Source organism: Delphinapterus leucas, chromosome 5, assembly GCF_059928025.1.
Source record: "Delphinapterus leucas isolate spDelLeu-1000000601 "Yukka" chromosome 5, BTC_Dleu_Yukka2, whole genome shotgun sequence".
NCBI classification, from domain to species: Eukaryota; Metazoa; Chordata; class Mammalia; order Artiodactyla; family Monodontidae; genus Delphinapterus; species Delphinapterus leucas.
The window spans coordinates 61,016,229-61,278,653 of record NC_143133.1 but is presented as its reverse complement, the minus strand read 5'-3'; the positions used below and the strand labels follow the sequence as shown (position 1 = coordinate 61,278,653).

At 36.9% G+C, this 262,425-nt stretch overlaps 1 protein-coding gene across 16 annotated transcripts; it reads left to right on the top strand.

Moving 5' to 3' along the window:
* The first annotated feature begins 32,776 nt into the window (after positions 1–32,776).
* Positions 32,777–229,376, top strand: ARAP2 (ArfGAP with RhoGAP domain, ankyrin repeat and PH domain 2). Of its 16 annotated transcripts, none has more exons than XM_089911748.1 (35): positions 32,792–33,227; positions 37,813–37,981; positions 39,173–47,809; positions 66,178–66,236; positions 67,328–67,404; positions 68,131–68,216; positions 69,677–70,030; positions 84,873–84,942; positions 91,002–91,122; positions 104,186–104,364; positions 114,999–115,114; positions 117,926–118,125; positions 121,546–121,631; positions 122,855–123,037; positions 125,593–125,767; positions 126,243–126,377; positions 133,302–133,446; positions 135,480–135,582; positions 136,219–136,417; positions 136,723–136,786; positions 142,819–142,860; positions 150,355–150,518; positions 154,787–154,999; positions 158,245–158,350; positions 161,682–161,829; positions 163,321–163,389; positions 165,791–165,865; positions 168,623–168,740; positions 183,694–183,822; positions 193,808–193,947; positions 200,610–200,692; positions 201,801–201,836; positions 211,886–211,949; positions 217,991–218,125; positions 226,499–229,376. In XM_089911748.1, exons 3-35 carry the CDS (start codon positions 46,902–46,904, stop codon positions 226,856–226,858), a joined length of 5,142 nt encoding a protein of 1,713 aa, XP_089767874.1. In that variant the 5' UTR covers positions 32,792–33,227; positions 37,813–37,981; positions 39,173–46,901; the 3' UTR covers positions 226,859–229,376. The 16 variants fall into 16 exon arrangements, with proteins under 16 accessions (XP_089767884.1, XP_089767874.1, XP_089767871.1 ...); XM_089911745.1 differs by having other exon boundaries at positions 37,304–37,981; XM_089911750.1 differs by lacking the exon at positions 32,792–33,227 and adding an exon at positions 35,616–35,633.
* The last annotated feature ends 33,049 nt before the right edge of the window (positions 229,377–262,425 follow it).

Genomic DNA, 262,425 nt, shown 5'->3' with positions numbered 1-262,425 from the left:
TATTTTATTGGGTACTTTGTTTGCTATTATGATTGGATTAGGTTTATACTACTTCTCCTTCTGGACTTGTGATGACTGGAAATTTTCAAATGAGTCTTTCAAAAATAGCTCTAATTATATCAATCCTCTGATTAGAACCTGGCTACTCAAGGACTAATAAACCAAGTGAAGCCTCTTTGCTCTGGTGTAAACCGTCACCATGATCTGATCTGATATAATCTCTCACTCCATCCCCATTTCTTATTATTTTCCTGTTTGTTCATTCCTCCGCTCCTCACAGCTGGGGTCACCTGATGGCTTCTTACAGGCTTAACAACTCTGCAATCTTTAGAATTCAATTCTGAACTCAAGAATATGTAATTTAAGGCCCTATAGCTCAGTGTTTTCAAAATCATCAGTAAATCATCCTTTAACTAGTCTAGCCTTATCATTGGGCTCCAGTTCTGACAACTTGTTTTTTTGTCTTGTATCTGAGACTCTGTCTTTATTTTGAACTCCTATTCCGGTAGCTGAGTCATCATCATTTTCCATAAATGATCATTTGTGTTGCCTAGGACCACATTCAGTTCTCTCCAGAGATTCCATTCCTGGCTATGAGATCCAGCTGATGGTCTCTAGGACATGCTGCCTTTGGACAGATTTCCCTCATGTCCACAGTCTGCCCTCTAGACTGAATTTCTTAACGTTATCTGGATTCCTGATTGATGAGACCTGCCTGCTTGCCTTGACACTACATTATTTAGAGTTAGATTTGATGATGCCACGTATCTTCTTATCTAGAGTAACTTGTTGTTGTCTGAGATCATAGACATCAGATACCATGTTCTTCCTGCCATGCTGTATTTCGCATCCATAAATGGCCCTATTCCCAAGAACCTGCACCCCACTTCGTGTGTGTGTGGGGTCTAATTTCATATCCCATCCCATCCCATTCTTCCCAGTGTTTTTTCAATTAACAGGTTCAAGTTCAAATAAGTCTAAAAATAGAGTATCATACTCCAATATGAAAAAACTGCTTGTCCTGCCTCACACTAATCCTATATTTTCCTACTTCTAAGTGTTGGGTCCTACTAATAACATCTCTGCTGGAATGCTCTTTAAGGCCCCCAGTTTCTGGCTGCATAAATCCAATTCATTCCTTAAGCTTCAGGTTAGTTACTGCATTTGTGCTAGTGAAATTCCCCACTCTAAAAATGGAATCTCACCTATTTCTGAAGACTTAACGCATTTCATTTTTATGTCTCTAATGGAATTAGCCTCAATGTCCCTTGCATTATTGTGCAATTGCCTTAACTGATTTCCCATGTTAAATTGTTAGTCCCTTGTGGACAGAGACTCTATCCTGGTTTTTGTATGCTCCTTAGCACTCTCACAGTGGCTACTCAATCAATATTTCTTAGAGAAAGAATAAAGGAAATACTTGCCTTGTCTCCAGGTACAATAATTCTCTTTGTCAAGCAGTACATACAGCTGCTGTTAGGTGGAGCACAGAGCCCCTGCAGTATGTTCCAAGAGTTGGTGAAGGGCCTCACTGAGTTCTTGACCCAGAAAGACCACTGTGGCTATCCAAGTGGCCCCGCCAGCCCCTTCACAATGGTCTTCACCCAGGAGCTCCTGCTTTAGCATCAGGTTTTGTCTCCAAATCTGCTTCAATATTTGGCCTAGTTTACCTGAGCCTATGTCTTCTGTATCCATTTTATGCTCCACAGGTGGGATGTTTCCTAACAGCAAAGCCTAAAGGTTTAGCAAATTCAAGCTTGGCTGTGGTTTTTTTCTTCTAAAATCTAGGAGATGATCCAAGTCAGCTAGCCAAGCACTTTCCTGCAACATAATAGTTTATTCAGCTTCTTGTTGACCAGTGAAAAGTTACTAGGTGACCAAAGGAGGGGCGTTCCTGCACCATGGGTGCCACTGTGGACAGAATAGATTAACCACAGGGATGGAGTTACCTCACACAATCCCACTTTCCATGTAAGTTTTACGCTTTCGATGTACTATGGAAGCCTCCTATACTTTTCAAGTTTTGAGGCAACAAAATATGGATTCTGAGGTAGGATGAGGAGTATATTAATCAAAGGTGAACTCTTTTAATAATACCGCTAATAACTATATGAAACTCAGAAATACTTATGAATGAACTAATATGTTGTCTGAATTGCTTCAAAATAAGCTGGGAGTGTGGGAGCAGTGTATAGATGAAATAAGGTTGGCTGTAAGTTAATAATTGTTTAAGCTGGATATGGTTACATGTGGGGGTCTTTACAATTCTCTCTAGTTAGCATAGAACATTTTTATAATAAAGAATTTTAAAAATATTACTCTGCTGGAGCAGAGTCTATTACCACTCTGCTCTGTTAGGTTAATCAGTACCTTCTTCTATGGCAGGTCTGCAGTGAGATCGAGATAGGTACTTGGCCTCTTTCCTCTCTGATCATTTCTCTCTAATTGGATAAAATGCTCCTCCACGAACAGAAAGCAAATCTGAAGAGTGGCTTTCTCTGAACTAGCAAGGAATCTTCACCATGTGTAATTAAAATAAAGTCACAGCGCGTTCTCACTGCTGCTGGCTCCTTCGTCGGCACATTTTATATGACACCATGGCGTCACAGGACCTGATACCGGGCGGAGCCCCGGAGTCCGCGGAGGAACCCAGAGCAGCCTGCTTCTTCCTCTGCAATCCCCTCCTCTCATAAGTGAGAACACGGCACCGGAGGGAGAGGGCCGTGCATTCCGGACGGGCTCATGTTCTCTCGGGGGCACTGGAATGAAATGAAAGCTCCCAAAGCACAGCCCGAATCCCTCCTGCCCACAGCCTTATCTCATCTTAAGCACTGGGCCTGTTAGAGCCACACTCAAGACACCTGAAAGAGGAGACGGGGAAACACAAACCCAGTGAATAAGGAATAGAAAATGAATGCCACCACAGGCGTAAAATACTGCCCAAGCTGCTTTTGGTCTGCAGAGGCTGAAGGAAAAGGAAAGGAGCGGCGGTACGAAGAGGGGTGGTGAGGGTGAGGTTCGGGGTGCGGCCTCATTCTCTAGTGGAAATCTTATTTTTCAGTGACCTCTGTTCCTTTAATGCCTGAAATATATGTGTAATTCGCATTATAATGCATACGTGGCTTTAATTTGATGCCGATTCTGAAAACTTTCTGTAGCATGTGCTGTGGGCCAGGCACTCTCTACATGCTGGGAACTTCAGAGAGACTTCGGAGAGAAGCAGGCACCTGAAAAGATGACTAAAATCAGCTCAGACTGTGTTGAGAGCTAGAACAGAAGCATGAATTAAGAGTATCACCAAAGCTTTGAGGAGTAAAAATTTCATTCGGATTGGAGGCCTGGGAGATGTTTAAATTAGGAGCTAAATGATGAGCAGGATTTGAGCAGGCTTGACAACAGAGGGAAGGAACATTCCAGATAGGAAATAATATCATCAAAGGCAGGGAGGCAGGAAATGGCACCGAGTGAACAAAAAGGGAAAAGGATGGCTGTAGAAGAGGGTTTATAAGTCTGGGAAGTGGCAAGAGAAATAATTATGGAGAGTCAGGAGGAGAAGCTGGAATTTTGTTTTGCAGACAAAAGAGAGAAATTACATATTTTTGAACCAAGTAAATATATAGCCAAATCTATGCTGTAGCAATGCAGATGGTTTAAATGGTAGAGACACAAGAATTAAGTGACTTGAGGGCCCATATTAGAGCAACAACAGTGCAGGCAGGGGAAGGGGATGCTTTGAGAGGGGATTCGAAGTAGAGTACCCAGAACTTGCTAAATCATCAGTTAGAGGAAAAGGAATAGAAAGCACTGAAAATCCATTCATTTATTTATTTGAGAAATATTTATTGGCTGCTGGTATAGAACTGTGCTTGTTCTATATGGAGTATAACTAAAAATTTTGGTTTAGGTGACGGAACAGATGGTAAACCAACTGAGTTGAGGAATTTAGAAAAAAAAAACATTCAGCTTGATTGATAGGTAATTTGACTAATTTTGGATTTGTTGTGTTTGAGATACACAGGACAATTCTTTGGAATATGTTAGAAATTTAGAAGTCAGAATAATATTGGCACATTTGAATGTCACCAGTCAATAGATAGTGAATGTATCCCTATCTGGAAATAGAAGAGATTGATGGGGAATTTACACCATGTACATTTTAAGTATTGAATGAAACTGATGATGACATGCTAAATCACTGGACCAATATACATTTATTCCCTTCTATTCTACAGATGTGGGAAAATTCTTTCTCAGGTCAGGGGGAAAAAAAACCCAAACATTTTTCCTCAGCCTCACTGACATTTGCTATCCTCAAGTCTAAACTTGTTCTCTGTCTGGCTTCCCCAAAATATGTAGTATTTGCAAAGTGAGACCTACCACAGGCCACGCTGTGTTTACTCATTAAAACAAGCATCTGCATGTTCCTGCATCTTGTTTTCAATTAATTAATTTCCATGGTCACTAACCATGGAAAGAACTGATATTTGCAATCAAGATTTGTGACACCCACAAATGTGTAACCCACAGAAGTTAACTACAAAAAAATTCATCTCGATGGGTTTAACATTGGATTAGCATCTTCATTGTGGCTACTCGTTATTATGACTACTAATACTTTCTTTACTGAGAATTCTCTGCTTCCACTGACATTAAAGGAATTAGTATGCAGTCTTGAATTCACACAAAACATTATGTGGTTGAAAAGACAGCAGTTCTTCATAGTAAAGCACCAAAGTGAGTAGAAAGAAAATTCCAGTAAGTAGGATAATCACTCATTTACCAGCTGAAGAGATAAAACTTTGCAATAGAATGAACAGCCTATTGATGCGAGTCAGGAGGGAAGGACAATAAAGTTTTTAAGTGTAAGGAACTGGGCTACTTTCCATGGAGTTTATGGTGGGGAGCAGTGGATAAGTCAGATGTTAGCAACATTATTAGTTCTGTTACCTGATCTTGTTATTTTCTTCGAGTTCCTGTGTAGTGTCCGACACCAGACTTTGGTGCAGTTAGCCCAGATTAATTTTTCTCCGTTTGGTAACTCTATTATTGAATGTCTTTTATCTGTTTAGAGCAAGCTCACACAACTGGATGATGAGTAGACAGAGAATACAAAATAGTTTTTTTTGTTTTTGTTTTTCCCCAATAACTTATCACACTGGGAAAATACAAATTAAATATCAGAATTCTCAATATGCATATCAATTTAAAAATGTTTTTACATTTAACTAGACAGTATAAATAAAAGTTTGTAACAGATGAATAAAAAATTAAAATGTTTTTAAAAAGCAGGTGGTCAAAATCAAAGTTAAGACTTTTGGTTAAACAATGTAGATTAAATACATATTCTATTTCTGCTTCCTCCTAAAACACCACTGAAGAAGATAAAACAATATATAAACCACAAAGGACAAAGAAAATGGGTGATAATATGATGGAGAAAAGATGTCAACAAACTTTTAGTAGATCAAAAGCAGATGGACAAGTTGTAAATGACCTAACTGAGTAAAGAGGGTCCCTCTATGGTGGAAAATAGGCTGGTTCTTGCCATGGAATTTCAGGAGGGCCTAGGAATTAGAGACAACCAGTAGCTCTGGAAGTGAGAATGAAGTTGGCGCTGTAAACAAGTTTTGTTCCAATTCAGTTTTGGGAGCAGATAGATACCGAAATCGCTCTCCTCTGCCCCAAATAGCCAGGCAACAGTCTCTTTCCCACCCATTGGAAGCTAGAGATGTTCTCTATGAAAAATCTGCAGCAGAGGCAGGAGGTCTGGGCTGAGCAGAAAACCAGAAGGAAGTGCCACTGTACACATAAGGGTTAAGTGAAATTCTACAATTTTAAAAAGTGAGGTCCCACTCTATTCTTCTGCTCAGCCCCAAGAACAGGGGTAAGCAAGTGTAACCTCTCAGGCAGAAGATTAGAAGTTTGTTCTCTAGAGTAACTGAATACCACAAGAAAAAAAAAAATTCATAGTGAAACTTTTAGGGTCCCTCCCCCTTCTCCCCACCCTCAATAGATTACCCTGCTCTTGTCAGATCATCAATAATGAAGCACCCAATCAGAAGCCCTATCTATGTATGTGAAGCTTCCAAAAAATGCCCCTAATGCTTCATTTTTCAGTATCAAATAATAGTCAAGGGGGTTAGGCATTTGAAATAAGCCTCATGTAATGCTGAAGACTAAAGCAAACACAAATAAAGAACTTGAAAAAAATAGAGCCAATACAGGAAAGAGAAGAAAATATCAAATAAGTCTATAATTAACACTCTTAAAGTCTAGGATATGAGAAGATAATGATCCCACACAATAAGAAAAGATTTTCCTAAAAAAAGGAGCATTCAGAAAATGAGAAAGACCTCATAGAAAATAAAATATAACAGGAAATTTTTAAGCTTGTATATGGGTAGAATGAAGCAGTTGAGGAAGTATCCCAGAGTTAAACAAAAACCAAAGAGACAACAGGGGGAAGAAAAAAGGAGGTTAAGAAATTTAATAGTTCAATCTAGGTGGTTCAATTAATATGAGTTCTAGAAAAAGAAAACAGAAAGAGATTATCAAAGAAATAATATAAGAATATTTCCTAAATGAAGGACTTCATATTCCAGACTGAAAAAGATCAAAACTATAGATTAAAAAAAGAGGAAATCATAACTGGTCATATTATCATGAACAGTCAAAACATCAAGGGCAAAAATCCTAATAGCCTCCAAAGAAGGAAAAAGGTTCACATTTAAATCAGAAGGCATTGGAATATTTTTTTTAAACATCTTTATTGGAGTATAATTGCTTTACATTGTTGTGTTAGTTGCTGCTATATAACAAAGTGAATCAACTATACTTATACATATATCCCCATATCCCCTCCCTCTTGTGTCTCCTTCCCACCCTCCCTATCCCATCCCTCTAGGTGGTCACAAAGCACCAAGCTGATCTCCCTGTGCTATGCGGCTGCTTCCCACTAGCTATCTACTTTACATTTGGTACTGTATATATGTCAGTGCCACTCTGTCACTTCATCTCAGCTTACCCTTCTCCCTCCCCGTGTCCTCAACTCCATTCTCTATGTCTGCATCTTTATTCCTGTCCTGCCCCTAGGTTCATCAGAAACTTTTTCTTTTTTTTTAGATTCCATATATATGTGTTACCATACGGTATTTGTTTTTCTCTTTCTGACTTACGTCACTCTGTATGACAGACTCTAGGTCTATCCAGCTCACTACAAATAATGCATTTTTTTCTTTTTATGGCTGAGTAATATTCCATTGTATATATGTGCCACATCTTCTTTATCCATTCATCTGTCAGTGGAAACTTAGGTTGCTTCCAAGTCCTGACTATTGAAAGTAGTGCTGCAATGAACATTGTGGTACATGACTCTTTTTGAATTATGGTTTTCTCACAGTTTACGCCCAGTAATGGGATTGCTGGGTCATATGGTAGCTGTATTTTTAGCTTTTTAAGGAACCTCCATACTGTTCTCCATAGTGGCTGTATCAATGTACATTCCCACCAACAGTGCAAGAGGGTTCCCTTTTCTCCACACCCTCTCCAGCATTTATTGTTTGTAGATTTTATTATTATTATTTTGCAGTATGCGGGCCTCTCACTGTTGTGGCCTCTCCCGTTGCGGAGCACAGGCTCCGGATGCGCAGGCTCAGCGGCCATGGCTCATGGGCCCAGCCGCTCCGCGGCATGCGGGATCCTCCTGGACCAGGGCACGAACCCACGTCCCCTGCATCGGCAGGCGGACTCTCAACCACTGCGCCACCAGGGAAGCCCTGCAACCCTTCTCTATTGAGTCACTGTTGTGTTTATGAAAACTATGACTCTTTATACAGTCATGGGCCTATGACATGAAACCAGTGAAGTAAATTTTCGTGTGAAATGAAAACTAGACAGTTGTCTTCTCTGCCAAAATTTTCAGAGACAGATTTTCAAATGAGGGTGTGCCAGATGCATTGCTACTGTGTACTGCATGGTATCCCAGCATTGAGATTGTGTTTCTCTACCTTCCTCATGGCTTGACCTCTACCAGGGTGTGATTAGAAATTTGAAGCATAGTTCTGGCAAAGAGAAAGAAGAAATATAGGTGAAAGAAGAAAAATATCTTTTAAAAAAAAAAAAGGAGAAAGAAAAAAGTAAAAGGGTCTGATAATGTTTTGACACTACATGTACCTTTAAGTTCACCTCCAGTTTCCCTCCTTTCCTCTGGACAGTCACAAGGAAATCCACCAAAGGAATAGGACTGTGCTATTCTAGACCTCACCTCCACAGAATGTCCTTCTACCCACACTCTGATATCTCTTAGAGACCTTATTCCTGGACATATCATACCAAGACTCATCTCTTTGAAAGTTGAATTATGATCAGAAGTCTTATTCCTCACGCTGCAAAAATAAATCTGCAAGAAAAAAATTCTTCAGCATGAACTGTACCCTGAGCATGATGGACGCTCTTTTATAAGGTGGGGAAAGGATGCTGAGTGGTGCCCAATTTGCTGCTTTTCAGAAGTAACTGAACTCTTCTAACTAAATATGGATGAGCTGAGACCACCTCAGGATCTCCCCCAACCAGTGTCCATAATTACTCAGAGAAAGATACTGTGCACATTGAATCCTCATGTGTCTTTGTTGCTCAGAAGTAAAATTCATTACAAATGGAAAGTATCGAGTTCCTTAGAACCACAACTTTCTCTCCTCTTAGACCATCGTTATCTTGACACATTTGATCTTACGCTATCAGCTGCTGTGTTAAATTATTTGTATCCACTACAGATATTAACCAGGTCTGATATCTGAAAACTGTTATCAACCTTTCTTTTTTGCTTCACTTCCCCTCCTCATTGCTCTCATCAGCAGGTTCAGGGCACCCTAGCATCTCAGTGAGTGGCAGATGGTGGGAGGAACAACCATTGCTGGCCCTAGGCAAGCATTTCTCTTATGAAATAATCACTGGCATCTCCTTTCTGGCCCTGCTTCCCACCCACCCCTCCCTTTAAGCATATCTTCCATGTTGTTTTTCGTTTGCTGCCTTGAATCGTCTGCCAAAAATCACTTGGATAAACCCATTTATGCTAGAGTCTTGGCAGGTGTATATTTCCTCACCAGGATTACTTGAATTTTTAAAGAATGAATCTGTGATGGTAAAGTTGAAGCTTCTATGGAATGCCTTTCCAGGTACCTCTCAGCCTATGCATTAGGTCTACACAGTGAAGTGCTATCATCGGGAACAGTTTTATCTGTTTTTCTGAGCACTGTCAGAAATGCATCATTTTGCTTTTTATTGGTTCATTTCTTAATTTGTAACTAGCTTTAAAATGTTAAGGAAACTTCATTTGATTTAAAAAAAAATTGAGAACAAAAATGAATTCATTTCTATTCCCAAGAAGGGCTCAGTCTTTGTTAGGGCACAGACGATCCAGGATTATGTCACCTTTTAAAGATGCTGTTACAGTTGCTGGTAGACCCAGATAACGGCCCCAATGTAATTAATCCCAGGCTCCCATATTGAATTAAATCTGCTTTGGGTTATTTAGGTCACATACTGCATAAATGCCCTCTCTGTGTCATTTCTCTGTAAAGAGTGAGTGTGTTTCAGTTTTCTCTATAATATACATTTATTTTTGGAGCTCATTAAACAGGTTAGGAAATTTAAATAGGTCTAACCAGTAGACAGAAGCTAAAGCTGAAGTTAGAAATACTCTCTGTGGTATTATCTAACACAAGATGAGGGTCGTTTTTTAACTCTTGGCTGCTACATATGAAGACACTAAAAGTGCTGTTTGAAAAGCAGGTCTTAAAATCAGGTCTATACTTTTTAATATATTTAGATGTTGCTTCAGAATATTAGTTTTGGTTTAAAAGCAAAACTCGTAATAGGTAGTGAATGCTATATACCATTTTGTCCAGGTGGAGATGGGGGTAAGAAAACTCTAATTTATATAATATAGTCCAATTTGTCCTCCCTACCACCTCGCTCAAACTCCCTTTTGCTGCAAATACATGGTTGTGATCTCTCCTTAGTCTTAAATTGGTTTGCACTTTTCGAAAGTCTAAGTTTGCTCCTAGAAAATAAACCAGGTGCTTGGGGGTTAATGATTTAAGTGCGTTTCAGTAAAGATGCTATATGAATTCATTTGATTATACAGAATGGTACAGTAAATCAGTGCCTCTGTATGGGAAGTGGCTTCCTTGTGTTTTGAAGAAGTTAATCCCTCAGTGCCTTATTCATGTCCTAAGAGGGACTGGTGGTACTAGGAGAAATATGCCAGAATGATCAAGACCAGAGGACTTCTTTTATTTCATTGTACAAGAGAAGTAATGTATTCATCCATTTAAGAACTGAGTCCTCTGTATGGGTGCTTTTAAAAACCACAGTTTCATCTGTTAAAACTTCAAAATGTTAATGATAGCTTAAAATAGTAAAAATGGAGCAATTTCTAAAGAATTGAAAATTACTAATCCAGTAACTGGAAGTACAGGGGCCTTCAGAGTTTAGCTTGTTGAGATAAGCTGGAAGATTTTAAATATGCATTTTCTACATATTCAAAATATTCTCATTAAGAAATTCTAGTTTGTTTGTTTTTTAAAGTACTAGACTCCTAAATATTTTATTGTACTTCACTTACTCTCATTTCAGCAACAAGTTGTAATCTTAAAACCTGGAAAACAACCTTATTCTTAAGAACCCAGAAAGTGGAGCGCTTCAAGGAGAGATAGCAGGGGACATGCTAGGAATTAAAAAAAAAAAGTTAGAAACTATCTTTAATATGCTTTTTTGAGAGGAAGAGGTGATCCATGGTAGGGCTATTTTTGAGTATACAGGGGATTTTTGCAGAAGTTGAAAACTTTATCCTTGTCCAAAGGAAGAAACAGTAGTGTATTTGCATGACCTTGAAGACTGATGTTTTGAGTCATTACTTATTCCAGCAGCTGTGGCAATGCCCTTTTGTATGATACAAAATAAAGAAGCAGAATATACTAGGGAAAGTGAATTCTTGAGCAAGTTTGCTATGTGGATACAGCTTCAGCTTCCCTATAATGTTAACTATTTCAATGTGGTAGTGGTGATACCCTCCCTACAATTTGGCTGTGAAATTTGGGCCAATAATAGATATTGTGACCCATTTGGGGACAACCTTAATCAACATCACTTGTGAGCCATGACTAGCACAGGCAGCAAGACAAGATCAGTGATAATCTACTGGATAGAAACCAGGTATTTATGACCAAATCTCTGTTGAATAAATATAAGGAAAATTGACCTGTACATCTACATATTACAGAGAAAGGAACACTGATGTGAGACATTTGCCCACCCATCAATTAATATTATGGGTTTATGATATGCTAAGCATTGTCCTAATCCTCTGGGTGGCTTAAAAGACAGCTCTTGTTCCTGTGGATCTTAAAAATTTAGTAGGAGTGACTAAACATTGCATTTGATAAGGATCAAAGGAAACCACAAATTTAAAGAGCAAACTAGCCATGTATTAAACAGGATTTTAAAAGAGTGTGTGCTACGGATTAGACAAGGAAAGCAAAGGGAAGACACAGCAAATAGCACAGGCAGGCAAGTGGAATGGTGGATGTTAAATATAAATAACTTGAGACATCCTCAGATGCAACGTCAAAACTGTTGCAAAGTCCCCAACTTGTAGAAAGAACAGTGGAACCACAGGTGAACCAAGAGTGCAGAAGTCAGGAGAACTTCCTGGTGAAACCATCCCCAGGGATGCAGCTGCAGCAACAGGGAGGTCGTTGTTTCACTCACCATCTAGTGAGACCAAGCACATACTGTTTCCGTGGGGATAAGAAATGTGAAGCAGCTGTCTTGAACTTAAAAAAAAAAATCCTCTAGGTTATACATCAACTTATTTTTAGCAATGACGTTTTTCTGCTCAATTCTTGAAACTTTTAGGCTGGTGGATAATTGAATTTGGTTGGCCCAGAGAAAACTTTGTGGATGTGAGTTTGAATGAAAACTTAAGCATTCTGACCTACAACATGCAAGGCACTGAAAGAAATAGTTTTTCTCACATGGGCTTCTTCTCTTAGGGATCCTGGGATTTCTACTACTCTATGTTAATGGCCAACATGACAGTTTTCCCCTGTTTACTCTCAAATGATTTTCTTGGACACAAAAATGGTATACAATATCAGGTAATTACCTCTAGCCCCTTTCAGCTGAATTTTCAGATGCAAAGCCTTTGGAGCTCTCATAAATCTTCAGAGAAATGCTGCTTTTGTGCTGTGACTGATTGTGTCTGCTATGTAAAATATTGTTTCCTTTTGAGGTTTTGAGAGGTATGTTCTTTGGAGAACCTCAATATCAAGATTAAGTAGAGCTTATAGCACTTCGTAAGCTCACACCCAAGGGATTTCTGAGAGTTCATTTTTAGTATTTTAGAAGAAAACAACAGCAACCACCCTGACTGTGTACTAGACCGGAAATATCACTGACATCTAAATATACATATATAATAACACACACGTTCTAAAATGTGTTCCATGCATTGTGGATAAATAAAATCCATCCATTTTTGTGAGTGCTAATTACTTCAATTCTAAACCTTAAATTGAGCAAGATAACTTACAAACATATTCATTCATTTAACAAAAGTTTACTAAGCATCTATTGTGTGTCGGGTCTTCTTTTTAGGCACTGGGAGACACAAGTCCCACCCCTCATGTAGCTGATGTTAAAGTGTGTGACTTGTATCCTGTTCATGTAGCTTAGATTACTAGGAGAGGCTAGCTGGCAAACTTTTTAAGATAAACTTAAATAAATAATTTCTAATACTATATAATCTGCCTTTATTAATGCATTTTTGTTTGGAGTTTATCTTCATGCTACAGGTAAAAGACCAGTTCCCCACCTGTTGCAGCATGTAAAGACTATCTGATATTTCACAATAAAGTTAATACCAAATTCTTTCAGATCTGATAGCTTTGTTTATCTTGACTGCTAGAATAAAATAATTGCTAACAGTTATGCTTGAAACAAAACAGATTCCTCTAGTTCCAAATAATAACTAAGAGTATTCTCCATTGTTGATAGTATCTGTTTTATATAATGTATTTAAAAAGTGTTTTTTAAACTGGTTATAGTTTCACAAAACTACTATAATGACTAAGACATTTGTAGGTCTTTTTAGCATCACTTTTTTTTTCCCATAATGAATTAGCTCTTTTTGACTGGTGAAGGATTCATTTTCATGATGTCAGGCCACAGGATGGAATTTTGAGTTCTGGAAACTTTAAAAGGCTCATTTTGTGATATATAACATTCAAATCTAATTTGAGAGAAAATGCTTGACTAGGGTCCATTTCCTGAGCGTGTTTTTGTAAATAGATGCACATATGGAATATATACGGTATTTAAAATTTTATAGCCTATGTATTTCCCTCCCCACCAAAATCCAAATATTTTAGGGTACTTAAAATAAACTCATGAATATATGATCATTACAAATAAAACCAGAAAAATTAGAAATCATTCAAGGAAAAAAAGAAAATAAATTACTATCAAAGAGATAAGATCATTCCTAAACATTGAACTTAACATTGAGCTTCCTGGCCACCAAGGCCATGGCAGGATGAAGTCTACTGTTCTCATTTTTAGATGAAAGAAGGTAAAAAACACTTCTAATACTGAATCCTAGATGATTTTAGCATATAGATATTTATGTAAAGAGGAATAAAATAATGAACAAGTTCTCCAAAAGAGGCTTCGAAAAAGTATCAAAATTTCTTCATGGTTCTTGTATCAAATTTAGTGGAAGTATTGGAACATTATATTATGGGAAAAGAATTGACTTTAGGACAATTAAGTACTTACTTAGATATGCATATTACTGATAACCTCTGTTGAAGCAGGAATACAGGTTAAAGCAGTTGAAGAAATGAGGATTAGCTTATCTCTGTTAAATTAAAGAAGGAGGCCAATAGATTGAGGGAGCTCTAATGCCATGGCGGCTACATAAGCCAACCCAAATCTAAGCCTGTAAATGCGTCAAGTTTATGAAATCAAAAATCTAAGGGCAACCAATCACAAATAGCCAACTAAGTTTTAAACTATAGCCAATCGAATAATTTCCTTTCTTTGCTTCTGCACTTTCTTTACATACGTCTTTCCCTGGCTCTTGTTTATGCAGTGCTCCTAACCACTTGTGATTTGACACCCCCTGACTTGAGTCAACTTTTGCCCACATAAACTCTTAAAATTTTTAATATGCCTCAGTTTATCTTTTAACATCCCCTACAGTTTTATTCAAATATTATATCAGCTGTGCTTTGGACTAGAATAGATGCTGTCCATTCAACGCTACATTGTAAACAGCAGGAGCAAATGTCTCACTACCTACTTGGATTCCTGGGACCTGGGAAAGGCTGATACCCTTCACAGGATACTCTCCAAGCGATAGCTTCATTCCAGCCAAAAGCCCAGTGAATGTGAACAAGAAGGTAGGGAGATATGAAGAGGGAGTGCCTTCTCTGGGTCTTCATCAGTGTGGTCTCAGGAAAAGAGAATTTTCCCCTTCTAATTAGAGGAATCCCCATCACAGCCTGGTTTCTGTGAGGAAGGACATGGTATATGAACTACATAAACTCTGTGTAAAAAAAAAACAAAACAACTTTTATCTTGAAACTCTGTAAACAAGGAAGTCTAGAATTAATACACAGGCAGCTTTTTTTTTTTTTGGTGGTGTAATAAAATTATGAAGGTCAGCTTTTCTAAATTAACCATCTGTTTATTAATTTTTCCTTTTTTTCACTTTTTGGTGCTAGATCTTATTTTCTTAGGGTACTGACCTTTTTCTTTTGCACTCATGTTACTCCATGTCCTCCAAGAAGCAAATACCAGTACCAGATTAAACATGCTAGAAATGTATTCAGGGGAACTTCCAATGAGACAAAAGGGGAGGGAGCTGGGAGAGGCTTGGTCTGACCTTGGGTGAAGAAGAAAGGAAGGAAGGAAGGAAGGATGGGAGCAAGGGAGGGAGGGAGAGAAGAGAGGAGTATTGATTCTAGATGGGCCTTGCAGTTCTAAAGAAAGTTCATCATCGTCATCTGGTAGGTCTTGAGCCAAAGTCTCTACTGCGAGAGGAATTTCTGGTCTCCCAGGAGAAGACCTGCCTTAGTATTGCTGCCACACCCAGTCACTGGCTAGAGGCCAGTGGGAAGGCATGGCCCTAAGAGAATTCAGCAAAGCTTAGCAGCTGGGTCCATTAGTTAGTTATACTCTAAGTAGTCAGAGATCCAAGGGACTTTGGAGATCTCATGGCCACCAAAACGATGTACATATAATGGCCTTAATTTACCTTGAGCAGAGTTAATCATCCTACTTTCTATATTTGTTTATCTATTTAATATATAATAATAACAGTCACTTTTTGAATGTTCATCATGTGGCAGATACTATTAGAATCTTTACATGCATTATGTTATTTCACCGTCACGAACACCCTGTTATTATTCCCATTTTACAAAAGATTGCCTAATGAGTTTCTTGCATGGACCGGCTGTGATGGATTATTACATCATCTTCATTAAACTGAGAACGATGTTTCCCAGAATCCCCTCACCTATCTGATCCCCCTACCTATAGAGTTAGCCAAAAGAATAACCTGCAAGAGGTTTGAAACTTGGAAGTGATGCCGCAGACATTACTTTGAAAGTTATTCTGCAGCCAGATGAGATGATGGACAGATGAAGCTGTGATCAGTGGGTTCCAACGTGTCTTAGTTCTCTGCTCTGCCAGCTGTTCTCCTTGCAGCTTACTGGCCCTGAAGATCGACAGTGACCTTATGTATACCCCAAAACACTTGGCTGTGGACCCACAGAGTTGGTTGTCCTCCACAGAAAGAACAACTCTCCATAAAGCTCCCCATGGAATCCCCTTTTATGGTTCTAATTTAGGAATGGGATGTACTTGGCTTCTCAGACTGACTGCTTGCTAACTCCTCTGATCTTCTAAACTCTCCCTTCCAGACTTTTACTTCCCCAGCCCCTCCCACAATTGTAAAGTCTATTTCTCATAATAAATTCCTTTTCCCAGAACACATAGCGACTCTCCTCCCCTGCCTAAACAATGACTGATAGAGTAACGGTGCAATAAACATCTATTGAAAGAATGGGCAAGTTAGGCCTAGCCTAGGGATTGAGGTCTACACAGACAGCCTTCAGAGTCCAATGTCCTGTGTTTTGGATTAAAGCAAGCATGCTCCATCTGTTTCAAATATGCAAGAAGAAAATTTGACCAGAAGTTATTGAGATTAAAGTAACTCACTTATAGTTTTCCAAGTGTTTTAACAGTATCTGCCACATGGTGAATATTCAAAAAGTTATTATTATTATTATTATATTTTAAGTAGATAAACATCCTACAGTGTGTGATATGTGGGGCAAAAATTTTGTCCAAAAAATTAAATAGATATGGACACCTACAAATGTACCTCGTTGGGATCGCAGATTTTTGTGTCCTAAAAAGCAGAGGATAACACTTTAGTCAAGAAAATTTAAGAGCAGGCATTATCTACCAGTTAATCCCCTAATATTAAATAATTTCTAATGTGTCTAAAATTCCCTGCAAAATACATCTTCAAGATACTGAATGGTGCTAATTTAATATTACTCTCTCAATATATAAAATTGAATGTTGAAAAATATCTTCCAAAACTTATGGCTTTGTCATAATTAAACTTTTTTCTGAGAGTAATTTTATGAGACACTTTATCTCTTTTCTGCTTTTCAGCTTTAATTTTGAACAACAGAGAATCAAATATGGAAAAAATATGTCACCAATGGTGCTGTCACACCAACCTGGGGAAAAAAATATAGGTCCATAATTACAGTCGTACACAGTTCTTTTCTGTGCTTGCTCTGTTTGTCCATTTTGGTTTTGCCACAAATGTATCATTCCATACGCTTCTGTATGGTAGTTGTGCCAGCTGATGTTCTATTTGGTTCAGGGGATGGGGGGATGGGGCAGGAAGAGCAGAGAGGACCTCCCTCCTCTTTCTTGCTTTTTCTCTCAGCACTGTCTGTCCGCAGTAATCTACCCGCAAAGTGACTCTTTATTCCCACTCCTTTTGGCACTTCCAAAATAAGTTTCATCACATGCCTTAGAGAAACCAGCACCAGACAAGGGGGACTCCTGATCAGAGGTCTGAGCCTCCACTCTGTGAGGCCCCACCTCTAAGCTGCTACTCTGGTAACTTCTATCTTTTCCCTTCTGTTCCCAGAGCCCTTGGGGTAGTAGTTGCTTATCCTTATTAACTCTAGGTTCACCCCAGTGTTCCCTCTTTCCTCTGAAGGCCCCCAAAGCCTACGTCATCATTCCCTGCATTAAATCTTCCTTGTTGAAACTCTTGATGTGAATTCTGTTTTACTCATTGGACTCTGTTACCATCACTATTACATGACTTCTAGCAAGTAAACGGGGGCTTATATTTTCTTCATTGCCTTTTTCTTCCCCTCAAGTATTTATGAGTGTTTCTAAAGTATGTCGTAAATGTCCTCAAGAAACATCCTATCAGCCACTCTGGGGCATCTGCAGTGTTTTTCTTCTTCCCAGTTCCGTATGATGTCTACTGCTAAGGACTTGAAAGCTATGAAACTTAGGTCCTGCTGATAGGCATTGAAGGTGAGGTTCTCCCTGCAGATCCAAATATGGCAAGCCATTCTACTCATCCTGCCCCTCAATCTACTGTGCCCACCCCTTGCTCCAAAAATATCCATCGTAATATAACCTCCACTCTCTAGGGCTGCTTTCTTTGATGTACATTACAAGTTACTTTTGTTTTGGGCTCTCAGTATCTTTTAGACATTTAGGGAATAGCTTCCACTTTTACAGTCCATTTCATGGGGCTGAGCTGCAAGGTAATCTGTGTCACTGATAGAGGGAATTGCTTAGAATTACCCACATCCCCACAGAGGCAAAGAGGCCCCACCCCCATGCCTGCCCAACTTCAATCAGAGTATCATCTGTTTTACCTGTTTTATTTTCCTTTCCTCTGAAGATTTCATTTGTACAAAGGAGTCTTCTGCTACAAAAAACTTTTCAAAACTGCTAGCATAGAACCTCCTGGTATGTCGAGACTTACCTAAATCCAATGGTGAAAATACCTAAGTTTTAATCTAGGACCACCGCTACAAACGTAAAAAATATTTGCGTGGCCTGTGATTCTTAGGATTCAACATAAAAATTTCTCCCAAATTTTAGAACATTTAAAAAGAATGAATTTCTCCCTTATTTGTTGAAAAATATTGCTGTGTGTACATGATCTTCAAGAAAACTCAAGGGCTACATTCCTTGAAATTGTATTCGTGGATGCAAAGAACTTACTAGAAAAACTGTAGTAGTTACACTTACTGCTTTGTAGGCACTAAGTACAAGAACTTCCATCAATGAAAAAGATCATAAATCAGAACCCCTGGATTTCACTAAACAAGAGAAAATTAAGAAATGTGTTGAGCTTCAGAGATTTCTAAGAAAACATTATACTTTGCATTAATATGCATTAGTTCCAAGGAGTGAATGAAAATTGCATATGAAAGGGATTTGAAAGTTAAAAAGTACTAACAAAAGTAAGGTGTAGATATTTGCAATGCTCTTCTCAATAAAAGTGAATACCTGGGAAAATATTTGAAAAGGTAAAAAACAAAAGAAAGGTTAATGAAAATACAAAATTTAAAAGAAATCAGAACTCTATATAGGAGGAAGCCATATGAAAAGAGGATTTTTTAAGACTGGTTTATTTCTGTCAAAGTGATAAATTCACTATATGCTAGTGTTTATTAGTTAAAACAAGCAAAATGTGGGAAAATATTTGAAAAGGTAAAAAACAAAAGAAAGGTTAATGAAAATACAAAATTTAAAAGAAATCAGAACTCTATATAGGAGGAAGCCATATGAAAAGAGGATTTTTTAAGACTGGTTTATTTCTGTCAAAGTGATAAATTCACTATATGCTAGTGTTTATTAGTTAAAACAAGCAAAATGTGGGAAAATATTAGTCTTTAAAAACTGAGCCATTTACTTGCGATAGTTGCAGTAATTTCTCTCTGGTTCCGTAGATTTCTCAGATTTTTTTCCAAAGGAAAATGGTTCTTAATAAGCATTTCTGTAGAATTTTTGGATGTGTTGTATGCTGATGTAGTTTGGAATGGATTGCCCTAATGTAGATTTTTCTCTCACATGGTGTCCAAGTTAATCTCAAAGGTAGCTTGATGGTTTTCACATATATATTCAGTTAGGCTAACTATTCTTTATTTCTTACGATGTGACTTTTAACTGGTAAATGACACTTTACTCATACTCATATTTAGTTTTCTTATTTACGATCCATTTAATCCAGTAGGAATAAATGAGACTATTATTAGCCTTAGTGACTATTCCTTGACCCTTGTAGAAAGACATGTATTATTTGGGGATTTTCTGCATGAGTTCAATGTTGACCCTTTATGCTTTATCACAATCTATATCTTAACAGCACCATAGAGACATGGTGAGTACTTTTGATCTCTTGATTGATAGGACAATAATTTTCAATGACTTTATAATACTTTTGAAGAAGTTGGACATATCTTCCATCATGATAACAGAAAGATCAACTCTCTCCCATCCTTGTGAACAAAGAAGTTTTATTTGACTCAGGCTCCACACCATTCCAGTCAACTGGCCCTGTTATTCAATTTCTAGCAGAAAAGATTGCCTAATATTAACTATCCTAAAGCCAAAACAAAATTTTTGAAGGATCTCTAATTAACCAGCTGTAGCTAATGACTCTGTGGCAAAAAGTGCTAGTTTTCCCCAAAATAGGCATTCTCCCCTATTCTTTTAATAATAGCAACTGGAATTTTAGGTGATCACATGGATGCCCAGAATAAAGATTTCATTTCTCATCCTCCCTTGGAGCTAAGTATAAATATTTAATTAAGCTCTAGTCCAGAGGATATGAGTAAAGTAATGGGCAACTTCTAGGTCTGGCCTATAAAACAGTACATTGTACATTTTCTTCTTCTTCCCTTCCCACTAGCTGGGATGTGGATCTGATGGTGAGTGCTAGAGCAGCCATGTTCAGCTGTGAGATATATGTCACATGTTAATAAAGATGGAAAGTGCTTTATCCAGTTCTGAACTACTTTTATGTGAACTAAGAGAGGAATAAGCTTCAATCTCATTTAGGTAACTGTTATTTTGGCCTTTGTTACCATATTCAAACAAGTATCCTAACTCACAAAACCCCAAGTACATAAAAATCTTATACTAGGCTATTGAATAGAGTGTCTAATTCTAGCTCAACTACCTATTACCAATATGAATTTGAGCAAATGACTGAAAGTCTCTTATCCTCAGGTTCCCTTCCCTTCTATAAAATGTAGGTTGCTATGAGGATTAATATAGTTTATCCATGTAAGCCTTCAAAAATATTAGCTAGTATATTAGAGCAGTACGTCAACCCATTAAGTTATATATATGTATTTTTGGCAAATAACTATTTCAAGAGTTTCTTTGGAAGTTACATCACTAGTTAAACTAAATTAGTTATATGTCATAAGGGCACGTCAGTGAGATCTTTCGAAGCTCATATGGGTATTTGTTACCATCCACAAGTTTCCTAGGTTAAATTTTTCTATGGTATAGTACTTAGTGATCTTTATTACTTTTTGGTTGTCAGTTGGATGGGATTCTAGAATTGATTTTTAAGTAAAAACCCTAACTTTATCCATAGGGACATCTTATTTCATTTCCATTAAAAGGTAGGTAGACCTTATATTGAAGCCTGTGTCCTGGAGGCTCTATAATTTTCATTCAAGTTTGTCAACCCTCTTTCCAGCTTGAATTCTATGGACCTGGAACAGATGTCTAGAATGTATGCATGCTAGTGACATTTTAAAGATTATTTCTTTAAACCATGCCCACCAAAAAATTCTCAGTAGTTTTGCTACAAGAAGTAATAGTCAGTAATCTTTGAGCATACCTATCAGATACAGGGCTCTCGGTGTTCCCTAATTACACTGGATTAGCTTTTCTAAAAGTTCTGAAAGTGGGTCCAAAAACTAAAGGTGTTACACAAAAGGATGTTTTCCTGATCAAATAAATTTAGGAAATGCTAAGTTAAACACGGTGAAGCAGGTTTCTTTTCTGCAGGAGTCCCGTGAAGACTTTAATATGATAACGTGTGTCATAAGTCTCTAGAAGAGAGCATTGATTGAAGCATTTTCCAGACTTACTTGGTAAAGTAGCTCTTGTTTTCATAAAGCATTATATAGACCTTGTATGAAACCCTAGTCTGGAAATGTTAATTCTGTGATTGACTTAAGCAGGGCCTTGGAGAGCTGAATGGGTTCTCTGTTGGCATAACCATCCCATCAGATTAAATCATTAGTCAAATGCTTTCTTGCCCCTATACCTTCCTCCTTTAACCGCTTTAGACACTATGCATTAAAATAATGACTATTTCTAGGGCCTGTCCTCAGGCCCGACTTAAGCTTTCTCTTTCTCTGCTGAATCTTGCCACTGAGGTCCCTCTAGGCCTAATAGCCAAGAACCTTAATTTTTTTTCAGGGCTTATCCAATTGCTCTGAATTCATGATGTTACTAATGTGGCTTGTGGATGACCTGCCTGGTAATTTTATTGACTGAACCCATTTTTTTCCTCACAAGTTGTCATGAGTATTCAGATTCTCTTCAATGTTCAAAGTTGCCACAAGGAAGCTGAAAACTAGGATTTGAAATGCATGCATCCTAGATATTATAACTAAATAAACTACAAATTTCATTAACAGAAGAAATTTGAATCAGGACATTGATGGCTGTATTATTGATACAATATGCAAGAAGATGTGTGAGGGAGTGGGTGGACTACTTTGAAGACTTGGGTTGTTATTGTTTTGTATTGTTTCATGGGATGATTACAGTCTTGTACAGGCCTGTACCCAAGACACACCTCGCTCAGTGAAAGATTTCCATCAATAACAAAGAGATGAAAGCTGCTCTTAAAGTCTGTTATCTGGGCAAACCTTTGGCTAAAGATGCATGAATCCATTTTAATAGTCTAGTTCCAGTCACTACTTAATAATAATCTAGGCCCAAGGGGAGGTGGCCCGATGTAGTAATTACAGTGAGCTAGGCCTATACATCTGACAGTGATACTAAGCTTGCTCTTCAGCTGTAACTTTTTCAAAGTGTGTGACTTTGAGTAAGTTACTTAAACTCTTAAACCCCTAAGTACCTCATCTATAAAATGAGGCTAATAGTGGAATCTGATTCATAGAGTTGGTGTGAGGATCGAGAGGGTTTTTATACTGAGCTTGCCTGTGGGTTGATAAATATGACCCCAGTATTAATACATATAGGTAATATTTAATAAATATGACCACCCACACATGCTCACATGCATGCACTCCTGCAAAAATGCAAGACCCCAGCCTTGTTGATGTAGTAGCATGTTCCTTTTGTCATTGTTCTACCCAATGATATAATTGGCCATAGGCTCTTATCCACTATTCTCGTCATGTTAATTGTAGTACATAAGGTAGTTTGAGTTTCAGCTTTGAAGAAGGTAGAACAACAGTCCACACATCTGCAGTAAATGTCAGCTATCTATGAACCTTGCTGAAGGCTGTGGAGTGTCTGAGAGAAGTTTGAGGTGGATACTCAGTCTTTTGAAAGAGAAATTTAATTACCCAAAAGGGACTGAGGAGAGGGTGTCAAAAGCCGTTGGCTAAGAGGAAGAATTTCCAACATCTCAGGAGCAGCAGTTGGAGTCCAGACTCCAGCAGTGGTTGAGGGGCAAGGAGTGAAGTGGGGACAGAGTTGGCAAGAGCTAGGAGAGAGAGAGAGAGCCAGAAAATTACAGCTGGACCTATCATTTAAGAGATAACCTTTCCTCTCCATCTCCTTTTCCCATTGATGTGAACCTTGAGGGGTCTGACACAGCAGCTAGTGAAGTAAGGGAAAAAAGTCTACCCTTCCGATCCTATCCGCCACCCCAAGCAAGGCTTCCAAACCCGAAGCAAACTTGTGAGAAACGGAGTGTTGACCGAGGACAGTACTTTTTTTTTTTTTTTTCCCTGCAGTACGCGGGCCTCTCACTGTTGTGGCCTCTCCCGTTGCGGAGCACAGGCTCCGGACGCGCAGGCTCAGCGGCCGTGGCTCACGGGCCCAGCCGCTCCGCGGCACGTGGGATTTTCCCGGACCGGGGCACGAGCCCGTGTCCCCTGCATCGGCAGGCGGACTCTCAACCACTGCGCCACCAGGGAAGCCCGACAGTACGTTTTATATTGAATGAATAATACTGGAATTAGTCTGTTATGTTAGATGAGACTGGACTTTTTTATTACATACACTAGACTTGTCATAGACACAGTTAATAAAATCTAAGGATTTTCATATTTCATACAGGGGAAGTAGAAGAGTAAGTCCAAAAGCACAGTTTGAAAGGGACAATGGAAGAAAGACTAAAGTTCTTTGTATTTAGTGTTCCCTGTTGAATTCAGCTGGTTCGATAAAATATTTACCTATCTGAGGATTGTATAAATGTTTTGTTTTTTTTATTTAAAAGTGCACTCTGCACTTATGAAGCTAATCTAATGAATTAACTTGGTGTCTTTTTTTTTTATATTACTTTAGTAAAAAATTGTCCCTACCCAGGGCAAAAAATTGTCCCTACCCAAGGCAAGTGACTGCATCCAGTGCTGTTTTATTTTCTTGTTTTTCTGAAGATGAATAAAAAACCAAGAAACCTTCCTTTTATAGTGTCCTAGTAACTGTAATGAAAAAGCCAAGCATTCATGGCTGAATGAATGCATGAGCAGTAGTTCCTTTACAAGTGAAAGAAAGCAAAGTTTATTCAAGCATGACTGCCACAGTCTCCTTTATATGCTTGCAAAATGTACTGGGTAGACACAATGTATTCTGATTGCTAAACCAGGCTGAAGTTGCAGGAGTGTGTGTATGAGTGTTTCCACAGGAAAAAATATAAAACCATTACACAGGATGCTACAGAAACCATGTGGAGTGAAGGAAATGCAAACTTGAGAGTTGTGTCTTTGAAGGTCTGTGCACCTGCTGTGGAGCATAAGTGAGATGGTATGTCATATTTCACACATAGAAAATGATCAAATGGCAGATAGATATCTTTTCTAAAAATGTGTTATAAAGAAACTGAGAACACTACCTTTTCAGACAGATAAACAGGATATATGGATCTTTGTTTTCTAAAGTAAGAACAACAGACGTGGATGGCACGGAAGTTTTAGTAAGCAGTGTACAAACTGCACATGAGGTCAAATGGTGAAAGAACTTTTAACTCATGAGTCCATGTCTGGCATTGTTAGAGACAGAGAGAGTAAAGTGGTTAGCAGCTTCATTCTCAAATCTACCAACACTTTTTTATGAAGGGCTGGGACATTTTTAACCTCTGTTCCCCTTCAGCCAATCTATTTTTAATTACCTGGTTTGGGGAAAATTATTAAATTTGTTTATATAACACAAAAGAGGCACCTCATAGTTAAAAACTTAATTTTTCCCTAACATCGGGATTCTACTGTAGAAACAAGAAGGATGGATCGACTTGATTGTCCATTTTATTGTCCCTAAACACAGAGATATCAAATAACAAGTATCAAATAATTTTTGTAAATCCCTCAGAAAGCTGTGACTCAGTCATATCTATTATTTGTAAGTTGCAGTCTACAAATAGACATATACCCTTGAAATATCTACAGATTAGACTGTGTACTTCTTTTGGATAGGTGGAATAGAAGAGTGATTAAAAGGATGGTCCCTGTTAGAAGTCTGTTTTACTGAAAAGACTCTTTTTTCACTTTGGCTTTTCTTACGAAGCATTGTTTTCACCTCTTCAGGAGACTTGGCTCTTCACGTCATCCCTCTACCATGGTTCTGAACAAGGCAGTTCTCTAAACATGGGGAGGCTGCATTAGGAAAAAAAAAAAAAAAAAGCATGGTCCCTGGAATCATGCGAATGTGCTAGCTATCATATAATACATTTGCAACTTAAGCTCTCTGCATCTCAGTTTATACAGCTGACGTTAGAGCATAATAATAATACATTCCATCAAGGGGTTATTTTGAAGATTATGTAAGATAAGGAAATGATTACATTCTCTCCTGCTTCAATCCCTTTGATGACTTCCAATCAACCTTCTGATAAAATCCCCAAATCTAGACGTGGCCTATACAGTTGTACATAATGTACCTGCCTGTTCCTTCAACTTCATCTTGTCCTTTCTTCACTGTCTAGTTGAAAGACCCTCTTTCAGTTCCTCAAAAATTCCTGATTTTTGCTAACTCTGAGGTTTTACAAATGTTCTTCTTTGCCTAGAACACACCTCTGTCCTCCCACTCACACGCACAGCACACAAGCTCACTCCCACTCAGCCTGTACTTCTCAGTTTAAACATCACTTGTAAAGAAGAATCTTCTGATTTACCATACAAAACCATTCCTTCCCCTTATTATTCTCTTGCATAGAATCTCATTCGTTCCTAAAACAACAAATGTTGGGGTACTTTGTTTGAAATGAATGGAAAGATAGACAGAAATCAGGCAGAGAAGGAAGCAAACATTACTCTTCTTAGCTTTTGACAACATGCCAGGCTCTGGAAGCTATGGATACATTCAAACCTCCCACAGGTTTTACAGCTTGGAAGAGCAACACAGAATTCTGGTTCCCTGTGAGAAAGCGGGAATGAAAGAGCAGGGCTCATGTGGCCATTTCCCCCTTCTAAAAACACCAAATAAATAAGTCACTACATGATCGCAGGGCAGGGTGTGTATGTGGGTGGAGGTAGGGAACTAAGAGGGTTAGAAACTCACTACACAAGAAGGAAAGCCTGGGAATAGGGGAAAAGCAGTGCCTGCCTTCTCAGTTAAAATGTATTAATTTGAACCATAGGCAATGACCATTTCTGAAGTTAAATACAGACAAATATCAGCAAATTCATATGGTTTAAAGAAAATCATACACATATAGATTGTATACACATGTAAATATATAAATACAGTATATAAATTCATAGATATACTAGTAAGATACGTAATATATATACCTATGTATATGTATACTACACATGTAGTGTACTGTACTATAAGTTATATATATATGTATACATACATTATACTATATATATTTGTATGATCTTTGGGTAATATCTGCCTCTGTTATCATACTGTAACCTCCAAAAAGATAGTGAAGTAGGTCTACTTTATCTCTGCATCTCTGTGACTCATCATATCTTATAATAAATACAAAAATTTGTTGAATGAATAATAGTTGCAAAGTGTTTAACATGTTATTTGACTTATTTTAAGAACTCAGTAGATGCTAGCTATTCTGATGATCACACCGGTTACTGCTTTTGCTGATAAAACATTATTGATGTGTGGGTTATTGACTTTTGATCTGGGCTCTGTATTTCTAAGACTTCCACTTCAGAAATCCATACGTTTGCCTCCGAGGGTCGCTCATATAGCTGGTCTTTCACTGGTCAGGATTTCAGGCAATATCCCATAGTCGCATCTTCTACAGCGCCTAAGTTTTAAGCAAGCAGAACTAGGGTGAGGAGAGACTATAATAAATTAGAGAGTGTATTCCTGTCCAAAAACGGCAGTCAGTTTTCCAATCTGTTCACACTTGCTTTGTGGGAATGTGAATTCAGTGTTATCAGACATTCTGATTTTTCAAAAGAAGCTGAAAATCCATATTTTAATGTAAAATCTTCTAAATTTGAGAAACTAATTAAAAATTGCTAAACTCTATGTAGTCAGAAAGATACTCAGACTTCATGCTGCCCGTGGGCAGCTAGTTTGTGACCACTGCTTTTATGGTAGTTGTCCTTGTGGTGAGGTTTTATCAATCCTTTTCTTGTTTTTCATTTACCTTTTACATGAATATTAGTCCGTGCTTTTCAAATTGGTCTTGTAACAGTTTAATTTCATTATTTTATAAGGGATCTATTTCTAGCTGTTGCTTGTGTACTTCTACCTCTCTACTTTTCTTCTCTGAATCCCTCCCCACTTCTTTTTTCCTTGATGTCAGAAGAACTCTCAAGAACTCTCAAGGTTTATTATCTTATTTATATTATTTATTTATTTTAAGGGCAGCATTTTTAGCCAAAGGAAACGATATAGTATTTTCAAGCTATAGCAGAAAGAAATGGAATTTTGTGATGTATTTAGTAACTCAATTTTAGAAATACTTGAGAAAGATTGACACAACAAAGTGAAAGCAATGATGTTACACTCAGCTGATGTAGTTCATGTGCAAATCCACTGAGTGATAGTTAGGATTTCTGGACATCTCTTTTTTTTTTTTTTTGCAGTATGCGGGCCTCTCACTGTTGCGGCCTCTCCCGTTGCAGAGCACAGGCTCCGGACACGCAGGCTCAGCGACCATGGCTCACGGGCCCAGCCGCTCCGCGGCATGTGGGATCTTCCCGGACCGGGGCACGAACCCGTGTCCCCTGCATCGGCAGGCTGACTCTCAACCACCGCGCCACCAGGGAAGCCCTGAACTTCTCTTAACACTGATTTTTCCTTAAGAAGCTTTTTTCCGTATAAAAATAAAATTAGATTTTTATGTTAACAGAGGTAGAAACTACTGGGTGTTCACAACTCTGAAATGCAATCTACTTTTGGATACATGATTATTTTCTATACTATGAGAAAAAAATTCACTATTAAACTATGATATAACACTATTCGTTTAGAATTTTTATTATGTATACATATGAAAATGCTCTTTGAGAATTATTTAGACATAGATTTTTATCAAATCTTACACAGCCCTGTTTCTTTGCCTTTCTGCAAAGAAATCTAGTATAATCTTTCTGAAGACATTTTAAATGACAGACTCAACATGTGTAGCAATGTCAGTGCGAGTAACTTCAATGAAATGTCGACAACATAAACATTTATGATCAAGTTCATGAACACGTAGGCAATGACAGCTATGCTCTGACTGCTGCCTGGTCAACAGCAATTCATTTTAAGATGAATTTCCATTTCAGAAGTAGTAAAGTGTTAAAATATGTGTATCTGTATCAATGAAATACTCTAATCCCTAGAGCCTAAATGAGTTCCTGAAATATTAGTTTCATAGGAAAATTTGTGTTCACTTTTTTCTTGATATTATTAGTGGTTTCTGAAAAACTTATATTTTAAAATAAATTATTTCCACAATACCATCAACTTTTAGTCAATAATTGAATTGATTGAATATTTTACACTGCTCTTTTGTCTACCTTACAATAAGCTATTCCCTTGTGGTGAGAAAGAGTTAAGAAAAAACTTTCAAAGCAACTCTTAAAACTTGTAACAAAGTACTGGAAAGAGTCAACCTAATGAATATATAGCATTTCAGTTTAATAAAGCAAACATTTATCTAAGGCCTTATGGTAAGTACTTCAGAGAATTCAAATATAAGATTCCAGGTATCCATAATGCAAGGCAAACTGACAAGAATACTATATTAGAGGTAATAGTACTTCAGTTATACAAATATTTAGTAATAAGAAAAATGTCTCAATATCCATAATGCAAAGCCCACTGACAAAGTGCTCCAATAGCAGTAAAAAGAAAGGGTAATGGGAAAATCCAAGAGAGAGTGTTGTATGTGCCTGAATATACTGTACCTCATTTTCCCCCCAAAATTAGGCATCAGAAAAAAGGTCCTTATGGTCAAAACTTTAAAAGTCTTCTCTGAGGCAACATAGCAGAATGCTTAAGGCATAGGCTTTGAATCTACATTAGCTGAGTTCAAATCCTTTCTTCCTTATTTACTACTTGTGAGTTCTTAGATGGAATAATCTTTCTGTGTCTTGGTTTCCTCACTGGCTAAAAAAAGAGATAATGGTAGTATCTACCTGTCAGCCCTGTTGAGAGAATTGAGTTCATAAAGTGTAACAATGCCCGGAACATAGAACCTGTGTATCATAGGATCTCTACCTGCCTGTAATTATTGTACATCAATCTGAACTGCAAACTACAGAACCGTGGGAGTGGGGAGTGTAGCCTAAAACATCCTCAATCAATCCTAGTTTAGGATACATACAGAAGCCATCTGATGAAATTGGTTAAAAGGAGGTGAAGATATTTAAAACTGATTAAGCAATTATTTATGGGGTATGACCTCACAATTTTAAGTGTACCATGTTACTGCAAGCATCCTTTTAAAAACCAGTAAAAAATTTGGTGAATCGTTAGTGTACATATTTGGGATGAATGAGAAAAAAACAACTTCTTAATATAAAGCAAGCAGGAACTTGTGGTTTGTAATAAAATTCCCAATGACAGAATCATAAAAGCTTTCAGCAAATTAGGTACCTTCAAAAATTTAGACAAGTGAAAATAATATACTCTGAAAACAAAACACCTGTGATTCAAAGTGAGGCTCCAATGATGAAGTCATTGATGTTAAAGTTGCAAGTTAAAATTTGAATAAAATTATTTTATAAAATATGCATGGAAAAGGCAGTATTTCCACATTGATATATAATTTTACTTTTATGAATAGTTTATCTAAAATGATGAATTAAATATTATAAGTAGACATATGCCTATTTTATCTACATTCCTAAAATTTTATGTTTGGCAAAAGTAATATTGTATTTTCCTTTATAGAAAAATAGAGGGATTACTTTAAATTCTCTTCTGTAATAATTCTGGGTGTCAGAGATTTGGAAAGCCTTGAGAGGGAGGTGGGATTTGAACCTAGTTTTGAAGAATAATTGGACAAAAGAGAATAGAATTAGATGTATTGAGAGACTACTATTTTCTAGGTGCCTTAGATATGTAATCACATTAAATTCTCACAGGTATTATTATTCCCAGTTTACAGATGGGGAACTTGAGGCTCAGATAAGTTGAATTTGCTCAAAATGTCACAACCTACTGATCAGGCTTCGTTTTGAGCACAGACCTTTGCAATTCCAGCACTGTGTGCTTTCCCTAATAGGTAATCCAGTGCAGAGGATGGTTCCTGGAGAAGACTGGGTTGGAATTCTCTCTGTTTTATGGAATATTTGGTGTAAATCATGCAACATCTTTTTCCTAAGTTTCTCCTGGTGGGGATAATAACTCTATCTTTTCAAGGAGCTGCTGAGATTATTAAATGAGCTTTTACAAGTAAATTGCTGGGAATAGCAACTGGCACATAAATGCTCTATGGGTGTTCACCTTGATGATGTAAGGAGAAAGGGAAGGAGAAGAAGGATGGAGAGGGGGAGGAGAGGAGGATGGTTTTCACTCTCTCAAATTGCCTCTTTCAGAAGCAGAGTGCATTCTAAGTAGGAGAGATGGGCAGAGCAAAGACATAATTTGACAAGGACAGAGGTATCCGTGCTCTCTCACTAAAAATGGAGGAAATAAGTGTTGGAGTGGGTCATTTTGGAATAAATCCAGAAATAAAAATATATGTTCCAAATACATATTTGGAATAAATAAATAGGTGGAAATTAACTGGGACTATATACTCCAGTGGCCTTGGCAGTAAACAGATTTCCACACATCAATTCTTATAAAGATATTTTTCCTGCCTCCTTTTCTCCCTGAATGCCTCACTCTGAGGGCTGCTAAATAAATAATGTATAGCCTATGAATACCTAGATGTGTTCAATTTATCCACTATTTACTACTTAATCTCTTTAAGTCTCAATTAAGCCTATGTTTATAAAACTGGAAAAAGAATTCCAACTCACGGAGTTGTTGTACAACATATACAACATATATCTTAGGTGTTTGGCTAGAACCTGGTATGATTAGTGCCTCAGACGTCTTTTATTTTCCTTCATATATTAAGGTTCTTAAGATCAGCATATTTCTTATAACCAATGTATACTTTCAATGAGGGAGCATTGTTTTTCTTTCACTTCCCAGAGCTATTATTAAATCATTGGTGTGCCTTACAGTGCTTAACTTTATTTCCCCTCAGAGAAGACTGTAAATCTAGGGGTCGTATTGTCTTTGCTAACCACTGTATTTTCAAACTATTAAAAAGTAAATGTTCAATAGAATTTTCAAACAATAAATGACAGAATAATAATCAAGGAACTAAGATATTGCTGCAAAGAGGCACAAATTCTCAGTTATTTTATAAAATCTACCAAGAGAAGTAACTTGAGGACTCAGTATTCAAGTAACGATGCTTGACGTTCTGAGACATACCATAACTGATGTAAGAATTTTCGTTTATTTATAACCCACCTTGTTCAGAAAAGGATTTAAGATGGCTTACAAAGATAAAAATAAATGACAAGTATGTGAGAACTCTGAGGGAGAGGAAAAAAATTAAAAAAACACAACGAGTATGGACTTAACATAAAGTCAAGAAAGAGCCACAAAAATAAAATTCTACAGGAATTAAAAAAAAAGACAATCCTCAAGGTTTGGAAAATGTCAAGAAAACTTTCCCGGTGGAACTAGGGCTTGCTATAAAGTATTTAGTTTAAAAGAAACTGGAGATTTGGTGTCTCTGGAGCATGCTTGCCACAGCTGTCTCAGAGTCTCCCCAGGGGCAGGAGGGTGCTTTTTGATGGGCAGGTGTTTTGGTGAAGATGAGGCCTCCCTAGGGCCTGGGCTCCTGGGAAGCCTCCCACACTTCAGACTTCACCAGTTATTTCATTTTTATAATAAGCTCAGCGCTTTCCCTAATTGCTTTACTTCCATCAACAGGTCTAGGGGAAAGATAAGGACATTTCATCTTTTAAGGGAGACAATTTCAGGCACAGCCTGTAAAAAGATGTTAACTAAAAAATAAGGAGCTGGCCCTTGAACTCACCAGCAGACAAGTGGATTTTATGGACACTTAGGTATTCTGTGGCGCACAAGGGTTTTTCTTTTTGGATTCCTGTATTTTCTTGCTGTCTTATTTTTACTTCCAAGGGCAGAGTGTCAAGGTCCAAGTCCAAGGGGAAATGTCTTTCCCGGATCTAACAATCTCAGGTGCCAGAAGGACTAGGGCAGGGTTATCCCTTCCCTCGGAGGGGGGGCGGGGGGGGGAGCGTGGAGACAAGAAAGGGGAATTTAAAAAATCAATGAGGAGGCTGTGTTAGTTCAGATCTAAATGGAAAATCACCTCCACCGCTTAAAGCTGTGTCTGCTTGGGCAAGTTGTTCTGCCCCGCAGACTCCTCAATTAGAAAATGGGAATATTAATGCCCTCCTCACAGAGACGTGAAGGAGGATCCGATATAATGCATTCAGCCTAATCAGTACGGGCCTTGGTAAATAGATTCCCGGGCCCATCGAATGTAACTTTACGCAGAAGCAGCCTGGGAAAATTAGCGCCCTAGATGAGTCTTAAATTTGTGAAACGCTGAGGCAACCTGGAAAGTACTTAGTAGGGTAATACGAATAACCAGTGGTGGTGAGGTTCCGCCCACTTGACAACCCACCCATCAGTGCGTACCGACCAACCAACTGGCCGGCTGGCCGGAGCCAGGGTAGGGTCACGGGCATCTACGTCCCAGGAGGGTCATGACCTCGCCGCTTTGGGCTTCGGGACGCGTCCTCGCAGCTTGTCTAACCCCGCCGGGAGCCTCGGGGCCGAGGTGCGTCAGGTGGCGAGGGTGCCAGGCGCGGCCAAGTCGCGGCGGACTGAGTCAGCCACCCAACTATGCTGTGGAACCCGGGAGGCCGGCTCGGCTGCCCGGATCGCTGAGCCCCGCTGCCCCCACGCCAGGCGCCTCTCCCCGCCCCCGCTGGCCGGGAGGAAGCTGCCGAGGCGCGGCGCCGAAGCACCTGGGCAGGGCGCGGGCGGCGGGCGCGGCGCTTCCGGAGCTGCGCGCAGGTCCGCGCTCCCCGCCTCCAGGTGCGGCGGCCGCGGCGTGCCGGCCGGAGTGACAGCGCCGCCCGCGCGGCCGCCTCCTGGAAGCAGACGGCGTGCGGGCAGCTGGCGGGGACAGGGAAGGAGGAGGCCCCGCGCCTGGGGCAGACGGGTGAGGACCTATCGAACCGGCTGGGAGAGACGCCGGCGCTTCGTCGCGCCTCCCAGGTCCGCTGCCCGCGCGCAGGGCGAGTCCCGAGGGCCGCAGGGAACTGGTCGGCGGGGCCGCGACCGGCGCGGGAGGACCGTCTCGGGCTGAGCCGGGGCTTTCCGGCACCTTTCCGGGTAAATTTCCAGAGCGCCAAGTGTTCGGCTCCGGTTTCTGCCCCTTGGATTTCGCTCCCGCATGTGGGCGTCTAAAAGGAAACCAGAAGTGGGTAAGTGACACAAAAACTCCGCTTACTAATGGGAGTTGACTCGGGAGGGTGACAATCCGGTTAGACAACTAGACCCCTTCCTCGGAAAGGAGCTGCCCTTTCTTGAGTTTCAGGTACCAGGTTATTTTCTCGGTAGAGATAATGAGTTTGCTCGGATCTCCGTGCTCCCCCGCACCCTGCTTGTTCTACATTTTGAGACGGCAGGCCTGTTAATTAACTTTAATTACAATAATTTGTCCTCCACTTGCCTGAACTCAACCTTATACTCGAGAGCTGTAGACAGTGAGTTTACCGGATTGATCTCGTTTACTTTTGGAGACAGAGTATCCTGGGAGAATGGTTGCCCATCTCATTAAGTAAAGTAAATTCATCCTCGCTTGTTTTCTTAAACGTTTCCCTCACCTCCTTGCGGCGATCTGGAGCAATTTTGATTTGGGGGAAGCCTTCGTGAAATTATATTGTGAACTATAATCTTTGATAATTACAGGCAAGTTAGGAGCTAGTTTGTGTGGAATAGTGACATTTTAGGCTGTCGCAAGTTTGTATGGTGACAGCAACTTTTTTTTTTTTTTTTTTTTGCAAGCTTGTCCTTGAAGTAGGCTGCTCAGTGGAATATACCCTTTTGGTTAAAAAAAAAAAAAGCGTACTGAAAAGTAAGCTATTTTTAAAAGTACATTTAATCGGATGTCACTGTGATTACCAATAACAATATTGTACTTATAAGCTCAGTATTGATTTCCCCCCTCACTTAAGCACTCTACACCCAGATGAGTTTATGGAACTTTGCCCATAAATAATTGGAAGATGAAGTTATGGCTGTTTTAAAAAGGAAGCTAACTTTTTTAAGGGGGGGAAAAAAAAGAAAAATATTTTTGAACTCTTAGTTGTGACTTTTATGCCCATACAAGAGAAATATTGAGGGGAAAATCCTAATGACATTCCACTGTTCAACTATGTTTAAAAAAGAAAGAAAAAAGTAAAATGGGTCATGGAACTAGGCTAGAGCCTAAAGTGGAAATATCTCCCTGATTCCTTTTCAAACAGATATTTAACACATACGCACTTAAGGTGGGTCTTAACACCAAGAGTGTTTTATATAGACTTGATTTGTCAGTACTAAAAGATTTATTTAAATTAAAATGTACCTAGAGGGGAAGTCAAATGACTTGTTAAAACTTATTTATCTGGTCATGTGTGTGTTTGTAGTTTTTCCTTCCTCTGTAAGCCTGTCAGATTTTATATGGATTGTCCCTGAAAGGAGAAACGGATGGTACATTTAAACACACACACACACACACACACACACACATATATGAATTTTTCCTATGTCTCTTGTGTATTAAATTTTTTTTGAATGAAAGATTCTTTGAATTCTATAGTGCTTCACAGTTTTCAGAAGATTCGCACACATGATTTCATATAATCCCATAACAGCCCTTTTTTTCCCCCACCTACTCCTGTATTACCCCTTCCCCTGTTCCTCTCCCCACTGGCAACCACTAGTTTGTTCTCTATATTATCTGTGAATCTGCTTCTAAAAACAAATTCTTAATCATCTAGCATCACTACAACTTTCTAGCAGTGTTTGGCTCATAGATATTCAGTGAGTACTTTTCAATTCAACTACTTACTGTGATCAAGTATAGGAGTAAGATTATAATGAATTACAGTTTTCTTGGAAACTCTTACATTAGCACCATAAGACTATGAAGTTTTAAAAACTCGCTTAGGACTCTGGGTTGTAAATGTCATGATATTTGAGAAGTTATTTCTTTTTGCTTTGTTTCTTTCTATCCCACCTCCTTGCAACTTTGAGAAAGTTTGGTGAAAGATGCTATAAAAATGCTACTTATAAATGACAACCATTGCTTTTAGCAAGTGGTTCTTTTAATGTTTTCTTTTAACAAGTGTTTTGGTTTTTTTCCCCTTGTTTGTTGACTCATTCATTGAACCCAATTTTTGGACTTTCTAAACTGAGGGATTTTGGGAATTTTCTGTAAAATATTAGTTAGGTAAAGAACATCTTATTAATGTTGGAAATAGTTCTTATCTTTGACCAAATGTGATTGATGAGAGACTAGAGGCTATGAGATGTCTTCTCAATCTTTTCTGTGAAGTCCTGGACCACTGTAGTTTATCATTTTAGGTTTTTTAAAGTATTGGCCAGATTAAATACATATTATAGCTAAACCTTTTGCTCACTATTTCCTTAATTGAAATAGTGGTCAATGGTATTCTCTTTGCATGATCCTTTCTAATTAGAAATGTGACCTGTGAAATTTTTACAGTTTTGACTCAGAACAAACTTACTTCCTTACCCATGTTATAGAGGGAGCAAAGGAGTTCGGACATGGATTGGAGTAATCATTTTGAGCAGCTTCAGGGGTGAAAACTACTAGTGAAGAGGTGGGGAGAATTATTTTTCTGTGTTATACTGTTTGTGTACCTGGTGGATGAGTAGGTGAAGGAATACTCAGGAAGGAACAAAGAAGATAAAAGTAGGACGCAAAAAAAGTAGGATGCAGAGAAAAGGACTTCTGGTTACATTACATAGCTTTAGGAAGAGGAGAGAATGGTTTAATCAGTTTGGAATTGGAAAGATGATCAGGGAAAGGTAGAAGAGAAGTGTGGTCTCCATGCTGATTATCAGGTGATGGGCTCCTGGGGGTGGTCGTGGTGAAAGTAGTGGCCAAGACACTTGCACAGTATCTTGATGAAGTTCACAATATTTAAGCCCATTCATGGCCACTTCCAGCTTCCTTTTCTGTCATCACCTTTCATTACCTGTTGAACCCTAGGTCCTTCCCAGCTATTCTCGTCTCCTTGATTGCCTGAAGACAGCTCCCTCACAGCCCCCTTTGTGTCATTCCTTCTACTTGAGATACTGCTGTCTTCACCTGCTACATTTCTTCCCATACATCTTGAAATTCCCCTCCATAGCTCCTTCACTGATCACTCCATCCTCAGAGTTCTGAATTGCTGCATATTTCACTTATATTCATGGAGTTGATTTGAGATTTTTGGAGTTCCTTGGCATTCTTGAAAGATGGTGGTGCTACTTCTGTATGTAATTAAACATAACACAATACTTAAAATATAAACCATGTGTAAGTCAAGGTCACAAAACTTGAGTTTGCTCATCATTATTCTTTAAGTGCTTTTATTCAGTACATTCGAGTCTTTCAATTTTGGTGTTCCTCCTTTACTGGCACTTACTGACTAGTAAAGAACTGATCCTATGCATGCCATTTTCCCTTGCTTACAGCCATGTCTAATCTATCCCTTTAGATTTTAAACTCTTGGAGAGAATACATTGCATTTTCACTTTCTTTATAGGACTTAGCACTGTTCTTAAATGAGATAATAGGTATTATCTTGAACTGCAAATATTTCCCCCTGTTATCTTTGAGAGAGTAGTTAGCGTTCCTTAAATATTTATTGAATGAATAAATGTAAATAAATGAGTCAATAAGGTGAGAGACATTTGCTGAGATACCCTCTACCTAAGAAAAAGAGACTTTGATAATTACAGAACCAATAGGAATAAGCCCTCAAATTTAGTTGGAAAAGAGGTCAGGGTACTATTTATAAATGCTAAGAGAGGAAACCATGCACAGTAGGCTATTTTGAAACATCTGGTTGTTAGTCAAAAGAATGTGACTCAAATTCAGAGAAATAGTGGAGTGTACATTTGTACTAAAATTATAAAATTGATATATATAAAAGTGCATATATCATAAGTATACATTTTATAATCTTTTTATTGAAGTATAATATCATGCTAGTTTTTATCTCAGCCAATTAAATGTTAAAGCTGTGCTCAGTGTAGCATGAAATAGAACAGAATCCTGAAGAATATGTATGTACCGTGCTCATATCAAGAATTCTAAAGGGTCCGATTTTCCTTTCAGCTGTCAGGAAACAGATGTGGCTAAACTGTAGAGGGGGTAGGAGGGGGCTGGCACCAGGCAGAGGCAGCTGCCCAGGTTTTAGGGGCACTCAGGTAGGAGTCCTCTACAGTGGTGCCGGCTTTGGCTTACTATGACTTTTCATTATCCCCACTCCTGCTCTTGTAGAAACTCAGGAAGATTCTTGACCAAGAATTAATGGGCCCACATTAAAGGTCTCTGAATTAGAATTGAAAGTAAGTCTCAAGCATTAGGCAATTAAAATCTGGAAGGACAGTTTGAAAGAGAAAAGACTTACTGAAGCTGAGAAGATTTTCAAGCCACGTAACTAGCAGGATGTTACTGAAAACACCTAAACCCAGGTACTACTTTATGCTAGTAATAACTTCTCAGAATAAGGAAAGGAATGATCACTACTGGCCTTCACTGGATGTGGAAATGGATATTAAGTTCTAGATTTTGAAAGAGTTGTCTTTCAGATTGCCCAGAAAAAGGTAATCTGAAAGTGACTTACTCTTTTCTCCCTGATCCAAACTGCAGAATGCTTCTGCCTGGAGCCTAGCTATTTTCAGCTCAAACCTCAGTTATTCTTCATCTAGCAGCCAATAATTACATGCTTATTGCTTGCCAGGCACTAAGACCTTTATGCATATTTACTCATTTCATCCTCAAAACAGTCCTGTGGGGTAGGCATTATTGCTTACAGATCACTGCTTCCAGATGACAACAGTGACAACAGTGCAACTCAGAAAAATAAAGGAACTTTCCGAAGTTTATGCAGGCGTCACATGGCAGAGCTGGGATCACTGGTCATCACTGTGCTTGTCCCAAGTCAAAAGTCTTCAGGTAAAATCATCATTCTCGCTACTATAACCACATCTATATTTTACTAAATTAATAAAACTATGTTTACTTCTGTGTGAAGTGCTTTGTAGGTTTATTAGGAGAATAATTTACAGTGCTAATTGAAAGGAATGCAGTTTTATTAGGCCGGCAGAAGAATGCCAGTCACACCATGTATGACCAAGTGCAATACTGTATACAGTGGATGAATTAATAATCAGCCAACATTTTTTGCACACTTACAATTCATGTCAGCTACTGTTCTATATACGTTATATATTTTACTTTAATTCTAACAGAAATCCTATCAGACCTGTCGTCTTCATTTTACAGCCAAGGAAACTGAGCTTCAGGGAAGTTAAATAACTCCAGGGACACAGTAAACAACTGGGAAAGACAGGGTTGGAATTGCAGGCAGCCTGACTCTCACTCTTTGTGCTTTGTGTACTATGGCCTGAATATTGCAAAGAATTAACTGTAAGTGACTTGTAGGCTTCCATATTTACCCACTTACATGGACACATATACTCACAGCTGCAAAGGTATATACAACTTGAGTTTGCAAGGCATGGTATATTTCAGCAGCATTTCCCTAGTGACTATAAGTCCTTATGCATAACTAGACAGTCCAATGAGAGGGAAAATATGACCTCCTTGATACCCCTCTACTGTTAAATCAATTGCATAGCTTTTAGGAGGCATCAGTGTTAACAGCACAGATTGTGGAGTCCGACTCTTAGAATTCTGGAATCTATCTGCTGTTTATCTTCTGTGTGGCTTTGGGCATGGGTCTTTCAAGGCAGCTGTGAGGATTGAATGAGATCCTATACAGATGGTTTGTAAACACTCCACAGATATTGGCTATTACTATTAACAATGTAAGTCTGAGGGAGAATGAAAGCGATGGGTGTGTTTTGATGAATGGGAAAGAGAATGCTTAAGGTAGAGAACATGGGGCAGTGAAGGTCAGAGCCTGTGGGTGACCACAGTTCAGAGAGAAGGCCAGGTTGAGGGAACTGGGTTTCCTGTAAGGGGTTAAGTGGGGGTAGTGTTGCCACAGGCTAAGGCAGGTGACTTATGGTAAGGGAGAGGCATACTAAATGACCAAGTTTACAGCTTCTGAGGTGAAAGTACTCAGACTAGAACAATAGGATTCTTGACCTCTGACCTTTTGTAATCTGCTCTGTACTGTAGGATGGAGTAATACAACAACAAGCCTGCTTTCTCAAAACCACTTCCTCTTCTGCATGGTTGTAGGGAACAAGGTGGAACGATTTGTCTTTATGCATATGTGGAGTTAACATCTTGGTGTTAAACAGTGAGTTTGCTTGATATGCAAATACAGCAATCCCTATTTCTCCTGACTATATTCTGTACAGAAACAAAGGTGGAATTCTGTAAAACCTGTAGCCAGAACTAACTAGCTCAGTGTATTATTTATATGCAGCGCCCTAAGTTTTTAAGAGATTAGCTATTTCTCCACGTTAGTAACTTGAAGTCAGGGACACTTCTTTTAACCATCTATAGTGTTAGGTATCCTTTAGGGATAGCTGATTAGCTGTAAAGATTTGGACAAGTAAAAATTGTACCTGAGGTTTCTACCTTGGGTATCATTGTAGGATGTCCTAAGTCATCTTTCTTATCTACTGGTGCCACTCAGTCATTATGACCAGCAAAAGAAATTTCTTACACATTTCTTGATTTCTCCCTAGGAGATAGTTCCACTCAATTGGGGACCACCGTTCTGGAATACAATAAACTTCCCTTGTTTTTAGACTGTGTAAGACTTGTATTGATGACACTGAAAAGTTTTGCTACTCATGTGGCAGCCTAATTTCTTTCATTTGGTACACATCTTCTAAGGTTCCTTTCAGTCCTGGGATTCTATGATTGTTAAGCCATTATTTTGACATATTTGCAGGCTTCTAAATACTGTAAGGTTATGTTTATGATTTTAAAATGGTGTGCCATTTAAAAACATGGATTAAACTTATGAGTGAATTCAGTTGTACTATGCTACCTTTTACCTCCCATAAGATATTAAAATCAGGCAAAGGTGGTTCCAAAAGTCTTCAGCACTGAGTACTTAATGACTTTATGGTTTACTGGAGTGACCCAAGGTTTTCAGTTATTTTCTTTCCTAGTTCAACTAGGGAATATGACAAAGTTATACTGGTAATGGGTGGGGGGATGGGTGGTGGGGAGTGGTTTACTGTGGTGGTTTTTCATACTTGAGGCATTTGGAGGGGGAGGGCTATCCCAACCCATAAATTTTTTTTTATTGAAGTATAATGGATTTACAATATTAGTTTCAGTTGTACAATATAGTGATTCAATATTTTATAGCTTATACTCCATTTAAAGTTATTACAATCTACTGGCTATGCTGTTCAATATATCCTTGTTGCTTATTTTATACATATATATTTGTTTGTATTTCTTAATCTCTAACCCCTATCTTGCCCCTCCTCACTTCTCTCTCCTCACCTCTAGTTTGTTCTCTATATCTGTGAATCTGTTTCTGTTTTGTTACATTCATTTTTTAGATTCCAAATATAAGTGATAACAGAGTATTTATTTGTCTTTCTCTGTCTTATTTCACTAAGCATAATATCTCTAGGTCCATCCACATTGTGGCAAATAACAGAATTTCATTCTTTTTTATGGTCAAACAACATTCCATTGTATTCTGTGTGTATATGTATCACATCTTCTTTGTTCATCATCTGTTGATGGACACTTAGGTTGCTTCCTTATCTTGGCTATTATAAATAATGCTGCTGTGAACATTGGGGTGCATGTATCTTTTCAAATTAGTGTTTTAGTTTTTTTCTGATATATACCCAGGAGTGGAATTGCTGGATCATATGCTAGTTCTAGTTTTAGTTTTTTGAGAAACCTTCATTCTATTTTCCACAGTGACTGCACCAATTTACATTCCCACCAAAAGTGTATGAGAGTTCCCTTTTCTCCACATCCTCGCCGACATTTATTATTTGGGTTCTTTTTGATGATAGTCATTCTGATAGGTGTGAAGTGATATCTCATTGTGGTTTTGATTTTCATTTCTCTGATGATTAGCAACGTTGAGCATCTTTTCATGTTCCTGTTGGCCATCTGCATGTCTTCTTTGGTAAAATGTCTATTCAGGTCTTCTTCCCACTTTTTAACTGAGTTGTTTGTTTTTTTAATGTTAAGTTTGATACTGAATATGTGAGCTGTGACCTTATTGGTCATATCATTTGCAAATATTTTCTCCCATTCAGTAGGTTGTGTTTTTTTGTGGATGGTTTCCTTTGATGTGCAAAAGCTTAAGTTGGATGTAGTCCCTTTTGTTTGTTTTTGCTTTTGCTTCATTTGCCTTGAAACAGATCCAAAAAAAATATTGCTACGATTTATGTCAAAGAGTATTCTGCCTGTGTTCTTTTCAAGAGTTACATGTTTCTGGTCTTACATTTAGTTCTTTAATCTATTTTGAGTTTATTTTTGTATATGGTGTGAAAAAATGTTGTAATTTCATTGATTTACATGAGACTGTCCAGTTTTCCCGGCACCACTTATTGAAGAAGAGACTGTCTTTCCTCCATTGTAAATTTTTGCCTCCTTTGTCATAGATTAATTGGCCATAAGTGTGTTGGTTTATTTCTGGGCTCTCTATTCTATTCCATTGGCCTGTGTCCATTTTTGTGTCAGTCTCATGCTGTTTTGGTTACTGTAACTTTGTAGTATAGTCTGAAGTCAAAAAGTGTGATACCTCCAGCTTTGTTCATTTTTCTGAAGATTGCTTTGGGAATTTGAGTTTGCTTTTGTGGTTCCATGTGAACTTTAGGATTATTTGTTCTAGTGCTGTGAAAGATGACATGGGTATTTTGATAGGGGTTGCATTAAATCTGTATATTGCTTTGGGTAGTATGGCCGCTTTAACAATATTAATTCTTCCAATCCATGTGCACAGGATTTTTTGATATCATCTTCGTTTTCCTGCATCAGTGTTCTATAGTTCTCAGAGTATAGGTCTTTCACCTTCTTGGTTAAGTTTATTCTTAGGTATTTTTGATGAATTTTTAAAAGTCCCATAGGTGGTTTGGAATGCTTCCAGTTGTCCTACTGCCAACCTTCTCCTCTCCCCAATTTTTGATTTGAAGATCTCTTATAGTGGTTAGATGGATTGGAGAAATCTGTATTTGAGTCCTGTTTCTGCTCCTTAGAAGCCTGGTGACCTAAATAGACAAAACTTTAAAACTTTGTGTACTTTCCACTTGTTATCTTAAATCATCTCAAAGGTGGGAAGGGGTCATTCAGAAAACATTTATTGAGCACCTTTTATGTGCCTGACAGGGTTCAAACTTAAGGCCTAGAGCAGTGAACAGTAGACAAATCCCTACCCTCTTGTAAAAGTCCACAGATGTCAGGTAGTGACAAATGCCATGAAGACAGAGAAAGCAAGGGTAAGGAATACTGAGGCACAAGGCATGCCTGTATGCATAGGGGCATTAGGGAGGGCCTCTCTGAAGAGGACACATTTCAGCAGAGACCTACTCAAGTGATGGAGTGAGCCATGAACCATGGGTATATGTTGGGAAAGTAGATTTGAAAGAGATGGAAGGGTGAGAGGTAGGGTCATGAGGTGGGAATAGGACTGAACCCAGCTTAGTGGTGATTGAGTGATGGGGGTCAGGGGGCAGTCAGGGGAAGCCAGGGAAGATGAAGTTGGGAAGTTGCCGAGAGTGACTTTCGTTATAAAGTGAATCATTCTGGCTGCTGTACTGAGAACATGCTGCTTGTGGGGGCAGGGGGCCAGGACAGAATCTGGGATATCAGTCAGGAGGCTGTTGCAGTGGTCTAAGATAGACAGGATAGTGGCTTGGGCTAGGATGTGAGTAGGAGAGGTGGTGAGAAGCAGTTGTACCTTTAAGGTAGAGCTCAAGAAGATAATAAGGTTATGGTTATTAAGTGATACTGAAAGCCAGGCATATAGCAGGTGCTCCTAAACATTACTTCCCTTTTACTTATACTTTCTCTTGGAAATGGGTCAGGATAGCGAGGCAAATGTATATTCACATCTGCATTGCTAACTGTATGTTCTCTAAACATGTACAGCATATACATCATATACTATGTATAAACAAATAATTTGACTGGAATTTATTGGGCAGCCTATATGGGCTGGTCATCATCTTGGCAGATTTATTAGTTTATTATGGGATAATAAAAATAATTATAATGACAAATGCTTGTTTAACATTTGTTGTGTGCCATTGGTGTTCTTGATGCTTTACAAAAGCTTTATGAAATAGGAACTATTATCACTCCTACTTTCCTGATGAGGAAACTGAGGCACAGAGAGGTTAAATACTGGGATTTGACCAAGATTGTCCAGCTCCAAAATCCTGGCTTTTGCACTGCACTACCCCACTTCTATAGGTTACTATGGAATGAATAGAATGTGATTAAATGCTAAGAAGTAAATGTGGTAGGAACACAGAGAAGAGAGTATTTCTTGTTCACTAGAGACCTTGTGAAGGAAATACCATTTGAGTTAGACTTCAAAGAATGGGAAAGGCTTCAACTGTGGGAAGATAATGGCTTAGTGATGAAAATAATTATAATGAGGGAAGTGAATATGTACAAAACACTCACCGGGGACTAAGCACCATTTTAACACTTAAGGTGGATTATCTCATTTAATCTTCACCAGCACTGAGGTACCTTTGAGCATTTCCATTTTATGGGTAAGGAAACAGACACATACACACGTGCCTATGAAAGTGGAGGAGGGTGGGAATTGAGTATGACTCAGACTCCTGGGCTGTTTGGAAGGGCATCCATCCTAAGGCGGGAGAGTGATGGGCTTAGGCTCAGGTATGAGGAATTGAAAACCGAACCAAATTTTTGTTGTGCATCCCAGTCATCTTTGGAATGTGTTATAAATGTAGATTCTTGGGCATGTTATCATCAGTTGTTGCTGTACAGCAGATCCACTGGCCGGTACCTGGAGAGCCACAAACTTAAGAGCATGGCATGTGTGCCCGGTGCCCAAGTGGAGGTCAAAACGTGGAGGGCTTTGATTTCATGTTAAGGAGTTTGCACCTGGTAGACTTTTATGGTTAGGCGTGCCCATCTATTTGCATCTGGTGAAGTGCCTGGGGGTTTGAAGCCTCTGAAGTGGATCTGTGAACACCCTTGGGTGGTCAGACTGTTAAAGAGTCAGATGACTGGAGGATGCAGCCGACACAAAACTGCACAGAGGATTTTAAGGCCTGTGGCAGGGAGCTTCTCTGGGTCACGAAAAGGAATCCGGTTCATTAGCCCTATTCAGCATGTCCACTGATAGCAGAGAGAGGTGGTTTTGCTTAGAACATTTGGTATATCCATCCCTGAGTCAGCCACTCAGGAAGTTTATGTGTAAGAGACAAAAAGGACTTGTGTGTGAAAACACGAAGGCTCCCCACATGTGCACACACCCCCCAAAAAATTCACAAACTGGGCTTCCGAACCACTGCTACCATCCTTCCCGGCCAGTCTCCCATCTCTTAAACATGTCCCAAGCACTTTGCAAATTTCTAGAAACCTAGTTAGAGATGTATATGGAGAAGGGAGTGATTCATTCTATTTCAAGGGGTTGATAGGAAGCCTTCAGAGAGGAAGTAATACCTGCCTACTCAGAATTTTAAATAGTGCCGAGGATTTTGCAAAATGTGTAGATTTGCAAGCCGTTGCAGCATACGCAAAAGGTATGGGGCCATCTAACAGTTTGCTGCCTGGGGTAAATGATAATTAACAATAATGTGCTAAAGTCAGTGATGTGGCACAGGTTAAACTTGAGCCTGAAGTTAGTACATGGGAACACCCACCTTGCAGGAAATGTATGTGAGGTACGGTATCTGGAGCATCATTGCCGTTTACATCAATAGTAGCTGCTGCTGTTTTTATTGTTAGACTGAGACCAGACTGTCATATGGCACCCCAAGGAGCTTAGACTGTCTTGTTCAGATGTGGAGTGACAGGCCAAGTGTGGATTTTCAGTAGTTCAGTGGTACGTGGAGACCAGGCTGAGGGGTTTGTTGGGATGGTTGCAGTGATTCAGGCAGGAGATGTAATGAGGGTCTGAACTGTGTTGAGGAGGGTTGGAGGAGTGTATCAGTTCACGTTTTTTTTTTCACAGTTCTGGAGGCTGGGGAGTCCGAGATCAAAGTTTCAGCCGATTTGGCTATAACTATTTCCATTTTGTGATGGGCAAACAAAATTAGCTAATGCGTTTTTTTTAAACAAAATAATTTTGTGAAAAAGAATAATATATCTGAGAATTAGGCTCGTACGTGGTGTTGAGGTTTAACGTTCTACTTTTTTCCTGACATTTTGTCATTTTGAGTGTGACAGAGGGATACCTGTTTGACAAAGGCGTTTCCTGCCTTTCATCTCGTTTGTACTTTTATTTCTCTCTTTCTGCAGTGCTGCCTGAATACGATATGTGTTTTCCCTTTTTTCATATACTTACTTGTCAATGTTGGCTGATGTTTTTGAACAGTTAAAGCAAGAGCTTATGGGCATGTAACACATACAGGCTCTGAGTTATGTCTTTTGAAGAGCTACTTTGAGATGTGATTTCCAGAAATATTGCATCCGTGCTTGCTCAGATAAATATACCTTGTTTGGCTGTGTCTCATTTTATTACTTCAGTGTATGGTTGTTATGCATATTCTGTATTTTTTTCTTTTTCCTGATGCATAATATACAGAAATTTTTGCATACCATACATTTTTACAAACTGAATGCAGCCATGTAAACAGCACCTGATAAATCAACTTTTTAAAAAATCAATGCTGTTTATGAGAAAAATGGACCTATGTGTATATGCTGTATATAAAGGATAATGTGACCTTCAAACTTTTTCCTTTTACTTTCATACTAACTTCCTGTTATCTACTGTACAGTTGCTCAGCTAGTCTTATCCTATATAACAATATTTACATACAATGCTGCTGCAGTTTTGAAGTGAAAATTATTAACCTGAGAAGTATGTTCTAACTGTGCTTTTGGAGAGAGTCTTTGAAGAAGGTGTACTAAAGGGGGAGTTGTTCATATCTAGTTAGGTACTATTAAGAAAAATTATCTAAAATTTGGAAATCAAAAGAATGTACAGCATGTTCCTTCAATGCCTTGTTGGGGGTATTGTTTAACAGGCTCACCTCAGGGATATTTAATTCTAATTCTTGTGCTCCACTTTCCATTTACTATTTGTTTAGAGCTCCGGACTGAGAAGTTACCTGTTAGCTTATAGATTTTTGTCTAGTAGAAAGATATCTCCAAAGGTTATGGTTTTATTGTCCTGCAGGGCACTAACCAGTTTTTTATCTAACCTACCCATTTTATTCTAGCACTGAGGAAAAAAAAAAAAAAAAAGCCTTTTCTGATGGACTGTGTAAATCTGTTCCACAAATGCTCTTGGAACTAGCCCTACCACCTTACTGGTTCCCTCATTAATTAATGAATGAATTTTTTTGGATACATGTTCATTTTATATTTGAGAATCATTTTTTTTTTACCTTTTTGAAAATCGTCATTTGATACTACCACAGCATTTCTGTCCTGTCCCTTCACACTCTACCTAGGAGTTGACTTTCTAGGGCATACAAAGTAATGCACAAAGATTCCAAACTCTCAGCTATCTCAAGTAATGATCCTCATTTCTATTGTTTTTCTTCAGAGAACGTTTATAATGTGAAACTAGTTTTAATACCCAAAATGCCCTAATATATTGCTTTCCTTTTTTTCTAGGCTTAAGTACATAAAGCATTCACTGTGCAGAAAATAACATTTTGAGATAAGTGATAGAGGAAAATCCAATACAGAAGTGCACCCTCTTGTGTGTGTATTGCATTGTACTGCTTCTATCATATTGCCTAGTAATGAAGCCACCATTATGTCCTCAGTCAGTGAAGTGAATGTTGATATCAAAGATTTCCTAATGAGCATTAATTTGGAGCAGTACCTCTTACGCTTCCGTGAATTTGGTTTTAATAATGTAAGGGACTGTGCAGAAATAAATGACAGCGTGCTCCTCAAAGTTGGAATATCACCTACAGGACACCGGAGGAGGATACTTAAACAGTTACAGATAATCCTGTCAAAAATGCAAGATACCTCAATATATGCAAATGTTCATAAAACAAAGAAGAATCATGAGACTTCAGAGGATCACCACGCTCCATCTTCTGCTCAGAATACCTGCCTAGAACTTTCAGATTCACGCAGTGTTCAGACACCCAGCCCAACGCAGTTGGAGACTGTTACAAAAAGTCTTGATCAAAATGAAGTTAGTGTGGAAAATAGCCAGTCTTTTAAATCAGATGATAAGCTGACTCTTCCTACATACAACTTTCCCATTCCGGAAGAAGAACCACACCTGAATTCAGATTCTTTTCAAGATTCTTTATTGGGTAGTGAAATTACTGACGTAGAATCTTTGACTGCACAAAAGACTATCGACTGTACAACCGAAGAGGAACAAACAAAAAAGGTTGATTTGATCTCAGAAAATGTGAGCAAGCTTCCTAGTGCAGACCCTGAATTCCTTTCTTCACCTGACTGTTCAGTATCAGAAGCAAATTCTGGAAATGGAACTAATGGTTTATTAGAAAGCTCACCACCATCCCCATTCTTTCAATTTCAAGGAGAAATGGTTGTAAATGATTTGTATGTTCCGTCATCGCCAGTCCTAACACCTATGAGAAGTCATAGCAAGTTGGTTTCAAGACCATCTCGATCTTTTCTGCTAAGACATCGGCCTGTACCAGAGATTCCAGGGTCAGCAAAAGGAATTTCAGGGAGGTAAGAATTTTTATGATAAGTTGTGTGTATTCAATTTGGGGGAATTTAGTTTTTTTTTTAACAATTTTATTTTCAGTGTTCATTTCTAAATTTGACCCATTCAACCAACCTTTTCTTTCTTCTGAAATTTTTTGTCATACCATCTCTCTTGTACACCACTGCCCAGAGTCGGTTTCCAACTTATAACTTCCTGGGACTCTTCAGCTTTCTCCTACTTAATTGGGGGACTTCATTTCCCCTAATTCTGCCTGGACATTCTTTCCTGTACCTTCCTCCATGCCTGGTATTATATTCTTCCATGAGTGCCCTTTATATTTGAATTGCTGACTCTATCTCCCCACTAGGTTATGTGTTTTTTGGCAGGGGCCATGTTCCTAATGACTGTATCTCTACTACCTGACATGATTGGCATGAATTAATCATTCACCACGCATCTAGCGAGCACTTGCTTGGTACTGGTCACGGCACTAGATGCGGAGGAGGTAGAGAGAAAAAAAGGGGCTTGAGTGTAGTGTAGAAGACATGTAAAAAGTAGTAGCAGTACAATATGAGACCACTTCGGCTGGAGACCAAGAACGCTAAAGAGGGGGCCTACCGGCCTGTTGGGTCATTGGTACCCTGAGGTAACTGTGGAGTCTGAGAGGAGCTGACTTATAGCAGGGAGAGCTTTCAACCATTTCTCAAAGTTACACCTAAGATGTGGTTTTCTTCAGGGTTGTGGTGGGATTTTTTTTTTTTTTTTTTTTTTAATTCACTAAAAGCTAACACTTGTCTCTGTTGGGAGTCATGAGGTTGTTTAAGTTCAATCCTTACCGCTGTGGCACTAAATGCAATTACAAATTCCTGTAAACAGGCTCTAGGTTGGCATTTCTGCAAGATTCTCATTCCCCCTTTGTCTCCCTGTGTATCCACTCTGTCCCTGGTGCTGGATCTTGGTTGTATTTACAAGAGAAAAATATGGAAATTTAGTACATGAAAGAGAAAACATGGCAATTTACAAGACCATGTTAAGTACCTCCCATTAGAGTGTAAACTCCTTGAGGGCAGAGGCCCTAATTAATTTGTCTTTATCATGGCATCCCTGGTGCCAATGGCAATATTGAGTATTTACTGGGAAATCAATTGGCAGTATCATTTATTAAACACCTAGAAGCTGGTTTGGCTTATAATTTTCCATGGGTTATCTAATTCTCACATTGGCCCTCTGAAATAGGTATTATTCCTCCATTTTCTTATGAGGTAACTGAGCCTTAGGTTAATTTTTCTAGGATCACATGGGTAGTGAACTGGGATTTCATTCCAGTACATCTGACTCTATAACACACTTTCTTAACCACTCATTTAGTAAATATTCTTAAAAGTGTTGATTGCATATATAAGAAATGGAGTATTTCTTAGGAAAGTAGAAGATCACCAATTTTTGTATGACACCATAGCTTTAGCATATTTTGCTAATTTTAAACAATTAAAAGAAAGTAAATGAGAAGTGTCTGCTATGTCTTTGCGGGAACAGAATCCTTTTGCGAGCCATAAGGATAACTTCAGATAAGAAACATTTGGCTCAAGTTTTAAATAAGTTGTGCTATTTTTCATAAATTTTTGAGAATCTTTTGATGTTCATTTACTTCTAAGTGTAAGCTTTGCACCATGTGAAAGACTTGTTATTCACATTGTGACTGAGTCTTTGAAAATGAGAATTAAAATAATGTTGAAATTAGTAGTAAAGAGCTTAGCGGGAGCCTCATCATAGCACTGCCAGAGAACCCATTGTCACCTCTCTTTTCTTCTTTGATTATGGCAGTAAATGGTAACTAGGTATTTCTGGTGATCAAATTATAAAATGAGAAAGTAAATTAAATTATTTTCAGACTTCACTGTCTGTTTTTCTTTGTGGTCCTTGCCTGAACTGCAAACAGTAATTGCAAACTAATTACAGTGTTATGACTTTTATAAAATGAAACCGTGGCTTATATAATCTGAGATCCTCTCTAATCAAATAACATCTAAACGATATTTAGTACATTTCTTGCTGTACCATATAAATATATTTCTTTGTGGTCAGTGATTTGGACATAATTTCTTTACTCCTTAAAGATTTCATATAAGTGTTGACAGGAACATGATGCTGGATGTGTATTCCTGATGTGTGAGGTGCTTTGTTTCTATCTCCTTGGACATGTACCCTCACCCCACCACCCCCTGCCAATTTATCTGATGCAATTAACTTGCCAGTCAAATGGGTTATGTTTGTCCTTGCCTTGGGCTTCTTCCCTGAACTCCTGTCTGCTCCTTTTGGGAAGGCTGGGCTGGGTGGGGCTATGCTGGACACTGGACCTCAGGATCTCTTTTTTTAAGTCCTATCTTTTGAGGGCCAGGTCAGATCTAGGCTTGAAAAGCCAGCTTCTTCCTTATCAGCTCATCTGGAGGTCTCCCACAGAGGTCTCCAAGCAGAAAGCAAGTCTCACCAGCTGCCCTTCCCTGGGAGTCATAGGTGTGTCTTGTGATCCTTCCAGGAGGACCCTCCTTAGTGCTCAAAGCAGGAAGGAACAAGTATCTTTAGCAACTGAAGAGATACCTGTCTTATCTTCCTCCCCAGTTTAATGATTTTCATCCATCTTTCATGTAACTGTTTTATCCTTGGCACAGTCAAAGCCCTGTCTTTTAGGTGTCACGCCTTTGAATGTTTGGGGGGAAGGAAAAATAAGGAAACAGCGGTAAAGGGGAGGAGTGTGGTATGCAAGGCTGCACTGTGACTGGAGTATCTGTTATAACTTGTTATAAGACTGAGGTGCTATAGTGACTGTTTGAGGGCTTTTCAAAAATTTGAATTCTAAACCTGAAGTCTCCAGCCTCCTGTGAACTTTTTATTAAAAGTAAAAATCTTAGGTATTTTTCTCTAGATGTATTAATACATAGATATTAAAAATGGATGCAACTATTTTAGACTTTAATGTTGAAATACATATGAACCAAAAACGTACAGAAAAATGGTAAGCAATTGTTTGCTACATTGAATTAGAAAAATACAGAAACTCATCCTATCCTTTCCATGTTCAAGGAAAACTTTACATTTCATGTTATAGCAGAAAAATGCTTAGCATTCTAAAATTCAGACTTTTTCCTTTAAAATGACTTTTTATAAAATGGGTTGATTATTTCAATATTTGCAAATTTTGACTTGAATATCTAAATAATGAATCAAAATTAATAGTTAACCGTTTGATTTATTGTTAGAGGATAAAGGTATCTGTGTGATCCTTTTTACAAGTGAAAAGACATTAACATTTGTACCCTTTATTCATAATTTGAAAAGCCCTTCTTTGTTTGAAAAAATATATTTTGAACTGAAGCTTCTGCTAGGTGATGAAAAAAGTTTCACAATAATGATGTAGACTTTTGTGCTGTAATCCTTCTGTAATTATTTATTCTTATCCTAAGGACATTTTTTGTAACTTTGTAGATTGAGACTTAATTATCTGTGCATTATACATTTCATATTCGTAGTCTATGCTGTAATTAATGCACTCTTGTGTTTTCCGAATTCAGATTTGTGTGTTTTAGTTAGACATTATGTAACCTCAAGGCAGTTTCAACTGCCGCCTAATGATTGTGGTGTTTTTCTTTTGAATTCAATCCTACAATGACCTGTAGTTTGTCTGTTATGAATTGTAAGAATTGCATTTTTTTAAAACAAACATTCTGTGTAATGATAAGCACGGCTGCCTTGCTTAAGTAATAGGTAAGTGTAGATCATAAAGAGAGATCTTTAACGTTAATTAAACTTTGTGCCTCTGCTTTTCTTGGCAATTTTAGTGATTAAAAAATATGTGAACACATAACATCTGTAGGCATGTTGAAGATTCACTTTGATAATCAGAGTTAATTTTTTGCAACTTGGTGTTTCCTTTAATATTATTTTTGAGATTTGTTCACATCCATGCACGTATTTTAGCAATAATTGCTGTATAGTATTTTATTAAATGATGGAAAACACAGTTTATTCCCCTACTAGGTCATTGACTATTTTTTTTCACTGTTACAAATGAAGAGTTCTCATACTTTTAAGGACTTTAAGAAACATTTGTGCATATTCAGTGTACCAGGAAGACCAAACGTTCTTTTCACTAATAAAAAATATAACAGTTGGCTCATTCTACCTGAGTGTTTACATTGTGTAGGGCACACACCTTACGCTCTTTAAAAACATCATCTCATTAATCCTCATAATATTCATAGGCAGCAGACCCTTTTTTCATTCCCCTTCAATAAATGAGGAAAAATAGGCTCAGGGCTGTTGGGTAACTTGACCAAGATCACCAAAGCATAATAACAAAAAATGATAATAGCTACTGCTTTTCTAAATGGGTTTTAAATTTTTGCTAATCAACCATGCTTTATATTTCAAATTTAAAAGCAATCGCAGTTTTTAGGATAACTGATGGGGAAATAATAGGGCAGAAAGAGGGAGAAAGGAAAGAACGTGGGCTTTGCACTCAAGACGGAATTGACCTCGAATGTTGGTTTTGTCTCCTATTAGCTGTGCGCCTTGGGCTGGGAGAACGTCCTCTCCTTATTGGTAGGATTAGGACACTAGGTCCTACCTCAGTGGGCTATTAGGAGGATGAAATATGAGATGTAGATATATAAACCCCTAACAAAATGCTTTGGGCATAATAGATATTAGAATATAAAATAGCTTGTGATAATTTATTCATAGATAAATGAGAATATAAATTTCTAATCACCAGTTTTCAAAACAGCTTGTTTCCTGTATTGACCTACTTTTCATCTACAGTAGATCAAATGAGCTTGGTTGATAGATTTGGTAATTGCTTGCAGGTGGATATTGAATAGAGCTATCAATAAAAATCATCGCAAACTTTTTTCTTTACATTTATCAGACTAAAAGTAAAACCAACAAAATATGCTTTAAAAATACCACTAATGGATGTACTTAAAATAATTCAAAAATCTTTTTTTTTTAATTTACTTTTTTTTTTTTAGTAAGTTAATGTTGAGTTTTTTATTAAGCATGGTGACTTAGAAAAGGGCTTATGGAGCTAGACTGCCTGAGTTTGAATCCCAGGTTAGTTACTTACGAGCTGTGTGACTGTGGAAAAGTAAGTTAACTGCTTTGTGTGACAATCTTCTTCTTAAAAAATGCAGATAAATGACAGTTCTTACTTCTTCGGTTGTTTGTGACTACACACACACACACATTATGAGTGTGTGTGTATTTATAAAATTTTGAGACCTGTGTCTGACATATAGTAAATGCTTAATAAGAATTAGCAATATATATTATTAGCACAAGTTACCAAAGATGTAGAAAATTTGAGTGCTGCTCAGCGGTTCAGATTATTAATATGTATTTGTGTCAGTGACATACAAATTTGAGGAAATGATTATAGCCATATGACAGTGTCAAGAATCTGGAGATAATGCACAAATAAAGGGTGACTTATTTTGCAACCCTTTGGTAAACTTGTGTGCCCTCCCCAGCCAAAGACAACTTCTATCCTGACTTTAAATAATGATGATTACTCTCATTTTAAAAAAGTTTTACATCTTAAGTATGTCCCAAACAATATACTGTCATTATTTTTTTTAGCATCTTTATTGGAGTATAATTGCTTTACAATGGTGAGTTAATTTCTGCTTTATAACAAAGTGAATCAGCTATACATATACATATGTTCCCATATCTCTTCCCTCTTGCATCTCCTTCCCTCCCAACCTCCCTATCACACCCCTCTAGGTGCTCGCAAAGCACCGAGCTGATCTCGGTATTTGTTTTTCTCCTTCTGACTTACCTCACTCTGTATGACAGACTCTAGATCCATCCACCTCACTACAAATAACTCAATTTCGTTTCTTTTTATGGCTGAGTAATATTCCATTGTATATATGTGCCACATCTTCTTTATCCATTCATCTGTCAATGGACACTTAGGTTGCTTCCATGTCTTGGCTATTGTAAGTAGAGCTGCAATGAAGATTGTGGTACATGACTCTTTTAAATTATGGTTTTCTCAGGGTATATGCCCAGTAGTGGGATTGCTGGGTCATATGGCAGTTCTATTTTTAGTTTTTTAAGGAACCTCCATACTGTTCTCCACATTGGCCGTATCAATTTACATTCCCACCGACAGTGCAAGAGGTTTCCCTTTTCTCCACACGCTCTTCAGCATTTATTGTTTGTAGATTTTTTGATGATGGCCATTCTGACCGATGTGAGATGATATCTCATTGTAGTTTTGATTTGCATTTCTCTAATGATTAATGATGTTGACCATGCTTTCATGTGTTTGTTGGCAATCTGTATATCTTCTTTGGAGAAATGTCTATTTAGGTCTTCTGCCTATTTTTGGATTGGGTTGTTTGTTTTTTTGTTATTGAGCTGCATGAGCTGCTTGTAAATTCTGGAGATTAATCCTTTGTCAGTTCCTTCATTTGCAAATATTTTCTCCCATTCTGAGGGTTGTCTTTTGGTCTTGTTTATGGTTTCCTTGGCTGTGCAAAAGCTTTTCAGTTTCATTAGGTCCCATTTGTTTATTTTTATTTTTATTTCCATTTCTCTAGGAGGTGGGTCAAAAAGGATCTTGCTGTGATTTATGTCATAGGGTGTTCTGCCTATGTTTTCCTCTAAGAGTTTGATACTGTCTGGTCTTACATTTAGGTCTTTAATCCATTTTGAGTTTATTTTTGTGTATAGTGTTAGGAAGTGTTCTAATTTCATTCTTTTACATGTAACTGTCCAGTTTTCCCAGCACCACTTATTGAAGAGGCTGTCTTTTCTCCATTGTATATTCTTGCCTCCTTTATCAAAGATAAGATGACCATATTTGCTTGGGTTTATCTCTGGGCTTTCTATCCTGTTCCACTGATCTATATTTCTGTTTTTGTGCCAGTACCATAGTGTCTTGATTACTGTAGTTTTGTAGTATAGTCTGAGGTCAGGTAGCTTGATTCCTCCAGCTCCGTTTCTCTTTCTCAAGACTGATTTGACTGTTTGGGGTCTTTTGTGTTTCCATACAAACTGAATTTTTTTGTTCTAGTTCTGTGAAAAATGCCAGGGGTAGTTTGATAGGGATTGCATTGAATCTGTAGATTGCTTTGGGTAGTAGAGTCATTTTCAAAATGTTGATTCTTCCAATCTAAGAACATGGTCTATCTCTCCATCTATTTGTATCATTTTTAATTACTTTCATCAGTGTCTTATAATTTTCTGCATACAGGTCTTTTGTCTCCTTAGGTAGGTTCATTCCTAGATATTTTATTCTTTTTGTTGCAATGGCAAATGGGATTGTTTTCTTGATTTCACTTTCAGATTTTTCATCATTAGTTTATAGGAATGCAAGAGATTTCTGTGCATTAATTTTGTATCCTGCTGCTTTACCAAATTCATTGATTAGCTCTAGTAGTTTTTTGGTAGCATCTTTAGAATTCTCTGTGTATAGTATCATGTCATCTGCAAACAGAGACAGCTTTACTTCTTCTTTGCCAATTTGGATTCCTTTTATTTCTTTTTCTTCTCTGATTGCTGCAGCTAAAACTTCCAAAACTGTGTTGAATAATAGTGGTGAGAATGGGCAACCTTGTCTTTTTCCTGATCTTAGTGGAATTGGTTTCAGTTTTTCACCATTGAGGACGATGTTGGCTCTGCGTTTGTCATATATGGCCTTTATTATGTTGAGGTAAGTTCCCTCTATGCCTACTTTCTGGAGGGTTTTTTATCATAGATGGGTGTTGAATTTGTCGAAAGCTTTCTCTGCAACGATTGAAATGATCATGTGGGTTTTCTCCTTCAGTTTGTTAATATGGTGTATCACATTGATTGATTTGAGTATATTGAAGAATCCTTGCATTCCTGGGATAAATACCAGTTGATCATGGTGTATGATCCTTTTAATGTGCTGTTGGATTCTGTTTGTTAGTATTTTGTTTAGGATTTTTGCATCTATGTTCATCAGTGATATTGGCCTGTAGTTTTCTTTTTTTGTGACATCTTTGTCTGGTTTTGGTATCAGGGTGATGGTGGCTTCGTAGAATGAGTTTGGGAGTGTTCTTCCCTCTGCTATCTTTTGGAAGAATTTGTGAAGGATAGGTGTTAACTCTTCTCTAAATGTTTGATAGAATTCACCTCTGACGCCATCTGGTCTTGGACTTTTGTTTATTGGAAGATTTTTTTTTTTTTTTTTGCAGTACATGGGCCTCTCACTGTTGTGGCCTCTCCCATTGCAGAGCACAGGCTCCGGATGTGCAGACTCAGTGGCCATGGCTCACAGGCCCAGCTGCTCCGCAGCATGTGGGATCCTCCCAGACCAGGTCACGAACCAGTGTCCCCTGCATCGGCAGGCGGACTCTCAACCACTGCGCCACCAGGGAAGCCCTATTGGAAGATTTTTAATCTCAGTTTCAATTTCAGTGCTTGTGATTGGTCTGTTCATATTTTCTATTTCTTCCTGGTTCAGTCTCGGAAGGTTTTGCGTTTCTAAGAATTTGTCCATTTCTTTAAGTTTGTCCACTTTATTGGCATATAGTTGCTTGTAGTAATCTCTCGTGATCCTTTGTATTTCTGCAGTATCAGTTGTTACTTCTCCTTTTTCATTTCTAATTCTGTTGATTGGAGTCTTCCTTTTTTTCTTGATGAGTCTGGCTAATGGTTTATCAGTTTTATTTATCTTCTCAAAGAACCATCTTTTAGTTTTATTGATCTTTGCTATTGTTTCCTTCATTTCTTTTCCTTTTATTTCTGATCTGATCTTTATGATTACTTTCCTTCTGCTAACTTTGGGGTTTTTTTGTTCTACTTTCTCTAATTGTATTAGTTGTAAGTTTGGGCTGTTTATTTGAGATGTTTCTTGTTTCTTAAGGTAGGATGGTATTGCTATAAACTTCCCTCTTAGAACTGCTTTTGCTGCATCCCTTATGTTTTGGGTCGTCGTGTTTTCATTGTCATTTGTTTCTAGGTATTTTTTGATTTTCTCTTTGATTTCTTCAGTGATCTCTTGGTTATTAAGTAGTGTATTGTTTAGCCTCCATGTGTTTGTATTTTATACAGATATTTCCTGTAATTGATATCTAGTCTCATAACATTGTGGTTGGAAAAGATACTTGAAACAATTTCAGTTTTCTTAAATTTACCAAGGCTTGATTTGTGACCTAAGATATGATCTATCCTGGAGAATGTTTCATGAGCATTTGAGAAGAATATGTATTCTGTTGTTTTTGGATGGAAATCTTGTAAATAGCAATTAAGTCCGTCTTGTTTAATGTATCATTTAAAGGTTGTGTTTCCTTTTTTATTTTCATTTTGGATGATCTGTCCATTGGTGAAAGTGGGGTGTTAAAGTCCCCTACTATGATTGTGTTACTGTCGATTTCCCCTTTTAACCCTGTTAGTATTTGCCTTATGTATTGAGGTGCTCCTATGTTAGGTGCATAAACATTTACAGTTCTTATATCTTCTTCTTGGATTGATCCCTTGATCATTATAGTGTCCTTCTTTGTCTCTTGTAAAAGTCTTTGTTTTATAGTCTGTTTTGTCTGATGTGAGAAGTGCTACTCCAGCTTTGTGTCCATTTTCATGGAATATCTTTTTCCATACCCTCACTTTCAGTCTGTATGTGTCCCTGGGTCTGAAGTGGGTTTCTTGTTGACAGCATATATATGGGTCTTGTTTTTGTCTCCATTCAACCAGTCTATGTCTTTTGGTTGGAGCATTTAATCCATTTACATTTAAGGTAATTATCGATATGTATGTTCCTATTACCATTTCCGTAATTGTTTTGGGTTTGTTATTTTAGGTCTTTTCCTCCTCTGTGTTTCCTCCCTAGAGAAGTTCCTTTAGCATTTGTTGTAAAGCTAGTTGGTGGTGTTGAATTGTCTTAGCTTTGCTTGTCTGTAAAGGTTTTAATTTCTCCGTCAAATCTAAATGAGATCCTTGCTGGGTAGAGTAATCTTGGTTGTAGATTTTTCCCTTTCATCACGTTAAATATATCCTGCCACTCCCTTCTGTCTTGCAGAGTTTTTGCTGAAAGATCAGCTGTTAACCTTATGGGGATTCCCTTATGTGTTATTTGTTGGTTTTCCCTTGCTGCTTTTAATATTTTTTCTTTGTATTTAATTTTTGATAGTTTGATCAATATGTGTCTTGGTGTATTTCTCATTGAATTTATCCTGTATGGGACTCTCTGTGCTTCCTGGACTTGACTATTTCCTTTCCCATATTAGGGAAGTTTTCAACTATAATCTCTTCAAATATTTTCTCAGTCCCTTTCTTTTTCTCTTCTTCTTCTGGGACCTGTATATTTCGAATGTTGGTGCATTTAATGTTGTCCCAGAAGTCTCTGAGACTGTCCTCAATTCTTTTCATTCTATTTTCTTTATTCTGCTCTACAGTACTTATTTCCACTATTTTATTTTCCAGGTCACTTATCCGTTCTTCTGCCTCAGTTAGTCTGCTACTGATCCTTTGTAGAGAATTTTTAATTTCACTTATTGTGTTGTTCATCATTGTTTGTTTGCTCTTTAGTTCTTCTAGGTCGATGTTAAACATTTCTTGTATTTTCTCCATTCTATTTCCAAGATTGTGGATCATCTTTTCTATCATTATTCCGAATTCTTTTTCAGGTAGACTGCCTATTCCCTCTTCATTTGTTAGGTCTGGTGGATTTTTACCTTGCTTCTTCATGTGCTGTGTGTTTCTGTGTCTTCTCATTGCGCTTAACTTACTGTATTTGAGGTCTCCTTTTCGCAGGCTGCCGGTTCATAGTTCCCATTGCTTTTGGTGTCTGCCCCAAGTGGCTAAGGCTGGTTCAGTGGTTTGTGTAGGCTTCCAGGTGGAGGGGACTAGTGCCTGTGTTCTGGTGGATGAGGCTGGATCTTTTCTTTCTGTTGGATAGGTCCACATCTGGTAGTGTGTTTTGGGGTGTCTGTGACCTTATTATGATTTTCGGCAGCCTCTCTGCTAATGGGTGGGGTTGTGTTCCTGTCTTGCTAGTTGTTTGGCATAGGGTGTCCAGCACTGTACCTTGCTGGTCATTGAGTGGAGCTGGGTCGTGGCGTTGAGATGGAGTTCTCTGGGAGATTTTTGCCATTTGATATAACATGGAGCTGGGAGGTCTCTGGTGGACCAGTGTCCTGAAATTGGCTCTCCCACCTCAGAGGCATAGCCCTGATGCCTGGCTGAAGCACCAACAGCCTGTTATCCACACGGCTCAGCACAATAGGGGGGAGAAAAGAAAGAAAGAAAGAAAGAAAAAGATAAAATGAAATGAAATTTAATGAAATAAAATAACGGTATTAAAATAAAAAATAATTATTAAAAAAATTTTAAAGTAATAAAGAAAGAAAGAAGGAAAGAATAGAGCAACCAAACCTAAAAACAAATCCACCAATGATAAGAAGCACTAAAATCTATACTAAAAAAAAGAGAAAAAACGGACAGAAAGAACCCTTGGACAACTAATAAAAGCAAAGCTATACAGACAAAATCACATACAGAAACATACACCTACACACTCAGAAAAAGATAAAAAGGGAAAAAAATATATATATATATAGTTGCTCCCAAAGTTCCACCTCCTTGATTTGGGATGATTCGTTGTCTATCTAGGTATTCCACAGATGCAGGGTACATCAAGTTGATTGTGGAGATTTACTCCGGTGCTTCTGAGGCTGCTGGGAGAGATTTCCCTTTCCCTTCTTTGTTCTCACAGCTCCTGGGGTTCAGCTTTGGATTTGGCCCCGCCTCTGTAGGTAGGTCACCTGAGGGCATCTGTTCTTCACTCAGACAGGATGGGGTTAAAGGAGCAGCTATTCGGGGTCTCTGGCTCACTCAGGCCAGGGGGAGGCAGGGATACGGAATGCTGGGCAAGCCTGTGGCGGCAGAGGCCAGCGTGACGTTGCAGCAGCCTGAGGCACAACGTGTGTTCTCCTGGGGAAGTTGTCCCTGGATCACGGGACCCTGGCAGTGGCGGGCTGCACAGGCTCCCGGGAGGGGAGATGTGGAGAGTGACCTGTGCTTGCACACAGGCTTCTTGGTGGCTGCAACAGCAGCCTTAGCATCTCATGCCCGTCTCTGGGGTCTGCGCTGATAGCCACGGCTCGCGCCCATCTCTGAAGCTCCTTTAAGCAGCACTCTTAATCCCCTCTCCTTGCGCACCCCTAAACAAAGTGGCAAGAAAAAGTGTCTTGCCTCTTCGGCAGCTTCAGAACTTTTCCCGGACTCCCTCCCGGCTAGCTGTTGCACACTAGCCCTCTTTAGGCTCTGTTCATGCAGCCAACCCCAGTCCTCATCCAACCGAAGCCCGAACCTCAGCTCCCCACCCCCGCCCGCCCCGGGGGGTGAGCAGAGAAGCCTCTCGTGCTGGTGAGTGCTGGTCAGCGCCGATCCTCTGTGCGGGAATCTCCCCTCTTTGCCCTCCGCACCCCTGTTGCTGCGCTCTCCTCCATGGCTCTGAAGCTCCCCCCTCCACCACTCGCAGTCTCTGCCCACGAAGGGTCTTCCTAGTGTGTGGAAACCTTTCCGCCTTCACAGCTCCCTCCCACTGGTGCAGGTCCCATCCCTATTCTTTTGTCTCTGTTTTTTCTTTTTTCTTTTGCCCTACCCAGGTACGTGGGGAGTTTCTTGCCTTTTGGGAGGTTTTAGGTCTTCTGCTGGCATTCAGGGGATGCTCTGTAGGGGTTGTTCCACGTGTAGATGTATTTCTGATGTATCTGTGGGGAGGAAGGTGATCTCCGCGCCTTACTCTTCCACCATCTTGAATCCCTTCTCTATACTGTAGTTTTGACTGTCTTATGGTTTCAAAAATGCAGCCATATAGTAAATCTTTTAGTTAAGTTCATTTTGCTTAACTTTGAGACTTAATCTATGTTGGTACCTATGTTTGTAGACTGTTCATTTTCACTGCTGTATAATATTTCCCCATATGGATATATCATGATATCCATTCTACTGTTATAGTTCACATTCTCCACATCATCTAGTATTTTACATGTAAATGATATATGTGTACACACAAGTGTAAACCAGCTTTATTTATATCTAACTTACATGTAAGAAAAAAGACTGATATTAAATAGACAGGTTGATGAGTTTTGACAAATATATACACCCATGTGACCACAGTCAAGATACAGAACATTTCTATCATCCCTCAAAAATCGCCTTTGCACATTGGCAGTAAATTATCCTATCACCTGCATTGGGGAACCACTGATCTCACTGAATTACTTTTGACTATTCTAGAATTTCATATAAATGGAATCATACAGCAAGTAACGTTTTGTGTCCGATATCTTTTATTCAACCTGATGTTTATGAGATGCATCCATGTGGCTGCATGTCAGTTTGTTGTTTTGTCTGTTGAATGTTATTCTTTTGTGTGATTCTCCCACAGCTTCTTTAACTTTTTTATGTTGACATACATTTGGGTGGTTTTTCTTTTCATCTACATGTATGTCTGTTGAATATATACTTAGGAGTAGCGTTGCTGTCATAGTATATGCTTATCTTGCACTTTGGTAGGTAATGCAAAGTGGTTCTCATCATTGAGTGGTTATGCTCACTTATGTTAACACTAGCAGTGTAAACTAGTGCATTTCTTTTGTCTCATAGCCTCAACAGAATTTCGTTATTTAAAAAATTTTAGCCATACAGGTGGGCGGGTAGTTATATTTCATTGCGATTTTAATTTGTATTTTCTGATGACTAATGAAATCGAGCACCTTTTAACGCATTTATTGGTCATTGACCATGTTTCTATCTTCTTTTATGTGGTACCTTTTGGAGTCATTTACCCATTTTGAAGGAGGGGCGTTGTTGTTTTGAATTGCATTTTCTGTGTTTTATAATGATTTTTAAGAGTTATTGATGCACCATGAGTATGAGCCCTTTGTCGAATATATATTTTCCTCTTCTACATACTGCTTTTTTATTCTTTGATGGTGACTTTTAATGAATGAAAGTTCTTTAATTTAGTCAGATTTACCATTACTTTCCTTTAGAGTTAGAATTTTTCATATCTTAAGACACAGAAGATATTCTGTTTTATATTCTTCTAGCTTTATTGTTTGGCCTATCATGTTGGGATTTATAATCCACCTTTTTTTTTTTTTTTTTTTTTTTTGCGGTACACGGGCCTCTCACTGTTGTGGCCTCTCCGGTTGCAGAGAACAGGCTCCGGACGCGCAGGCTCAGCAGCCATGGCTCATGGGCCTAGCCGCTCTGCGGCACGTGGGATCTTCCTGGACCAGGGCACGAACCCGTGTACCCTGCATCGGCAGGCGGACTCTCAACCACTGCGCCGCCAGGGAAGCCCCTATAATCCACCTTTAATTGATTTCTAGGTATAGTTTGAGGTAGGAGTACTTTTTTTTTTTTAATACCAAGTGGATATCCAAGTCATCTTCTTATTAAAGACATGCTTTGCTCATTGCTCAAGATTGACATCTTTGTTTTAACTTAAATGAATATTGGGTGCCTTTATGCCCATTCTACTTCACTAATCTATTTATCTGTCCTTCTATCAGTAATGTAGTGTCTTCATTACCATAGCTTTAAAAATAAATCCTGATACCTAGCAGAGCAAGTCTTCTCACTTTCTTCTTCAGGTGTCTTAGTTATTCTTGGTCTTTTGCTTTTTCTTATAAATTTAAAGATCAACTTGTTAAATTCCACCTAGGTACCCACCCCTGTAACTCTTTTGATTGGGATTACATTGATTCTACAAATGAACATAGGCAGTGTTAACATCTTTGCAGTATTCAGTCTTCCATATATTCCTCCATTTAATTAGATTTTCTTTAATTTTCTCAGGAATGGTTTCTCAGGAGTGAGTTCTTACAAATCTTTTGTTAGATTTAATCCTGGGTTTTTATATTTTTCTGATACTTTTGTATATGGTATCACTTTTAATATTTCATTTTGTTCGCTGATATTTGGCAATATAGTTTATATTTTATGTATCAACCCTATGAAGAGTAGTTTTGCTAAATTCATTTTTAAACAACTCTTTGAGGTATAATATTTGCATAATAAACTGTACCAATTCAAAGCATATAATTTGATGAGTTTTGAAAGATGTGTAAACCTATTAAATTATCACCACAATTAAGAAGTGGCAGTTCCATCAACCCTAAGCATTTCTTAGTGTCCTTCTACAGTCCATCCGTCTTCCACGCTCCCTTATAGAATCATATAGGATATACGTCTTTGTGCCAGGCTTCTTTCGCTGAGCATGATGATTTTGAGAGTTATTCATATTATTATGTTTAGTATTAATTTGTATCCTTTTATTAGTTCCCACCCCCAAGCTTGGTAGTAATCCCTTAGGTCCTTATACCGCTATTTGTTTATCATTCACCTGTTGATGTACATTTAGTTTGTTTTAAGTTGTTGATTATTGAGGGTAAAACTGCTATGAAGAAAGACCAGAAAACTTTATTTCCCTGGAAATATGTTTTCAATTCTTTTGGGTTTCTAGGATTGAATAGCTGGGAGCTTAAATTAACTTTATCAGAAAATGTCAAGCAGTATTCCAAAATGGATGAACCCTTTCGCGTTCCTGCTGGCAGTATTTAAACCTTTTATTTATTCAACATACTGTCTAACACTTGGTATTTACAGCCTTAAGTTTATCCATTCTAATGAGTCCGTATTTATTATCACATTTGTGTATCCTCTTATAAGGTGTCTATTTAAATTTTTGTCCATTTTTAAATTGAATCATTCCTATTAATAGATTGTAAGTATTCTTTTTATATTTTAGAAACAAGTCATTTATCAGAAATATGTGACAGCATAAAGGTCCAACTTTTTTTGGGGGGGTGTTGTATCTTATTTAAGAAATCTTTGCATACTTAAAGGTTGCAAAATTTTTCTTCTGTTGGTTTCCAGAAGGTTTAGAGTTTTAGTAGTAACATTTAGGCCTAAACTGCATTTCAAGTTAATTTTTGTGTATGGTATGAAGTAATGGTTGATATTCATTTCTTTTTTTAAATTGAGCTATCCAGTTATTCCAGCAACACTTGTTGAAAAGACTATCCTTTCCCCATTGAATTGCCATGACATATTTTTTCAAAAATCACTGGACCATAGATGTGTGGGAGTATATGTGGACTTCTGTTTAATTCCATTGATTTATATGTCTGCCCTTTCACCAATACCACACAAATTTGATTGCTGTAGTTTTAGACTAAATATTGAAACCATATACTATAAATCTTCCAATTTTGTCTTTCTTTTAAATGTTCTGACCATTCTAAATTGTTCTTATTTGCATGTAAATTTTAGCATCACCTTGTTAATTTCTATAAAAAAGATCACTGGAATTTTGTTTGGGATTATGTTGATGCTTTATATCAATATGTGGAGAATTCACATCTTAACGATATTGAGTCTTCCAATCCATGAACATGATATATCTACTTATTTAGGTCTTCATTAATTTTTCTGAGCAATGTTTTAGAATTTTCAGTGTGCAGATCCTGCCCATATTTTGATAAATTTACCCCTTAGTATTTCATATTTCTTTATGCTATTGTAAAAGTTATATTTTCAAACTATTTTTCCAATTGTTCATTGCTAGTATTTAGAAATACTATTGATTTTTAAAACTATTTCCCCCTATCCTGGTACCTTGCTAGACTGACTGACTTAGCAGTTTGAGAAGCTTTTAGGTAGATTTTTAAGGATTTCCTGTTGATTAGATACAGACTTCTGCTTATAAGAGGCCTTCCTTTCCAATCTGAATTTTTTTTATTTCTTTCGCTTGTTGCACTGACTGCTAATGTGTATATAACTAGTGAGCGCCCACCTTCTTGCCTTATTTCCAGTCTTAGGGAAAATGATTCAATCTTTAATCTTTGATTATGATGTTGGTTTTTCATAAATGCCCTTTATTAGGTTGAGGAAGTTTTTTTCTATTCCTAGTTTGCTGAGAGCTTTTGTCATGAATGGATTTTGAATTTTGTCAATTGGTTTTTCTGAGTCTATTGCTGTGAGAATGTGATTTTTCTCCTTTATTTTCTTAATTTCGTGAATTATATTAATTTTTCCATGTTAAACCAACTTTGCTTTCTTCTGGTAAATCTCACCTGGTCATAATATATTATCCTTTTTATGTATTGTTGGATTTGATTTGCTAATATTTTGTTAACGATTTTTGCATGTTAAATTTATAAGGAATATTTGTCTAATATTTATCTGTTGTTTTGTTTTTGACTGGTTGTGTATTAGTAATACTGGCCTTACTGAATGAACTAGGAAGTAGTCCTTCCTTCCCTATTTTCTGAAAAGGTTTACATAGAATTGGTATTATTCCTTCCTTAAATGTTTGGTGGAGCTCACCATTGCAGTATTTGGGCCTGGAGCTTTTTGTGGGTAGGTGATTAATTACTGAATTCAATTTTTCTAATAGATACAGGGATATTAAGATTTTCTATTCTTGTGTCCTATTTGATCATTTGTATCTCAAGGAATTTTTCCATTTCATGTAAATTGTTGAATTTATTGGCATAAAGTTTTTCTTAATAGTCTGTAATTATCCCTTTAATGTTTGTAGGATTTGTAGTGATGTCCTCTCTTTCATTCCCAATATTGGTAATTTGTCTCTTCTGTCTCTCATTCTTATTTTCCTTCCCTGAGGGTTATAAATTTTATTGATCTTTTCAAAGAACCAGCTTTTGGTTACCATTATTTTTAAATTTTGTTTATATTCTATTTCATTGGTTTCTGTTCTTTTATATAGATATAAATAAATAGATAACTACAACTACATATATATAGTCTTTCCTATAGTTACTTGGGCATATTTATATTTAAGAGAAGTTAAGGACACTGTCCTGATCCTTATATTTAAATGGAAAAATAGAACTCTTTCATATGGTAGTAGGTATTCATTATCTTCTGTTTCCACAGTGTTTTCCTCTGGCATTGCTGTTATGTTGTATTCTAATTAATTACCTGTAGTATTTCTCTCTCAAGGCTGTGAGATCTTTGAGAAAAGGTCTTATGTATTTTCAAATTATGCTCTTAGAGCCAGACAGATTTTTTATTCAATATTGTAAAGCTAAAGACAAAAGAAATCATAAATACTTGAGCAAATATGTTCATTTTACTTCTGTGAATTATAAATGTAAGAAGCAAACAGTTGTAAAATCCAATAAAATCTCTTCCTTTGAGGCTATTTAAAAAAACACATTTATGGAATTTGGCCATTGTATTTGTTCATTAAAATCAAACTTATTTTTGAATACTGGTTTTTCTAACAAAAAGAATATATGTGCCTACAATTAATCCTTTACTCAAGATGGTAACATCTATTTTTACGTATTTTATCTATTTTTCCCTTTGCCTTAAGCTATTTCCGTGAGAGAAGAAATGTTCCCACCTCAACTGGAAAATCTATGACACAACAAAGTGAGTCTCAGCTTTTAAAGTCTGTAAATTAGTTAGTACTCATTTGATACTCTTACAAGTGTTAAAATCATGATCAAGAAGGCAGCCCACCTGTGGAATAGGGAATAGTGGGAATAACTGTCTGCCAGGGTTCATAGTACTCCAGACACTTTTAAAGGTGAGTGAATGAAAGACAGTAATATATACGCAGACTCCTGGAAATGTGCACATGCTAATGTAAAAAGATTTTTTAACCCAGGCTTCATTTATCATTAATCACAGTCAAAAGCATTTAACTAAATTATTTGGTTTCTGACAGTCTGAACTACAGGGTGTAGATTTATGGAAAGTAATTTTGCCATGGTAACAGGAAAGGGCTGACATTGCTCTGGTCAACTGCTCACTGAGAGAGGCTTTTCTTTCTTTTTGAAAATTCTGCGTGTACAAGTTCAGGAACATTCTTCTCAATGCTGTTAGCAAACACTTGACTACTGAACCTTTAAAAAAATTTGCCACAGCAGAAAACGCAAGTGTTGAGAATTCTTTCTTGTGGATCGATGTAATTCAGGGATTGTGGAAATTCTCTTGAAAGAATTTACTTACAGGTGCATTAGTAGTTATGGTATTAGAGGGATTATATTAAGTGGATTCTGACATTTTGAATGCTATAACATCTAGCTGTTATGTTAGTGAACTTTTAAGGATCATTTGTTTAAAATTATAATAGAATTAAGATTAATTTTCTGCCATTAAAACTAATCTCTTATTTAGGAATTAACATTACAAACACACCATGACAATTTCCATTGTATGCGGAAATGTGCTTACTTATATTAACGTGGATCCTATAGGTTAGCAAGGACAAATGTGACACATCACACTTTGAGAAACAGTGAGTAATGTGTTTTGGTTGTGAAGTGAGGGGTGTATACATTGAGAAAATTATGCTTAGAGTTGATTTGAGGGTAAGAATTATGTGCAGAATTTTGGACTCTCAGAGAATAAACCTTAAGTTGTGATATTGCTATAAAATAATTAAACACATGCTTTTTTAAAACAATATTTCACATTATTCACATCTTTCTATTCTCATCCTATAATTCCCCCAAAAGATACGAATGAGGAGAATTCATCTTCCATTTTCCCTTATGGAGAGACCTTTCTCTTCCAGAGACTAGAAAATTCCAAGGTTAGTCCCGTACATTTTAATTTTTTTCCATATTCAATTCTTTGCTTTTCTGCCTATATATGCCTCTTCATTTTCCTTTAAGCTGTTTGAAGAATGTGTTATATTGAAGAAAGAAATTTCCGTTCAGCGAAATCCTGCTCAGTAAAATCATGGCAGATTTATATCTTTAAAAATATATCACAGAAATACATTTCAATTTGATTTTAGGAATACAGATCAGTGGGTTTTCAAAATTTACCACAAGTTACTTAAAAAAAAAGAATAAGACAAACCCCTGTAAAAAGGAAAGGCAAACTGACAAAAGCTACTAGATTTTACTTTGCCTTATACCCAAATATAGACAGACTTCTAACTATTTACAAATCTTAATTATTCAGTTTATCACTTAGTCTTTCCTCTCCACTACTTGTGCTCTTTTGGTATTTTATTTCTTGGTCATGATGAAAGAGAAGTTGGAAGACAAAAAGTAAGTGGGAAAGTAAAAGTAAATAAATTTTATTCTTAGCATCTTCTGTTCTTAGTTGAAATGATGAGTTATTAATGATTTAAATAAAATATTGAAAAAGGGATCAAAAGGCTACTGTTTAATATAGTCACCCTAATTAAATTGTTTTTATTGAAAATTGATCTAAACAATTGACGTTTGTTTAATAAAACTAAACCTGGATACTGTGAATCTTTGTAGAATATTGCTCCCCTGAAAAATGTGTATTTTTTTTTTTATAGAAGAGATCCATAAAGAATGAATTTTGGACCCAGGAAGAAACACTCAAAGGGGAAACTGAAAGAAACTCATTTTTTGTCAAATCAAGGTATGAGGACATGATTGATGATGATTAATTCTTTTGAATAAAATGTTATATACAGTGTTGAATTCTTGCTCATATTATATTTCTAAGAAAATAGTTTAAGTTCAAATCCTTTCTTTTGACAACAGCACTCATTTCAGTAATTGAATTTAGAGCCTGTAAATCGATTCTGTAGTCTGTGGCACATTATTTTTGTCTTTTCCTAATTGAAACCATTCTCCCTTTCCCAAAGTGGCAAATATGTGGTGACCATGTTTGCACTTTAAAGATAGGAAGTTACCTTACTATGAAGAAGAAAGGGACAGTGCCAAAAATGTCACTATGTGAGGTGCATAATTTTTACAAATGTAATGTATCCTTTTATTAGAAGTTCAGAATTGACAAGCAGCTTGAAAATTATCCAGTTATTTGGATCACACATGAGATTGAATAGAGTTTGTAAGGTACCAACTTAAATTTTATTTTTCTCTCAGCTTTATTAGCACTTGATGTAGTGCATCATTACCTAACATTTGTCTATTTTAACCTTTATTCTCCAAGGCTAACACTGTTGAGGGTTTCCTTAAGATGAGACTAAATCATTGAGAATCTTCAGTAGGCATTTGATATGAACTTCCTACAGTGCAGAATGTGGAAGGGGCCAAGTTAAGTCCTTTAAGGTGGCAATGATTTTTAGAATACCACGTCCAGAAGGATGTAATTTGACTCCTAGGCATATCTGTTTTCATTGATTAGCAAAAACTTCTTTGTAATGAGTTTTATTATGCATAAATGGCTGAGCCAATCTGTTTTGTCATTCCTTAAATCTATAGGAATATACTTAGCAACTATGTGTTCCAGTAAATATTATATGTTATACAGCTTTTACCTTCTGAATGTACCCTGGCCCTTTCTTGTTTTCTAGTTAGCAATGTGGTGCAGTTTTTTTCTCATTAGTGATGCAAAATAATACTAAAGTTCTCACCAGTCAGATGTACTCTTTGTTTTATGACATTATGATGGAACATAGGGTCCTTGAAGTCAATTAGTGGAGAGTCAGAGAAGGGGCAACATGTGGAAATAAGATCTCTAGTACCTCTCTCCACGAGGTAGTGGTTCATGATCTGGCCCATTAAGTGGCTGGCCACTTACTGGTGCTGGTGAAGATGTTTAAATTGTGATGCAGAGAATATGGCAGTCTCCATCCTCACCACTCACACCCAACCCCCAAAATAAACAGGTCAGATTAAATGATACATAAGAAAAACTACACTACTTCTAGTAGTATTCAAATATGTGTTAGTATAATGAGAGATTTCTATTTTTCAGGAAGTTTTAAAAATTATCAGATGTGTTAATTGAACTCCACCATTTTTCCTGGCCTTAAATTTCTGTGATTGGTTGTTTATAAATAGGAAAAGTAACCAATGGCTTAAGTCACATAGAGCTGTGGGAAATATTAAAACCATTATTTTTTAATTTAGCATATATGATAACAGGATGCAGAACGTAAGTGAAGAAAAAGTAGAAGATATTTGGATACCTCGAGAGGACAAAAACAATCTTCCTATAGACTCTGCTTCGGAATCAGAATATTCAACAGTAGAAGAATGCTTTCACAGTTTAAGAAGAAAACATGCAAAGCCATCTAAATCTAGGACTCAAAAAGCAGTGAATTTGGTCCCTGTTAATAGGCACAGTTATCCACTAAGCTCAACAAGTGGAAAGGCTGATTCATCAATCATTTCCTCAAATGTAATATCTCCCTATGCCTGTTTTTATGGATCATCTGCAAGAAAGGTTAAATCAGGATGGCTTGACAAACTCTGTCCCCAAGGGTATGTATTTATTCTTTTTTGTTTTTTTTTCCTAAGTGGCATATTTTTAAAAATTCAAGCGTATCCATTTCTAAACCTGCTAGGTTGCTGTTGCTCCTCCCCACCCCCCACGCATACAGAGACAGTTTGTAGGGACTTTCAATACACTTTTGCAAATGCTGTTCTTTAGATATAATGTGGGGCATGGGCCATGTGCTGTATGGAATTCTGGGTTAAGGTTCTGCATAGCAAATTAAAACTGGAAGTTTGATTTCACATCTAGGTCCTTAATGTTAATTTCTAACTTTGCACCAAAATGCACTATCCTGTATCTCAATTTGTAGCAAAGAAAAACAACAGCGATTGAGTTTGTATTACTCAGCCCACACTGTTTGGCCTTCGCTCTTCGCTCCCATTATAACAGCGTTCTGTTTGGGAATACAAGGCTTATTGTAGTTAGGGGAAAGTATGTCACTGTTACATTTTAGGCTTCACTGCTATTGATATATTGTTTTGAGTTTTGAATGTTGCACAAAAGGTCAGAGTCCCTTGAATATTATACTTTAAAAGCAGATTTATCATTTCAGTTGTTGACAAAGAAACTTCTGTCCTTAAGCATTTTGCAGTACTGAGAAGTCTTTGGGGAGGGATTATGTTTAATTAGAATTATTTTCTGACATCCTGAATTTTGAATGTCCTTTTGAAATATTTACTGGAAATGTTCCTCATGAATTATTAAATTATTTAGGGATTAAATCTCTTCTGTTTAAGTAGTTGTTGTGGTGAGTCCCTATGTTGTGCTGGTTTTCTCTACTCTTCCCCTGAAAAGGTGTATCATTTCTAGAAAGCCTTGTTTTCTCCTAAAATAAATTTTATTAGCAAAAAAATTGCTAGAAGAAGCATCAGTTGACTAGTGGGAGAAGGAATGATATTTCTTAAGAAATCGAAAAAGAAAAAAGCTGAACCCTTTTGTGGTTAGTAATTACATGATTAATACTTTATAGGATTGCATCCCTTTAGCAAATTAGATGTTGACTAAACTGAAGCAGAGAACTTCTTAGCATCACATATTTTGTCTCACTCCTTTCTGGTTACATTAGGATGACAAAGTAGTTAACTGTGTCTGCTTTTCATCAGTCATTGGTATTATTGGTAAATGCATAGTCAAATTGCACCGGTATGAGTCATTACTCAAATATACACACTGGTGGAATGAAACATTGAGCGGGAATAGTCTCAGGTCTTTCATTTCTGTAGAATTTAAATGATTAGGGAGATCCCAGTGCTCTCTCAAAGTATCACTGGAAGATTTAGCAGATTCTGCATACAGAGCCCCTAGCAGCTGTGGCTTCCTGAATGATCTCTGGTGGGTGCTACCTCGATCTTGATGGAGTTAGGTTACTATGTTTATGTTGCAGGCACACTGAGAAAGCTTCACCATTACTGGCCACCTCTGGGATAGTTAGAACATTTTCTCTCTCTTTTTATCAGAACTCTGACTTTCCATCCTTTCTATTCTGAACCTGCCTAAGGTTAGAGGCTGTAATTTTTTGAGATTTTTATTTTTCCATTTTAGAGAAAATAATTGAGTTTTCTGACTTCAGAGTCTTTTTCCAGGTTACCAGGATGCAGCTAGGAAAGTAAACAAAGGAGCTTGTTATATCACCAAGAAATTAAAAAGCTCTTCTCCATGATTATATTGCTATGACTTAAAAGAAATATGTGTAACTGGCCAAGAAGCATGTATTCATTAGACCACAAGTGGAATCTCCATTTTTCATTTTTCTAGTTAGACTCAGTAGGCTATGGTGAGGGTGTTTAAGATGCTCATTAATTAGACAAAATGATGCCTACCCATTCCTTATGCAGAGGTTACTGAGCTTTGTTTAACTCATGGTCGCATGTCTCTTTGGTGCAGGTAGCACTGATTTTGATGGCATTCTGAATTCCACAGAGAAAGTATTAGTACACTTTTTCTGTAAAGGGTCAGATAATAAATACTTTAATCTTTACAGCCATATGGTGTCTGTGGGCGCTCAGCAACTCTGCAGTTGTAGCATGAAAGCAGCCACAGAGAATGTGTAAACTGATGAATGAGGCTGTGTTTCCATAAAACTTTATTTAGAAACACATTTAATGGGCCAGGTTTGGCTTGTGGGCCATAGTAGCATAAAACAGATTTGAGGGTTAGCTGAAATCTTATACCAGCTTCCTCCATCTCCTTTGGGCTCCACATCGAAAATTATAACCTGATAGATTACGGAACAAGGAAACTACTTTATTATTCTATCAAATCTAGACATAATAAGAAGCAGGATCTCTCTTCGGGTACCTTTGAACTTGTTCTTCTTTCTGCCGTGAATGCTCGTACCCAGAGAGCAGCATGACTTGTACCTTACTTCCCTCAAGTTCTTGCTCTAAAGTCTCCTTTGCACGAATCCCTGAACACCAAAGTTAATATTATCACTGCCCCTCCCTCACCACCCCATCACTCCCTTAATTATTTTTCTCATACCTTATACACTTGATGATTTATTTGTTGCATATATGCTCCATGGGGACAGTCATCTATATTGGTTTTTGTTTACTGTGGTATCCTCAGCAACTAGAAGCTTGCCTAGCAAGTGGTAGATATTCTTAGTGTTTGTTGTTGAATGAATTAGTAAAAACAAACTAGTATTAGACATCGTTTTTTCTTTCAATCTTTCTAAAACAGCTATTTTTTAATTTATAGGGATCTTGTAGTAAAAACTAAACTCCAGACACTGTATTGGTTGGAAATCTGCTGGTGCCGTTGATAGTGCTGGTGTACATTAACAGAGCAGTGAACTCTCAGTGCATTTATTTAAATTCTGTTTCCCCCTATAGACATATAGGAAACGCTTTTGACTTTTTAACCTGCTGTTTTCTGTATGTGAGGACATGTGTTGTCAAAACACAGTTTAAGAACAAATAGCGGGAATTCCCTGCTCTGTCCAGTATTTAGGACTCTGTGCTCTCACTGCTGTGGGCTCGGGTTCAATCCCTGGTCAGGGAACTAAGATCCCACAAGATACGCCACAAAAAAAAAAAAAAAAAAAAAAGCCACACTTGGTTATCCTTCTCCAAATAGTGTTGGAAACTGTCCTCAGTCTTGAGTGACATTAAACAAAGTAATAAAATTCATAATCTGGATTTATTTCATGTGACTGAGTGTCTGTTTGCTTTGAAATGGAAATGCCAGTTCTGAATCAATGCACAGTATGTGAAAACTGCCCAATATTTAGTAAGAAAATAATTGTATAACACCATGCAACTAGAGAAATATGGAAACATTTCCAGCTGAGCTTAAAGTATGAACATTTATTTAACTATTCGAATGATCTAATTATAATATAGCCTTATACTGTTGGTTTAAAAAATTGTATGGAAAAAACTTGATAAAATGTTGAACTTGGGTTTGTTGTTAGTGTTTCAAACAGGTGAGGCAGATGAGAAACTTAATAAATGGTCTTGCGTTAAAAAAACCTCACTGGGTTTTGAAGATAAAAAAACAAGTCTCTTTCCTTCCCCTTTCCTATCTGCAACTAATACGCTCAAGCTTTTCAGCAAGTCTGAGTAGATGCAAATATGGAAGACTGGATAGAATTTATTCCAGAATTTCCTGAATGTGCAACTCAGAGGAAGAATCCTGTGAGTTTCTGTAAATCAAAGAGAATATGGTTGAATGTGCCACACCCCTTCTAGGAGAACCAGGTATTGAAATATCCAAGAATATCTGCAACTAGGAAACGCTTTTGACTTTTTAACCTGCTGTTTTCTAAAGATGTTTGTGGGTTTGGTATCACGCACTGGGCATAGTTATAAAAACCGCAATATATCTTGAAGAATTCATATTTTTACTTGACAAGATGTTTTAGAACATTTTTTCTTACTCAGCTAAATTCCTCTTTTAAAAAATTAATGTTTTTAACCATAGAGAAGCATTGTGTGGTAATGTCAGTCCGGGACAGCAGGAGCTGAACATTGCAAGGTTAACTCAGAAATTTGTGTATATAATATGCTCAAGAATTTCTGGACGAATACAAGGATAAGCAGGATGTGTTCCTGGCCTTTTTTGTATCTTCCACTTTGGGCAGAAAAAAATACAAATAAAAATAAATTTGAAAGATAACGTATAATAATTGGTACAGAAAGGTCCACAAAATACAGAATCATGAGGTTACAGAGGGGTTGAGAAAACATTTCTTCAGAGATCTTCTAAGGAGGAGAAATAGCAGCTCGACTGACCTTCGGAAAGTGGATACCGTTTCAACTGGCGTTTTTAGATGAAATACTTTTCAGGCTAGAGGGAGTGAAAAGGCACTGATGTCAGTGATATCTGGATATCCTGAGGTCTATGAGATAAATAGAGGGGTTAGCTGAGGTTATTTTATGGAAGACACAAGTTAGGCTCTAGGACCAGGAGGGAGAAACTGCCAGAGAATTACATGTCCAGGTTGAACACAGAACTAGGGAAAATGAAAAAGCCAGTGATCAAATACCCAAACAGGGGTCGAATTCCAAACAGTGATTGAGAGATCACTTAGAAGCCACCCATGACTTGGAGGGAGATCAGAACTTATACTGTCGGTTCCTTTGTCAGTGGCTGACTTTCCAGCCTGTGCCCAGAATCTCCAAGGCTGCTTTAGTGGAGCAGTTTTCCACCTGCTCCATAAGTGTGGATAAAGACAGTCAAAAGGTCCAAACTTCCAGTTTATAAGATAAATAAGTACTTGTAATATATAACATGATAGATATAATGAACACTGCTGCATGTTCTATATGAAAGAGTAAAACCTAAGAGTTCCCATCGCAAGGAGATTTCTTTTAATATTTAATGTTGCATTTGTATGAGATGATGGATGTTCACTAAACTTACTGTGATAATCATTTCATGATGTATGTAAGTCAGATCATTATGCTGTGCACCTTAAACTTATATGGTGTGGTATGTCAATTATATCTCAATAAAACTGGAGGAAAAAAGCAGTTTTCCTCTTCTCCCACTTTATCACAAGAGGCAGCCACTTTCTACTTTCTTTAGTAGTTTCTTTTGGTACTTACTTTGTTTATCTTTTTTTTTTTGTAATACATCTTTATTGGAGTATAATGGCTTCACAATGCTGTGTTAGTTTCTGTTGTACACCAAAGTGAATCAGCCATATGCATACACATGTCCCCATATCCCCTCCCTCTTGAGCCTCCTTCCCACCCTCTCTATCCCACCCCTCTAGGTCATCACAAAGCACCAAGCTGAACTCCCTGTCCTATGCTGCTCCTTCCCACCAGCCAACTATTTTACATTTGGTAGTGTATATATGTTGATGCTACTTTCACTTTGCCCCAGCTTCCCCCTCCCACCTGTGTTCTCAAATCCATTCTCTATGTCTACGTCTTTATTCCTGCCCAGCCACTAGGTTCATCAGTACCTTTTTTTTTTTTTTTAGATTCCATATATATGCGTTAGCCTACGGTATTTGTTTTTCTCTTTCTGACTTACTTCACTCTGTGTGACAGACTCTAGGTTCATCCACCTCACTACAAATAACTCATTTTTGTTTCTTTTTATGGCTGAGTAATATTTCATTGTATATATGTGCCACATCTTCTTTATCCATTCATCTGTCGATGGGCATTTAGGTTGCTTCCATGTCCTGGCTATTGTAAATAGTGCTGCAGTGAACATTGTGGTACATGACTCTTTTTGAATTATGGTTTTCTCAGGGTATATGCCCAGTAGTGGGATTGCTGGGTCATATGGTAATTCTATCTTTAGTTTTTTAAGGAACCTCCATACTGTCCTCCATAGCGGTTGTATCAATTTACATTCCCACCAACAGTGCAGGAGGGTTTGCTTTTCACCACACCCTTTCCAGCATTTATTGTTTCTAGATTTTTTGATAATGGCCATTCTGACTGGTGTGAGGTGATACCTCATTGTAGTTTTGATTTGCATTTCTCTAATAATTCGTGATGTTGAGCATCTTTTCATGTGCCTCTTGGCCATCTGTATGTCTTCCTTGGTAAAATGTCTATTTAGGACTTCTGCCCATTTTTTAATTGGGTTGTTTGTTTTTTTGATATTGAGCTCCATGAGCTGTTTGTATGTTTTGGAGAGTAATCCTTTGTTTGTTGTTTCATTTGCAAATATTTTCTCCCATTCTGTGGGTTACTTTGTTTATCTTAATAATTTTTTCATACTGTTTCTTTCTGACTCTTCAGTGTTAGTAATTAGCTGTTGAGGCACTACCATGGAATATAATATTTATTCATTTTCACCCACTGTCCCCCCTGCATAGACACAGTTCCCATCTAATCATTCTTTTAAAGTAGCCATATAAAATGTCTATGTTATATCTGTATTTAGTTTTATACTCTTTATATCTATGTAAATGCTACTCATATTTGAGCTTTGCAACATATGATTAATTTTTCTTTCATTTGCAACCTTTAGTTTTCCTTGGAGTTAATAATTATTGATTCTTTTTGGTTTACTTAGTTTTTTATGTACTTAAAATTCATTTCTCCACAAATTCTTCCTCAGGACTATGAATTTGTGAAGTAATCAAAATACATACACATATCAATTTCACCATCTTACAGCCCCCTAAGAAAGCTTATTTAGCTTGTATTTTCTAACCCACTTTTGTTTTTTGTTGTCCTATATTTAATGTAGAAAACACTTTCTTTCTTTTGACTGTTCATCTTATAATGTACTGTTATTGTTCCATGAACTTAATATATTCTCTTATCTTTCTATGGATATTAATAAGTGTTTTGAAGCTTTCTTTTCCTGTAGTGTCTGTTTCTTTCAATATTTTGGAGGAGGGTTTCTTCCCCATCTTTTACCTTAGAGATGTTTTCCTCAAATGTTTTGTTAATCTTGGGCTTTTAATTTTTTTAATTAAAAAAAAAATTATTGCCCAAAAATGCTAACCATCATCTGAGCCTTCGGCAAGTCATAACCTTTTTGCTAGTGGAGAGTCTTGCCTCAGTGTTGATGGCTCCTTGCTGATCAGGGTGGTAGTTGCTGAATGCTGGGGCTGTTGTGGCTGTTTCTTAGAATAAGACAACAGTGAAGTTTGCCGTATCTATTGCCTCTTCCTTTCATGAATGATTCTCTGTTTGGGCTATTCATTTAAAATGAGATCCTACAAAGCTGATTGGATCAGGCCCTGATGGGTCTTTCTATTTCTTGTAAGATGATCTTGCTAAACTCTCCTAATGTGTTTCCTTGGAGACTCCTCATGCCAGTATCTTTTAAATGAATCTCCTTATTGAGGGTGGTAAGAGTGGTTAACAGCTTTTTGGGAGCTCAGTAGGGGAATGTGGACGTTTAGGATAAATATTTATGATATAGACGTGATTCTACTGTTTTTAATACTGTCCCCTACCTTTAGCCTTGTCTGAGTCTCCCAGTCCAGAGACCCCTGTTTGATCTTCTCCAGTGAATAAAACCCTATTATCCTGTTGAGGAAGAGGAGGGGCAGTTTCCCAGCTGAGAAGTAAGGGAGGGATTCTGGGATGGAGTGGTGAGGGGTGCAAGTTTATCTCTTTAATTGCCTTTCAACAACTCGTCTATTCTCAGCACCCCCCTCTCCTTCATAGTCACTTCCAGAGTTACTTGTGCCTGTATCTCCTGAGACCTTCTGAAATTTTGTGAGTAAATTGGTTTTCCTCTCAGTTTGATCTCTTGCAGGCTTAGCAATCAGTTCTCTGGTACCTCCTGAGTTAGTTCCTATCCCTTCTTAGGCTTTCCTGATTTCTTGATACTGATGCTATCATTTACTTTTCCGGTCAGTGTTGGCTTGTAGTTATTTATTTATTTTTATTTGTTTTTTGATCCTTTGAGGTTTTAGGAGGAGTAGAGATAAATGCAAACTTTTCATTGGTCGTCTTAACAAGAAGCTGGTTTCATATTGGATTTTTTGCTTTTTTAACAGAGTATGACTCCATAAAATAAAGAGGTCTGAGTCTTTTAACGTGGTTTTTCATATACCATGTCATGTAAGCACAAAGCTCTTTGTGAATATTGTAAAAGTTGGAAGTCACACATTAAAATTTGTGCTTTATCATTGGCTTCTAAAACTCCTTTTAGCACTTGAGATTTTATCTTAAAATTTGTTTTTTCTCATTTAAAGCAGAAATGGAAGCTGGGATTTCAGAAAATTTTTGTTTTGTTTTTGTTTTTTGGCCCCAACTCATTTTGGTTCATATAATCTTGGAAACAATAATTTTGTTTTACTTAAGAGTAAGGAAATACAGTCTAGAAAAAAGGGCTGATATTTTCTAGAAATATTATAATTCCTTGGATGTGTGTCTATAAAATACTTCATAACTAATACTGCAGCATTTACTATTTTTTAAATTTAATTAATTTAATTTATTTTTTATACAGTAGGTTCTTATTATTTATCTATTTTATACATATAATATACATATACATATAATATGCGTTTTTCTCTTTCTGACTTACTTCACTCTGTATGACAGTCTCTAGGTCCAGCCACGTCTCTACAAATGACCCAATTTTGTTCTTTTTTATGGCTGAGTAATACTCCATTGTATATATTTACCACATCTTCTTTATCCATCTGTCTGTTGATGGACATTTAGGTTGCTTCCATGTCCTGGCTATTGTAAATAGTGCTGCAATGAACATTGGGGGGCATGTATCTTTTTGAATTATGGTTTTCTGTAGGCGTATGCCCAGTAGTGGGATTGCTGGGTCATATAATACTGCAGCATTTAAAAGCCTCATACTTAAGGGTAATGAGATAAAATAACTACATAGAAAATGAGTAATTGGATAAACAAAAATCTATACTTTTGGAAATTGTTAGGGTTAGAGTAGAAAATAAGATAAAATATGCATATAATTCTTCAGGATTATGTAAACAAGGCAGGTGAATCTGGAACAGCATGTCTATGATATCTTTTTTCTTAGATATTGTTTAGAATAATTGAGAAGTATTTTTTGATGATTAAAATACCATGATTAATAAAAGCCATAAATTTGACTTAGTTACTTTGAGGTTCATTTCGGTTATGTGATATTTAAAGATGACAGTTTGGTAGCCTCTGCCACTTTACATTAATATCATTGGTTAGCATGCTTATCCAATTTTTTAGTTTTTTTAAAGCTAAAAGATGTAATCTTTAAAAAAAAAAACAACCTTCTGGCACTTAGGATTGAAATTAAACAGGAGTGCCTTCATGTATATACTTCATAAATAGAGATGTAATTTTTTGTATATACACTGTTGTTAAAAAAGAATTTTTAAGGCACACAGTTTTTGAGACAACAAAAACTGACACCAGGTGGCAAGGCTGTATTTATGATAGCAGTTGAAACTTCACACAACCTGCCCTACTAGAACTCAAGGGAAGTGCTTATAGAAATCCATTCAATAACACCACACATGCCTTATGAATTATTCTAAAAAGGCTTCTCAAAGAAATGTTTTCCTTTAGAACCCTAAAAACAAAATAGGATAAAACCTAGGCTAATATTTTTCACGTCTACTTTACCTTTTTTTCCCGAAGGAATTCTGAAGCACTTTGCAGAATTGAACTCATGTATTAAATGGGTAGAGGTCAAATGTTATTGCTACCTAAAGGGATATTGAGGGTGCTTTGCCATAAAATGTACCAGAGTCTGTTTTGTGTAGTTGTTAAGAGCATAGACTTTGGGACCAGACTGCCTGGATTTGACTTACAGAAATGATCTTTATCAGTTGTGTGGCTTGGGCAAATTATTTAACCTGCCAGCTCCTCTGTGGCTTTATCTGTAAAATGGGAATAATAATATTACTTGCCTCATATGATTGTTTGGAGGACTGAATGAATTAATGTTTGTATATGGCTTGCAACAGTGCCTAGAACAAAGCACTATATAAGTGTTGTTTTTATTATCAAGATTAATAAATTCTTTATTGACAGGCTTTAAAATCTCTTCTTTGTATAATAATCCATTAGTCAGTTCTAATTTGTGTCATGTGATAGTAGGAACACAGACTAGAGTGACACTGTATTTTATACTTTATCTTTTTTTTTAACATTTACTAAATAAATTGTTAATCAAAATTTAAGGGAAAGACATAACTTATGTCAGAGAAAGCGTTTAAAGTACTTTAGAAACCTCCAATTGTGTGTAATAGATTAATTTTACATAATTACACTGGATTTAGTTGCCTGGTATCAAGTAGATTTTTATAAATACATGAGAAAAATATTTAACTCTGGTAAGGAAAGATAATTCTTAAAAATTTACTGTTCACCAATTTTTTTAATTCAAAATTTTACTGAAATTTAGCAATAGTGCTTCTTAAGCTTTCCCTTTTATGTATCAATAGTTGAAATTTTGATTAATTTATTGAGTTTAACAATTTAAATTCAAGTTTCCATTTGCTAGAAAGAGGAATTGTGAGAAAGGATCTAAGTATAAGTTCTTATCTTTAATTAGCCAGTTATTAGAATTCAGTATTGAAGTTCACATGCAGAAAATAATTGAATGTTGACATATTTAATGAGAAAAATAGATTAAACATGTTTATATAAATTTAGTTTTAGAAACATTTAATTTATTAATTAGAATTTTTAAATAGGAAGGTACAAAATGCACACGTTAAAGAATACATTTAAAAATATTTAACTATAAAATGTATTTTAAAATTACATGGAAACTAATGATGAATTACAAAGCTTTTGTCATATAAAAATTCTGATCTTTGTACTTGTAAAAAGCAAAAAATGAAATTAAGGGTGAAGTGGTTTTGTTAGTAGTATTTGTTTTCTCTATACGTAACATGAAAATTTGAGGAAGCATCTTGCAATGAGAAATCTACGTATTTGTTAGTTTATTCACTAGATATTCAGCATATTTTATATGCTATAAACTGTGGTAGTTGCTGGTTTTACATTGATTAAAAAAACAAATGGTTTCTGCACTTAAGGATCTCAATATCTAGTATGGGAGGTGGAGGACACAAATCACATATATAATTGCAAATTCTGCTAAGTGTCATTAAGTAAAGAAATGGAGCAAGAGACCAAAGGAATCTGAAGGATCTATGTGTTACTCAATGGTGGCCACTTGGGGGAATGACTTTTGAGCTGAGATCTCAGGGATCTCAAGGATCCAAGCCAGGTCAGGAACAGGCAGGGAGCATTCCAATGAAGAAAATGGCATATGGGAAGGCCACGAGGCAAGAAAGCATCTAGACAGAGGAGGCAGTATGGCTGGAGGACAGTGTCCACAGAATAGTTACCCACAGATTTGATGGCTGACTGGATGAATGAATGGTAGCAGAAGTAATGTTTTAACAGCAGGATAGCAAAGTGGCTCTCTCCAACTACAGAACATTTGATTTTTCAGCGGCCACACTCTCATTCCATTTCAACGTGGGCTGGGATTTGTCTTATTTACCTGTCCTTCCATAGATTATTAAACAGATTTAACCTTTCAAAATATTTGGTTAAAATGGCTGAACACATCTAATAGTCACCCGGTAGCTGAGAAAATTAAAAAATAGTTGGGGGAATATCTTAGGTGTTGAGTCTCTCAGAGGCTGACGTTTTGGTTGGCTTTCTTTAGAAAGCCAAGCATCCAGTGTGTGGTTTGTATTCAGTGCCTGAGAAGAGAAATGTAGCTTGTCACCTGGTAGCATCTCTGACTGATCTCTGAGCTGTCTGCCCTCCCTGCTCTCCTTCTCATTTTCCTGTGGACATGAATGTTAAGTTCCTGGATGATGCCTCAGACCTCAGACTGTCTATCCAGATGGTGATGGAATTCTAAGAAAACTTTGAGTCCAAGTGGCCGCAACTAAACCATCTTAAGTAAGACATGTTAAAGTAGGTTCTAGGGACTTCCCAGGTGGCACAGTGGTAAGAATCCGCCTGCCAATGCAGGGGACACGAGTTCCCAGCCCTGGTCCGGGAAGATTCCGCATGCCGCGGAGCAGCTAAGCCCATGCGCCACAACTACTGAGCCTGCGAGCCGCAACTACTGAAGCCTGCGCGCCTAGAGCCCTTGCTCTGCAACAAGAGAAGCCACTGCAATGAGAAGCCTGCGTACCACAACAAGGAGCAGCCCCCGCTCGCCACAACTAGAGAAAGCCCACAATGAAGACCAAGCACAGCCAAAAAAAAAAAAAAAAAAAAAAATGTAGGTTCTAAACTTTTTTTCACTTCCAGCTTTGGCACATTTTGAAACTTAATCTAACTCTGAGGTTTCGGAAGTTTTCTCGCCTTCTGGCAGCCTTTCTTTTAAAATATGCTGGTTATTTGAGTGGTGGTCATTTGAGGTTTTATCTGTCTGTCATCTGGCTGTTTTTTGCTAAGGGGATATGTGCTTAATCATGTCACTCTTTCATTGAACAGATCCTTTTTTAGTGCCATATGTGTCTCTGTGTTAGTTGCTGATCATAGAGTAGAGAGTGAAACATCCTTGGTGTGGGAGATATCAAGCAACTAAACAAACATGACATGTAATTAGAGATTGTGTTAAGTGCTATGAGGAAAAGGAGAGGGTGCTTTGAGAGGACAGCTTCGTGACTTGCTTTGGATTGGCTCATCAGGGAAGAAGTGTCTGTATAGGTGGTTTAGGTGGAACTCTGAAAGGTAAGGAGTAGTTAGCAAAGGAGTTAGAGGGCTAAATGGAAGGTCCTAAGGCCGTTATCTCCCACAGACGTTGATTATTTTTATTCTAAAATGGAAGATTATATGTACTACTGAGCTCTAGCTTACTACTATTCACCATGTAAGGTGGGCCTAAAACAAAATCTTGATTTATAGAATTACTGTTGAGATTGTGTGGGAAGATGTCTGCTCACCTGCCTTTAAGTGTGACAGAGATCAGTATGAAATGAGTGCTAAGTGATTTTATTCAGTGTATAATGACTGTGTGTTTGCTTAGTATTTCTTTACTTTGTAACTAAATGCTGGCAACTTGAAGAACCTTTGAGTCAGTGAAGGAAATGAAAACCGACACTGTTGGATGTTGCAGAAAACCGACACTGTTGGATGTTGCAAGGTTAAGAGAACACATGACAGGCCAAGGGAAGTTAAAAAGAAGCAGAAGGGGGCTTCCCTGGTGGTGCAGTGGTTGAGAGTCCGCCTGCTGATGCAGGGGACACGGGTTCGTGCCCCGGTCCGGGAAGATCCCACATGCCGCGGAGCGGCTGGGCCCGTGAACCATGGCCGCTGAGCCTGCGCGTCCGGAGCCTGTGCTCCGCAACGGGAGGGGCCCCAACAGTGAGAGGCCCGCGTACAGCCAAAAAACAAAAAAAAGCCGAAGGAAGAGGGAGTAAGATGGAAAGAGGGCTGGGCCGTTAGTTGTAGTTATATAATTGTAAGGTCTTACGTTCTTATTACTTCATGATTAATTCAGTGCTTATATGTGAAAGTGTTGTCCATACCAATGAATTTTGAAGCTTTTCTCAGTTTGATCAGATTTGCTCTAATTTTATCTTAAGCAGAATAATTTGGCTAATGATCAATGTGGGCAGCTCGCTGTATTTCACTAGAGTAATAGGTGTGTGTGGCCCAGGAAAGAGCCCAGAAGACAAGTTCTCCACTCTTTCTGAGGTGCTTTTTCTACCATTAAAGTCTTCTGAAAACCACAGAGAGCTATACCATTTCCTTATCTTAAACATGTTAGAGAACTGCAAAAGGAAAAGGTAGATACGGTTATCTACCTGTTTGTTTAGAGATGACTCGTTTTTTAAACAGGAAGTTAGTTTTCATATATTATCTGTGATAAAGGCTAAAAGTATCTAGATTGTATCAGTTCACACTGAGAGTCGCATAGAGAATAAGACATTCAAAACCTTTAGGATTGTCTGACTTCGCGGAAGGGGACTGAAACAAAAAACAAAAACAAGCCCAACTAGAAATGGGTCTTCACTTTTCCCTTATATAGTCAGAAAATCTTTTTCTCCTTTATGCCTAAATAGGGAACATATGATGACATTATTTTGCTTTGTTTCTCATGTCAGTAACCATTTTAAACTGCATTTGCCTTTCATATGATTCTTTTTCTCAAAATGTTAATGTTTCAATGAATTTTGGATGATTGCAAATGATTCTCCATATTTAGTCAGGGCCTTATTTGATCAGAATTAAATAATATATCTATGTAAATCCAATTGACAAAGCTTTGTTATTTTAGCAAAATATTATGTATGCCCCAAAGCAAAAATTTAAAAATTAAGATAAAATGTTATAAGCTTAATGAAGGATAAAAATTTATGTTATCTTCATTGAGGAATTATCTCCTTTAAGGGATATGGGTGCCATGATAGTGTTTCTGACCACACTTTGTTTTCTACTCAACCTTACCGATGTGGATGATGACACTGCAAGTTACATTTTAAAAAATGATGACAGGGCTTCCCTGGTGGCGCAGTGGTTGAGAGTCCGCCTGCCGATGCAGGGGACGCGGGTTCGTGCCCCGGTCCGGGAGGATCCCACATGCCGCGGAGTGGCTAGGCCCGTGAGCCATGGCCGCTGGGCCTGCACGTCCGGAGCCTGTGCTCTGTAGCGGGAGAGGCCACAGCAGTGAGAGGCCTGCGTACCAAAAAAAAAAAAAAAAAAAAAGTGATGACACTGTTAGCAGTATCCTTTTTTAAAAGCACCTAGGGCAATTGATTAGAAAGTGTCATTGTACATATTTCCTTTCCTTTGTACCATTGCCAAAACTGTACATTGTCATAGCCTACTGTTCTCTTCACCGCTTACTATCAAATTGGAATGTACTCAACACAGTTCGATATTACAAATGTATTTAAAATCCAAGTGCATGGTTCTTAAATGTAAAATGACAATTTCATACGTTTTACAGAAAACGCATGTTTCAGAAGAGATGGGTGAAATTTGATGGCCTTAGCATTTCTTATTACAATAACGATAAGGTAAGTACGTTTTACAGTTTTCAAAGATTGTCCTACGCATGCTGAGTGTACGTCAATAAACTAAGCATGTGATTTGGTCTTTAAGAATAGGAGTTGGATTATCAACATGAAAAGAATTTGCATAGGATAAAACACTTGACTCTTTCCATAGTTTAACTTTTCCCAGACATATAAAATTGGGATTTTTTAAAACTTAAGTATCTAACAATTATTTATGGAATATCTCCTACGAACTACGGGATTTGCTATACGTGATATGCAGATACATAAGAAATTGCCTTTATCCTAGAGGGTGCTCAAAAATGTTTACAAAATGACACCACAAGTAGAAAATGGCAAAGCAAGGAGAGGTTATTTTGTCCTCTGGAAGGGGTGTGGAAGAATCAAGGAATGCTTCTTGCATGAGATTTCTAATGGCCATGAATTTTGAAGAAAGAAGAATGTTTGTACGTAGAGAAACTAGAAAGAACAGGACTTGATAGCAGAGAGAACAATGAGATGCCCAGATTCTCTGATTGGAAAATAGAGTATGTTCGGGAGACTAGTGGGAGATGAAGCTGAGAAGGTTGTGTTTGGAGTTAGAGCACACTGAATATCTTGATGTGCAAGTGGTTACAATATATTCTTTAGGCAGTTGAGTCTTAACAACATGATACTATTTTGATCATGTCCTTCTCCTTAGGGATGAGAATGTCTTTATTCTTAGGAGATGTAGGCTGAAATATTTAGGGGTGAAGTGTCATTATATATGCAAATGTCTTTCAAATGTTACCTATCTATATATACCCTCTCTATATGTATATTTATATATATATGTGTGTGTATATATATATATATATATATACATGCACACATGCATAGCTAGGTAAAACAAAAAATAACCATGTTAACAACTGTCCAATTGAGGTTATGAGTGTTCCTTGTACTAATCTTTCAACTTCTACGTGTTTGAAAATTTCCTTAATTAAAAAGTTGCAACTAATAAATAGACCGTATTTTTTGTTAGTTAAAATCATATAATTTTACAATCTTAACTATATACATTCTTTTAATGTATTGATTTAACACTTAACCACATCCTCTTATTTATAGTTTATAATCTAATATTATCTTCTCATTATTTAGTGATTTTTCACTGCCTAATATTGGTGTTATTGGTGGCTCAAATAGAGATTTAGATTCCCTTTCATGTATTGATTGTTCAGTGCTACAAGAAAGAAGAGCATATGCTTTTAGACAGAAAGTAATACACACTGCATGTTACAACACTAAGAATAATTGAAAGTTTAGAGAAGTATTCATTGGTTTCTCTTTGCAGTGATCCCGCTAAAGCATCAGATAGGTTTAAACACACCTCTTTGACATTTGCAAGATATGGGATGAACATTTTTAAAAGCTAGTTTTCTGCCTTAGCTATTGTTTTCAGTTTGCTTGTTCATTTGAATCTTGAGACAATTTCTGTAACCAAGGGTGGGTAAAATATAGTCTCTGTATCTGATGCAATCTGACCTCTGGTTTTCTTTAGCACCTGTGCCCTTCTCTGGTTTGCTTGAAATGAGGAAGAAAACTATTCTGTGCCATCAGGCTCTGTTGTTGTTGATATCATTATCATTCAGGAGAGAGAATTTCTAGTGTCTCTGTCCAACCAGACTCACTCTCTTTGTCCTTTAAAAGCTCATCTCAACTGTAGTGAGGAGCTGAGCACCTATCCACCCTGATGCAATAAAAACGATGTAGCCTTGGTTTTAAATTGAGATAAAAAGTTTGTTAAGATGAATTATTACAAATTCTTTACCTTGACATTAAAATTTTTTAAAAAATTCAAATTGTTGTTTCCTATGGCATTTCGTTCCTTTACTACTCAGATGAGTGGTTTCATGTTGGCAAAAAAACCCCAAAACACTAGGATGGGTGTTTCCTAAAAGGAGACGTGGTTTCTGTTGTGACCCTTCTGGCAAAAGGGATGGATTGGTAGACTGGGAAGAGGGGATTTCAAGGCCAGTGAACAGAGAGCATAAGTATGGCCATAGCTTCTATCTCAGCTGGGTGTGCAGTTTTTGTGGTCCTGTGCACCAAGGAGTTGTGTCTTCCAGTGTTTAAATGTGCACTTGAGAAGCCTGTGGTTGGACTTTCAGGAGGTAGTTTGCAGAGTTGCCTGTTCCCCTAGTTTTCTTCTGCTTTCCTCAGTGCTGCTCAATCATGTCTCAGCAAGGCCTTTTCATTGTATTACTGAAAATGGCATCATCCCAACAGCCTTGATATCTGGTCACCTGCCAAGAGATCTCACTCACCCCTGTTCTCACTCAGCTGGGGGCAGAATTGCCCTGTGGTCATTTCATTGCCTGAAAGTGGTAGATAAATGGCAAACTTGACCTAGATATCTGTTTATTATAGGCTCAAGGGATGCTTTAGAATTGCTTTCCTTAAGGAAAATTTCACACGCTGAAAAATGCAGTCATTTTGAGCCTAGTGTCATTTAGTTTAGTTTTTTTTTCTTTTTATTGTGTGTTAGAATGGAAATGTAAAATCAACTCTACAGTGTTAAAAATTTTGAGATTTATCTTAGAATCTCAGAAAAGCTGATAGGTGAGCCATTAGAGAAACTACAACTTCCTGAGGTTAAAGTTAGCATAGTATTTTGCTTCTTAAGTACATTTTTATCACTTCTGGGGAATTTATTTTTCTATTACTCTTCCATAAGTACTAACGTTAAACATCATTATTGTAGGCATGTTGGTGAGTTGTTATGTTTTTAAGGAATTTTTTTTTATCTCTTCGAAGAGATCTAGAAGAAGGAAAATCTCCTTTTTAAAATTCCTGTGTCTTTCTCTACAATGCTGCTTCATTTTTTTCTCTACTGAAAAATGGGTTAATGGCAACGTTTTATTCAACATATAGTTAATTATCTCACTAGAGATGTATTTTTGTAAGCTCTTCTAATTCTTAGGCAAACTACAGTTTGACAGTGGATCACCTGGGGGATAAAGTGTAAGTAAATGTTTCTGGATATTCTGGATTTTTCACCGTCTGGACTCAGCCACTACAAACTTACAGCCAGAGGGACTGTATCACTGTCCCCAAAGGTGCTGTGCCCCTTTGAATCTCTCAGGTTGCCTGACAATGGGGAGACATTCTCTCCCTCCTGTCAATTCCTAGAGTACTTCCTGGTCTAATATTGCCATTATAACCCGCTTGCATTTATTGGGTTTTCTTTGTTAAGCCAATCATGTCATATGTTTCTTTGCAGTGACCTTTATCAACAGTGTCTTGGTACAACTGTGGAGAACTTGTGTGTCTTTTCCTGTATTTTCACCTCCATGGTTTTGCTCTTCCCTCTGACTCTCATTAGCCATTACCATCCATGAAAATCCTGTGCAAACTTTAAGACCCATCCTGTTCTCCTCCTCCATGAACGTTTCCTTTATTCTCTCCAACTATGACATTTGAACAATAATATGCAGGAAAGGTGAGAGGGAAAACAAGCTGAAAGTATGGAGGCAAATCAGGAGAGTGTGCAGTAAATCAGGCATTAATTTATCAGGGTGTAGGCTGTATAGGCCAGTGGAGGTGTTTAAAAAAATGAATTTCGAAAAATACTAAAAATGAGCTGTTGGAGTTTGTATAATTGTGATTGATTGGACATAGGATTCATTCATTCAGAAAATAAGCAATACTGATTATGTGAAAGGTAATGGAGAAAATGGATGTAGGATGCACAGTCAGTTTGGAAAGACTGTACTGATCAGATGATCCCACAGTAAATATAAAGAATTATCATTTAAATTAGAATTAGTAATTGCTATAGAGGAAAGTACAGGTTACTGTTAAATTAGGGTTATCTGGCTGGGTGAGGATGAAGGGCCTGAGAGAAGAGACTGGTCAGAGGGCTTTCTTCAGAGCATATATTCATGCTGAAATAGGAAAGATGTAGAGGCAGTAAGTATGTGAAAACGGGTATGAAAAATGGTTCCTTGCAGACCAGAGTATGTAGAGTCACTGGACTGAGCAGGACCACAATGTATTCATGGAACTTCAATAAAGCTAATGTGACTAGAAAGAATCAGGAACTGGTAGGGAGCAAGTTGACCATGTAGATGTCAGAAGAGTCCCAGGTTATGTGGGTACAAAAGAGAAGCACAAGTCAAAGGCTACTCTATTGAAGACTGACCAGAAGAATGATATTTTTATGGACAGATATAGAGGAAGGGTATGTTTTCAGGAGCTAATTCAGTTTAAAAGTTTGAGATGCTTATGGGACAGTTATATGTCCCATTGATTCAAAATACCGGAGTGGAGTTGACGGAAATGGACAAGGAAGGAAGGGACAGATTTTAGAATTATCCACATAAATTTGGTAGTTGAAATAGTAAGAAGGGATTTTTTTTCTCCTTAGGGACAGAAGATAAAACCAAAAACATGGAAAATAAGGAGAAAAAGTTATTTTGTTAGTACCTATTCCTTGACCTCCCTCCCCTTTTCCCAGGAAGTTGCCCCCTCATCTTCCTAAGTCACAGTTCAAGTATCTTACTTGATTTTGGCTGCTTGAGAGGATAAAGGAAAGCCTTCATGGTGTTGTTATTGAAGATGGCATTAAAGAATGGATAGGATTTTGATGGATACATAAAGGCAGGAATGGGAGTTAGAGTAGAAGAAACTGTCAAATAACTAAGAGGGAATACCATGAGAGTATAGTGTATCTCTTCAACTGGCAAAGGAGAAACTTCCCAGTAGACTGCCGTGTTGCTCGCAGTAACTGTCTTTTACCCATCTGCTATTGTATGGCTGGAGTTTGCCGCTGGGAGGAATGTGAACTTGACCCTTGTGATCTGCATGGAATGGTTTAGTGCATTCTTCTCCTAACCAGTTGTTTCAGATACTTGGGACCTGGGTCAAAAGTGATGGTTCCATGGATGATGGAAAGGAATTGTAGAAGAAACCCCATAAAGTTGTGTCTAAACTCTTTTGACACTAAGACCTTTCATGATGTGGCCTTTATTTATGTTTTCAGCCTCATCTCTTTTGACTCGACACTGCAGCTCCTCTTACTTCTCTACTTTACACCTCTGTTATTCAGTCTTTCTGGCCAGGATACCCCCTGCCCCCTCACTTATCTATTTGGTTAACTTAAGGTTTCTTAAAGTCAGGTTCAAATGTCACTATTTCTGTGAAAATACCTCTGACCTCTTGTAAGCAGAATTGAGAATTCTCATCTTCGTACTCTTACTTCCCATGTCTTGTACTCTTTTTAAACTTTTTTCTCATTTGGTTAGTTGGTTTTTCATTTTGAGGCCACTTGAACATATAAATACTGTTGGAATTTTCTTTCCAACACAGGGCCCAGTAAATGTTACACTCTTAGTAAATAGTTGAAATTATGGGGGCGATGATTATGCCAATTGTTTTAGGAGGGTCCAGGAAAATGCAGACGGAGAAAATTATCAAGAGTCTTAAGAATGACTTTCTTGAGCAAAATTGTAATAGGTCTATGCCAATTGCAAAGAGCCGAATCCATGTTTTTTCACTCTTCAGTCACTGGAGAATAAAAAGTGATGCAGTGGAGATCAAGATCTTCATTATCAGAGCATTGAGTAATATGGGTTAATTGATACAATCCAACAGTCTGGTTTCTTAGATAATATTCTTGTTCACAATATGTAGCAGTGGTTTTGAATTGGTGTAGTTACAGTACCTGTGATGGCCAGCAGATGCCTGCAAACACCATAAAATCATTTTGACCAGATTGTTTCAAAGAACACACCGCTGTCTTTTGTAACTATGTATTGCTGGTCTGCTATGTTGTTTGTGTGTGAGTCATTGTCTCTTAATTGCAGATGAAGAGAAGAGTGAAAAGACATCTCACTTGGAAGGGGCACTTAATATTTTCCTTTCTGGGGACTTAAGTGTGTATAAGGATATATGCTATTTATATGTGATTTTAAAATTTTAGATTGAAATTATGAAAGAGAAGCACTTGTAAATGTCTTGCCATTCTGTTTTTGATAAAGGGAATTTTATTTTAATGTTTCTTCTTTATGGATCTTTTTCTCTAACCAATACAGGAGAAGTATTCAAAAGGAATAATTCCCCTTTCTGCTATATCTACGGTACGAGTTCAAGGAGACAACAAATTTGAAGTTGTTACAACACAAAGAACTTTTGTTTTTAGAGTAGAAAAAGAAGGTAAGATTCTTTCTTTATCCCTATAAAAAGAGAGACATTAATTTCTGACCAATCGTAAGATTTAAATAAGCCATTTACGATAGAAATGTCAGACAATCTTTAAATATGTTACTTTTAAATGATTTACATTTTATATTAATTTTTTGAACGCCATTATATTAAAACATAAACGAATTGACAAGTCATTGTTGTTTGTTCACTGTTCTTTCATGCAACAAATATTTAGTGTGAATCTACTAAGTGCCAAGGACTCGTCTAAATTTGGGGTACATAGCAGTGAAGAAAAGTAGACAAAAATCTCTGCTCTTATGGAACTCACTTTTAGTTGTTGATAATGCAAAATAGTTATTCAATGTGGAAAAATAATTTTTCTAGCAATTAAAACATTGGTTTTATGAAGTTTATGTATGGCCTATTTTTACGATCAAGCAGGCATGGTAATCATTTTAAGATAGATTTTGGAGTATCTTTTATATTTCTTGAGTTTTTTTCACCTGTATCATTTGCTGCGGGTCACTTGATGGTGAAAATTGATACAAAGATGGCACATGGTTTGTGGATGGAGTCTAAACCTTTAAATCTTCTCTGACTCTTTTTTCTGGGGTGGGGGAGATGGGGAAGGGAGAGACAGGCAAATTAAAATTCTCTGGTGTAACTTCGATTGACTCTCAGTATATCAGTACTACTTTTAAAGAATGTAAATAAGGCCATCTTCATTAACTAAAGAATTAGAATTTTAACTTAAAGCATCTTTTATTTTAGTAGAGATGATAACTTGATTTTAAAAAGTACTTCTTGGTACTTAATTGTTTGAATAATAGTGGTATGGAAAAATTACTGAATATGTGATATTTGCTAAATGCTTCATTTTCCCAATAGTCTCATGAGGTTTGTAGGTAGTAGTTATTTTACACATAACTGTAAATATTTTACACTATTTTACACATGTAAGTATTTACCTTTTATAAACTACAACAATATTAGGAATTATGGGGCAATTTTTTTTTTAATTGCTGGATTCCTAGAACATATGCCAATGCATAGCACATGGAAAGCACTCAATAAATACTGTATGTCACTGAGAAGTTTCCATTATTACTTGGGATAATCAGTAAATGGATAAGTCCCAACTGCTGCTCACACTGCAGCAAATTTTTTCAAACTGTGAGTCACTCACTGTCAATTTGTGAGATCAGTGTAGTGGTTTCTGAATAGTTCCCCCAAAGTCCCACAAAACAAAAACCAAACCAATATAAAATACAGCAGAATAAGGAATATCAAAGTGCACTGCCTACAGTAAGTGTAAGTCTCATAGTGTGAAACGTACCTATGTATATACTGCCCAGGTGTAACGTAAGAAGTGTTTCTCACTTGACTTGCTATTTAAAAACAAATGTCAAGAACTGTAGCCTAGAGCTGGGGTTGGTAACCTGGCCTGTAACCTGAATCTGGCCCGCTGCTTGTTTTCGTAAGTACAGTCTTATTAGACCCCAGCCACTCTCATTCATTTATGTTGCCTTATGGCTGCTTCTGTGCCTTAGTTGCAGTGCTGAGTAGTTGCTGCAGACTGTATGGCCAGGAAAGCCTGGGATATTTACTCTCTGACCGTTTACAGAAAAGTTTGCCAGCCCCTGTCCTAGAGTATTTGATATTGACATATGTATTATGACTCAAATGCCTGAAATTCAGAAAATTATCCACAGTTGTGATACTCGATATGAGACTCTTTTTTGAAATCACAGTTTCTCTTTTTCTGTATTTTCTTAAAACACATGGCATTGCTCCTCTCGACTGGCTATCAGAATGGTCAGTCCTTATGCTCTGGTCTCCACTGCCTGAGCTGATTGCCTGTTTCTTTGAGGTGCTTATCCTCTTCCCGTTGGCTTCTCATAGGGAAATTCACATATGCCACAGAGTCTGCATTTTAGGCTAGACATAATAAAGCTTCGACTTGTGTGAAAATCTGTTTAGTCATATTTACTTGTGGCGGTTACAAATTAAACAGACACATTTTATTTAAAGAAAATGTATCAACCCACACATGTTTAAAAGTTACATGTTTACAATGGACCAGTAAGTCCCTTCCCGGTATATAGTTCATATTTATGATGTAAACTTAGTATATGGAGGGGGTGGAATCAAGATGGTGGTGTGGGAAGACATGGAGTTAGCATAGCCCCACAACTAGGGCGCCTGCCAGCCGCTGGTGGGGGACCCTGATGCCCAAGGAGATGGGAGGAACCACCAAGTGAACCAGTGGGATGTGGGGTGAGTGAGGGGGGAGGAGAAGTGGAGGCCAGACAGGATCGGCACCCCTGAGGCAGGGGAGAGCAGGAGAGGCAGGCAGGAGGGGCCCTCTGGGAGGAGCGAGAGAGGAGCCAAGGGCGATAGCCTGGCCCACTCGATCCCGGAAAGACCCACTTCAGACCTAGGGACACATACAGACTAAAAGTGAAGGGATGGGAAAAGATATTTCATGCAAATGGAAATCAAAAGAAAGCTGGAGTAGTAATACATGTGTCCTATAAAATAGACTTTAAAATAAAGACTGTTACAAGGGATAAGGAAGGACACTACATAATGATCAAAGGATCAATCCAAGAAGAAGATATAACAATTATAAATGTTTGTGCACCCAACATAGGAGCACCTCAATACATAAGGCAAATGCTAACAACCATGAAAGGAGAAATCGACAGTAACACAATAATAGTAGGGGACTTTAACACGTCACTTATACCAATGGACAGATCATCCAAACAGAAAATAAATAAGGAAACACAAGCTTTAAATTATACAATACACCACATAGAGTTAATTGATATTTATAGAACATTCCACCCAAAAGCAGCAGAATACACTTTCTTCTCAAGTGCACATGGAACAGTCTCCAGGATAGATCACATCTTGTGTCACAAATAAAGCCTTGGAAAATTTAAGAAAATTGAAATCGTATCAAGCATCTTTTCTGACCACGCTATGAGACTGGAGATCAATTACAGGAAAAAAACTAAAAAACATAAATACGTGGAGGCTAAACAGTGCACTACTAAATAACGAATAGATCACTGAAGAAATCAAAGAAGAAGTTAAAAAATACATAGGGGGCTTCCCTGGTGGCGCAGTGGTTGAGAGTCCGCCTGCAGATGCAGGGGACATGGGTTCGTGCCCCGGTCCGGGAAGATCCCACATGCCGCGGAGCAGCTGGGCCCATGAGCCATGGCCGCTGAGCCTGTGCATCCGGAGGCTGTGCTCTGCAGCGGGAGAGGCCACAACAGTGAGAGGCCCACATACCGCAAAAAAACAAAAAACAAACAAAAAAGAACATAGGAACAAATGACAATGAAAATATAACAACCCAAAACCTATGGTATGCAGCAAAAGCAGTTCTAAGAGGGAAGTTTATAGCAATTCAATCTCACCTGAAGAAAGAAGAAAAATCTCAAATAAACAATCTAACCCATAAAACAGCTAGAGAAAAAAGAACAAAGAAAACCCAAAGTCGGTAGAAGGAAAGAAATCATGAAGATCAGAGCAGAAATAAATGAAATAGAAACGAAGAAAACAATAGCAAAGATCAATAAAACTAAAAGCTGGTTCTTTGAGAAGATAAACAAAATTAATAAACCCTTGCACAGACTCATCAAGAAAAAAATAGGAGAGGACACAAATCAATAAAATTAGAAATGAAAAAGGAGAAATCACAACTGACCCCACAGAAATACAAAGGATTATAAGAGAATACTGCAAACAACTACATGCCAATAAAATGGACAACCGTGAAGAAATGGACAAATTCTTAGAAAGGTACAATTTTCCAAGACTGAACCAGAAAGAATTAGAAAATATAAACAGACCTATCACAATGAAAGTGAAACCGTGATTAAAAATCTTCCAACAAACAAAAGTCCAGGACCAGATGGCTTCACAGGCGAATTCTATTAAACATTTAGAGAACAGCTAACACCAGTCCTTCTCAAACTCTTCCAAAAAATTGCAGAGGGAGAAACAATCCCAAATTCATTCTACGAAGCCACCATCACCCTGATACAAAACCAGAAAAAGGTCTCACACACAAAAAAAATTATAGACCAATATCACTGATGAACATAGATGCAAAAATCCTGAACAAAATACTAGCAAACAGAATCCAACAGTACATTAAAAGGATCATACACCATGATCAAGTGGGATTTATCCCAGGGATGCAAGCATTCTTCAATATACGCAAATCAAACATTGTGATACACCACATTAACAAATTAAGGAATAAATACCATATGATCATCTCAATAGATGCAGAAAAAGCTTCTGACAAAATTCAATACCCATTTATGATGGATGAAAACTCTCCAGAAAATGGGCATAGAGGGAACCTACCTCCACATAACAAAGACCATATATGACAAACCCACAGCAAGCAACATACACAGTGGTGAAAAACTGAAAACATTTCCACTAAGATCAGGAAAAGGACAAGGATGCCCACTCTTGCCACTCTTATTCAACATAGTTTTGGAAGTCCTAGCCACGACAATCAGAGAAGAAAAAGAAATAAAAGGAATACAAATTGGAAAAGAAAACTGTCACTGTTTGCAGATGACATGATACTATACATAGAAAATCCTAAAGATGCCACCAGAAAACTACTCGAACTAATCAATGAATTTGGTAAGGTTGCAGGATATAAAATTAATGCACAGAAATCTCTGTCATTCCTCTACACCAACAATGAAAAATCAGAAAGAGAAATCAAGGACACACTCCTGTTTACCACTGCAACAAAAAGAAAAAAATACCTAGGAATAAACCTCCCTAAGGAGACAAAAGTCTTGTACTCAGAAAATTATAAAATACTGATGAAAGAAATCAAAGATGACATAAACAGATGAAGAACTATACCATGTTCTTGGATTGGAAGAATCAATATTGTGAAAATGACTATACTACCCAAAGCGATCTACAGATTCAATACAATCCCTGTCAAACTACCAATGGCATTCTTCACAGAATTAGAACAAAAAATTTTGCAATTCGTATGGAAACACAAAAGACCCCGAATAACCAAAGCAATCCTGAAAAAGAAAAATGGAGTTGGAGGAATCAGGCTCCCCAACTTCAAACTGCACCTCAAAGCTACAGTAATCCAGACAGTATGATACTGGCACAAAAACAGAAATATAGATCAATGGTACAGGATAGACTGCCCAGAGATAAACCCACGCACATATTGGCACCAAATTTACAACAAAGGAGGATAGAACATACAGTGGAGAAAAGACAGTCTCTTCAATAAGTGGTGCTGGGAAAACTGGACAGCTACATGGAAAAGAATGAAATTAGAACACTACCTAACACCATACACAAAAATAAACTCCAAGTGTATTAAAGACCTAAATATAAGACCAGACACTATAAAAGTCTCAGAGGAAAACATAGGAAAAACACTCTTTGACATAAACCACAGCAAGATCTTTTTTTACCCACCTCCTAAAGAAATGGAAATAAAAACAAAAATAAACAAATGGGACCTAATTAAACTTAAAAGCTTTTGCACAGCAAAGAAACCATAAACGAGACAAAAAGACAACCCTCAGAATTCGAGAAACTATTTGCAAAAGAATCAACAGACAAAGGATTAATCTCCAAAATATACAAATAGCTCATGGAGCTCAATAGCAAAAGAACAAACAATCCAGTTAAAAAATGGGCAGAAGACCTAAAGACATTTCACCAAGGAAGACATACAGATGGCCAAGAGGCACATGAAAAGATGCTCAACATCACTAATTATTAGAGAAATGCAAATCAAAACTACAATGAGGTATCACCTCATGCTGGTGAGAATGGCCATCATCAGAAAATCTAGAAACAATAAATACTAGAAAGGATGTGTTGGAAAGGAAACCCCCCTGCACTGTTGGTGGAAATGTAAATTGATGCAACCACCATGGAAAACAGTATGGAGTTTCCTTAAAAATAGAACTACCATATGACCCAGTAATCCCACTACTAGGCATATGCCCTGAGAAAACCATAATTCAAAAAGAGACACATACCACAGTGTTCATTGCAGCACTATTTACAATAGCCAGGATGTGGAAGCAACCTAAATGTTCACTGACAGATGAATGGATAAAGAAGATGTGGCACATATATACAATGGAATATTACTCAGCCATAAAAAGAAATGAAATTGAGTTATTTGTAGTGAGGTGGTTGGACCTAGAGTCTGTCATACAGAGTGAAATAAGTCAGAAAGAGAACAACAAATACCATATGCTAACACATATATATGGAATCTATGAAAAAAAAAATGGTACTGATGAACCTAGTTGCAGGGAAGGAATAAAGAGGTAGACATAGAGAATGGACTTGATGACATGGGGTGGGAGGGCGAAGCTGGGGCAAAGTGAGAGTAGCATCAACATATATACACTACTGAATGTAAAATAGTTGGCTGGTGGGAAGCAGAAGCATAGCACAGGGAGGTCGGGTCAGTGCTTTGCAGTGACCTAGAGGGGTGGGATAGGGAGGATAAGAGGGAGGCTCCAGTGGGAGGAGATACGGGGACATATGTATGCATATGGCTGATTCACTTTGGTGTACAACAGAAACTAACACAGTATTGTGAAGCAATTATACTCCAATAAAGATCTATTAAACAAAAAAAAACCTTTATGAACCTTAGTATGAATTATTGTTTGTTAAATAAATATTAGGTGTTTAATTTTTGAAACCATGAAAATACTGCTTCAGTGAAAACTGAGACTGTCAACATAGAATTAATGAATATGCTGTTTTCACTGAAAGTCATTTTTACATAGTAACAGCTCACATTTTTAAAGATAAGTGTATAAGGGTGTATGTGTGTGTGTATGTATGTGTATATGTATATATATGTAAATGGCACATGTGTCTATATATTTGGTATGGAACCTTCAACAAGATACTGTATGTATTTTATTAAGTTTTTTTTTTATTCCTCCTTCTATGTATACAAATGGTTGATTATTTTTTATTTGGTGGACACTGAGAAATCAACCATAGTGGCTTATGAAAAACTTGACTTAATGAACTTTAAGCCTAATTAAACTTTGCTTCAGTCTAATCAAGAAGCAAAATCAAAGTTTAGAGCAGAAGGGGGCAGTAGTTTGACATCGTAACAGAGATGAATTCTTCATTTTTGGTGAAAAGTATCTGAGTGACCTAAATACACAGCTCCCTTTGTCTCCCTTGAAACCAGTGTCAAGATTTCAAAAATGCTGCATTGCCCACTGGTGTTGCTAAGAGAAGATTACAATTTGGCATCTTTTCCCCACAAATTTTCTAAGGCTTCAATTCCCCTGGATTTCCTTGTGAAAATATTGTTATTTTCTTACTTGAAAGTTAATTTTATTGAAATAACATCTTTAAAATTCTCTTCCTCAACTAGAAAATTTAATCTGATTCCTTTTGTCCTCAAGCAGAATTGCTGGAATTGCTCAGAGGGTTGTAACAGCTAATGATCCTTCAGTTAGTCTGTATGCCCTTGGCACCTGTAGTCACACAGGTGTTGTGTTACTTTAAAAAACAGGTGATATCACATTTTCAGTGGGCAGTTCTCATAGTTAGAAGGCTTACGAATTCTGAGTGGTCCAAAAATAAACTCAAAATGGCTTAAAGACTTAAACATAAGGCATGACACCATAAAACTCCTAGAAGAGAACATAAGCAAAACATTCTCTGACATAAATTGTACCAATGTTTTCTTAGGTCAGTCTCCCAAGGCAATAGAAATAAAAACAAAAATAAGCAAATGGCACCTAATCAAACCTGCAGGCATGGCAAAGGAAACCATAAAACAAACAAAGAAACCAACCAAACCAAACCAAAAAAAAAACCCTACAGAATGGGAGAAAATATTTGCAAATGATGCAACCGACAAAGGCTTAATCTCCAAAATACACAAACAGCCGATACAACTCAACAACAAAAAACAAACAACCCGTTCAAAAAATGGGCAGAAGACCTTAATAGACATTTTTCCAAAGAAGACATACAGATGGCCAGTAGGCACATGAAAAGATGTTCAACATCACTAATTATTAGAGAAATGCAAGTCAAAACTATAATGAGGTACACCTCACGTTGGTCAGAATGGCCATCATTAAAAAGTCTATAGATAACAAATGCTGGAGAGGGTGTGGAGAAAAGGGCACCCTTCTACACTGTTGGTGGGAATGTAAGTTGGTGTAGACAGTATGTAAAACAGTATGGAGGTTCCTCAGGAAAGTAAAAATAGAATTACCGTATGATCCAACAATCCCGCTCCTGGGCATATACCTGGACAAAACTATAACTCAAAAAGTTACATGCACCCCAATGTTCATAGCAGCACTATTCACAGTGGCCAAAACATGGAAACAACCTAAATGTCTATCAACCAGTGAATGCATAAAAAGATGTGGTACAAATATACAATGGAATACTACTCAGCCATAAAAAAGAACAAAATAATGCCATTTGCAGCAACATGAATGCAACTAGAGATTATCATACTAATTGAAGTAAGTCAGAAAGAGAAAGACAAATACCATATATCACTTATATGTGGAATTTAAAGTATTGCACAAATGAACCTATCTACAAAACAGAAGAGTAGCTCTTGTTCGCCCCAACTAGAGAAAGCCCGCGCACAGCAAGGAAGACCCAACACAGCCAAAGATAAATAAATAAATTTATTTAAAAAAAAGGAGCAAGGCATGGAACATTTGCTATCTGGAGGAAGAGCCAGGGGAGTTGAAAGTTCTCTGTTGTGTACTTTGATTGCCTATCATAATTTAATAGGCCACAAACTTTGGCGTCATCATCGAATCTTTTCCTACCTCGGTCGCATCCAGGCCATCAGCAAATCTTACCAGTTTGATTTTGGAAATATGTCGGGGTTCTGACCAATTGTCAGCACCTCCACCGCCGTCACTCTCCTACAAGCCACCATTTCTATCTTGATGATTGTCACAACCTCCCTTGATCGACTGCAGGCGTATTTTCAGTACGGTTGTCAGAGTGATCCTTCAACAAGAAAGTCAGGTCCTGTCAGTTTATTTCAGATGCTCTGTCATTGTTTCCAGCTCACTGAGAGTAAAGTACTGTGATTCCCAGAGTCCATGCATGATCTGACCCTGGTCTCTCTGTCCTTGTTTCCTTCTGTGCTCTACCTCATTCACTGCATTGCAGCTATAGGGGTCTCTTGTCCCATGAGCATGCCAAATCTGCTGTTGCCTTGGCCTTGGCACTTTCTGCTTTCTGTATCCTGGAAGGCTCTTCCTCCAGTCCTCCTCCTAACTTGCTCCATCACTTCCACTTCCTTTAGGCTTTTGCTTAACCACCACCTTCTTTCTGAGCCCTTTTCTATTACCCTATATAAAATAGCACTTTCTGTGCCCCTCAACCTGTGCTTTATTTTATCCCATTGCACTTGTCTCTGTGTAAAATATGTCTACATTTTATTGCCTTCCTCGTTTCACAAGAGTGTTAGTTTCTGGAGAGTAAGGCCATGATCTGTCTTGCTCACTGCTTCATTCCTGGTATTCAGAATAGGGCTTAGAACATAGTAGGCACTCAGTAGACATTTGTATGAATGAATCATTATCAATTTCAAGAACAACACTGGTGTGTAATAATTCCTTTTCTAATATTGATCATGGGTTACACTGAGGAATCTTTAGTTAGATTACATTATATCAAAAGTTAAGAGTACATCCAGACTTTGTTAGATTCTTTTATTAATGTTTTACATGGCACTTGTGTAGTAACCCCTCATATAATCAATCCTTTTTTACTAATGAATATGCCTAGTGCTAAATCCAGTAGTCCAGAGGATGTTAAATCTCTCCTGTTCATTTTTTTTAAATCTCTTTTTTTTTGATTTGTACACTCTGAGTTGGCATTCCTGAAAACCTCAAGAAATAATTTGAGGTTTGAGGGGATTGCTAACTCCTTTTTTTCTTTTTCCAACCTGGAATGCTCTACTCTGAGCAAAGATATATCAACATCAGAGTATATTCTCAGAGGAAATAGTGCTTAGCGCAGTGCTAAGATCAAAATGGATGCTCAATAAACACTTGTTGTTGGAAAGAATAAAAGTATTTTGGTGTGAAAAGCGGGCAAAAGCCAGCTTAGTATCCAGCTTTGCCTTTGACCAAGGGGAAATCATTATTTGTTCTGGAATATTGTGACTTGTCAGAGCATGTTCCCCATGTTCAAGTATGCACACTTTGCAAAGCCAAATACCAATGACACTTGTAATCTCTTTCATTGTGTTTGAATTGTCTGTATCACTGTTTATCTCCATTGGTATGGGTAATTAAATATAAACTGAATGTTACTATTCAATTCTGTTGTTCTTCATGACTGTATACTTCCTATTAGTAAACGAGGCCCTCAGGAGCTAGAGAATTCTTCTAGGCTATAAGGGCACCATTTGTTGAGATACAGCCATAATATACTAAAGTCCAACAGTTAATGGAGTTGCCAGTTTCAAATTATTTCCTGACAAACTGAGATATATGCTAATGGTAGTCTGGAAACCACAGTCACTTTGGCCCCGTTCATTAAATTATGACCTACATTTCAAAGTCAGTGATTTATATGGATTAACATAAACAAACAGAAAACACTATATACCATTTACTTGGCAGGAATATCTTGTGTGGACTTAATGATCACAAGTAATCACCAAGTAGAGTGGAAGGTCTTTTGCTGTTACTGAAAATGTAATAAATTATTACAGTGCAGTCTGTGTAGATGTAAAATGTAGAGTAGCTACTGTGTATTGACATAGGCTTAGTTACCTGAATATTTTCATGTCTTTTACTTTATAATAATGCTGGGGAAACTTGAGAAATATTTCATCCTGGTATATAGGAACAAACACTGTTATTGAGGATTATGTAATACCTGCAATAAAATATTGTTGAATGAGTTTTTAATAAATACTTTGGCCTTGGTCATTAAAGACACAACTAGCTGGTTTTAGTAGTTTTGAAGGTGAGAAAGAATGAAGATTCTTTAAAAATTAAGACTTGTATTGTAAAATAACTCTGGATCCATGCTGGAATGTAAGCAAGTCTAATATGGAGACTTATTTCAATCCACAATGACATCACCTCTAACCAGACCTGTCTTAGAAGGATCTGAGATACTAGGCAATTTCCCAAGCTTGGGTCCTACTTACTCTTTCCTTCTCAAAAAAGTTTCCTACCTGGAATTTAGCCTGTTTTGTTTTTTTCCTTTTTACCTTAATAATCACTTTTCCATTTGTTTTTTGCTGGCCCATTTTCTAGCCTCCTAGAATCAGTTATACCTCAGGTGTATACCATTTCTTCTCCTTTTACATTAAACATTTATCCACTGTCATGAGTCTTCCCTTGTATAGATTACCTTCATTCACATATTGCTATCAGTCTGCCTGGACGCTCATGCCAGGGAGCTAAAAACCTCAGGTGGTTCTGTTAATACAACCTTTTACCTTCTTTGGTCGATTCATGATACCCAGCTACCTTTTATTCTGAGTAATTAATTCATTTTTTGGTGAACACGTGTCAAACATATTCAAAACCACAGCTATTTTTTACTCTCCTTAATATCTTGACTCTCCATATGTTTCCCTTTTCATTGTATACTTTAAGTCTCTATTGCCTTATTCCTGACCTCCAGGCTTCCAATTTGGTCTGTCATCTTAATCATGTCCCTTTCTTGCCAAGAATTTTGAAATGGTTTTCTTTTGCCTCCATAATAAAGACCAAATTCCTCTCCTAGGCACTGTAGGATCTCCAGCCCTATTTCCCATTATTCCTTTGTGAGTTCAGAATTATAAATATGCTCATTCATAAATTAGTCCCTGAGCAGATGTTTGTTGTTTCTGCCTTTGGTCTTGTGTTTCCTCTGCTTAGAATTCTGTTTTGCTCATCCTCCTCCCAAACTCCAGTTTTGTCTTTTAAATTGCTCCGCATCCTCAAAAGCTCGCACAAATATCCTTTTTTTTTCTCATAGTGCCGAGGACAATTGTCTGAGAATTAAAACGTTTGATTCTCCTAATTTTAATACGTGCTATATGACCTTCAGCAAATCACTTACCTCCCCTGAATTGACTCATACATTATTTGATACCTCTTGCATGACATTTGTAGTATTCTGTGTTCCATTATGTGTTCATATCAAACTTGACTTATAGCTTTGATTGCTCTTTGGGGTCTGGATCGCATTCCTATGCCTGTAACACAATGTGTTGTACATAGTTGAAGGTCACTTTGTGGAAAGAGTGAGAGAACTAAGTTTTAATTCAACAGATGAAGATGCTATTGTTAGTGAATGGAATGGGTGAGTGAATATCAAGGCAAGTACACTCTTGAGTAGATTCCAAGTGCCTGTTAGAAAGTAAGCTTTTCTGGATATTTTAGTAACTGCATTGCTGGGTACAATCTGTTACCTGTTCAGTAGCCATATTACTTTCTTATATTAAAAGAGACAATCCAATCTCATGAATAATCTAACAGAATGCTACTTAGACGTTAACATGGATACACATCATCTGGAGATCTTCTTAAAATGAAGATTCTGATTCATCAAGTCTGGAGGGGGGTCTAGGATCTTGCATTTCTATTTAGCTGCCAGTTGAAGCCAGTGATATTGGTTACAGGACATCTGAGTACAGTCAGCCCTCCATATCCTTGATTTCCACATCTGAGGATATTTTTGATCCCTGGTTGGTGGAACCCTCAGTTGATGAACCTGAGAATGCAGAGGGCTGACTGACTGTGAGGGACTTCAGCGTCTGCAGAGTTTGGTACCTGCTGTGGGTCCTGGGACCAATCTCCTGTGGATACCAAGGAATGACTAATAAGTGTTACTTCTTTTCCCTAACAAAATTGGGCCATTTGCCCTGCTGACAGTAGCATTTAGATTGTGGTTCTGGGAAAGAATCTGTAAATGATCTGTTCCAGAGAAAGTCAATCTCTTTCCACATTTGTATGTGTTTATAACTTACTAAGCATATGTATTTTCTCTTGTCTATTTTCAGAGGAGAGAAATGACTGGATCAGCATCCTGTTAAATGCACTGAAGTTACAGGCCCTTTCCTCGCAGTCTCAAGGAGCTGTTGCACCTGAGAAATGTGGATATCTTGAACTGAGAGGCTATAAAGCTAAAATTTTTACTGTGTTAAGTGGAAACAGTGTGTGGCTTTGCAAAAATGAACAGGTGAGCTATGTTACAGTGATTGCAAATTGTGGTTCCTTACATTACAAACATGACAAAGCTACATTAACAACAGTGCTCTGTTAGACTTATTCATGTTTTACTGATAGAGTTTTGCTTTTGCCTTCTGTACTCCACTAAATATAACAAAGAGTTGCTCTGTTGAATTTTCTCAGTTCCACCAGAATCAGGAAGGTAGTCTACATCAAATTTGAGACTGAACATCACCCTTTGAAGGAACTGAGGAAATAGAATCATGAAAATTAATTTTTGAAAAGTATTCTTAGCTGAAGTAACATTACAAAACTACATGAGAGAATAATTAAGAACCAATTAACCATTACAGCCATTGTTGAATAGACCTCGTTCTGCACCTGTTGTTATTTCTTTTGTTTTGTGACAGAAAATTATAGAGTAGGCACAGGTAACATATTTTCTTCAGTTTACAGGATTTGGGGGTTTTTTTGGAGTAGATACGTTGCTTGCCGAGGAGATAATTGACAAGAGACAAGTGATTGATATACACACATTCACACACATGCATACACACACATATCACATATATAAGTAAGATAGATTGTTGGGATATTAAATCTGTTAACATCAAAAAGACTCAGTAGAGAATTTAAATGTTTTGAGGAGACTGATGTTAGTTTTAACAAATTCTGTTAATTTCATTTGATTCTGTAGACTCTAACATACCTGGTTTTTAATATGCATAAGAAAATTATTTTCTTACCCCTTTTTAGGAATGAATTTTTAATCTTTCAGCCTAGAATGTATTAGTTAGTCATTATTTGTGGAATTAAGCAGTGTGTTTTGGATATCCAATCTAACATGAACTTATTTTGTGATAAATTATCATGGGTTATGATAAAGTGAAATATAAATGCTGACATTTTTCATAACAGAAGATAGAGATAGCAACTCAAAACAAACAGTAGTTTCAAAAACATTAACTATAGATCTTTATCCAAGGCATCCTCTGAACTTCAGTGTGGATTTATTAATTACATTTTTAAGGATAAGATTTCTTAGCCAATTAACTGTGGAAGGCATCATTGAGCACTGTTGGCATATTAATAACGTGGAGAGTTAGCATATTCCTCAAGAAGGGTGGTGATGTACAGCTTAATAATGTGTATGAATTGAACATTTTCAGTCTGTGAAGATGCTTAAAACTTAAAAAAAATTGGAATAAGGTTAAAAATGCAAAATTTGCATGTATCAGAATGGAAGTTACTCTGCCAAATTAATTGAGGTATTTATTTTTTACTTGCACAGACCTGGTGGACTTCCAATTACTAGTTTCATTATTTATATTAGCTAGATTGTCTGGGTTTATGTTATCCTCTAAAAGTATATGTTTTTAAAGTTTTATTAATACTTTCTGGTTAGCAAAAAATTATAAGAAATTCTTGCTTTAATAATAATTGAGCTTGAAGAGCATAATAATGACCACCATATGTTGGGTACCAGGTACTGTGCTAATTAATTTATAAACATTCCCTTTTAATCTCCCCCACAAATGTAGGAGGAAGATATTCTTATCCATGTTTTATAGATGAGGAGAATGACAATTAAGTAACTTGTTTAAGGATAATACAGTTCATCATGCAGAGTTTAATTTAAAACAAGAACTTTATAACTCTAAGCCTAGCTTCTTAGCCACTATATCAAAGTGTCTTTTTAAAGTGTATGTTGAAAAGAAAATTTCTGGCTTGTGACCTTTTAGAAGTAGACTAAGAATTCTTTCCTTGAATAACTTAGTTGCCTAGGAGGTTCAGAGTGCGCATTCAGTAAACATTGTATACCATGTCAGACACTCTAAAAATGATGTGTTTACCGAGGGGAATACAGTCTTACCTTCCAGGAGGAAAAGTCAGACAAATCAGCATTTATGGTGGATGGTGAGCTCAGTACTTTATTAGACTTGTGCAGAAGTTACAGAGAAGGGCAAAAAGGGCATCTAGTGAAGTCTGGGAATTAGAAACCCTTCCCTATACAACTAATCAATATTATCTCCTTAAAAATTAAAGCATTTATGCTGGACCCCTCCACATCTTTTGAGAAGTAAACCTATTTTTGATGAATGTATATTTCAAGTCTGTTTTCAATGCTTTAACATGCCCATATGTGCGCCTTTAAAAAGTGCACACCATTGTTTGTATATGTGGTCTTAAAAAAGAATTGCATCGTATTATATAGAGCCAGGTCTTAAGGCACTTGGTCTTGAGTCAAGTCTTACAGAATTAATTAGTTGGCTCAAGACCAGATGGATAAATTAAGGAAGGCCCTTCATGTTTAGGCCCTGACATACCATTCCAGTTTCATCTATTTTTACATCCTGGTATATGTCTTTCTCTCCAGAGGAAAGTTGCTCGTGGGTTTTCTTACGTGGTTGAGCAGACTGTGGAAAGAACTTGGGTGACAGGCTAAATAAGGAGTCCTTCTGAATGCAGAGGGCTTTAATCTAGTGTTTTAGGAAAAGCACTAAAAGATAGTAAAATAGTTAGATGTCCCTTCTAAAAGCTTTATACACACAACACATGAAGTAATCTTATGCTTTTTTTAAATGATAGAAAAAAAAACTAATCGTAAAAATGTAAGAGATGTTAGATTTGAATCTCTGTATCTTAATTTGTATTACATCTAATTTAAGTCCAAGAATCAAAGTTTAGTTAAAAAAAATTAAAATAGTGATTTTTATCACCCACATAACTTACAGTATAAATAAAATAAAAAATAAAACTGACCTACATCCCCCTCACATATGAACTATTTTCATTTTTCTTGCCTCTATTTATACATAGTTTTACTAGTTTCCTTTGGAACTTTCTCCAGAGGAAGTAAACAAACAGTGGATAGAGGTGGAAGGGTAGCTGCTACAGAATGTGTTGAAGAGTTATTAAAATGGAAGATTGGAAGCTTATTTAGAGCAAAGAAGATTGGACTGGGCTGTAGCCGTTCTGGGTTTTCATTCTTGCTCTGCTACTGATTGGCTCAGATAATTAAGCTAATCTCTTCCAGTTTGAATGGCATCATGTGAAGAAGAGAGTTGGATTACTATCTCTAAGGCCATTATTTAAGTTGCATGTTAAAATTCCAGATATCTGGGCTCATTCCAGACCCATTGACTTATTTCTGGGGACAGGGGTTTGAATCTGTATTCCTATAAAGCATCCCAGTTGACTCAGTGACTGCTGATGCAAAAACCACACACAGTAAATCACTGCTTTACGGGTTTTTCTTCTTGAAAAATGATAAGCATCCAGCTAAAGAAACGAGATATTTCTGGAGATGGAAAATGTGTAAAGATCTCCTGTGACAGCACTGAGTGCTGCTTTTAGTTCATCATCCCTAATCTTGGGGTTGCTATACCTCTTTTGGAGGTTAACTTTCACTTGGAAGTGTGTCTTTTTCCTGATCAAACACTTTGAAATGTGCAAATGTTTAAGTGGAATTTTAAGAAAATCATTTTTTAGTGGTAATAAGTTTTTAAATAGTTTTGAAGAACTACTACTAATAACTTGTGTATGGTTCTAAACTATAGCTACTGTTTTGGGGTTTTTTCCTACAATCTCAATTTTTATATAAAATTAAAATTTTTCAGCTTATAAATTATATGATAACTGCTTAATTCCTTTTTCTGCATACAAACTTTCGTTACCAGAGTGTGATCTATTGGAAAAATTAAAACTCCATTTGCAAAATCAGCATACAGGAAAGTATTTGAAAAACAATTTGAAAATGTTATTTCCCATAAGTTCCTTTAACTCTGTGTGTATGTCTGGAAATTTACTCTAACTTTGTGGATTATCGTTTATCTTTTCTAGTGCTTTTCCTTTACTTCCAATAGGTGTCCTTAATATTCCATGTCAAGCATCCGTACAGATATATTTGCAGTAATTCTTCCATTTTTTTCTGGATCTATCCCTTCTACTGAATGAAGAACTTATATTTTCTAAGTTAAAATAGCTATTAGAATAGACTATCATAATTATGGTCTTATTTTTGAAATTCTTTATTTTTTAAGAAAAGCGGCATGATAACAGAAAGGAAGATGCCAATCTGCACGTTCTCAACAGTACACTGCCAGGTCTAAACTCTATGCAATTAACATGGACTTTTCACTTTCTCAGTTGCTCAGTTCAAAGATTTACTTTTTTAAAATCTCTTTGTTTCCCTTTCATTTATTAGCAGATTGTTGAAACTAACTTGAAGTAGCTTCTGAGTAGGAGAAATGCCTTAGGTAATGTTAGGGTTTTTTGTTTTTTGTTTTTTTGTTTTTCCAGATGGGCTATAAGAGGCAGAAAAGAACTATGAAGAGATATGTAGAAACATTTGTTAGAGGGGAAGATGGCAAAGTAAAAATAGATACGAAAATTCTTTACCTAATTACTCAGTTGAAAAACACTGTGGTGCTATTATATAAATTAAATGTTATCCCTTTAAATGCTTACACCGTCTCTCAGCCCACCCCCCCATGTGTTTAATTTTTGCATCGTTTCTTCTATTCCTTGTTTCTGCTTATGTTTATATGCCTGCAATATATTATAATTATGATAATTTTTCCACATTGTTACTTCAACTTTGTATAAAATGAGTTGTGTAATAGAGTTTGATTACAGTTCACTGTGTTTATTTATTCATCTGTTTTACAAAAGTTTATTGGGTACCTCTTCATTCCTAGGTGCTGCTCCAGGCACTAGGGGCTCACTGGTAACCCACAAGGTCCCTGCTCTTTAGGATCTTACCTTCTGATGGGGGTAACACATCGTGATAAATAAATGAGATTTCTGAGAGCCTTCTGTTGGTAGCCTTTTCTTTCTTTTAGATTTGCTTTTTGGACAAGAATTCCTATGACCCTTTTCTAAAGAATTGTTTATATTTAAAATGCTGTTAGGTACCTGAATAGGTACCTAACAGAGAATAGGTACCAGTTTCATTTTAACTTTAAAAGTGTTATTATTTTTATATTCCCAAATTAAGGCTGTGACAGTTTACTTTATTCACTGTTGTGCCCTTAGGAGTTCCAGGCAAGTAGCTGACACTCAGTAAACATTTGTAGAATGAAATGGTTGAATTAATAGTCATTTACAGCTGTCTTCATGACTAGAGAGTTTATATTTGAAAAAAAATTTTCTTTTAATATTATTTTCTTCTTTATGAATTCTCTTTTCATTTTTTCCTATTTATTTACTGGAATTATATTGTCACTCCTGACAATTTCTTTAAGCTCTTCATATAATATAGATATTTATCTTCGTGTCATGTTTTCTGCAACTGTTTTTCTAAGCTGTTGCTTATTTTTCACTTTTCAGTTAATTTTTATTTATTTATTTTTGGCTGTGTTGGATCTTCGTTCCTGTGTGTGGGCTTCTCATTGCGGTGGCTTCTCTTGTTGCAGAGCACGGGTTCTAGGTGCGCAGGCTTCAGTAGTTGTGGCGTGTGGGCTCAGTAGCTGTGGCTTGCTGGCTCTAGAGCTCAGGCTCAGTAGTTGTGGCGCACGGGCTTGCTCCGCGGCATGTGGGATCTTCCCAGGCCAGGGCTTGAACCCGTGTCCCTTACATTGGCAGGCAGATTCTTAACCACTGCACCACCAGGGAAGCCTTTTCAGTTAAGTTTTGTTACATAGAAATTTTGTTTATAGAGATAAATTGTGTGTTTTTTTCCAGTTCAAAGCTAATAGACTTTCTGTATTCTGAAAAATAATTATTTTATACATTTATTTATCTTGAAATGATGTGGGTGTAGTATATAAGCCAGTATTTTTAAAATTTTAGATAGGTAATGAAATATGAACATACACTCAGGTATATATATGTAGTGTTATATATATGGTACTGCTACTTGAACGGAATTTCTGCTGATAGATATGACGTGAATTTAAGATAACTGACTTTGGTTTCCATTTGTTATGTTGTCCTGAAAGCCAGTCTCCCATCTTTTCCTGATGAGTTTTTGAATATCATGTTAATATTAGGGAATTTATTACAACCAGATGTCTTGCTTGGTGGGTTTGTGTATCCATTTAATGATAATTGTGGCATTGAGGTTTTAACTACATTCACTTGATTAAACATTCTCAAGTCGGGGTATAGCAAGAGACTCATTCCCCCAACATAACGTTCCCTCGTGTCTGGCATGGGAATGAAACTCTAACAGAATTTAAATAGACCTCATAGGGCTCTGGCTTGTGTGGTGCAGAAAGAAGCAGCAGGATGGAGGTGGTGGCCTGCTGTTTCTCTGGTTCTATATCTGGCCAAACTCTGCATCTGGTGTTTCCCTGGAAATCTTGTGCCAATGTCATACAATGCCACATCTGTTTTCCACAAATGTCTAAGCACTGAGTTCTTAAATTCCTGGCATGGAAACCTGGCATCTGGTGTTTCCAAAAATAGGTTTGAGATTTCAGCGAATTTGGGGTTAACAAACCCTTCTTTAATTTTGCTGTTTAGGAATCAAACTGTTGTTTTGCTCTTTCACTTTGTAGTTTTAAAAGGTAGTTTGAGCCAGGTTCTGTTGCTACGCATTTGTACAAATAACCCATTTCAGTGTCGTGGTAAATATTTGCCATTAATTCCAATCTGAAAGTTGAATATGGAATCATTGGTGTGAATACTTTCAGTCACTGTAAATAAAATGGATATATTCTCATTGAAGACAAATTCTGTATTTAGAACCCTCAAATCAGGGAACTGTCTGGATGTATCAGACCCCCAACATGTATTTCTTTATTCACTTTTTATAGCAATGCTATATAAGGTAGATAGTACTGTCTTTTCATAAATGAGGAAATGGAGGTCTAGATGAATTAAGGACCTTGCCAGTAGTCATACAGCCAGTAAATGGATCAGCAAAGATTCTCCCCCAGTTCCGACTCTTGGTGCCCACACCATCATCATCACCTTTGCAACATCAGACCTGCTCTGCCAAGTGTGGCCATTCACGCTCTTTGAGATCCTACATTGTATGACAGCAAATTAACTGTAAAATATAGTTTACTCCAGAATCTGTTTTTAGCTTTACGCTTTCTGTAACAATATATTTCTACCTATTGAATTTCTATGCTATTGTTTTTTTTCAATGCAGTTTATAGGGTTTTAAAGGTTGAAGTTTGGCATGTTCCCGACTCGTGCTCATTTTTCAAAATGAGAATAGTACTCACAGTCAGATTGTAGTTAATGGGTAATTTAATTTTCTTGAAAGTTTAACACTCACATTCCATCCCATTTTACAAAATTTATATATGCCTGCTAGTTATTTTTAAGCATGCATTTTCTTGTAATTAACTTTTTAATAGGTAATATGTTCGGTTGCCTTCAAATTCAAGAGGTATAAAATAACAATAGTAATAACAATTAGTTAACTGGGAGTATGTATCTGCTCTGCCTTCTTCGCAGAATTGTTAAGAAAATCAAATAAGAGTTCATAGCTGTTTGTAAGCTTCAGAGCACTACACTAACAGATATTAAATCAGTTATGGAGTGTATATGCTTAATGAAGACCAATGCTTTTAAAGCCTTTGGACATTAGCAGAAGGGTTGGAATAGAGGACAAATAGGTTCTTGACAATCCAATGTGTCACTGTGTTCTGACCAGCCTATTTTTAACCACTAGTCTTAATAATTTCAAATGGTTTTTGTATAATCTGACTGCATGCTTGTTTTCTGCTCTGCAGAAGGCAGAGAGAAATGTTTGTATCCTGATATTTAAGTGCTGTAGACTCATACTGTCTAGATTCTACAACTGGTTCTGCTGTCTAATTCAGTGTTTCTCAGTATTGCTATGTATGAGAATCATATGGTGGTAGTCTTGTTTTGCTTTTTTTTTTAACTGAAAATCCTTAGGCAAGCCCTCTGATTCATGGGATCAGAATCTCAGGGTGGGAGGAAGAGATCAACACAGGTAATTTTGATGAGCATCAGGAATGAGATATGTTCTAAACATGTTCTAAAGACTGTGTGAAAAGATGGCTTAATGTCACCACAAATATTTTTAGTAAGAAATGCAGTTGTTTCATATTTAATAGCTTTCAAGAGCACTGACATTTATTTTCTTACTCTGCTGTACATTTTACAGTCCATTTGTGCCGGTGAGTTCAGGGGATACTCTAATTACTCAAAACCATATGGCCATGGCAAACAGCTGATAAATGGGTTACAGTTTCTTTCCAGGCTAAAAAATCATCTTTGCCTTGCTTGGGAGAAATCTGGGGCCTTGAGCCAACCCTCACTTGTTTTATTTTTAACAGAAGTTGCAGCTTTATATGTAGATACTTCACGACTTGCTTGTCGAAATGAGGTACCACCTCTTCAGGCTGGAGCCTTGATAAGGCTCATCAGTTTCCATCCAAGGTTGTCAGTCTTACCATCTGCTAGTCTGATGGTCTGAGTCTGTATCTCCGCCCTTAGTAACGCGCAGTACCTGTAGGCCAGGCCCCCATCAGAGAATAATAAGCGGGAGTAGTCTGATAGCCAGGTCTTGTCAAAAGCTGCATCACAGAGAATTGTTTGAAGAAGATGCAGCCTGACTGTTTTATTCTAGAGGTACCCCCATATCAAGCTGAGCCATCAGAAAGCTGTTTCTAAAATATCTTACCTGGTTACCCCTACTTTATTTTCTGATTTATAAAAGAGAGTTTGAATTTCTAATCACATGCCCTGGGAGTTTCTCCAATAGTTACATTATCCAGCAGGAGCATTGATATAGATAACTGAGAATCTGTTTGCTTTAATTTGATAATTATAAGTTTAACTCTATACCAGTATGCTAAAACTTATTAAAATGGGGCAGATTGGAAAAGTTTGATTCTCCTCCTCCATATAGTACTGTTTTTTGTTAGGTGGGCTTATGATACAAAGTGGAAGTATATCACCTTCTAAGTATTTCACACCTAGCATGTCTCTGCATCTTTTATATTCCTGACTCAATTTCTGGCTTGTTTCTCCCAACAAAATTAACCATTGTTCTTTCATCAGAAAAAATCATACTCAGTTTACAAATGGGTCATTTCTTCATTCTAACTAAAAACTTGTACATTTTTAAAAATATGAAGTGAAACTTTTCTGCAGTTTGTGAATGGAAACCCTCTACGAATGGGGGAAATTTGTTATAATGTTCTTTTATTACACTTATTTTATCAACCAGGAATGTATTAGATGACAAAAACCTGAAGGATAGTTTAAATAGACAGGGATTTGTTTTAACAAATCTCTTGCTAATGCCATCAGATAACAAGATTCTTCCTATTTTTTTTTTCCTCACTCTGGCATCCTTACAGTACAAGAATTTGTCCTCAGGCTTTTCATCTCAAGGATGCTTATTACATTTTAAAATGGCTTTGTGCTTCAGATTTTGTTTCCCGAGAAGATGGAAAGGCAAGGAATGAAAGTCTTTTCTTTGAAGATGTGTCTCTCCACCCCCCGTCTCTTGCCCCCCAGGCCAGGAATTATTTATATTTTATTGACCATAAGTATGACATATGTTCACTCCTAGCTGCAAGGGAGATAGGAAAATAGTACTTTTGCTTTTAGCTTGTACAACAGGAGAGACAAAGAGAAGACCTGTGAATTGTTTCTTTCACGGTCTCTGCTAGAAGTGTCCTTCCTGAAAGTGGACCAATATTTTTTGCAGTCGTCTTTAGTATGGCTACTTTTTCCTAGTCACAATTTAATTTAGGAATTCAGAGCACATTTAACCTGAACCTGTTCACATAGATAATTCATTTTTCGAGGTACAGATTAATTATATTTTTAAGGTGTGAGATGGTTTGATAAATCAAATTCCAGAACCCTTATGGCTAGATAATATATTGCAAACTTTAATGCTTTTAGAAGGCAGACTTTGTAGCCTTTTGAACAGTTTCTAATTTTGGTAGATCAAGCTGAACATAGAGGCTGTAGGTGCTGAACCAATGGCAGTTTTCATACGAAAATAGCATTAGAGGAGCTTTTAAAGAATCTAATTGAAGGAAGAAGAAAGTAATGAAATATTGGAAATGAGATAAAATTGTAATATAAGTAATGCTGTTGGTTGAGAGCAAATGAGGAAAGTAATGTGACAGAGCAGAGGTAACGACATACAGCAGAACAAAGAGTGAGCAGTCAGACAGCTTGGGTTTCAGTCCCTTTCTACCATGTACAGCCAGCCGCACTTTCCGCCTCACTTATTTACCTTTTTGAGCCTCGGTTTTCCCTTCTTTTCATCTAAATAGTAATTATACCAACCTCACAGTGTCATCTGGCTCCCCCAACTGGAAAACGGCTGGGCATATGGTAAGGGTTAGTTCACTGTTAGTTCCCTTTACTAAATGGCTAAAGGTGAAAAAGTGCCTAACTGTTAACAGGAAGGCATATGTAGTTCAAGAGATATGTCCTAGTCAACTTGTGTTTCATGTGAAAAGACCCTTGCTTTATTAATAGACTGTCAAGCTTCAAATGCTATCGTGTTACCATGTATTGAAAGTGACTACCTAAAATAAAACCACTCTCGATCCATTTTTAATGAAATAATTCCATCTTTATATGTTGTAGTAAAATTTGATGAGATTTATTAAATTTTAGAGAATATAAATGTACTTTCAAAATCCATATTTTTGTTTCTTTATAATGTTTTGTTTTTCTCCAAACTAGGATTTTAAGAGTGGACTTGGTATTACCATAATTCCTATGAATGTAGCAAATGTAAAGCAAGTGGACCGAACTGTGAAACAGTCTTTTGAAATAATCACTCCCTATAGGAGTTTTAGGTAAGTTATATTTAAACATTTTTTGTTTGTACTACTACAGGAAAGCTTGAGTGATCCCCTTTTACGTTGCCAGTGGTGATTTTGCTTCTTATAGGACACTTAATAAAATTATGTTCTTTTTCATATTGTACAATTTATTAGCCAGTATATAAAAATGTGCCAATAGGCACATGAAAAGATGCTCAATATCACTGATTATTAGAGGTACACAAATCAAAACTACAGTGAGGTATCACCTCACACCAGTCAGAATGGTCATCATTAAAAAGTCTACAAATAATAAATGCTGGAGAGGGTGTGGAGAAAAGGGAACCCTCCTGCAGTGTTGTGGGAATGTAAATTGGCGCAGCCACTATGGAAAAGAGCATGGAGGTTCCTTAAAAAACTAAAAATAGAGTTACCACATGATCCTACAATCTTACCCCTGGGCATATATCTGGAGGAAGCTCTAATTTGAAAAGATACATGCACCCCAGTGTTCATTGCAGCACTGTTTACAATAGCCAAGACATGGAAGCAACCTAAATGTCCATGGACAGATGAATGGGTAAAGAAGATGTGGTGTATATATACAATGGAATATTACTCAGCCATAGAAATAATGAAATCTTGCCATTTACAGCAACACAGATGGACCTAGAGATTATCATACTAAGTGAAGACAGACAAAGACAAATATCATATGATATTGCTTATATGTGGAATCTTAAAAAAATGAAACAAATTAACTTATTTACAAAACAGAAACAGACTCACAGACATAGAAAACAGACTTATGGTTACCAAAGGGGATGGTGGGGAGGTAAATTAGGAATTTGGGATTAACATATACACACTACTATGTATAGAATGGATAAACAACAAGTACCTACTGTATAGCACAGGAAACTATATTCAATATTTTGTAATAACTTATAATGGAAAAGAATATGAAAAAATATATGTATATATATAAAACTGAATCACTCTGCTGTACACCTGAAACAAAGAAAAAGTTTATGTTTTTACTTTTTCATATCGTGTACTTTATTATCCAGTGTATAATAACACCTTGAAAAAGTGATCTGAATAATCATACAACCTGAAAGATACTAATTTCATGAGATTTGTGTAGTTTCTTTTCATAATACCTCTTTTTCTTAGAAGGCTTGGTGATTTTTGATCCAGAAATATGTGAAAAATTACTTTATTTTGAAGGTATATAAAATAAAAAGAGATATTACATTGTCTTTAAGCTGTATTGTTATTTTGCCCTCTTTTAGCCTAACCAAATACAGTCTGTCCTTTAAGAGCAATCCGTAATTACAACTGCTCCGTGATTTCCTAAAAGTAACCTCAGCTCAAAATGTTGCTGAATTGAATGGATCTCATAGCACGTATGATCAAATACCTTAGCATTTTGATACATGTCTTGTATTATGGCACTCTGGTAATTGCTTTATTATGACAATGAAACAGAAAACTTAATGTGTGTTCTTAATATGTGTTAATAATCTGTAATGACTCTCTGGGTGCACCACTCTCCCAGCACCTCAATGTGTTCATCACCCTGAAAGCTCTTCGAACCCTGCTGTTTGGGGGATTTTATGGCGGTTTCACTTCATAGGCAAGATTGATGAAATCCTGGGCCATTGGTGATTAACTCCACCAGCCTCTCTCTCCTTCCCAGAGGTCACGGGGTAGGGCTGGTTGAAAGTTCCAAGTCTCTAGTCACATCTTGGTCTTCTGCTGACCAGCTCCCATCCTAAAGCTGTCTAGCCTTCAGCCACAAGCTATCTCATTAGCGTATAAAGGACTTTTATCATTCAGGGTATTCCAAGGGTTTGGGGAACTATATACCAGGAACCAGGGACTAAGACCAAGTATCTATTTTCCATTGTACCATATGGGCTCTGACCAATCTCTATAGAGAAGCAGAAACCACTAAGGAATTTATCAATATTATAGTGATGATGGAACCATGAAGTGATTCAAAAAATATAATCCGTGTAGGCCACTCAATTTCTTTATAGATTACGTAGAAAATGTTAATCCTCTCTTGTTTTCATTGTCTCTCAAAGCATTTTCATCTTCAGAACAGAAAATTTCAGTATTAAGCATCATTTTGTGGGTCATTGACTGAGTTTGGAGCACTGTATGTAGCACATTTTCTGGCACATTATAAGTACTCAGTAAATATTTCTTGAAAGAGTGAACTGATGTTTTAATGTTTTATTCCTTCACTCAGGCACGCAATAAACACTAAGAATTACATGGCTAAAAATGAGTTAGAATTCTGTTAGAATAGTAATCATTTAAAACTTTTTTGATTTCTCAGTTTCTTAAAGCCATCTGGACATTCTTCTATTTTAAAAACAAGAATCTATTTTTAAGACAAAAAATCAAAATTTCTCGTGGGTGTTTTTGATAACTTAGTTTCAGACTATGGCATATTTTCTTGGCAAAATAAGCCAATAGTCCTGAAACTCTGCCAGTCTCTTATTGATTATTATGTAACCACTGCTTAGGAAGCATGACTTCTCTTTTAAGCTTTTGACCTAACAAGGTGATTTTTATATCCTGGTCAGAAAAATGTGTATGTTAATTTTGGTTCAAGATAGGTAAACAAAGTCATAAGCAATTTGGAAAGTTAAAGGAGAAAAATAGATTTCTCAATGAGATGATTTTTAACAGAAAAGACTCCAACCGCCTGGAAGGCATATTTTTCAGCAGCTGTTTAATTTATGAGTGAAATGAATATGCAAACTGAACATACTGCTTAATTGGCTTTTACAAGGGAGATCGATAATGCAGAAATGTTCATTGTTTCAGCTTTACGGCCGAGTCTGAAAAAGAGAAACAAGAGTGGATTGAAGCTGTGCAGCAATCGATAGCAGAAACTCTCTCTGATTATGAAGTAGCTGAGAAGATTTGGTTCAATGAGTCCAACAGGAGCTGTGCAGATTGTAAAGCCCCAAATCCTGACTGGGCATCCATCAATCTCTGTGTTGTCATCTGTAAGAAGTGTGCAGGTAATTAGTGATAAGTTATGCTCATCACTGTTTGGTGGCAGATTGGCACTGAATGCTCTTTAGTGTCGTATATACTGTGTCCCAGCTAATGGCTATGAAAAATAAAAACAGAGAAAATTTATTACATTTAAATCAAATTTAGAAATATCATTCTAAACTTCTCTTATGCATGACTTAAATATAAAAATTGATTTTTAAGCATGTAATCATTTTTTTGTGCCTGCTGGCCCATGTATGGATTTTAAAAAGACGATGCTGAAATTTTTAGGTTTTGGATGAATGTGTTTCAGAATGCACCCTGAACACGCTTGCACTTCGTATGATTTGTCCCTTTTTCCTCAGTCATATTTTGTAAGATCTGTTTTTCACATCAATCTGCTCTGCGCTCTAATCTTGGTTCACCAGATCTGGTATCTCTTATAACGAGAATTTTTATATAGAAGCATTTTCCAGGTGTATTGAAGTTTATGAAAGTAACCAGTACTGTGACTAATTTTCTTCTTGTGATCTTATACCTTACAAACTATTTGACAGCTCCTTGTATTTGGGAGGTAAGACAGCTGTCCAAGTGAGTAGAGGGAATGGACCCTAGCTTAGGTATGCGACCGTGGAGGTCTTGGAAAAAGTTAGCTACAACCTAAACTTTCCTTCAGCTTTTCAGCTCTACCAGGTACTGTGCTGTTCCTGGGAATTAAAATGCTCTGTAAGACAAGACATGACATTTCCTGCACAAATACATAAATAGTAATTGCAATAGAGTGTGATAAGGGCAGGAATAGAGTTGAGCACAGGTTTCACTGAGAGAATGCAGAGGAAGAGCACCTCAGAGCAAAGACAGGACAGCTGCTTCAAGCCCTTCAGACTTTTCTAGAGCTCTGTGCTACCACATTTCTCATCACACTGAGGTAGATGTCCTCATGAGCTGATCACCTACATCAGTAAAAAGCATCAGTTAATCCTCCTTGACTTCATATTTTTTCCTAACCTCTTCTCCTCTCCAGTCTCACTGGAAGAGATAGCGTTTGTGTTGTTTAAGGCTGCTCTGTCTACATATGTTCCCTTCCTTTCCTCTCTTCTCAGGATCCTCACCCTGTCACTTATTCACTGTCTGTGTAAGTACAATTGGTCCTCCATATTCACGGTTCTACATCGAACAACTCTGGATCAAAAATATTTGAAAAACAAAAATTTACAGGAAGTTCAAAAAAGCAAAATTTGAATTTGCATGTACCAGCAACTATTACATAACATTTTATTATATTAGGTATTAAAAGTAATCTAGGGGATTCCCTGGCGGTGCAGTGGTTGAGAGTCCTCCTGCCAATGCAGGGGACACGGGTTCGTGCCCCGGGCCGGGAATATCCCACTTGCGGCGGAGCGGCTAGGCCCGTGAGCCACGGCCGCTGAGCGTGCGCGTCCGGAGCCTGTGCTCCGCAACGGGAGAGGCCACAACAGTGAGAGGCCTGTGTACTGCAAAAAAAAAAAAAAAAAGTAAACTAGACATGAATTAAAGTATACAAGGATGTGTGTGGGTTATATGCAGATACTATGGCCATTTTATACAAGGGATTTGAGCATCCTCGGATTTTGGTATCTGTGGGTGGTCCTGGTACCAATCCGAGATACCGAGGGACAACTGTATTCAACTATGGTTTATTTGGTTCAGCATATAAACTTGCATAATTCTGTTAACACCAGCTTTCTGAAAACTTACTATTCTCTTACGTATCATTCTCTGTTCTTTTTTCCTTTCATAGACAAGATACTTTCAAGTGTAGTGGTCTGCACAGGTTTTCTTCATTTCTTTAACTTCCTAGTGTATCATCAGCATCCTGTAATTAGTCTTCATTTCTCTCGCCTCCAGTAAAAATATTTTCACCACATTTACCAGTGTATTTTACCTCTCAGTTTCTGTGTGGTCAGTCCTATCTTCACTGCCTTCTCTGCAGTATTTGACAGTCTTGACCAATCTGTCGCTCAGTGACTTTCCATCCTCCCACAACTTCTGACACACCATTTTCTCTTAGTGTGCTCTTACTACTCTGGTCATCCTTTTCCAGGTTACTTTTCCTTTTCCTGCTCCTAAAATATGTGTGTTCCCTTGGATTATATCCTAAGCTCTCTTTCACTCTGATGTTCCTGAGTGAGGTTGTCATTTGAATTCAATTCTCATTTTTAAGCAGGGGATTCTTACTCTGTTGGAAACTCTACTCTTATAGCTCCTGCTAGATTCTCAACTTGGATTTGCCCAAGATACCTCAAAATTAACATGATAAAATGGAGCTCTCATTGCTGCCCAGCTCATTACATTAAACTGTATATTCTCCTATATTCCAAATCTTGGTCAGAAGCAATACTATCTACCCTACACTGAAGCCTAAACCTTGAGAGACCCTCTTGACCCTTCCTCTTTCCTTAAAGCCCACCAGGTCCCATCAGTTTTATCTTCTGAATATCTCTAAATCTGTTCTCCACATTATTGCTTTTCCTGCTGCCTCAAGTCAGATTCTTTCCTAGGCTACTCCAGCATCCCTTCTTCCTGCATGCTTTTGAGCTTGACTCCTTTTGGTATTGCCTTTCTGTAGTCTTCATAAGTGCAAACCTATGCAGATTCTTGCCATGGTAATTCTAGGGCTTTGTGCTCTGAGTAGTTTCCTTCTCAAAGAATGGAGGAAAGGAACCTATGTAATGTAGAGAGAGGAATGAGAGGAATGAGCTTTCTCATGCACATTAGGCAAAAGGTCCTTAAGATCAAGAATGATGTCTTATATACCTTTTTTCTGTCTCAGCTTAGAAAGAGCCTGACATATGCCTGAATGCCCAGTAATGGCTGAATGATGATTTATACAGCAGAATTAAATTGATTATGATAGAATGCTGGGCATTCTCTTCCAGGCATAATAGTAGAATAAAGAATCGACTTTAGATTTTTAAGTAGGCATTTATTACAGTTGTAGCTAGTTTTTCTTAAGAGTAAAGGGATGATATCTGTATTCACTCACATAGGTATAATTTACACAGACCCATTATAAAATGTTTTCAGTGACCTACAATTTCTAGTTAATTACCAAACAATGAAAAAAATATATATATACGTATATACACATACATACATGCACACATACATGCATATGCACGCACACATATACACACATGTACATGTATACACACTTTTTAAAAGTGTAATTTTATACCAGTACAGGGTGGTGATGGTGATTTCTGTTATCTTCAGTGTGGTTGGTTATGATTCCTGTATGATTACCACCACTGTAGGGTGGAAAGTAGGTATTGGTTTGTTTTAAGTTCAAAAGATATATTAATCCACACATACCTATACACGTACATATACACTTTTCTTTTTAAAGGTAAAATACGTTTACATACAAATTCAAATAGAAATCAATTGTTTTTTGACTTCAGGGCAACATAGATCTTTAGGACCAAAAGATTCCAAGGTTAGAAGTCTGAAAATGGATGCCAGCATTTGGAGCAATGAACTCATTGAGGTGAGTCCGACTTGACTGTGGTGGTGGTCAGCAGAGGTCCAGGAGGAGGTGTGCAGTGGGGTGGTGTGGTTACTTTAAGAGCTCTCTGATCAAGTTCTCACCACATTATAAAAATGGCTTATAGCCTGTTTGATAGTAGTAACTTTCTACTTTAACTTTCCGAATGCTTCCTAAATGAGACAGTTATTTTAAAAATAAAAAATACAAGGAGCTTTAATAGTAATAACTACTTGGGGCTTCCCTGGTGGCGCAGTGGCTGAGAGTCCGCCTGCCGATGCAGGGGACACAGGTTCATGCCCCGGTGCGGGAAGATCCCACATGCCGTGGAGCGGCTGGGCCCGTGAGCCATGGCCACTGAGCCTGCGCGTCCGGAGCCTGTGCTCCGCAACGGGAGAGGCCACAAAAGTGAGAGGCCCGCGTACTGCAAAAAAAAAAATAGTAATAACTACTCTTAAAGGCTTGACAGCTTTTTTTAAAGCCAGAATTGACTTTCTTTTTAACCCAGCATGGATAAAATATCAGAAAAGTGAATGAAAACATTTGGCAAAATCGACTATCCTTTATCTTGGCCATGCTCTGTCAGTAACTGAGATCATGTCTAACTTGCTGTCTCCTGTATCCATTCTCTGCTCAGGTGTCTGTACCACTCACTGTCAACCACGTTAGCCCACCTACTCAGCCGTTTTAAATGAATCTGTCTCAATGTGAGCTACCTTCAAAAAGTAGTATATATACTACCAAACGTAAAATAGATAGCTAGTGGGAAGCAGCCGCATAGCACAGGGAGATCAGCTCAGTACTTTGTGACCACCTAGAGGGGTGGGATAGGGAGGGTGGGAGGGAGACGCAAGAGGGAGGAGATATGGGGATATATGTATATGTATAGCTGATTCACTTTGTTATACAGCAGAAACTAACACACCATTGAAAAGCAATTATACTCCAATAAAGATGTTAAAAAAAAAAAGTAATAATGCTTTTGCTGCAATTTGTGTTGCTTGCAGTTTATTTTCTAGCTATTCTTTTACCGCTATTACGAGCAGCTAGACTATTTAAAATAGAAATAGTATCTGCTTTCACACTCCATCTTCTGGAAAAAGTTGGGTCTTGTATTTTGCATATTTTGTACCAAGCTATGCTTTAATGTCATGTGAGTCAGTTTTCTGCAGATTCAAATACATTTTGTGAATTGATATGTTTTATATTTTTTTCTGATAATTCAGCTTTTTATTGTCATTGGAAACAAAAGAGCTAATGACTTTTGGGCCGGTAGTCTTCAAAAAGATGAAGAATTACACGTGGACTCTCCAGTAGAAAAGAGAAAAAACTTTATCACTCAGAAATACAAAGAAGGAAGATTCAGAAAAACCCTTTGGGCATCTCTTACCAAGGAAGAATTAAATAAGGTAACCAATGAAATGTAACAAAAAACATGGATATTAAGGTCTTTTTAAATATATGCCAAGGGTTTTGGAAAAAAGTTAAAAAAATTTTTTGCTATCGCATAATATTATTGTTTAATTTTATTTCCTTTTGTGAGATTGTGCCATTGTTTTTTTTCCTTCATTTCACTTGAGGATTCGTTATCAATAGCGAATAAACTTCTGTCCCTAACTGAAGTTTCTATGTGACGTAGTTTCTATCTGACGTAGGCCATTAAAACATTTCTATCTACGTCTATCTGACATAGTTTCTATCTGACGTAGGCCATTAAAACACACCATTTAAAACTTCGACAATTTTCCCCATTTTAGGGACAGGATACTGAACGTAACTTCAGCCAGTACATTGTTGACTTGCTATCACCAAAATTAGCTTCATTTACTCAATTAATTTATTTTTAAAAGCAGGAGTTTGTTTAGTGCCATTGATTTGAAGTGTCGTTTGCCTTTGGTTGAGTTATTCCAGGTCTTCTTGTGACCATTTTATGTTGCCCTTTTGGCAAAGAATTTGTTAAGCATCCTGCCCGCCTCTCCTTTATTGATTTTTGTGTTTGTTGCTTGTGCTTTTGGTGTCATATCCAAAAAATCATTGCCAATACTGATGTCAAAGAGCTTACCACTTACGTTTTCTTCTAGAAGTTTTATGGTATCAGGTCTTATGTTTAAGTCTTTAATACATTTCAAATTAATTTTTGTGAGTGGTGTAAGGTAGGGGTCCAATTTCATTTTTTTTTTTTTCGCACGTAGTTACTCAGTTTCCCAGCATCATTTGTTGAAGAGACTATCCTTTCTCCATTGAGTGTTTGTGGTGAATAGATATTTATTGCACACTCACTCATTGCTGAATTCATTTTTAGGTTCCAGGGGTACAGTTGTAGTAAACAGTAGATGTGATTCTTTTATTCATGAGAGTGATCTGCACGCAGGGGAGATTGACCATAAACAGCTGCATGCCAATAAATATACCATAGCAAATGCAGCACGCTGTGAAGGAAAAGAATAGGGTAATGAGAGAGAGAATGAGAGGAAATACGTGGGATTAGATTGTGAGAGCAGTCAGAGGCTATATCCCAGTGGAGGGATGTTAGCTGTTTCACTTTCCAGTATCCTCATTTTGCAGGTGCAGAAAAACTAAGACCTGGAGATGAGAAGGAATTGCCCAAAATCACCTAGCAAATCAGTACAGTCAGGCACAAGAATTTAGGCTTCTTGATTCTGATGTGAAGGAAATTGTAGAGGTTAGCTAGACCATGGTAGAAAAGATAAGTACTCTTTTAGTAGTAGACCCTCTAGGCTGGAGCTGTGAAATGTGTCCTGGGACTTCTTGGTTGTACGCTCTTCTCTGAGCTGCCCATTGGGATAATCAGCGAGTGATTGTCCTGAAGTTGCATTACAGAGAGCAAATTAACCAGTCATCTGTCCAGGTGCACCGTGTCAGGAAGGACGATTATGGTGAACCCAAGGCTAAGAAGTCAGACGGATTCAGGGTGCCAAATCAGAGAGTTCAGAAGCAAATGGAAAGCCAGTAAAGTGTGGAAGCAAGAAGAGGGGATGGGAAAAGTTGTGAAGGCAGCTTATTATTTCAAAGGAAAAAACATCATGTTCCAGGAGTTTTACTGTTTGTACAATGATGATGTATATCATGTCAATCATGTCTTATTGTGTCTTGCTTGCTGTTCCTCCTTCCTACCTATACCCCCTTCCAAAAGGAAAGATCCTGAATTTGTACACATCTTTCAAATTCCCAAAGCATAACGGTAATTTAAAGATTCCTCACATCCCGATTGCTCTGCAAAATACAGACATACAGACATATATGCATACAACATTCATATGACATAACAAAACATTTAGTGGATACTTCATTACTACGTTTGAAGTATTTTGAATTTTCTGAGCATCAGCCATTGTCATAGTATGTAAACATACAAAATATCTTCCATGGCAAATATGACGGATTTGAAGATTTGGAACATCACAGGAACAAAACAATGAATTGAGATTTGGACATCTTCGGTTGAAATTTAAATTCATGCAGAGCAGGCCTTTTTTGTCTGTTGGTTAATTCAGGGCATAATGATTATTAGATGTATTTGTTAAAAAGGAATACAGGGGGCTTCCCTGGTGGCACAGTGTAGTTAAGAATCCGCCTGCCAATGCAGGGGACACGGGTTTGAGCCCTGCACCTGGAAGATCCCACATGCCACGGAGCAGCTTGAGCCCACGTGCCGCAACTAATGAAGCCCATGCACCTAGAGGCTATGCTTCGCAACAAGAGAAGCCACCGCACTGAGAAGCCCGAGCACCACAACGAAGAGTAGCCCCCGCTCGCCGCAACTAAAGAAAGCTCACGTGCAGCAATGAAGACCCAACGCAGCCAGAATAAATAAATAAATAAAGATTAAAAAAAAAAGGAGTACAGACTTCCTCTCATAAATGAATTGGCAGACTTTCACACATTTTAATAGCTAGAATCATATTTTCTTCACTTAAAAATTGTATTTTCTTTTATTGACCAGGCTCTGTGTGCTGCTGTGGTGAAACCAGATGTTCTGGAAACAATGGCTTTGCTGTTCAGTGGAGCAGATGTCATGTGTGCAACAGGTGACCCTGAGCATAGCACCCCATATCTGCTGGCCAAGAAGGCGGGGCAGAGTCTGCAAATGGAATTTCTCTACCATAACAAATTCTCAGGTTAGTCCCTATCCCTTCACTAGCCTGATCTCTCCTTATATATCCCCAAGAGAACTGAAGCACGAATCTGTTTGTTTCTCAAATCAGAAAAACCATCAGAATGAAAAGAAAATGTAATTACCAAAAAGATGGATGATGCTTATCAAGACCCATGTTTTATTTCATTTAAAGGGAAAGTTTAGGAAATAAATCTTTTATGTGTCTTTAATTTTATAAATGGGAGATTAAAATAGTTCATCCCACATAATCATTTTCACCAAAATTAAATCTGATTTTCATGCATGAATAATAAATACAACTGAAGTGCTTACTTGCAAATTTTATGCAGAGTAAAATAAATATCTCTGTATATTTATTCTGCAGTATATTTGAAGTAGTTTTTCTTCTACCTCAAAACTCACCTACATATTTATAATCAAAGGGAAAATTGTTTACATTCCAGATTTCAGATGTGTTATTTCTGTAACTTTTCTAGATTTCCCTCAACATGACATACATGCTGAAGGTGGATTAAGTCAAGAGTCCTCCCAGTCGACGTTCCTCTGTGACTTTTTGTATCAGGCTCCTGCTGCAGCTTCTAAACTCTCTTCAGAAAAAAAACTCCTTGAAGGTATCTTTTCTTGCTCCTTTTAGATTTGTTATCTGGTAAAACTTTATTTCATTATCAAAACAATTAGGTTTAAATTTTGATTGTTTTTTTCCCTTAATATGTTAGATTTGATCTTGCGGTAGAGAAATATTTTTTTTTTAGGTTTTATAAATGCTTCCAGGCACAGATATTATTTCATGCACTGCAGCAAAGATTTACCACTGGTTTGGAATGCTGAGTGAATTCTCAGCAAAATTCAGTGACATCTACCTCAGGGCCAACCAATTCTGTTTTAAGGATTTAAGGGATATTCCAAAGAAATGTGAAACTTAGCCCCTTCCATTCGGGACAGAAACCCTAACTGGGGAGATAATATAGATAAATGTCAACATGTAGGAAGAACTGACAAGTTTTCAGTACATATTCTATCAGTATTCTATCAGCGTGTTCTATCAGTAGTTCAGTTTGTTCTGATGATAAGTGTGTGTGTGTGTCTGTGTAAGTAAAATAAAGCTTAAGCATGGTTTCAAAAAACTGATGTGAATTAATTTGATTTAACAACCTATTCTAGGTTTGTGGCATTAATCTTAGCAGAATCATAGTAGGTTTGTGGCATTAATCTTAGCAGAATCATCATTTATCCATCTATCCATTCAGCTCCTTGAATCAGGCATGTGCTGGGCATTCGGCATACGAAAATGAGTAAGACAGAGGCCTCATGCTCTTGCTATATACATTTGAACTAATTTTAGAAATGTAGGCATGAAAATATAATGATCTCTGTCTCACTGGAGCAAAGAGAATTTAAGAGAGATTAAGCTGTACAGGCCAGTTGATGATGGATATTCAGAGGCTTGGGAGCCTGGTTAGTAATTCCCTAGGTGGTAAAATCCAGCTATATTACTCGATCAAAGGAACAACAGGATGAAAAACTCACTTTAGAATGTTAATCTTGATCCTCATGCAGTTGAAAGTGATTATTTCAGTTAAAGGCTTTATTTCCAAAAAAAAAATTGTAACCCTAAGCAGAATTGTACTGAGATTAAGTATACTTTATTAGATTTTCCTGTAAACAGTACCTCTCCTTTAGTGAGCATGTACTATGTGTAAGGCATCGCTTTTTTATGTTCATTGTAATCCTCATAAAAGCTCTGCAAGATAGCTGATATTATGCTGATTTCACATGAACAGTGAGGAACTCGACATGAAGCAGAGTTTTACATCTGATTTGTGTTATAATTGTTATTGTAAAACTTTGGCTTTGGTGAGTGTGATGGCTGGGTGACACTAGATGGCAGAGCATTTTTATTCTTTGAGCTTAGGTTTTTTTTGGTTCTTTCAGCAAGTGGTTTTTAATGTCTTCCTTTACTCAATCTAACCAATAATAAATAATGAATTTTACAGAGATTTTCTCATCTTCCATTGCTCCTTGTCTATATTTAACCCTTAAGTAGTCGAAAGTTGAGTGATCAGGAGGGAAAAAGTATCAGAACAATCTGTGAATTGATGATAGTCATTATTAAAATAATTGAATAACAAGGCAATTAATGTACTTGTTAATAAGTGTACAAGCTTTCTAGAATGTTTCTTCTAAATTGTAGGATATCTTAGATCCACCCTTCAAACCACTTATACAAAGATGAAATAGGGAATTTGAAATATAAGCTTTGCTTCCTAAAGCTTCTCAATATATCATAAGTACTCAGCAGGCTAAAAATAAGCTTTTATTTGTTTTTTGGCAATTCTGGTTATAATATTTATAGACTTACCAGTTTTAATATTTCATTGAAATAGATTGTTTTTCTTAATTACTTGGGGACTGAATTGATGTCTTAAACTTGTAACTAAATCATTCTTTCCTTTTTATCTTTTATAAGTTAACTATGGATTTTTGTTAAAATTTACTTCAAAAAACAGAAACCAGTGCGTTCTCCATATATGTAATTTAATTGGGGATATTTTCTCATTTTGGAGCATTCGGTTTTAAGTAATGGGAAACTGAACTTTTGTACTTTGACCATGCAGCACGCAGAAATGATTTCATTGGAAAATAATCTAATGATAGGGTATTCTTTGATGGTTTTCATTTCTTCCATCCAATGTGTCTCTCATTTAAAACTCGGGATAGACCATGAATCAGTTGGCTACCCTCCATCTTCACTAACATCGTCCTAGCTCCAGCCACCATCCTGTCCTGCCTGGGCTGTAATACGCCCACCCCCATCCCATGCCCCAACCCCGCTTACTTGCCGGTATCTGCCCTAGCTTCCCTCCAAACCTTATTCCCCAAAACAGGCTTAGTGATTGTTGAAAATGTAAATCAGATCATGTGTTTCCATCATTCAAATACATTTAATGGCTTCCCATGACAGAGTATAACTCTCTTCCTTATTAAGACCTTAAAGACCTTCTCGTGCCTTCCCCCTTTCATCTCACATCCTTCCTTCCTATTCTGCATGCCTGGCCACACTCATTTCCTGTCTGTTCCTGCAACATGCCATGTTCTTTTCTGCCTCCTCTGGACCTTTGTGATTGCCGTTCACTCTGCAAGGAGTGCACTTCCCCCAGCCTGACTGCTTCTCATCTCTTGGGGGATCAGTTCAGTGCTACCTGGTTGGAGAGACCTCTTTGGCAGCCCACTAAAGAGTGCACCCACTGTCGGCTCTTCTCTTTCATAGTGTGCTGCTTATTTCTGTCATAGCACTCATTGCATGAAAATGATCCTTCCTTCTTTGATTTGTTTCTCTCCCCCTCTGGAGTGAAAGCTCATTGAGGCATCAGCATTTTCTGGTTTATTCAGGATTATCAAATCTCTGGTGCCTAAAACAGTGTCCACACATAGTAGTCATGTGATAAATATGTGTTGAATAAATAGGCATTTCTCTAATCACATTACTACCAGTGTAAAAGCACACCTGACTTAATATAATTTTTATTGAAGTATAGTTTCTGTACAACATTGTATAAGTTACAGGTGTACCATGTAGTGATTCACAGTTTTTAAAGGTTATATTCCATTTATAGTTATTAGTTAATATTCTGAACAAAACACATTTTGTTCATAAAAAGCCTATTTAAAAATGAAGAAGAAAAAGTCGAACTACCAAGAAACATAGAGTTCTGGTGGGTTTTTTTTGTTTTTCTTTTCTGCCAAGATTCTGCAGTGGTGGTACTCCTGTTGAGCACCAGCTTTATGGGAAAACTGAATTATTTGGAAAGATTTAGAGATTAAAGTGTGGTTGTCACCTTTGCCTCTGAAAGCATCTGGACTGCATAACTCCATCAGGGCTTGTCAGGACGGCCATAGAATAGACTGATTAAAAACAAACAAAAAAGTCAGGGAATAGAATGCATGCAAGTCCTTCAGAGAGTTACAGAGGCTTCAAATTGTCAGTTCAGGTTTTCAGGATTTGAAGTTCTTCTAGCCTCTGGTTATGAAGACTGATCTGTATTTTTCTTTTTCTTCCCAATTCAGTGTTCATGAAAGGAAAGATTGATAGCTCTTGTTAAACCGAAGTGTAGAGCTGAATAATAGCATCCTGGTTTTGTTTTCTGTTTTCTCCCCTCAACTGTATTATTTTCCCTTGGTATCTTACCTTGATTTGTTGACACAGCATTTGATTTTTAAAAAGAAAGTGGTTGATACGGTTTACTAGAAATTCTCTATTAACTGTTTATATTTTCTTTTATAGATTAGCATTGAGGAATTTTGAAGGTCTTTTGTTTTATAAATACCTAACTCGTATAGTTTAAAAATGTTTCTCCAAGGCTGTAATACATTTATTTTAAATCAAAAGGATTCCTAGTGTGTATTCCTGTCTTCTGTGAACACTGAATGCCATCAGTTGAGGAAATTCTTCATCAGGAAACAATGTCATGGTTTCAAAAAATAATAGTTTCGTCTTAACTACCATACATTTATTGTGCACATATCTATTTGAAGGTATGACCTCTGCTGTACCCTGATGCATTTTAAAAATGGACATACATGCTTCAAGCATGTAACAGGCACAGAGAGGCAGTTTGTGAAGTAGATAGAAGGGTAGCTTCCCTAGTTGACTGCCTGGGTGTTACCCCCAGCTCTGATGTACCTGTGTGATGTTGGCAAGGTCAATCAACCAGCTTGTGCCTGTGGGCAGGGTATAAGGAAAGGGATATGCAGTAATACAACTGACCTAACTGGGTTGTTCTGAGGATTCAGTGAGTTAATGTGCACGAGATGTGTAGAACAGTGCGTGCCACATGCATGTGATGATAAGGGGAGGAGGAAGAGTAGCAGAGAGGCGATCCATGTACACAGCTGCTTCTGGTTTCCAGTGAGCCTTTGCATTTAGGTATATCCTACAGGTGGTAGCTGACAACCAAGCTGCCCAGCTCTGTTATAGTATCTACATCACTTCGTAGGAGTATTTCAGTAGGTCACCTCTGGAGTTTTTTAGTTGTGTGTGAGTAAATTCCAGTAGTGTTTTTCTTCCCTGATCTAAACGTCAAGGTTGAATAGAAACAGAGAACAACCCCTCCAGCCAGTACAACCACCATACACACAACCTTGTGTCTAGTAAATACCTTGTGTCCTCAGAGTTGTCCATTCTGTGCACCATCTGGTGGACATCTTCTGGTAACTGATTAAAAAGTAAGACTTCTGTAGCAGAGAGGGTATCCTGTCTGAATTAGCCCAAGCAGACCAATGCCATCCAACGTAATTTTGTTGAAGCTTTTGGTTGCTTCCCAGATGAATAGAAATGTCAGGATTTACTATCACAGCTTTGTTATTATAAATCCTCAAAGGTAATATCTGTGCCCACTTGGTTTGACCTCTGACCTGTTTTCACTTATAAAAATGAAGCTCATCAAGGGTTATGGTGATGATGCTACAGGATTAAATCTCCTCAAGCCCATATTTCTAACTTACAGTGAGCCTGTACTCACCTTTTAAAAGAGATCTGTCATTTGTTTCCCACTAGAATTAACATAATTAGATTCTGCATTTACATTTATTTTATGCATCATGCATTTGGCACTTTTTGTTTAAGACCTTCCAATGGCTCCCACTTGTCTACAGGTACAAACTCCTGAACACCTGTCTTGTAAGACTCCTGGGGCCTGGCCTCTGCCATGAGCCTTCAGTCTCGTTTCCTAGGTCCTAACTTCACGTGTAATCTCTTTCTTTGGCCAGGTAGGTTTTTGGCAGTCTCCCCTTTCTATGACTTTCCTCCCACAGTTCTTTCTCAGAATTATGGAATGATTGTAGCTCAGAAAGCATTTTTTGCTGCTTTAGAAACATCCTTTTCAGTCATAAATGACTATTTCAAAAGCTGTATTTTTGTTTGAAGTTATTTTCTTACCACTCCAGTTTGAGGGTAGCTTCCCTCCAAGAATGGGTCTAACCTTTGTAGGGTCCACCTCAGGATGATGATGAGAGAGACAGAACTCTCACTAAAGTAGAGGCAGTTACCTCCTTATTCTGAAGACCAACTGCTATTTTCTGCCCTTGTTTTATTGGATCTCTTTCTATATTTAATGTTGGTAATCATTCCTTTCATAAATGCTCACCGCTTTCCTGTTTTATACACCGTCCCTTCTCATTTGCTTCATTGCTTTCATGGACCCTTCTATATCCATTGTTCCCTAAGTTCCCTAAGATTTTATCCTTGGTTACTGTGTATTTTCAACCACTAGCTGTATGCTAAAGACTTTCTGGTCATTGAGGCCTTTCCTTGCCCTGAAGATGCAAATTCATAGGGTGATCTGCCTAATAGGTGTTCCTACTTGGATTTCCAGGGGATAGCTCTCATTTAGTATATATCAAAGGAAATTCAGGTTACATGCACTAAAACTGTTTCTATTTTATTTTCTTGTAGAAAAAAGTAAACATTCCTGCCCACCTTGTAATCAAAGCTAAAAATGATACAACCATTAATAAATTCTCCCTTACTCCCTTCATCCCATCAATACATGTTGTATCCCTTTAAAACACAAAGGTGCATGTATGCATTTCTCTCTCCCTTTCCTCCCTCTGTCTCCTGTCTCTCTCTATTGTCCCCCATCCTTTCCCGTCATTCTGTCTCCCCCCTCCCCCACCCATTATCCTTAGTACCACTGTCCTGCTTTGGATGATCTTCATCTTTCACTTAGACTTCTTTTGACAGTGTCCTAACTGGTTTCCTGCCTCCAGCCTCACCTTCTCACATCCATTTTCCACAGAAATGAAGTGTGTAAGATTTAAATATGGAATTTTCTTCTGTTGAAACCATTTCAGTGGCCCACCATCAACTGTAAAATCAAAGCTCAACAAACTTTTCTGAAAAGGGCCAGATAGTAAATATTTCAAGCTTTGCAGGCCAGATGGTCTCTGCCACAAGTCATCTCTGCCCTCGTAGCAGGAAAGCAGCCCCAGAAAATCCATAAATGAATAGGTGTGGCTCTTTTTCAAAACTTTATTTACAAAAACATATGTTGATCTGGATTTTGCCTGCAGGCGATAGTGTGCTGAATTCTTAACAAGATGAATTTCAGATCCCCTAAACAGGGCATTAAGGGCATTGTAGGGTCTGACCCCTTCTTTCTTTGCTCACCTACCTCACATCATCCACAGTCTTACTTTTTAACCCTACATTTTTCCCTCCTAATACTCTGTACAGACATTAGTCTTTGCCATTTCAGAGTTGTTTTGCAGCGGTCTCTTTATGGATCTGCTTGTTTCTCTGGTCATCAGTGTCATAGTTGTTTTTGTCTTGTATGTCCCTGGCTACTAGATTGTAAATTTTTTTGAGAGCAGGGAGTGTGACAACTTTTTATCCCATGCAGCAATATCATGCTCTTTACACAAAATAGAAAATTAATACATTTATTTATTTGAATCCAGTCATTATTTAAAACCACATATTTTAAAATTTGATTTATGGTATAGCTCAATTTATTTTGTGTTTTGTTTTCAATTCCTAGAGACAAATAAAAAGTGGTGTGTTCTGGAAGGAGGCTTCTTGAGTTACTATGAAAATGATAAGTCTACCACGCCTAATGGCACCATTAATACCAATGAAGTTATCTGCCTGGCTGTACACAAAGAAGACTTCTGTTTAAATACTGGGTAGGTCTATCATTAAATGGTTAGGAGTCGAAAGTATTTTCTGGTATGTATCATGCCAGGTAATAAGGATTTTATTATCATTTCACTTCAGTTGCTTCTTTTAGAAGAGTTTAATGGTTTCTTGAAGCCTACTCATTTTTCAGCTTCTGAAAGTTCCTTAGGGAATTCACTAAAAAGTGGAAAAATTTAAATATTATATTAGGTATTATGAAAGGCTGACGTGTTTGTATCTAATTTTAAGTAAGTTTATGTCATTCCATTCTTGAACATGTGGTCCCATAATTTTTATGACTTATTCATTATTTAAAATAGTGGACTAATGACAAAATTTATGCTTTCATTAAATGTATCATGGTTAAAAGAGATGACAAAAAATTCAGTGGTTTGTTCATAATAAAATAAACTATTAAGCATATTTAATAGCATATTGAAATACTAAATTCCTTAAAGATCTACTTTGGCATTTTTATGGTCTCAAAAAAGTTTTAATTCAAAGAGGAAGCATTTTTTATTTAATATGTTTGACTTACAAAATAGTTTAATAGGATTCTGTGAGGACTTCTGGAAATTGACCCTCTAAAGATCTTTGGTGTGAAAGTTTCTTATCACATTTTGTCATGTAATTAATTAAAAAGTATGAATACTAAAATCTGCAAAAAACAGTTTTATAGGATCATAGTATTTTAATAAAAAGTTTATGTGAGAAAAGGAAGAGATTTGTAAAGCTATGTTATTTATATAAAATTGCATGAAACATATTACTGTTATCACATAATGACCAATATATACTAGTTGAAATGACTGTTGTTTTCTAGTAAATCTGATTTGATTCTTTTATGTGAACAAAACTGGTTATTAGTTGATTTGTTTTTTGTTTTAATCTTAATAGTGCTTTTACTCTAAATGAATGATCAGTTTAACATGGCTTACCATGGAATATTAAGTGCATCCTATTTATTAAGTTGCCTAAATAATTTTACATTAGCATATAATCATATTCAAAACTAAAACATTCTTGATGGAATGTTACTGATACAAGTAGATATGCAGGAGAAAGCATCTATAATGAGATGTGGTTAAAAAATAATTCTTAATTGCCTTCAATAGCATATTACAGAATTTTAAATCAGTAATGTAGCCACTGAAAAATCACACAGATTTGTATTTTAGGAAGAGAGCTGACTGAAGTGATAAAGAAGAGGTTGGAGGGAGAGAGACTGTAATTACTGAAAGTTTAGCTAGAGGAAGAAATAATTAAAAAGGAAAACAGTGGGTTGAGAGACTCTTAAGATTGAACTGATAACATTAAATGTCTGACTGAATGGATGAAGAGCTGATGTCAAGGGGAAGAATAAATTAGACTCCAAAGTTTTGATCTTGTTGCTGAGGTAGATGGTGATGCCTCTAAATTGGAATATGAAGGAGATACAGTAGGTTGGGGGTGAGAAAGAGGAAGAAGGAAGATGAGTTTGGTATAAGGTATTTTGAGTAATGGCAGAATATATACTTAGCATGTTCCAAGAAATACTTGGAGCTGTGGATGAGGAACAGAAGGAAAAATTCAGGGCTTGGGATGTTACCCTAATTTTATCTATGGTAAGGAGATGAAATTTTGGCATAAGACAAGATGATGGAAGGAAAATTTGTGAAGTAAGACAAGAAGAGAACTAATTAGAGAACTGTTTGGACAATGTTTGTGTTGAATAGGGGGTCAGAATAAATCAAGAAGGAGTGGTCTGAGAGGGAAGAGGAGACAGAAGACAGCCTTTGTCACATCAGGGCATCGACAAAGTCACGCTGTAGAGTGATTAGTCAGAATAATATTCCTTTTGTCTGATCCAGTGTGTTCCATTTAACTCATTTGAATAAAATATAAACCATCAACAGAAAAATATGGTAGGTAGGGGGTAGATAGATTTCACACCATTATTCCGTTTTCAAAAAGAATTTAATTAAAAACTGGACCTTTGTGTTATTTTTCTCATAAAAGCCAAACATAACAAGTGGTATCTTTTTATTCTTGTGTGCTGTAGGCCCATCTTTACCTTCGAGATCTATTTACCCTCAGAACGTGCATTTTTATTTGGAGCTGAAACATCTCAAGCACAAAGAAAATGGACAGAAGCAATAGCCAAGGTATTTAAATATTGTTTTATTACCTAAATCCAGAGAAGATTCTTAACCTTCAGAGGTCCATGAAAATTTTATACAGGATTCTGGGAAGAATGTCCATACTTCATTAGGTTTTCATATGTTGTAGTCAAAAGAGGTTAAGAACTACCTTCCTAGAGCCTTAAGCAGAGACAAAATTAATGTAGGATCTTGGACAAGTCATTCTTCAAATTAAGGCTGTGCTTTGATTATGGAGATCTTTTCAATGTTGTAAAGTCATTTTTATGTATGTCTTTTTATAGGTAGATATCTTATTCATGGTATACACAAAGGGGAAAAGAACAGATTCAGTAAAAGATACAAATGAAGACAAACATTGAAGGTTGACATTTTGAAAAATGCCACAAATCAACAAAGAGAATGTCTTCCTATTTCAAATCTATATATAAGAAAAATGGCTTAAGATGCTGCCATTTGAAATTGCATTATAGCTCTTCAGTTTTAAGACTGATAGCAGGTTTAAATAATTGTTTTGCAATCTGGACTCCTAAATCTTAAAAATAGGAAAACAAATTTTTCCACTTTCCCTCGTATCTGTAGCTATGTAAGGGATTTCCTATTTCCACTGTCTTTATTACTTTTTTGTATTTGTTTTAACAGCATTTTGTTCCCTTTGTTGCTGAAAACTTAACAGAAGCTGACTATGATTTGATTGGTCAACTCTACTACAAAGACTGCCATGCCCTGGATCAGTGGAGAAAAGGCTGGTTTGCTATGGACAAATCTAGTTTGCGTTTTTGCCTTCAAATGCAAGAAGGTCAGGAGGATAGAATGCACTTAAGAAGACTGCAAGAACTAAGTAAGTGGTTTTTTTTTCTCTCTCTCACTTTATATTCTGCACACAATTCTTTATCGTACATGGAAGTAGTAGATTTCACATAAAATTATGATGGCTCACTCCCAAACATCATATGACTGACTCAGTAGTCTTTAAGGGTATTTTGTGTAATGTTTTTTTTTTTAACATCTTTATTAGAGTATAATTGCTTTACAATGGTGTGTTAGTTTCTGCTTTATAACAAAGTGAATCAGTTATACATATACATATGTTCCCATATCTCTTTTTTTTAAAAATATGTTCATGCTTTTCTTCTTTCCCTTCAGCAATTAGCACAGTACTTCAAAATGGGGAAAAATTGGATGTCTTGCTCTTGGTAGAAAAAGGGAGGTAAGTGCATTTTTGCTTTTTACTCTTTATCTCTACAGCTCTAGGGAGTTGAGTATACTGGTTATCCTCTTGGAGGAGAACCTATTATTTTGTAGCCTGTTGGGAATTTTCCGAATCGTACGTGTGTGTGTGTGTGTGTGTGTGTGTATGTATGTGTGTGTATGTTCTCTTTAGTAGAAAGAGTACACCAATGAAGCTTGCATATTTTTATATTCATTAGGAGAAACTCAGTGTGATCAGTTATTAGAGTTTTCTACAGACCTTGATCCCTTTTCAACATTCACATATAAGTATTTGGAAGCACTTTGCCAGTTGTAAATATGTTTTCAGTGTAGTTATATGATGGCTATAAATAATACCCTGAATCATGCATAGCTAAACCTGATTTCTCAAATTTATTCAGTTTTTCAATAAATATTAAGCTTCTACTGTATATCAGGAACTGTTATAGGTATTGGGGATACAGTGATGAATAAAACAGATATGGTCTCTGCCCTTATGAAGCATCTACACTAGTGAGGGAAACACAATATAAGCAGACCAAAAATAAGGTGAAGAGAGTGCGCCTGATGGAACAGTATTCTGTTCTCAATAGGGTGGTAAGAGAAGGTATCTTTGATCAGAGATTTGTATAAAGTGAAGAAACAAACCATACAGCGGTCTGAATAGAATGTACCAGGCACAAAGTCAAGGGTATTTTGAAGACCCCAAGGCTGTGTTGTGCTTGGAATGTTCAGGGTCTTCAAGGAAGCTGCTGTGGCTGGGGAAATTTGAATGAGTGACAGCGGAGATATCCCTGGGCCAGAACATATAGGGCCTTACAGGCCATGATATGTAAAAATGATTTGAATTTTATTCTAAGCGTGATGGGAAGCTGCTTGATTTGAGAGCCAGGAAATGGAATCATCTGACTTATGTTTTTAAATGACTACTGTGATTCAGATGAATAGCTTTTGGAGGACAGGAGTGAAACTGAGCATCCAGGTAGGATGATGCTGCAGAGGCCAGGCAAAACGTGACTTCCTAATGACATAGTGTTGAGTGTAGGATCTACTGTGAGGGTGGAGGTGAGCAGGTCTGTTGATGGATTCAATGACTCTGAGAGTCAAGGATGACCCCAAAGTTTTTGGCTGGAGCATTTACATAAATGATGAATGGCGCTGTTTTTTTGAGATAAAAAGTACATGGAGAGTAGAGGTAGGACACTAGCAAGTTTAGGGTAGTAGATCAAGAATTTGGTTTTGGAAATAATAATTTTGAGATGTCTATTTGAAAGCAAAGTGGAGCTGGTGACTGGGCATTTGGATATACAGGCCTGGAATTAAGTGGAGAGGTTGCAGCTGGAGATCAAGATTTGAGTCATCAGCATTTTGACTTATTTATTTAGCCAAGGAACTGGACAGATTCACCTAGAGGACTGTAGATAGAAAAGAGACAAGGATGTAGCCCCAGGGCCTCCAATTGTAGAGGAGGAATGATCTAGCAAAAGAGCCTGAGAAGGAGCAGCTAGAGTCATATCACAACAATTAGGAAGAACAAATTGTTTTCTCTTGATGTTTCATTATTTGCTTTCAAATCCCTTAATTACATTAATTCAGAATGTTTAGTTCCACAAGAGTACAGGATCATTTGTAAAAATATATGTAATGATAATATAAAAATATAGCTAAATCAGCCTTCCCTCTGGTGAATTTCCATGCTGGTGACAAGGATAATGACTTTGAGTAGTTATCTGAACCTGTCTTTTCTTGAACTTCATAGGAGAATATCAACAGCTTTAGACAGCAAACATATTGCTGATTAGATACTTATATCAGAGTGTGTTTATTAACTTACAAACATAATTAGGATTTTATGTTTTTACTTGTTTATTTCTGGACTTACAATGGTCAATGATGCTCTTTAGATGCTGAGTTTCAGTACCAGATGATAGTTTTACCGTTCTCTCAGAATCCTGTTACGTACATGTTCAGAAATGATCATGAGACAGTGGATAGTATTATGGCATTAAAGTACTAGCACAAATGTACTTTTTATAGTCATCTATTAATGTTTATGGAATGCCTGCCGCCTGTTATCTACACGGCAGGAAAAAATGGTCAGCAATACACATTGCATGTCTGAGTTCACAGAGCTTATGTTCTTAAACAAATAAGCAAGCAGAAACTTGCTAGTGGAATTTACTGTATTTATTATATGTATACATAATTTTTTATAAATCAGGTTACTATAGCCAAGGTATTTTTCTATCATTTTTAGTCTATAAAGGATTTGACCAGTTGTACCTAGATTTTAATGAAAATGTACCAAATGTGGGTTAGTGATATTCAATTTTAATTTTTCTTTAGTGCTTACTGCATGCAGCACACTCCCTCATGAATGCTAGATAAGGAAGCCAGACGACTAAATGTTTTGTTACTTTGTGACATCTTGACCTTTCCCCTGGGCAACAGGAATCAGGAGGTGAATTCAGATACACTCTGAGTTCATGGAATAGTTAAAAACTAATAGAATATCAAAATAATGGTCAAAGCTGTGTAATTTTGTTTCTGATAATAATTTAAAGTTTTTAATCTACATGTGTTATCAACTAGTTATGCTGAAAGCATTTTTATGAAAGGAACAGAGAATGTGTCAGGAGGAGAGTAGGAGAAATACAGGGACAAATATAAAACTAAGGTATTTTCCTTGGATCTCTTTGAATAGCTTCCATACAAAGGTACCATTTGAAAACAACTATGTTTATCCATGCTTATATCTTGGTTTCATTTGCTTTCCCTGTTTTCTTCAAATCAATAATATTCAGATAACAATAATACAATGACACCAATGTACAGAACTTACAGTATACTAGCCACTATTTTAAGCACTTAGCCTTCCAGTGCCTATATGGTATTGAGGACAGTAATCCATTTTGACATCAAGGTAAGGTCATTTTTTTAACTTAACAACCTAAATATTTCTTCTTTTTAAAACAAGTGTTAAGTATTAATTTACCAATACTTTTGTGTAGATCACTCTCAAGAATTGTCATCAAATGTGCTAGAAGCCTGGATAAATAAGTCACTAGAAATTAAAATTTCAACAACTTATTAGAAAATAAAATTTTTATTAGAAAACTTAAAAAGTTATTTTATTAGAAAAATGTATCCATACAATGCTTACATAATTAAAGATGAAGCAGAAAGAAGAGAGGTTAGAAGTGTGAATAAAGAATCAACCTGGGATGGCACTAGGTTGTAATCTTTGATGTAACAAAGAGCCTGCAGGTGTCCAGAGCACCTTGTGTGGTGCTGAACAGGGACCCATGTCTATATATTTATACACAGACATTCACACGTGTGTGTACATATATGTGGATATGTATATACATATGTAAATAAAGGGACTTGAGATAGGGAAAAATGGAAAAAGAGCAGGTCTGGGAGCGAGCTGGGGAGATAATGAGTTTGATTTTCGACATGTTGAACGTGAAATGCTTATAAATAGCTGAGGAGAAGTTGCTCGGAGGGAGTTATATTTATGGATCTGACAGTCCTGATTGGTTAATGGGGTGGGGATATAGATTTTGGAGTACCCGCATATAGAAGAAAGAAAGTGAAATCACCTAGGGAGAGTCTACAGAGTGAGAAGGGAAGAAGTAACGTGTGAGAGCCTTGGTGAATACAGGTCAGTTGGAGGTGGGGATGGTTGTCAGAGAGGAATAGCTATCGTGGGGAGTAAAGCTAGTTTATCCAGAGAGTGAAGCAGGAGACCAAGAGAGAATGTGGCACCAAGCCCGGGAGGAGGGTGTTTCAAGAAGGAAGGAATAGTCAGAAGTGTCAGGTGCTATCTGATGAGGACAGATACTCCATTGGTAAGTGATGGGGAGTCCATCTGGGGACTCTGTGGAGAACAGAAGTGATAAAACAGAAACTGGATTAGAGTCAGGCTGGGAACAGGATCAGATTAGATAACCAGTTGGTCTAGGATGTCTGGAGGTTAATAGGATTAATGAAGTAAAAGGGATTTGATCCAGGAAGGGAATGTATGTGCAATTTTGTTTTAGATGGCTTGAACTTGTGCCATCTAAAACATTTTGATGGAGCAGAGGTTAAAAAAAAAAACAGGAGAAGAGTGAATGTATTAGAGAGAGGACAACAGGACAGGTCCCTCAGTTCTAACAGGAAAAAAAGAGGAATTGATGGATGTTTTTGGATGTTGGTAGCTTTCTAGATTTGGTGGTGGGATGTTGAGAGAGATACCAATCTGTTGGTTTTCAATCAGTCTGCTGGTTTTCAGTTGTTTTGTGAGGTAGGAAATAAGGATGACTCCTGAGCTTTTGGCCTGGGTGACTTTATGAATCGTTTTATCACTTACCAAAATAGGGAATATGTACTGTACTTCTCTCCCAGTACTCAAACAAAGCCAGTTAATTATAGATGTAATGGTTTAAGATCTGTTTTAATATCATATAAAAATAAGAGAATTTCATTGCATTGCCCTATTTTTCATCTGTCTTTTGATCTGTTAGCCCCTTGGGAAATACTGACTGTAAAGTACAGTTGATTGCGGTAGACTTGTCAATGACAGACAAAATTGTGGCTTTAAGAAATAAAACAACTTCTAATTATTCACGTTGGTGGCATATAAAGATAGTGAGAATAATTGAAAGAAAGAGAAACCAACTAGCTATAAGTTTTAACCTTTATTTTTTTGCTAGTAACAGCTTGAACCAGAGCTGCAAATCATAAATAAACTTAATGAATTAATTTCACATATTTTCTCTGCCCTTGTCTACCCTTGATTAAAATGTTAAAATATATTAATGTTTCTTAAAGGCAAGAGAATGAACCCCATGAACTAGTTCATAACTTGATAACCATCCAGTGAATATAGTCACTAGATATATATTTTAATCTTCATGGTAATTTTCTCTATATACATAGCATGAGTGTCTTTAGACAGAAAAATATTGCAATAATATTTTCCACACACAGAGCATTTTTGCTCTGAAAAGCTCTAAGCAGAAGGTGCTCCAGATGGTGTCGCTTTAATGTGTATTCTTTGTATACTTTAAAAATTATTATTTTGGAAAATAAAGCTTTCTTGATTACACTTAAGGCTTTCTGCCATGATATTTGATGCTGTTATTGGGACTTAGATTCTGTGCCTTTCTTGGTGTAGAAAAAAAAGAAAAAAGAAAGAAAGAAATCATGTTTTTGAATACCCATTGTTAGTCAGTGAATGTCCTGGACCCTGCTGAGGTCAGAAGGCACTTTTCTGGACAGTAGGTTATATATCCACTGTGACTGAAGTATTCAGTAGATTACAGCATCCTTTTCATAAAATTTAAAAACTATTTCTGCACTTGGCCCACATTCTCTGTGTATCTCTTTCTGATAAATAAGTTACTGTGTGCACCATCTCACATTCTGTAGCTTCGTGCTCGTTTGTCAAAGACACCTATTATTAAGCTTTTATAGAAAGGCTGTTAGTTGTAATAAACACAGTATGAATAACTCAACTGTGTTCATCAGAAACAGAACAGCCTAGCTTTTTGTTGTTGTTGTTTGCTTGTTTTAATTTTTTAAAGATTGTTTAGTTGACCTATAGTAAAGCATGAAGCACTTGATGGCCCCCAAGCCTGATGACATCCAGTTTTAACTGCAAATTCCAGACATAAAGAAGTCGACACTGGGGAATAAACATTTTATCGATATGTTTCACAATTATGGGACAGACTACTTTTCTCAATTTGGGTGATTAATACCCTAAGTTGAAGATTCTTATTTCATATCAACTTATTGCATGTGATTTTTTTTCCCTCCTTGAATTGTGTTTTATAGCAGCTGATATGTTAGCAATACCCTCCAGGGTGAATTATCTTAAAGTGGTTTCTAAATTGTGCATTTAATTGCAAATTAAACAGTAGCTGATTGCCCACAATATCAGCTTGACTGCTTTTGTAACTTTCTGATGATTTAATTTGCAGAGATGGTTTAATCTGAATGTTGCCAAAGCAAACCACTCTTCTCTCACCACCCCCGCAGGTTGTGCAGAAAGAAAGGGACTATTCAAACTTACATTATAAGGTGATTTTTTTTGTTTGTTAAAGAGAATCACGATAAAGGGAATGTGTGCCTATTTAATAAAGGGTTGATTTTAAAGTATATATTATTTTCTTCAAAAATGTATTTCATTCAGTTCAAGACACCTCCCATATACTAGAATATAAGCTTATGAACAAATAAATGCAATATGGTGTGAAAAAATACAAAAGAGTGAGAAGATCCCTTCTAGATAAATGGGATCAAGATAATCAGTTTTTATTTTTTAAGTAAAAGTATATTTAAGTGGCTCTGGAATCCTAGGTAGGATTAGAGTAGGAAAAAAATGAGGAGTTGAGACACTAAGATCTTCAAAGAGGTGAAAACGATAGTTTCAGAGAAATAGGATGGGCTAGGGTACAACTTCAGTCCAGCTCAGCCTTAACCTTCAGTTCTTAAGGAGGAAGCATGAGAGAGTGGGCCTGGAGAGATAGATCGATACCATATTAGTATTATCAATTAAATGTAATTAATAACTTGCCTTGTTCTGGAAAGGACTGCAGGCTTTTACAAGGGTAAAGACGGCTTTTTTTTTAAAGCAGACTAGAAACAGGGCTGTTTCTCACATTCCTATAGGTGATTGCCTAATACTATATAGAGATGAAATTGAAAACTTGGAGGCTTTTTCTTTCTCAGGGAATAGTGTGCCTTGACACTTTTTACTAAACTGTTGGCTTCGGAGGAAACAAGCTAGTTAAGCTAATATTTCATTCTTCATTATTCTTGTGATACAGTCTCTGCATCTGCAGATTTTCTTAATAATTGTTTGCCTCTTTCTGGCTAAAATGCCATGACTGTGCAGCAGTTTCTTATCTGAAGGTATGGGGAAAAAAATACTGTTTCTCTATAAACTAAGATGAGGGTGATTTATGGATGCAATGACTGAATAAAATGTTCTGGACTCCCATCTCTGTCCATGAAGAAATAACTGGTATGGAACATGCCCTCTCACTTTAAACAACTAGAAAACTGGACAAAAACATATGAGATGAACTATTTTCAGACTTTAGGACAAGAGGTATCCCAGGATTGTGATCATGGAGAGAAGGGAAACAAGTGACATAAGGGTTAAGATCACCTTGGCTTCTTATCAGTCCCTGGCACAGGGAATGGGGGAACCCAAGCAGAAGGTGGTGGTTTTGCTATATTGAAGAGGTTTTGCTGTGTTGACTTCCCCTATAGAGATAGGGGAATCTGTGGTAGCTAAACATTGCAGGATAGAGTACAGAGCAGAGGGGGAGATGTGCAGAGCAAGAGCTTCAGAAATCTTCAAAGGAGTTCCCTTCCATCTTCAGCTCAATACGAACCTGCATATTTGAAGGTCGAAACTCCAGGTAGAAATACTCCCAGGGTGTGCTATGAGTTGAACAATTCCCAGAATTTAGACACTGCTGGAGTGGATTCAAATTTTATCTAGCCAAGTTAGACAGACTTCATTAACACAGAGCATTTGTAAAGACTCCAGAACGTTAATTCCAGAGTATTAAGGCTAAACCAGCCTTCAGGTAAAGGCTGCTCCATTTTTACCTTACTAAGCTTAAAAACAGACCTCTTCACAAGTCATTTAGTTACCTGGGGTCAAATAGGCAAAAGATCCTAAAACAAACATCAACACCCTTTAAAGGAAGACACAATCCTGGCACTGAATGATGTCTAGCATACAGTAAAAGTTACTAGCAAAGTGAAAAAGCTGCAAATCAGTTGATAAGAACAGACCCAGAAATGAGAAAGATAATGGAATTAGCAAAGAATATAGACAGTAATTTTAAAATATTATAAATATTGTAAAAGATAACACCCTCTGACATAAATCACAGCAAGATCTTTTATGATCCACCTCCTACAGTAATGAAAATAAAAACAAAAATAAGCAAGTTGGACCTAATTAAACTTAAAATCTCTTGCATAACAAAGGAAACCATAAAAAAGACAACTCACAGAATGGGAGAAAGTATTTGCAAATGAACCAATGGACAAAGGATTAATCTCCCAAATGTACAAACAGCTCATGCAACTCAATATCAAAAAAACAAACAACCCAATCAAAAAATGGGCGGAAGACCTAACTAGACATTTCAGCAAAGAAGATATACAGATGGCCAAGAGGCACATGAAAAGATGCTCAACAGCACCAATTATTAGAGAAATGCAAATCAAAACTACAATGAGGTATCACCTCACAGTGGTCAGAATGGCCATCATCAGAAAATATACAAACAATAAATGCTGGAGAGAGTGCAGAGAAAAGGGAAACCTCTTGCACTGTTGGTGGGAATGTAAATTGATATAGCCACTGTGGAGAACAGTATGGAGGATCCTTAAAAAACTAAAAACAGAACTACCGTATGACCCAGCAATCCCATTACTCGGCACGTACCCTGAGAAAACCATAATTCAAAAAGACACATGTACCCCAATGTTCATTGCAGCTCTATTTACAATAATCAGGACATGGAAACAACCTAAATGTCCATTGACAGATGAATGAATAAAGAAGATGTGGTACATATATATAATGGAGTATTACTCAGCCATAAAAAGAAATTGGGTCATTTGTAGAGATGTGGATGGACCTAGAGTCTGTCATACAGAGTGAAGTAAATCAGAAAGGGAAAAACAAATATCGTATATTAACGCATATATGTGGAATCTAGAAAAATGGTACAGATGAACCTATTTGCAGGGCAGGAATAGACACAGAGAGAACGGACGTGTGGACACAGTGGGGGAAAGGGAGGGTGGGATGAATTGGGAGATTAGGTTTGACATAAATACACTACCATGTGTAAAATAGCCTGCTAGTGGGAACCTGCTGTATAGCATAGGGAGCTCAGCTCAGTGCTCTGTGAAGACCTAGATGGGTGGGATTGGGGGGGGGAGGTCTAAGAGGGAGGGGATATGTGTATACTTATAGCTGATTCAGTTCACTGTACTGCAGAAACTAACACAGCATGGTAAAGCAATTATACTCCAGTAAAAAATAAATAAATAAAAAGACAATTCTTTACACAGAGAAAAAAAGATGTAAAGGAAAACATAAACATAGAAAAATGGATCTAAAGAAGGAACCAGATGGAACTTCTAAAGCTGAAGAATACACTATCTGAAAAGAAAATCTCACTAGATCAGCTAAATGCAAGAACAGACTCTACATTAAAAAAAAAACCTCGAACTTGAAGGCATGACAATAGAAATTATCAAAACTTAAGCACAGAGGGAGAAGACTGAATAAAATTAGCAGAGCCTTAGTGACCTGTGAGACAATATCATTCTTATGTAAGTATAATTAGAATCCCAAAATAAGAGAAGGATGGAGTAAATATATATGTATATATTTGAAGAAATATGGCCAGACTTTTTTCAAATTTGATAAAAACTGTAAACCCACAGATGTACTAAGATCAACATACCTCATGCATGATAAAGGCAAACCACATTAAAACATATCATAATCAATTTCCTGAAAACCAGTGTGAAGACAAAAAAAAATTAAAAAGTACCAGAGGAAAAAAGACACATTAAAAATAGGGGACAAAGATGAGAATGTCTTGTCAGAAGCAGTGCAAGCCAGGAGATAGTATAATGATATCCTTTAATGTGTTGGGGGCAGGGGGGAAACAAAATAACCAAACCAGCAGCTATTAGCCTAAAATACTCTATCCAGCAAAAAGATCTTCCAGAAATGAAAGCAAAATAAGTATTTTTTGGTCAAACATGCTGACTTATACTACAAGACTCAGTTTTTGATTTCTGTATAAATGCCTAGGATATTATCTTCTTTAGTCATGTTTTTGGAATGTGTTGTTTTTGTTTTTTAGTTGTGTTTAAAATGTTCTTTATAAACGTGAATTTATTTTTCATACAGCCATATTTATAGATCCTATCATTTGTTCTGGTTCTTGTCAGTAGACCAAGCTCAAATATGATAGTCTCTACTTTGTGGTTATTATATTACAGTTTTGAGAAAGTTGTTTTTATTAGTCTTGCGACTTGGTTTCTAGGTCTTATTGAACTGTCTTAACTCATTATTGGATATAGGGATTTTTTTTTTATTTGGCTTTGAAGTACCATTTAAAATTTAGGCTTGGGGAATGGACAGGAAAATTTATTTTTCTATAATTAGAGTTCTTTAAAAGAACTTCCAGATTTTCAAGATATAAGTTCCTATTTCTTTGGAATCATTATCCAGAAATGTAAAATTGTTGTTCGATAACACTTGAAATCACAAAGTTGGCCAGCATTTGTGTTGAAAATGTCTTTTGATGCTTTATTCAGTGTGCACAGAGTTTAGATAACATCAGAGAGGAGAGCTGTTGAACTGATGCTATTAAACGTCAAACATCTACTGCACAAGATGATGTATTTTAGGATTCAGCCTTTGACAAGTGGACTCAGGAGTTAACTTGTCATTACTCATTCTGCCCTTCACTAGCTCACAAGCAGACAGCTAAACTTGTCATCACAGGATTTCTTCAGGTTAGAAAGAATATTTGAAGTTGGAAACATTTACAGTTAACGGCAGAATTATACTGCTATCATAGGAGGGCCATTGCCTTTTGGATTTCTTTTACTGCTTGCTCAAATACTCATTGTCGTTTGTTTATAAGCACACCTTTTCAAAGATTTTTGTCTCATATTCAGAGCTTAATTATCAGATAAAAAAAACCAAGACTCAAAAAGAGTTAAAATTTGCTCTCTACCTAAACTCCTTAATTTAGCCAGAGGTAATTTTGATTAAGTCTGCATAATGTAGGGGCTTGATATTCCTCAAGGAAGTTACCCAGGTTATATAGTTTCATTTAGACAAATATGCCCAGCAGTAGAATGTTTTTGAGCTAAAGATGATGTAAGGCTAAGGTGTGTCAGGAGTATTAGAGCAAGTATCAGAATTCTTCAAAAAGAAAATTACAAGACCCGGAGGTCAAGGCTGTTGTGGTGGTGTGGAAAATAAAAACAATAGATAGAGATGCCAGGAGAAAAGAGATGAAGATTACGGGCACCAGTGTCACTGAAGAAGAAGTTACAGCAAGTTCAGAAGATGTTAGAAGTGAGTGGAGTGGGGTGCCAGTAGCTTTATCTTCTTAGAGGAGCATTTCAAGAAAAGAAACCAAAGGACAGAAAGGAGTACTTTTGTTTTCTTTTTAAATTAGGGCCAGTGAATTATCAGGAATGTGAAACATTACCCACCCCCCCCCAAAAAAAAAGAAAGAAACCAAAACAATCCAGAGTTCAAGCAGCTCATTCCTTTCTCTTTGGGTTGAATCCAAAGTAGCTGTCTCATAGTCGGAAATGAAAATTAAATAGTTTTATACTTAAATACATCAACGATTACTTTGTGTTTCAAGCCAAATTTTATATCTAGTGTTAGAACATTAAGACTTACTTACCCACTAAATACCTCGTCCTATGCTAAAGGCTATTGATGCTGAAATGCTTTCTTTGTTTGCTTGTACAAAGTTTGGGGTGTAGCGGCTAAAACGCTCACACAGATAGAGCAGGCGATATGATGGCGGGTAGAGTGGATGTTCAGGATTAAGAAGGGACGCCTGGTACACAATAAGCATTGGATGGAGAGAGATGGGGATGGAGTGTCAGCGAGGGTTACCTGGAATACACCGATGGGGGAGGAGCTGGAGTAACCAGCCAAAGAGCCGGAAGTATTTATTATGAAGACAGGAACATGTTAATTCTTCCTTCCTCCCTTCCTTCCTTCCTTCCTTCCTTCCTTCCTTCCTTCCTTCCTTCCTTCCTTCCTTCCTTCCTTCCCCTTCCTTTTTCCTTCCTCCCTCCCTCCCTCCCTCCCTCTCTCCCCTCCCTCCCTCCCCTCCCTTCCCTCCCTTTCTTCCCTTCCTTCCCTTCCTCTCTCCCTCCCTTCCTTCCTTCCTTCCTTCCTGGAATGGCAAAATTGGAGGGGAAACTACGGGCCAGATCATGAGGGCCTTTTAATCTTGAAAACTCCAGAGCTGCTATGGAAGGACAGTGATTAGGAAGTGATGTCATTAGCTTCATATTTTAGAAAGATCATTCTGGCAGTCTTGGGGAGCAGGGACTGGAGAGGTGGAGAATTGGGAAATGAATTTTGTTTGGAGGGGTTTTAGTGATTTCAAGGAGCAGTACAAAGACCTGAAAGAAAGTGATGTTCAAATAAAGAGGAGGCAGAGCATATATGTCAGGGAACTGGAATGAACAGAATTTTGTGACTGAATTCATGTGGTAGTGATGGGGTGGGAGTGGGGGTGGACCAATATACAGTTAATGAATCCTAAATTTCTGGTGGGATAAAGTGGAGAAAGTAGTACTGGTTTGGTATGAGGAGGGATAAAGATTTGAGATGCTTGTGGCACCTTAAGGTGAAGATGTCCAAAAATCAACATTAATTAGTATTGTTTTATTATTTACTAATATTACATTTATTATTATTCTCATTTTGCCAGTGATGAAACTGAGAACCAAAGAAGATTGATAACTTGTCCAAAGTCATAAAGGGAGTGCAGAGCTAAAACCTGAGTTTGGGAATTGATTGGATTTCCCACTCTCTTAGCTGCTTTATGCTCTTACTTTTCAATCACATAGAGATCTGATTTGTGAGACAGTTATCGCCTGGAGATAGGGATTTGGGAGTTACCAGCTTATATATGGGGGATGAAACCACTGGCCTGAATGACATGTCCCTGGAGAGTCCTTGGAGTTCATGTGAGTGCACTGAGGTTACAACTTCATTTTCAGAAACAGGAGGTGAGCTTGGGGAAGAAATTGAGGCACCAGAAAGATAGAAGGAAAAGCCAGGAAGAATTGTGCTACAAAAGCCGAATTGGGTGGCATTTTTTTTCCTCTCTTTTTTTTTAAAGGAATGAAGTCATCAAACAGTTCTAAAATCTTGAAAAATATAGCCCCAAATATCCATGAGAAGTCACAGGTGATGCTTGCTACAAGGGTTTCTGTTCAGTTATTCAGAAACAGAATGAAAGGGGAAATGAAAGGAGGCAAGGAGGCGAGACCACAAGTTCAGGGAACTTCCTGGACTCTATATAGAGAGAGATGTGACTTTACATGCAAAGAGGGATTGAGTGAGTGGGAGCTGGTGGTAGAGGGGTTTTCTTCCTCTTTTTTAAAATATATTTATTTATTATTATTTATTTATCTTTGGCTGTGTCGGGTCTTAGTTGTGGCACTTGGGATCTTTCATTGCGGCGCGTGGGCTCTCTAGTTGTGGTGTGCGGGCTCAGTAGTTGCGGTGCGCAGGCTTAGTTGCTCCGCGGCATGTGGGGTCCTAGTTCCCTGACCAGGGATCAAAGCAGCTTCCCCCGCATTGCAAGACAGATTTTTAACCACTGGACCACCAGGGACGTCCCCAGAGGGGTTTTCTTCTGATGGATGAGACAAGATCCCATTTATATGGATCTAAGGATAATCTGTGTAGAAGTTAAGAATTTTTAAAAAGGCAAACTTATAATTTGAAATATTTTTGAAACCTTACAGAACATTATACATCCATGGGCATACCAAGTTGGATTTCACAGTCTGGCATACTGCAATTGCAAAAGCAGCAGGTACAGATGGGAATGCATTACAAGATCAGCAGCTCAGCAAAAATGACGTTCCCATTATCGTGAACAGCTGTATAGCATTTGTTACACAGTATGGTAAGTATCACAAAGTTTTTATTCAACCCACAGAACTCATAGTAGCATATTTACAGTTTTTAAGTGGTACCTCCATTGGACTGAATTAGAGCCCTTTGTAAGTACATCAGTGAAAAAGAAAAGTGTCGTCACTCTTCAGCCTAAATGCCATTCTTTCTCACAATAAAGCTCATTTAAATTATATCATGTGCCTTTACCATTTCCTTCTTCCTTTACATGCATAAAAATTTTAAATGACATAGTAGAAGAATCTATATTATAAAATGTATATTAAAAATTGATTAAGATTGTACTTTTCAGAGGTTATAACTTTACAGTAAATCTAGGGGAACGCAGAGGCCCCTTAGTGTGTTTTTAGAAGTGGTAAACTATGGGACAATGTGTAAAAGAATTTACTTTTTGTTGGCCTGCATACAAAGTGTATGTGTATTTATTCCACTCAACGTGCTACTGGTCACATGTTTATATTAAGAATCATGGTCATTAACTGTGATAGTTTGACTTAATTGTAACAAATATTTTTATGAATAGTTTGCAGGTTAAAACCAACTTGATTTATACCCACATGTGCAGCTTCATTTTAATTTAATATGCTATGGTAGTATTTTAGCTATGCCTAAAATTAACTAAAGTATGCCTTTATTATTCATGTTTATTTTCAAATTATTGTTCATTCTTAAAATTCCTTCTGTTACATATTTCCTTAATACTCTAAAAGGTAGAGTAAATAAATTGCTTAACTATATTTTTAATATAAAAATATGTTTTGTCTTTTAACCTGTCGATAAGTGCCATTGATTTAGATTGTACATGCAAAAAAGAGTAAAACGATTATCTGGTATTTTGGAAGCTATTGATATATTAACCTTTCATTGTTCTCCTAATATTAAAAGTATCTTTGGGGTTTTTAATTTGAAAGGAAAATGTTATCATTGAAAGAGCTGTAGTAAAACATTGTGTTATGAGGTTTTTTTTACTTATTTATCGAGTGTCTGTTGTGTGCTAGCTGCTGACTTTGATACTGGAAATTGAACAGTGGGAGTAAAGAGTGAAACACAGAGCCATAAACCATGCCTTCCAGTCTGAGAACTAAATAAGCTGATGTGAAACAAAATGTCAAAAATAACAAAGGCTACGAGGAAAATAATTTTAGGAAATTAAGTTTAGAATATGTGTATATTAATATAGTTTCTCCTAGGGAGAGTGCCATTTTAAGTATTTTAGTTATTTCATATGTAATCCAAGTACAATTATCATTAATATTCAGATTTATTGTGTTTTAATTATATATCTATTGTAAATATGTATGTAATCACATTATGTGGCATTACTCTATGAAGTTCCTTCCCTTGATAGTATGTTTATATTTTTCTTATCAACTGTCATCATCTATTTATTTGAAAATGGGGGAAGAAGAAGGTTATCATCTTCATTTATTAGTAATTCAGTATTAGTGCATTTACATTTTGTAGGTGTAAATGAATTGCACACATATTCTGTTTTAGCAAGAGCGTAACCTCATTGGGAATTTTCAAATCATCTTAATTTCATAATGGCATAAAGTGCTTCATAAGCTGACAGATGATTAAAATAACTTGACTAGCTTCAGCGTATCCAACTTAATGTTCCTCTGGGGAAATCAGAAGTTTCTTTGTGGTGTTTATTTGAATTTAAAATCATTAAGCATTAGATTGTTTTCAACTAAATTTCATACATTATAACTACTTTGTAGCTCTAGCATAAGGTACATTAACTTGCATATTAAAGTAATAAAGCCAATAAAAGTCTTCATGTATTTTTAGCTTTTTTTTTTTTTTAATGAGCAGAACATGGAGACCCAATATTACCAGCATGTATACAAGGGAAGATTTGATATGAACTTAGAAAATGCCCAATAATTATAGGATGCAAGTGGTTGGCTCAGAGCCTTTATGGTCATAATTATTTTGAATTTCCTAATCTTTGGGTTAAAATCTAAGGCCAATTTTTTGTGCTCATGGTGTCAAGATCCGAATCTGACCAAGTTCACAGAATAATTCTTAGAGTTTTAATTTTTTTAATGAGTTACAGTAGTTGGTTCTTGGGGGAATATATTTAATTTATGTAAACAAAATTACCTTCAAATTCACATTCAGTTACCTTGTGTACCAGCTATTAGAGATTCACTCAACCAGCAACATAATCTCTCAGAAACTTGGCTGTTTTTTTTTTTTTTTTTTTGGTAGAATTTGCTTATTATTCTGTTGTCATTTACTAAGTACCTACTGAGTTCTTCTAGGAACTGTGTAGCTGCTGTGTACAGAAAATAAGACATGATCTTTGCCTTCTAGGAGTTTACAGATTGTGGATCAAAGGCAAACAAGTGGGCAATTACATCTCAAGTGTACAAAATTCTATGGCAGAGAGGTTCAGGGGTTGGTACAGGTGTCCATGGTTTAAGGGTGAATTTCAGCCAGTGTAGAGGTGGTCATGGATGGCTTCATGGGTGAGGCATGGAACCTACCACAGGTCTTAAGAGAAAATGGGAACTAGTTAAGAGAAAGAGGGAATAGGAATTCCCGGAAGAGGAAACAGTGTATGCCTAGGTGCAGAGTCATGAAGGAGGTTGTCTGTTCAGGGAACTTGGGGGTAGTTAAGTGTGGCCAGAACTCAGTGTGAGAAGAGTGGACAAATACAAGAGGCAGGAGGGTTAGTTAGGAAAATTCATGTAGGGTCTTATGTATCATAATAAAATCCTCAAACTTGCCCTCAAAGCAGTGGGAGGGCTGTATCCATATTTTTAAGCATGTTGGTAACACTAGCCAACCTGTGTCTCAGACCATGCTGTTGTCATTTTCGAGGCTGACTGGAGGGCTGCACAGGAATAGGACAGGGAGTTGTGATAACATAGTGAGGAACTGGGTGCACAAAATAATAATAGCACAAGGGATGGAAAAAGGGGACACTTCTGAGAGAGAAGTCATGATGAAAAATATATGTGACATTTTTGTTTGGTGTGGTAAGTGAGAAAGAAAAGTTCTGACTTGTAAAGGACTGGGGAGGAAGCAATGCCAAATTCTGAGGTATAGGAACAAGATAAATAAAGAACATGCTGGGATTGGGAGGTGAAGTAGTGAATGGGGCAGGAGAATTAATTTGTTCATATGTATAAGTATAGTGTGTGTTGCATGTATTATTTATATAGTATATATATATTAAAGTGCATATGTGCATTTGAAATTTTAGGAATTAAAACCTGAGTGGAAATGTACATGTAGTAGTTGAAGTGATGAAGATGGATGGGTTCATCCACAGAATTTTGTAGGGGAGCAGAGAAGAGAGTTGAGGATGGATTGCTGGGATTATCAGTAAATACTAGATAGCAGAATAAATAGAAGACTAGAAGAGTAGTCATAGAGGAAGGGGCAAAAAAGATGAGATCATAATATCATGAAAACCTTGAGATTAACAGAATTTTAACAGGGATTCACTGGATTGTCAGACACTGCAGGGATTCTTATCACATAAAAACTGAAAAGCATCTAGAAAATAGATATTCTTGATGAAGATGGTCCTGATACAGTGGGAATTGGGCACAGAAGCAAGATTATGTGGTTGAAGGATTAACAGGGATGTGAGATGAGAGAATATAAATATAGGAAACTCAGATTAGTTTTGGAAGGAAGAGAGACAAGAGACCTGGGGGGGAGGGGCAAAAAAGAATTTAAAAATTTTTTTGTTTGTATATCATCCTCACTCCTCTTCCTCCAGTTAATCTCTGCTACTCCTCTTATTTTATATGGGAAACTTGATGAATCTGTAACTGTGAAAAGGACATGACCCAACTCTTCATGTAGAAGAAGGTGAAGGTGGGAACAGACAGAATCAATATACAAATGTGAGTGCAGAGACTTGAGGAAATTTATACCAGAGAGCCTCACTTTTGTCAGTGAAACTGGAGGCAAATTTGTATTCTGGGAGACTAAGCGAAGGGTACTTGTGGTAAAAGAACATTTGAAAAAGATGCTATGAAGGACTAGGGGAAAGGCTGGCCAGAGACTTACTAAAAGCTGAGGATGAAATAGTTGTTCACCAGGTTTACATTTTAAATATGAAAGTTGCAGGGGGAGGGGCTCTTTTTTTCTCATGCATGTTTATATCAGCTCTTGGATAATGATTTTGTCTTGTGCATCGTTCCAACACAAAAATTTGTTCTATTTTTAAGATATCAAAGTGGATTTTGACCTGAGACTTTTTTCATATAACCATTTTCTTTTTTTTTAACAAAGGTTTAGGGTGCAAATATATCTATCAAAAGAATGGTGATCCTTTACATGTAAGTGAACTCCTGGAGAGTTTCAAAAAGGATGCAAGAAGCTTTAAATTGATGGCTGGAAAACATCAGCTTGAAGATGTGACGGGCGTGTTGAAGAGTTTTCTCTCTGACATTGACGACGCACTTCTTACTAAGGAGCTCTATCCATATTGGATCTCTGCCTTAGGTAACACATATAATATAGAACAGAATAAAGGCTTTGCCTTCTCATTTGATAATAGATTTTTTAAATCTCCTTTGATAATCTGAATATTTAATTGAAAGGAACAATATACATAATGGTTCGGAACAGAAATTTTGCAATCAATAGTTGTTTATATCTGCCTCAAAAGAAATTTATGGTGATAATTGTTAAACAGTGTTTTATGGTAATACTTAGTTTTCAGTAGATTTCTTAGTGCTTACTTTGCCTTAACTTTGGAAGTGTTATAGTCAAGTCCATGTAGGCTGTTAATTTTCTCATTAAGATTAAAATGAAAGTTTTAATATAAGATTGGTTTTACACGGTTTTGCCATATGGCTCTTTGGCTTTCCTTTTTCATTTATTCTACCTCTTTAGAGTTACATAACAATTTTTTTTTTTTACTCTTTATTTTTTCTAGATTCTGTCTAATGAAGCAAAAAAGCTTTGCTGCACTGTAAGAGAACTTACTTAAGAAATGACCCTAGAAAAGTTAATGGGTCAGATTGATTTTAGTAAAACCTATATTTACATCAATTAATTCAAAATAACTCTTTTTATAGAAAGATTATGATAAATATTTTTAAATATAAACATTGCCTTTAATCCCAGATTTCTAATAGAGCTATTTTCATTTTTCACATTATTTTATAATCTTTGTCCCCATGCCTATGATTTACATATAATCTTTATTTTATTAATAAACCAAAAATATTTCCCATATATCTACAATGCTTTCAAAATGACAATTTTGAATCTTCATTTTTTCCACAGTTTTTAAAATGTATCATTGAATTATACCATAAGTTACTAATATATTTCTCTCTTGTACATTTAATCTGTTTCGAGAAATTTTTTTATAAAATGACCTTTGAGTTTAACTATATGATGTCCCTCTGTTGAGAAATAGTTTTTTTCATTGAAAGCATTTGTTTAATCTAAAACATAACTATGACATTTGAAGGGATTAATTTTGAAATGTCATAAAACATCCACAGTTTGAAAAATTATTCCAAGAATGTCCCTTATTTGTGTCAGCAAGAAGAGAGTAGTATTGCTATTAAAATAAAGCTTTTCACAATTTAACTGCCTAACTCAGAAGTCTTATAGTTACTTCCTGATACTTCTAAAATCAATAGTTTCAACTCTAATCACAAGAAAAGTTGATTGTATAATTTTCTGGAATATAAAATATGGAATTAGATGATATATCTTTTAAGCCCAATTACCCTGCCATCCTCATTTTTTGTTTTAAGATTTTATTGTAATTTATAACCATGAAGTTATTTATAGTATCTCTATTTTATAAAGAATTACAATTTGTCTTCATTGTAAAATCATTTATCAAAAATCTGTGACAAATATGCTTTTGCTGAAGTTGTCAAATTTCATGATAGAGGTGTCTTCATTGTTGTCAATCTACCAGCAGGAGGTAGTTGGGAAGTATTAGCATGTGTCAGAGAGGAGTGTGTTCACCTTTCATTTGGATGTGAATCCTTGAACATTTACTTGGAGTCTTCTACTATTGGGTCAAATAGTGTTAAAAGTTCTTTGCTTTTAGATCCAATGTAGCTCACCCTGACCTGTCAGAAAAGTGCCCTTTGTTGGATATGACAAGAATAAACTAGAACTCTCTGGGTGAACTCACAGGAGAGCTCTCTTGGGTCCTGTGAGCCCAAGGCGAAGAATGCCCTACAGTGGCATAGCACCTATTTATATGATACATGACCTCTTCTTCTAAGAACGCTATTAAACTGTCTGAAGTCTGTGGCTAGTTGAATAGATCGTTGTGTTTCCTATATGACCTAAAATCTGTCTTCAGTTTTCCTTTCCAATTAATTAAGCTTTATTTTGAAAATATCATCTATTTTATTCTTATAAGATTTGTGGAAATATGCTGTAATAGCATGACTTGTTATAAGCGTAGTAGTATTAATTGCATTTTGTTGAATAAATACAATTACCTCTACAGTTAGAAACTGGATGACACAAGGGAAAATGTTTGGATTATACCAGGGGTGACAGAAAGTTCTTAATTCACTTCTAGTATCATCTTTGAATGTCATTTGGGTGTCATCCCCTCTTGCTTTTAGAGAGTCATCTACCAGCACAGTTAAGTCAATATGACCATGTTTACTTTTATAGATCTCATGTGCAAGCAAAGTCAGTACAAAAGAGCTATCAGTTGCAGTTTTGAATAGGAGCATACTTCAGAAATGTGTCACAGAGTCTCTTACCTCCCCAGGGATCGGAATGCCCTTTACAAGTGACTGTGTACTTTCAAAGAATCATAAAGTGCTGCTGGCTTTCTGTTAATAGAACGTGTAGGGCTAAGCAGAAAATGAAAAAGTCTTGTTTCCAAAGGTAGTTGGGAATTGAGAGGGGATATATAAGTGCAATCCCCCTGAGTTACAGAGTCAGCACAAGTTATTTATTTGAAGAGAGGTCTCCTATTTCCCCTGTGAGGGAGTAGGTTAGACCAGACCACCACTGCACATCTTCTAGACTCCAGAACTTTGGAGGTTCCTGTGTAGTTGCTCTAAGTATTTGACTTCTTGGGGTTAGGAGGGTGGAGGAGAGTAATTCCTTCTCATCCTTCTCTCCATGACTAAGGCAGAGGGTCCATCCTCCTCTCAGTCTATATCATCGTTTCCAGGGCCTACACATGACTTCTTCCACTGTCCCCTTACCTTCTCCAAAGAGTTGAAGGTTCCAGGGCTGGTGAAAGCTCCCTTACATGGATCTGTGGGGTAAGGTACAGTTCATAGTTCTGGGATGGTTCATAGTTTGGGGAAGATTTTTATCATTCCACAAGGGAAAAAAGTCAGAAATGTCATTTTCAAATAACAAATAGTGAAATCTTTCCATAGCTACAGTTAAAATACTTTTGGCTTATCTTTTCAATTTGTATTCTAATTTGTTATTAATTGAAAAGATTCCTCTTAGTTGACATTCAGTAGTTTGTAAAGTTGAAGATAAAATACAACCCTGGGTTTTGAAAGTGCTTCATTTTTAATTACAAAGTATAAGAACTATGACGTATAGCCCTGGAATGTTTTTGTAAATACTTTTCCAGAATTATAGAAGTTTGAATGTTTTCCTATTGAAACTTGATTGTGTCAGTGAAATAACAATTGCGAATATTGTTTTAAAATATTGATAAAAGGCAAATTGGTAATACAGACGATTAGTTAGGCCTCAAGTTTTACGTGTGTGTGTTTAACCTCTAGATACCCAAGATGACAAGGAAAGAATTAAAAAATATGGAGCATTTATACGTACTCTTCCTGGGGTCAACAGAGCAACATTGGCAGCTATAATTGAACACCTTTATAGGTGGGTGGATTCATGAACTTTTCTAGACATTTCAAACGTGGCACTCAATAAGACATTATTTCTTAAGTTTAAAGTACTGTGGTTAACCTTCTATTTGTGACTATGAATCTTTCGCCATATCTTAAGAATAGTTTCAAAATGGAATTCCCATGAACTATCACTTTAGTGTCTCTTAGTGGAATTAAGACACGTTTCAGATAAATAGCACTGGAGAATTTCTTAAATGGATTAGAAATAATCATGCACAGCAAATCAGATACATCCAGTACATAAGCAAGAATTTTAAAACAAATTTTAAGAGGGATGTCAGAGAAGGAAGTACAGGGACCAGAATTCTATAGCAGGAATCTGTGAGTACAGTATTTTCTCGTGGTGGACTCTTAATAAACCTTTTGGTGTCAGACAGTTGATTAGATGAGGGAAATTTTAAAAATCAAAAACATTTTCTATGTTGGGGCATGTAGTCCCCTGCATTTGGGAGGATAAGAGGAATAAAATGGTAGCTTGAGAAATGACATCTGAAGGATGACGATGTTTGGGAATAACATTTTAAGACAACAAACTTAAGGTTTGTTTGTTTGTTTTGCTATGAGCAAGTTTTGTCGTTACAAAAACTTAAATCAGTGTAAATATTGCTTAAGGAACATATTGTTTGCAGCGTCCTTCGTGGATGCAATATTCCCTTGAATAAATTTCTATGAACCTGAATTCTACTAAAAGTGCCTTATTTGGAGTTTAGATTCCTAAATCCTCCACAATTGGTCTTTTCTCTTTATCTTTCTTTTCCAGCCACCACTTCTGATACTTGTAAACTCCATTCCTACTGTAAATCTGATTTTCTTATTGCATCATATAAATGTAGTCTATATATTTATAGTCCTATCTCTATGCCTATGAGACATTGGGACAGATAATTTTTTCTTCAGAAGTTATAATATGTCACCAGGCTGCTACAGTTATCATATTAACATTTTAAACATTGTTACACATAATTCTTAAACTTTATACTTGAATTTCAGATGAGTTCCTTCCAATCCTTTTCTTCAGTTGACATATATTTTAGCTCCTACTATGTATAGTACAATGTCCATTAAGGTTCCATGTAACAAAAATAGTTGATAATAATACATGAATGACAAAAATAGTCTTAAGTCTGCAGTTTCTAAATAGCACCAAGGAGCCCTGGGACATCACAGTGGGAATTCACAGGGATGCTGCAGGGCATTTTATATTTTTTTAGGAAAACACAGCGCCCTCAGGACAGATTTTAATATGAAGAATTTTAGCATAAGAAATGGAATTATAGAGGAGGGATTAAGTGGTTCATTGTGTGTTGAGGTCCGAGTGATGTTTTAGATTTAAATGGATAAACGAACTGGGCATGAAAGAAAAATAAGCACGAGACATGATTGAAGGATATTTTCTAGGAAATAGGTGTATCAGGAGATGAGATGGTTTGTAGCTAGCTGGCAGGAGGCTGCGAAAGACACTGTTGGTCATGCAGAAACATTTGGATTTCATTCCTTTAAGTGATAAGAAGTGGCTGATCCAATCTGTTTTAGGATAATAACCCATGTCCTGCGGTTGATTGGGAAGAGGTTAGAGGAGAGGCAGAGAAACTATTTAAGAAACCATTTCCTTGGGCTTCTGATGAGAAGGGCTGAGTGGGAAGAGAGTGAGCTGGCTGAATATGGGACACTTGGGGATGCTAGTGTGGGAGCAGTGAAATAAAAGAAGAAAAGGAAAATACATAGTGTACATGCTTTATGCCAGAAATTAAGGCAGCTATAGAAACTGGAGAGGTGAGAAGTGCTGGAGGAGAAGAAGGTTATTGCAGAAGGAGGTCTCAGGAGAGATGGGAATGTTTGATAGTGTTGTCAAAAGTTTGAGAGGTCAGTTTGAATAAGGTCAGGTTGACTTAGCATTCACTTCCATCCCTGCCCTAGATAACAGACCATTTCCTCCATGACTAACTTTGACTTAATTCCATTGACCAGGTATTTATTACGCACTACAGTGTGATTAACACAAAGTCTCTGACTGTGAGATGCTTAGATTCTAGTAGCACAGGCAGACATGCAGATAAATTTTCCAGATGTTTACAGTCCAGTGTGATAAAAAAAAAAAAAAGTACGGAAGTGGTTTTGAGAAGGATGCCCACATTATGACATCTTCCTCTATTAACTTGCAATGCCTTTTGCATCTTATAAATTATATATGACGATCAAGCTTGCTCTGTCTCTGCTATGCAATTTGGCATGTCCTTGTGAGTTTCTTACACTATCATATATATTCCTGTCGTGTTTCCTTATTTTTCTTGTACCTACTAGAATCTTTGCTCTTTATAGTCAGGTGTACCTACCTTAGTCTTGCTTTATTCCTTTGATAGACTTGGTCTCCCTTTTTTAGTATGTATTTTAGAAATTTACAAATGTAATTAGGCAACTGAGCAGCTGCTGTGTCTATAGTCAGTGACAGAGAGCATTAACAGATACTTCCATGGACATCAGTTAGAGCTCTCGAGCATTTTTATCAGTGTAAATTTCCTTTTATTGGGGTAATGGCTGTATTTTGTTTTTAATCACTTTGAACTTACATTCGTGAGTACTTTAAATGCTCTTTGTAAAACTCAAGTGTTGTAGCCTACTGGTTGGGATAATTGACTCCTCTGTTCATGTCTGTTCATTGTAAAAAGCCATTCTTAGTTCTATCCAAGAAAAATGTAATTGTATTTTTTAATTAAGTGATTGCTTTTTGAGAGAAAATATCCTATTTTGAATAACCATCCAAACACATGCTGCCAGGCATTTTCTCACCCGATATGTACTTTCTGGGAAATTCAGTCTAGCCCTAAACCTTGAATTTGGAACTCTCTCCTATATGCCTCCTGATTTGCCATTCTTGCCTTATTTCCTGCTTACCTACTGCCCCTTTCTCCTCTTTTGTTATGCTCCTACCCCACAAGTCATTTGACACCGTTCTGCAAGCACACCTTTATGCCTTAACTGCAGGTTGTCCCATTAGTGGAATTGTCTGGATATGGTGGGTGAGGAGTCCCTCTTCTAAAGCAATGATCAAGTACTGCTTTGTAACTTGTAGTAATAGCTTTAACAGTAGTCTTTTCTTATGTTCTTAATTACACTGAGCTACTTGGAAGAAAGAACTGTGTATTTTTCTTTAAATCACCACTGTACCTTTTACATCAGAGACTTTCAATATATGTGTATTAAAAAAAAGAGAGAGAAAAAAATAAATGAGTATGAAGACTTATAAGCTCTATGAAATTTTCAAATAGAAATACATTGTAATAAGCTCTGCTTTTCTCTCACAGGGTTCAGAAATGCTCAGAAATCAATCACATGAACGCCCACAATTTGGCCTTGGTTTTTTCCTCCTGTTTGTTTCAAACTAAGGGACAAACTAGTGAAGAAGTGAATGTAATTGAGGACTTAATTAATAATTATGTTGAAATATTTGAGGTAAATATTTTATATCCTACCATTGTAAAAATAGTTTTGATGTTACTGTTTGCAAACAAAAATGTGTATTTTGGGATGCTTTTATTCAGGTCTTTATGAATATTTAAAGAAAATAATGGATAGTTATATGATCCTTAATTTTTTAGATATAACTAGCTTTTTAAGCTATAGCCATTCATTTAAATCTGGCTGCTTCTAAAGCTTTTTTACCATCTGGTGTCTTGGACAGAATATTTCTATTTATAGTGTTTCTATGGTTTTTTTCCTCAGTATATGTATGCATTAAGTATGTCTACCTAGAGGTATGAAATTTGTGAATTTCACAAATTCGGTAATATACATCAGGCTGATAAGTTTTGCAGTTGAAAGCATTTTAGTGTTTTCTTTTAATTGCGCATGAACTGGAAAATAAGAAGATTCTGAATTAACAGTCTGTGGTTTTTATTAAGTCATCTCTGTTCTAATTATTTGACTTTTCAATTTGCTATATTATGAAGTTCAGATTTTCATGTTTTATCAGAAAACTGTTAGAATAGGGATGATTTCTTAATTCAAAGGAGTAAAAATAGACTAAATAAACCTAGGATTTGAATATGGGGGGAATATAAAGGATCTGGGTCAAAGGTCCAGCTCCATTGCTTAACTGCTTCTGCCATCTCAGGGCTGACATTTAGCCTTTTGGGGCATTCTATTAAACAGTCTTGTACAAGACCCCTTGTTTTCCAGGGCTATGTATATACCGATGAAATCAAATAGCTTAATGTAATAGGTCACCTTTTGTAGAGTTCGTACATTCTTACAATAACTGATAAAAAGATTACTTAGCAAAGGGAAAGAAACTATATTTTAATAAAATAAAATAACACAGTTTGTATCTTAATTTATATAGGAATGGACCAGAATTGTTGGATCCTCTTTGCTCTTTGATCTCCTTTTTACTTCTTCCTATACGTGTCTACTATTTTTGATCAATAGCAACTTCTTTGCAATAGTTCTGATGCTGAGAAATGAAAGACGTAGAAAAAAAAAATGTGTGGCTTTGCATGCTCTGTTTATTTTCTATTTTTGTACTGTTAAATAAAAATGTTTACATAGTTTTGTTAAATCCAACTTTAACCAAATGGCAAAAATTTCATAAGCACTTAATCAACATTTCTGTTTGAGAAATGAGTCTTGTCTGTCAACCTACATAAACTCTATCAAACACATCATCAGCCCCTTTGCTAATTAAATTGCCTCAGCAAAGGGGATTCCATTGATGGAATCTGCAGCCTGAAATGATATCATCATCATAAGATGTTCTGAACTTTATGAGGCTGTATCTAGTTGGCTTTATTTCTGCCCTAGCTTTGTGGGCCCACGCTGCTAAAGATGGCCATTCTCATTTATTTTTAATGTGTTGTTCTTTAAATTCCTGAAGAAAGTTATGTGAGGATAAGTACCATCACTCCTTGTATTTTATTAGAATGTCCCAAATTATATTTTAAACAGGTTAAAGAAGACCAAGTCAAACAAATGGACATAGAAAATAGCTTTATTACCAAGTGGAAAGACACTCAAGTGAGTAGTAATAGTTAGATCTCTGATAAACAAAAAAATTTTTTTAAACAACAAAAAACAAAAAAATTTTCATTGTAAGTAAACATTTGTTGTGTTTATTTTCAAATTCCTATTTGAAGTGAAATAAAAGTAATGGGGAAAAAGAACCTAGATAAAATAGTCGTGACATTCTGTAGCATTGCATATATGCAAAATGCCAGAGTATGCTAATATAAATTTTTTAAAACATAGATGGAAAAATCAGTTTTAATCTTATCAAAATGTCCTTTTTAAAATCAGTTTTCATTTATAAAAGCACTATTGAAAATATTAGTGGATTTCAAAAGAAGCATTTAAAGTCAAAAGAAATACTAGAATAAATTGAAAATTCAGACTCCCTAATGATTCTTTCCATTATCCTTTTGAAATAAGTTATTTCTTATATGCTTTTGCTTTGCATGCTCTTGGATGATTGCACTAGTGGGAATGTTTCTATTGTGCTCTTTGTAACATACGTTATTTATGTCTTAAGTTGACTTTTCTAGATCTTTTCTTGCTTTCCTTGGTTGCATCATACCAGATTTGTGTGTTCAGGTTGCACTATACTTTTCCAGAGTACCTTTCCTTGTTTGATGAATATTCACTGGACTTTCTTGAAGTTGGTCTTCTGATAACTAGGAATTGTAGTGGATTCAGGGTACCAATGCAAATAATAGAAGTGGGTCAAATATCAATAAATTCTCCATATAGATACACTCATAGGATGAGGCCAATGCTTCCTTCTTAGTCAAACCCTAAGTTCACCTCATTCCTGAAATACACACAACTAATTAGAGAAGTTGTCCGAGTTATCATTCCGTATGAGGGATGTGAGGAAAGGCTTTCATCCTAGTGCCTAGCTCCCCGAGTACTATAACATTAATTCTCTAAGACAGTATGTCCTCCATTTTGACCCAAAGTAATTAATGCAGCCTCCAAACAAGTTAGCAGTAACACTAAAAAATGTGGCTCCTTATCAGTTAGTTCTCTTGGATTCTTGCTTTTCAGGGAGAGTTTCAGTTATGAAATAAAGGATTGTGTGAGCCCATGGGATAATCTTTGGCAGCACTATCTATATTGTTATTGGATAAAGTATGAGTACCATTCTGCAAGTGTATCATTTATATTCATACTAAAATAAAGAAATGAGCCTTGAATGCTTTCTGATTAAGTAGAAGTCAGTAAAACAAGAAAAGAATTGTCTACAAAATAGAGTAATTGGGAAAGAAAAGTAGAACAGTTTGGAAAAAATCTGTTGTTTTGCTGGAGTTTTTCTCTAGTCCATTCAAAACTCCTCTGAAGTAGTTTCCTCACAGTCTCTAAGTCTTATCCCTGTTTGAATTTCTTAGCTATTCTTGTTTTTGGCTGCATGCTATGAGTTCTTTGTATTTGGTTTTTTAATTTTTAAAATGTGTCCTTCCTGGAGAGTTGTTTATGCAAACACGGGGAAAAGTAAAAATGTCAACTGTATCTTTTCTTCCCTAGAATTTTTATGTAGCACCAAAAGTGAGGAAGAAAAATTGGAAATAAGCTTTTCTAAGCCTGTAGTGTCAGAATAACTAAGAGCAGTTCTTCAAAGTACATTTTTAATGTTTTTTCCACTAAATTTACTCATCAGGTTGATTCTGAGGCAGATTTAACTGTGGAAAGATCATTCCTCCATTATGACCTTTTTTTAAAAATGAGTGATGGATATTATTTCCAAGTGTTTATATAACTTAAGGGAATTTCTGAAAAAAGCGACTCAAAATATTTTTTACAGATTCTTTTCATTCTTTGTTAATCTTCTCCACATGTGCTGTCAGTCTACATAGTGATATCTTATGCTTTTTATTTTCTGGCTTGTGTATTCTTCACTTAGTGTGTCTTCTTGGTTATAACAGTGACCCAAATAACCTAGCACTTGATACTTGGCTAAAGGTAATTAAAATAAAAACTTTATTATCTCCTTATTCTATCACTTCACTTTTAATTTTATTTGCTAAATATACTTTTTCTATTTGTAATTTTAACACAGCTCTGACCTAATTTATCTTCAAATTTCAATTTTTGGACTTATCATCTCTTTGTGTCCACTGTAGCCAGATTCATTATCTCAATAAGAATGTTAAGGGTATGTGAGGTCACTAAACCTTTGAGTAAGAGAGAAAAAACTGCATTGCGATTGTGTTTGCTAACTATGTCATTTGTGTAGATTGCTTGTCCTTAATCAACCACATCCAGAAAATGGGTATCATTATGCAACTTAACAGGGGGAATGATCTCATTTCATTATTATAAAATCATTAGAAATATGACTAGGGTTTTCTAACCATCTTAAGTGTCATGTGTGTGTTCTTGCAAGATACTTACATTTGCTGTCTTCACATCTGTCCTTTTCTAGGTTTCCCAGGCTGGAGATTTGTTAATTGAAGTATATGTAGAAAGGAAGGAACCTGACTGCAGTATTATAATTCGGGTGAGCCCTAAAGATGGATGTAAAGAGTACTGTTGGAAGTCATAAGTGTTAGCATTAGTTTGCATATCTTGAATTTTCTATTGTTTCTTCTGTCTTATTTTACATGTCCAATTCAAGTCATGACAAGTTTGACTCTTCATGCCAATATCCTCTGGGAATTCCATGTTTTAATGATTTGGAAAGAGACCATCCTGTGTTCTTTAGGTTATGGTTAGGACGTACTGTAGGTTCTGTAAAACTACCTGAGCTCAATCACCTGCTCCTCTCCTTTCTTCCTTGTCAACATTAGGCAACTTATATACTCCATCTGAGTCTCAATCTTCTGATCTGTAAAATGAGGGAAAATTACAGTATTTACATCATAGCACTCATATGAGGACTCAATAAGATCCTGCCTATGAAACACTTAGCAAATTGCTTGGTACATAAGTGTTTAATAAATAACTACTACTAGTAGTACTATTATTATTAATCCCCCACCCTTGTATCCTAGACTTTAGCTTCCAGTCTTTCAATGTACTTGAATATTCAATAACTCTCTTCTTCCTTGAGACCATTAGTTAGCCATTTGTTCTGAATTAAAAAGATCCTTCTCGTGTTACCATATTCTGTACTTAGTCTGCCTTAGCGAGAGCGAGACTACTTTCTCTGTAGGCAGAATAGACGTGATGCCATCTAACAATAGAAATTCAGCTTTAGCTTTTTATCACGTTTAAAGTCCAAGATTAAACAGGGTCTTAACATTAGATATTTCTGGACTTCACTTAGGGCAAAGATACTGTAATTATTATTTTATATTTTTTAATGATTACACATAATGACTCTTTGGCACTGATTACTCGCCTAGTTGTGCAGTTGAACTACTATGAGCTGCCTTGCCCCTCCTTGTCCCCATCTATTTGTTATGCTGAACATGTGATGTTCATCACAGGGGACATGAGGAAACAGTAGAGATTAATCAGCCCAAGTCCATCACTAATGCTGGAAGAGGTAGTCAAAGCACATGACTTAACTCCACTTACACATAAACTCTCTAGTAGCTCGTTTTAATCTTATCTGACTAATAAAGCCATAACAGAAGTTATTACAGTTGAGCAAAGTGCTTATTTTGAGTATATTCACATAAAGGACTATCCAGTTTCACCTACAACAACTCTAAATTCTCTTGAAAAACATAACAAAAACTACACAAAAATAATCATTAACATGCGTTTAATGCTTAAAACTTTGCACAACTCTTACATTTATTTCAGCTGATCATTACCTCAACCCAAGGAGGTAGTTGAAGCAGGTGATGGCTCACATTTGTATGAGTAGAAACTGGGCATTAATAGCATTCAGGCCCGGATGCAAACCTTAATCATCATATTCCAAACCTGATGATCATTATGATGTGTATATTGCTTAGAGTAATGATTTCCAAAATGTGCTTCGTGGAGTTCTAGGCGTTCTTAAGAGGGGCCTCGGGTGTCACCTGGGACAAGGAAATGAGTCCCAGTCTTACATTCCTAAGTCAACCTGAGGAACTCCCTGCTGACTATTTCACTAGTTTGGTTTCTCAGTTTCGTTATTTATTTTAAGAAAGGGCTACACTTCTTCAATAAGTGTAAAGCCATTCCGATGAATGGTGTCACTGAAGTGACTCATCTACTGATGTTTCAGCTGCTTAAAGTGCTATACTTTTCCCATGCTAATGTGTTTTTTCTTTTAAGGCTGTATTACATTAGGCTTTTCTAAATAGCAAATAATGGACTTCACTGTATCATTAATATAATCCAAAGATAGCAGTAAATTCCATGAACTCCAAAAGATAGACTATGTGAATTACCTGTAAGAGAAATGTTTTATGTTATTTATATATGTGCAGTGTGCTTAAGATTAGTAATGGACAGGAGAAAGGGAAGTGAGCACATTTTCTAAGAAATTTTTGAATAGGTACATAGTTTTACTGAAAACGTGTATAATTAAGTTGCAGCTGCAATATTCTAAAGCTTAAATCATCTTCTATTTGTTTAACATTATAACTAAATTCTAATTGGAGAAAGCCAACTTGCTTTTGGCCAACATACCTGTAAGACTGACTGGCAAAACCAAAACCAGGAAGAAACAAATCAAAAATCCCCAAAGTCCCTGAAGAAGGTGGCGTGCTTATGCAATGGCCTGAGGCGTTGGGACTCTTGTAGAGCTGACCCCCAGGCTGACACTGCAGACTCTGCCCTGTGCCCTGAAAGCCTGGCTCGAGCATACTTCGGTGTCCCACCATCTGTCACTTGGCATGGTGGGGCACACCACAGACCACTAAAACCCTGGGGCTTTTTGGCATGGCAGACAGCAGTCAACTGTGTATAATTTAGGGCCCAAGCGGAATAAACCAAACTCCTTGGAACTCCTAATTATAGAACTGAGTGAAAAGTTTTACCCCTAGAAGACCATTGGATCCAATGTCTGTGGAAGGTCTTAGTATGAGTAGGTATATTCTTCCCTTTTTGAGTGATGTAATTGTTCACTAAGTGAGAAAAAAACATTCTCTCTGATTATGCCTATATGGTGGTTTTTTTTTACACATGCATTAAAATGTATTACATTATATGGAGAAGATCTGAATAGGCTTTCCCCATGTGCTTAGAGAAGCTAGGTAAACATACTAAGAGGAAATTTGGAGTATCATTAGGTGGTAGATGGGGGAGTATTACTGCCCTAGCAAAGGCCACTTCTGTGTCTGACATATATTCTGAAGAAATTTTGCTTCTCTTGTAGATATCTCCCGTGATGGAAGCAGAAGAATTAACTAATGACATATTAGCAATAAAAAATATAATTCCTACAAAAGATGATATCTGGGCCACATTTGAAGTCATAGAAAATGAAGAGCTTGGTAAGTGGTTCTCATGCTAGGGATTCTTAAATTGCTTAAAGTATGAAGAAATACTATTTTTGTGACAAGTCATTACTAACATTTTATGTTTTTCTAAAGCTTAACATCTCGTTATGACTTCCCTTCTACCTCAGTGCATGTGTTGATATATGTTAGTGCCACTTGAGGTTGCCCTCCTATGATTTTACTCATCAAAGTAATTAGATTATTTTATTGACCATAAACATATAGTATAAAGCATTAGGCATGTATGTTGCTGCCTCAGGAAATAAGGCCTTATTTATAAGAACAAGCAATTTGATGTGTAACAATATTCTAAATGTCACCACCACTATCCACCGTATTCTACCTTATTCCTGTATGCTACTTATTTAACAAGAACAAGAGTACTGATTTAAAAAGTTATTTATTATTTTTAAAAATAATATTGTTTTAAGCCTAGCAGAAGCTTATTTTTCATTTTTTCTTTTTCATCTTTAGTGGAGTGAATCAGGTATTTTGTCATCTTTTATCTCAGATGCAGAAGGATAAAGAGAGCTTTTAAAACACCTTGACTGCCCCAAGAGTAATAAGCCTAACATTATAATGATACCATTTGGTTTTAAAGACCTCTAGGAAAAAAAGATGAGATGCAGAACGTCTTTGTACCTTGACCATCTGTCTAGCTGATACCTGCTAAGGTCTTGGGACCCTTTCAAGTATAGATGTCAAACTGCCAAAAGTAAAATCTTGCCACCCACAAGCTCAAGGCAAAAATTAAAAATGAATGTTAAAATACCTCATCATGTATTATTAGGAGTCTTGTAATCAGTGTTAGAATGAAATGAGATTATCAAATACTTTGTCTTTCATTATTCCATCTTGATGTTTTTATTCCTTTTTTTCTTTTTATTGTGCACAATTCTTTAAAAATATAATTTGTATTAAAACACTACTTTCCAATATTCATTGCCAAGATTCAGTGACACTGGTCCTTCGGTGTCAGTTCACACTGTCTAGCCCATAGTCGGGCTCAGTCTGCCCCACTCACAGAAGGTGCTTTGTCAAACGACTCCTGTGACCCCTAACTGCCAAGTCCAGTGGATTTGCTTCCGGCTTTACTTTGCTTGTCCTTACCGTGGCATTTATTGCTAATGACCGTTCCCTTTTTCTTGGAAAGTGTTCACTCTATTTTCATCGCTGCCTGGATTCTCCTCCTGGTGCTTAAATCGTTTTATCTCATTTGTCAGTTCTTCTTCCTCTGTCTATTCCCTAAGCAGTGGGTTTCTGCTGCTCTGATCTTTTACCATCTTTTCTCATTTTACATTTCTTTATAGACAGTCACTTCTACCCTTTGTGCTTGACTAACATGCAAGCAGGTGTTTCCCAAGTGTGCCTTTATACTTCCCCCTCTGGCCCACCTGTTTACCTCCTTTAAAACCCAGACTAAATGTTCCATTGCACTTTGTCTTTATCTTTTTTTATAATGCCTATCATGTGGATTTATTTTTGTCTTTCTTGATGAGAACTCTTTAGAAGGAAGGAGGGCCTCTCTTTTTTTCTATCTTTAGTACAGTCTCTGTCCCTGGCACAGTGCCTAGTACTAGCTGCCATACAATTAAAATCTTTTGCATAAGTGAAGCACACTTTTGTATTACTATATGGTTCAATGGTGGTGAAGTCTTGATTTTTGTTTAATTTTAAGGGGAGGGGCTAGGTTACCAGCTTCATCATACCTGTGAGTAAAAGATAATTGTCAGCATTACTGCCAGAATTATCTTTCTAAATCACAAATAGGATCATATTGTTTTATTTTTTTTCTTTTAATTTTCATCATTTTTGTTGTTGTTATTGTTTTAAACATCTTTATTGGAGTATAATTGCTTTATAATGGTGCGTTAGTTTCTGCTTTACAACAAAGTGAATCAGCTATACGTATACATATATCCCCATATCTCCTCCCTCTTGTGTCTCCCTCCCTCCCACCCTCCCTATCCCACCCCTCTAGGTGGTCACAAAGCACCGAGCTGATCTCCCTGTGCTACACGGCTGCTTCCCACTAGCTATCTATTTTATATTTGGTAGTATATATTAGTCCATGCTACTCTCTCATATTGTTTTAAAACCATTTTAAAACTCTTTCATTACTGGAGAAAAGACAGTCTTATCAATAAGTTGTACTGGGAAAACTGGACAGCTACATGTGAAAGAATGAAATTAGAACATTTTCTCACACCGTATACAAAAATAAACTTAAAATGGACTAAAGACTTAAATATAAGACCTGAATCCATAAAACTCCTAGAAGAGAACATAGACAGAAGACTCTTTTGATATAAATTGTAGCAATATTTTTTGAATCCGTCTCCCAAGGCAAAAGAAACAAAAAGAAAAATAAACAAATGGGATCTAATTAAACTTAAAAGCTGTGCACAGCAAAGGAAACCATCAACAAAACAAAAAGACAACCTACAGAATATGAGAAAATATTTGCAAATATATCTGTTAAGAGGTTAATATCCAAAATATATAAAGAGCCCATACGAGTCAGTAGCAAAAACCCCCCAAATGACCCAATTAATAAATGGGCAGAGGATCTGAATAGACATTTTTTCCAAAGAAGACATGTAGGTGGCCAACAGGTACATGAAAATATACTCAACATCACTAATCGTCAGGGAAATGCAAATCAAAACCACAATGAGATATCACCTCACACCTCTCAAAATGGCTATCATCAAAATGTCTATAAGTAACAAATGTTTGCAAGGATGTGGAAAAAAGAGAACCCTAGTACACTGTTGGTGGGAATGTAAATTGGTGCAGCCACTATGGAAAACAGTATGGAGGTTCCTCAAAAAACTAAAAATAGAGCTACTATATGATCCAGCAATTCCACTCCTGGGTATATAGCCAGAAAAGAGGAAAACTGTAATTTGAAAAGATACATGCACCCCAAAGTTCATAGCAGCATTACTTACAATTGCCAAGATATGGAAGCAACCTAAGTGTCCATCAACAGATGAATGGATAAAGAAGATGTGATATGTATATACAGTGTATGTACAGTGAAATACTAGTCAACCATAAAAAAGAATGAAATTCTGCCAATTGCAACAATGGGATGGACCTAGCGAGTGTTATGCTCGTGAAATAAGTCAGAAAAATACAAGTACTCTGTTATATCCACATATAGTCACTTATATGTGGAATTTAAGAAGTAAAGCAAACGAATATATATAACAAAAGAGAAACAGACTCGCAGGCATAGAGAACAAATTAGTGGTTACCAGAGGGAGGGAGAGGGAAGTGGCAGAGGCAAGATAGGGGTAGGGGACTAAGAGATACAAACTACTGTGTATAAAATAAATAAGCAACAAGGATATATTATACAGTACAAGGAAATGTAGCCATTATTTTGTAATAACTTTAAATGGAGTATAACCTATAAAAATATTGAATCACTGTGTTGTACACCTGAAACTAATATAATATTATAAATCAACTATACTTCAATATATAAATACATACCCTTTCATCATTTCTTCATTATCCATATTATCCATCCTTCAAGATCCAGCTCAAATGCCCCTTCCTCCAAGATGGTAATTAGATGAATATAGTTCTCACTGATCTTTTGTGATTATTTGCTTAAAGATCTATAATACTGCATACTAATCTGACTTGTAGAATAGTAACCTGGCTCTGCCTTATGTTCTTTAGGGTTTACCATATATTTTAGATCTTTATATCTCTTGGTACCTCTAGCATGGTGTATGATGTGGAACATATTTTCAATATCTTGTTAACTTAGGTGGAACAGGATAGGGGTGCATTCTGAACCTGAGTGACTGGGATTGTTGCTGCTTGGATAGATGTATCCAAATATGGAAGGCACAAAAAAAGTGATTTCTGCTTATAGATTAGGAACCACTAGGAGATATCAAAGCCCTGGTGAGATCTTAGACAGCTGATGGTCTCCTGCATGCTTCTGTTGCTGTTTTGTTTTGTTTTGTTTTGTTTTGTTTTTAGGAGAGCCACAGCAAAAAATGAATCGTGGATTTGGGGGTAAGCATCCTCTCGCTACCACCCTTGTTCTCTCAGGGGTTGAGTCAAAGCATATCCCTGTGTCACAGCTCTGGAGGTCTGTGCCTTTGGGCATTGGTCTTTTGGACTGAGAGGAGTAAGCAGAATGGGTGAGGATAGGAAGAATTATGTAGAGCTAGAAGAGAGATTGCAATATATCTGGAAACAGTCTTTTTAAATTTCACCTGGGAAAATGAAGGGAGGCTTACCCTGAAAATGACTAATTATCAACTTGCATGTGCCCGTTAGTACATCACAAATGGTAAGATTGGAGTCGGGTTTTTGTTGGTGGTGGTGGTGGTGGTGGTGGTTCCTTCTCGCTAATTAAAAAAAAGTTATCTTGATGAAGATATAAAAAGACTAGGAGACTTCAAGCTGTTTTGACTTGTGAATGTCCAAATATGTAATCAAAGGAACACCCCATGTACATCAAGAAAGAATACATCTGATGGAGTTAGGAATTCAGATTTGGCATGGTTTTAATGTCTGGTCAACCATTCAAGTCGAAATTGCCAGAAGGGAAAACTAAGATTATTTTCACTGCTTTTAGAGGAATAAAGCTAAGAAAGCAACAAAGGGACCTGTGATTATGTTGGCTTACTGGAGCAGATGGGACCTGTGTGCTCCACCTGAAATTCTGAAATGTTAAGAGCTTTATTTCTAGTAACATGCAGGGAAGATAAAGTGAAGTGTAAAAAGAAGATAAAAGTGAAGGCATTGGTAGCCACAAGATTGTAGTTGATAGGAAGAATGTCAGCAGGGAATTGGTGCTTTTCCTAATGTAAATATAAATCCTCCAAGTAACTGAAGCAACCAAAAATAAATAAATAGATAGATAGATAGATAAATAAATAAATAAATGGATAAATAAGTAAGTGAACCAGAAGTGCTGGATTTTATTTTAGGTACCTGTAAATTTTAAAGCAATAGTCCTCTACCCTGTCTTTTCCAGTGCCCCCTTTGTATAATAGATATTTTGTTTGGTCCCTTTACTCTCCTGAGATACTCTATTATGCCCATTAAAAAAATGTTATAACCTAATTATAGAAATAAGTAAAAAGAAAATATGTGTTATAATACATAAATGCTCAGACATTCCTATATAGTCGAAGATAATGAAAATATATTCTTAAATTTATAAATGGAATTATCATGGATGTGACAGCTACAAATGCAGACTGATACAAGCATGTCAGTTTGTGACTCATGTATCATTAGCAGAATTGCCATCATTGGTGAAATGGCATCTTAGTCTGTTCAGCCTGCTATAACAGAACTCCACAACAGAAATTTACTTCTCACAGTTCTGGAGGCTGGGAAGTCCAAGATCAAGGCACCAGCAGACTTGGTGTTTGGTGAGGGCCTGCTTCCTGGATCACAGATGTCCGTGTTTTCACTGAGTCCTCACATGATAGAAGGGAGCTCGTGGGATCTCTTTTATAAGAGCACTAAACCCATTCAGGAGGGCTCTGCCTTCATGATTTAATCACCTTGCAAAGGGCCCACCTCATAATACCATCACATTGGGGATTAGTTTCAACATATGAACTGGGGAGGGGGCAAACATTCAGACCACAGCAAATGGTAAACAACTCTTAGAAAAGTTCTGACAGACAAAGCACAATCTTTTTTTTTTTTTTTTTGCTCATACAGTAGTTACAGTCATGGGGAAAAAAAATACCACAATAAAACCATATAAAATATTTTGAGAATTTATATGTAAAGCTGAGTTAGATTCTAAGCTGTTAGTTTATAAGTAGGTTTTCCTTTTAAATGAATGCCTGTGGGACATTTGAAACTTGTACTAGATGGAGAACAAGTCTTTCTCTGTTTCACTCTTTGAAAGATGTCAGGCAATCATCAGGACAAGCTGAAACCCACCTTAGGAGAGGGTATCTCTTTCACCATACTTATAAAGTACACTGTTATTTTAATGCTTCACCTTAAAAATGAACCTGTGCCCTGCCGATGTAGTCCCATGCCCCTTAGGTTCTTCATATGCTGAAAAAAATTAACTGCCCACGGGGCCTCATTTAAGTGGGCTTCCTCACTGAGAGGTTCAAGTTTGTGAAGCAGTTACTTTCTACACAGCAATATCATAACAAAATGTTTTCTTCCTTCTCTTCATAGCTACTATGAAATGGAAGATCAGTTCAGTTTTAATCAGAGTCTTTCTAGCTCTTCTCTTGATTGACACAAGTGCTGTCACCCTCTGAGTATGTGGATAGGACAGAGAAAGACTTGCATGGCTCTAGGCTTGGCACTAAAAATAATTATTAAGGAAGTCATAATTGTCTCTGGAAATCCTGTGTCATTACTGCCAGAAGTTTAAGGACAACACCTGTTATTTCAGGTGGAAATGAATAGTTCTCTATCTAATAAGGTAGGCCAGGTTTAATTCTGTGGACAAGATTTTAAACTATTGAGAACATGATTTACCTAGCAAAAGAACCACGTCCAGACCTGTTGTTAAATAACTACACTGAATTTTCAGCAATTTTAATGCTATAGATAGTGTGCAAATTAGTTATTTCTAATAATGCCCTAATGCCAGCTGACTTACATAGCATAAAATCTATCATGACAGATGGTTGTAAATGTAACTATTAATAAAAACTTGTTTATTTGTAGGAATTTATATTCCAACAACGTTTGATGACTCAGTCCATTTTTCCTGCCTCTTACCTCTTTCTTTTAGAATTGTATCATTTGACAGTCTAACGATTTAAAATATTTATCTTTTCAACCCATTTTTCAGCTCTGTTTTTTACAGCTTTTTAAAAAAATTTTTATTTATTTATTTATTTATTTATGGCTGTGTTGGGTCTTCGTTTCTGTGCGAAGGCTTTCTCTAGCTGTGGCAAGCGGGGGCCACTCTTCATCACGGTGTGCGGGCCTCTCACTATCACGGCCTCTCCTGTTGCAGAGCACAGGCTCCAGTGGCGCAGGCTCAGTAATTGTGGCTCACGGGCCCAGTTGCTCCGCGGCATGTGGGATCTTCCCAAACCAGGGCTCGAACCCGTGTCCCCTGCAGTGGCAGGCAGATTCTCAACCACTGCGCCACGAGGGAAGCTCTCAGCTCTGTTTTTAAGCAGGAACTTGGATCTTCAGGATTTTCATTCTCCTGAAGTATTTCATACTATGAGACTGATGTGAAAAATATACTTGGCTAATTTTTTGCACATCTATATTTATCTCTCTGTCTGCTGTGATATATTTCAGTATAACTAAGAGCACTTCAGAACTATCACTATTGTATCTACTTGTAATGGTGACCCTCTTTAATATAAATGTTCTGATATTTGGAAGTCTCATTACAAATTTAATCTTGTAATAAAGGAGAGTACGCTTTTATTTCAATCCAGATAGTTTTGCAGTTAAGAGTATCATTCCCACTGCCAATCCAACTGCAGTATCATCAGTTTCTTTACATATAGGATGTTGAAACTATCTTATTTCCTTACCATCTTCTCACTAAGGATAGGAAAGCAAAGGAGAAAGTGTGAACTGAATTGTTTTTCACTTTGCTTATATTACCTTATTTAGTCCTCAGAAATATCTTGGTGAGTTGATACTTTTTCCCCAAAATTACATGTGTGAAAATCATCATGGGGAGGTTTACATATTTGTCCAAAATAAAACCGAGTGTAGTAGTTATGATTTGGGGCTGTAAAGTCAGATACATTTGAGAGTCAAATCTTTGTTCCTTACCAGCTATTTGGCTTTAGGCAAGTAGTTGAACTTCTCTGGGAGACCAGTATTAAGGAGAATGTGATATATTTGGTCTTTTTTACTTGTGATTTTATTACAAATTAAAATAGCATGGGTCATATACAAGTGTGATGCTACTGACATACGCTTTGTTGTTTGTCATTAGCATTAATTACTACTTTAACCAAAAACGAAAAGCCAAGTACTATTCGTTTCATGTGTAGGAGAGTATGAAAGAGCTGAACTCACTTATAAAGGCTATGGTACGAGGAAAGCTACATCAACATCTTCATGTTAGAGCTTATGTTCTTGCTATTTCAATTATGCTATTTTCAGTATACTGTGAAAAAGCTTGAATTTCGTTTTTTCTCAGCATATGCTACTGTCATAACATTTTATTAACTGATTGGCATATTTTGATCAGCAAAACAATTTCCTATGAAACTTTGATTGTAATTTTAAAAGCCTGTGATTTTTTTGTTAATTCTATGCTAAGAACTTGTGATGTATTTTAAAAGATGCTTACATAAAACAGATGTATATGAATGAGCATTTATCAAGGAGAAATCTTTTTTTCTGAACTTTTGAATTTTATTTTATTTATTATTTTATGCAGCAGCTTCTTATTAGTCCTCCATTTTATACACATCAGTGTATACATGTCAACCCCAATCTCCCAATGCATCACACCGCCATCGTCACCCCACCACTGCTTTCCCCCCTTGGTGTCCATACATTTGTTCTCTACATCTGTGTCTGAATTTCTGCCCTGCAAACCAGTTCATCTGTACCATTTTTCTAGGTTCCACATATATGCGTTAATATACGATATTTGTTTTTCTCTTTCTGACTTACTTCACTCTGTATGATAGCCTCTAGATCCATCCATGTCTCAAAAAATGACCCAATTTCGTTCCTTTTTATGGCTGAGTAATATTCCATTGTATATATGTACCACATCTTCTTTATCCATTCATCTGTCAATGGGCACTTAGGTGGCTTCCATGACCTGGCTATTGTAAACAGCGCTGCAGTGAACATTGGGGTGCATGTGCCTTTTTGAATTATGGTTTTCTCTGTGTACATGCCGAGTAGTGTGATTGCTGGATCATATGGTAGTTCTATTTTTAGTTTTTTAAGGAACCTCCATACTGTTCTCCATAGTGGCTGTATCAATGTACATTCCCACCAACAGTGCAAGAGGGTTCCCTTTACTCCACACCCTCTCCAGCATTTGTTGTTTGTACATTTTCTGATGATGGCCATTCTGACCAGTGTGAGGTGATACCTCATTGTAGTTTTGATTTGCATTTCTCTAATGATTAGTGATGTTGAGCAGCTTTTCATGTGCTTCTTGGCCATCTGTATGTCTTCTTTGGAGAAATGTCTATTTAGGTCTTCTGCCCATTTTGGGATTGGGTTGTTTGTTTTCTTAATATTGAGGTGCATGAGCTGTTTACATATTTTGGAGATTAATCCTTTGTCCATTGATTCATTTGCAAATATTTTCTCCCATTCTGAGGGTTGTCTTTTCGTCTTGTTTATGGTTTCCTTTGCTGTGCAAAAGCTTTGAAGTTTCATTAGGTTCCATTTGTTTATTTTTGGTTTTATTTCCATTACTCTAGGAGGTGGATCAAAAAAGATCTTGCTGTGATTTATGTCAAAGAGTGTTCTTCCTATGTTTTCCTCTATGAGTTTTATAGTGTCCGGTCATACATTTAGATCTCTAATCCATTTTGATTTTATTTTTGTGTATGGTGTTAGGGAGTGTTCTAGTTTCATTCTTTTACATGTAGCTGTCCAGTTTTCCCAACACCACTTATTGAACAGGTGTCTTTTCTCCACTGAATATTCTTGCCTCCTTTATCAAAGATAAGGTGACCATATGTGTGTGGGTTTATCTCTGGGCTTTCTATCCTGTTCCATTGATCTATATTTCTGTTTTTGTGCCAGTACCATACTTTCTTGATTACTGTAGCTTTGTAGTATAGTCTGAACTCAGGGAGTCTGATTCTTCCAGCTCCGCTTTTTTACCTCAAAACTGCTTTGGCTATTCGGGGTCTCTTGTGTCTCCATACAAATGTTAAGATTTTTTGTTCTAGTTCTGTAAAAAAGGCAGGCCACTGGTAATTTGGTAGGGATTGCATTGAATCTGTAGATTGCTTTGGGTAGTATAGTCATTTTCACAATACTGATTCTTCCAATACAAGAACATGGTATATCTCTCCATCTGTTGGTGTCATCTTTAATTTCTTTCATCAGTGTCTTATAGTTTTCTGCACACAGGTCTTGTGTCTCCCTAGGTAGGTTTATTCCTAGGTATTTTATTCTTTTTGCTGCAGTGGTAAATAGGAGTGTTTCCTTAATTTCTCTTTCAGATTTTTCATTATTAGTGTATAGGAATGCAAGAGATTTCTGTGCATTAATTTTGTATCCTGCTACTTTACCAAATTCATTGATTAGCTCTAGTAGTTTTCTGGTAGCATCTTTAGGATTCTCTATGTATAGTATCATGTCATCTGCAAACAGTGACAGCTTTAATTCTTCTTTTCCGATTTGCATTCCTTTTATTTCCTTCTCTTCTCTGATTGCTGTGGCTAAAACTTCCAAAACCATGTTGAATGAGAGTGGTGAGAGTGGGGAACCTTGTCTTGTTCCTGATCTTAGAGGAAATACTTTCAGTTTTTCATCATTGAGAATGTTGTTTGCTGTGGGTTTGTCATATATGGCCTTTATTATGTTGAGGGAGGTTCCCTCTATGCCCCCTTTCTGGAGAGTTTTTATTATAAATCAATGTTGAATTTTGTCAAAAGCTTCTTCTGCATCTATTGAGATGATCATATGGTTTTTCTTCTTCAATTTGTTAATATGGTGTATCACACTGATTGATTTGTATATATTGAAGAATCCTTGCATTCCTGGGATAAATCCCACTTGATCATGGTGTATGATCCTTTTAATGTGCTGCTGGAGTCTGTTTGCTAGTATTTTGTTGAGGATTTTTGCATTATATTCATCAGTGATATTGGTCTGTAATTTTCTTTTTTTGTACTATCTTTGTGTGGTTTTGGTGTCAGGGTGATGGTGGCCTCATAGAATGAGTTTGGGAGTGTTCCTTCCTCCGCAATTTTATGGAAGAGTTTGAGAAGGATGGGTATTAGCCCTTCTCTAAATGTTTGATAGAATTCACCTGTGAAGCCATCAGGTCCTGGACTTTTGTTTGTTGGAAGATTTTTAATCACAGTTTAAATTTCATTACCTGTGATTGATCTGTTCATATTTTCTATTTCTTCCTGGTTCAGTCTTGGAAGCTTATACCTTTCTAAGAATTTGTCCATTTCTTCCAGGTTGTCCATTTTATTGCCATAGAGTTGCTTGTAATAGTCTCTTAGGAGTATTTGTATTTCTGCGGTGTCTGTTGTAACTTCTCCTTTTTCATTTCTAATTTTATTGAGTCCTCTCCCTCTTTTTCTTGATGAGTGTGGCTCATGGTTTATCAATTTTGTTTATCTTCTCAAAGAACAAGCTTTTAGTTTTATTGATCTTTGCTATTCTTTTCTTTGTTTCTTTTTCATTTATTTCTGCTCTGATAGTTAGGATTTCTTTCCTTCTATTAACTGTGGGTTTTGTTTGTTCTTCTTTCTCTAGTTCCTTTAGGTGTAAGGTTAGATTGTTTATTTGACATTTTTCTTGTTTCTTGAGGTAGGCTTGTATAGCTGTAAACTTCCCTTCTAGTACTGCTTTTGCTGCATCCCATACATTTTGGATCATTGTGTTTCCATTGTCATTTGTCTCTAGCTATTTTTTGATTTCCTCTTTGATTTCTTCAGTGATCTCTTGGTTATTTAGTAACGTATTGTTTACCCTCCGTGTGTTTGTGTTTTTTATGTTTTTTTCCTTGTAATTCATTTCTAATCTCATAGTGTTGTGGTCAGAAAAGATGCTTGATATGATTTCAGTTTTCCTAAATTTACTGAGGCTTGGTTGGTGACCCAAGATGTGATCTGTCCTGGAGAATGTTCTCTGTGCACTTGAGAAGAAAGTGTGATCTGCTGTTTTACCTGGAATGTCCTATAAATATCTATTAAATCCACGTAGTCTGTTGTGTCGCTTAAAGCTTGTGTTTCCTTATTAATTTTCTGTGTGGATGATCTGTCCATTGGTGTAAGTAAGGTGTTAAAGTCTCCCACTATTATTGTGTTACTGTTGATTTCCTCTTTTACAGCTGTAAGCAGTTGCCTTATGTATTGAGGTGCTCCTATGTTGGGTGCATATATATTTATAATTGTTGTATCTTCTTCTTGGATTGATCCCATGATAATTATGTAGTGTCCTTCCTTGTCTCTTGTAACATTCTTTATTTTAAAGTCTATTTTGTCTGATATGAGTATTGCTACTCCAGCTTTCTTTTTATTTCCATTTGCATGGAATATCTTTTTCCATCCCCTTACTTTCAATCTGTATGTGTCCCTAGGTCTGAAGTGGGTCTCTTGTAGACAGCATATAGATGGGTGTTGTTCTTGTATCCATTCAGCAAGCCTGTGTCTTTTGTTTGGAGCATTTAATCCATTCACGTTTAAGTTAATTATCGATAAGTATGTTCCTATTACCATTTTCTTAATTGTTTTGGGTTTCTTTGTGTAGGTCCTTTTCTTCTCTTGTGTTCCCCACTTAGAGAAGTTCCTTTACCATTTGTTGTAGAGCTGGTTTGGTGGTGCTGAATTCTCTTAGCTTTTGCTTCTCTGTATAACTTTTGATTTCTCCATCGAATATGAATGAGATCTTTGCTGGGTAGAGTAATCTTGGTTGTAGGTTCTTCCCTTTCATCACTTTAAGTATATCATGCCACTCCCTTCTGGCTTGTAGAGTTTCTGCTGAGAAATCAGCTGTTAACCTTATGGGAGTTCCCTTGTATATTATTTGCCATTTTTTCCCTTGCTGCTTTCAATAATTTTTCTTTGTCTTTAATTTTTGCCAATTTGATTACTATGTATCTTGGCGTGTTTCTCCTTGGGTTTCTCCTGCCTTGGACTCTCAGCACTTCCTGGACTTGGGTGGCTATTTCCTTTCCCATGTTAGGGAAGTTTTTGACTATAATCTCTTCAAATATTTCTCAGGTCCTTTCTCTCTCCCTTGTCTTTCTGGGACCCCTATAATGCGAATGTTTTTGTGTTTAATGTTATCCCAGAGGTCTCTTAGGCTGTCTTCATTTCTTTTCATTCTTTCTTCTTTATTCTGTTCTGCAGCAGTGAATTCCACCATTCTGTCTTCCACGTCACTTATCCATTCTTCTGCCCTCAGTCATTCTGCTATTGAATCCTTTTAGTGTAGTTTTCATTTCAGTTATTGTATTGTTCATCTCTGTTCATTTGTTCTTTAATTCTTCTAGGTGTTTGTTAAACATTTCTTGCATCATCTCTATCTTTGCCTCCATTCTTTTTCCGAGGTCCTGGATCATCTTCACTATCATTATTCTGAATTCTTTTTCTGGAAAGTTGCCTATCTCCACTTCATTTAGCTGTTTTTCTGGGGTTTTATCTTATTCCTTCACCTGGTACGTAGCCTTCTGCCTTTTCATCTTGCCTGTCTTTCTGTAAATGTGGTTTTTTTCCACAGGCTGCAGGATTGTAGTTCTTCTTGCTTCTGCTGTCTGCCCTCTTGGATGAGGCTATCTAAGAGGCTTGTGCAAGTATCCTGATGGGAGGGACTGGTGGTGGGTAGAGCTGGGTGTTGCTCTGGTGGGCAGAGCTCAGTAAAACTTTAATCATCTTGCCTGCTGATGGGTGGGGCTGAGTCCCCTCCCTGTTCATTGTTTGGCCTGAGGCGACCCAACACTGAAGCCTCCCTGGGCTCTTTGGTGGAGCTAATGGCAGACTCTGGGAGGGCTCACACTGATGAGTACTTCCCAGAACTTCTGCTGCCTGTGTCCTTGTCCTCATGGTGAGACAGAGCCACCCCCTGCCTCTGCAGGAGACCCTCCAACACTAGCTGGTAGGTCTGGTTCAGTCTCCCCTGGGGTCACTGCTCCTTCCCCTGGGTCCCAATGCGCACACTACTTTGTGTGTGCCCTCCAAGAGTGCAGTCTCTGTTTCCTCCAGTCCTGTCGAATTCCTGCAATCAAATCCCACTAGCCTTTGAGTCTGATTCTCTAGGCATTCTTCCTCCTGCTGCCGGACCCCCAGGTTGGGAAGCCTGACGTGGGGCTTAGAACCTTCATTCCAGTGGGTGGACTTCTGTGGTATAAGTGTTCTCCAGTTTGTGAGTCACCTACCCAGCAGTTATGGGATTTGATTTTATTGTGATTGTGCTCCTTCTACCATCTCATTGTGGCTTCTCCTTTGTCTTTGGATGCGGGGTATCTTTTTTGGTGAGTTCCAGTGTCTTCCTGTCAATGACTGTTCAGCAGTTAGTTGTGATTCTGGTGTTCTCGCAAGAGGGAGTGAGATCACGTCCTTCTACCAAGGAGAAATCTTTAAGATGTCATCAACTTCTTGCTTGTTGGCCTATTATATGAACAGTTAATGTATAATATTGCTACATAATGTTTCTGATTGATATTTCCACTAATAGTTAAACATAGATTACTCAGTACTATTTGATAATGATTATCTTATATTCTCTGTTGAAGTTATTTTTTATAATTTCATGTAAGTTGACTGTATCAGCTATAAGTTATTCACTAATATTGATCACAAATTATGCTAGTCTTGTTGGGAGAAACAAAGGGTTTATTTCTGTTATTACTTGGTACTGGACAAGACTAATTTTACTGGTCCTTTTATAATTATTATTTGCATATTCAAATACACAGCTTTCCATAAGCAAACCAGAATGTTGTTTAAATTAAAAAGTAGAGTAATTCACTAATTTGTTGTACAAAAAGGTAGCTATATTTGTGAAATTATATTTAAAGGGTAGTACCTCTGAATTTTTTTTAAATTGTTGCATAACAAACAAATGTCCCTGCAAAGATTTATTTATACAGTAAATTTTATTACGTGCTTAATGCTGTTCTAGGTCTTAGGGTTTCCTGTATGTAGTGCTAGCACTATCTTGTGTACCATAAGATACAGTCATGCTTATTGTCTTGTACAGAGCTTTCTAAAAGGACGTTCTAAATTTTATAATTAAAAAAAGTTAAGATTTTTTTTGTAATTTGATTTGTTTCTGTTTGCAGAGCGCCCTCTTCACTACACGGAAAATGTGTTGGAACAGGTGCTTCGGTGGAGTTCATTAGCTGAACCTGGATCTGCTTATCTTGTGGTGAAGAGATTCTTAACCATTGACACAGTTAAACACTATAATGGTAGGTGCTGTTATTTCGCATTGCAACTATGATTGAAAATTCAAGTGGTTAAAGGATAATTATTATGGCACAAGTGTTTTCTGAAAATGTAAAAATGAGTAGCTAAATGAAAAATCTACTGCCATTATTGTTAGAAAGAAGAATATATAGACCAAGTGCCAGGGTCATATTTTCCTGGTGGGTCAGACTGTGGTAATGGTTAATTTGACCGTACCAAATTAAAGATTTAGCAGGAATGATTCATCTTTTTAAGGTTTTGGGTTTATTTTATTTATTTGCCATGCTTAAGTGTTTTCCTAATTTTTAGATAGATGGTGAATCATCTTGAATTATATTTACATTTGAAAGTTCTCTGAGCATTCAAGAATCGCAAGCTCTGAGATTGTGTGCTTGTTATAATTCTCACCTATTTTGCAGTAATATTGGAAAACAAATACAAAATAAATACTTTCAATAAGGATATTTGCCATCCAACTGGGAGAAGACATGTATACATGTAAGGTTAAATAAGAAGTTAGCTAGCACGGGGGATCCATATAAGACAGTCTCTGAACTTGTTTGAGGTATCAGAAAACTTTCATTTTGAAACTTAGATTCTTCTGTTATGTTGACATCATCTGACAGATTAGAAAAAGATTTCTTGCCACACCATCTATAAACCAACCCCGAAAGCAGAGGATTTAAGTTTTATAAGATAAAATTTACCACAACTTTTATAATTCGTATTGATAATAACCATTACTATTTATTAATCAGGTATTATAAAATGAGCTCTCTGCATACCAAAACTCATTTATACTTTTTAAAAAATTTCTCCAGGAGTTATATTATCATTTGAATTTTACAATTGAGAAAAGGGAAGCTCAGAGAAATTAAGTAACTTGCCTCCAGATCACACATTTATTAAGTACTAGATTTGAGAACAGATTGGTTTTACTTCTAATTATTAAGAAAAAAGAAAAAAGATGGGGAAGTGGGTACAGTTCTTAAATGCGGTAAAGCTACTTGGTATGATTGCAGACTCTCTAGCTAGTAGCCATAAGTCAGCAAGTTCTTAATTGTACCAGGCTAATCTGATATGTTTCTGATTTCATGATAATCTGGCTACTATAACAGACTACAATAGACTAGATGGCTCATAAACAACAGAAGTTTATTTCTCACAGTGTGGAGCCTAGAAGTCTGACATCAGGGTGCCAGCCTGGCCAAGTTCTGGTGAGAGGCCTCTTCCAGGTTGCAGACTGGAGACTTCTTGTATCCTCCCAGGGCGGAGAGCAGAGAGGGGAAGCGCACTCTCTGTGACTCTTAACAAGGGCACTAAGCCCATTCCTGAGGATTCCACCCTATGACCTCATCTAATCCTAATTACCTCATAAAGGCCCCACCTCCTAAAACCTGATACCATGTAGGTAGGTTTCAACATATGAATTGGGGAAACGTAAACATTCAGTCCATAACTCTGCCCTTTATATCTTACAATTACACAAAAGTATTTTTACAAAATGCAAGCAGTTTAACAGCTTCTATGTCATTCTGGTCTTACTAGCATCTAAATAAACACAACATGTGTTCTTTTTGCTATAGAAATTTAGCCTTTTAGACAACTTTATCTTGTTTAACTTCTTTCTTACTCCTACATATGATTTTGGCCACATCCTCTGTATACTGCTCAACGATTGCAATAGAAATTCTCTCTCATCATATGACTGCTACAGGCATCCCTGTCATAGAGCAGTGATTGTCAGGTGGGGGAGATTTTTGTCCCCCAGGGGGCATTTGGCAATGTCTGGAGATATTTCTGACGGTCACACTGGGTAGGGTGGTGCTTCTGGTATTTAGTGGTTAGAGACCAGAGATGCTGCTAAACATCCTACAATACACAGGAAGGCTCTTTACAACAAAGCATAATCTGGCTCAACATGTCAATGGTGTCATGTTGAGAATCTCTGATTTAGATAACCTTTGAAATCTGGCCTAACTCTTAAATTCTGTTATTCTTTCATTTTAACATTGAGATAAAGGAAACGTATTGAGTTTATGAACAAACTCCTGCCTGCATTATGAAATGTATTATAGGTTCCCATGGCTTCTTTTCTTTTAGAAAATAAGTCATCTTTTCAGGTAAATTTTATTTTTGGTGAGAATTTTCCTTTTTCTAATATCCCTCAAAAATGTCTCTTAATTCTCCATGTTGCAAAAACTTAGCTCTTGTTTGAATGCTAGTGGACTGGCTATGTGAATAAAACCAGACAAGAATAAGATCTTAAAAGGCTATAATATAAAGGAAGGTTTTGTGCAGGTGGCCTGAGGGATAACCCAAAGCAAGGATACCATTAAGTGCTGTATTAGCAATGTTAGATTGAGTGGGTTTAGAGCAATCACATCTGAGTAAAATCTTTGTTGTTTAAGGGCAACAAGAAATGGTCGAGTGACAAACTATAAATTGCTCTACCCACAAACTAGGTAGGAAGATTGGGCATTTAATTGGGCATTAAAATGATGCCTCACCTATTGTATGTGTCCTCTTTTAGGGGTTATGAGTGTGTCCTGTTTTGAAAGCATCAGGCTTCTGTAAGGTCTAGACAAAGCACCTTGCATAAATACTGGGGAACCCAAGCAGTGGAAAGCAAGCTTACATGACAGTTTCTGAGATTTGGATGAAATATTCTCTAGAGTAAAATGTCAGTAAACTCTTATGCTACTCTCATATCTCCTGCATTCCTCTGACAGGGTGGGAGCTATGAAACTTATCACTACCCCTGCACTCTACCCTCCTCAGCTGGCCAAGCCAATATGCAACTTGTTATTATGATATCAATAGTTCTTTCTACCAGGAAATTATGTCCCTCTGAATGAAAAAAAAAAAGTCAGGTTTTAGAGTAACCCTCAGGAAATACATTAATTAGACCATTTCATATTAGTAGTTATGTACTTTTGGTCAGAAACAGGAGTACCTATGAAGTAAATATTTAACTTTCTTTTTCAGTTTTCTAGCCAATAAAATTTTTATAAATGTTTTTAATTAGAGCTTGATTTATATTCAGATTGTCAAAGTAAAATCTTTTTCATTATGGTTGGTTCTGCATCTGTGTGCATTTAGGATTGTCATTTTAAAGAAGGTTTGGCCTATTGTTTGTTTTTAAATCAACTTCTAAAGTCATGATTTTTTCTTATAGTCATGTCTTACAGTAACCTGGGGATTCTAAGTACTTCTTATGGGGTACCCTGTGTGATAGATTTTAGGTTGGTTAGGTAGTCAGTCTACTTTGTCTTTGTCTTGGCAAATGTCTCCTAAATCAATCACACTGACCACCTACTCCAGAGTTATTGCTCCATTCATTACATGCTCTACTACTTAAAATTGGGATCTAAAAGGAAAATAGTGAAAGTAAATCAAATGTGATTTCTCTGTCAATTTGTTAGCAGAAAAACTGGAATCACCTCAGAAACACATGGCTCTTCACAGCAGAGAGGAAACAATGTTAAGGATTTCTTTTCCTTTCTTAAGATTTTCTTATTCTAACCTGGGGGCCAAGTGGAAATTAGCAGTTTGAAACAAGGCTGGTTGGTTACAACCATACTTTTCTCTCAGTAATGAATAGCTATTGTGTGAATATTTTCTTAAAACATAAAGTAGCACCGACACATCCGTCACACCTGTCTCATCATACCTGACACCTTTTGCCACAAACCTTAGTGTCTGTCTACCTATCCCTATCTCTTCCTGTCTCTCCTTTATCTATACACACACACACACACACACACACACACACACACACACGACTTGCATTTCATTAATTGCATGATGGTATTTCTGATTTTATGCAACAAATTATAGACATATACTTTTGTTTGATACCACCTTCTTGCTTAATGAAAAATTTTATCAAATAATAAGTTTAGGGGTTTGGGGTTGTTTAGGGGTTTTAATTTTCTCAATTTGTTCATTTTATCTCAATAGTTTAAAATATAGATATCACAAGAAGGAATAGACTTTAGAGTCAAACAACACTTAATTTCTGCTCATTCATTTAAGGTAATGAGGAAGCATACTTTACTTTTATACAAGTATGTAAGAGTAAATGAATTTTCTGTTGCCTCTACTTAAAAATCAATTCTGTGTTTTGCAAAAGCAGCATTGTATTTCTGAGAAGCATTTTGGGCTATTGTCCTTATTGTAATGAGGAGGTAACTAACCTGAAAAGAAAAATAATAGTCTGAATTTCTTTTCTACCCCATGGATTATGGCAGAGACATTGAGATAGGGAGAATGAAACTTCATTTAAATTGCCATTTAGACTTTGTCAGAGCTAATCATATTAGACCATCTTATATTATCATTATCTCATATTAAGTTTCAACATCTCTATCACAAGTTAGCCATAAATTTATAGCTTCTATAAGGTTCCAGAATAAATAATTTTTTGTTGCAGAAGTCTTATTTTAAGCACTAAAGTTCTTTAATATTACCCCAATAGAATGTGATACAACAGAATCAAGTTTTCATGATCTCAGTGGGGAAGAACTACTTTTAAGATAGAAGATGTAACTCAAATGAAAATGCGTGTGGGTTTCTAAATTTAGATTGCCACATATGACAGATGCTTTGGAATTAAATTTACATTAGAATAGAATAGTTCAAAATGCAACTGCTTCCAGCAAATTCAGACCTGGAAAGCTGAGCCATCCCCTATCAACTGACTTAAGAAAATAAAGGAAAATTCCAGCAAAAATAGTATGAGTTCATAAATCATAGTCTAGCTGAAATAATTTATATTCCACTCCCATCATATCTTTTTAAATCCAAAGATGTGTAAAAGTTGAAAGTAAGATCCAGTCCACTTCAGGTGGAAGTATTTTCTTGGAAATTGATGATAGAATAGAAAAGTAGTGTTCTACTTTCTACAATTTGCTGCATTGTCAGTAAAATGGCGTGGAATCTCTGGTACTTTTCTAGTCAATCCTCCAGTAGTAAGTATATTTACAATTTTACTGCTTAAGGATAATCTAATTACAAAAGGATATTATCAGGCTGCTAGTTCTATTAAGCATTACTTCTTCAATAAATACAAGTAACAAAGGAAAATATACTACTCAGTCGTAGAACTAAATTTTATTAAATACATCTTGAGCGAATGTCATGCAGTGAATGAACTATATCAAATTCTGCTTCCTCCAAATTATAAAGAATATATGTGTTCTATATAATCAATATCAAACAAAGGAAAATATGGATAATTTTTAATTTGGAATTTAATTTAATTTAACTTGGAAGAAATTTCTAGATTTCAGGCTGCAAATATTGCCAAATATCACTTGGTTGTGGCACATTCTCTCATGAAAACTGCTTGTCTCCTTCAGCACTTAGAGTACATGCGCCGGGGTGGAACTTGGTTTTTCAGATAATGTACAGGCCTGAGAAAATAGTCTTTGCCAGCAAAAGAGGAAGGGAGACACATAGAGACCACGGAAAATAGACCCAGTTGTTTTATATTCCCTTTTCATTGCTCAGATCATATATAAGAGATAAATTGTTCATAGTTACTATGCATTTACTGGGCGCCAGATGCTGAGCTGATGGCTTTGCATACACCATGTCATTTAATCTTCCTAGCAGTCTTAAGGGGTTTTTCACTAGTACTCTCTAAGCCTTTTATAAATGGAGAAACTTGGACATGGAGACGTTACGTAACTCCCTCAAGGTGACCTGCTGGTAAGTGGAGAAGCAGATTTTAGTTTTTAAAACTCTTGTAAATTCAGTCTATAAATCACCAGGCCTTTGGAAGGGTAATTTTTTCCATACTGTTTACTACAGACTCTGCAGTACAGAAAAAAATGATGTTTGTCCTCCATTAGATAAATAAGCAATTACATTCTGCTTGCTATGTGCTAAGCACTCTTCTAAATACTTTACATACCAGATCTACTGGGTGATCACTGTATAAATCCCCATTTAGTAGGTGAGGAAACTGAGATTTAGAGGTTACTACCTGGGATCCAGTGGAGGATGTGGTCGTCATCCAAGCCCAGGTAGTCTAGCTCCAGAGCAAACTCTTAGTCACTGTGCTATGTTAGTTCTCACATAGGTTGGGGAGGAAAATTTAAAGCCCACAATTTTTTAAAAAGCAAACATGAAATTATTATTTTTTCAAGATCAGATGAGATTGGGTGCATTCAGGGTGGTATGGCCATAGACTGAAATTATTATTTTTAAGAGCAAAATTATGAGACAAACATGACTTTTCATGTATTCAATGCCTAACCTTTATCTTAGACTTTTAAAGACATGAATAACAAGTATGGACTGGAGTAGTTAGAAAAAATCTTCAAGGATGAGTTGGGTCCAGAAGTGGGGGTAGAATTTGTATAGAACCAAGGAGAATGGAATTTCCCTTAGGTTCACTCAGATGATCAACTTCAGTCATGCCACAGAGACACAGATTGGTTTTCCAAACAGTGTATTATGATCAACTGACTTATAAATAAATATTATATTTTAACTTAATAGCTTATGAAGATGAGTAGGAGGAGTCTAGTTTATTTATTTAGTCCTTGAAAAGTCAGGGAAAGAAGTTTAGGCTTTTAATGTTACATAAGTAAGACTTCAAATAGTAAAAAAAAAAAAATAGAGTTTTGGAAAGGGTATTAACATGATAAAACAGTATTTGCATAGCACAAATCTGGAATTATATGGAGCCATTAGAAAAGCAGGACATGGAATTATAGAATCCTGGCATCTAGGTATTAGGTAGAAAAGGCAGGGGTTAGGGAGATGATATTGGAAAAGAAGTGGAATTGAACCCCAGAGAGAAACTTTGAGAGAGCAATGGCTGAACTGCTAGATGACTGGGCATGAAGGATAAAGGAGGAATATGTATTCTAGAAATACCATTCCTAGTTTATGTTCCCCCACCCGCTTCTCTCTCTTTGTGTCTCTCCCTATCTCTGTCTGTCTCTGTCTCTCCTTCCCAAGACCCTCCAAGCTCCTCCACAGATCAGTTATTTTATTGGGATTAGGGGCCACTAGTTAGGAATTACTGTTTTTGTCTAAGAACTTGAGGTTTTTCAAATGATTTGGAAAACTGTTTTTTTTCTTTGGGTGGGGAGATCAGTTTCATAGTCTCAGTAATATGACGTCTGTTCTGTTTAAATAAATAAATTGACCATTCTGCGTGGTTTCATACATGTACTTTTTTAAGGGCTTTTCTAATTAATAACAAAATTACAGCACAATATAACTAAGAATACCAATCTGTTATCTTACCCAGTGTTAACTCTAAAGAACCTTCACTGAACTCAACTGAGCCTTCCTTCCTTGTCTGAGCAAACACCTGGAGGGGGAAAGGGGTTTATGATTCTCTAATGATAACAGTGTCTCTAGATCTTAAACTTTCTCCCCAGGATGAGGTAGAGGGAGTGAAAATATAAGTGTGAAGTACTCCACAGTTGAGCGACCTGGCAGTACTGGAAAAGCTTGGAAAAGCGAATTATTGGAAGCCATTTAATTCATATCCTTCGTTGTGTTACACACTTAGTCATGCACAATGTCCCCAAAGTACATAACTTCATCTTGGCCCTTAAGCGATGGGTGTTTTTTCTACTTATTTTAACATTGTGTGAGCTTTTAGAAATTCTTCTAAGTTCTCAGTATTTATCATGGAACTTAGTATTTCAAGGTTCTTTTTGGTCTTTCCTTCTCCTTAACATATATTCCTCTCAAAGCCTCCTCCCGAGTCCCTTAATAATGTGTACAACAAGATTTAGCTAAGATAATTACATACGATTTTTAAAAATACATTTTAATAAAAATGCAACCAAAGGTGTCAACAATATTTTTTTTTCCTAAACCTGTTTTCTATTTGGCCTATGTGTGGTTTACTTTAACACTGGACATACGATTATTTCTTATTGGTAAAATTAGAAAGCTTTATTAAGTTGAACAAAAATCTTAAAAAAGTATAATCAGAAGGCGTGAATGGAATTGGTTTGGCTTGAGCAATATATAATATCTTTATCTCACAACTTGATTATAATTTAATGCTCTTAAAATACTTTACCTATTTCTAAATCAATAGTATTATAAATGCCTTTCTCCACTTTTCTGTTCTAAATCAGCTGAATCACTAAGCCCACCCAATGTTTTCTAAATTGCTTACTGTATTTCTCCTATCAGGATATATAAGCACTGTTTGTTAGTCCATGTTCACTCTGTCTCTTACACTGCACTGCAAGTCCAGAAATCATCTCTTTTGAGGTTATTGTATTACTGGACTCTTAATACTTCATGAAGAATGAATTGATGTCATATGAATTTTGCTGAATACTACTTTTATATTTTTTCCTTGATCTTCCTGTTGCATTAAAATACATCTTCTTTCAAGTCTTTTAATTGGATAAGTGTTATTTTTAATTTAAATAGAATTTATTTAGCTATAAAATATTAAGAGATTATACCAGAAGACAAATGTTAGCAGTGTATTTTTCAGAAATTATTTTAAGGTCACAGACCACCTAAAAAGAACCTATTTTAGTATAACATCGCAATTAAAAGAATGTTATCTGTGACCAGTATGCAGATCATGAAAACTATTGGGGCTTGTCGGTTACTTTTGTTTGCGGTTAGGATCAGTGATGTGATTAATCATGGGGATTTTTGCTTCCAGGTTGTCATCCCATGCTCATATTTGAGTTATAAGGCACTATTTCAATTTTTTCTAACTTTTGTCTTCTTATACTAACTATAATTGTGAACGTCTGTGTAGTATTTGCTGTATAAGTAAAGGTTTTCCCCAAACCAAGGGAAGCTGGGTTTTAGATTGAGTTTTTCTTTCTAAAATCAAGTTATTTGTAAATTTTAGAAACTCTGCATGAATATTTAAAAATTGTGTCACCTTAATACCAGGAAATTGCTAAAAGCCCTCATCCTGATATAATGTCTCATGCTTCATCTTTTATGGACATGATCTAATATAAGGATAACAATCTGCAGGATAAGTGTTTGTTATTACTCCTGTTTTACAGGAAAAGCAGGAGTTGACCCCAGAATGACCATGTCGTGGCTACTTGGCTTCAGGTTTCTTTTCTTTCCACTGTTCCTCAGTTCTCAAGTAGGCAGTTTAATACTGTTGGGATTTCAAGAAGAAAGCTGTAGACTAGAGATACAGTGATAAATTTATTCGTGATAAATCTACACAACTTCAACATTCTTTTTTTTTTTTTTACCAAAAATGTGATTTTTAATAGAACTGTTGAAATGATTTCTAAGTGTGGGACACTGGCAGTATTGCACGAGCATTCTTAGCAGTTTTGCCTTCTTTACCCTTACCTGTTTCATAGGAATAGGAATTTCTCTAATGTCTCAAGAATTCCTGGATTCCTGAGACAGGATTCCAGAAGAGATTTCTCTTTTACCTGTGTATTTTGCATTATGTATATGAGTGGTATTCAGAGAAATAAAATGCAAGCTGAGTATGTAATTTTAAATTGCCTAATAGCCACATTTTAAAATATATATATAAACATATATATAAAGAAATAGGTGAAATTAATTTTACTTGTATCTTCTATTTAAACTCACATATCCAAAATATTATTATTTCAACATGTAATCAGTGTTATAAAATTGTGATATGTTTACATTTTTTTGGTATTAATCTTCAAAATATGGTATATATTTTATACTCATAGCACATCACAGTTGAGACTAGCCATGTTTCAGATGCTCATTAGCCAGTAGCTAATTGGACAGCATGGGCAGGCCTACGTATTATAAATAGATATAAATAGATCTGGTTACTGGATCTATGACTTATCCAATACTCCCCTGACACAAGGTGTTACCAGAAATTAACTAGAGGCTTCTTAATGGTAGGAAACACGTTATTACTTTATATCATCAAAACTGAAAATACAAAAATGTTTTATATTCTATTACAAATAAATGAAAATGTACCCAACTTACAAAAGTAAATGTTGTACTTTACAGAGAGGAAGGCCCTGGAAAGTATCAAAGAGGGAGTCTTGAAAATCAAAGAAGAACCATCTAAAATACTCTCTGGAAATAAGTTTCAAGACCGGTATTTTGTTTTACGAGACGGGTATCTCTTTCTTTACAAGGATATGAAGGTATTTAATATATGTAGTATTTGAATACGTATATACTTTTGTGTGAGTGTTAACATTCTTATTTCATGCCTCTCAGCCCTCTCTCTTGGAAGTCAAGGCCTCTAGTAAATAAAATGTACAGTAAGCTGATAATTACTTTCAGCCTCTGGGATATGACATTAATGCAACTAGTAACACAGTAAAGAACTCCCTATACGGCCTTTCTGAGCACCTCATATTTTTTAGGGCAGAGATTGACTTAAGTTCTAAAGAAAAGTCTAATATGTGTTACATAAACTAGCATATAAATCAGCATCTCGGTCAATAAAATTAAGAGAATGTGTCATGCCTTAAGGCAAAAGTGGCTTGGGTTTAGCAAATGGAAATTAATAAAATGTAGAATAAAAAGGCAAAACCCAAATGCTAAATCTGATTAAAAATTAAATCTGATTAATTCATATATTTCCTATACTCTTGAATGAATTAACTCGTAATATTGTATTTATTAATTGAATCTTACTGATGTATCCCAATATGTTTGAATTCCCTAACAGCTTTTATTAATGAATTGAGGAATGGAGAGAGGACTTAGAGATGAAAAAGAGGGAGTAGGTATAAGAATATTGAACTTAGCATCAGAAAACCTCAAAACCGCCAAGTTGGTTGTGTGAATAAGAATCTTAAACTGTCATCCTCAATTTCTAGATCTGTAATACGATGATGATAGTATGAGTCCTGCATGCCAGATTGTTGTAATGCTTAAATAAGAATATATATAAAAGTTCCTTTTCAACTGTGAAACATATATATATATATATATATATATATATGTATATTAGCATGCTCATCAAAACAGCCCACTAAGAATATGAATAGGGAAGTTCCAGCCTGAGAAAAATCTATTCATAGTACATATATCTGAAAAGGGACTCATTTGCACAATATAAAGAACTCCTCCAAATCAACAATAAAAAGACAACCCAATAAAAATTGGGGCAAAGTATTGGACAGACATTACAGGAAGGAAGACATAGGAATGGCCAATAAGTGGTTGAACCAAAAGTGCTCAGCATCATTAGTTATCAGGGAAAATGCAAATTAAAACCACAAGCTATACCATTAGTACAACTAAAATCATAAGAGTGACAACATCTAATGTTGACAAGGACGTTGATTAACTAAAACCCTCATCAATAACTGGTGGAAGGGTAAAATCACACAATTACTATTAGAACTTTTTTGGCAGTTTTTAAAATTAAGTTATTCATACATCTACCCCATGATTCAGCAACTCTATTCCCAGGTATTATATCCACTAAAGCACTTGTTCAAGGATATTCATAAGCAGCTTTATTTATAAAAGCTAAAACCTGTAAACATTCTAAATGCCCATCAATAAGAGAATGATACATTCAGACAATGGAATAATATTCAGCAATAAAAATGAATAAATGCAACCACATGGGTGAATGTTCAAATCCTTGCTGAGCAAAAAAGTTTGACCCAAAATAGTACCATATGAGTCTGTCTATAAAAGGTCTAAGAAGAGGCAAAATCATTTATGGTGATGGGAGTCAGAAAGTGTTTGCCTGTGGTGTGGAGAAGGTTTGCTACTGAAGCAAGGACATAGGGTCAGTAGGGTACTTTCTAGGATAACAGAAATAAATGTTCTCTATCCAGTTTTGGGTGGTGGTTACATGGGTATATACAGTAACATTTCTACTTCCTTGAGATTCAAGCAATATCCAAGCAATTCTTTTAAATGTGGAATGACAGCAGGACCTAAAGCTACTTTTTTCCATTGAATTCTAATATTCACTTGAGTAAGCATTGCTTGCATATTTCAAGTGTGTGATGCTTCACTATGTTGTGTTTTGGAGATCAATAAAGAAGGACCAGACTAGTAACATCTATTATTTAATACTGTATTGTTATGAAGGAAGAATTATTAAACAGCTTTCCAAAGTTCTATAGCCCCATTTAGTTGTGGCTTCTACTGAGCTCTCCACACACTGACCACTGTCCTGTATGTTCCTCCAGCAGGGAAGCCTCCAGGTGGGCATAAATAAATTTTAGTAGCATTCTACTTAGTGTATCCATTTCATGTTCATGTTCGTCAAGAACAGTGGAATGTCCAGGCAGGGAGCTAACAAAACAGCACTGAATTCCGCAGCCCTTAATCCCTCTCTTCAGAGGGCTGTATTATATACTGGAAGTCACACTTTGTTACTCCATCTGATAAACCTAGCAGGGAATCTGTGTGGGTATCAAACGATTGTTATCGTTTATTATCATTTGATATCATTCTTCACTTTTTTCAGTGCAGGAAGAGTGGAGTTTGCAGAAATAAGGCATTTAAGAATTTGGGATTATGTGAGCCAAACACATCAGATTTTAAGGTTCATGAACTGTAGGTTTATGTTCATGAAAGGAAATGCTAAACTTCACAGCTGCTTATTCTAGCCATCTAGAACTCAATCTGATTGAATTTTGTTTGGTTTTCTTCAATGCGTCACCCACCTTGATCTTCATTAGACTCATTTCCTTCATCCTTGTCCTTCCATTTACATGTTGGTTAATTGTCACTTGTGTAGTTGGATATCTGCTTAGGGTATTTTAAAATCATCGTGGACTTTTTAGTCCCATTAAGGAACCTACGCTTCCATTGTGTAGCAACAGAAGGTTGCTAGAAACAACTAGTAGCAATAGAAGTGCAGTCATAATGGCCCCAACTAACATTCAACCCGTTAATCCATAAAAAGCAGAGTTCTATATATTTCGCTTTGATTATCGCACTTTATCTTTACAATAATCCTATGAAACTAGTGCTATAGTTATTCCCCCTTGACAGATGAAGAAATGTAGTATACCAAGATATTACATAACTTGCCCAAGATCACTTAGCCTATAAGCGATAGTCAGAATTCATTCCCAGATGTCTATTTCCAAAGGCTTTATGCAGAGGCTTTATTGTTTCTTACTATAGAAACAATAATTTGTATTATTTTGTCTTGGTGTTATTGCTGATGGAATTTTATTTAAAGAGGATAAGTGTTTTTCATTTTAATAGTACCAAATATTTTCAAATATGACACTTTACACAATTCAGGTTTTTTATAATGTTTTTCCCCAAGCTGATGTAAATTTTAAAACCTGCCACAAGGAAGCCTGTTCATGGAGAAATTATTTTTTTTAAGACGAAATGATTTTGTAATTGAGCTAAAGAATTTCATCCCTTAACAGAATGTTTTTAAGAATTTGTATCCTTTTGAAAGTATCATCCTGCTTAATCTAAAATAATTCATACAAACTGGTAGACAGTAATAGTATCGAGAGCTTGCCTGAAAGACAGTGTTCTTTTTTTTGACATTTGAATTTTTTCCTGTTTATTGAAGTATAATTGACAAAAATTGTATTTATTTGTTATACAACGTGATGCTTTTGATATACCTATACATTGTGCCATGATTACCACAATCTAAGCTAACTAAACATATTCATTACCTCACATAGTTTTGTGTGTGTGTGCACTCGTGGTGAGAACATTTAAGATCTACCCTCTTAGCAAGTTTCAAGTATACAATACAGTACTGTTAACTGTAGTCACCATGCTGTACTTTAGATTTCCAGGACCTATTCATTTTACATAACTGAAACTTGGTACCCTTTGATCAACACCTTCCCATTTCCCCCACTCCCAGCCCCTGGAAACCACCATTCTACTCTGCTTCTATGTGAGTTTGACGTTTTTTAGATTCTGCGTATAAGTGAGATCATATAGTGTTTGTCAGAAAGATAGTGTTCTTTAAAGACAATGAAGACATTTTATTTTTGTCACAGTGACCTCAGGTTACGGAATTATAGTCTAAGTGTTTGAAAGTTGTATTTATGCATCTGTCAGAATCAATTAATGCAACTGATATTTTAATTTGCACATTAAGGCAAGCAGATGAGAGACTTGTGGTTTTCCTTTAAACTCAAACTACTGTTATTTTCAACACATGGTGTTATTTTGCTGGTTATTTCTTCATGTTGCTGGTCTTTCCCTTTTAATATTGATGGTCAAGTCACTGGCAGTGTTTGCTTTTCAAATGATTTTACAGTAAATAATCAATAGTAAAAAACTCCTAGCTTATTTGAATAAAGATTTGGCTCTGGTTTGACAGTTGCCCTTAATATATGTGTGCTTGTACATATTTAGAAAATGATTTACTGAGAAGGGAGTAGAAATTACAAATTGAAGAGTGTATTTAAAGAGACTATGTGTTAATTAGAGATAATTTATGAATGCTCATTAACAACAAATTAGGGTAATACACAGAGGAAGATATATTTTGTTTTGAGAGTTTTCCCTGCACATAAAATGTTAATTAAAATGTTTTCAGACTTGATTTACATAAAAGGTGAGAAGTTTCAACGAATATTATCATTACACTATTAATGGTGTGAAAAAAGCAAATGGGGAGGGAGCGGTCGTTAAAAGTTGCATGCACTAATAAGCAAACTCTTCTTAGTAACAAGAATAATTTTTTTAAGCACACTAATTTAATTGGCTCAGTTAAAAATTTTACTTTGAAATATACTGCCTGTAGCAACATACTATACACTTCATAACACTTCAACTTTTTGAAGAAATACTCCAGAAAGTACACATACCTAAAGTGTTGTAATAAACCAACAGTAAAGTTATAATGCCAAAAGAGATTTCTTTTAATAGAACTTTGCATTAGGATCCTTACAGTTCCTATTTATGCTTATTCAGTTTAAAGATTGAAACTGAAAAGGGTTTCTTTCCACCTTGGCTGAACTCAAATTATGGCATCTGTGTTCTCTTTGGACAGGATATAATACAAAGTCATGAGCTGGCATGTCCAGAGTGGCTTGGGAATCAGTTGTATTACTTCAGGCTCTCTATCTATTGCCAACAGTATTTCAAAATATAGGCAGTCCTGGGCTTATCAATGCCGTGTATCAATAAGACTACTTAGATCAGGCACAGTGCTTCTCATTCTTAAATGTGCAGGTCCCCTCTACCTGTACTACTGGAACTGCAGCCTCTCACCTGACCCTGCTGCTGCCTCCATTGGGACTAGCAGTCTAAGCTTTGAGGAGGGACATTAACCACAGATGTAATCCGATTGAACCTCTGACAATGGTATCCAGGAGTCTGTGCTACTATATACACTCCTACGTGCTCCTCTCCTTGACTCTTTCCTATATGGAAAACTTACTGCATTACAAAGCTACCTCACTGTTCCATATCAGACTTCAAGTGTTATTCCTTAACATTCAGTAAAGTAGCAAGCTAAAAAATCAATACCCCCGAACCAAACACATAAACTACCAGAAAATGACCTTAAGAAGAAGAGGCTTACATGAAGAAAACTACAGAACTGCACTGATTGATAGAAATGAAAGAAAATTAATGTAAAGTCTACTAATATTGATCTATGGACTTCCCTGGTGGTGCAGTGGTTAAGAATCCGCCTGCCAATGCAGGGGACATGGGTTCGAGCCCTGGTCCGGGAAGATCCCACATGCCGCAGAGCAACTAAGCCTGTGCCCCACAACTACTGAGCCTGTGCACTAGAGCCCTCGAGCCACAACTACTGAGCCAGTGTGCCACAACTACTGAAGCCTGCCTGCCTAGAGCCTGTGCTCTGCAACAAGAGAAGCCAAGGCAGTGAGAAGCCTGTGCACAGCAACGAGGAGCAGCCCCCGCTCACCGCAACTAGAGAAAGCCCACGCCCAGCAACAAAAACCCAAAGCAGCCAAAAAATAAATTTATATATAAAAACACAAAAAAACACAAAGTCTACTAATATTGATGTATAGGTTTAATGTAATTCTTTTCAAAATCACAAAGGGAATTATTTTTAGAACTTGGAAAAAATGATTTGATAACTCACCTCAAAGGGTAAACAGAGAAGAGTATTTGCAAACATTTTGGGGGACATAAAAAGTAAAATAATTGTCAAGTATTTCCCATCCAACTATTTATTCATACAGCAAAACTAAAAATAGGTTAGATAATATCCTGGCATAAAAATGAACAGAGATAGCATTGGTAACATAAAGTGAGGTAAAAGATGTAACTGTTTATCATAATTTATTTTTGATAATTATGCCATCATAAATGCATGTCTAAAGAAAGATTTGTTTTATAAGGACTGGGATAATTGTTAACCAAAGGTTTTCAACTTAAATTCTCATCTATACTGTGGACTAACATTCAGTCCATAACAATATTTATGACCTTATTCACACTGTATGAAATGTCATGCATTTTTGTAGAGAAATATGAATATATTTGAATATAGGGTGCTGCCCCAGACAACACTGGTGGTATCATGGAGTTACAAAGTATATTGCACATGTATTTTTTAAGTATGAAAAATTATCAGTTCTCATATACATCTGGTCCCAAGTGTTTTGAATAAGGAATTATTGTATGTGTGTGTTTGTATATATACACACATATGTAATCATATACATGTATCCAGATTTATTTAAATTTATAACATTTTAATCAAAACAATCTTCATTTACTAAAAATTTGGTATTACGTTCATGAAACACTGGAGAAACAAAACATTCTAAACTCGATTCTTAATACTTAAGGAAAATAGAAGGATACTGATAAAATCTGTTTAATTACAAATTTACCTTGTTTTCCTTTACAGAGTAGTAAACCTGACAAAATGTTTTCTCTCAGTTCAATGAAGTTTTATCTTGGAGTAAAAAAGAAGATGAAGCCTCCAACAAGGTAAAGCTTGGAAGGGAAGAGCTGTTGAAAAAGTTACAGAAAAGTATGTCTGTTCAAGGACTTAGGGATCAGTGGCATTAGTCTAACTTGTTATAAGTTAAGCTTTAGAAAGATTCCTTAAGTTGCCACAGACATGTGGCAGGGGACCTATGGCAGATCAAGGGAACCTGTGTGGGTGGATAAGGAGGGATGATGATGTTCCCGCTCAAGTCAAGCTACTGGGTGATTGCATCTCCTCGGTGTAGAACAAGAAATCCCCAGAAGGCCCTGCCTACTGGGAAGCACATGGGTTTCTCCACATCCCATTCCTTGCTCAGTCACAGCCTAGCGATGTAAGGAATGTTCCAAACAAGTCTACCCAAAGGAAGACAAATGCTGCCCTCCAGCCTCCATGGCTTTTACGTCATCTTGGTCCTGGCTCTATAATTTGCCCCCTTCGTTTTGCTGAGTTTGGTAATAAACTCACAGCACACAGATGGTTGAGAGGAAGTGGACCCTTCTTAAATATTATGTTTCTCATTAGCACTTGAATCAACCCAACATTCGAGTTATACCACACTTTCTCATCACAGATTACTTTGATTAGCTAATTAATGTTTGCACTAATACTTTTAATATCATGAAATGCCATTTTAATGAACTGCATATGATTCAGATTCTATCACTGAAAATGTCCTCACTTTTGCCTCTGTGCTTAATTTCTAAGCCCAGCACATATATCTGTGTTGTGACTGGCACATTCTTTAAAATTTCTCACAGTATCAATAAGTAAATATATATATATAATCTTATTTTGGCCATTTTCCTAGACATCTGTCCTTACTCAGCCCCGAATATCCTGTGAGAGATTTCCCCCACTGCCGCATAACATCATGAGACCCTTTCCCCCTGTGTCCTTCAGTGTATTTAAATTTGTAGCCAAATACCTCAACATCTATCATTTACCTCTAGATAAATCATACCCAATGAATCATCACTTGTGGGTATCAATTCTGTTATGCATTCCCACCATTAAATATTACCTCCTTAACATCTAGTCCTGTGTATTATCTTGTAAAATGAATCATTTTTAATATGTATGCGTGTGTTTTTTTCCCATGCGATGCAGTTGGGGATTGACGGCATATTCTGAAAAACATCTCTGGTAAGTTAACAGCCAGCAAGTTTTGGATCTGATATATTGATGATACAGGATTAGTAAATGAATAACGATATTATTTGGCAGATAGATCTAGAGACAGGAAATGTTTCTTCTAAGTGAAGTTAAAATCTTTTCTAAATACTTTGAGCCTAAGAAGAGGAAAGTAGATTTGCTTCAGGGTTTAGGTCTATTTCAGTCTCATGTATCCTATTTGCCACTGCCTCTAAAGAGAAGCTACACATGATTTCTTCCTACTCATTATGTAAATGAGGAATCTCTGGTTTTATGGGATAAGCAGGCAAAACTCAGTTTTAAATAAAGGATAATAAGTAACCAAAACTCAGAGTAAAAAAAAAAAAATTTAGTTTCAAACCTGTTCTTTCCATAGAGGTATTTTTTTCTCTAATCCATTTTGAGTTTATTTTTGTGTATGGTGTTAGGGAGTGTTCTAATTTCATTCTTTTACATGTAGCTGTCCAGTTTTCCCAGCACCACTTATGAAGAGACTGTCTTTTCTCCATTGTATATCCTTGCTTCCTTTATCATAGATTAGTTGACCATAGGTGCGTGGGTTTACCTCTGGGCTTTCTATCTTGTTCCATTGATCTATGTTTCTGTTTTTGTGCCAGTACCATATTGTCTTGATTACTGTAGCTTTGTAGTATTGTCTGAAGTCAGGGACTCTGATTCCTCCAGCTCTGCTTTTTTCCCTCAAGACTGCTTTGACTATTCTGGGTCTTTTGTGTCTCCATACAAATTTTAAGATTTTTTGTTCTAATTCCATAAAAAATGCCAGTGGTAATTTGATAGGGATTGCATTGAATCTGTAGATTGTGTTGGGTAGTATAGTCATTTTCACAGTATTCATTCTTCCGATACAAGAACATGGTATATCTCTCCATCTGTTGGTATCATCTTTAATTCTTTCATCAGTGTCTTATAATTTTGTGTATACAGGTCTTTTGTCTCTCTAGGTAGGTTTATTCCTAGGTATTTTATTCTTTTTGCTGCAGTGGTAAATAGGAGTGTTTCCTTAATTTCTCTTTCAGATTTTTCATCATTAGTGTATAGAAATGCAAGAGATTTCTCTGCATTAATTTTGTATCCTGTTACTTTACCAAATTCATTGATTAGCTCTAGTAGTTTTCTGGTGGCATCTTTAGGATTCTCTATGTATAGTATCATGTCATCTGCAAACAGTGACAGTTTTACTTCTTCTTTTCCAATTTGTATTCCTTTTATTTCTTTTTCTTCTCTGAGTGCCGAGGATAGGACTTCCAAAACTATTTTGAATAAGAGCCGTGAGAGTGGACATCCTTGTCTTGTTCCTGATCTTAGAGGAAATGCTTTCATTTTCTCACCATTGAGAATGATGTTTGCTGTGGGTTTGTCACATATGGCCTTTATTATGTTGAGGTAGGTTCCCTCTATGCCCCCTTTCTGGAGAGTTTTTATCATAAATGGGTGGTGAACTTTGTCAAAGCTTTTTCTGCATCTATTGAGATGGTCATATGGTTTTTATTCTTCAGTTTGTTAATATGGTGTATCATGTTGATTGATTTGCATATATTGAAGAATCCTTGCATCCCTGGGAGAAATCCTACTTGATCATGGTATATGATCCTTTTAATGTGTTGTTGGATTCTGTTTGTTAGTATTTTGTTGAGGATTTTTGCACCTATATTCATCAGTGATACTGGCCTATAATTTTCTCTTTGTGTAGTATCTTTGTCTGGTTTTGGTATCAGGGTGATGGTGGCCTCATAGAATGAGTTTGGGAGTGTTCCTTCCTCTGCAACTTTTTGGAAGAGTTTGAGAAGGATGGGTGTTAGCTCTTCTCTAAATGTTTGATAGAATTCACCTGTGAAGCCATCTGGTTCTGGACTTTTGTTTATTGGAAGATTTTTAATCACAGTTTCAATTTCATTGTGATTGGTCTGTTCATATTTTCTATTTCTTCCTGGTTCAGTCTTGGAAGCTTATACCTTTCTAAGAATTTGTCCATTTCTTCCAGGTTGTCCATTTTATTGGCATAGAGTTGCTTGTAGTAGTCTCTTGTGATGCTTTGTATTTCTGCAGTGTCTGTTGTAACTTCTCCTTTTTCATTTCTAATTTTATTGATTTGAGTCCTCTCCCTCTTTTTCTTGATGAGTCTGGCTAATGGCTTATCAATTTTGTTTATCTTCTCAAAGAACCAGCTTTTAGTTGTATTGATCCTTGCTGTTCTTTTCTTTGTTTCTATTTCAGTTATTTCTGCTCTGATATTTATGATTTCTTTCCTTCTATTAACTGTGGATTTTGTTTCTTCTTCTTTCTCTAGTTCCTTTAGGTGTAAGGTTAGATTATTTATTTGAGATTTTTCTTGTTTCTTGAGGTAGGCTTGTATAGCTATAAACTTCCCCCTTAGAACTGCTTTTACTGCATCCCATATGTTTTGGGTTGTCATGTTTTCATTCTCATTTGTCTCTAGCTATTTTTTGATTTCCTTTTTGATTTCTTCAGCGATCTCTTGGTTATTTAGTAACCTAGTGTTTCGCCTCCATGTGTTTCTGTTTTTTATGTTTTTTCCCCTGTAATTCATTTCTAATCTCATAGCATTGTGGTCAGAAAAGATGCTTGATATGAGTTCAATTTCTGTAAATTTACTGAGGCTTGATTTGTGACCCAAGATGTGATCTATCCTGGAGAATATTCCCTGCGCACTTGAGATGGAAGTGTAATCTGCTGCTTTTGGGTGGAATGTGCTATAAATATCAATTAAAGCTATCTGGTCTCTTGTGTCATTTAAAGCTTCTCTTTCCTTATTTATTTTCATTTTGGATGGTCTGTCCATTGGTGTAAAGTGAGGTGTTAAAGTCCCCCAAAATTATTCTGTTACTGTCGATTTCCTCTTTTACAGCCATTAGCAGTTGCCTTATGTATTGAGGTGCTCCTATGTTGGGTGCATACATATTTATAATTGTTATATCTTCTTCTTGGATTGATCCCTTGATCATTATGTATTGTCCTTCCTTGTCATTTGTAACATTCTTTATTTTAATATCTATTTTATCTGATATGAGTATTGCTACTTCAGCTTTCTTTTGATTTCCATTTGCATGGAATATCTTTTTCCATCCCCTCACTTTCAGTCTGTATGTGTCCCTAGGTCTGAAGTGGGACTCTTGTAGACAGCATATAGATGGGTCTTGTTTTTTTATCCATTCAGCAAGCCTGTGTCTTTTAGTGGGAGCATCTAATCCATTCACGTTTAAGGTAATTATCGATATGTATGTTCCTATGACCGTTTTCTTAATTGTTTAGGGTGTGTTTTTGTAGGTCCTTTTCTTCTCTTATGGTTCCCACTTAGAGAAGTTCCTGTGCCATTTGTTGTAGAGCTTTTGGTTTCTCCATCAAATCTGAGTGAGATCCTTGCCAGGTAGAGTAAACTTGGTTGTAGGTTCTTCCCTTTCATCACTTTAAGTATATCATGCCACTCCCTTCTGGCTTTGTAGAGTTTCTGCTGAGAAATCAGCTGTTAACCTTATGGGAGTCCCCTTGTATGTTATTTTTCGTTTTTCCCTTGCTGCTTTCAATAATTTTTCTTTGTCTTTAATTTTTGCCAATTTGATTACTATGTGTCTCAGCATGTTTCTCCTTGGGTTTATCCTGCATGGGACTCGCTGTGCTTCCTGGACTTCGGTGGCTATTCCCTTTCCCATGTTAGGGAAGGTTTTCACTGTAATCTCTTCAAATATTTTCTCGGGATCTTTCTCTCTCTCTTCTCCTTCTGGGACCCCTATAATGCGAATGTTGTCCCAGAGGTCTCTTAGGCTGTCTTCATTTCTTTTCATTCTTTTGTCTTTATTCTGTTCCGCATCAGTGAATTCCACCATTCTGTCTTCCACGTCACTTATCCATTCTTCTGCCTCAGTTATTCTGCTATTGATTCCCTCTAGTGTAGTTTTCATTTCAGTTATTGTATTGTTCATCTCTATTTGTTCTTTAATTCTTCTACGTCTTTGTTAAACATTACTTGCATGTTCTCAATCTTTGCCTCCATTTTTTTTCCGAGGTCCTGGGTCATCTTCACTATCATTATTCTGAATTCTTTTTCTGGAAGCTTGCCTATCTCCACTTCATTTAGTCGTTTTTCTGGGGTTTTATCTTGTTTCTTCATCTGGTACGTAGCCCTCTGCCTTTTCATCTTGTCTGTCTTTCTGTGGATGTGGTTTTTGTTCCACAGGCTACAGGATTGTAGTTCTTCTTGCTTCTGCTGTCTTCCCTCTGGTGGATGAGGCTGTCTAAGAGGCTTGTGCAGGTTTCCTGATGGGAGGGAATCGTGGTGGGTAGAGCTGGGTGTTGATCTGGTGGGCAGAGCTCAGTTAAACTTTAATCCACCTGACTGCTGATGGGTGGGGCTGGGTTCCCTCCCTACTGGTTGTTTGGCCTGAGGCAACGCAACACTGGAGCCGACCTGGGCTCTTTGGTGTGGCTAATGGCCGACTCTGGGAGGGCTCATGCCAAGGACTGCTTCCCAGAACTTCTGCTGCCTGTGTCCTTGTCCCCACGGTGAGCCACAACCACCCCCCATCTCTGTAGGAGACCCTCCAACACTAGCTGGTAGGTCTGGTTCAGTCTCCCCTGGGGTTACTGCTCCTTCCCCTGGGTCCCAGTACGTACAGTGCTTTGTGTGTGCCCTCCAAGAGTGCAGTCTCTGTTTCCCCCAATCCTGTCGAATTCCTGCAATCAAATCCCACTAGCCTTCAAAGTCTGATTCTCTAGGAATTCCTCCTCCCATTGCCAGACCCCCAAGTTAGGAAGGCTGACGTGGGGCTCAGAACCTTAACTCCAGTGGGTGGACTTCTGTGGTATAAGTGTTCTCCAGTCTCTGAGTCACCCACCTAGCAGTTATGGGATTTGATTTTGCAGTGATTGCGCCCCTCATACCATGTCATTGTGGCTTCTCCTTTGTCTTTGTATGTGGGGTATCTTTTTTGGTGAGTTCCAGTGTCTTCTTGTCTATGATTGTCCAGCAGCTAGTTGTGATTCTGGTGTTCTTACAAGAGGGAGTGAGAGGACTTCCTTCTACTCTACTCTAGGGTTCAGGCTCCCTCCCTTTTTTTCTTGATGAGTCTGGCTAATGATTTATCACTTTTGTTTATTGTCTCAAAGAACCAGCTTTTAGTTTTATTGATCTTTGCTATCGTTTTCATAATTTCTTTTTCATTTATTTCTGATCTGATCTTTTTGATTTCTTTCCTTCTGCTAACGTTGGTGTTTTTTTGTTCTTCTTTCTCTAATTGCTTTATGTGGAAGGTTAGGTTGTTAATCTGAGATGTTTCTTGTTTCTTAAGGTAGGATTGTATTGCTATAAACTTCCCTCTTAGAACAGCTTTTGCTGCATCCCATAGTTTTTGGGCCAACCTGTTTTCATTGTCATTTGTTTCTAGGTATTTTTTGATTTCCCCTTTGATTTCTTCAGTGATCTCTTGGTTATTAAGTAGTGTGTTGTTTAGCCTCTATGTGTTTGTATTTTTTATAGATTTTTTCCTGTAATTGATATCTAGTCTCATAGCGTTGTGGTCGGAAAAGATACTTGATATGATTTCAGTATTCTTAAATTTACCATGGCTTGATTTGTGACCCAAGATATGATCTATCCTGGAGAATGTTCCATGAGCACTTGAGAAGAATGTATTCTGTTGTTTTTGGATGGATTGTCCTATAAATATCAATTAAGTCCATCTTGTTTAATGTATCACTTAAAGCTTGTGTTCCCTTATTTGTTTTCATTTTGGATGATCTGTCCATTGGTAAAAGTGGGGTGTTAAAGTCCCCTACTATGATTGTGTTAATGTTGATTTCCCCTTTTATGGCTGTTAGTATTGGCCTTATGTATTGGGGTGCTCCTATGTTGGGTTCATAAATATTTTCAATTGTTATATCTTCTTGGATTTATCCCTTAATCATTATGTAGTGTCCTTCTCTGTCTCTTGTAATACTCTTTGTTTTCAAGGCTATTTTGTAGATATGAGAATTGCTACTCCAACTTTCTTCTGATTTACATTTGCATGAAATATATTTTTCCATCCCCTCACTTTCAGTATGTATGTGTTCCTAAGTCTGAAGTGAGTCTCTTCTAGACAGCATATATATGGGTGTTGTTTTCGTATCCATTCAGCTAGTCTGTGTCTTTTGGTTGGAGCATTTAATCCATCTACATTAAGGTAATTATCGATATGTATGTTCCTATTCCCATTTTCTTAATTGTTTTGGGTTTGTTATTGTACGTCTTTTCCTTCTCTTTTGTTTCCTGCCTAGAGAAGTTCCTTTAGCATTTGTTGTAAAGCTGGTTTGGTGGTCCTGAGTTTTCTTAGCTTTTGCTTGTCTGTAAAGGTTTTAATTTCTCCATCAAATCTGAATGAAGGCTTCCCTGGTTGCGCAGTGGTTGGGAGTCCGCCTGCCGATGCAGGGGACACGGGTTCATGCCCCGGTCTGGGAAGATCCCACATGCCGCAGAGCGGCTGGGCCCATGAGCCATGGCCACTGAGCCTGCATGTCCAGAGCCTGTGCTCTGCAACAGGAGAGGCCACAACAGTGAGAGGCCCGCGTACCACAACAACAACAACAAAATCTGAATGAGATCCTTGCTGGGTAGAGTAATCTTGGTTGTAGGTTTTTCTCCTTCATCACTTTAAATATGTCCTTCTACTCCCTCTGGCTTGCAGAGTTTCTGCTGAAAGATCAGCTGTTAACCTTATGGGGATTCCCTTTTGTGTTATTTGTTGTTATTCCCTTGCTGCCTTCAATACTTTTTCTTTGTATTTAATTTTTTGATAGTTTGATTAATATGTGTCTTGGCATATTTCTCCTTGGACTTATCCTATATGGGTCTCTCTGTGCTTCCTGGACTTGATTACCTATTTCCTTTCCCATATTAGGGAAGTTTTCAACTATAATCTCTTCAAATATTTTCTCAGTCCCTTTCTTTTTCTCTTCTTCTTCTGGGACCCCTATAATTCAAATGTTGGTGCGTTTAATATTGTCCCAGAGGTCTCTGAGACTGTCTTCAACCTTTTCATTATTTTTTTCTTTATTCTGCTCTGTAGTAATTTCCACTATTTTATGTTCCAGGTCACTTATCCGTTTTTCTACCTTAGTTATTCTGCTAATGATCCCTTCTAGAGAATTTTTAATTTCATGTATTGTGTTCTTCATCACTGTTTGTTTGCTCTTTCATTCTTCTAGGTCCTTGTTAAACATTTCTTGTATTTTCTCCATTCTATTTCCAAGATTTTGGATCATCTTCACTATCATTATTCTGAATTCTTTTTCAGGTAGACTGCCTATTTCCTCTTCATTTGTTAGGTCTGGTGGGTTTTTACCTTGCTCCTTCATCTGCTGTGTGTTTCTCTGTCTTCTCATTTTGCTTAACTTACTGTGCTTGGGGTCTCCTTTTCGCAGGCTGCAGGTTCGTAGTTCCTGTTGTTTTTGGTGTCTGTCCCCAGTGGCTAAGGTTGGTTCAGTGGGTTGTGTAGGCTTCCAGGTGGAGGGGACTAGTGCCTGTGTTCCGGTGGATGAGGCTGGATCTTGTCTTTCTGGTAGGCAGGTCCACATCTGGTGGTGTGTTTTGGGGTGTCTGTGGACTTATTATGATTTTAGGCAGCCTCTCTGCTAATGGGTGGGGTTGTGTTCCTGTCTTGCTAGTCGTTTGGCATAGGCTGTCCAGCACTGTAACTTGCTGGTCGTTGAGTGGAGCTGGGTCTCAGTATTGAGAAGGAGATCTCTGGGAGATTTTCGCCCTTTGATATTATGTGGAGCTAGGAGGTCTCTTGTGGACCAGTGTCCTGAACTTGGCTCTCCCACCTCAGAGGCACAGCCCTTATGTCTGGCTGGAGCACCAAGAGCCTGTCATCCGCACGGCTCAGAATAAAAGAGAGGAAAAAAAAGAAACAAAGAAGATAAAATAAAATAAAGTTATTAAATAAGTAATAATTATTAAAAAAAAATTTTAAGTAATAAAAAGAAAGAAAGAAGAGAGCAACAAACCAAAAACGATATCTACCATGATAACAAGTGCTGAAAACTAAAAAACAAAAAAATGGACAGACAGCACCCTAGGACAAATGGTAAAAGTAAAGCTATAGAGACAAAATCACACACAGAAGTATACAAATACACACTCACAAAAAGAGAAACAGGGCAAAATATATATATATCGTTGCTCCTGAAGTCAACATCCTCAGTTTGGGATGATTCTTTGTCTATTCAGGTATTCCACAGATGCAGGGTACATCAAGTTGACTGTGGAGATTTAATCCTCTGCTCCTGAGGCTGCTGGGAGAGATTTCCCTTTCTCTTCTTTGTTTGCACAGCTCCTGGGGTTCAGCTTTGGATTTGGCCTCGCCTCTGCATGTAGGTCACTGAGGGCATCTGTTCTTTGCTCAGACAGGACGGGATTAAAGGAGCAGCTTATTTGGGGGCTCTGGCTCACTCAGGCCTGGGGGAGTGAGGGGTACGGATTTCGGGGCAAGCCCGCAGTGGCAGAGGCTGGTGTGACGTTGCACCAGCCTGAGGTGCACTGTGTGTTCTGCCGGGGACGTTGTCCCTGGATCACGGGACCCTGGCAGTGGCAGGCTGCACAGGCTCTTCGGAAGGGAGGTGTGGATAGTGACCTGTGCTTGCACACAGGCTCCTTGGTGGCTTCAGCAGCATCCTTAGTGTCTCATGCTCATCTCTGGGGTCCACGCTGATATCCACAGCTTGCGCCCTTCTCTGGAGCTCCTTTAAGCCACACTCTTAATCCCCTCTCCTCGCGCACCAGGAAACAAAGAGGCAAGAAAAAGTCTCTTGCCTCTTAGGCAGTTCCAGACTTTTTCCTGGACTCGCTCCCAGCTAGCTGTGGCGCACTAGCCCCCTTCAGGCTGTGTTCACGCAGCCAACCCCATTCCTCTCCCTGGGATCCGATGGAAGCCCGAGCCTCAGCTCCCAGCCCTCACCTGTCCCGGCAGATGAGCAGACAAGCCTCTTGGGCTGGTGAGTGCTGGTCGGCACTGATCCTCCATGCAGGAATCTCTCTGCTTTGCCCTCCGCACCCGTTACTGTGCTCTCTTCCGTGGCTCCGAAGCTTCCCCGCTCTGCCACCCGCAGTCTCCGCCCGCAAAGGGGCTTCTAGTGTGTGGAAATCTTTCCTCCTTCACAGCTCCCTCCCACTGGTGCAGGTTCTGTCCCTATTCTTTTGTCTCTGTTTTTTCTTTTTTCTTTTGCCCTACCCAGGTATGTGGGGAGTTTGCCTTTTAGGACGTCTGAGGTCTTCTGCCAGAGTTCAGTAGGTATTCTGTAGGAGTTGTTCCTTATGTAGATGTATTTCTGATGTATTTGTGGGGAGGAAGGTGGTCTCCATGTCTTACTCTTCCGCCATCTTGAAGCCCCCTTTCTTTCTATGTTTGTGTTCAACTTTACTTTCTCTTTTTCTCACTGTCTTATAATTTATTTGTTTATATTCCTGGCTCCCCTAATAGATGATGTGAACCTAGAGGGCAACATCTCTGTTTTGTGTAGGTTTTCAATAAAAGGTTACTGAATCAGTGTTATTGGACATGCAGTGGTTTTTCATTTAGTTCATTTTTCATGAGCCTTGTGGGTATAATGTTTATAATCATAATGAAGGTGGCTGATAAAGCCTTTTTCAAAAATCTGCTCTTATGTGCACAAACTTTTTCTTCTTAGGCTCAGAGTTTCTGGGGAAAAAGATGTTTTACAGTCACGTACCTAAGAAAGCAAATGACATTGACCTTTCTGCCTTTCCAAAAATACCACCGATCATTTTTCAGCAGTTACCAAAGCCTTTGGCTATATTTTGGTGAAACTAGCATATTTATACTATTTTGATACTGTACACTTAACAGAAGCCTGAAGCAACTTGTACTGAAATACTCCCATTTTGATTACATTAATGTCATTAAGAGGAGAAACCCCAAGAGGTTTCTGATCACTTACTCGCCAAATAAATACACTGGAGAATTCCACTGTCTTTTTCAATATTATATTTTATAAACCTTGTTTTGCAGGCACCTGTGTTGTGATAGTTCACAAACTCAGATGGAGTGGATGGCCAATGTCTTTATCGCCCAGGTATTGTATCTGTTTCAACTAGCCAGTAAAGTATAACAACTGTTTATAGCAAATGTTAATAGGGTAGTAGTTTTCAAAGAATTTTTAATGAGAGTTTTATGTGTATACTTTTATTTTCTCATTCATGTTTTTTTAAATATATGAGAACCCAGATTTACCCATTACTCTTTGAAAGAGAGTCTACTCTTTGTTGCATCTTTTTTTTTTTGCCAGCCCAGCAGCTCCTCAGCTTGGGGAGATGCTTCAAGACAGTGGTGTAAGAAATGGACTTGTCTAAGCTGTGGTCCTCCCAGAGTCCCACATTAATCTTTGTTTAGAAAATGTGCTCTTTTCCTTCTTGTTCTCCCCACAGCTTCCTGCTTTTTCCAGAAACAAGGACAGGAACGTACATTTCTTTAAATACATGTGTGCTAGATACTTCAAAAGAGTTAACTCATGTATTCCTTGCAACAAATTGCATGGCACTGCTTATAGATGAGGGAACAAAGGTTACCAAAGGCTCCATGATTTGCTTAGGACCATACATTTAGTTAGTGGTTTAACACAGAGGCACCAGAGGCCAACGTCTATACTCAATTCCCCAATTAGTCTCCTCCCTATTGGAGGACTCACTCTTTCAGTGAAGGGTTAAATAGACCCATTAATAGGACTGGTTTCTTCCCCAACCTTGTCTGGCCAAATTCCCAGCAACACTTCCCCACAAGAGCATTGAAATTCACTGGTAACAATTAAGTTGCCACTCTTTATTACTGAGGATGTGCTTCCCTGTTTCTCTTACAAGTGAGAAGTTAATTCACCCCCAAATCTTGTCCTTATTTGTTTTGAAAACCATTTTCTCTGTTCATGTAACTTATTAACCTTCCCAGTGGTTAATAAACACTGCTTTTCTCAGCCCAATTCTACTATTACTACCTGGGAATGCATTTTCAGAAAAAGACCAGTGGCTAACATTTTAGAGACTTTGCTTCTTTTTTGTGACTGTTTAAAAATCCAGATATTCAAGTCCTACTGTAAAGAGTAGGCTTGAAGTATTAGTAAAATTGGAACTATAGAGTCTAAAACTGTTACAGTGTCTGGTTATGGCACAACTAAATTGTTTTCATTTTTATAACTGAAGTCAGTAGACTCTAGTTGAAAATCAAGGTGTAAATAGCCAGGAAGCAGAGGTTGCTCTTACCACGAAGTTATTTCTCCCTGACTCACCTGTCCCTCATTGTGTTGGCCCCAGAGACTCAGCCCAATTACATTTCTTAAGTTCATTCCACTTCTTAGGATTAAGGTAAACACTGAGGTCCTTTTGGATTTGAGGATTTAATGGTTCACCTCCATAGGGAAAGAGACAGGAAAATAGCAAACATTAATATATACGTTAATACACACACACACACACACACACAATCCAACAGTGAGTGCCCCTTACAATGCATTCTTTCTGGTGCCCTGAATACTTTTCTAATATCCATCCCCATCCTTACCCCTGCCTCAAAAGTCTTCGGCTTACATGTCACATTCTCAGAGAAACCTTCCCTGACCTTCAGACCAATTAGACCTTCAGGCTATAGGAGCCCTTAGCCTTCTTTACTTCAACACTGTCATACTAATTAAAAAGCATTTGTGTCTTTAGGTTTATGTCTGTTTTTCCTACTAAAATGTAAACTCCATGATAGGAAGGACCTTGTCAGTCTTATTAGAACTAATTATATATCTGCATCACAGAACCCAATACATCTTACAAAGTACATGCTCAATTAGTATTTCTAAAATATTATAGAGGATAATCTGATAAAATTTCAAATAGATATTAGTGTGATAAAACAATAAATAAAATAAGCTAGGGAAAGGAAAGCCAGTGTGACTGATATAAGGAGGACATTAATTGAGAAAGATTCTCAGGGAATACCTTTCTGAGTATCTGAAAGGTGTGCTGAGACCTGTCTGAAATGAGGGAGCCATGTATGCAGGACAGGCAGAGCATTCCAGGGCAGGGTTAGGGGTCAGCAAGGTCCTGACATGTTATAATCTTGACTTATTCCATGACTATCATGAAGGCCTATCTGAGACAGGATGTAAGAGATAAGGAAGGCAGGGGACAGATGATGTAGTCCCAGTTTAGGAGTTTCAGTGGGAAACAAGGGAAAGATATAATCAGCTTATATTACTGGAAAATAATAATTTTGGTTCCTTTGTTGAACTGCACTGTAGCAGGTCAAAGATGGAAGCAGGAAGAACAGCTCTGTGGAAGAAGATGGCAGCTCAGACTAGGGTGGTAACAGTGGGTCTGGTAAGACATTCAGATCGAGGAGTATTTGAAGGTAGAGGCAGTAAAGCTTACAGATTGATCAGCTATAGCAGTTTGAGGAGTAGAAATCAAGGAAGAGTCCGAGTTGTTTGTTTGGCCTTGGGCAGCTGAAGAATGTAGGTGACATTATCAGAGATGCAGAAGAAAATTGAGAGTTCTGTTTTGGCCACATGAAATTTGAGATGCCTGTTAGACATACAAGGGGATATGATGAGTAGCAGTTTAGGTGTATAGATCAAAAACTCAGGCAAAAGTTTGGGGCCGAAATGTAAATTTTGTGGAAGTCAGCATTTGGATTGTGTTGAAAGGCCATTGGAGGATAGGGTGAGACGAGAGAGAGACTGTATGAATGAGAGAAAATTAGAACACAAAATTGGAGAGGGGAGGCTATAGGGAAAGACAGAGAAAGAGAAGACAGACAAATAAGCCCTAGGACATTCCAAACGTTAAAGGTCAAACAGAAGCGAAAAATTGAGCAAAAGAAATAAGAAGCTTGGAGGAAGGAGGAAAACCAGGTGATACATGTAGAGAATTCTATCAAGGAATTAGAGGATAGAATATTAAACCAGCAGAGGCCCTGAGCCAACAGGAAGCAATGTGAGCAAGTGCATGTGTTCAGCATTGTGAAAAAAAATCATTGTACAACAGAGTGTGGGGCACATTTGTTCTCATATTATTGACTATATATTCTGGCCCACTGAGTGATTATAGATATGACTGGGGCAGAGTTATTTATAATCAGAGTAAATACTTACTGGAAGAGAAGGGAGCCTTGTTTATATGGCTATAGATGCAGAGAGACTGGTACATTTCGTGGTGGGAAAATGAAATTATTGGATGATTACTAATAATTTTTCAATTAAATCAGTGAGGTCACCACATGTGAGTCAGGGGTGGATATTAGAAGTGTAGGGGCAGAATAAAAGATGAGATAATACCTTCAGAGGGTGAGGGAGCCAGTTGTACTATACTAGAATATGAAGGGAAGGCTAAGTGCTCACTTGAAATTTAAGGGTAAATTTAAAGTGAGATGCATCTCCAGATTGATTTTCTATTTTTTATTTCCCCTCCATCAATTTGGAGGCACCCATGGAGTAAGTATAATTGGGTTTAACTAGGCTTGGGGCTTTGCCAGGCAAGTGTGATCAAAGGAGAAGCAACACAGGACTTGATCTTATTTATAAGGAGGTGAGTATACTGATTGACCATGAAATCTAAGCCAGACTGTGAAGGAAGTGGGAAAAAATGTGAAAAGTAGAATGGTGGTGGAGAATGGACTGAAGGTCTCAAGGAGTCTAAAGAATATTTAGGGTTAATGAAACTAAACTAGGTTACCTGGAAAGATGTCAAGGTCAGAAAGTGAGAGGCAGAACCATGTTTACTGCAGGATTATTCACCATAGGCAGGGTATGGAAACAACCTTAAGTGTCTATCGATGGATGAATGGATAAAGAAGATGTGTGTAGTGTGTGTGTATATATATATACATACACACATATATACAAACATGTATACAATGGAATATTGTTCAGCCCTAAAAAAGGAAATCTGTCATTTGGGACAACATGGATGAACCTGGAGGGCATTTTGCTAAGTGAATTAAGCCAGACAAAGACAATTACTGCATGGTATCCCATATAAAAATCAAACTCATAGAAACAGAATGGAACAGTTGGTTGCCAGGGGCTGTGGGGGAAATAGTGAGAGGTTGGTAAAAGGGTACATACTTTCAGATATAAGATGAATAAGGTCTGAGGATCTAATAGATGACATGGTGACTATAGTTCATAACACTGTATTATATAATTTAAATTTGCTAAGAGAGTAGAACTTAAATGTTCTCACCAAAAGAAACCCAGAAAGGTTAAATATGTGAGATGACAGATATGCTGATTAACTCGATGGGGGGAATCCTTTCACAACGTATGCATGTATTAAATCATCACGTTGTACAGTTTAAATATCTTACAGTTTTGTCAACTATACCTCAGTAAAGCTGTGGGGAAAAAATTTGAAAAAGTGGGATGCAGAAATGAAGATTTGGGGATGTGATCACTGGTTATAATAATGAGAGTATGATCCTCAGCTATATGCTCCATGCAGTATGACTTTTGAAGTCACTTATACATAACTATAAAGGTTATCAGAACATATTACTTAGATCTAAAGATTTCTGTTATTGGGAAAAATACCTCTTGGATCAATCCAGTGAGAACTAATTAGCTGGTATTCACAGCATTGTATATCATGTCAGAAAAAAAGAAATGTGTTTGAGAACTACATTTGCTCTTAGATTCCTCAAAATACCGTTTAACACATATATTATACATCAGTGAGTAAAAGTGTAGGCATAATTCATAGTATTACCTAATTCCTTCCCAGCCAGTATTCTCCCAGCTTTACATGTTGGGAACATCCCAATTATGTAATATCAAAGTTTTTTTTACCAAGTTTAAGACCATGACATAAAAATAATAATATGAAGCTTGTAACTTTCTCTCTGATTGAAATATTGTATAATTTACCATTGTAGATTTGCTGAACCAAAGTAAGCACTTCACTGAAATCCAAGGGTAGATCTGATGCCTATGCACTAAATCTAGTAATAATAGGACCTACACTGTAGGATCATTGAGGATTAAATGAGATAATATCTGTATATTGATAAGCACAAAGTCAAGCAGTCTGCCCCTCAGTATAACTTAGCTGCTAAAGTGAGTATATAGTCAACATTTGTTGAAATTAGTTCTTTGCTATAAAACACGACGTTAAACTACTAATTGCAACATAAGAATAAGAATCTGTTCATTCTTAAGAGTAGAGGAAAAAAATGAGTAGGCATTTAGCTATATAGTTTACCAAATGGTTTTCATTTCATCATAACATCTGTAAACGTCTCATTGTGTGTAGTTGGTATTCTGTATTTCTTTCACAGGTTGTTGTCTGAAAATCAATTTGTTTTTCCCAACTTCTGAAAAGTTAATCTACCCTGAAGAATAGAAAAATTCTTTAAAGATTTTTCTTTTATATGCATGTCTTAAGGATTTATCATCCAAGAGCTTATATTTTTAACCTATGGATATTTCTCCCCTTTGCAAAATTACCTTTTCTCCAGTCATATCTATAATTGCTCAGTGCCCAGAATATGTAGTCAATAGTTTGAGAACAAATGTGTGCCACTCTCTGTTGTACAATGATTTTCAGTATAAATGTCTGTGTACAAGGTAACGTTTCTTTGGAATTCAATTAGATGAAAATAACATTTTTCAAAAAGTCATAAAATAAAGATAATTTTTCCAATAGCCATGCCTTAGGTTGATTTGGGGTATATATAATGTCAAATTATTTTGACACTAAAGTTATCTTTGGTGGTAAGGGAAAATGAATGTACAGTTGCTTTGATTACAGGGCCTAAAAATGTAGACACGTATATTAATTTTCTTCCACAAAGAGATTTGCCGGTTTCCTTAAATATTTTGCCCCTTTTGGTTGGATAAGTAGTACAGAAGGCATGTATTTGAAGTTTAGAAATTGAACTGAGACCTCAAAGCTCAGTTCACTTAAGAGTTTTACATCCTCAAGCGGTGCCGCCATCAGAGTGAATATCATAATTACAAACAGCCTTCTCATGGAAAGCAGATCATCTGACTTGGATATATGAGAAAGGAGCCAAGTGACTATATAATTTGGTGTACCACATAATAAAATCACACACCCACAGCAAGAAATTTTGTTTCCACAGCATGAAAGTGATATATGGCCACCAGCTGGAAAGGAACGAAAACGTTCTATAACCAAAACTCCCAAAATTGGAGGTTTGCCTCTAATTCCCATCCAGCATGAGAAAAATGCAACCCAAGCCTGGAGAGATATTGAGGTAAGGTTAGGATTTTATTTGTTTTTATATTAATCATAGCATTTGTCTTCTTATGTCTTAATGTGATTAAATGCATTAATTACTTCATTGGTTTCAAAAGCACAGTAATAAGCACTTTGAAAAGCACAGTAAAAATAACATCCATCAAGAAAACTTTATGAATAACCCTATGCCACTCTCTGAAGTTTTATATTTTATTAACGTCTCTTAAATGATCAATTTTAATAATGTCATTGACCACTCAATTAAATATGTACAATACCACTTTTTGTTTTTATTCCTAAAGTGGCCAAGAATGTTAAATATGTATATAGAAGTTCTGGTGATAAAAATCACAGTCTCAAATTAGCCTTACAAGTTCACTTCTAACCTCCTTAGAATGAGCCCATGGCAGAATGTCTGGAGCCATGGTAATTAGACTTTCCAGTAACACAATCAAATTTCAGAGGCTGGGAACCAATGGGGTGTCTCAGTTAATATAAGGAACTGCAAGATGACCCCTGAGCATCAATAAAGAAGATTTGGCATCTTTCATGAAAACTGTGTGCTTTCCTTCTCACCTTGAAGGGCAGGGTGACCATAAGTAGCATCAGTCTTGATTCAGGAAAAAGACATAGGCTGTTTGCACTCAAAACTCATTAGACAATTTGCAACTAATGTGCATTTCAAGGCCTTAAATGAGTCCCTCAAAGCAAAAAGAAAAGCATGTAAAAGATACTGTTATTTCTTCTTGGAGCCTAGGTTTGGCCATTAAGCTGTGTGAGTTCCTTGCTTTCCAAACAGGAATAACTTTTTTTTTTTTAAATTTTACTGGAGTATAGCTGATTTACAACGTTGTGTTAGTTTCAGGTGTAACAGGAATAACTTTTGAAAGACAAAAGCCATTTTAATTTAGTGATCAGATTTTTTAAAAATGTTTTTCCATGACTGTCTTTCCTTGAACATTTATCTCACTGTAATATGCTTCTTCTCCAGAAGATAAAAGCTTTGAAATAATGGTTTATTCCCTTTGTTGCCTGTTCAGTCCTTATGCGCTGCTGTGATCAAAAGGAGGAATAAGACAGTAAGAACTCAGGAGCTTGTCCCTCCTGCCATTCTGCGCTTACAGGTTTTTCTTCCTAATAAACTGCTTTGCAGAACTATGGATTCCTCAGCTAATCTGGAATCTTAAAATTTTAAGAGTCATGTTTCCCAAGAACCCAGATTAGGGAACACAGAAACATAGGGAGTAGATATGTCCTACTGTGACTCCAGCTTCTCCTGACAGTGCCTCAGGATTGATTATGGAGCAAAGCAAAAAATAAATTATTAGGATCAAAATACATTAACCAGTATCCAGTACAGAACTGAGGTGATGATTGAATATATAATAATTTCTTACTTAATCCCAAATCCAGAATTTCAGAGACAATTATTTTTTAGCATACTTGAGACCAGAAAACTGTACAAAAACTGTAACAAAATCGTTAAAGGCTTCAAAAGCAATTTTGTGAAATATTAATTGCTAGAAAATGTGTTAGTAAACTAAACCAAGCTTTTTTGTAAATTTAGTAAATGTGGTAATTCAACAAATTTTAAAATTTAATTCTTAAAAAGAAGACAAAATTAGAATTGCAAGTTTTCATATGAACCAATAAAATATTTGTTATTGAATTAGATTTATGTAAATACATAAGAAAATACATTAATAAAATGACAAAGTATTACTAAGAGTAGATTCATAAGAAAAAAATATAGTAATATCGGGCTTCCCTGGTGGCGCAGTGGTTGAGAGTCCGCCTGCCAATTCAGGGGACATGGGTTTGTGCCCCGGTCCAGGAGGATCCCACATGCCACAGAGCGGCTGGGCCCGTGAGCCATGGCCGCTGAGCCTGCGTGTCAGGAGCCTGTGCTCCACAACGGGAGAGGCCACAACAGTGAGAGGCCCATGTACCACAAAAAAAAAAAAAAAATATATATATATATATATAGTCATATCAACAGATATATTCAAGAAGCGTTGCTTTTCAAACAAATTGTTGACAGATTGGTGAATTTGGTGACTTCCCGTTCCATGAGCTGTCTTGCTTTCATGAGGTTCAGTAGAAACTTGTATGAGAATACCTCCTCCAGGCAGGGAAGGCTTCCTGGAGGAAGTGACTTCCAAAATTTATTGAGTAAATTAGTAGTGAGCTAGTGAATAAGCCAGAGGAAGTAAGTTGTTGACAAAGGAAATCATACATGAAGAGGCAAATAGTGCATAAGAATGTACAAGCTAGATGCTACCTACGGCCCTCCTACTTCCTCTTAGGTACCTACTTCATCGTGTTCATTGTGCTCAGCTTTTATCTGTAAGCTCCTAGGGATAATAAAAGCCCTTACTTCATAGGGGGGGTGTTCTCTCTGCTGGGAGACACACTCCATTTCAGATCCTCATTTCCATTTAAACAAACAGTTTTCTCTAAATGCCCTCTGACACAAACTGGCATCGTCTGGACCAGCCTACCTTTTACTCTCCTAATTTCATACCTTATCAGTCTTTCTTTTTAAATTATTAAGACCTTAAGGATAGCGCAGCACATAAATGATGCCCTTCTTTCCACAGTACTGATGGCTTGGCTTTCTTTCCCCACAACATGCAAAGGCACTCCACACACCATATTGTTCACGCAAAGCACTCACTACCATCTCTTGATTTCTACCAGTTCACTTCATCATGCCTCCCCACCTTTGTATAAGGTTATGTCATTTAGGCTAATATCATAGTTTTACTTGAAATTTCAGCATTACATGTATGAATATTTGGCCTCTAAATTCTGCATCTAAGAGCATCCCAAAGTCTTTCTGCTGATAACTGAAAAGTAATGAGAACTGTATAATATATAAAACCACTCTATATTGATCCTTGATTTTCCGTAATAGATGTCATGTGAAACTTTTTAGTAAGATTCATATTTATAAACTCCCAGTCACATTCCTATGCTAAATAGCCATAATTTTTACTAATCTCTCACTTTTTTTGTACTGTGATAAAATACACATAAAATTTTCCATTTTAACCATTTTAAGTGCATAGTACATTAATTACATTCACATGGTTGTGCAACTATTACTACTATCTCTCTTAAACATATTCTAATTAAACTTTGGAATTCAACTAGATACTAAATAACTAAATATTTCTTCCTATCAGTTTTAGAGAAGAAATACTTATCTGAGATGTATAATCATGAGCTTATCAGAAAATTCTAAATTGCAAAATTATTTATAATTTATGTTGATTAAAATGTTTTTATTCAGCTTGAATTTGACTTACAAAATTTCATGTCCTGATCTGCTGAAATTTAGGAAAATAGAACAGAATATTAAACATCTGAATTTTTTTAAGCTTTCTTCATTTCCTATTCAGAAAATATTTATTGACCACTTCCTGTGTGCTGGCACTGTGATAGGTTTGCACGTCAATGAACAAATCAAACAAAAGAATCCTTGCATTGCATTAACTTTCTAGCAGGGCATTCAGATAATCACAAGAGATATAAGTAGCTTGTCTAGTATATATATTAGAAAGTGATGAGCACTATAGAGAAAAATAAAGAGGTGAGGTGTTGCCCTTTAAACATTATATTAGACATCCTTAGTTACAGCACTGTTTATGCTACTCAGTTTCATTCTTTTTTTTTCAAAATAGTATTTTAAAAAATTTTTATTTTATATTGGAGTATAGTTGATTAACAATGTTGTGTTAGTTTCAGGTGTACAGCAAAGTGATTCAGTTATACATATACATGTATCTACTCTTTTTCAAATTCTTTTCCCATTAGGTTATTACAGGATATTGAGCAGAGTTCCCTGTTCTATCCAGGAGGACCTTGTTGGTTATCTATTTTAAAGATAGCAGTGCTTTGGGAAGTATGGTCATTCTGACAATGTGGATTCTTACAATGCAAGAATATGGTATATCTCTCCATCTGTTTGTGTCATCTTCGATTTCTTTCATCAGTGTCTTATAGTTTTCAGAGTACAAGTCTTCTGCGTCCTTAGGTAGGTTTATTCCTAGGTATTTTATTCTTTTTGATGAGATGGTAAATGAGATTGTTTAATTTCTCTTTCTGATCTTTCATAGTTAGTGTGTAGAAATGCAACAGATTTCTGTGTAATAATTTTGTATCCTGCAACTTTACCGAATTCATTGATGAGCTCTAGTAGTTTTCTGGTGGCATCTTTAGGATTTTCTATGCATAGTATCACATCATCTGCAAACAGTGACAGTTTTACTTCTTCTTTTCCAATTTGCATTCCTTTTTTTTCTTTCTATTCTCTGATTGCCATGGCTAGGACTTCCAAAGCTATGCTGAATAAAAGTGGCACAATTGAAAATCCTTCTCTTGTCCCTGACCTTAGAGGAAATGCTTTTAGCTTTTCACTGTTGGATATAATGTTAGCTTTAGGTTTGTCATATACGGTCTTTATTATGTTGAGGTATGTTCCCTCTATGCACACTTTCTGGAGAGTTATTATCATAAATGGATGTTGAATTTTGTCAAAAGCTTATTCTGCATGTATTGAGGTGATCATATGGTTTTTCTTCTTCAATTTGTTAATACGGTGTATCACACTGATTTGCAGATACTGAAGAATCCTTGCATCCCTGGGATGAATCCCACTTGATCATGGTGTATGATCCTTTTAATGTATTGTTGGATTCAGATTGCTAGTATTTTGTTGAGGATTTTTGCATCTACGTTCATCAGTGCTATATTGGCCTGTAATTTTCATTTTTTGTAGTATCTTTGTCAGGTTTTGGTACCAGGGTGATGATGGCCTCATAGAATGAGTTTGGGAGTGTTCCTTCCTCTGCAATTTTTTGGAACACTTTCAGAAGGATAGGTGTTAGCTCTTCTCTAAATGTTTGATAGAATTCACCTGTGAAGCCATCTGGTCCTGGACTTTTGTTTGTTGGGAGTTTCTTAATCACAGTTTCAATTTCAGTACTCCTGATTGATCTGTTCATATTTTCTATTTCTTCCTGGTTCAGTTTTAGGAGATTGTACCTTTCTAAGAATTTGTCCATTTCTTCCAGGTTTTCCACTTTATTAGCGTATAGTTGTTTGTAGTAGTTTCTTATGATCCTCTGTATTTCTGTGGTGTCTATGTAACTTCTCTTTTTTCATTTCTGATTTTATTGATTTGAGCCCTCTCCCTTTTTTCCTTGATGAGTGTGGCTAAAGGTTTATCAATTTTATTTTTTCAAAGAAGCAGCTTTTTAGTTTCATTGATATTCTGTTGTTTTCTTCATTTCTATTTCATTTATTTCTGCTCTGATCTTTATGATTTCTTTCCTTCTACTAACTTTGGGTTTTTGTTCTTCTTTCTGTAGTTGCTTTAAGCGTAAGGTTAGGTTGTTTATTTGTAATTTTTCTTGTTTCCTGAGGTAAGATTACATTGCTATAAACTTCCCTCTTAGAACTGCTTTTGCTGCATCCATAGGTCTTGGATCATTGTGCTTTCATTTTCATTTGTCTCTGGGTATCTTCTGATTTCCTCTTTGATTTCTTCAGTGATCCATTGGTTGTTTAATAGCATATTTTTTAGCCTTCACATGTTTGTGTTTTTTACGGGTTTTTTTCTTATAGTTGATTTCTAATCTCATATTGTTGTGGTCAGAAAAGATGCTTGATGATTTCAATTTTCTTAAATTTACTGAGGCTCACTTTATGGCCCAGCACATGGCCTGGAGAATGTTCCATGTGCACGTGAGAAGAATATGTATTCTGCTGCTTTGGGATGGAATGCTCTATAAATCTCAATTAAGTCCATCTGGTCTAATGTGTCATTTAAAGTGTGTTTCCTTACTGATTTTTTGTCTGGATGATCTGTCCGTTGATGAAAATGGGGTGTTAAAATCCCTATTATTGGTTACTGTCGATTTCTCCTTATATGGCTGTTAGTATTTGCCCTATATATTGAGGCACCTATATTGGGTTCTTATATATTTACAATTGTTGTATCTTCTTCTTGAATTGATCCCTTGATCATTATGTGGTGGCCCTTCTTTGTCTCTTGTAACAGTCTTTATTCTAAAGCCTATTTTTCGGATATGAGTATTGCTACTCCAGCTTTCTTTTGATTTCCATTTGCATGGAACGCCTTTTTGCATCCCCTCACTTTCAGTCTGTATGTGTCCCTAGATCTGAAGTGCATCTCTTGTAGACAGAATATATATAGGGGTTTTTTGTTTGTTTGTTTTTTGCGGTACGCGAGCCTCTCACTGTTGTGGCCTCTCCCACAAGGAGAATGGCCTATCTCTGCTTGTGGCCTATCTCTGCTTCACTTAGTTGTTCTTCTGGGGTTTCATCTTGTTCCTTCATCTGGGAAATACTCCTCTGCCACCTCATTTCCACAGGCTGCAGGATTGTAGTTCTTGCTTCTGCTGTCTGCCCTCTGGTAAATGAGGCTAAGGGACTTGTGCAGGCTTCCTGGTGGGAGGGACTGGTTCCTGCCCAATGGTGGGTGAAGCTAAGTCTTGTCCTTCTGGTGGGCAGGGCCATGCTCAGGAAGACTTTAAGCAGTCTGTCTGCTGATGGGTGGTGCTGTATTGGTTGTTTGGCCTGAGGCATCCCACCACTGGAGCCTATAGGCAGTTGGGTGGGTCTAGGTCTTGGGGAGGAAATGGCAGCCTCCAGGAAAGCTCACACCAGTGAGTACTCCTGAGAACTACTGCTGCCAGTGTCTTTGTCCCCCACAGTGAGCCACAGCCTCCCCCCTGCCTCTGCAGGAGACCCTCCAATACTGGCAGGTAGGTCTGGCCCAGTCTTTTATGAGTTCATTCCTTTTTTTTCCCCTGGGTCCTGGTGTGCATGAGACCCTGTGTGTATCCTCCAAGAGTGGAGTTTCTGTTTTCCCCCAGTCCTGTGGAATTCCTGTGATCAAACTCTGCTGTCCTTCAAAGCCAGATTCTCTGGGGGCTCCTCCTCCTGTTGCCAGACCCCCAGGCTGGGAAGCCTCATGTGAGGCTCAGGACTTCCACTCCTATGGGATAACTTCTGTGGTATAATTATTTTCCAGTTTTGTGGGTCACCCACCTGGCAGATATGGGATTTGATTTTATCACAATTGTGCCCCTCCTGCCATCTCATGTGGCTTCTTTATCTTTGGATGTAGGGTATCTTTTTTGGTAGGTTCTGGCTTTTTTTTTTGGTTGATGGTTGTTCAACAGTTAGTTGTGATTTTTGGTGTTTTCCTATGAAGGGGTGAGCTCACGTCCTACTACTCTGCCATCTGCAAAATAGTCCCATTCTTAATATTATATACTGCCCCTTTTATTTCATCTTCTCTCTCTCAAACATTTGTAATATAATAAAAAAATTTCTTTTGGATTTCTTCTTTCTGTGCTTTTCAATTTTTACTAGGGAAATATTGAAGAAATTCCTTCAATTCTTGTTTGTGAAAAGAAAAATGACTATGCCTTCCTGCCCTGACCCAGTTTTTTTGGGTAGCCTTTTGCTGTGGCTCCATATCCACTAGATGCTTGCTTCTCTGTTGTTCATTCTTTTATCTTACATTTGATGAGGTTGTAGTCACCTTTGAGAATCTCATGAGAGTTCTGGATGCCAGTACTTGCCCAGTCACAAGACACCCTGGACGCTAGTTAGGAAAGTGCACCTCTGTCCCAATGCAAGTTGTGTCTCGATGGATTTCTGGTACGTGTAGGCACTTAAAGTTCACTGAATGAATGTGTACTTTAATCCATTGATACAAAAGTGGGTTTTAATACACAACTATATATGCCTTTCAGTATTTTCATAAGTATATATTTCTGTGGGATTCTAATAGGGCATTATGTGGGCAAAAGATTTCACTAGTCAAATATTTGGGGAAGAGAAAATAGAAAAAGAAGTCAGATTTTTCTGCTGTAATATTTCTTAGCTTCTTTAATATGCTAATATGTATTGTGACTCTCAAAGAGGGATCTGTAGTACAGAGCATTTCCTGGACTCATGGCCACGGAGACTCCCTTTTTCCTCTGTCCTTTGGGTATAACACTGTAGGAATTACAGATGCATGAATATGTGACACATATACGTGGCACTGAATTGGAAGAGGCAAGTTTGAAATGAGAGTCAATTTGAATAACTAACTTGAAAGACATCTTTGAAGTGGTATGTTAAATGCTTGTTAAAATGAATTTCCATGATCTCCATTTCAGTTGATTTTGTAGCTCTAAGGTCAGTCTATAAATTCAGACATGCTGCTTATACCAAAGTCATGTTAGAACCTAAATCATAGAAATAAATTCTAATACAAGAAGCATCAACTTTTATGTGCAGAGTATTCTTTAAAAAAAGTGTGCCAGATCTTGCTTCCCTGTGAGATGTTTTGTTTTATTTTTAGAGTGCAAAAGCAGAACTCGAAAGGCTACGGCTCAGTGCAAAGCATGACCAAGAGCCTGGGGATGGCACCTTAAGGGAGAGAGCCTCCATCGTGGCCCAGTGCCTGGAGCACAAGGATGAGAAACTTCGAAATCGAACCAGAAAACATTGGAGTTTCAACTGTCTGGAGGACACAGAGGCTGAGGTCCTTCAAGGGCAACAGAAAGGCCAGAAAGGCCTAAAGACACTGAGGAAGACTGAGGACAGGAATGGCAAAGCTACTGTGGACTCTAATAATAAGTTACCACCAAAGGTCATCGAAGAGCTTAGTGTGGTTCTACAGCGGGCAAGAACCCTTCCAAAAGAGTCACAGCCTGAGTAGATGGTGTAAAAATAAATAAAATGACTTGTCTTGCAAATTATTTTTTTAAATATTGTGTACAATGTATGTGTGCAAACCAGAAACCAAAATATATTTCATGGTTGGTGAGATTTGTCTAGCTATCCTTAACCATTTAAAGAGCATTTTAAACTATGTATGTATATATAAGTGTAAATTCACTGTGTTTTGTTCTGAACAAAGCCTGTACAGTTCAGCTATATTAACCTTGTGTAGGAAGGCATTGGGTTACTTTGAGTGGCCAACCTTTTGAAGTACAGTTGACCCTTGAACAACATGGGCAAGGGTTGGTGTGTTAATCCATGCATAATTTGTAGTCAACCCCCTCCCCTGTATACAAAATTCCTCTGCATTTGTGGACTGAACTAACTGTGGATCATGTAGTGCTGTAGGATTCACTATCAAAAGATGTCCATGTATAAGTGGACCCATGGCGGTTCAAACCCACATTGTTCAAGGGTCAACTGTAGTTGTCTAAGTGGTGTAAATTTGTGAACAGAAATCGCAAACTGTACTGTATTGTATAGAATGCTCTGTATAAATGAAGCCTATGAAATTATATGTAACACATTTTGCACTTTGAGAAACCTTGTATATAAAGTTACCATATGTTTTTAGGTTTACACAGGGCCAACCTTAGGGGAAAAAAAGGAAGTAAGTTGAAAAGGGGGAGGATTTATTTTAGTGGCTGCCTATCAAACCACACTTTAAAAGAGGCAAAGAGGGGGCTTCCCTGGTGGCGCAGTGGTTGAGAATCTGCCTATCGATGCATGGGATACGGGTTCGAACCCTGGTCTGTGAAAATCCCACATGCCATAGAGCAACTGGGCCTGTGAGCCACAACTACTGAGCCTGTGCATCTGGAACCTGTGCTCTGCAACAAGAGAGGCCACAATAGTGAGAGGTCCGCACACCGCGATGAAGAGTGGCCCCCGCTTGCCACAACTGGAGAAAGCCCTCGCACAGAAACGAAGACCCAACACAGCCAAAAGTAAATAAATAAACCAATGAACCGACATTTAAAAAAAAAAAGAGGCAGAGTTAAAAATGTCCTAAAAGTCAAGGAGGTCAGGTTGAGATTCATTCTAGTTCACTGTTGACCAGACCTTGTTCACGAGAAACTGCTTGTTAAGAAAAAAGTCTAGTGACTAAGTATTTCCCAGGATTAGTATTCAGCCACTAAACATGAATAATGGCACTGGCCACTCTTCCTTACAGTGTCAGTGAATCAGCTGCAGTGCAAATCCATTCACTACACTTCAGTTCTTTGCAGGTGGCTGCTGAGAGGAAACTTATACTGCATTGAAGAGATTGTGTGCACAGGACCTGGCATGGATGACACTTGCACTGTTGCTGTGTACAAACAATTTTTGGTTGTTTTTTATTTAGAGTTCCTTACTATCATTTTGGAATGAGCAACATTCATCATCACAGGGTTTTATTGTTGGTTTATTGTTTTTCTTTGCATGTTCATTTCTTATTAGGTAAGACTGAGTCAGAATTTACTGGAAGTGTACAACATATGGCCACCTGGGGGTAGGAGTTAGATCAACAATTGATACTATACTTCTGGGGGCTACCACTTCACTTTTAACCTTGTCTTTTTTTTTTTTTTTTTTAATAAAGCAGCAGTCTCCTCCCTGTGCCTGATGAATAATGACAAAGCCCTCTATTTTTGTTTCCACATAAAGAGCACCTACTGAGTTATTTTCCTCACAGACAATACTATCTAGTTATAGGTGACATTAGGGGTAGCACTTTTTGTCAGTTTCTTTAGAATTTTATTAGGTCTGGTGAGTTTTGATCAAAATTATTTTGATCAAAATTATTTTAGGTAGCCAAGCTTCATTCCTAGCTTTATTCCACTTGCACTCAGTGCAAGTGGCATCCATGCAAGGTCCTGTGCACACAGTCTCTTCAATGTAGTGTAAGTTTCCATTTCCTTTTCTCCCTGCTTTTCAGGTGTCTTATCAGAATTTGTATACAGAGGCCCATACTTCAGTCAGTCCAATCATAGTGCAGTATAACACTGTTTAATGCTATGAATTTCTTCATTGAAAAATACTGATCACTTATATATGGTGGTGATAAAATAGTTTACCATGGGGGTGTGATATTTATTCTTTAAATCCACATAGATTGGAATTTTTTTAAAGAGAGAAACTGCTGGTCAGTTTATAGGTGGCACTGCTGGGGAGCCTTCCTTTAAAAAGCAAGAAATCATGGTATTTAGGAAAAAATCTAAAATAAACTATTATTTCTGGTAAATGATATTTATGTTTTATGAAATAAGGAGACATGAAAATTATGTTGGACAATGGGAAAGTATCTTTTTTTTTACCTGCCTTATTTGAATACTTTTGAAACTTGAGCTTAAAATCTAATAACTTGTTTCCCTTCCCTTCCTGTACAATCGTCTCCACTTTTCAAGTGTAAGATAAGGACTAATGATGACCTCTCATATATTTTGAGTAAAAATTAAAATTGTTTTACAAGTCCACTTGAGTGCGACTGGTTTTCAAAATAACCACTTTCAACTTTTCAAAATAGAGAAATCAAATAGATTGCCTTTCCTTTTTGCCTTTTTTTAAAAATCTGAATTTAATATACACTTCAAACTAGCTGTCATTTTTTCAAACATGTCAGTATGAATATTGTTCTTTTTTAAATGATGAATATATGCAGACATGACACAAACCGATTGATGGTACTCTCATTTCTAGAGCCCTAACTAAAGTTAATAAAACTAAGCAAAAGTAATTGAAGCAAAAATATGATGTGCACATAACTATATTAGCTGCTAATTTGCATTTACATTGGATAATTTTTAATCCTAAAATAAACTATATTGTAAAAGGAAATATTTTTGAAAATGCACCAAATTTATTTGGATAGATGGTAGTATCCAGATATTTGCACGTTTTCTTAAACTTTTGATAATCACTCTGGGGAGAAGAAAATGTAAACTTTCACTATCTCAACAAAATTTGCACCAAGACTTTAATATTATCAACAATGTGGATATCCTATTATGTGTACAATCATCACATTTATTTCTAATCATTTGGAAATAGACATCACAGAAATGAATCTTGCAGATAGCTAAAATTTATCTGCTTTACATTTTATAGTTATTATTTTTAACAATTTTTTGTTAAATGTTTTAAATTATTTTGTATATCCTTATCTTCTCTGCCATGGCTACTATATGTTGAATGTAACATTTTTAAAAACTGAGATACCTGTACAGATTTAAGACTTTTTGTGAATTATTAAAGTTCAGAATCTAAACGTCCTCATCCAAGAAGTGGGAATAACACTGATCTTGTAGTATGACTCATATACAGTTGGTCCTTGAACAACACAAGTTTGAACTGTGCCAGTTCACTTATACACGGATTTTTTTCAACAGTAAATACTACAGTACTACATAATCTATGGTTGGTTGATTCCACAGATAGGGAGAACCAACTCTAAGTTACATAAGGATTTTCAACTGGGCAGAGGTCAGTGCCCTTAACCCCCAGATTGTTCAAGGGAAAGAACTGCACAGGTCCACTTATCTGTGGATTTTTTTCAATAAGTATTCAGTTGGCCCTCAGTATCCACACATTCTGCTTTCACAGATTCAGGCAACTGTGACTGAAAACTTAATATGCTATTCATGGTTGGCTGAACCTACAGATATGAACCCATGAGTATGAAGAGCTGACTATGGGACTTGAGCATCCTCAGATTTTGGTATCAGGAGCAGGTCCTGGAACCAATCTCCTGCAGATACTGAGAGATGACTGTATACATATTTTTATATGTATATCACATACCTGACCCATAGTAGAGGTGTAGTAAATGTTATTTATTAATTTATTAGTTTTTCTAGCTGTCATTTGGTCTAAGTTGCTACTTCTTACTACTGTTTTTCAAATTGCTTATTTTTTTCTCACCCCTTTAAAAATATGTTATACACTAATAGAACAGATTACCACAGGTGGTAGGATGAATTGTGTTTCCCCAAAACCCATATGCTAAAGCCCTAACCCCTAGTACCCCCAAATTTGAAGTATTTGGAAATAGAGCCTTTAAAGAGGTGATTAAGTCAAAATGAGGTTGTTGGGGTGGGTTCTCATAAATCTGACTGGTGTCCTTATAAGAAGAGGAAATTTGGACACACAACACACAGGGGCAAAACCATGTGAGGACACAGCAAGAAGGCGGCCATCTGCAAGCCAAGGAGAAAGGCCTCAGATGAAATCAAACCTGCCAACATCTTGATCTCAGTCTTCTAGCCTCCAAAACAAATTGAGAGAAAATAAATTCCTATTATTTCTGCCACCCAGTCTGGAATTTTGTTAATGGTAGCCCTAGTACACTTTTATATTAATCTGTTAATATAGGTATCAGATGAGCAGAATGCCCCCTGGTTTTTTCAAGCACTAGTTCTTGCACTCTTGTTATCCCACATCTCAGAATAACTTTGTAATACTACATCAGAGTTACACCTATCATAATGATTAATGGAGGATAAGAGAGCATTTTGAGATGTAACTATTTAGAAGTCAGCTAGCTAAATAACTTTAATACTGAAATAATACAGCACAAACGATTCAAAATTGTTGCCCAGCAAAATTACAGTTTGGGGCTGCTTGTAAGATCCAAGTTCTATGACATGAAGAACCACTATTCCAGAAAAGTGAAGATGCTGATTGCTCCCAAAACTGGATTGATAGAAAATATTGTTAATCCTTTCAAAGAACAACACAGAGAGGTCTTCAGTTAAATAACTGAGCATTCACTAAACTAAGGAGAGACAAAAAGTCATTTCAATCAATCCAGATAAGCCAAACCATGATCCTGAGATCAGATCAACACTAATATTGCTCAGAAAAAAGTGACATATCTCATTGGAGGGAATCTCATCTTCCCCTCCAGCTAATGCTTCATTTGACTTCTGTTTGCAGCAAATCTCTTGGTAAAATTTGTCTCACTTCCTGCCTCCTACTATTTCCCTCCCATTCTTTCTTTAAACCCTCTTCATTCAACATTTTGTTTCCCATTATTCTACCATAACTACTATTCTCAAAGTCAGAACAACCTCATTGCCAATCTAAATGGTCAGTTTTCAATCATCATACTTGACCCATCACTATCTGTAGCAATTTTATACAGTTTGTCTCCCCTCCTTTGTGCAATACATTCTAGGATTGGTCTCCAGGATGCCATTATCTTGTAGTTTTCCTCCTTCACTAGTCAGTCTTCTCTGATCCTCTACTGGATACTCATCCAATCTCATAGCTTTAAATACAGTACATCTTCCAGCTATCCCATCTGTTTAACTACAGTCTGGACCTACTCACTGGGTTCAAGACTGAGTAATTTACATCTCCACTTGAGTGTCCAACTGTCATCTCAAATATACCATATCTAAAGCATCATTAAATGTCTCCTTACCAGACAGACTTCCTCTGAACATCTCATATAAAATGACATCATCACCTTCTATCCCCTTTATCTTATTTTTGTTTACATCATAGGACTTATCACCTGACAGTTTACATATTATTAGTATATGTGTTAATGGTCTAATTAGTTACACCAGAATGTAACTCAGCCAGTGCAGAATCTTAGGTTCACCACTATATTCCCAGTATATAGAGCAGTGCCTATAACATAGCCTATAGTCACTACTGAAGGATATGCTGAATAAATGAAGTCATGGTATAATAAAGTAGCTTGAAGGACAATGATCCCAACAAGAGACAGGAACTGCTCTAGGCTAGTCAGCCTGCCACAATACAAAGATCCATACAACCCTCATGGGGTGGAACCCTAGAGCATATAGCTCTGGCAGAGAGAGAATTGCACTGCTGGCATGCATAGGACTTCTCCTTTAAAATGTCACTCTCCAAGGTCAGGAAACGTACCAGATACATAATCTACCAGATACATAAAAACAAAAAAAACCAAGTTAGGCAAAATGAAATGATAGAGGAACATATTCCAAAGGAAGGAACAAGATAAAACTCCAGAAGAACTAAGTGAAGTGGGTATAGACAATGTACCTGAGAAAGAGTTCAGGGTAGTGATTGAAAAGATGATCAAAGAACAAGGGAGGGGGAACTTGAAGATGGCGGAAGAGTAAGACGCGGAGATCACCTGCCTCCCCACAGATACACCAGAAATACTTCTACACGTGGAACAACTCCTACAGAACACCTACTGAAGGCTGGCAGAAGACTTCAGACCTCCCAAAAGGCAAGAAACTCCCCACGTACCTGGGTAGGGCAAAAGAAAAAACAGAGACAAAAGAATAGGGACGGCACCTGCACCAGTGGGAAGGAGCTGTGAAGGAGGAAAAGTTTCCACACACTAGGAAGCCCCTTCGCGGGCGGAGACTGCGGGAGGCGGAGGGGGAAGCTTCGGAGCCGCGGAGGAGAGCACAGCCACAGGGGTGCGGAGTACAGAGCGGAGAGATTCCTGCACAGAGTATCGGTGCCGACCGGCACTCACCAGCCCGAGAGGCTTGTCTGCTCACCCGCTGGGGCGGGAGGGGCTGTGAGCTGAGGCTGGGGTTTAGGTCGGAGCGCAGGGAGAGGACTGGGGTTGGCGGCTTGAACATAGCCTGAAGGGGTTAGTGCACCACGGCTAGCCGGGAGGGAGTCCGGGGACAAGTATGCACCTGCCGAAGAGGCAAGAGACTTTTTCTTCCCTCTTTGTTTCCTGGTGCACAAGGAGAGGGGTTTAAGAGCGCTGCTTAAAGGAACTCCAGAGACGGGCGCGAGCCGCGGCTAAAAGCGCGGACCCCAGAAACGGGCGCGAGCGGCGGCTAACAGCACGGACCCCAGGGACGGGTGGGAGACGCTAAGGCTGCTGCTGCCGCCACAAAGGGGCCTGTGTGCGAGCACAGGTCACTATCCACACCCCTCTTCCGGGGAGCCTGTGCAGCCCGCCACGGGGAGCCTGGATCGCCAGGTTCCCGGGATCCAGGGACAACTTCCCCGGGAGAACGCACGGCGGGCCTCAGGCTGGTGCAACGTCACGCCGGCCTCTGCCGCCACAGGCTCGCCCCGCACGCAGTGCCCCTCCCTCCCCCCAGCCTCAGTGCGCCAGAGCCCCCGAATCAGCGTCTCCCTTAACCCCGTCCTGTCTGAGCGAAGAACAGACGCCCTCCAGCGACCTACACGCAGAGGCAGGGCCAAATCCAAAGCTGAGCCCCTGTGAGCTGTGAGAACAAAGAAGTGAAAGGGAAATCTCTCCCAGCAGCCTCAGAAACAGCGGATTAAAGCTCCACAATCAACTTGATGTACCTGCATCTGTGGAATACATGAATAGACAACGAATCATCCCAAATTGAGGAGGTGGGCTTCGAGAGCAAGATTTATGATTTTTTCCCCTTTTCCTCTTTTTGTGAATGTGTATGCTTCTGTGTGAGATCTTGTGTGTATAGCTTTGCTTCCACCAATTGTCCTAGGGTTCTATCCGTCCATGTTTTTTTTTTTTAATTTTTTTCTTAATAATTAATTTTAATAACTTAATTATACTTTATCTTTGTTCTTTCTTTCTTTCTTCCTTCCTTTCCTTCCTTCCTTCCTTCCTTCCCTCCTTTAGACAACGAATCATCCCAAATTGAGGAGGTGGTCTCTGAGAGCAAGATTTATGATTTTTTCCCCTTTACCTCTTTTTGTGAGGGTGTATGTGTATGCTTCTGTGTAAGATTTTGTCTGTATAGCTTCGCTTCCAACATTTGTCCTAAGATTCTATCCGTCCCTTGTTTTTTTTTCTAAATAATTTTTAATTCAATAACTTTATTATACTTTATTTTATTTTACTGTATCTTCTTTCTTTCTTTTTTCATTCCTTCCCTCCTTCCTTCCTTCCTCCCTCCCTCCTTTCTTTCCTTCTTGCCTTCTTTCCTTCTTCCTTCCTACCTTCCTTCCTTCCTTCCCTCCTTTCTTTCTTTCTTTCTTCATACTTCTACTAATTCTCTCTACTTTTGCTCCCTTTTATTCTGAGCTGTGTGGATGAAAGGCTCTTGGTGCTCCAGCCAGGAGTCAGGGCTCTGCCTCTGAGGTGGGAGAGCCAACTTCAGGACACTGATCAACAAGAGACCTCCCAGCTCCACATAATATCAAACAGCGAACATCTCCCAGAGACCTCCATCTTAACACCAGCACCCAGCTTCACTCAATGACCAGCAAGCTACAGTGCTGGACAACCTATGCCAAACAACTAGCAAAAGAGGAACACAACCCCACCCATTAGTAGAGAGGCTGCCTAAAATCATAATAAGTCCATAGACACCCCAAAACACACCACCAGACGTGGACCTGCCCACTAGAGAGACAAGATCCAGCCTCATCGACCACAACACAGGCACTAGTCCCCTCCACCAGGAAGCCTACACAACCCACTGACCAACCTTAGCCACTGGAGACAGACATCAAAAACAACAGGAACTACGAACCTGCAGCCTGCAAAAAGGAGACCCCAAACACAGTAAGATAAGCAAAATGAGAAGACAGAAAAACACACAGCAGATAAAGGAGCAAGATAAACATGCAGACCTAACAAATGAAGAGGAAATAGGCAGTCTACCTGAAAAAGAATTTAGAATAATGATAGTAAGGATGATCCAAAATCTTGGAAACAGAATGGACAAAATGCAAGAAACAGTTAACAAGGACCTGAAGAAATAAAGATGAAACAACGATGAACAACACAATAAATGAAATTAAAAGTACTCTAGAAGGGATCAATAGCAGAATAACTGAGGCAGAAGAATGGATAAGTGACCTGGAAGATAAAATAGTGGAAATAACTACTGCAGAGCAGAATAAAGAAAAAAGAAAGAAAAGAACTGAGGACAGTATCAGAGACCTCTGGGACAACATTAAAGGCACCAACATTCGAATTACAGGAGTCCCAGAAGAAGAAGACAAAAAAGAAACGGACTGAGAAGATATTTGAAGAGATTATAATTGAAAACTTTCCTAATATGGGATAGGAAATAGTTAATCAAGTCCAGGAAGCACAGAGAGTCCCATACAGGATAAATCCAAGGAGAAATACGCCAAGACACATATTAATCAAACTGTCAAAAATTAAATACAAAGAAAGCATATTAAAAGCAGAAAGGGAAAAACAACAAATAACACACAAGGGAATCCCCATAAGGTTAACAGCTGATCTCTCAGGAGAAACCCTGCAAGCCAGAAGGGAGTGGCAGGACATACTGAAAGTGATGAAGGAGAAAAACCTGCAGCCAAGACTACTCTACCCAGCAAGGATCTCATTCAGATTTGATGGAGAAATTAAAACCTTTACAGACAAGCAAAAGCTGAGAGAGTTCAGCACCACCAAACCAGCTTTACAACAAATGCTAAAGGAACTTCTCTAGACAAGAAACACAAGAGAAGGAAAAGACCTATAATAATGAACCAAAAACAATTTAGAAAATGGGAATAGGAACATACATATCGATAATTACCTTAAATGTAAATGGACTACATGCTCCCACCAAAAGACACAGATTGGCTGAATGGACACAAAAACAAGACCCTTATATATGCTGTCTACAAGAGACCCACTTCAGACCTAGAGACACATACAGACTGAAAGTAAGGGGATGGAAAAAGATATTCCAGGCAAATGGAAACCACAAGAAAGCTGGAGTAGCAATTCTCATATCAGACAAAATAGACTCTAAAATACAGTCTATTAGAAGAGACAACGAAGGACACTACATATGATCAAGAGATCGATCCAAGAAGAAGATATAACAATTGTAAATATTTATTCACCCAACATAGGAGCACCTCAATACATAAGGCAAATACTAACAGCCATAAAAGGGGAAATCGACAGTAACACATTCATAGTAGGGAACTTTAACACCCCACTTTCACCCATGGACAGATCATCCAAAATGAAAATAAATAAGGAAACACAGCTTTAAATGATACATTAAACAAGATGGACTTAATTGATATTTATAGGACACTCCATCCAAAAACAACAGAATACACATTTTTCTCAAGTGCTCATGGAACATTCTCCAGGATAGATCATATCTTGGGTCACAAATCAAGCCTTGGTAAATTTAAGAAAATTGAAATTGTATCAAGTATCTTTTCCGACCACAACGCCATGAGACTAGATATCAATTACAGGAAAAGATCTGTAAAAAATACAAACACATGGAGGCTAAACAATACACTACTTAATCATGAAGTGATCACTGAAGAAATCAAAGAAGAAATAAAAAAATACCTAGAAACAAATGACAGTGGAGACACAACGACCCAAAACCTATGGGATTCAGCAAAAGCAGTTCTAAGGGGGAAGTTTATAGCAATACAAGCCCACCTTAAGGAGCAGGAAACATCTCGAATAAACAACCTAACCTTGTACCTCAAGCAATTAGAGAAAGAAGAACAAAAAAACCCCAAAGCTAGCAGAAGGAAAGAAATCATAAAAATCAGATCAGAAATAAATGAAAAAGAAATGAAGGAAACAATACCAAAGATCAATAAAACTAAAAGCTGGTTCTTTGAGAAGATAAACAAAATAGATAAACCACTAGCCAGACTCATCAAGAAAAAAAGGGAGAAGACTCAAATCAATAGAATTAGAAATGAAAAAGGAGAAGTAACAACTGACACTGCAGAAATAAAGAAAATCATGAGAGATTACTACAAGCAACTCTATGCCAATAAAATGGACAATCTGGAAGAAATGGACAAATTCTTAGAAATGCACAACCTGCCAAGACTGAATCAGGAAGAAATAGAAAATATGAACAGACCAATCACAAGCACTGAAATTGAAACTGTGATTTAAAAACTCCCAACAAACTAAAGCCCAGGACCAGATGGCTTCACAGGCGAATTCTATCAAACATTTACAGAAGAGCTAACACCTATCCTTCTCAAACTCTTCCAAAATATAGCAGAGGGAGGAACACTCCCAAATTCCTTCTACGAGGCCACCATCACCTTGATACCAAAACCAGACAAGGATGTCACAAAGAAAGAAAACTACAGGCCAATATCACTGATGAACATAGATGTAAAAATCCTCAACAAAATACTAGCTAACAGAATCCAACAGCACATTAAAAGGATCATACACCATGATCAAGTGGGGTTTATTCCAGGAATGCAAGGATTCTTCAATATACGCAAATCTATCAATGTGATAAACCATATTAACAAATTGAAGGAGAAAAACCATATGATCATCTCAACAGACGCAGAGAAAGCTTTTGACAAAATTCAACACCCATTTATGATAAAAACCCTGCAGAAAGTAGGCATAGAGGGAACTTTCCTCAACATAATAAAGGCCATATATGACAAGCCCACATCATCCTCAATGGTGAAAAACTGAAAGCATTTCCACTAAGATCAGGAACAAGACAAGGTTGCCCACTCTCAACACCCTTATTCAACATAGTTTTGGAAGTTTTAGCCACAGCAATCAGAGAAGAAAAGGAAATAAAAGGAATCCAAATCAGAAAAGAAGAAGTAAAGCTGTCACTGTTTGCAGATGACATCATACTATACAAAGAGAATCCTAAAGATGCTACCAGAAAACTACTAGAGCTAATCAATGAATTTGGTAAAGTAGCAGGATACAAAATTAATGCACAGAAATCTCTGGCATTCCTATATACTAATGATGAAAAATCTGAAAGTGAAATCAAGAAAACACTCCCATTTACCACTGCAACAAAAAGAATAAAATATCTAGGAATAAACCTACCTAAGGAGACAAAAGACCTGTATGCAGAAAATTATAAGACACTGATGAAAGAAATTAAAGATGATACAAATAGATGGAGAGATATACCATGTTCTTGGATTGGAAGAATGAATATTGTGAAAATGACTCTACTACCCCAAGCTATCGACAGATTCAATGCAATCCCTATCAAACTACCACTGGCATTTTACACAGACTTAGAACAAAAAATTTCACAATTTGTATGGAAACACAGAAGACCCCGAATAGCCAAAGCAATCTTGAGAATGAAAAAAGGAGCTGGAGGAATCAGGCTCCCTGACTTCAGACTATACTACAAAGTTATAGTAATCAAGACAGTATGGTACTGGCACAAACACAGAAAGATAGATCAAAGGAACAGGATAGAAAGCCCAGAGATAAACCCACGCACATATGGACACCTTATCTTTGATAAAGGTGGCAGAAATGTACAGTGGAGAAATGACAGCCTCTTCAATAAGTGGTGCTAGGAAAACTGGACAGATACATGTAAAAGTATGAGATTAGATCACTCCCTAACACCATACACAAAAATAAGCTCAAAATGGATTAAAGACCTAAATGTAAGGCCAGAAACTATCAAACTCTTAGAGGGAAACATAGGCAGAACACTCTATGACATAAATCACAGCAAGCTCCTTTTTGACCCACCTCCCAGAGAAATGGAAATAAAATCAAAAACAAACAAATGGGACCTAAGGAAACTTCAAAGCTTTTGCACAGCCAAGGAAACCGTAAACAAGACCAAAAGACAACCCTCAGAATGGGAGAAAATATTTGCAAATGAAGCAACTGACAAAGGATTAATCTCCAAAATTTACAAGCAGCTCATGCAGCTCAATAACAAAAAACCAAACAACCCAATCCAAAAATGGGCAGAAGACCTAAATAGACATTTCTCCAAAGAAGATATACAGACTGCCAACAAACACATGAAAGAATGCTCAACATCATTAATCATTAGAGAAATGCAAATCAAAACTACAATGAGATATCATCTCACAACAGTCAGAATGGCCATCATCAAAATATCTAGAAACAATAAATGCTGGAGAGGGTGTGGCGAAAAGGGAACACTCTTGCACTGCTGGTGGGAATGTGAATTGGTTCAGCCACTATGGAGAACAGTATGGAGGTTCCTTAAAAAACTACAAATAGAACTACCATATGACCCAGCAATCCCACTACCAGGCATATACCCTGAGAAAACCAAAATTCAAAAAGAGTCATGTACCAAAATATTCATTGCAGGTCTATTTACAATAGCCCGGAGATGGAAACAACCTAAGTGCCTATCATCGGACTAATGGATAAAGAAGATGTGGCACATATATACAATGGAATATTACTCAGCCATAAAAAGAAACGAAATTGAGCTATTTGTAATGAGGTGGATAGACCTAGAGTCTGTCATACAGAGTGAAGTAAGTCAGAAAGAAAAAGACAAATACCATATGCTAACACATATATATGGAATTTTAGGAAAAAAATGTCATGAAGAACCTAGGGGTAAGACAGGAATAAAGACACAGACCTACTGGAGAACATACTTGAGGATATGGGGGGGGGGAAGGGTAAGCTGTGACAGGGCGAGAGAGAGTCATGGACATATATACACTAACAAATGTAAGGTAGGTAGCTAGTGGGAAGCAGCTGCATGGCACAAGGATATTGGCTCAGTGCTTTGTGACCGCCTGGAGGGGTGGGATAGGGAGGGTGGGAGGGAGGGAGACGCAAGAGGGAAGAGATATGGGAACATATGTATATGTATAACTGATTCACTTTGTTATAAAGCAGAAACTGACATACCATTGTAAAGAAATTACACCCCAATAAAGATGTTAAAAAAAAAAAAAAGAACAACGGAGAAGAACGTATGCACAGAGCAAGAAGTTAGAAGTTTTTAACAGAGTTAGAAAATATAAAGAATAACCAAACAAGAATAAAATAACTAAAATGAAAAATACACTAGAAGGAAACAATGATGGACTAAGTAATCCAGAGGAATGGATCAGCAAGCTGGAAGACAGAGTCATGGAAATCACTGATGCTGAACTAAAAAAGGAAGAAAAGAATGAAAAGAAATGAAAACTGTGTAGGAGACCACTGGGAAAATATCAAGTCCACTAATATTTTCATTATAGGGGTCCCAGAAGGAGAAGAGACAGATAAAGGGGCTAAGAACATAATTAGAGATAGAATAGCTAAAAACATCCCTAACCTGGGAAAGGAAGCAGACACCCAAGTTCAGAAGGCACAGAGAGTCTTACACAGAATTAACCCAAAGAAGACAGATCAAAACACATTGTAACTAAAATGGCAAAAATTAAGGATAAAGACAGAATATTTAAAGCAGCAAGGTAAAAGCAACGTATAAAGTACAAGGTAACTCCCTTAAGGCTATCAGCTGACTTTTCACCAGAAACTCTGTAGGCCAGAAGGGAATGGCACAATATATTCAAAGTGAGAAAGGGAAAATCCTACTACCAAGAATACTCCACTCAGAAAGGCTCTTATTCAGATTTGATGGAGAGATCAAAAGCTTCACAGAGAAGCAAAAGCTACAAGAGTTCAATACCACCAAACAAGGTTTAAAAGAAACGTTAAAGGAACTTCACTAAGTAAAACAGAAAAAGACACAACAAGAAACACGACAATCACAAAAACTAAAAGCTTATCAGTAAAGGCAAACTTATAGTAAAGGTAGAAAATCATCCATGCACAAAGGTAGTAGGAAGGGTAAAAGACAAAAGTAGTAAAATCATTTATATCCACAATAAGCAGATAAGGGATACACAAAACAGTCAGACATAAAATATATCAAAAAGAGTAATCATGAGGGAAGAGAGTACAAATGCAGGGTTTTAAAAATGCATTTGAAATTAAGAGATCAGCAACTTAAAACAATCATGTGTATATATAGATTGCTAAACCTCATGGTAACCACAAACCAAAAATCTATAATAGATACACACAAAAAGAAATCCAAACATAACACCAAAGACAGTCATCAAACCTCAAGAGAATAGAATAAAAGAAGAAGAAAGGAACAAAAAGCACCTACAAAAAAACAACCTGAAAATAGTTAACAAAATGGCAATAAAAATACACATATCAATAATTATTTTAAAGGTATTTTAAATTATTTTAAATGTAAATGGACTAAAACCTCCAATCAAAAGACACAGAGTGGCTGAATGGATAAAACCGAGACCTGTATGTATATATGCTGCCTACAAGAAATTCCCTTCAGATCTAAAGACACACACAGACTGAAAGTGAGGGAATAGAAAAAGCTATTCTATGAATATGGAAACCAAAAGAAAGCTGGGGTAGCAATACTTATATTAGACTTTAAAATAAAGACTGTTAGACAAAGAAAGACATTACATAATGATAAAGGATCAATCCAAGAAGAAGATATAACAATTGTAAATATATATGCACTCAACATGGAGCACATAAATACATAAAGCAAATATTAACAGACATAAAGGTAGAAATCAACAGTAACACAATAATACTAGGGATCTTTAACACCCACTTACATCAATGGACAGATCATCCAGACAGAAAATCAATAAGGAAACACTGGCATTATATGACACATTATACAAGATGCATTTTATACACACACACACACACACACGCACACACACACACAAACACACAAACACACACAGAACATTCCATCCAAAAGCAGCAAAGATACACAATCTTTTCAAGTGCACATAGGACATTTCCATGATAGGTCACATGCTAGGCCACAAAACAAGTCTCAGTAAATTTAAGAAGACTGAAATAATATCAAGCATCTTTTTCAATCATAACACTGTGAGAGCAGAAATCAACTACAAGAAAAAAAACTGCAAAACACACACAGGGAGGCTAAACAATGTGGTACTAAACAACCAATGGATCACTGAATATAATCAAAAAGGAAATCAAAACGTACCTGGAGACAAATGAAAATGAAAACACAATGATCCAAAATATAAGGGATGCAGCAAAAGCAGTTTTAAGAGGGAAGTTTATAGCAATACAAGCTTACCTCAGAAACAAGAAAAATCTCAAATAAACACCCTAAACTTATACCTAAAGGAGCTAGAAAAAGAAGAACAAACAAAACTCAAAGTTAGAAGAAGGAAAGGAATCATAAAGATGAGAGGAAACTTAAATGAAATTTACAAAAGAAAAACAGAAAATTAAAAAAAGAAAATCTCAATGAAATTAAGAGCTGGTTCTTTGAAAAGATAAACAAAATTGATAAACCTTTACCCAGACTTTAAAAAGAAAAGAAAGAAAAAAGAGAGAGGGCCCAAATCAATATAATCAGAAATGAAAGAGGAGAAGTTACAACCAACACAGAAATACAAAGTATCAAAAAAATCTCCTAAGAGCAATTATACACCAATAAAATTGACAACCTAGAAGAAATGGACAAATTCCTAGACATGTACAATCTCCCAATACTGAATGAGGAAGAAATAGAAAATATGCATAGACCAATTACCAGTAATGAAAATGAAACAGTAATAAAATATATATAAATCAATAACCAAAAAAAAAAAAAAAACTCCCAACAAAAGTCCAGGATCAGATGGCTTCACCGGTGAATTCTAATAAATAATTAGAGAAGAGTTAACAACTATTCTTCTCAAACTGTTCCAAAAATATTACAGAGGAAGGAACACTTCCAAACACATTCTGTGAGGTCGGCATCACCCTAATACCCAGGCCACACAAAGACACTACAGAAAAAAAATTATAGGCCAAAATCACTGATGAATACAGATGTAGAAATCCTCTAGAGAACAGTAGCAAACTGAATTCAGTAATACATCAAAAGGATCATACACCATGATCAAGTGGAATTTATCCTAGGGATGCAAGACTTTTTCAATATCCACAAATCAATCAGTGTGATACACCACATTAACAAATTAAGTATTAAAAACCATGTGATCATCTCAATACATGCAGAAAAAGCTTTTGACAAAATTCAACAACCTTTTATGATAAAAACTCTCCAGAGAGTGGGCACAGCAGAAACATACCTTAACATAATAAAAGCCACATATGACAAGCCCACAGCTAACATTATACTCAATGGTGAAAAGCTGAAAGCATTTCTTCTAAGATTAGGAAAAAGACAAGATGCCTACTCACACCGCTATTATTCAACATAGAATCAGAAATCCTAGTGACAGCAATCAGACAAGAAAAAGAAATAAAAGGAATCCAAATTGGAAAGGAAGAATAAAACTGACAGTATTTGCAGATGACATTATACTATAAATAGAAAATCCTAAGAATGCCACCAAAAAACCACTAGACCTAATCAATAAATTAGGTAAAGTTGCAGAATAGAACATTAATACACAAATGTGTTGCATTTCTATACAGTAACAATGAACCATCAGAAAGAGAAATTAAGGTAACAATCCCAATTACAATTGCATCAAAAAGAATAAAATACCTAGGAATAACTACTAAAGGAGGTAAAATACCTGTAGTCAGAAATCTATATAACACTGATGAAAGAAATTGAATATAACAGAAACAGATGGAAAGATATACTATGGTCATGGATTGGAAGAATTATCATTTTTAAAATGACCATACTACCCAAGGCAATCTACAGATTCAATGTAATCCCTATCAAAATACCAATTACATTTTTCACAGAACTACAACAAATAATTTTAAAATTTGTATGGAAACACAGAAGACCCCAAATAGCCAAAATGATCTTGAAAAATAAGAACAGAACTGGAGGAATCATGCTCCCTGACTTCAGACTACACCACAAAGCTAGCATAATCAAACTGTATGGTACTGGCACAAAACCAAACACATAGGTCAATGGAACAGAAAAGAGAGCCCAGAAATACACCCACACATTTACAGTCAATTAATCTACAACAAAGGAAGCAAGAATATAAAATGTAGAAAAGGCAGTCTCTTCAATAACTAGTGCTGGGAATACTGGACAGCTACATGTAAAAGAATAAAATTTGAATGTTCTCTAACATCATATAGAAAACCTAAATATAAGACAGGACATCATAAAACTTCTGGAGAAAAACATAGGTGGAACAGTCTTTGACGTAAATCATAGCAATAATTTTTTGGATCTGTCTCCTAAAGCAAAGGAAATAAAAGCAAAATTAAACAAACGGGACCTAATTAAACTTTTTAAAATTGAAGTATAGTTGATTTACAATGTTGTGTTAGTTTCAGGTGTACGGCAAAGAAATTCAATTATATATATATATAGATAGATAGATAGGTAGATAAATAAATAAATATATATATATATATATAAAACTATTCTTTTTCAGATTATTTTTCCATTATAGGCTATTTCAAGATATTGAGTATAGCACCCTGTGCTATACAGTAGGCCCTTGTTTGTTATATATTTCATATATAGTAGTGTGTATATGTTAATCCCAAACAGGACCTTTTGCACAGCAAAGGAAATCATTGACAAAAGGAAAACCTACTGATTAGGAGAAAACATTTGCAAATGATATGACTAGTAAGGAATTAATATCCAAAATATATAAACACTGCCTTGCATTCCCCAGCCTGAGACGTGCATCCACCAGTATGGGGGTGGGGGGGTGGCTGGGTTCTGAGGCTGTGGCTTTGGAGATCAGATCCAGGGAGAGGACTGGGGTGGGCTGCATGAAAGCAGCCTGAATGTGCTGGGATCTTGTGTGACTGCAACTGAGGGTGTATGTGGAGGAAGCCCAGGTGCCTTAGAAACCAGGTGCCATTTGTTTTGGGGGATGTGGAGGAGGGCAGGATCTGTCATTGCAGTCTTTTTCCCTGTGTTAGCTCTCAAGTGGCAGGACACCAACTACACGAGCTCCAGGAGCAATCACAAGCCACCGCCACTGCTGCTGTCAGCACCTGCTACAGAAGTGGATGCAAGCCACCACCACCACCACCCTCCTGGATTCTGGGAGCAGTCGTGAACTGCTGCCACCCTTGCAGACTCCAGGAGAGGTTGCAAGCCACCCTGGTGGATTCCAGGAGCAGTTGCAAGCTGCTGCTGTGGCCCTCCCAAAATCCAAGAGCAGTCATGAGGCACCTCCACTCCCATCACGTGCTCTTGGGGGGGGCACACGTGAGCTGCCATCACCACCAAGAACCCCAGGACCGGGCACCAGCCACCCCATCTTCACACCCCCTATCAAGGGGATAACAGCCAGCACACACTGACGAAATAGGCAATAGGCATCCATACTATAAACAGCCCTTGCACCAAAAATATTAAACCCACACAAGCTACACAGGGAGGCTCCCACATATAAATAATCCTCAGAGACCACAGTAGATAATTCTTTCTCCTAAACTCACAAAGTAAGAGAAATATAAGTACAGTGAAGAAGCAGAGGAACCACTCCCAGTTAAAAGACCAAGAGAATTCCCCTGAAAGAATAAACAATGAAACAGACCTCTTCAGTCTTATAGACACTGATTTCAAAAAGGAGATAATGAAAATACTGAAGGAATTAAGAAAGGTGATTGAAAGAAATGCAGAGTACTATAAAAAGGAACTAGAAACTATAAAGAGGAACCAAGAAAAATTAGGAAACTCATTTGCCAAGATGAAAGCCAAGCTAAAGGCAATGAATGGCAGAATGAATAATGTGGAAGAACGAATAAGTGACCTGGAAGATAAAATAATGGAAATCACCCAATCAGGACAGCATACAGAAAGCCAAATAAAAAAATAAAAATAAAGGCAATATAAGATACCTATGGGATAATGTAAAGCATGTCAATCTTTGCATAATAGGGATTCCAAAAGGGGAAGAAAGAGAAAAAGGGATCAAAAATGTATATGAAGAAATTATGGCTGAAAACTTCCCCAAAAGATATCCAGGTACATGAAGTACAGAGGGTCCCAAACAAGATAAACCCAAACAGACCTACACCAAGACATATTATAATTAAAATGGCAAAAGTTAATGAGATGATTCTAAAGGCAGCAAGAGAAAAACAAAGGATTAACTACAAGGGAACTGACGTAAGACTCTCAGCTGATTTCTCTACAGAAATGTTGCAGGCCAGAGGCAGTGTCAAGATGTATTCAAAGTCCTGAAGGGGAAAAGTCCGCAACCTATAATACTCTACCCAGCAAGATTATCATTTAGAATAGAAGGAAAGAGAAAGTATTTCTCAGACAAGCAAAAACTAAATGAATACAACAATACTAAACCTATCCTAAAAGAAATATTCAAAAGTATTCTCTAAATAGAAGAATCTATAGGAAAGAGAAAATCACAACTGGAAAGCAAATCACCTAAATAAACCAGTACACAGACTTAAAAAAATCAAAACATTTTTGTGAAACGGATGATAACTACAATGAACAGCAAAAGGATGAACAGGAAGATGTAGAAGAGGACATCAAAATCAGAAAATGTGGGTGAGGAGAGTAAAAAAATGTAGATATTTTCATTTCTTAGAATGTGTTTGAGCCTATATGACTACCAGTCTAAGGGAAATAGGTATAGGAAGGGAATAACATATTTGAAAAACAGGGTAACCGCAAATCAAAAACATACAGTAGATTCAGAAAAACCAAAAAGAAGAGAACATAAGTATAATATAACTGAAAAACATCACACCACAAAAGGAAAACCAAAAAGAAAAAGTATGGGACAAAGGAAAAATGTAAAAATCAATGAGAAAACAAGGTTTAAAATGTCAACAGGGCTTCCCTGGTGGCGCAGTGGTTGAGAGTCTGCCTGCTGATGCAGGGGACGCGGGTTCGTAACCTGGTCCGGGAAGATCCCACATGCCGCAGAGTGGCTGGGCCCATGAGCCATGGCCGCTGAGCCTGTGCATCCGGAGCCTGTGCTCCGCAATGGAAGAGGCCACAACAGTGGCCCTCGTACCAAAATAAATAAATAAATAAATAAATAAAAAATAAAATGTCAACAAATACATATCAACCAATAATTACCTTAATGTCAATAGACTAAGTGCTCCAATCAAAAGACACAGAGTGGTAGATTGGATTTAAAAAATAGGGCAAAGGACACACAGATTGAAAGTGAGGGCATGGAAAAATTATCTAAGGCAAATGGAAATGACAAGAAAGCACGTTCACAATACTCAGACAAAATAGACTTTAAAACAAAGTCCATAAAGAAAGACAAAGAAGGACATTATATAATAATAAAAGGATAACACAAGAAGAGTATTTTACACTAGTCAACATATATGTACCTAATATAGGAGCACCCAAATACATAAATACTAACAGACATAAAGGGAGAAATTGACAGTAGTACAATAATAGTAGGAGACTTTAACATCCCACTCACATCAATGGACAGATCTTTGAGACAGAAAATCAATAAGGCAACAGAGATCCTAAATGATAAAACAGTTAGACTTAATTGATATTTTCAGGACATTACATCCAAACAGAATACGCATTCTTTTCAAGTGCACATGGAACGTTCTCTAGGATGGACCACATACTAGGGCACAAAACAAGCCTCCCAAATTTAAGAGTATAGAAATTATCTCAGGCATCTTTTCTGACCACAATGGCATGAGACTAGAAATCAACCACAGAAAAAGAAATGGGGAAAAAATGATTACATGGGGACTAAACAATATGCTACTAAAAAACCAATGCATCAACAATGAAGTCAGAGGAAATTAAAAAATACCTTGAGAAAAATCACAATGAAAACACAACCATACAAAGTATATGGAATGCAGCAAAAGCAGTTCTTTGAGGGAAGTTCATAGTGATACATGCCTTCTTCAAAAAACAAGAAAAATGTCAAACAACCTAACTTACCACTTAAAAGAATTAGAAAAAGGGGAACAAACAAAACCTAAAGTCAGCAGAAGGAAGGAAATAATAAAGATCAGGGAGGAAACAAATAAAATAGAGATTAAAAAAACAGTAGAAAAAAATCAATAAAAGCAAGAGCTGGTTCTTTGAAAGGGTAAACAAGATGGACAAAACTCTGGCCAGGCTCACCAAGAAAAAGAGGGAGTGAAGCCAAATAAACAAAATAAGATATAAAAAAGGAGACATAACAACCAATACCACAAAAATACAAAAAAACATAAGGGAATACTATGAACAATTATATGCTAACAAATTCAACAACCTAGAAGAAATGGACAACTTTATAGAAACACACAGCCCACAAAATTGAATCAAGAAGAAATAGATAACTTGAACAGCCTGATTCAAGAAGTGAATTAGAATCTGTAATTTAAAAACTCCCTACAAACAGAAGTCCAGGACAAGATGGCTTCACAGATGAATTCTACTAATCATACAAAGAACTTATACTGACACTTCTCAAACTCTTCTAAAAGAGTGAAGAGAAGGGAAAACTCCCAAAGACATTCTATGAAGCCACCATCAGTCTGATACCAAAACCAGACAAAGACACTAGCAAAAAAGAAAATTACAGGCCACTATCTTTGATGAATATAGATGCAAAATTTCTCAACAAAATATTAGCAAACTGAATTCAGCAACACATAAAAAAGATCATACACCATGACCAAGTATGATACATCCCAAGTTCATGTCTCATTCAACATACGTAAATCAATTACTGCAATATACCACATTAACCAAAGAAAAGACAAAAACCATGTGATCACCTCAATAGATGCAGAAAAAGCATCTGACAAAATTCAACATCTATTCATGAAAAAACTCTTACCAAAGTGGGTATAGAGGGAGCATATCTTAACATAATAAAAGCTATTTATGACAAACCCAGAGCCAATATAATACTCAGTGGTGAAAAGCTGAAAACCTGACCTCTAAAATCTGGAACAAGGATGCCCACTCTCACCTTTTCTATTCAACATAGTGTTGGAAGTCATAGCCACAGCAATCAGACAAGAAAGAGAAATAAAGGTATCCAAGTTGGAAGGGAAGAGGTAAAATTGTAATTATATGCAGAAGACTTGATACTATTTTTAGAAAACCCTTAAGGTTCAACACAAAAACTACTAGAACTGAAAAACTATTTCAGCAAGATAGCAGGACACAAGATTAACATATAGAAATTGGTTGCATTTCTTTACATTAACAATGAAATATCAGAAAGGGAATGTAAAATAAAATAATAAAAAGTAATTTTTAAAATCACACCCCCAAAAATAAAATACTTAGGAATAAACCTGACCAAGGAGGTGAAAGACTTATATGCTGGGAACTATAAAACATTAATAAAGAAAACTGAAGATGATTCGAAGAAATAGATAGATATCCCATGCTCTTGGATAGGAAGAGTTAATATTGTTAAAATGGCCACGCTATCCAAAGAAATCTACAGATTTAATGCAACCCATATTAATACATTATAGACCAGGGGATTTTTGCAGAAACTAACACCTGTTGTTGGCGATTTGTTATGTAAGTGAATATTGAAACACCCACGTTAGAATAAATATTAAAAAACGTTTTTTCACTTAATGTATTTATTTGAAACTTTGTACATGTATTACTAAAGCATTCTAATATTTTGTTAGAGTATGATAGGCAGTATAGCAGGCACCTCTGTGCAGGGGAACAGAACATCTATTACATCTATACTGTGTTTCACTGTTCTTTCCCCTGGAAGAGCAGACTACACTTTCTAACAGCATTTTTTGTTTAGCCCTGTGGGTATTATTTCCTCTAGAATATGTTCTTTTATTTTACCTGATGGTCAACAAGGTGGATCTTTGCAGGGGGCTCTTTTAGAAATGCCACAAGAAGGACCAGGTGTGGGACTACCACTACATTCACCAGAATGGTCAGTTACCCACTCTCTAGCTACTGCTAACAAAAATTGCTTGTAAGTCATTTTATTCTGTGCATTATGGCTACAATATATTTTAAACACATTGAATAAACCACAATTGCTCAAATAGAAACCCTCTTTCTTATACCATTTTCGAGTTTTCTGAAGGATATTGAAGTTTGCCAGATATTGATTGGATCAATCAACTCCTTTCATATATTTATTATACTCTGATATACAAGTGGGCTTAGTTATCTGATGGCCAGTCCTCCTGTCTTCCTTTCCTGTAGATGCTATGGTGGTGTCATGAATAGCTGTCACCATATGGACTAGCTTCTTATCTTTCCATATAAGAAGAATCACTTCTCCCTTCTGTTAGAATGTCATTTCTCCCATCTGTAGATTTTTATATTTTTCCTTTAATTAGTTTGGTAGACCACGATTCTCTCTTATAGTCCCACAGACTCTGGTTTTATTTTTCAACAATATTTCAGATGTGGACACACTGTTGTAATAATGCCTTGGTAAATATGGTGCCATGAACCAAGATAAGGTGGTAGGACTGATAGAATTGTTTCTTGCAGTTTCTTTCCTTCACCCATGTAAATCTCAAGGTTGCATATATATCCAGTTTCACTTTTGCTAATCATCCTGACCAAAATTCCACATTTTGTAAGTTTTCCTGGATTATAGGTTTTGAATCTGAGTCGTCCTCTCCACTTTATCATTGCCTCATCAAGTGATAGCTCTTGTTTTTGTATACAGATCAATTGAAATGTTGGTAGAAAATAACCCCAAAGAACTTTGAAATTCTGTCTACAGGAAGTGGAGTTCCTGAGTTATTGTTAAAGTGAAGAAATATCATTTGTTTGAACCTTCTTCTCATCATAACCTTTGGAAAGATAGGGGTTTCAAGTAAGGGATCAATCCACCAATATTCTTTCCAGTGTGACTTTCTTATCTGTCCCATCAAAGTTATTAATCCAAGAAACATCTTCATGTCAGTATTGGTTATATCAGTCCATTTTAAAGCCTTATCATACTTTTTATATGATTTTTCATTCTGTTGGTGATGATACAAGTTTGTTTGAGAAGTGATGAACTCAAGAAAGTCATTACCAAAAATTAATTCTGTTATTACACTAACACTTTGTGGGTTATTACATTCAATAGTGACACCTGACACATGCGTAAAGTCTTCTCATTTTCGTGAAATGTTGTCTTCAGTCCGCTCTTCTGTAGAAACAAAGGAGGAATCTCCAGCTCCATGAGTTTAATCTTCAATTTCTATATCAGAATCAATCACTACACTTTGTTGTCTTTTTGTTGGCCTCATATTCACATTGTCTGAATCAGAACTATATTCTGGAGAGCTATCATTTTATGAGACACTAGTATATATGTCACTCAGACAATCAGAGAAAGTATCTGCATAAAATTCACCAAAAATTCTTCTTCACTCAAATTTTTGCAATGTGTCAGTTTTGAAAATTTTACGTAATAAACTTGCATTTATAATATATGCAAGCTTGGAACAAAAACCTAGTGGAGCAAAATGTATATGATAATGACGATCATAAGTTGTATAATGAACCCTTGATCAATTTTAAGCTCTAACAACTTCACACAGTGATGTTAATTGTATCACTCTCTAAAAGCGTATTGATATGTCATTGGTCAATAATGTTCAGGTAACAAAAGACGTATTAATATGTCTCTGGTCAATAATGTGTTAAATTACTCATGACATTTTTCACAGAACTAGAAGAAATAACCCTAAAATCTATATGGAACCATAAAAGACCCAGAATTTCCAAAGCAATCTGGAAGAAAAAGAACAAAGCAGGAAGCATAACGCTCCCAGACTTCAGACAATTCTACAAAGCTACAGCAATCAAAACAGCATGGTATTGACACAAAACAGCCATACAGATCAATGGAACAGAATAGAGAGTCCAGAAATAAACCCACGCACCTGTGGTCAATTAATCTTCAACGAAGGAGGGAAGAATATAAAATAGGAAAATGACCGTCTCTTCAAGTGGTGCTGGGAAATTTGGACATTTGCATGTAAATCAATGAAGTTAGAATACACCCTCTCACCATACACAAAAATAAACTCAAGATGGCTTAAAGACTTAAACATGACACCATAAAACTCCTAGAAGAGATCATAGGCAAAACATTCTCTGACATAAGTCACACCAATGTTTTCTTAGGTCAGTCTCCCAAAGCATTAGAAATAAAAACAAAAATAAACAAATGAAACGTAATCAAACTTACAAGATTTTGCACAGCAAAGGAAACTATAAACAAAAAATCAATTGACAGGGTTTACCTGGTGGCGCAGTGGTTGAGAGTCCGCCTGCCGATGCAGGGGACATGGGTTCATGCCCCGGTCTGGGAAGATCTCACATGCCGTGGAGCAGCTAGGTCCGTGAGCCATGGCCGCTGAGACTGCGCGTCCGGAGCCTGTGCTCCGCAATGGGAGAGGCCACAACAGTGAGAGGCCCGCGTACTGAAAAAAAAAAAAAAAAGTCAATTGACAGAATGGGACAAAATATTTGCAAATGAAGTGACTGACAAGGGCTTAATTTCCAAAGTACATACAACTTAATAACAAAAAAAGCAAACAACCCAATCAAAAAATGGGCAGAAGACCTAAGTAGACATTTCTCCAAAGAATATAGATAGCCAATATTCACATGAAAAGATGCTCAACATTGCTAATTATCAGAGAAATGCAAATCAAAAGTACAACGAGGTACCACCTCACACCAGTGAGAATGGCCATCAATAAAATGTCTACAAATAACAAATGCTGGAGAGGGTGTGGAGAAAAGGGAACCCTCCTACACTGTTGGTGGGAATGTAAGTTGGTACAGACACTATGCAAAACAGCATGGGGGTTCCTCAAAAAACAAAAAAGAGAGTTGCCATGTGATCCAGTAATCCCACTCCTGGGCATATATCCAGACAAAACTGTAATTCAAAAAGAACACCCCTATGTTCATAGCAGCACTATTCACAATAGCCAAGACATGGAAACAACCTAAATGTCCATAGACAGATGAATGGATAAAGAAGATGTGGTACATATACACAATGGAATACTACTCAGCCATAAAAAAGAATGAAATAATGCCATTTGTAGCAACATGTATGCAACTAGAGATTATCATACTAAGTGAAGTAAGTCAGAAAGAGAAAGACAAATACCATATAATATCACTTATATGTGGAATCTAAAATAGGACACAAATGAACCTATCTACAAAACTGACTCATGGACATAGAGAACAGATTTGTGGTTGCCAGTGGAGAAGGGGATGGGGGAGGGATGGAGTGGGAAGCTGGGGTTAGGAGATGTTAGCTATTATATATAGAATGGATAAACAACAAGGTTCTACTATATAGCAGAGAGAACTCATTCAATACTCTATGATAAACCATAATGAAAAATAATGTATATATTGTATAACTGAATCACTTTGTTGTACAGCAGAAATTAACACATTGTAAATCAAGTATACTTCAATTAAAAAAGGAAAAAAAGTAAAGATACATGCACCCCAATGTTCATAGTAGCATCATTTACAATAGTCAAGAAATTCAAGCAACCTAAGTGGTCAATAGATGAATGGATCAAGGTGTATGTGTGTATATGTACATATGTGTGTGTGTGTGTGTGTATGTATATATAGACACACACACACATACACAATGGAATACTACTCAGCCATAAAAAAGAATGAAATTTTGGCATTTGCATCAACATGGATTGACTTGGAGGGTATTATGCTAAGTGAAATAAGTTAGGCAGAGAAATACTGTATGATACCTCTTATATGTGGTATCTAAAAAATAAAACAAACTAGTGAATATAACAAAAAGGAAACAGACTCACAGATATAGAAAACAAACTAGTGATTGCCAGTGAGGAGAAGGAAGGAGGAAGGGGCAAGATAGTAGTAGGGGATCAAGAGATACAAACTACTATGCATAAAATAAATAAGCAACAATTATATGTTGTATAACATGGGAATATAGCCAATATTTTATAGTAACTGTAAATGGAATATAACATTTAAAAATTGTGAATCACTCTTGTACACCTGAAACTTATACAATATTGTACATCAACCATACCTTAATAGAAATGAAAAGATGATAAAATAAATACTACTTCAGATAAATATATATGCTTCCCTAGAGATCTGTACTGAAAGGAATATTAAAGAGAGTTTAGGCAAAAAGAAATTGATCCTAGATAAAGTGCCAAAATGCAGGAAAACTAAAGAACAAAAGAAGGGGGAAAATGCAGGTAAACATAAATCAATATTGACTGTACCAAATAATGATACACTGTCTTGGTTGATATACGTAGAATAACTAGACCAAAGGTGTGTTAGGGGCCACATGGACTTAAAGTTCCATGCATATGAGAGAAATGAATGTAATAAATTTTAATAAATTTAGTATGCGTGTCATAATCTCTAGAGTACCTAATAAAAGAATAGTAAAAGAATGTATGACTCATGTTTACAGAGAAGAAAAACAGAAAAATAAAATCTATTTAAATTATCCAAAAGAACAAAAAGAAAAATGAGCATAACAGAACAAGCCAAAAACAAATACTAAGGTGGTAGTTATAAGGCCAAATATATCAGTAACTACCTCAAATTTAAAATAACTAAATTTTGATTAAAAGCAAACAGCAACAAAACCTATATGCTGCTTCTAATACACACTTTAAATATAAAGACTGAAAATAAATGTTGAAGAAAAAATATACTCTGCAGACACTAATCCAAAGAAAGCTAGTGCCCTCATACTAATACAAAACAAATTTGACCTTAAAGGAGGAAGCATTACTTCAGATAAAAAGAAACATTTCTCATACAGCAGAATATAAATGAATAAAATCTTTATATCTACCATACATTTGTAATCTTCAAGGTTCACAGTCCAGGATCACATTTTCCTGGAAGGTGCTATCTGGATAGCTAAGAGCGCCATACACCTATTGCATGTAACTGTTACATGACTGAAGGCACTGCAGTAAGTCTACAAATTGTCTCCTCTTGGCACTTGCTCTCGCAAGTCTCTTTGGTTCAACTCATAAGCAAGGACAAGAGATTACAATGATAAAGAAAGTATCAATAGTTGTACCGTTAACCTCTCCACTGACAGAAAATGTCTTAGAAACACTTTCCTAACAGTTATACAAGATTTAACTAGGGACCCACCTGAATAAAGACAGATTAAGCAAATTAACTCTCTTCTTTTGAGGAAAAGACTTACCACCTAACAACTATTGAGATCATCCATCATTGCAATAACCAATGACCTCAGTGGTTGACACACACTTCTTCCCAAACACACACTTGCCTTTAGAGGCTAAGCAGTGATTTCCCACTCCAGAGACATGAAAGTTTCCATTCCAAAATGGAAAGGACTGGTTGCAACACTCAAAGCTATAAACCATCACCAAAACCATGGACCTTCAGCTCATTTCTGTTGAATTCCTTTTATTTACCAAATCCCAGCAACATAAGGCAACACTATTCAGCAATCCACTTAGACTTCATTCTAAATGTTGGCTCCTTTATCAGGTCTCATAGCTCCTATGGGGGAGCATCCATGGCTCTTGTTCCTGCAAGTGCTGACTAAAACACAAGTCAAGCTCTGCAAATGTGCCCTGGCTCCAGTGCAAGCATTTGTACCTTCACACACTTTCTACAAATGGTTACACCAATGAAAATATTTTTATATTTATATCTTTATATTGAAAATGGTACCTATAACCAGTATGCTTGAGTAAATTTGTATTAATCCTAATATTTCTTAATAATTTTCTGCCCAACTGCTCAATTACCTAATAAAACGACTAAGAATCCTTTAGTGAAATACATTTCTTCCTCAGCAGATGAACCGAGCCTTTGCTTCCAAGGGATTTGTCTGGCTTGTGTTTTCTTATGCATTATTCTAACTATACACCAATTCTTGTCTGTTCATGAAATAGAATGGTGAAATTACACAAGTAAATGAAATAGAATGATTTAATCAGCAATCTTTCAACTATACAGAACTACTCAGTTGAATAAGGAAATTAGACATCTAACTAGTACTGTATTTTAGAACAAGTTAGAAATTACACATTTGACATGCTAGATCAAATTTCTAAAGATGTGATGGTTATTATAAGTCTGATTTTACAAAACATAATGACCTTCTATTTTACTCCATCTCATGAAGAATAGTGCATGCACACAGAGGATGCTATACACTCATTCCAGGTATCTAAGATTTTAAAATCATCTTACAAAATTACCAGAATTGAGACTTCTTTATAGGATGTTAGTAGAATAATAAGACTAATTTAGTGGCAGATGTTGTACTCATGTCTGGAGAGGAAGTCAATCACTTTTTAAATATTTTTAATGTGCTCTTATACAATTAATACAATTTAAATACCAGAAACATTTAAATCATTTATATCAGTTGACTGTTCAAATGACAAAATCAACACCAGGAGTTATTGCATATTTTAAAAGGTATAACCTGTCAATCAGCTAAAGTCATTAAACTTGAATACTAAATTCCTGGCAATATACATTTTAAATTACTACTGCAAAACAAACTCCTCTCCTCATCAGTAATCAACAATCATTATAAAATGTCCTATAAGTAGCCTATATGCCCTTGGGAGATTTCCTATTTTGCCACAGGACAAAGTGTTTAATAAATATTTCTTGGATGACTGCACAGACAAGAGTAGTAATCAGCCTTAGACTTGGTGAAAATTATTTCCAGATTTTGATAGATGTTTATCTAGCAGTTTGTGGTAATGGTGTAATGATATTTTGGTTAGTGTTATTTGCCTATTCATTTGCTTATTTTGCCTTTTTGTTTGCTCTTTTCCTCCTTTTGTTAATGGTATTTAAATAGAAAATTTCATTTGTTTTATATAAATGTCATTTTATACTGGAAGTCTAGATCTGGTCTCGGTTTTGATTAAAATTCACTTTCCAGCTTGGTTTGTGAAGATATATATCCTTATAAATTCCTGTTGCACTTCTGAAATAGATTCAATTGCCTTTAGCATAGAGTATTTAAATTTACCACTTATCAGAAATTCTGTGGCTTTCTCTACTTACCAACTATAATAGAAAAAATTTGGCCCTGAAATAAAGCTGCTAATTTTTCCAGTTTTTAGAATAATAGAGCAATAACTGATTATGAATATAAACCACTGGCATTTGATATACTATTTACTGAGCTACTCCTTTCTGGTCCAGACAAAGAGAATTTGGGAATATGAAAAGATTAGTGTTAAGCCTATTGCAGGTGGGTAATCCAATTGCTGCTCTGATGTTCCCGGGGATTAAAACCCCTTAGTAAATTAGAGCCTGCACATTTCAGGAGTTATAGTGATGCATACTAGCAGTTATAGTGATGTATTGAGCATTTATCATGTACAAAGCATTAGCAAAGTGTACCCAACTTGCATGATTGCTTTAAGAAAACACAAGATAATATATTTAAAACGTGTAGCATTTTGCTAGTCATGTTCCCAAATACTTGGCAAATGCTAGTTCCCTCCTCATTCATTCTGTTTTCATTCACTCTTTTATTTCACTTAACAACGGTTTATTGTGTACCTTCTTTATGGCTGGTATTGAGCTAGTTAGCAATTTCATAATTGGATCTAAATGTGTAAGATAATCAACTAGGTGAAGAACAAGAAATGGGACCACGGTTTATCCACAGTGCTTATATCTTGCCAGCTCTCTGAGATTTAATGGAAGTTGCCTAATGCTTCACTCAGTCTCCAACTAAACCCAGCCACCCTTTAAATAATTTTTACTTTAAATAGTCTTCAAGTTTTATTCAACTATTTGAAAGGTGCATAAGTATTTTACGAGTACAATTTGAAATATTTTTCTTTTAAAGAGAGAGACATTATTGTTAATGTCTTTGAAAAACGGACACCCAGGTAATTGAATGTATGGTAATTCCTTTTTAATTGGTGGATCAGTTTTAGAAATATACAGCGCTGTAGTGGAAAAACGTCATAAATCAAATGGGTTCTGAGTGCCAATTTCCAATGTGTGTGTGTGTGTTGGGGGGCTTTCCCCCACACCAACAGGCAATTCTCCAACACCAGCTGGGTGTCCTGCAATTCAACTCAATTATGACACTATCTAGCCAAAGAAGATATCATCAGACCCCATATATTGAGGACTCAGTCCCAAAAGACTGCTCCCCACTCCCCACTTCAGTTGCCAGTCACAAGTTCAGATTATCACCTGTGCGTCTGCATTATCACCATGGGCTAAAGACTCAAAGTTCAAATGACCCCCTTTCCTGGGTTCCATTAATTTACTAGAGTGCCTCACCAAACTCAGAAATATTTTACTTACTAAATCACTAGTAATCTAGATTACTTATTTACTAGATTAGGTTTATTATAAAATGATATAACCCAGGAAGAGCCATATGGAAGAGATGCCTAGGACAAGGTATGGAAAAAGGGCACAGAGCTTCCATGCTCTCTGGGAGCACTACTCTCCCCAAATCTGCATATGTTCACCAACCTGGAAGCTCTCCTTTGTGATTTTTACAGAGGCTTCCTTTTTTTTTTTTTTTTTTTTTTTTTTTTGTGGTACGCGGGCCTCTCTCTGTTGTGGCCTCTCCCGTTGTGGAGCACAGGCTCCGGACGTGCAGGCTCAGCGGCCATGGCTCATAGGCCCAGCCGCTCCGCAGCATGTGGGATCTTCCCGGACCGGGGCACGAACCCGTGTCTCCTGCATCGGCAGGCGGACTCTCAACCACTGCGTCACCAGGGAAGCCCCAGAGCCTTCTTTATACAGGTATGACTGATTAAATCATTGGCTACTGGTGACTGAACTCAATCTCTAGCCCCTCTTTCCTCCCCAGAGGTCAGAAGGATGGGACTGAGATTTCCAACCCTCTGATCACATGGTCATCTCCATGCTTAGGCACTTTCCAAAAGTCACCTTATTTACATAACAAAAAATACCGTTATTTCTTCATCAGAAAAATCTCCAAGGGTTTTAGGAGCTTTGTGCCAGGAATGGGGACAAAGATCAAATATATATTTATTATAAATCATAATATTACAGTAGTTGTGTTGGGTGGGGACAGCAATTGACTGGACTGATAATGAGGTAACTTTCTGGAATGGATGAATCATAATGTTCTGTAGTCTTGATAGAGGTTTGGGCTACACAGGTGTATGCATTTATCAAAACCTCAGGGAAGATACACTTAATATATGTGCATTCCATTTTATGTAAATTTTATATAAAAATGCATGCTAAAGTATTTGAGGAAGTTGTTGTGATGTCTGCAACATTCTTTAAATGGGTAGAAACTAGGATGAATTAATGGATGAATAGAGAGGTGCAGATAGGATAGTTGAGCAAGTATAGTAAAATGTAAAGGGTAGAATCTAGGTGGTAGATTTCAGGGGGTTCAGTGAAACATTTTTTCAACTCTGCTGCATGTTCACGTGTTTTCATAATAAAGTATTGGAAAATGCAACATAAAAGGCACATATAATTTTTCACTGTCTAGCATTTTTGATGTTAATAAAAGTATTCGAACTGAATTAAATTGTATTTAATTTCAATTCTGCCTTTTCATATGTACCCACAGTTCATAATAGTGAAAGCTGCTTCCTGCATGTTTTCCTTTTAGCACTCAATTAACATTGATTTGTCCATTGCTGCAGACTATATTAACACTAACGACTTAGAATTAGTGTTTGCTCTTTATGAATAAGTTCAATCACATGCTCCTTTCATTCCTTCCTTTCCAATGTGTTCTAATTAAAAGCTATTAATGTTTGTATTTCCTGGCAATTTTATTTTTACATTCATATTCAAATTACCATATTACTGAAATGTATATATTTCCTAATAAATGTCAGATTTTATCAATTTGTTATTTCTATTTAAGAGTTTAATGACTCTACTTGGAAGTTCAACATTTAACTTTTTAAAAAAATTTCATAGTTCATAAATCTAACATGCCCTATTTTTCAGATATGAACTGTTCTAATATAATGCACTAGGTAATGGTCCAGAAAATGGTTAGGTTCATTGAAGGTGTCCAAAGAGCATATGAAAACTACTACCTGAATTTTATTTAAAGACTTTATTCATATTTAATCTACAGATTGACTAGGACATGCTCACTTGGTCTTCAAGAAAGAGTGATATGCAATGTGGAAGAGTTAGCAGTTATGTTCATTGTCTTATATTGTAGTTCATGCTTGACTGTGTACATGGATTTATAAATATTTACTAATTTTAATTAAGAAAACTCTTAGGCAAGGACACTTGGGTTAAAAGATTTTTTTAAAAAGCAGGCAAGAAATGAAGAAAGAAAGGAAAAATGATCTGTGAAATGAAAGTAATACTAATAATGTGAACATAAAAGAAAATGACAAAACCAACTTATCTTCCTGACCACAAAATTGGAGCATTTCAGAGCCTCATTATGCAATAAAGATGATGCCCTAAAGTGATTTGACCAAAAGTCATCTAAAACTGTAGTTATCAAGAAGAAGACTATTAGAAATTATAATCACTACCATTAATGCTGAATTTAGCCCTAAGGGAATATTCATGTCTTGAGATATTAACTAATGATAGTATAAAGTCTTCATGGGAACAAGACTTTTTAAACATGGAGAAAATGAAGACAAATCTCTGCAATTTTTAAATGGGATTTTAAAAGTCATTTGATACTTAATATTGTACTTTACAAAATTTTACTAACATAAATTATAAATTTTTAGAAGTCTTTTTTGAGTGAAAGACATGAAAACCAAAAAGAATTGCACAAAGACTTGTTCTTCCTGTAGTAGAGGGCTGGAGTAATACATGACAAACAAACATAAATGCATTTAATTGGCAGACAAAAATAAATTGCCAGAAGATCTGAACAAACAAGTGCAGAAAGTACAGTATTCAGTTGGATGAAAATACCCATATTTCAATTGTGTCCCAATTTACGGTTTTTTCTAGATTTCACTTCAGTAATGAAATACATAAAGAACTACTTTTTTGTGATCCTCTAAAGAAAAATATAGAGGATAAGCAGGTCTTAAATAATGACTAATAAAATCAATGTTTCTTGAAACACCTGTAAGTGCTCATGGACCAGCATCTGATTAGAATGAAGAGAGGATTCCAGGATGAGAGAGTATATCACACGTGAATTCATTCCAGCCTTATTCAGAGACAGGGAATATTCCATATTCCATATGTTGTTTTAGGTTCATGTGCTTCAGCTGGAAATGTCCTTATTTTGTGAGGGAATTCCAAAGAACTACTGCAAAATTATCTTCACACTAATTTTATATCAGTTGGCTAAACCTAAAAGAAAAAAACTCCTAACAAACATTACCAGACATGAGTTTCAGGTGATGTGGTTCTGACTTTCTGACTGGAGCAACATCCCTAGAGTCTGGCTATGGATACTCTGTGTCAGAACATTTGTGAACACAGTCCTATGTGTTCACAACACAAAGCAGTTGGATGATTACATTGTTGTGGTGAAAGTTATAAGTGAGAGACTTCTAAAATATAGCAATTCTATCAATCTACAGAACCAAGTGAAAGAGGTTCCTTTCTAGGCATGGAAAACAACTCTCAGGTCATCTCCTTTAAAGCTTTCATAAAATATATACTGAATAAGTCCGTGTTAAATAAAAAAATGAACAAATAACTTACAGTTTCAAATATAACCCCAAAATGCTATTACCTCCTCTCCATTAACTTTGTTTTAATTATGCATAATTAATTCTAAGAAAAGTGTGAAAAGTTTTGAAGACAAACTCTATAATAAGTCAAGATATTTTATTCACATATCTGTCTGCATGCAAATGAAATGTCAAGCATTGTATTTCATGTTCATTGGCTAATTGTAGCCTTT

What these genes read in the sequence shown, in the direction of transcription:
- ARAP2 (XM_089911751.1), top strand. Translation starts at nt 46,902, where the DNA reads ATGTCCTCAGTCAGTGAAGTGAATGTTGATATCAAAGATTTCCTAATG. An exon ending in TTTTAGAGTAGAAAAAGAAG is followed by an intron (nt 91,123 to 104,185) that starts GTAAGATTCTTT and finishes GTCTATTTTCAG; the next exon opens with AGGAGAGAAATGACTGGATC. An exon ending in AGAAAAAAAACTCCTTGAAG is followed by an intron (nt 126,378 to 133,301) that starts GTATCTTTTCTT and finishes TTCAATTCCTAG; the next exon opens with AGACAAATAAAAAGTGGTGT.